The sequence below is a fragment of the Triturus cristatus genome, chromosome 5_2 (assembly GCF_964204655.1).
Source record: "Triturus cristatus chromosome 5_2, aTriCri1.1, whole genome shotgun sequence".
NCBI lineage: Eukaryota > Metazoa > Chordata > Amphibia > Caudata > Salamandridae > Triturus > Triturus cristatus.
The window spans coordinates 1,062,117,163-1,062,405,520 of NC_140588.1; the positions used below are offsets into that span (position 1 = coordinate 1,062,117,163).

The following is a 288,358-nucleotide window of genomic DNA, read 5'->3' on the forward strand; positions in this document are numbered from 1 at the left end:
TTATATATATATATATATATATTTATTTATTTATTTATTTATGTATTTATTTTATACCCATCCTACTGGCATTTGGCAGTAGGTAGTTATAGTTAGGACCTAGTGTCCATTGGAAAAGTGTTTTTGAATAGTCTATAACTTTGGCACTGTTTGAAGAATCTTCACCAAATTTTCCCCAAAAAGTGCCCCAGTGATTCATGTTGTGCTTTGAAAGTTTCCGGGCAATCTGTCAAGCGGGGGCCAAGAAAAAGGGGAGGTAAAAAACAGTATGTTTCCTGTGCTAATTACCATTTGGGTTTTGAACACAACTACAGCCCAAACCGCAGGACAGATTTCCCCACATTTAGCAAAAAGCTAGCTCTTGATCCAGAAAGAGTGCTTTCTGTGATTTGGTGTAAATCCTTTCAGTAGTTTTAGAGTTAGTTAAAAAAAAATCCATATTTGTATATCTAGGGGCGTGAAGGCTCAGCGAAACCTCACGATCTCGTGCTGAGATCTGATTGGCTATGAACACTTCAACAAGGAAGTGTTGGCAGTCATCTAATAACTCGGCTTTAGACAGTCCCTGAAAGAAACATCAAAAATAAAGAAAAGGGGCAAGGGTAGGAGGGCAAAATAGCATTTTTTTTATTTTTGCTAAAAATCACGGCAGATCTGCAGCTCCGGCATAAATAGAAAAATAAAACATGCATGGGCTCCCGCGCTTGTTTTGAAAAGAGCCGTCGTGTGGGCCAGGTCCCAGGGCTTTATTTACTTATTGGAGGAGAGCAGCGCGGACCCCCCTCCAATAAGCCCAGGGGACCACCACCTCCAAGGGCTTTAATTAATATATTGAGGGAGGGCCACACGGCCCTACTCCATGGGCTCTTTAAATCCTCATAGACCACCACCTCTCCAGGGCTTTAGCAGAGGGCCAATTGGACCTCCCTCGCCCCGGGAACTACCACCGCCCTGAGGCCAACAATTAAAATATATATGGGAGTGAGGTTGTGCGGTCCCCCTCCTGGGCCATACACAACCCACGGGACCACCACCTCTGGTATGAACCACAGAGGCATTCAGGCTCCCCCTGCAGTCCCCAATGGTGGAGACTGAATGCCCTAGGAGGACTACAGGCCATCCAAAATGACACGGCCAGGCCCCAGAAGGTGGGGTTCCCGGGCCAAGGGGGGCTATGTAGCCCACCTCGCCCACTGAATTGAGACCAGGCCCCTGGGGATGGGATCTCTGGGCCCGAAACCAGCCCATAGAGGGGGCAGCATGGCCCACCTCACCCATTGACTTGCTGCCAGGCCCAGGGGATAAAGACGCTTGAGAAACAATCACATTGCCAGAAGCACACAAGATCGCTGGAGACATTACGCAGCTGTAGTGTAGAATACACACTGGACAGTTACCCAACAAGGTAGTACTTACTTAGTAACTAGTAGAAAGTACTCCAACTTGGTAGACATTTTGTACAAAACTGTGGAGCCTTGTTGGATAAAAGGGCAGGTGAGCTTCCGTTCTGAAGAGGAGTTGGCCTAACGGCTAGGGCGGTCGACCTCGAGTCTGGGGAACTGGGTTCGAGGCTTGGCAATGATGCTGGAGATTTACCCAAGGAGATAGCACCTAGTACTTAACCAGTAGAAAGTACTTCACTTGAGTAGAAATTTTGTGTAAAACTGAGGACTCTTTTTGAATAAAGAGGCAGGTGTGGTTCCATTCTGACCCAGTAACTGACACAGGTACTGACACACCCACACAGACACTCAGACAGACACCCACGCAGGCCCTCACACACCTACTCACAGTCCCAATTAGAAACTCACATACCCACTCTCACACCCAGTGAGACACTTATAGAGACACTTCCAGACCCACACAGACCTACTCACATACCCATTGAGACCCTCATACACTCACTCATATATCCACTGAAATACTCATGCAATCTCACACACTCTCAAAGGTTACAGTTAGGAAATACATTTTAAAAAAACTTAATAATTCACTTTAAAAACCAAAGGTTACAGGGACGTTATAGTTAGCAAACAACATTAGAAAAACCTTTGAAATTCACTTGAAAAAACAAAGGTTACAGGGATGTTATAGTAAAGAAATAGAATAAAGAAAACCTTACAAATTCAGTGGAAAAACAAAGGTTACATGGATGTTAAAGTTAGGTTCACATTTCACTCGTACAAAATCATAGAAATACAGCAGTTATAGTTACCATGCTAACTATAACTTACGCCTCCACAATGCACTGCATATGACCTCCCATATTACATCACTCATGACCTGATCATTGACATCAATGATGACATCTCAATTTTATTAGATACATTTGCTAACCAGCCCAAGCAACTGCATTGTTAATTCCTTCTTGTACATTGTACTGTAACGATTCAATCATATTTGTGTATGATACAGGTTTTTAACAAGTTTTTACGGTTTTAAATACTATAAATACATTTAAACCTGAACTTGGTTCATCGTATAGCTATCCTATGTAGATTTAAATAATAAATGCTTCTTTTTTGTTCTCTCTTTGGTTTTCATGTCTAGAATAAATGTAAAAGGAAATCATTGTTTGACAATATCGGCCAGAAATACTATTTTACTGTGAGGTCTGTGAGTCACACATCTTGCCTCTGTGCCACGTGCAGGGTTGCCCTATGGCCTGTGGCTTTTGCTGTACATTTTGCCATCTCATGGAAAAACTGAAGAAAGCCATGAATATTATGAATATTCTGCACACTTCTATATTTGTTTTGGCTTCCCCACTTTCCAACCATTCAAGGACATCACAAGCCTAATACATTCAAGATGAAACCAACTGACAAATTCACACTGGATGTGGTTGGCTCAGATAATTTATAAGCACTCTGCTTTCAGCTGTGTGGTTAGTGCACAGTAGCTGTGCATGTCCCTAAACCTACAGAGAGAGACAAACATCTGTCCTTGGTGAAGCACATGAGCATGTGCAGCAGTGGCTAAACTAGCCCGTATGATATTAAGTTGCTAACATCATAAGTCATTAGAAATCAAATTAAATTGCCTAATTATGCCAGTGACGAGCCACAAAATTAGCAGTGGCTTCTAGGAAAAATGCTGCTTTGTTATGTCGTTAAGCACCACAAAAAGGTGTGTATGTTTCCGGAATGTCATGCTTACCAGTACCATCAGAAGAGGTAGTCCTCCGTCACCTTCTACCCACACTCAGGCCACTGGTAGTCCTCTGTCACCTCCTACCCACACTCAGGCCACTGGTAGTCATTAAATGCCTCCAATACATTCTCTGGCCACTGGCAGTCCTCCTACCCACGCTAAATGTAAGAGCTTTAACATGTGTGACTTGCATGCAAATACAATGTATACAATGATATCTGAGCTATATTGGAATACATATGATCAAGATTTTTTACACCAACAGTGTGTGGTTCTGATAGGGTATATCCTAGTTTCTCGCATTGCGTGTGGCCTATGGGACATTGGACTAAACAACTCACATGGAATTGATAAACAATGAAAATAGAGTTCTGAAAAAGGACAAGGTAGCGAGTGAATGGAGAGTCTGGTTCATAGAGAGAAGTATAACAAAGAAGGAGTGTCGCGCAATGAGAGCAGTCAAGTAATGATATATGACTCCTGGGACCACAGGAGTATGGTGGATGTAGTGGAGGGTTCTTCCAAAGATCAGAACATCACGTCACGTCACATGTTACACTTAGTCTTCAGTGTGGCACTGGGCTGAGCCCGAGCTGGTCACAACAGCTGTATAGCACCAAAAAACGTGGAATCACCATCTAGGGAGACTTGTGCCTGTGGGCGATCAGCAATAATCAACTCCAACTCATCTCCTTGCTGGAGCTTCACCACCCCTGAGGAGGAACAGAAGGCAGACCATTGATCACCATGCAAGGGAGGAAAGTCAAAGTCGAAATACTGCAATCACAAAACGTGCAAAACTACTTATCCATGGACCCCAGTGCGACACGAGTGCACCACAGACAAAGAGCACAGATATTGATGTTTGACAGAGACTGACAACAGGTAAATATTTTAACATTATGAAGATGATCTCAGCACAGCCAAACAACAATATGTTTGTGACTGAAAGTGAACATATTGCACTGTATATATTTGCCTGTAGGTACATGTGTGTTTCTGTAAGTGCTTTGATACACCCTGCATGAGGACTGAACCTGTAAGTTCTTTGTCACCTGAAAGATAGCCATAATGTGTGATGGAGAGGCCAGATACACCCTTTGCTGATCGAAGTTCAGGACTGTCGGTCTATGTAACTCCAGGAATCTCTCTGCTGCCAGTGGTTCACTTTATAAAATCTCTGTAACTCCAGTTTCTTGCTCTTCTCTCTGAGGCTGAGCCTGTGAGCAGAGCTGGTTTGTGCATTCTGCATAACTGGAAGGAAAGACCTGCTGTCTACAGTCTGAACCTGAACCTTTTCTGTGGCCTGAGACATTGCCTTGATGTCTCATGCCAAAGCGTATAAGTCAGTGTCACCTGAGGGATAACTCTACACTGGGGGAATAGTGAAGGCTTCAGGGCAGAGGGAATGGTCACAGATGTGTGGGGGATGACCCTGGCAGCCAATGCGGGCCTTGGTTTTGTCTTGGAAGGAGTTGCTTAGACACTTCACACAACACTTCTGTCTATGTGCTTCACGGTCTCTTCACGTGGTGCTCCACTCTTCCCACTCAGGTGCTTCTACCTCCTCAAGTTTCCTCTCTGTTGCCTCGCTCACCTCATTCAACTGGAGCTTGTGAGCGGGTTTGCCAGTTTGAACACAAGCAGCGCAGCGGTTTGCTACACGTGAGGCTGATGATTGACATCAGTAACAAGTGCCAGCATCCAAGCCTCATCTATTCTGCATCATGTGGACGAGCTAGTAACCTATTTATTAGTCGGTCTCTTGACATAACCACATGACTGCTATCAGATTTAAGTATTTAGATAATGTACGTTTGCATTGTCTGCATGGTTTCATGCTATTCCCACAGGATAGCCAAACATCCATGTCACATTTGGAGGAAGATACCACATACACCCTTCAAAGCAGGTTGGGAGGCACCGAGTTCCAAGCTGCTGTTGCTGCACCGGAGAACTAGTTTCTGTGCTGTAGATGTTCCAAAATTTAAGCAGTTCCTGAAGAAGGCTTTGTGATTTCTAAGTCCCCTTGATCTCCAGAGATGATGAGTAGATAGGCTAGGTATGGAGGGGTGTTTTCGTGAATGGTTTTATGCACAGCAAATTTTGAACATGGCTCTCGTGTGATGGGTAACCAGCGGAGGCTTTGAAGTATTGGTGGAATGTGGTCATGTCACCTGCAGAGTGAACCAGTCTTGCAGCCAAAGTTAAAACGGTTCTAAGCGGAGTGATGGATGTTTGCCGTCTCCTGCTAAAATCCAAGTTCCAAAGTCGATCATTGACGCAGTGTAAAATTGAACTGCAGTTTTCACTGAGATGTTCGGTTTTTTCAGGGTATGTGAGTGATTAATATGAGGTTCAAGTCTAAGATGAAATGTAGCTATTTGGTGTAGGCAAGCAAGACCTTCAATTAAGAAGATTCCAAGAGATTAGCATGAAATATGCTTTTAAGGGATGTTGAAAGGAGGGGGAACTTCTCTTTTCGGTGGATTTAGCAGGAGGAAGTTCTCTCGCATCCATGTTTGCAATTGAGAGAGGCAGTGACTTTGGTGTCATTTGCATACTGACGCAGGGTTATGCCTGCGGTTTTTAGTATTTAGTTTAGAGGCTTCATGTGTAGATTAAATAAAGTTGGAGCGAGGACTACGTGATGTGGAGCATTGCAAAGCATTTCGGAAATGGTGAAGGTGTGGTCTCTGATTTTCACTAGAATGAATGTGTTAGTTATAAAGGAGCTGGACCAGCATAGGGCCTTGATGTAGAAGCCCATGTGATGTTCAATGTCTGGAGCAATCTTCGGAGATCGGCTGCGTTAAGACTGCTGATACGTCAAGCACAATTAGCACCAAACCACAGAAACCTAGGTAGGGAACAGGAGGCAATGGGGTCTCCAAGGTGAGCTGGCCTCCAATCACATATGTTAAGCACTAGAAAGTCACCCAAGAAAATGTTAATGTATTCCTCTATGAGTTATTGTCTACCTTAGGCCTATCTATGGACACACAAAGAATTGTGACGCAATGTCCTAACACCACCAGGACTCCCCTTGCTCTTCAAAAACCCCATTTGATGAAGAGCGGGCCAACACTTTATAAGAAAGGCACTTCTAACTACTGAACCTGTTATGAATATGTAAAAACCAGAGCAATACATTAAAACGACCTCTCAACTTTGAGAGCGATTTCACTTAGTATTAAAAACCAGTGTGGGTAATAGGGGAACCAAGCCTCATCCCCACTTAGACCGTGGGGAAAATAACAGGCAAACTGAATGTTTACAATGATAGGCTGAAAGCAGCCGACAAACACGCAGCATGCACATTTGAATGCACAAATTGCGGGTGTGACACTGCACTCGTGCATCACATGTACCATACTAAAATGATGTAAGGTCAGCTCACACTCCTCTTACCCTAACTGTGGCTCATCTGTGCCCCACGGAGGAAGGGCTCAGGAACCTCTGTAGTCACACACTGTGTAGGAGGGAAATAAAACAACCGTCTTCATTGTAGCCCCCTTGTTATCAACAAAACGAGACTGAGCCAGTAGTGCCAGAGAGCTATCGCACTCCACTACCCACTTACTACTCCAAGGTGCATCCCTTATAGATTACCTAGCGCTGCTCACTCCTTCCTCCCAATGATTAGGGGGGAGTGGAGTGAATGTCGAAATATTTATGTGCCTGTAAACGCCCCTCCAATTAGTGGAGCGCTTTCATCGTGATTCTTCTCAGCTGTGTACTAGTTTTTAGGTCTCACCTAGCATTGCAGCGCATGCGCTGCTCGCTCTGGTGAGATCTATTGTTGTCAAGTCGACTTCGGAAGTGGGATAGAAGCTCCGCCTATGCTTTCTATTTGCGCGCGTCACAGTTTATGCTAAAGCCACGCATTTGGGTGACCACCCTGTCTTCCTTCTGGCTCGCCCCTCCGAACTGGATATTGTGCACGCGTACGGCACCACACACTCACGAGATGCCATCTTTTGCAAGGGAGGACCAGCAGCATCTCTATTGCTCGTCTCGGTGCTGCTAGCTGCCAGACTCGGTGTTGGACGTTTTGGAGTGTGCTGAGCGCACCCCACCGCCATTACCTACTGTTGCTGGCTCCAGTCTTGTGAGTACGTAGACATCTTTGTGCACAGGATCCCTGGCAGGGGCGCTCTGCTTAGAAGCACTGCTTGGCATACTTTCACCAACAGGCTCTAACGTGGGACGGGCAGAGTGCCTGTCCACTCTGTATTGTTCGGAGAACTACTGCAAGTTTGTTTTAGTTGTGGTGGTTTTTCATTTGCAAGAATTTGTATAGCCCTCGGCTGCTGCAGAGTGGCTTCATAGCACTGTAGGCTTCCTGGGGGTTGATGTTTTTATTTCTGCACGGCTCTTACAGCACTGTGTACAGAGGTGCTCATTTCCACAACAATTTCATCATCCAATACACAACTAACAGAGTACTTACTCGACCCGCCACAATACATCCTGACGCCAGACAAACAGAGGTCAAATGTCGTCAAGAGTGGGTAGCCGAAGACTCAAATGTTATAACATTTGTATAGTGCCTAACGCCCTCTTATGCTGTTTGCAGCACCCACCACAAGAGTGCTATGCACTTGTCTTTAGTGTCATGTGACATTAACATGTTTGACAAACTCCACACATGAAAGTGAGTGTAGCGCATCGCAGCCTCTTTGGGTGGGTGGTGTAGCTTTAGTGAGGATTCTCTTTTTCTTGAAGCGAGGTGTGTTATCTCCCTGTGCAATTTCATGCAGAGGTGCATTTTAAAGCAACAGTTTCAAATATATAAACTGATTAAACAGTCATGGGTTTTGCCGGCTCTTCCAAAGCGTGGCTCGCGTGACATCATCTAGCAGTTCTTCAATGTATTCCCAGAGGTGTTGTCACTTCCGCCTGCCACTTTCTATCATTTCCCCAGTTTGTACCTTCCGAATGCTTCCTCCAGACACCATGACAGAAGATGTACTTCGGGTACAGCGTAGGAATACAAAACGTACACAGATCCCATAATCACAGTCAGTGGGGAGTGGGTCTGTTCATCAGGTTAGAAAGCTTCCCTTGGCCCAGACACGAAGGTACCCAAATTTATAACACTGTGCAACAAGTTTGCATTACAAAAGTGACACCACCCGAGCTAAGTGTTTAATTGGCATTTACTTGTTAGCGCAAACTATCTTTTGCGCTGAATAGCAGTCATAAAATAACGGAAAGTAGTGTAACTTTGCATCGAGGGAGACACTAAGGGTGGTGCATGGGCATTCCTATTCAACAACTTTTACTTTTGATGCAAAGCTGTATCTACTAAACTAGCATTTGCAATGCAATAGGTGTCATTTTTAGAAACTTTGACCTATTGGTATTGTAAATGACAATGCCTTTTATTATTGCAGGTTTATTTAAACAAATCAATAAAAGGCATTGTAATTTACAATGCCAATAGGTCAAAATCTCGACACCTATTGCATTGCAAATGCTTGTTTCTATAAGTTGTGTATCCGGCCGTGTGCACCTCCCCCCCGTGGCATGTAATCCTGCTGCTGATTATAGACCATTGCATCTGTAAGTAGTGGCTCAGCGGTCCGGCAGGCATTGCTCTACGTGAGCGCCCCTCACCAGCTGATTGCACCTGTGTGGTGTTAGCAGAGACAAGGTCAGCCTTCCACCTGATCGGACCCAGTGGGAGTGTCCCACTTCATGTGTCAATAGTGCATGGGGGACCAATGGGCCAATGCTCAGAGAGCATTTGTTCAGAGGTCCAGTCCTCCCCTTGAATCCCCGTGTTTGAAGGCCCCAACCCCACAGCAATGAATGCTGGGAGTTGTAGTCTGATATGACCCTCATTTCATTATCAGCTATTGAGAAAACAGTGGTAGTTAATACACTGAGTCCCAGTGGTTGTAGTTCTACATAAGCACTGTGTTTTTACAATAAGGATTTTTAGGGAAAAAAGGGGGATTGTGCAATGGGGCTTTTATTGCCTCTCGGGCTAAGACTATAGCAAGAAATTATGTTTTTATGTTGTGATAACACAAGGGTCAATCGTCATGCCGGGGGGACTACTTTGTCCTAGGTCAATGTGCTCAGTGATAGCTCAGATGTAGTATCTATGCTTGGTATTAACTGATAGGGACAGCACTTCACAACTGTATCCAAGGTATCTTGTCGTTCAGACCATTTTTCCAAGATCTCAGGCAGTACACCCACCTCTGCTCCCAGGTGAACCATTTTGTGGTTTGGTAATATCCAGCGCATCTGCTGCCACTTTCTCCAGTACCACCCAGGATAGGTCACCATCATTGTGGTTAGCTTCCAAATAGTGCTGTGTCAATTTGGTGCTATTCTTATTGCACCTTAAAGTGCTACGATGTTCATTTATTCGTATCTTTATCTTGCGAGTAGTCATGCCAACATAGAGTAGGCTGCACGGACAAGTGATGAGGTATACCACATTTTCACTATCACAGTTCGTTAGGCTCTTCAAGACCGGGTCTACCTGTCTTGATGTCTACTTCCTTTGATGGTGCAGAAAAGTTTCTCAGCAGCTTTTCTAGTGCTGAGCACAATTAGCAGACATATGTGGCATTTGTCACTAATGTGGACTATGGTGTGCAGTACTTTTAAAGGTGCATTTGTGATGCTGACACCTGGTCTAAATCCAGACATATTGTTGGCCAGGTGGTGTCCTTTGGAGAGTATGTTTATAAATTGTTTGGCCACTGTTTTTTCTAAAGTTTTCCCCTGCACCAGACGATTGACTATTGAAGGATAATTTGCTGCTTAGGTAAGGTCGAGGTTAGGCTTTTTGACTATGCCGGTGATTTACCTGCTCTTCAGTGCAGCTGGGAAGATACTTTGGTCAAGGGAGGCATTAATCAAGAACATGAGAAACCAATTCTTTTTAGAAACAAGTTGCTTGTTAATCACAAAGTTTTACTCAAGTAACAAAATAAAGGGATCGAATATGCCATACTATTCATGAGAACGCAAGGAACCAATTCTTTTTAATCAATCAATCAATCAATCATAACATTTGTAAAGCGCACTACTTACCCGTGAGGGTCTCAAGGTGCTGGGGGTGGGGAATGCTGCTACTGCTCGAAAAGCCAGATCTTGAGGAGTCTTCTGAAGGTCAGCAGGTCTTGGGTCTGCCGTAGGTGGATGGGGACGGTGTTCCAGGTCTTGGCGGGGAGGTGGGTGAACGATCTGCCGCCGAAGGTCGCTCTTCGGATGCGGGGGACTGTGGCGAGGGCGAGGTCGGCGAAGCGGAGCTGGCGGGTGGGGGTGTAGAAGCTGAGTCGTCTGTTGAGGTAAGCTGGTCCGGTGTTGTGGAGTGCCTTGTGTGCGTGGGTGAGGAGCTTGAAGGTTATCCTCTTGTTTACGGGGAGCCAGATGTCAAGGATCAGGCGTGCAGAGGTGTCCTGGATGCGTTGAAGCGGTTTCAGGAGTTTGGCCGAGGCTCCTGCGTAGAGGGTGTTTCCGTAGTCCAACCTGCTGCTGACGAGGGCCTAGGTGACCGTTCTTCTCGTTTCGGTGGGGATCCACTTGTAGATCTTGCGGAGCATGCGGAATGTGTTGAAGCAGGAAGAAGAGACGGCGTTGACCTGCTTAGTCATGGAGAGGGTGGAGTCGAGGATGACCCCTAGGTTGCGTGCGTGGTCGGTGGGTGTTGGAGCTGTTCCCAGTGCGGTCGGCCACCAGGAGTCGTCCCAGGCCGAGGGGGTGGATCCGAGGATGAGAACCTCCGTCTTGTCTGACTTCAGCTTCAGTCGGCTGTTCCTCATCCATTCGGCGACGGCCTTCATTCCTTCGTGGAGGTTGGTTTTGGTGGTGTAAGGGTCCTTGGTGAGGGAGAGGATCAGCTGGGTGTCATCGGCGTAAGAGATGATGTTGAGGTCGTGCAGTCGGGCGACGTGGGCGAGCGGTGCCATGTAGATGTTAAACAGCGTTGGGCTAAGGGATGAGCCCTAGGGTACGCCTCAGATGATCTCGGTGGCTTCGGAGCAGAAGGGGGGGAGGCGGATGCTCTGTGTTCTGCCAGAGAGGAAGGAGGTGGTCCAGTCCAGGGCCTTCTCTTGGATCCCGGCGTCGTGGAGGCGTGTGTGTAGTGTGCGGTGGCAGACCGCGTCGAAGGCGGCTGACAGGTCCAGGAGGATGAGGGCCACGGTTTTTCCGTTGTCTAGCAGGGTCCTGATGTCATCGGTGGCGGCGATGAGGGCAGTTTAGGTGCTGTGGTTGCTGCAGGACCCGGACTGGGACGGGTCCAGGATGCTGTTCTCCTCGAGGTAGCGTGTCAGTTGTTTGTTGACGGTCTTCTCGATGACCTTCGCCGGAAACGGGAGCAGGGAGATGGGTCGGACGTTCTTGAGATCCTTGGGGTCCGCCTTGGGTTTCTTGAGTAAGGCGTTGATCTCGGCGTGCTTCCAGCTCTCTGGGAAGGTTGCAAATGTTGATGGCTTTCTGGAGATGGAGTGCGATGGCAGTGCTGGCTTTGTTGAAGATGTGGTGTGGGCATGGGTCTGATGGGGATCCAGAGTGGACTATGTTCATGATCTTGATGGTGTTGTTGTCGTTTATGTTGGTGCAGGAGAGCAGGGGGTCGGTGCGGATGGTGGTCGTGGGGGCGGAGGTCTCAGTGGTTGTCGGGGCGGTCGTGGCATTGAAGCTGTCGTGGATTTCTGCGATCTTGCGATGGAAGAAGGTGGCCAGCGAGTCGCACAGGTCTTGCGAAAGTGGGATGTCGTTGTTGTTGGAGCTGGGGTTGGAGAGTTCCTTCACGATGTTGAAGAACTCTTTGCTGTTGTGTGCATTGTTGTCTGGGTGGTCTTTGAAGGCGGCCCTTTTGGAGGATCTGATGAGGGGATGGTGTCTGAAGGTGGCATTCTTGTGGGCTGTGTAGCTGTCCGGTGTTCGTTCACGGTGCCAGTTCTTCTCTAGCTTTCGGCAGGTTTGCTTGGCGGCCTGGAGGTCTTCAGTGAACCAGCTGGCTTTCTTGCTGGTGTGGCTGTTGGAGGGTTTCTTGAACGGGGCGAGGGTGTTGGCGCAGTCGTCGATCCACTGTCTGAGGATGCGGGTGGCGGAGTCGGGGTCGGTGTGGTCGGCAAATGGGCTCTGGGCGAGGGTGGTGGTTAGCTGATCTTCAGTGACTTTGCTCCAGCAGCGGCGAGGAATCTGTTGGGTGCGGTGGTGCGTGGTGGGTTTCCGGAAGGTGAAGTGGATGCAGCGATGGTCAGTCCAGTGGAGTTCGTGGTGTGGTTGAAGGAGACGTGGGGGCTTGCGGAGAAGATGGGGTCAAGCGTGTGGCCGACGGAGTGAGTGGGTGTTGTGACGCGTTGTCTGAGTCCGAGGTTGGCAAGGTTGTCGATCAGGGTGGTGGAGTTGGTGTCGTTGTTGTTCTCGAGGTGGAAGTTCAGGTCCCCGAGGAGGATGTAGTCCATGGAGGCGAGGGTGTGTGTGCTGCTGAAGTCGGCAATGGAGTCGCTGAACTGTGATCGGAGTCCGGGGGGTCTGTAGACGAGGGCTCCTCTGAGGTTGATGTTGGGGTCGGTGTGGATCTGGAAGTGCAGGTGTTCGGCGGTGCTGAGGGTGTCGTTGGTGTTGGTCAAGACTCTGAGAGTGTTCCTGTAGACGATGGCGACTCCTCCTCCTACTCTGTTGGTGCAGTCCCTGCGGGTGATCTTGTAGCCTTCCGGGATGGCTATGGCGATGTCGGGTGCTGAGGAGGTGTTCAGCCAGGTCTCCATCAGGAAGGCGACGTCTGGGGAGGTAGAGTCGAGTAGGGCCCAGAGTTCAACGGCGTGTTTGCGGGCGGAGCGGGTTTTGAGAAGAATGCATCTGAGGTAGTTGGGTTCTTTCCTGGTCGGTGGGTTGGCGGGCCGGATGCTGGTGAAGCTGCAGTTCCGACAGGAGAAGGGTCCTTGGGTGCGCTTTGGGGTGGCCAGGCAGCAGGTGCGTGATCGTCCGGCGTTGAGTGCGTGGAGGGTGCTGGAGTCGCAGTGGTCTCGGGTGTTGTGGCGTTCGCGGGGGCCAGGTGTTCTGGCGCTGGGCGCCGTCCAGGCGCGGATGGGCACAGACGGGCTTGCCTTAGGCGCCCACGCTGCGCGCGGCCACCATAAGAAGGGGAGGTGGGAGGCAGGAGCAGCTGGGAGGAGGGAGTGGACGAATAGGCAAGCGGGGGGCGGGGCTGCAGGGGACGCAGCGGCGGGAAGAACCGGGGGCGAGGGAACAGAAGGCAAACAGAGGGCACAGGACACAGAATACAACAAGGGGAGAAAAAACGAGGCGATTAACAGTGAACTAACAGTGAATACAGAGGCAATACAGTACGGAGCAGGGGGGGGCGGGATGCAGCAGCGGGTGAAACGGGGGCAGGAATGGCGAGGGAGCAGAAGGCAAAAGGGGGCACAGGGCACAGAATACAATGGGAGAAAGGAGGCAAAATGAACAAGATAGCAGTAGAACAGGGGGGAGAGAAAGGAAAATAGTTAAGCAATAAACCAGGAGCAATACAAAATACAAGGGGAGAGAGGAGGCCAAAAGAACAAAATACAAGTCAAAACAGAGAAGGGAAAAAAAAAACGAAACGGTTAAGCAATAAAACAGGAGCAATACAGTACCAGCGAACCTACGGCCAGCCACTGGCCACCAGGGATGAGGAGCAGGTGGTAGCCTGCGGGTGGAGGAGGGCCTCGAACTCGCGGCAGTGGCGGCAGTAGCGAGCAGAGAACGCAGGCACAACAGGTCGTGCTGTTGCGGCGTGGGGAGCGACCTTGTGGAGCAGGGTCAAGGGTCGTTCTCCTCACTGCGCAGCGGCCGCCATAAGAAGGAGAGGTGGGAGGGAGGAGCAGCTGGGAGGAGGAAGTGGACGAATGGGCGAGCAGGGGGTGGGGCCGCAGGGGACGCAGCGGCAGGAAGAACCGGGGGCAAGGGAACAGAAGGCAAACAGAGGGCACAGGGCACAGAATCCAACGGGGGGGAGAAAAAACTAGGCGATTAACAGTGAACTAACAGTGAACACAGAGGCAATACAGTACGGAGCAGGGGGGGCAGGGCCGCAGGGGACGCAGCAGCGTGAGAAACAGGGGCAGGAACGGCGAGGGAACAGAAGGCAAAAGGGGGCACAGGGCACAGAATACAACGGGAGAAAGGAGGCAAAATGAACAAGATAGCAGTAGAACAGGGGGGAGAGAAACGAAAATAGTTAAGCAATAAACCAGGAGCAATACAAAATACAAGGGGAGAGAGGAGGCCAAAAGAACAAAATACAAGTCAAAACAGAGGAGAGAAAAAAAAACGAAACGGTTAAGCGATAAAACAGGAGCAATACAGTACCAGCGAACCTACGGCCAGCCACTGGCCACCAGGGATGAGGCGCAGCTGGTAGCCTGCGGGTGGAGGAGGGCCTAAAACTCGCGGCAGTGGTGGCAGTAGCGAGCAGAGAACGCAGGTACAACAGGTGGTGCTGTTGCGGCGTGGCGAGCGACCTGGTGGAGCAGGGTCAAGGGTCGTTCTCCTCACCGCGCAGCGGCCGCCATAAGATGGAGAGGTGGGAGGGAGGAGCAGCTGGGAGGAGGGAGTGGACGAATGGGCGAGCGGGGGGCGGGGCCGCAGGGGACGCAGCGGCGGGAAGAACCGGGGGCAAAATAACAGAAGGCAAACAGAGGGCACAGGGCACAGAATCCAACGGGGGGAGAAAAAACGAGGCGATTAACAGTGAACTAACAGTGAACACAGAGGCAATACAGTACGGAGCAGGAGGGCGGGACCGCAGGGGACGCAGCGGCACGAGAAACGGGGGCAGGAACGGCGAGGGAACAGAAGGCAAAAGGGGGCACAGGGCACAGAATACAACGGGAGAAAGGAGGCAAAATGAACAAGATAGCAGTAGAACAGGGGGGAGAGAAACGAAAATAGTTAAGCAATAAACCAGGAGCAATATAGAGTACAAGGGGAGAGAGGAGGCCAAAAGAACAAAATACAAGTCAAAACAGAGGAGGAAAAAAAACGAAACGGTTAAGCAATAAAACAGGAGCAATACAGTACCAGCGAACCTACGGCCAGCCACTGGCCACCAGGGATGAGGCGCAGGTGGTAGCCTTCGGGTGGAGGAAGGCCTCGAACTCGAGGCAGTAGCGGCAGTAGCGAGCAGAGAATGCAGGCACAACAGGTGGTGCTGTTGCGGCGTGGGGAGCGACCTGCCTGGAGCAGCGTCAAGGGTCGCTCCCCACGCCGTGCCGTAGAAACAAGCAGTGTCTAATCACAGGCTTTTGCATACAGTTGTGACGGACAGGAATAAGACCTACTCCGAGCACACCAGTTTGTTCCCACGTTACATCACATTGGGTTCTTTACCAGAAACAGATCTTATGGGATCCAATCACAGGATATACGGCCTTTGGGTATGTCAATCCCAAAGTCAAGTTTAGGAGGTGGAGTCAGAATAATCATACATTCCGATCGTATGGTTATTATATGTAACTTACGACAATATTTTACGTATAGAAGAATCTCTGCACTCAGGGCGGAGACTCCATATTCACAATGGCGCATAGAATCACAATTTCAAAAACAAGGACCTTAAAGCCAGCATAAAGGTACCAGCATTAATCGCTATACGGCAGAAAGAGCATGCAAGTTGCTCACAAAGCATCAGTGCAGCAACGGCCAGTCGGATGAGAAACAGATAGAGCTATAAGTCGAGGCATTGCAAGGCACTGCATGTTTGTGCAGAGATCTAGCTATATATGGAATGTCTAATGATGACAACAACGCTCCCTTCTAGTCTGTGTTGTCTGTCTGAATTGTGTAATTTTGAGGAATGAGAAGGTGTCGGATGGCGCTGGATTGTTCATTTAAACATGACTCCATGACGAAGACTGACTTGGCATTACGGATGTCATTATATACGGTATGTGTTTGAATTGAGGCTCAATCCTGTCGGTGTTAGGATAATTGCACTTCTGGAAAGGGGGCACAAAGTTTTGCAAAGGTTCTGCCCGCTTTCTTCAACGCCCCACAGTATGACATCATGAGTTAGGCCCTCCCGAGTTTATAGTAAGTAGTCTCTGCAAAGGGGGAAACAACCATTACAACGCAGTCATTACAACGCAACATCCTTTACATCGCATGCCATTACAACGCAGCCATTACAACGCATGTCACTACAACGCATGCCATTACAAGGCACGCCACTACAACACATGCCGTTATAAGGTAAGTAATGGAAAACAGTAATTTTTACAACTACACTATCCAACACTTACCCTACTGTAGCACTCACTGGAGTGGGAATAGTAATTTTTACACCTACACTGTACAACTCTTACCCTACTGTTGCACTTGCAGGAGTGGAAATTTTAATTTTTACCCCTACACTATCCAACACTTACCCTACTGTTGCACTCACTGGAGTGAGAATAGTACTTGTTACCCCTGCACTAGCCAACACATATCCCTACTGTTGCACTCACTGGAGTTAGAATAGTAATTGTTACCCCTACACTAGCCAACACTTACCCTACTGTTGCAGTCATTGGAGTGAGAATAGTATTTGTTACCCCTACACTAGCCAACACTTACCCTACTGTTGCACTCACTGGAGTGGGAATAGTAATTGTTACCCCTACACTATCCAACACTTACCCTACTGTTGCACTCACTGGAGTTGGAATAGAAATTATTACCCCTACACTAGCCAACACTTACCCTACTGTTGCACTCACTGAAGTTGGAATAGTAATGTTTACCCCTACACTATCCAACATTTACCCTACTGTTGCACTCACTGGAGTTGGAATAGTAATTGTTACCCCTACACTAGCCAACACTTACCCTACTGTTGCACTCACTGGAGTGAGAATAGTAATTTTTACCCCTACACTATCCAACACTTACCCTACTGTTGCACTCACTGGAGTTGGAACAGTAATTTTTACCCCTACACTATCCAACACTTACCCTACTGTTGCACTCACTGGAGTTAGAATAGTAATTGTTACCCCTGCACTAGCCAACACATATCCCTACTGTTGCATTCACTGGAGTGGGAATAGTATTTTTTACCCCTACACTAGCCAACACTTACCCTACTGTTGCACTCACTGGAGTGGGAATAGTAATTTTTACCCCTACACTATCCAACACTTACCCTACTGTTGCACTCACTGGAGTTAGAATAGTAATTGTTACCCCTGCACTAGCCAACACATATCCCTACTGTTGCAGTCACTGGAGTGAGAATAGTATTTTTTACCCCTACACTAGCCAACACTTACCCTACTGTTGCACTCACTGGAGTGGGAATAGTAATTGTTACCCCTACACTATCCAACACTTACCCTACTGTTGCACTCACTGGAGTTGGAATAGTAATTTTTACCCCTACACTATCCAACACTTACCCTACTGTTGCACTCACTGAAGTGAGAATAGTAATTGTTACCCCTGCATTAGCCAACACATATCCCTACTGTTGCACTCACTGGAGTGAGAATAGTAATTGTTACCCCTACACTAGCCAACACTTACCCTACTGTTGCACTCACTGGAGTTGGAATGGTAATTTTTACCCCTACACTAGCCAACACTTACCCTACTGTTGCACTCACTGGAGTTGGAATAGTAATTTTTACCCCTACACTATCCAACATTTACCCTACTGTTGCACTCACTGGAGTTGGAATAGTAATTGTTACCCCTACACTAGCCAACACTTACCCTACTGTTGCACTCACTGGAGTGAGAATAGTAATTTTTACCCCTACACTATCCAACACTTACCCTACTGTTGCACTCACTGGAGTTGGAATAGTAATTTTTACCCCTACACTATCCAACACTTTCCCTTCTGTTGCACTCATTGGAGTGGGAATAGTAATTTTTACCCCTACACTATCCAACACTTACCCTACTGTTGCACTCACTGGAGTGAGAATAGTAATTTTTATCCCTACACTATCCAACACTTTCCCTTCTGTTGCACTCACTGGAGTTGGAATAGTAATTGTTACCCCTACACTAGCCAACACTTACCCTACTGTTGCACTCACTGGAGTGAGAATAGTAATTTTTACCCCTACACTATCCAACACTTACCCTACTGTTGCACTCACTGGAGTTGGAATAGTAATTTTTACCCCTACACTATCCAACACTTTCCCTTCTGTTGCACTCACTGGAGTGGGAATAGTAATTTTTACCCCTACACTATCCAACACTTACCCTACTGTTGCCCTAAACGTATTATGCGCTGTAATGGTATGCGTTGTAATGGAATGCATTGTTGTAAGTGTAGTTTCTAAAAATGCATTGTGATGGCATGCGTTTTAAAATCATGCGTTGTAATGGATGTTGCGATGTAAAAACCGCATTGTAAAGGCATGCGTTGTAAAAGTTTGTGTTGTTACGTGTCCTATTCCTGCAAAGGGCATGCTTGGTGTGAGTCACCTCTCTCTCGAAAAGAGATGCAAAAATGACAAAAGTGAATGATTGGTACACTTATCTGGGCGACATTAGCACTGGGGACAGCGGGATAGATACAACTTTGGCGCCCGCGTGCGCCACGTCAAGGGGACCGGGAGATGCACTGTTTTCGTGTGCATAGAAAGGGCCCGCCAGCCCCTGGGGTCGTGCCCTGGCTGCAGTGCATGGGGCCGAGGCTGCGGGTGGTGACGCAGAGAGATCTTGCACTGACTGACTGCCAGCGCGGATTTCATTGAATGATCTACGGTGCCTCTCCGCTGCCGCTTCACTGATTTATCGCCCCCTCTTGTCTCTGCTCCTGTTAACTCCTGGCCTTTGATACTTTTCTCCCTTCCATGATATGTGTCATCCTATCCTCCCTAGTTTAATGGTAATCCGCTGTGTCTGTTCATTTTACCTCCTGCCCCCCTCTCTTTATTCGCCATAACCTAAAGGGTTCCACTGTAAAGCGCCCTGAGGCCCCTGGGCCACGTTCGGCTACAGAAACCAGACAAATAAATTATTCATATACATAAATGGGAAGCAGCTGGCAAACTTAAAAGAAGGCTCTGGCCAGTGGCCATAAAGCTGCGGCCATACGTCACGGGCCGGGCCTCTGAAGTCTGAGCGCGCGCTGAAGATTGGAACCGGCCCCCCTGCACGAGCCTTTCCACTTCAAGATCCGGGTATACTGGCAGCCTGGAGGAGGCGCTGTTACTATGGAAGGCTGAACGTGATTACAGTGTGAGTATGACCACAGCGGGAAGGCCTGTAAAAGAACTCTATTGCTGGGCTAACGAAGACAGCTGGGTGGAAGCTGAAAGAAAGAGTGGGGTAAAGAGATGGGTGTTGTGCTGGGAACACCCTCACGAAATGTCCCCAGGAGGGCACCCATGTCCCTCCGATGGGGTATTTGCAGAGACCAGGGGGGCACCCATGTCCCTCCGATGGGGTATTTGCAGAGACCAGGAGGGCACCCATGTCCCTCCGATGGGGTATTTGCAGAGACCAGGAGGGCACCCATGTCACTCTGATGGGGTATTTGCAGAGACCAGGAGGGCACCCATGTCCCTCCGATGGGGTATTTGCAGAGACCAGGAGGGCCCCCATGTCATTCCGATGGGGTATTTGCAGAGACCAGGAGGAAACCCATGTCCCTCCGATGGGGTTTTTGCAGAGACTAGGGGGGCACCCATGTCACTCCGATGGGGTATTTGCAGAGACCAGGAGGGCACCCATGTCACTCCGATGGGGTATTTGCAGAGACCAGGAGGGCCCCCATGTCACTCCGATGGGGTATTTGCAGAGACCAGGAGGAAACCCATGTCCCTCCGATGGGGTATTTGCAGAGACTAGGGGGGCACCCATGTCCCTCCGATGGGGTATTTGCAGAGACCAGGAGGGCACCCATGTCACTCCGATGGGGTATTTGCAGAGACCAGGAGGGCACCCATGTCACTCCGATGTTGTATTTGCAGAGACCAGGGGGGGCACCCATGTCCCTCCGATGGGGTATTTGCAGAGACCAGGAGGGCACCCATGTCCCTCCGATGGGGTATTTGCAGAGACCAGGAGGGCCCCCATGTCACTCCGATGGGGTATTTGCAGAGACCAGGAGGAAACCCATGTCCCTCCGATAGGGTATTTGCAGAGACTAGGGGGGCACCCATGTCCCTCCGATGGGGTATTTGAAGAGACCAGGAGGGCACCCATGTCACTCCGATGGGGTATTTGCAGAGACCAGGAGGGCACCCATGTCACTCCGATGTTGTATTTGCAGAGACCAGGAGGGCACCCATGTCCCTCCGATGGGGTATTTGCAGAGACCAGGAGGGCACCCATGTCCCTCCGATGGGGTATTTGCAGAGACCAGGAGGGCACCCATGTCACTCCGATGGGGTATTTGCAGAGACCAGGAGGAAACCCATGTCCCTCCGATGGGGTATTTGCAGAGACTAGGGGGGCACCCATGTCCCTCCGATGGGGTATTTGCAGAGACCAGGAGGGCACCCATGTCCCTCCAATGGGGTATTTGCAGAGACCAGGAGGGCACCCATGTCACTCCGATGTTGTATTTGCAGAGACCAGGAGGGCACCCATGTCCCTCCGATGGGGTATTTGCAGAGACCAGGAGGGCACCCATGTCCCTGCGATGGGGTATTTGCAGAGACCAGGAGGGCACCCATGTCCCTCCAATGGGGTATTTGCAGAGACCAGGGGAGCACCCATGTCCCTTCGATTGGGTATTTGCAGAGACCAGGTGGGCACCCATGTCCCTCCGATGGGGTATTTGCAGAGACCAGGGGGGGCACCCATGTCCCTCCGATGGGGTATTTGCAGAGACCAGGGGGGCACCCATGTCCCTCCGATGCGGTATTTGCAGAGACTAGGAGGGTACCCATGTCCCTCCGATGGGATATTTGCAGAGACCGGGGGGGCACCCATGTCTCTCTGATGGGGTATTTGCAGAGACCAGGGGGGGCACCCATGTCCCTCCGATGCGGTATTTGCAGAGACCAGGGGGGGCACCCATGTCCCTCCGATGGGGTATTTGCAGAGACCAGGGGGGCACCCATGTCCCTCCGATGGGGTATTTGCAGAGACCAGGGGGGCACCCATGTCCCTCCGATGGGGTATTTGCAGAGACAAGGGGGGGCACCCATGTCCCTCCGATGGGGTATTTGCAGAGACCAGGGGGGGCACCCATGTCCCTCCGATGGGGTATTTGCAGAGACCAGGAGGGCACCCATGTCCCTCCGATGGGGTATTTGCAGAGGCCAGGAGGGTACCCATGTCCCTCCGATGGGGTATTTGCAGAGACCAGGAGGGTACCCATGTCCCTCCGATGGGGTATTTGCAGAGACCCTTTACCTCCTGCCTGTGTAGTAATTGCCATTTGGTGTGTCTGTTTAAGCTATGAGCTCGGTACAGACAAAGCTCAGATCTCTTACAGGGCTTCTATGACACATCATCGAGGGCAAAAATATTAGGATGCAAACATATCATGGTAAAAACACAGACTTAACATTTTCGCAATGCAACTGTCGACAACAAAAACCCTGTGAACCAAATACCGCCATTACATGGGCAAGTTTATATAAATGCGTACAGGGATCATCATAATACCTTTAAAAATGGTTACTTAAAAAAAATGTAATACAGTTATAAAAAACTGTATATTATATAAACATTAACATTAATTGAATAACTTATAACAACCTAATTCATAGCAAAACATGTCACTTTCAAATTACAATACACATTAAAAGAAATATACATTTACATTATAGAAGTTAATATAAAAATGATGATACTATATTAAAAATATATAATTGCTTTCAAATAATACTAATTCTCGTTGTATCATGACCTGGGTGTGCCTAGCCTTGTGGGTAAAAGGATTCCCAATGAATTAAAACAGTGCAGCATCAGCTTTTCCTTCTAACCACCCTGGCCTGCCATCCAGCCACAAGTTGGAGTCTTCCTGGTGGGGTCTTCAAAGACACTGGCAAAAGGAACTTTCAACGTTTAAATAAGTGTACTTCTATATACTTTGTAAATGAAGGGGTGTGCTTCAGTGTCACATAGGACTGTATGAGCATGTATCTATACTGCTATTAGATGTTAGTGTTCCCACGTACATGGGGCGTAGACAACTGTATATAGACATTTATTTGGCTACCGGCAACGGTGCATTCCATTTGTAAAGGGCCTGGTTACACCCACCGGTGTGTCCCGGCGCTAGGATAGAGACCCCCTGAGGAAGAGAAAGGAAAGGCTAAGCCTAGGCTGAGGAGAGAGGAGATGCTGAAGAGGACATGCAGATAATACCAGATTAGCGGTGAAATAGCCAGTTTTTTGTCCCTTGCGAAACATGTTTTCAGTAGCTTCGGCTCTCAGAGTCAGTGGCAACGTGTTCTACTCTTTGGCTGTGAGATAGCCAAAAGATCGGGCTCCCATCCTGGCTCTTTGGATTTTGGGCACCATGACCAGGTGGGCTGCCGCAGATCTCAGATTGCGGGCAGGTGCGTCAGAGGTTATCATCGCGCAGAGGTAGCTTGTGCCTTTATTCCACAGAATCCTGTGGCAATAACACATAGCTTTGTAGGGAATCCTCTTCTCCACTGGCAGCGAAGACTAGACAGAGCTTTAGAAGTGGATGTGAGGTTACACATTTGCACATTCCTCTTATAAGAATAAATAAACTCAAAGTCTATATCATAAAGTGCCGTCTACTGTAGACTAATGGCATTTCAAGGCACTGAGGATTTCTCTGGTCACAAATTAGTAGGCTCATGCAGTCGCAGCTCCTATATAAAAGTATTCAATTGAAAGACAACTTGCAACATCCGTTTTGCATACGATAGTGGGTACTTTATTCCTCATAATGCATGGGCACATATCAAACCCATTGTCTGTCACAATTACTTTTTGATATTTCGCTCCCCCTTAAGCAAGAAATTTCCTGGAGTAAATTTGGAGAATAAATGTGAATCTTTACAGTGCATATAAATACAACAAAATGCAGTATGTAATGGTCTGCAAACACATTTTAACTTATGCAGTTTAAGATAAGTCACTTTTAAAGATGACTGTGATTTTGAATGTGCAGCATTTCACATGCACACACACTGTTATTCTCTTTCACTAAAGAGAGGGTGTAGGAGAGTAGGATCTGCTATCAAGGTTACTCCCACTTTTTGCTGGTGTCATTCTGTTTTCTGAGTAGTCTGATTGGGATCCTGATAAACAGGACCCCAGTCTCTGTGCTTCCACCCCAAATTGGACCATGGTGAGTACTTAGGTACCCCCCAGATTGGCTATTGTTTTATTCTTGTAAGTCCTTAGTATATGGTACTAAGGTACCCAGGGCATAGGTACACCGGGGGTTCCCCATGGGCTGAAGCATGTATTCAGTACTATGCCACCCATGGGAGACTACTTAAATTGAGACTACAGGCCTGCCATTCTTGTATCTGAGGTCCTTACAATTAAAACCTATAAGTCACCCCTAAAGCAGGCCTTTCAATCCTGAAGGCAGGATGCTTGGTTATAAGTGTGAGGGTGCCCCTGCATGAACATGACAACCCTTCAATCCCCGGAGTCCATTCTCCAATCGTAAGTGCATCAGCCATTACGATACATAGAGTGGCCATGTGTCATTACGCGATGGCTAACTCTAAACTGGCTGTAACAAATCCTGACATGTTTGCTATCAAACATGTTGGATCATACCCCAACACCATAAACAGTGTTGAATGTATGGTTTCATGCACTATGGGGCTACTCCAGGAAGCCCTCCATGTTCCAGAGTCTGACAGCAAGCTATGGCTGATGCCGACCTCAGACATGATTCTGCCCTCCTGCTGCTGAGCCAAGCTCAAGCAGGGGAAGGCAGGACAATAGGCTTCCTGTCACAGGGAGGTGTGACCACCTCCCAGACAGAACTGTGTGTATTGGCCCAGGTTGGGGCACTTGCCAGCGCCACTCAGTCTGATTGAAGGGCACATTTGGTGCCCTCCTTGCATACTCCAGTTGAAACCATTTCAGGGAGCCGTTGGCTCATGCCCTGGTGTGAGACTGGACAAAGGACATGGGAGTATCCTCTCCAATGTCCAGCCCCTTCTCTGGGAGGGACCCCTGAATCGTCCCAACCTTTTCCTTAAGGTACTTAAGGGCTTACCCATGGGTGGCTTTTGAGATTTATCGTGGGACAAGATTCAGATCGAAAACCACTTTATCTTCAACTGTCTGGGCACACTGGACTTCGCTTTGGGAACAGAGACTGCATCTGGAAGATTCCTGCTGCTCCTGGTCTCGTCGTCCTGCCAGTCTTCTGCATTGTCTGTACCTGTGCTCCATACAGGTTCTTCTCCAGGCCTGTGGGCATCCAAGACACTCAAAGGAATCTCCCTTGGAGTGAAGGAGTCACTCCCCTGCATCTGCTGGCACCGAGACGAAGCTGACCAGTCTGCTGTTCCTGAGCTCCCATGGACTCTGAAAGGTTCAGCAACCTAGGGGGTGGTTCTGCAACCCCCTCAAGGCCTGCACTGTCTTCTCAGCAAGTTTGAAGTCAGTATCTGTCATCGGGACCGCTAGAGCCGTACCCCTGTTCACTCTGTCGGCTTGCCATTGCCAAGGCTTGTTGACTCTCTTCTCCAGAGATCTTCGGTCTCCAAGAAGCTCGAGCCTCCAACATCTCCTCCTACAAAGATCTTCATCCTCACCGCATCCTCTGCACCGTGGTCGTGCTTCATTGGTGAGCTGCTCGAGGTCCACTTGCGGCTCTTGTTGCGCCGGCCTGTGGGTCCTCTTGAGAGTCTTATTTGGCTCCAGTGGACTCTCTTGTTTGCTCAGTGCCTGCTCTGACTCTCCTGCACTTGGTGAGTCCCTTGGACCTTGCTGGTCCCTACACTGCACCTTTTTAGTTTGCCACATTTGTTGCCGCTGCCAAGGCTTGTTGGTGCTCCCGCCGGACACCGACTCCCTGACTCTTGACATCCGACATGGGACAGGTCGTGAATGGCTCATGGTCTTCCACAGTGTTGCCTGGTTTGCACAGCTGCAGCGCCAAGATCACCGGCAACTCTCCTGCATCTTCCAGCATCGGTGGGCATTTGTCTTCTGTGCCTCCTGGTCACTCTTGAGTGGGATAGCATCTGTCCCCTCTGCTTGCAGGTACCTCTCTTCCTGAATCCACAGACTCTTTTACCTTCTTCGCCAGTGGCATCTTTACTGAAGTCCTCCATTGTGGTCTACGGCGGATCCCGACGTCACTTCGCACCTATGCACCCGGCTTCCCTGGTGTAAGTATCCTGATTCCCGGCTTATCCATGAGTGGGGTGACTCTCCAACCTTCCATCATCTATGGGGTTTCTTCAGAGTCATCTGGGAAAGGTTCATCTTCTTGAAGACTGCAACCGCAAATTCCTCATTGAATTGTATTGAGCACCCTGTTATGTTTCCACTCTGCACACTGCCTCCGTGGGGTTACAGGAGATATTGCAATGTGTTAGTGAGTGTTTATAATATATTTTTTTTCTTTGTACAACAAGCTGCTTCACTCTCCTTTGGACTAAGCCTGAAGGCTGTTTTCCACAGCTACCACTTAGAGAGCTTTCTAAGGTTGTCTAAGACCACTAAGATCATCAAAGGGGTTGTCTGGATTAGTGCAAGGTGCTCCACTTAAATAAGTGTGCACCATATACTAAGCCAGCCTCCTACATGAATGTTTCCTTACCAATGAATGATTGTGAATTACCATAGTAATAAACTTCAGGAAAAAAGGAACATGAAAACTGTCATTCATTTGATTATGAATTTTAAATGGGAGGTGATGTTGCAAGGAGCTGCTTGCTATTCACACTCTTTCCTAGATTTGGCGCCACACACAAGCATGCCAAAATGACAATAATTTAATATAATTTCCTTGTTACTCTCCCCAGTCACCTATTGGGAAAAAGAAACCCTAACTCACCTGCAGTGTAGCATGAGTTGTTACTGTTGAGCTCTGGCATGTTTCTGATGCAGCGCAATAGGATCTTAAGGTCAGTCCCTGCTACCACCTGCTTCCTTCTCTGGATGAGATGTCCCATCGGGAGGCCATTTTCCTGATACAGAACCTACAGAAGAGACATCCCACAGTCACAGAATGTGATGACATGCATCAAAAAAGTCAGGTGCTGCAGGTTAAAGAAAGCTGTCAAGAGGAGTGGGCTGGAATTTCCACAAATAATCCCCATGGGACATTCAAGAGGGAAAAGAACCCAAGTGCATGGATCCTGCTGATTACAACATCATAACACCTAACGTACATAATGGTTCACCTAACCACTCGAGAATTCCAACATGTTTTGACCTAACAATAGTGCCTCAAAATGGCTAAAGGTCTCCGTCAGGGTCCAAGAACTCCCTATCCACATAGCACATGCGTTACATGCAGGAACACAGAGACTATGCTCTCATACCACTGGGATATCCATGATGAAATAACCCCAATATGGAGAAACTACAGACTTCATAGATCAGAAAGAGGGGCGTCTCCTTTGAGCTCACACATTCGTCAAGAATTTGACACGCCCTATCTGACCTATTCAGCCCCTTGGACTGTGTGACTACAGAGGCGACACGCCTCATTCTGATCCATGAAGCCCGTAGTTTTCCAAAATTGGGTTTTTGTCATGATGGATATCCCAGTGGTATGAGAGCATAGTCCCTGTGTGTTTCTGCATGTAACGCATGTGCTATGTGGATAGGGAGTTCTTTGACTCTGATGTCGACGTTTGATCATTTTTTACACTATTGTTAAGTAGAAACATGTTAGTATTCTCGAATAGTTAGATAAACCCTTATGTTCTATCCTTAAACCACAATTCTGGTTTTAACCTACACTAGGGGTACACATTAATAAATATATCTCCTTGGGTATACCCCTAGTTATTTTTAAATTGTGATCTGGACCGGTGAATTTGTCCTGTAAAAAAAATCAAAGAACTCCTAATTTTATTTGGTTGAGTCCACTGGAGTGGCACTGTCCTACTCCAGTGTGAGAGGTCACCTATAATGAAGCATGCCATGATAAGGTATGGGTGAGGCAACCCCTCAAATATCTTTCTATGAGCCTGTATGCTACTGCATTTTCATATAGGACAAGATTGACTTGATTCCTACAGCACTCAAGTACCCTAGGTGTTATCGTAGAATTCCCACAAGACATTGGTTACATTTGCTTTTCCACTCCAAGAATTCTTTTATTTTTTAAAGATAGGAAGCCACTGGATAGTACACAATTCAAGAATATGATGTAATAGATGATGGTCTGGCATTATACCAACTATGATATCTAATCATTGAAGACTTTATATCTTATACTTCATACTTTTTTCGCAGATCATTTCAAACAAGAATATATTTTTTCCCACCTTTTTGTTTTCTTAACACTCCCTTTTCAACAATAGACCATGATATTTTAGATATGTAAACAATATTTCTTACACCATTCACCAAACTGCAAGGGAATTACATTCTTTCATGTTTTGACAATTAATCATTTTGTAATTGGTGAAGTCAAACATATGATCATCTGAGTTGTTACAGGTTCATTGATGTAAATGTTACTAACCCAAAAATCTTCCAGATATGAATAATTTTTAATACTAGGATTCACTCTTATTTTAAAAAAGTGATTTATCTTGAACCATAATCCATCCAACCCCAAAAAATAAAAAAAACATGCAATTATGATCGGCATCTCTGTTACTGCAAATGGGGCATTTATATACTGTGTCTGAGTACATTTTCTTTAATATTTTAAAAGTACAATAAGTGTGGTAGAGGGTCATATAAAAATGGTATAAATATCAGGAGGATGTAACAGTTTGTAATTTGGGGGACGTGGCCAAGGGAGCCAAGATGGCGGTTGCAGTTTAGAAATGCTCCCGAACTCCTCCGACAGCCGCCGTCATCCTTGCCAGCGAGCCTACAGCTGACACGGGTAAACATTGTCTCTGCCAACCCACACACAAGTCCACTTGATATTGAGGGCTGTGGCATCAGCAGGAGGGCACAGTTGGAGACCGGGCCCAGTGGAGCGGGGCTGCACATAATGGCAGTCCACAGATTACTGCGGCCGCGATCATCGGTGAGCCTGGGGGGCCCTGAGGGTATTCCTTGTCAAGCCGTAAGGCACACAGGACCGCTCCGAGGGAGCACTGAGATCGCGGGAGTGGACGTGCGACTGCGTGGGTGGCAGTAAACGGAAGGTAGGCGGCACGCCTCCTGTGCTCTTAAAGGTTCACGGTGGCCCCAAGCATCCGCTCGCTGGCCCTTGACTCCTCTCCCCCAGCTACCTCCTGCTGCAAAAAAAGTGCTCCTGGACCGAGGGACTTGCAGCCAGCAGAGGAGAGCCCCTCGTGTGAAGACACAGTGGTGGAGCTTGTGGTCCATTGGGTCAGCGATGGAGGGGTCTGCAGGCCCTGAGAGGCCAGGACTCCCGCAAAGAGGGAAGGCAACCCTTCAGCCCGAAGAGCGCATAGGACTGAGGTCCTGAGGTGGCCTCTCCTCAGTGCAACACTGCAGCGGCCCAGGGTCTACCACTCCCGTCTGAGAGCCAACCGCCTCCCATCAACACACGGACCTACAGGAGCATGTGACAGACTGCTGCTGTGCCCCGGCTTCTCGTGCTATCCTGAGGAAAGCAGGCCAAATTGCACTGGGTCCCCTTCAGCTGACCCCCTGTCCAAAGTCACCTGCTCTGCCTGGGAGACAGCCCTACTCCCACTGGCACACAACTCTTCTGGAGCCTGTGACCAACCACTGCAGAGTCCCACAAGCTCCATAATGCTGGCCTGGTCCTGGCTGCTTCTGCTGCCTTAGGATAGGTGGGACAGGGTACATCCAGTTCCTTCTGGTCAAACCCCATGCATTTTCTCTGGCTGGTGGCAGTCCTACTTTTACTAACATACGGACCTCCTGGGACTAATAGCTGCTGTGGCCCACAGGATTCGAAACGCAGGCTTGACCCTGACTACTTGTACTGTCCTGAGGTAAGCAAACTGGGATGCGCCTGGGTTCCTCCTGCCATCTTTCGAACCAGACACATTGTGGCTGCCATGGGGAGAAATAAACCTCTGCCACCTGTGCGGGTGCAAACCAAATTGGACCCATATACAACAACAGCTTTGGGCACCACAGGAACCCCGTGTGTCCACCAGCATGGCAGCAAAAGTTTGGACCCTCTGACCTCACTACCATGGGCCCATAAATCCTTAGCCCAACATCCCCCTACTGGAGTATCAGCATGCCCACTGATCGCCTGGATACTTAATTTTCAAGATCAAGATGCCATCCAGCAAGAGACTAGGAAACCACCTGATCTCAGTTTTCAAAACTCTACACCAGGGCGGTCTCACGCTTCCTCGCTCCACCAGAAGCCACGCGAATCCAACCATGGCGGCGGCACCGGCCCAGCGTTCATTTCCATGACCCTGCTCGGCCGCTGCGGCCCCCGGGGCTCTGGGCCGGCGGTAACCGACTGCATCTGCTCTTCGGGCGCCTCCCCCCCGGCTTTGGACCCTTTGGCCATCGGCGCCCTGCTATGCTTCTGCCCGCTGCTACATTGGTCGCCCCCTCTTCCTTCTGCCCCGGCGGACTTGTCGGCTCACCAAGGGGAGGATGGATCCGCGGCAACCAAAGCTCACCTTCGACCAGCGCAGGTCGACCTGCGCTGGGTCAGATGGCGGCGATAGGCCACCCTCCATCGATGCGCCTCCGGCCCGTGACGACGACCTAAAGGCCATCATGCTGGATGTCTGTTCGACGGTCACGGGTATAGCCTCACAATTGGACCAGCTCTCCGCCCGCCTGGACTCGGTGAAGGCCCGCGTCGACTCCCATGATTCTCACCTCCTCCAGGCCGAGTCCCGGATCTCCGATGCCGAGGATGCCACCTCCCAAGACCATCACAAACTGGCACAGATGGACAAACTCCTAGAAGTGATTCGCAATAAGAATGAGGACTTGGAGGCGCGCTCCCGTCGGAGTAACCTCCACATCACTGGAGTGCCGGCGTCCACGAACATTTCCAGCATGGAGGACTTTGTAGAACAATTGGCCAGGGAACTTTTTGGCGATGTTCTGTCCCCTGTCTGCATTGTCGAGTGCGCCCACCGCTCCCTTGGCCCCCGCCCCGGCCCTGGCCTCCCCCCTCGTCCTATTGTATCGAAGATACTAAACTTCAGAGACCGGGACGCTATCCTCCGGGCGGCCCGGGACAGACGCAAGATCAGTCATCAGGGGAACTCTCTTTCTTTCTACCCGGACTACACCCCCACTGTCCAGGCCACCCAGTGAGAATTTCTCCCCGCCAAGCGAATACTTCAGAAACACGAGGTCTCCTACTCTCTTGCATACATGGCGAAGCTGCGGGACCGGCAGGGCGTGAAAATGTTGATATTCCCAGACCCTAGGGACGCCCTCGCCATTTCTTCTGACCGCCTCCCGACCGCCTCAGTGACAATGATTGAAGGAGTGGGGCCTGATCTCACTGCTTCCTCTTTGACTATGGTCTGCAGTATCTCCCGCTTGGCCACCCTGCGTGTATGCAGGGGTGTATGCTGAGCCTTGCCATGCCCTCACGGGATGATTCCCTTCTCTGATGTTGCTTCCCCTTCACCAAGTTGTGGGTTTCCTGGGTGGGTTGGGGTGGTATCTCAGCCTGATTGGGGGGTTGGTGTGGGTGCGGGGTGGTTGGGCTTTCTGTCACTGGGTTCGGGACTGTGGGGTTGAGGATGCGGGTTGGGAAGGTTGTTGGGGTACAATTCTTGACTTTGCTAGCCTCGCTTTGGTGCCCCCTGAGAAGGGGTTTTGGACTGCACAGTTCACAGTATGGGCTCTGTTGGGGGGGAGGGGGTGTCTCTGGTTGTTTCTTACGTCACCTTGTTTGGTTACTCTTACAGGTTGTTATGGCTGATTTTCTGCTTCACCACATCGCTCGGCCCACGTGGGGCCACGTCCTGGCGTTCCACCTCAATTCCTCTCTGCTAGGCGCATGCCCCTTTTCCATGGCGGTCCGCCTCCTCGTGTTCCCTCCTCTAGGTCACCAGTCCCCCGCTGCGACCCTCGGCTGGTATCTGTGCCCTCCCCATGCTCCTGCTCGACTCCTCATGCTATCATGCTACGCTGGCCCAGATACACTTGACGACCACCCTGCCCGATGGCCTTTGGCTCCACGCTACCCTCCCTTGCCCCTCTCCTCCCGTCATGACTGACATCGTATGCTGGACTTGGAATATTCGTGGTCTGAACAACCACCGTAAGTCCAGGCTCATTCACTCCCACCTGCACAGACACAGGGTCGACATCTGCCTCCTGCAGGAAACTCACCTCCTGTCTGCTACCTCCTCCAGACTACAGTCACGTCACTGAGGTGAGACGCATTGCTCTTATTACTCTTCCTATTCCGGGGGGTGTCTATATTAATCAGACGAGGGCTCCCGTGGCAAACCACGCAGATTCTCGTGAACCCAGACGCCGGTATGTCATTCTGCAAGGCACGCTCTTCTCCCAGCCCTTGATCGTTGCTGCTGTGTAAGGACCTAATACGGACGACCCTGACTTCTTTTCTCATGTATGGCACCTTATCTCCTCCCTGGGCCCGGCTGCCATCCTCTGGGGGGGTGATTTTAATGTCACGCTCTCCACAGTCCTGGACCGCTCTGGCCCTCACTCTCCCCACCCCTGCTCTGCTGCTCTATTGCAATCTCTTTTCACCGAAAACACGCTCTCTGATGTCTGGCGTCACTCTCGGCCCATGGCTTGAGAGGAACGTGCATGACTGGTGCCCGTGGCTGCAGGTCCCGCATCGATCTCTGGATCGCTTCTCCCGATGCCCTCACATGGATCTCCTCCTCCACCCACATGGCGCACACATTTTCCGACCATGCCCCAGTCCAAATCAGTTTTCGTCCCCCTGACTCCCCTCGACGTGCTTTTTCATGGCCGCTCCCCCCGAATACCCTCAGTGATGCAGTCTTCTGTGCCGAAATTCAAACTGCAATCACTAACTATTTTGACCTTAACACGGGTTCCGGGGACTTCGCGTCTACCCTTGGGAGGGCTTCAAGACAGTCATTCGCGGAGGATGCATCTCCAAACAAGCCGGGGTTCTACGCTCTATCCGCTCTTCGCTGAACAGATTGGAAAGCGAGATTAAGGACCTTGACAAGCTCAGGCAGCCAACCCCGGTCTGGAGACCGTTGCGAACCTGCGGGAGAAGCACACAGAATTTACAGAGGAGGCTGACCGGGAACTCTCCTTCCTGGGTAGAGAGGCCCGTGCGCGTCGATTTGGCGAGGGCGATAGACTGGGCAAGGCCCTGGCTAACCTTTTGCGCCCCCCTCGCTCTGCCTCGTATATCACGGCCCTCCGGGACGGTGGGCCCCATTGGACCACCTCTCCCATTGAAATCCAAACCTGTTTCATAGATTACTATTCCCAACTCTACTTCCCTTGTCCACCCTTCGACGCGAGAGGCCTTCGAACAATATTTTGACACCATTTCGCTTGTCTGGCTCGAGGACCACCACCGTGCATACTTGGACGAGCTTTTGTCAAGGGAGGAGATACTGGCCGCCATAAATAGCTTACCCAGCGATAAGGCCCCGGGTCTGGATGGTTTCCCTGGTTTCCTTTTTATAAAACATATGCCCAGCTCCTCGTACCACACCTGGCCGCCATGTATAATGACTCCTTCGACACGGGCACATTTCCCCCTTCCCGCCGGGAAGCCATGCTTACGCTCCTGCTCAAGCCGGACAAGCCCGCCGATTGTCGGGACTCCTATCGGCCCCTCTCCTTAATTAATATCGACAATAAGATCTTTGCTAAGCTGCTGGCCACTCGGCTACTCCCCCTTATGCCTCTTATCGCTCTCCCAGACCAGTCAGGCTTCATACCTGGCCGCGCCACTTCTCATAACCTAAGAGCCATTTTCTCTGTGCTACACCAAATAAACCCCAGTCTCCCTGCAGTGGCGGCTCTGCTCGATGCCACAAAGGCATTCAATACGCTTGAGTGGCCATTCTTCTTTTTTCTCCTGCCACGTCTTGGTTTCAGCACCTATTTTATCCGTAAAGTCTCTCTTCTCTACACCAGCCCCTCTGCACGCCTTTGGATCAACGGGCAGATGTCGGATCCCATCACGATTGGATGTGGCATGCGGCAGGGCTGCCCTCTCTCCCCCATGCTCTTCACGGTGGCGATGGAGCCGCTGGCGGCCAGACTCCGACAACACCATACCCACTCGTTCTCTCCTTGTCTCTATGTACGCGGACGATATTACGCTGTATGTCTGACACCCCCAGGACAACCTCGGCCCCCTGGTGCGGGAGGTCATTAGATTCGGCAGACTATCGGGCATAAAAGTCAACTGGAGCAAGTCGGTCTTGTTCCCTCTCACGGACGTCACCCAGTCTTTCACTCCCGACTTCCCCTTCATATGGGCCTCCGGTCCAACCCGCTACCTTGGAATCTGGCTCAGTAGGTACCTGGACGACCTCTGGCGGGCCAATTTCGGTTGCGCGGTCGACTGGCTCGAGACCAAAATACCCCATTGGAACCGACTCCCCTTGTCTCTCGCGGGCTGCATCGCCATAGCGAAGAGGGTAGTGCTCCTGAAGTTCCTTTACCTGTTCTTAAATGTCCCTATTCCGCTAACGGCCCAAGTTTTTCGTAGACTCCGTTCTCTCATCATTTCTCTTGTCTGGGCTGGCAAGCAACCCAGGATTGCGTACGATATAATCACCCTCCCCATGTCTGCGGGCGGCATAGATGCTCCGGATTTCCGACTATATGCTCTCAGCGCGCAGGTGAGTTTTTTGCACTTCGAGGTCCATTCTGCCCCATATCAGCCACACGTCGCAGTCGAGGCTGACCTCGCGGCTCCCTGGCCTCTGTCCACTGCTTTATTCACGGCGGCTCCCCACCCACGGTGTGAGGTCGACACGGTTGAGACTCTGTGTTGGGCCTGGAAGGGGCTGCGCCGACTCTCCAACCCCCGCGCTTTCGGCCTCCCACATGCGGATCGTACGGCATCCTTCCTTTCCCCCTCTGCAGCTGACTGGCATAACCAAGCATGCCACCCGCCTGGGACTCACAACGCTTTCTGATCTCTACCCCGGTGAGCACTTTTACTCCCTCCCGGCCTCATCCGGACAGATGGACACCCTGCTTTTCTATCAGCTTCGGGCCATATGCAATGCGCTCCGTCCTTCATTCCCTCAACCTCCGCCCTCGCTTCCTGCGTTAGACTTCATATACACGTCCTCCGCTCCCCGTAAGCTCGTAACAAAAATATATGCCCTGTCGCTGTTGGCCTCCTCCACCTCGACCGAGCGTGCATGGGCGGCGTGGAGTGCGGATCTTGGTATGGACATCCCCGAGGCTGATTGGAGGTACTGTTGTAACCAGACCAAGAAGCTGTCTCCCAACTACCGCCTCCATCTTATACACTTTAAATTCCTACACAGGTTCTATCGCACCCCCGCCCAGCTACACAGGATTGGACTGATCCCCACCGACAATTGCATGCGCTGCTCGGCCCCCGCTGTGGACTTTGCCCACCTGACCTGGCTATGCCCTAAGGTGTCGACCTTCTGGCTGGAGGTCTGCGCTGCCATCTCAGATATCACCACCACCCCAGTTGTCCCGGACCCCCCGCTGTGCCTGTTGGGCTTCGTCAAGTTCTGTCCGGATGCCTATCGCCATCTGATGGCTATGCTGTTGGTCCTTGCGAGGCGCAGGCTGGCTATGTGTTGGGGCCGCAGACTGGTGCCTAAGTTCGCCCACTGGCTAGAAGATGCCTCGCGATGTCAGACCCTCTTATCTGAGTTTTGGGACCTGATGCCTACCAGGTCAAGACCACCTGACATATGGGGGCCCCTGGTGACTTACCTTCAGTCCCAACCCACCTAAGCGGCACTGCCTCTCCCGCGCTCCCCGCCAGTACTTTGCCCGCGGCGGCCGCCGGTGCCGGTCAGTGTCCGCCTCACTCCCGGTCTGTCTCCCCTGCCCGGCCGGCTCTGCTGCCTCCCCCCAAGGCCTTACGACCCCCCTAACGAGCCCTGCGAAAGTAACAGATGATTGTAGCATGCAGGACCAGACAGTGTGCTGATGTTTTGTGTTGACGGGAGGTGGGAGTCTCCCGGTGTTCTCCCCCCTCTGGGTTCATACCTACCCTGTTTTGACAGATTAATGTTCATGTCATACTGTACTGACCTAATGCCTACTGTAATTTGCCTTTTTCTGGTGGAATGCATGGACGTGATGTGCTAAATGTAACCTTTTCATGTGGCAGCAGTCAATAAAGGTTTTTGGAAGAAAAAAAAAAAATTTTAGGGTGACAGATGCTCTTAGGTTAGAAATATGGGGTGGGAGGGGGTTAGGGGTTATAAGAGGACTGCTTGTAGACACAGGTTCTACTGTATAGTTTTTAGGTCACAGGTGCCACGATCAGACCCACACCCACTATCAACGCACAGTTCAAGATAGATTCCTACCATGCTGTCACACCACATTTCCGACACGGATCAGTAACATTACCTGACCATTGCTAAGCTCACGATCCCTATGACAAAATGTAAGCTTATGTCCTGGAACGTGAATGGCCTGCTGGACAGCATTAAACATTCCTCCGTCCTGCGGTACGCTAAGCGCTTCCAGTCCGATGTCCTAATACAAAGGAGGCCCAGCCGATAGGGGACCATTGCCCATTCCTTAAAAGATGTGGTTATGACAGGGTATACCATTCTGGGTTTGCTCAGGGTTTCCTGGGGTGGCTGTCTTGCTACAGAGACTCTTTCCTCTGGCAGTGACCAATGTCCACACAGACCCTGATGGTAGATACGTTAACATGGAGGGCCTACTTGAGGACAAAACAGGACAATTTTGTTTTGGGCTACATACAAACCAGACACTTTCTTCTACACTGAGTTCCTTGACTACCGTCCAATCAAACCTTCTAGTGGTTACCAGTATCGAAGGAGGCAATTTCAATGCAGTCCTCAACCCAGAGACAGACTCAACAAGTCCCCCCCGGTACAAGACATACTTCCCAATCCCGCCAACTCATGGCCCCGTTGGATTTACTAGGGCTATGTAACAGCTGGATGAACTGGCATCCCCATGACCTGCCCTATACCCACAACTCCGCTGGCCACAAGTCGATGTCACGTACTGATCTCCTCTTCCTCCCATCCAATCAACATGGTTCCTCTGGGAATGTCCGACCATGCCCCCTCCACAATGTGCATGGATTCCCTGGAACTGGCCAAAAGGTCCATGTGGCACCTCAATGCATAGTACTTCACAGACCAACAATGCTCTGACTACCTGGAGTCTGAGCTTCGCTTTTACTTTGAGACAAATCAAAACAGTGGACTCGGCTGGCACACTTTGGCCAGCCAGCAAACATACAATTAGAGACCTGACAAGGGGGTTTATTTGAGGCAAAGAACAGAAGCTGTGAGAAGTTGGCCTGGTATATGCTGTCCACTAATTAAAGTGGGCACCTTGTACCAGTCCAAACAACCCTTATTGATGATTAGGTTAAAGATAACCTTTATAGAAAGCTATCCTAGTGGTAGCTATGGAGACCAGCCTTCAGGCTAAGTCTCGAAAGAATGTAAAGCAGCTTGTTTTACCAGATCAGAACCTCCTGAATGACCAAATGAAAGGAGAACCCCACAAGAGATATATAAACTATATGTATTTATTACTAAACACACTCTACTAACCTCTTTATGAGATTAAAGCACAAAGCACACAATATTAAATCAATAGAACGACAGTAAATAGCACAATACACAGCGGGCTCCAGGGGAAGACCGAACCATATACTAAGAAAGTGGCATAACAACCACGACTTCACAAGACACAGTGCCTAGAGCATGTAGAATCGCTGGGATCCCAAGGAACCACCCAAAGTAGTGACACAAGGGACCCACGGAGGATGGGTGCAGTGTGAGAACACAGACGCGAGCTCCGTACAACTCTATGGGAAAGTCGTGGTTTGAAAATTACAGTTTAAGGACACTTCGGAGAGGACTTCAAGCAAATGCTTCAGAACATAGAAGGTTCTAAGGCTAGCACCCTTGTGAGTACCGAGGTACCCGTGTTACCTATCCCAGAGGAGCCGGGTGCATAGGGGTCAAGTGGTGTCGGAAACCCTCATCGTTTTCAAAGGTATGATGCGAAGAAGTGCTGCTGCCAGGAAGATGCAACGTGTCCGATGGAATCCAAGCCTGGATCCGAGATGAGAAGAACCTGAAAGCAGAAGGGACAGAGTCTGGGTCACTTCAGAGTGACCAGGGGCACGATAGACGAATGCCCACCGATGTCGGGTGCTTCAGGTGAGACGATTGGATGCTTGACTTCGCAGCCACGGGGACCAGAACATGTCGACGACAACCAAAGTCCAGAGGTGAGCTGTCCCACGAAGGATGTCGAGTGCTGGGGGATCAGTGTCCGGATCGAACACCAACAAGTCTTGGCAACTGCAACCCACGCAGGCAGAGGAAACAGGTTACGGTGAGGACCAGCAAGGTCCTGGGGACTCTCAAAGCAATGGAGAGTCAGGGCACTTCTGGAGCAACCAGGAAAGCCCAAGGAAAGTCAAAGTTACCTTCACAGGGACCCACAGGCCAACGGACCAGGGATCGCGAAGGGACCTCGAGCTGAATCACGAAATACCAGCCTACGGAACACTCGTGGAGTGTAGGCCGGAAATCTTCAGTGGAAATACTGCTCGGGGTCAAGACTACATGTAGCCCAAAGCACAGCCTAAGGGATCGCCAAAAAGCATATGCTGCTGCAAAAGTACACGGTGCACAGGGGTTCAAGTTGCACGGTCCCCACGAGGGATACTCGTATCAGGATTGCTGAGAGAGCAGATCAACCTCAGAGAAGCTCGGGAACCCACATCCTGTGTTGCAGAAATCTTTGGAGTCCTCAGGAGCTCAGGAGATGCAAACCGGTCAGATGAGTTAAGGTGCCTGCTGCTGCAGGGGAGTAACTCCTTTACTCCAAGGGAGATTCTTCTGTCATCCAGCAAAGTGTAGACCATCAAAGTACTTGGTTTTTGTAGAAGAGTTTAGTCCAGGTAAAATCTAAAGTCCTGTAGTCAGGGTTCCTACTTTATACCCAAGGAAGGCGTGGGACAAACTCTGGGGACCCACCTATGTGAGGGTCGGGACAGAGGGGTGCTACACCCATGTCCTTTGCCCAGTTTCGAGCCAGAGCAGGAGCAAATGGCTCCTGCAACTGGTTTGAACTGGACCATGCACAGGGACACCAAATGTGCCTCCAGTGCAGACTTTCAAACACTCTCAGAGTGCACCCACCCAGCCCCAATACACTAAATCCTGTCTGGGAGGTGGTCACACCTCCCTGTGACAGGAAACCTATTGTCATGAGCTCAGCTCAGCAGCAGGAGGGCCAACTCGTGTCTGTGCCTGGCAGCATCCATTTTGTGATGCCCAGGTCGAAAAAGCTGGTACCGGGTGTACCGGTGTTTCACATAAGTCCCTCTAGAAGGGTGGAAGCATACCTCCCACGCCGGTTGCTGGCGTGGAGGTATGATTCCAAGGTGTTTGACACCAAACACAACATGTTTCTAAGCAGCCGTTTTAAAGTTAGTATTTACCGCCAGGTTATAATGCACTTAAATATATTTATGGTTGGCTGCATCACAGACAACCTTGGAAAATAGGTTCCAAATGCTGCAGAGGGGCTCTGCTAATGCAGGAGCACCCTCTCACATAAAACCCAGCACCCTGCCTTCAGGATTGTTAAGGCCTGCCATAGGGGTGACTGATAGGTTTATATGTGTAGTGATTTAGAATAGACATAGTGAACCTATATCTAAGTAAGGGGTGCATGCACCACCTTACACAGGCTGCAGTAGCAGGCCTGTGGTGCCATTTTGAATGGTCTCTCAGGGGTGGCACAATACATGCTGCTACCCTGGGAGACCTCTGGGGTACCTATGCCCTTAGTACATAGTGTACCATATACAAGGGACTGATAAGTGTACCCCAGTATCCAATCTGGAGTGTACCTAAAGTACATGCAATCAATTTAGAGAAGAAAGCAGCTAGACTGGGGACGTGGATAGCAGGATCCCAGTCAGTCTAAGTCGAAAACAGTGATACATCAGCAAAAAGTGGGGGTAACTATAAGAAGCAGATCCTACTCTCCTACAGAAGCCATTAGCACAGATTATGGCCTTTGGGGCCCAAATCCTTGCTCTGTAGCGCAAGGTCCTGACTCAGACATCAGCTGATCTCAGCCGCTGACTGGAGGTGGCAAGAGCCTCAGAGAGACAAATCTCACTGGAAGAGGCCTGACAGTGCTGGAGAATGACAACCCAAAAGGTCTATGGGCACAGAGATAAATCTGGGAAGTTCCTCCACTGGCTGGCCACTAAAGAAACTGCTTCCAGAGTTGTCCCTCGTACCATAGATCCAGAAGATCACATACAGACACGCACCTCCAATATATAGCGCAAGTGTTCGCCAATTCAGACTACGGACTCCACTGGAAGTAACATACCCACTACTGGTTGAGATTCCACTCCCCTCTATCCTGCCTCGCTATCCCGAGACCTTAACCAACATATCACAACTGACGAAGTAGACGTGGCACTTTCGGAAATGAAGGCAGGTAAAACAGCAGGCCCGGATGGCTTTCCTATCGAATACTAATGAAAATTCCAAAGTACACTGGTTCCCCACCTTCTCGCCATATCATTCGAAGCAGCCACCAAAGGTGACTTCCCCCCAGAGCTCCACAAGGCCTCGCTTGGGATTATCCATAAAATATGCCACCCCTGATCTATGCACCTCTTACCACCCCATTTTCCACTGGCTACGACCGACCCTGCCCCACCTAACTCACTCAGACCAATGCAGCTTTATGCTGACCTGCAGTACCTGACACTGCATCCACAGCATCCAGATAGCTCTCTCTCAGGCAGACCGCTATCAACATCTCGCTGCTCTACTCCTCATAGATTTCGAGATGGCATTTGACACGGTTGATTGGGCCTTTCTAAACAATGTCCTCATTCATGCCGGACTGGTGTCCCACTTTCATAAACTTAGCTCCTGTACTCCCAGCCATCAGCACAAGTCCAAATAAACACTTCACTCTCCACTCCCTTTCCTATACGCTAGGGCACCTGTCAGGGCTGCCCTCTCTCCCCCCTCCTTTAGCCCTAGCGATTGAACCCCTTGCACGACTCATGAGATACAAAGCCCAAATTCAAGGGTGTTCCTGGAATACTGGGCAGGAAGAGAGAATTGTGTGATACACAGACAGCGTTTTGGTCTTTCCAGCCAACCCACAGACCTCAGGCCCTTGATCCCTGGCGATACTAGTTATATATGAGGAGGCCACTGGACTTTGGGTGATCAAAACCAAATCCCTGATAGTCCCGGTTATGGGGGAATTCGAGTGTCTGCTCCTGGCAATATGGCATCCTAGTACGCCTCTCACCCTTTAAATACTTGGGTATTCACATCTCACTGCTTCCAGAGCTCACTTGGAGCCATAACTTGACAGCCCTAATAACCAACATGAAAAGGGAGCTTCAGAAATTGACATGTCTCCCACTTCATGTTTTGGGGCAAGTAGGCCATTTCAAGATGACACCACCGCGCTCCTGTACGTGTTCCAATTTTTTTGCTTCTGATATTCCATCAGTGGTTCTAATCCCTCAACTCCATCATCCGCTCTTTTTCGTGGGCGGGAGGTTGCCCCCCGGATTGCCAACGCCAACTGCCAAGCGTCTCCGCGGACAGAGCTCCAATGTTACTATAGAGCTTCTCGGCTGACCGTTATTAATGGCTGATTCAATGGGAGATGGGCTGACCTCGCCTACCAGGAAGAGCTTGCTCTGTTGGGACTGGATAAGACAATGGGAATTTTATATGGAGATCCAATCCCTCACTTTCTACCTGAGATCGCGCGAGTGTTCTTCTTGTGCTGAAGAGTAACACTTCATCTTACGGCTGGGAACTTAAACTGACACTGTTGACCCCCCTATGACAAAGGAAGTGGTTACATCACTCTGTGGGACTAAAGGGGTTTGCAAAATGGGACCAGAGAGACACTACTGTCCTTGGAGAAATCTGGGTAGGCAGCTGCATACAGACGTTCCAGGAGGTTTACGACTAATATCAACTTTCTCACACCCAGTTTCACAAAGTACCTGCAATTACGACATGCGCTTACTGCTGACATCCCCCCTGAAACTGATATTCCTGAATTCAGCCTTCTTGGTCATCCACGCCCCAAATCAGTTAGCCACGCTGAAACAAAGGTGGGAGGCGTGGATCGGGGATCTGGACATTGAAAACTGGAGAGAGGCTAGGGTGGCCCCCAGGAACTGGCCATCTCTACCCGCCTCAGGTTGATCCAGATTAAGAATCTCCACCTAATTTATATGACCCCTTTGTGACTCTGCCAAGCTGGAAAGCTCTCCCAGGCCACGTGCGTCCGTTGCTCTACACCGACGCTGATTTCAACCACGTGGTCTGGTAATGTCCCGTGACAATCTGCTACTGGCAGATGGCAGCGCAAGAACTCTCATTGGTACTTGACAAGCCTATAGACCACACCCCCAGAGTAGCCTTACTAGGGTTGCTGGAGGACCTTGGTGGCCCAAGGACGAAACAAATGTTCATTGGCATTGTCATGTTGATAGTCAAAAGGGATATTGCCTAAAAATGGAAATCCCTGTGGCTCCTCAATAGTCGCATGGCGGACAGTGGTGGACTGGTGTGCCCATCAATAAAAACCCATTTATGTTGCCAGAGGCTCCCTGCAAAAGCACAGGAAGATATGGCGAAAATGGTGGGAATACCATTGACTAGATTTATGGGATTGAATATTATGTATCTATGTGATGTGGTGCAAGCTGTGACACTGTTGGCCTACGTGTACTGACCTGGTGTTTGGACAACAATAACATGTGTTCATCAAAAAAGCCATGGAATTTGCCTAGATATTTATAGAGGCATCAAGATCCTCACTTTCCCATCAGTGTTCCAGTTTTATGATCCATATGTTAGCATTTGGATAAAGCTTTTGAATCATATTCTGTTGAATACATAGCTGCTAAAAATTGATATGGAAGACTTTTTAAGGTTACCGGTACCCTGTTAAATGTTAGCATATAATTTAATTTATATAAAGTAAAACTGTAATTTTATTTTTTGATATCTTCTCTAAACTATGGATTATTCCCACATCGTCTGCAACTTTAAAAATAAATATTATATTTAATTATTTAGGAAGGAGAGGTCAGGCAGAATTGATGTGATGATTGAAATTAAGAATATTTGTATATCATACCAAATGGGCTCAAGAATTTGAATCATCTTAGGGTTCATTTAAAAAAAAAGTATTTTGTAAAAAGAGGCACCCGACAAGGATGCCCTCTGTTCCCTTTGATTTTCTCTCTCTTGCTGGAACCCCTGGCAGCCTGGGTGCGGAGAGATGTCATGGTAAGGGGCCTGAGATGGACGGAGGGTCATGACGACCGAATATCCCTCTATGCAGATGATATCCTGCTTTATCTTGCCTCTCCATATAGATCTATTCACGGGGTTTTAAATATATTCACAAATTTTGGGAAATACTCCAGGTATGCCATAAATTGGAGCAAATCTGTGCTGTTCGCCCTCCGGGGTCCGGTTCCTCGGCTCACGGCGGGTTGTTGTGTGGAGGTGGTCACTGAGGGATTCCGATACTTGGGAATATACATAACTTCGAACCCCACTATTTTCTACGACCTCAATCTGGCACCCCCATTGTCCCGCCTATGTGCGGATGTGAAACACTGGTGATCCCTGCCACTTTCGCTGGTAGGCCGAGCTGCTCTTTTTAAAATATTGGCTCTCCCACGCTTTCTTTATGTCCTCCAAAACTGCCCACATTGGGTCCCAGATGCATACTTTTCAGAAACAGAGAGTGCAATTCGGACGCTGCTGTGGGACGGTGGGTCCCCGCTTATGACGCAGCAGCACTGTATAATCACTTGAACTGTCAACTTGATACTGTATGTGACTTTTATGTTGGAGTAATAAAAAGATTTATTTAAAAAAAAGAAAAAAAGTATTTTGAGTGGTTGAATTTCGACAAATATCCATCTCAATACCATGCACCATATCCCATAAACATTTAAACTCAGTGCCCTGGCATCTACCTGCTGCTAAAAGAGATTGAGTCATTCAATCTGACAGCCCAGTCATATATTCTAATCTCTGGTCCTGCTAATCCAGTTGTGTTTATTTGTCAATTTGTTGAGAACACTGTGACACGTCCTGTTGCCGATTCTTGTATTTTCCTTATATGCCTGTGTAATGATGCGCGCTGACTAAACAGGTCAGGCACTAGTACGAGTGTACACGTGGATGTCCAAAAAGCCACTAACGTGTCTTGGGAAATTTGCAACCGAACTGTCGTATCAAGATCGCACAATATCAGCATACATCCACGTCATCGAGGGACCTGAGGCCGACTGCCTCCTGAGCCTGGCCACCGCAGAACGACTGAAACTGATTGACATCTTATACCGAGTGGCTGACAAACCAGCTATCATCCACAAGTTCCCCAAACTACTTTCAAGGCCTGGGAAAAATGAAAGACTGCCAAATAAGACTACACATAAACGAACAAATCACACCGGTAGCGCAGCATCACCGAAAAATCGCATTCCACCTGCAAGAAGCCATGGAGAAGGAGCTCCAGGATCTACTGGAGGCAGGTATCATAGAAAGAACAGATGGGCCGACCCCCTGGGTCTCCCCGGTGGTGGTAGTCCCGAAGAAAGGGGAAACAAGCCGAGTCCGCATATGTGTGGACATGAGGGTGCCCAACATGGCGATAGAGAGAGAGAGACATCCAGGCCCTCACATCAGTGACATGATCACTTCACTCAATGGAGCGAAGATATTCTCAAAATTAGATCTCAACAAAGGATACCACCAGCTAGAATTGCATGAAAGGTCAAGATACATTACGACATTCTCGACACACCTCGGGCTGTTCAGGTACAAAAGACTAAGCTTCGGAATGTCATCAGCAGCGGAAATATTCCAAGAGGCAATCAGGAGAACAATACATCATATTCCACATGTCCTAAATTACAGCGACGACATCCTAGTATATGGAGCAACGACTCAAGAACACGACAAAGCACTAGATGAAGTCTGTCAGGCACTCATGGAAGCCAACCTTACACTAAACAAGGACAAGTGTGAATTTCACAAACCGACGCTAAAATTTTTCGGACACATATTCTCTGGAAGTGGCATGAAACCAGACCCAGACAAAGTAGCAGCGCTAAACGACACACCAAGCCCAGATGACGTGGGCGACGTAAGATCGTTCCTAGGAATGGCCAGCTACTGTTCCAGATACATACCTGACTACGCCACGTTGAGCTACCCCCTGAGGATGCTCACCAAGCAAGGACAACCTTTTCAGTGGTCCGCCCAATGTGAAGGGGCGTTCAGAGAAATCAAAAGAGCTGTAGAGTCGGCGAAAAATCTAGCCTACTTCAATCCAAAGAAGAAAACAGAGATAACAGTGGACGCCAGCCCCGTAGGACTAGGGGCTATCCTAGCACAATATGTGAGAGAAGAAGATCAGCGACACATAGTAGCATACACCAGCAGAAGTCTAACAGACACGGAGAGAGCCTACTCACAGCCAGAAAAAGAAAGCCTGGCCGTTGTCTAGGCGTGTGAACACTTCCACATCTTTATCTTTGGGAAACACTTTACACTAGTGACTGACCATCAAGCTTTGACAACAATTTTCGGAAACCCGCGGGCAAAAATGCCACCAAGAATAGAGCGATGGGGCCTCCGGCTCCAAGAATACACCTACACTATCATCCACAAGCCAGGAAAAGCTGCAAACCCTGCCGACTACATGTCCCGGCACCCCATCAGATGCAGCAAATCAGAACAATCAATCGCAGACGAATACATCCACTTCGTAGTGGACCAAGCGAGACCTCCGGCTGTCCCACTAGAAGCCATTTGCGAAGCGACGCAAGCAGATGCCACCCTGCAAGAGGTGAAACGTCGGATCCAAACAAACAGCTGGAGACACGAGCACAGCAGTGAACCAAGCGACCAAGAAATGGCGGCATTCAAACATGTCCACGATGAACTGTCAATAGCGGCGAATGGTCTCTTCCTACGAGACACCAGAATAGTGATCCCACGACAACTCAGACAAGGAGTCATCAACTTGGCTCATGAAGGACATCGGGGCATAGTAGCCACAAAGAGAGCACTCCGTGAAAGAGTCTGGTTTCCGACACTAGACATGATGGTAGAGACAACACTGAAAGACTGCCCGCAATGCCAACTGGTGAGCCGTCCGGACCCTCCTGCACCACTACAAATGTCTCCGCTACCGGAGGGTGTTTGGCAACACATTGCTGTAGACTTCTTCGGGCCAATAAAATCAAACCAATACGTCCTGGTCATCATGGACGAATACTCCAGATTCCCCATAGCGCACCTGTGTTCATCAACAAAAGCGTCGAGCGCCATACCGATATTAGAGGAGGTCTTCGCTGCATGGGGCATTCCTCTAGTGGTAAAGTCAGATAACGGGCCTCCATTTAACAGCCATGACTTTGCTGATTTTGCTCAACACCTCCATTTCAAGCATCGCAAGATCACACCACTATGGCCTCAGGCCAACGGAATGGTCGAGCGCTTCATGGGCACGATAAAGAAAACGATTCAGCAAGCAGAACTCACCGGAAAGAGCATTCAAATGGCCCTCAACGAGGTACTACGAGCGTACCGAAACACGCCTCATTCCACCACAGGCAAATGTCCTGCCACTCTCATGCTGGGACGCCCAGTGCGTACCAGACTACCAATGATGACTAGGGCAGTGAACGAACAGTACCCTGATTCTGACCATGAGGAGCTGGCGGCCAGAGACAAAATAAAGAAAGAAAAGATGAAAGACTATGCTGATGAACGGCGACGTGCTGCGCCCCCACACATACAAGAAGGAGACTGGGTGCTTGCGCGACAAGAGCAGCCCCGGAAGACCGACAGCAAGTACCACGAGGTTCCGCTGAAAGTGATACAACAAAAGGTGACCATGATCACTGCAGAGACTGACGGAAAAAGACTAACCAGGAATGTGGCGTACTTTAAAAAGTGCGGACCCAACATTAAGGAACTACTGACTGAACCAAAGATGGAGAGGGAAGAACCCGAGACACTGCCCACACCCAGTCGGGCATTGATGGAACTGGCTGACGAGAACGAGTGTGAAAATACTGAACTCCAGTCACGCCCCAGACGGGTCATCACAAAACCAACCCGCCTCATTGAGGAACTCTAAAGAGACAGTTACTGTACTGTTCTTACTTTGCTTTATTTACAGAGGGGGGAGATGTAATGATGCGCGCTGACTAAACAGGTCAGGCACTAGGACCGGCCTGAGTGGGGACCAGGGCGGGCGGAAAGGGAGGAGCAGAGGGCTAGGGACGGCAGTTAGCTGTTAGCCCTGGATGAGGAAGTATCGAATAAAAGAAGCTGACCACCTCTGCTCTGTGTCCGTGTCCTTGGTGTCCACAGGAACACTACAGCCTGCTTACAGATTATTTAATTTATTTTAGTAGAAAGTGTGAAGTTTTAGACACTTGCAGAAATATCAGAATCATGTTGCCTCCTATCTAGGCTGAAATATTTTACTGTTTTTGTTATGAACGCTTCCATAACATCATAGTTATTTAAAGTATAAGCTGGCATGTATTTGTTTAGTCTTGTTGATGCTTTAGTGCCTGCAAGTAAAGCCAGGTATCTGATCATTAGTCCGAGGGAGTTTGCGTAAGACTAGTGTGCTAGAGGTCGCACTGGATTTCAGTGACAACCAGCCTCGACTGGAAGTAGTTCCTGCAGCAGTGTAAAGAAGTGGCATTCAGCCTTGCACTGTTTCACAGTCCCAGGAAAAGGCTGTGACAGAGAATAGCTAAACAGCTATTTTATACAAAGAGAATGTATGCCATGTGATCCATCTTAAGAAACTCAATTTATAGGCTTGCCATTTACTGCTTTTGTTAACATTTTGCATAGTTCTTAGAGGAACTATAGGGTGCTAGGATGCGAGGAACTTGCTAACTATGTTAGGAGTGCTTATATTGTTTTTGCTGACCATGTTGCATTAATTCTCGCATTCTGTGTGCTTATCATTCATATTTTATACAATAGACCTGGGTTTTTGAAATAAACATTTTAAAGTATATCTGCTGCTTCCTAGTGTTATGTTGAGTGAGTTATATCATTTCCAGAAGAGGGTTTGGAGTTCCACTCTTAACCTGAACTCATCTAGGGGGACTGCTCATGACTAGAAAGCACTTCCTGCACAGTACTGCTGACTGAGTTGGGCACAGGTTCCTGTCCAGCTGCATTTCTAGTTCGTATTGGTGCATTGATCCAAGCCCTCGCACCAGTCAGATATCCACCCCCTGCAGCTCTGGGGAAGAGAGTCCCAGATAGTGACATATTACTCAGTTTAACATGTGTCTGGAGATTACATTTTTTTTGTTCTGCAAGATATATTGGTTAATCCTTGTGTCAAGATATTTAAAGAAAAATGAACCCAGATATGATTTGGTAACATCTAGAATAAATACAAAAGTTTGTGGAGTATCATCATTTTGACGTAGTAAATCCAACCAATTAGTGAAAGTGGCAACATTGGTTCCAATTTAGCTCCTTTTTCATCTCTACAAGCCTATTTATATTATTAGCGGAATTCAGAGTTGCATTTGTGTTAGTTATTTTCACCCCTGAATAGTTTATATTATCAACAAATGCTACAACTGATAATGATTGCACCTCAATCAATTGCTTCATGTTTCATTTCATTAATATGGATTATTAAATATTAGTTGTATATCCTAAAATGATAGCAATACTTTTAGAATTTCTATTATTTGCCAATAGGTTACTAATTGATATGATGATGATTTGCAGATTTGTTATTCCTGATCTAAACACAAATATTAATGTGATGCAGTGAGGGTTTCAATAGTCAAAGCAAGTTACAGCAGGGTCATAGGACATCCCTGCGCAGTCCCTCTATAAATTGTGACTTACCTTCTTTGACCTCAATCAACCACTATTGGAGCCGTACGCTTTAAATCCAAGGCCTTTAAAGCGGTCATAATACTCTCAGAAAATAAATCTAAACTTACAAAATACATCCTACAGGCACTGCCATTGGACTAAATCAAATGCTTTTGTGCATCTGCTGTGAGATATAAAAGTGGCCATCCAGAAATATTTGCTGAGTAAACACAGGATATTAGCTCAGCTATATTTATTGCACTGTGATAGTCTCTAATGAGACCTTGTTGATGTTTTAGTATTTTGAATTTGTTCTGCCAACATTTTCTTGCATAGTTTACTGACAGAATTTAATAAAAAGTTTGGTCAATATGACTCATAGAATACAGAATCTTTCCATTGTTTATCAAAAATGAAGTCAAGGTGATTAAGTATTTTCCTATAAAGGTTTCTGTATTCCCAAGGGAAGCCCATCAGTGCCAGGAGCTTTGCCTTTTTTTGCATCTTTAATATCTTAGATAACTCATCCACTTTTATTTCTTTTCATAAAAGGTTTTAATTGGCAAAAAATAAAGTAGATAATGTTGAGGATTCAAAAAGAATGTAATCAAATCATTGCGTGAGACCCTAGGTTCTGAGTGGAGCAACTCACAAAAAAATGCAAATGTGTCCTTTTACATCATTAACAGTCACTCACATTTAATTCCTCCATCTAATACCTTTAATTGTATTGGCATTCCTTTTACCTATTACTTACCATGCTAAGATTCTACCATTTATTTCTCCAAACTCACTTATCTGCTTTTTATTTTTCAAGACGTACGTCAAATCAAAATGGAGAAGCCCCTGCTTTTATTTTTCTTGAGCACCTGCCATTTGTTCCAGACTAATTTTCCTTTTATGAAGATCCCTTTCTATCAGTAATTTTATTTGGATGTTGTTCTGCTCGATTTTCCCGGCCTTCTTGTGAGGAAAAGTGATTGAATGTGACTTCAGTCTCTTACCATTCAAGTCTAAGGGTTAGAGTAGTGAATGGAGCCTATTTACTAGGCACTTCGACATGATCCTGTGCTCTTCCCCATAGATCAGGGCTTGCACACATAGCCTAGGGGATAGATTCGTTAGTATTAGGGATAACCTGTCCTGTAGTGAGGGTATTTCATGGAGCCGTGCTGAATTCAGGCCTGGTAGGCCTCAAACGGGAGAGACTCCATCTTTCTTTCTGCTCCGGCAGCTTGGGATGCTTCTAGGTCAAATGTAATGTTTTAGTTATGAGGTGTTATTCGCTTGGAGAGAACCGGTTCAGGCCGGCCCTTATCGAAGGATTGTATTTTTCTTCATGCCGAAGACACTACATCAGGCCGGCCGGCTGGGAACGTGTCCTTGGTACGGGGAGGTACAAGAATTTGGTGGGCGGCAGGTTACGGGCCGGAATTTTCCATGAGGAAACGCACCTCTATATTAGTGAAAGTCTGAGACAGTTACATGTTCAGTCCGTAGGCGGCATCTAGCCGTTAGCAGTAAAGCTACTACTTATTCCAGGGAAGACAGACGCCATCTTGAAGGCGGAGAAGAACCGAGAGACAGATACTCTCCTAGCAGAATAGCCAGAGAGGAGAGAGTAGCCGATAAGGAAGAGGTCCCAGTGACTCGGAGAAGGGTGAAGAGAACAGCGCATAGTGGTACAGACATGTATCCGTGACTGCGGAGGTGTGACTTCCAGGCGAGCCGAGGCACAGACGAGAAGGGAACCTAGATGACCACTGAGTGCAGGCTACACACTACTAAGGTGATGTCGACCCTTTCTTATTAGAGTGTACAACTTAATCTTTCACTTTTCTTTGCAGGTTATGTGTTATATTGTAATGTTATGTGATTGCGTATGTAATGAGTAATAAAGTACCCAGTTTGTAGTGAACCAACATGTGCTGCGTGTTCTTGTATGAGAGGGTAGCCTATTCTTCTAGTCAGCTGCGGCTACATGAACAGTTGTTAACCCTGATCAGGTAAGTGGTAACTGAATAAGGGAAGAGGAGCCCCTCGAACCGGAGAACAGGCTATGCTCGAACTGGCAGTCCTTGTGTGATCTGATGAATAGTGAGACTGATTCCCTTTTTGTATGTTATGGTGATCATAGGATGAACTGTCGTATGAGACTGCCGTCTGGGTAGAGAGGTCTGCATTCGTATGGGATCGCGAGGCCGCCACTTGTGATACTGTCGTATGGGCATAGAGGTCTGGATTCGTATGGGATCGCGAGGCCGCCGATTGTGCTGAGACTGCCGTCTGGGTAGAGAGGTCTGGATTCGTATGGGATCGCGAGGCCGTCACTTGTGATACTGTCGTATGGGCAGAGAGGTCTGGATTCGTATGGGATCGCGAGGCCGCCACTTGTGATACTGCCGTCTGGGTAGAGAGGTCTGGATTCGTATGGGATCGCGAGGCCGCCAATTGTGATACTGTCGTATGGGCAGAGAGGTCTGGATTCGTATGGGATCGCGAGGCCGCCGATTGTGCTGAGACTGCCGTCTGGGTAGAGAGGTCTGGATTCGTATGGGATCGCGAGGCCGCCACTTGTGATACTGTCGTATGGGCAGAGAGGTCTGGATTCGTATGGAATCGCGAGGCCGCCGATTGTGCTGAGACTGCCGTCTGGGTAGAGAGGTCTGGATTCGTATGGGATCGCGAGGCCGCCACTTGTGATACTGTCGTATGGGCAGAGAGGTCTGGATTCGTATGGGATCGCGAGGCCGCCACTTGTGATACTGTCGTATGGGCAGAGAGGTCTGGATTCGTATGGGATCGCGAGGCCGCCGATTGTGCTGAGACTGCCGTCTGGGTAGAGAGGTCTGGATTCGTATGGGATCGCGAGGCCGCCACTTGTGATACTGTCGTATGGGCAGAGAGGTCTGGATTCGTATGGGATCGCGAGGCCGCCGATTGTGCTGAGACTGCCGTCTGGGTAGAGAGGTCTGGATTCGTATGGGATCGCGAGGCCGCCACTTGTGATACTGTCGTATGGGCAGAGAGGTCTGGATTCGTATGGGATCGCGAGGCCGCCACTTGTGATACTGTCGTATGGGCAGAGAGGTCTGGATTCGTATGGGATCGCGAGGCCGCCACTGGTGATACTGTCGTATGGGCAGAGAGGTCTGGATCCATATGGGATCGCGAGGCCGCCGATTATAAGAGGTCTTGGTATGTATAGTAGGAATTCCCTGTCCTTAGGTGGTAGATATATGTGGTTGCACTATTGTAAATAGGCCCTAGGGAGGGGGTAATGTTCTGGCTGGGTTAGTGAGGCTCTGATGAGCGGGTTCTATCTGATCCGAAAACCCAAGCAGAACAGATGTTTACATAGAATTTGATTTAAGGTGACTGATCTTTTTTCATTCTCAGTCTCTTAGAATATTGGATCATTATGCCTCTCAAATATGCCTTTAATGTATCCCATACATAAAATATATGGTTTGCGTTGGACTTTGCGTTCTCTGCAAGGTCACCACCAAAACGTTTGCCTTCACCTTTCCTGTTTTCTCAACCTGTTTTAGTTGACTTTTAGGACTCTGTGCACTTTACCACTGCTATCCAATGCTAAAGTGCTTGTGTGCAGTCCCTAAAACATAGTACAATTGGCCTACACTTGATTGGCACATGTAATTTACTAGTACGTCCCGAGTAAAGTGTTTAAAACATGTTCCCAGGGCATGCAAATGAAATGCTACCATTGTGCCTGCAGCACTTATTATGCCACCCACCTAAGTAGCCTTTTCATACATATCTCTGCCTACCATTGCAGCCTGTGTGCAGTTTTAAACTGCCTACTCAATCTGGCAAAATAAAACTTTAGTGAAGCCTAAACCTCCATTTTTAATACATATAAGTCACCCCTAAGGTAGGACCTAAACAGCCCATATGGCAAGGTGCAGAGTATTTAAAAGTTAGACATGTACCACTAAATACACTTTTCACTGCTGTGCGGTCTACCTCTCCAAGAGGATACATTGGGTTACCTTATTACATTTAATAAGTGATACATTTTGTTTGAAAACAGAAGGGAATGTCATGTTTGGTCTCAAAAGAATTGTATTTAAAATCTTCTTTAATGGTAATGTCAGATTTTCAGTCACAATTCTTAAAATTATCACTTTTAGAAAGTTGCCATTTTCTTGATCTAACCATTTGGTGCCTGCAGCCTGTATCCTGAGTCAAATGGCTGTGAACAATTGGCAGTAGGCCTTTGTGCATTCTCCGCAGACAATGAGCAAAGGGGGGCTAGGTGTTGGCAGGAGGATGTGTGAGGGGCGCTGTTCCTGCCCCACTTACATTTCAGCACACTAACAAAGAACTTCACACTAGCTTTTTGTCACCCCAGACTCTTTGGGGCTGAGGCAGAGAGGAAGGACATTCCAGAACCATCAGTGTGTGGGGGGGGGACATCTATGAGTTTCTTCCATTTTGGAAGAAGCCAAAGAATAAGATTGCCACCCTTCATCTCCGAGCCCACAGAAATCACCTGCGGAGTCCCACAGGGGTCATCACTAAGCCCGACCCTCCTCAACATCTACATGGCCCCCCTCGCCGTCATCGTCCGACAACACGGCCTCAACATCGTATCCTACGCTGACGACACCCAGCTCATGTTCTCCCTCACCAAAGACCCCACCACTGCCAAACTCAACTTCCAGAAAGGAATGCAAGACGTCACAGTCTTAATGACCAACAGCTGGCTAAAGCTCAACGCCGAGAAGACAGAAGTTCTCGTCCTCGGAACCAACCCTTCAGCATGGGACAACACCTAGTAGCCAAATGCCCTCGGAAGCCAATCGACCCCCTCGGACCACGCCAGAAACCTCGGCATCATACTCGACTGATTCCTCCCCATGAACCGACAGGTCAACGCCGTCACCTCCAGCTGCTTCAACACCCTCCGCATCCTTTGCCAGACCTTCATATGGATCCCCCCCCCCCCAGAGTAACGAAAGACGGTCCTCCACGCACTCATCACCAGTAGACTGGACTATGGAAACAAACTCTATGTTAGCATAAGAAAATCCCTATTGCGCAAACTCCAGACCATACAGAACACCACCGCGTAGACTCGTCCTCTGCATCCCCCGGTACAAACACATCAGCAAACACCTACGAAGGCTACACTGGCTCCCCGTGGAGGAAAGAGTAATTTTCAAAATCCTAATCCATGCCTACAAATGCCTACACAACATCGGACCTAAAAACCTCTATGACAGAATCAACTTCCACGTACCCAAAAGAAACCTCCGATCCTCCAACCTCGCAGTAGCCAAAACCCTGCGCATCCACAGAGCTAGGGCTGGAGGAAGATCCTTCTCTCACATTGCAGCCAAGACCTGGAACGAGCTCCCAACGGACATCAGACGCGCCCCCTCCCCGACCACTTTCAGAAAGACCCTCAAGACCTGACTCTTTGGCTAAGAAGATCTGCGGACCACCCCAGTGCCTTGAGACCCTCGCGGGTGAGTAGTGCGCTTACAAACCCCTGATTGATTGATTGATTGATTCAAAGGTGGTACCAGGTATACAAATAGGACCCTCAAACCAACTTTTCAGTTCACTCATTGATCTGTGGAAGATCCCCAGAAGGACTGCCTTTTACTCCAGAGAACTGCCTAGCTGTTTGATGTCTGCTTTGTACCTCAGAGGACTGCCCTGCTGCTACCAAAGGACTGCCCTGCTCCTTGAAGTTTACTATGTACGCTCAGAGGACTTCCCTGCTGCTTGAGGCCTGCCTTGTTATGATCCCAGGACTAACTTCAGGAGTCAGGTGTCTGACCTCCTGCTCTGAGCTACAGGGACACTACCAGCTCCAGAGGCCTCCCTGCATCTGTCCAAACGACCTGCTGCACTGGAACTGACTGAGATCTGCTGGCCTCTGCTGGTGTGAGTTCCTGATCCCCAAGAGGGCCTCCCCAGGGCCTGGATCCTTGGATGGTATCAGTTGAGCTGTTCCTATGAAGAAAGGGAGAAATCCTGAAGTTTTGGGCTCTTTGTGACATGAGTGGGTCAATTTATGTGGAGAGGTTGGCGTTAAAGACGATTACCAACGTGAAGCTCCGGTGAACCAGACTCTGTCCACCACAGCGACCGCAAGCAACAATCGGCAAGGATTCAGATCTGGATCACAGATAACGACGTACTATCACCCCTTCAGGCTGGTTTCCGCACACACGAAAGCACCATAGACCAGATCTTTAAGTTTATATTAATTATTATTATTATTATTAATTTAATTTTATAAGGCGCACTGCTACCCGGAGGTTTCCCGGTGCCATCGGACTAACGCAAAAAGAGAGAGAAAGCATTATTGGTTAAATAACCACGTTTTGAGACCTTTGCAAACGTTTGTGTAGATGGTTTCATGCTGAAGGGACGTGGGGAGTGAGTTCCATAGTGAGGGGGCCATATAAGAAAAAGACCGGCCACCTATACGTGACTGTCTGATCCTAGGGACTGAGAATTTGACCTGAGTAGAGGATCGGAGAAGATGTGTTGGGAGGTAATACTTTGGAGCTGTGCCCATTTTAATTTTATGCATATAACAATAGGGCCTTGAATTTGATGCGGTTCTCCATCCTAAGCCAGTGGAGGTCGAGGAGGGAGCCTGAAACAGATGCCTTTTCAGGCACCTGGCAAAGCAGTCTTGCCGCTGAGTTCTGTACTACCTGCAGTTTTCGAACCACCTCCTTATTGGCTCCTAATACAGGACGTTGCCATAGTCCAGCCTAGAGGTAATCAGGGCCTGAACCACAGTTCTTTGTGTGGGACCAGGCAACATCCAAAGTATTTTTTTAAGCCATTTTAGGATGGTGAAGCAGATTGAGGCGACCCTGACTGCTTGCTGCCTCATTGATAACTGGTCATCAATGATTATGCCTAGATGGACTAGTTCCATCGGCTGGGGAAGATCACCCATTTGAGGAGGCCAATGTCGGGGGCCCCAAAGGTCTTTGTTTTTACCGAGAATTAAGACCTCTGTTTTCCCACCATCAAGTTTTAGCATGTTGGCATGCATCCAACCAGCTATATTTTGCAGCCCTGCCTGAAGAGAAGATACCCTAAATGCCTCATTGGTGGACAGCGAGAAGATTAGATGGATATCATCCGCATATGAATAGATAGATAGCCCAGCTTCTTCCGTGGCCAGGGGTCTAATGTAGATATTGAATAATAATGGGCTGAGGATGGAACCCAGTGGCACTCCATAGGGAGAAGTGTGTGACTTAGAGATTGCTGATGATGAAAAGACCTGAAAAGTCTGGTCAGTCAGAAAGTCAGCAAGCCATTTGAGTGCTGTCCCGACAACGCCCACAGATTGAAGAGCTTTAAGTAGGGCGGTATGTGACACAGTGTCGAAGGCAGCACTCAAATCAAGCAGTATGAGTGCCACAGTTTAACCCATATCAAGACGTTGACGCTGAGTTTCTGTAACTCCCAAGAGAATGGTTTCTGTAGAGAACCCAGCTCTAAAACCCGAATTGTGATGCATGGAAAATCTTTTGAGAGTCAACAAATTGTGTCAATTGTTGATTTATATGTTTTTCAAATTTTTTTGAAGAAGCTGGAAGTAAGGAGATTGGGCGGAAATGAGATCATTCCGTCGGATCAGCGCCAGTTTTTTTCAGGAGTGGACGAACCGTGGCATGCTTCCATGCCGATGGAATGGCTGCTTCTTGCAGAGACGCATTAAGCAACTCCATAATATGGGGATGGGGAAAGGCTATTTAAGATGCGGCTGAAAGAGGTGGTGTCCAAAGGCTGCCAGTTTTCTAGCATATTCGTAGGCGTGGTGATCTGATTTGCTGGTGGAGCAATGCAGCCTGATGTGGGGGGAGAGCTGCCCCCCATTAGTTACTACATTCATTTCTGCATAAATTTATCTCCACTTTGCCAATAAAAAACTTGGCTACGTCCTTGCATTGGGCTTCATTGTGCACCGGGGGAGAAGGTTGGCATGCTACTCCAAAAAGATCTTTGACTAATTTAAACAAGACCTTGGGGCTGTTGTAGGCTGATGTAATGGTGTTGTTTACATATTCAGCTCGGGCAGTTTTACAAAGAGAGTGGCATTCCCTTTTTGCCAGTTTATATGTAAGTCTGGATTCAGGTGCATAGTCCTTCGTCCAACGTCTTTCCAGTACTTTGCATTTGGTTTTCTATGTTTTTAACCTTTCCGAGAACCAGGGGGCAGGAGGTCGATGATTGTTTACTTTATTGATGGAAATTGGAAGACACGCATCAATAGATGACAAAATCCAGGTATGGATGGTGTCCGAATCTGCTAAGTTGATAAGACGTGATGGCAGGAATGTTGTTCGCGAGATGTTGATTAAAACAGTCTATATCTAATTTCTTCCAATTTCTAGACCCCAACTTGTTAGGTAAGCTAGATGGGTTATTACGCTGCAGATCTAACCTCACCTTGAATCTGACCATTAATCTACTGGTGAGTGGTAATCATTGCAGGACGAACCATCTATGCGGCTTTTATCGATTTCAAATCCTCTTTTGACATGGTTCCCCGCAATAAGCTATGGGCTGTTCCAAAAGATCTAGGAATGCCTCTAGAATTACTAACACTGGTAGTGAAACTACATGAGTCAAACTTTGCACAGGTACAATGGGGCTCCCAGGGTAATGTCACAACCAGGTTTCCAGTAGTCAAAGGGGTCCGCCAAGGGTGTGTCTTGGCCCCAATTTTATTTTCGTAATTTATAAATGGGGTCGTTAACTATTTTTCTTCATACCACACTGACGCTCCCTTTCTTGCAGGTTCGAAGGTACCTATACTTATGTTTGCCGATGATACCCTTATTATTTCAAAAACACAAGCAGGGTTGCAGAGTGCACTGAAAGGATTTGAGGACTTCTGTGGTGACCATGAACTGGTGGTTAATGTGGAGAAAACTAAGTTTATGGTTCTCCACAAACACAAAGTTATTAAAGAAAGGGTCTTTATGAACAAGGTGCAGCTAGAACAAACACATGTTTTTACGTACTTGGCGATTACACTGGGCAGGAAGCTAAACTGGAAGCCCCAGATTGATTTAATGGCCCTTAAACACTGTCAATTGGCGGGAGCATTAATAAAAGAACAGAGGCTCTCCCAAACGAAGCTGGTAGACCCTGTATTAAAGATCTATAACACCAAGGTTAGGGCCTCCATCTTATATGGAGTGGAGCTCTGGGACATCGACAATTTTTCACCTCTAGCTACAGCCCAGAATAAATTTGTGAGAGCCCTAACCTGTCTTCCGCAATCTACTCCATTTAAGCCCCTTTATTGCGATTTGGGATGTTGTACCTTGGAGGAGGAAGCCCGATATAGACCACTAGCATTCTGGAGAAGAATATGGTCTACCCCGGAGTTGTCACAGTATGTGCTAGCGTTAAAAGATGTTAGAGACGCTGATTCATCTTGTAAGATTTCTTGGTTACATAATATTAAGTGTAACCTGGTGAACATGGGTTTGAGCCACTTGTGGGAGGACCCAGCTGGTAACCTATTTCCATCAAAAAAAGTTTTGTGCTTTGACTAAAGACCAGTAAGCTTCCTTACTGGTCTTTAGTCAAAGCACAAAGCTCACGACTAACTAAGAACACCTCACTGACCGGTACTTTTTTGGAGCATAAGCCTGACTCCTTGTACGAAGATTATTGGGACTTCATATCTAAACCCAGCAATAGGAAATTATTCCATCAATTTAGGGTAGGCACACTCCCTGTCAAATCCTTCACACAAAAGTGGTTTAATTCACTGGACAGTAAATGTGTATCCTGCCCTCAGCAGGATGAGACTGTTCCCCACATCCTATTTGTATGTCCCGCCTATGAGTCTCCTAGGGACAAGTGTCTCAAGCCAATATGCACTAACATGGGTACCAGGTCATGCGCTACCACCCTTAGAATATTAAAGACCAACACACATGAGCCCATAGTGACAGCCATGGCCAAATATTTGTCTGGATGTGGGGAATTCAGGCAAATATTTTGAAGAAGCAACTGCCATTGAATGGTAATAATGTTTGTGTAGAATTATGATTATGGCCTTTGCACCTTAACGCTCTTTGCTTGGAGGGATCTCGCCCTTCCAGTGATTAGGAACATGTCTTATTTTAAGAATGTTTTTAGCATTATGATGAAATGGTAGTACATGCACTTAATGGTAGCAAGGCACAGCAGTTTGACTGATGTGTTACAATTGTTTTTAATTCTTTTAATGTTTTATTATGATTGTCCTTAAATTTTACGTTTTTTTCTACAATTACGCACTGTAAATACCAAAAGTCATACTGTCCAGTGCCCAGCACAGTTGCTGTCTCCTAGTGCTTGTATTTAACTACCTTTCTATTTTTTAGCTTTTACTATGACAATGTAAATATTAACTGTGTCTTTTATGATCGGCACAATCAAAATAAAGACTGATTTGACTTGACTTGAGAAAAAAACAACAGTCGACAACAGGAGATTTGCACTTCGCATTACAGCGAAGACAGCCTCCGGTGACAGTCAACGCACAGCTCCAGCACTGACCTGGAGCAATGCCGGATTAGGATCTTTGAACAACTGCGACGATCATCCGTAACACCAGGCCAGCTCTTCGAGCTATAGCAACAGACCATCCAAATCGGTCTCCTCATGGCCTATGGCAATCTTCACCGGAAACTGGCTGCTCGTGCCGGACTGTGCGAAGGTAGCTTTTTCAGGTGGACTAACCTGGCCCCTGTATCCATTGCAGGGTCCATCACAGTCAGCCTGAACTGGAGATTTTTCCCCAGTCTACCATGACCAGAGTACCGCAAGTAGTGCTTTGTGCTATTAGACGCAATAGTTACCTAAAACATTGAAATCACATATTTCCGGTTCTAGTGATTGGATGTTTATCATTTTGGTCTCATTTATTTAATAAAGTTTACTCCATGTTTCTAAATTGGTGGGGGATTTTTCTTGTGTTATGTTTTTGCGTTATTACTATGTGAGTGTTGCATAAATACTTTACACATTGCCTTTAAATTTAGCCTGACTGCTTTTGTGCCAAGCTACCACAGGGTTATGCACAGGTTAATTTACTGACATTTGTGGCTATTGCTTGATAAGGGTCTTCACCCCCTCAATCAAAAACCCAATTTCCTACAGTATGAATGTAACTTTCTTTTGAAAAATTCTTCTATTTCTTTTTTAATTACTTTTTTTTCAATCAAAATCTTTCAGATAAGATTTATTACCTGTCTCTTCGTTTATTCAGACTATTATGATAAGTTATAGTGATAAATGTATTGGATTGACTAATACCGGAAGGTACCAATTTGATAATATAACCAAGGTCAAAAAGAAATCTATTTGGCTATAAGAGTCACATTGTTTTGAATTAAACTTGCTTCCCAGAAATTCAACATAAAGAATACTGTACAGATATAAAAAAATCAAGATTCCTGCATAGTATTCTGTTTCCATCTTTCTACCTGGATCATGTCTGTATTAGTTACCTAAAAATTCTGTTGAATGGTTCCATAGCAACATTGCAGTCATCATCGATAACATGTGGTGCTTGCATACCTGCTAAGAAAATCTCCATATCTTTAACTCATACTATCGTCAGTATTAGGACCATACACACTCACCATAGTGAATGTATTCATGCAAATTTTCAAATCAGCAACCCACCTTCCTCCTTTATCAGTTGCTAAAATATTAAACAATATTATATTTTTCACTATTGTAGCAAATCCTTTAATTTAAAATATGTCTCTAGCAGTAAAATAATGTCAGGTATTGTCCACTCACATTCTAACTACATACCTTTAATATCCTACTTATTTTGCAATCTTCTGAACTTATTATTTTCCTTACCTTCTGAACTGCATAGCTTCCATTTGTTTGTATTTTCCCCCACTATATGCACCCCCATTTGCCCTCCTTGCTTCCCTCTCACTCCTCCGCTCCCTCCTTTTCCCGTCCCCTCCACAAACCCTAGCCCAAATCCCTTCCCTCTCCTGGAGAACTCCCTTAACCCAAGTAGTACCCAACTCCCAAATCTGTGCCCCGGACTCCATGATTTCATATAATTTTCATTAATATATAATTGAGGCCCTCATTCAATGCATTTATTTCCTGCTTTGTTTTTAAAGAAGTGTTTCTGCCTCTAGGCTTGAAGGTATACATTTCTGGGTGATCCATTGATCACTAGTATAAGGTGGGAGGGATACTGTAGCTGTGTTTGATGCCCCTTATCTTTAAACTTGCAACATATTGACGTAAGTCTCAAAGCCTTGGCTCAGTGTTGCCACTATTGGCAGACTCTTAAATCTGCTTTGGTGCCCACATGATCCCACGAGGAGTAACCCGCTTTATCTGCCGCCTATCAATTGCTGCAGCAGCTTTGATCGGCCTTTGTTGATCCTGTGAACAAGTATGCATCATTCCCAACAACCACTAGATCTACTTACGGACTAGTCTGCTTACTCGCACTGGAATATCTGAGGGCAGGAACAATCCCCATTGGTCTTCGTGTGAGGAACGTACCGGGTCTTTTCGTTGATATTAGAAAGTTCTTAGAGAAGTGGGCACTGATCTCTAATAGATGCTCTAGGGACTGGATGATCCTCATTATTGAAACAGCTAGAGAAGTTATCCAACTCCTCAACAAGGAAATCCAGGAATTGGAAGACAAATTAAAACAATCTAATTCCATCGATGAGTGCAAAAAGAAATTAGAAGACATTGCCTCTGAACTTGATTCCTTTAGTGAGTACCTATTAAAGAGGAAGACCGATAAACTCCGGAAGGATATCAGGAATTTCTCCCAAGAACGTGTTTACCCATTTTTGGGGGATAATTTCTATACATATAACAACGAAGGCCCCCCCAATACTACCCACTCTAATTGGGGTAACAAACGGGTCATTACTTTTTCAGATACAACGGACTCAGACAGCGAGGGTTCCCCATACAGCAATCCTCCACAGGGACACATCACCGAACGGTCTGGCCCAGAAAATCGTTTTTTAGGGAATCGTCGTGGCAATTATCGCCCAAGGTACCAAAATCGATTTCAGAACCGGTCTCAGGGTTTCCATCAGAGGGGCCAATACCAGGACCCAGTACAACCTCAAAGGTATATTCAAACCCGACAACAACAGTATTGGAGAACCTGAATACTATTCCTGTATTCAACTTATCCACACACACCATGGACCATACCTCTGTTACACTTCTCACGAAGGGTTTATCTTTTGTTCCATCGACAAGGATAAACAAATTTGAGTTTTTTCGGGATATACATGCTTTTTTCCGCAAAATAAGATTAAAAAAGTTCTATCTGGATAAATGTTCAGACAACCACGATGAAAATCGATCGGGATTAAAACCCCCCTCGAGCTTCACCCCAGGTCTGGATATGTTAGGGGCGGAAGTCCACCTTTTTGAGAAAGCTGTCATCAGAAAGATTGAGAAATCCATTAAGTTTGTTCCTGCTCCTCCCTTTAACATCTCTAGGGAGGAAAATTCTGCTCTCATGTCCCTCAAAAATGACAATAGTCTTACCATCAAACCGTGTGACAAGGGCGGCGGCATTGTTCTTTTTGACACCGAAAGATACAAAGAAAAGATGCTTGAGCTACTGGGCTCCTCTAGGCATTATCGCAAAACTATGCTCAACCCTGAACCTAGGATCAAAAGACGTATCCTTCTGGAGGTAGAACGAGGAGTAGAGAGAGGTGACATTTGTACGTCTGAAGCCCTCTTTTTAACACCTACCCATACTCGTATGCCCATCATTTACGGTCTACCTAAGACTCATAAAGATCAATTTGATCCACCATTAAGACCGATCGTCTCTACGATCGGTTCCGCCACGGAGCCTCTATCCAAATATCTCGATAAGTTTCTTCAGCCCCTGGTGGGCAACCTGCCATCTTACGTGAAGGACACAGGGCATTTTATTTCAAAAATTGAGGGCCTTGATTACAACTATGAACGGAAGATTCTAGTGACTCTTGATGTTGAATCCTTGTATTCTAATATTCCCCAGACAGAGGCATGTAGAGTAGTCAGCAACATCATCAACTCTGACTTATCTCTATCCAATAAGACCTTTATGATCAAAAGCTTAGAAATTGTATTGGAAGAGAACTTCTTTGCATTTGACGGGCAGATATATCAGCAAGTGCAAGGTGTTAGTATGGGGGCAGCCTGCGCACCGAGCATTGCTTGCCTGTATATGGGTGATTATGAAAAATCCAACATCTTCAATGAGGTTGCACCTTTTTTCGAGAATGTACGACATTGGTCGCGATACATTGACGATGTGTTTTTCATTTGGATGGGAGACCAGGATTCCTTAGCAGAGTATATTGAATGGCTTAATGCGGCCGACTGCAACATCAGGTTCACTGCCCATTTTAGCACCTCAAAGCTAGAATTCCTTGATGTCTGGGTGGGTCACCACGAATCCAAGCTTTTGGTGTCCCTCTACACAAAACCAACTGCCAGAAACACCCTTCTTCACTTCGAAAGTTTCCATCCCAGAAGGATGGTATTCCTTTCAAAACAACAAAGTCAGTGTAGTGTCTGCAAGGCACTTACCATCCAGAAGGCACGGGTCTCCAGAGTCGGGACCTTCCCAAAACGTTATAGGGAGGAACACAGACCTTGGGAGGTAATACAAATTAAGTATGAAAGCCCTCACTCACCAACCTGGTTGGTGACATGCTTCATCATCGGGCTCCACTGGGTATGACCGAGTGCCATCCCAGTGTGCTACAACGCCAGGTTACTGCGGAGCGGGATTTTGTGAGGTGACAGTGAATTTGGAATTAAAAATACCCAATTGAGTCAAAAAATATATATAATTTAATAGTTTTCAGTAAAGACCGCACGTTCGAAAGTTACAATTTCCACTGGTATGGTATGTGGGGGAGGTATGAACGTTGATTTTGGTCGCAGTGGTGTGTCACCTACATCTGAATCCGTTGACTCTGAGGTGTGTTCCTCAAAAAAGGCTTTCAATTTTAATTTTCTAAAGAAAGCCGAGAGTTCGCAATGGAGGCGAAATTTGTCGGGACGGGCAGATGGAACAAAACCCAATCCCTTTTCCAGTATAGCCGTCTCGTTGGTAGTTAGGATCTTGTCAGATAGATTGACAATTAGGCTGTTGAGGTGCTCGGACCTGCGATCGTCTGATCCTGTGGTTGTTTGCTCCTGGTGTGATTGCCCACCGGGTCGTCTTGTATCCAATGGACCCTTTGGTTGGATCCTCTCCGCCGTCCCTTGCCTCTTTGGCCTCTCTCTAAAAAAGGAGGTCGTGTAAAGTGATTTTGTGGATACATTGGAGCCGTGTACGCTGGGTTCCAGCCCATTTGTGGGTTGAATGGGTAATGGAACTGCATTGGATGTGTCCCCATGATACCTTGTTGGGGAGGGAAGTTCATCCAGGGTGATTGATTGAAGGGAGGGCGTGTTCTCCCCCTTTGTCACCCATCCCCTGCTTTATGAATACGACTTGACTTTTCATCTTGGTCGGTCACTTCTTTGGTGGTTGCACCACAGACTTATTTAGTACATAGGTCTTTTTTGGCCCGTAACATTTCTGACCCCCTCAAACACGATTAATAATTCTTCTCTGAAATACCTGTGTGTGGGCTTCTTTGCAAAATGTTTTTTGTTCCACGAATATTTGATCTCCCATCTTTTGAATTGACACTCTAATACACTGAAGCACTTAGCATGTGCTCGATTACCTCCCTGCTTTCGAGTTGCGGATTCTGCATTTTTTCCATTTTCCCAGGCTCAAATCCTGATACGATGTCAGCACGAACTATGTTCGTTTGCTTAACACCGCATAAAGTTTTCCCGGATGACAGCGTCTCGGGATTCAGCGGCCGAGCCCTTTTGACGAACTTTTTCTCCCCTCACTCTATTGGCTGGGGCCCAGCCAATTAGAACACAGCTTCGGGGAATTTGCCCAATCACATTTGGGCTTACTCCCACAACTTTTCTGTTTATACCTGCCCCGCTCCGGGTCTCATTACTTCCTGGACCCGGCGGTTCGAGGCTGTACAGGTTTCCAACGGGTGCCGAACAGCGAGGGCGTAAGTGGACGTCCTTTAACCTGCTTCTTTTCTATTATTTTATGTTCTTTTAACAGCCACAGTTCTGGTTATCTAGCCGCTTGTGGCCTCGCTCTTTCTTTTCTTTCTTCAGGGTGTGCCATATTGTTCGCACCCCCACCCCGGGATCCCTGAGGCGACGAACGGTCTGGCCTCTTAGTAAGAATCTTTCTTCACATTCATGCATCTTTGCCTCCTAGAAATGATGCACGGGCCATGTCCAATGAGTTCCCGGCCCCTCTCTTTGATCTAGATCCTCACGTAGCGTGCAAGTTCCACGGTAGTTCCGATATAGAGTACTAGTCACGTTATTCAGGTGAAGTCTGGTGTACTCCCCTGACACTAGTACCTGGATAAGCGTATAGCACGGATAGCACAACTTTGGGCACTTGAGGTACTGATTATTGGCACAGTCCCATCCATGCACTATGTTTTGTGCCAGTAGTTACGGCGACTTAGAATGAATTGACCATGCACATTTACAATTCTTTTATGTTTTGTCTTGTGTTTGTTTGTCCTTTTTTCATTTTAAGAGTAAACTCGTTTCTCTCCACCTTGATACCACTTGGCGGATTTTGAATTGTTTATTTACACACTTTTTCACATAAGAGCCCACGGCAGGGTGAACCTTAGTGCGTTTATACCTCCGGGGCTCACACACTCCCACTCTGGTCCTGATGAAAGCCTGTGTAACACACCCAAGGCAGAAACATGTTGACCGCCATGGAGTGAATCCGGTCTGTTATTTTTTGACTCTCACTCCTTTTTAATCTTTCCCAATTAGCACAACTATTAAATTATATATATTTTTTGACTCAATTGGGTATTTTTAATTCCAAATTCACTGTCACCTCACAAAATCCCGCTCCGCAGTAACCTGGCGTTGTAGCACACTGGGATGGCACTCGGTCATACCCAGTGGAGCCCGATGATGAAGCATGTCACCAACCAGGTTGGTGAGTGAGGGCTTTCATACTTAATTTGTATTACCTCCCAAGGTCTGTGTTCCTCCCTATAACGTTTTGGGAAGGTCCCGACTCTGGAGACCCGTGCCTTCTGGATGGTAAGTGCCTTGCAGACACTACACTGACTTTGTTGTTTTGGAACTTTTCCCTTGAGGGGACTAGTCGTGTTTTTACCCTTCCTCTTCTGTTATTGATTGGTATTCCTTTCAGTCAGTTCCTGCGTTTACGCAGGAATTGTACCTCCATCAAGGATTACCTCCATAACGCTGAGATGATGAAACAGAAATTCATTGACAGAGGGTACCCCACCAGGCTGGTCAGAAACGCAATGAAAAGGGCGCGTTTCTACAATCGTGACTCGATGTTTCAAAACAAATGTCAAAAAACGGATGACAAACTTGTCTGTGTCACCAGACATTCTCCTTTTAACAACAGGATCAGACAGATCATAAACTCTGAATGGCACCTTTTGAATCTGGACGAACAATCATTGGCCCTGCCCAAACCAGTTTTTGCCTTCCGCAGAAACAAAAACCTCAGAAATCTACTGGTCAAAGCAAAGATCCCTGACCAGAAAGCATGGCTACAAAAGTCGATTGAAGGAACAACACCGGTGAGGGGCAACCATAAATGCGGCACATGTCATGCCTGTGCCAATGCCATTGTGGGTACCACATTCTGCGTGAATGGCTTCACCTCTGTTCTTAAAGAGATGACCAACTGCAGGACATCTAACTGTATCTATGCGATCCAATGTCCCTGCCCGCTTACCTATGTCGGTGAAACCTCGAGAGAGGTTAGAATTCGCATCGGTGAGCATAAATCTAACATCAGACGGCTCAAACATGCGGCTCCCCTGGTAGCTCACTGGGCAGAGAAAAACCACAAAGAGGAAGATTTAAGATGGACTATTTTGGAAAAAATGAATGTTCAAAAAGGCATCAACCCGGACAATGTGCGTAGAAAACGCGAAGTTTTCTGGATTTTTGTCCTTGATTCTAAGAACAGAGGCCTCAACGAATCTCTTCCATGGGAAAATGCTATCCTATAAGGTTTTTCGCTATTTTTGACTCCATATTCTGTATATGACTTTTTTACTGTTTGATCGTATATTTATTATTTTTCTATTTTCCATCTTCTTTTTCAAATATATTTATTATTTTTCTATTTTCCATCTTCTTTTTCAAATCTTCCTGTCTGATTTTTTTGGATTTCTATTATATCCTTGAGATTAGCGATTCTGGTCCTCTTTATCTATCCCTTCATTCATCTGTTTCACTCTTTATTTTTTATCTTATTTTATTTATTTATTTATTTTTTCATTTTCTGTGGCTTTTCCATCAGTTGTTCGTTTTAGGGCTGACCAGTCATACATCTTTTGATTCAATATCTTGGATCCGCTGATACTCGCCATTCGAGATCTATTTTGGTCTTTTTTCCTTTCTTTCACCTATTTGCATATCCGTCTCGTTATCGTTATATCTTTATTCTTATGCACGGGCCAGACCCGTCACGCCCTCTACCTCGATTAGGTAACCATAAGGGTGTGACCTCCCGGGGGAACCCGAATCTGACTTCGGCGATATAGTCTCACGGAATTCGTTCTATCCGCCACGCCCTCCATTTTGATTGGCTAACGGTGTGGGAGGGACCTACCTGGAGAGTTCAAAAGCAACCTCGGAGAAAATCTCTCCCTCGCAACCATCCTTCTGGGGGTTGCATTATTTGGTTTACGGCCGATCGAGCTCCAACTCTGAACCTCGTTATCAAGGTATGTTCTTTGTGTGAATGTTTTTCACAGGGGATTCTTCGAGTCTGGCACCGTTTAGCACTGCATTTACAGCTTAGCTGCTTCTTTTACGCAGCAGTCTAGGACGCTGATTTTTTGTCTCTGGAACAACCTATTTCTCTTTTTCTATTTTCGTTTGTTTCAGTTAAATGATAAATATGGCCGTGGCTTTCTGAAAACGCCACTTGCATCCCGTGACGTTTTTGCCTCTCCCTCTAAACGGGCCAGCGGTTTCCTTGATCATGCTACCCTGAGAGCGTCATTCGGATCTGGCAACTGTTTGCCTTCTTAAGCGAGCTCAGGTGAGCGGTTTTTTCATTTAGTTTATCCCCTCTGGTCCTCATTTAGAAATCCCTCGATTGCATTAGGTCTGTGTCCGTTTACGTACGCATAAAATTACCGCGCAGTGAATGGCTTTATTCTTTCTTTATTTTGGCAATCGTTTTTGCCAATTGTTTGCCCTCTTAAGCGAGCTCAGGTGAGCGGTTTTTTCATTTAGTTTATCCCCTCTGGTCCTCATTTAGAAATCCCTTGATTGCATTAGGTCTGTGTCCGTTTACGTACGCATAAAATTACCGCGCAGTGAATGGCTTTATTCTTTTTTCGTTTTTCTTTAGAAATTTGATTGATGTTTTATTTTACTTTATTTTTCTCCGTTTTTACTGACGGTTAACTAACTTAGTTCCTACAGCGGGTCAGCCATTATAATCATATCTCCGCTTTCTGGGCCCCTTTTGTTTTTCTTATTTTAGATCCTAATAGGACCCTCGTTTGGATTTGTTCACTGTCTACCAAACTGAAGATAAGACAGAGTAATAGGCTAAGTGGGGACAGCGCTTAATCCACCCTATGCCAATATTCGCCTGATTGAGCCGTTCTTAGAACGTTTAGCTCCTTTCTCTATCTCTATACAGGTAAGCTCCTATATGCATCTATATCCCTCTACTGGTTTATGTTTATTTATTAGTCTGTACTCTTTGTTTGTATAAACCTTGGATAGATGCTTCTGGATTCGTCCTTTCTATTGTCTGCTTTACTAGTTTTTATCTCTCTTTCTCTATTTTTATTCGCCCTTTCAAAAAATAAAAAGAGAACCTTTTTTCACTTATTTTCATTCTTTCAACTACTGCTTTGGTGCCTGTTTATCACCTTTCAATCCAAATGGTATTAAATAAACAAATCATTCATCGTTTAGGGTCTGACACCCATATTGGAGTTTATTACTCTCTGGTTGCTATATGGCATACATTTTTGTGTTGTTGTACATATCTTTGATTGATCTTGGGTTTTTGTTTTTGTTCCTGTTGCATTTTTATATTTATGTATACCCTTATTATTTTTTAACAGGTCCCATCTCTATGGGAGTTTGCCTTTGTTACGCCCTGAAGAAGGTGGTACTCCTGAGTTGGAGTTGTCTCACCGAAACGCGCTTCGGCGTTGTTTAGTTGGGCCCTCTCTATTCCCACTGATTATGTACTCTAGATGAGTGTTTTTCGACATTTATCCTTAATAACCATCATAATATTGTGGGACTATTGGTGTTACTGCTTTGAGTTGGGTCCTTAAGAATTTTTTTGATCGGATGTTGGATGAGTTATGTAATGCTGTATGAATGTGGGCTGTTTGAATTTGAGTGTCTGTAGCTTTGATCAAAAAAACATTCCCTCACCTTTTCCCCTGTACTTGGGAACCTGTTTTCTGTTGTATTCTTTACTGTGTTATATTCTGTTTTGCACAAAACTCAGATATTTATTGTGTGTGTCTAACACCTTTATCCATTCATACATTTTACAATAATGTACGTTGTTCTTTGTCTATTGTGACCATCTTTGTATAAAAAATCAACAAATTATATTTTTGTATTATAAAAAGTGACACTTACAAATGAAATAAACTAAAGAGTTGCACTATTTTTTGGTGTTTTCACGTGCTTGTATGCCATATCTCTTTAATCTGATTTGGGTGTCATTCCCTGTTTATTTTCTATATATGATACATTGTACATCTTTAAATTGTAAGGGTAGAGGTTTCTCTGTTCTTGCTTGCTTACTCGCACTAACCTTTGGTCTGGTCCCTAAAGCAGATTTCATGCCCAGGGGATGTCTGTCACTGGGAAACTGTTGATAGTGGAGGGGCTAGTAGAGTCATTCTGCCCCGTATATGTCATCTCTTGCCCTCGTCAAGTTTGACTTACCGACTATCCATATTACTTTGGTCCACCTTGACATTTATCTCAAAGTCTAAATTCCATTTTGCAAAGGGGCTTTCTGAGTTTCTCTCCACCCCCATCTCTGATTGTTTACACGTCTGTGGTTTTACCATGATCAGGTGGCTCAGGGGACTAATGCGTTCACTCCTAAAATCTGAGTTTGATCTTAAATCTTAGCAGGTCCACTCAGGCGTCCATCCACAAAATGAGTTTCATTGACAGTAGTAGTGATGGTAGTGAAAGCAGTAGTAGCAGAGATGCTGGTATAGTGATGGTGGTGACAGTGGCTATGATGGTGTTAGCTGTGATAGTGGTCAATGTGATGGTGGTAGCTGTGATGGTGGTAATAGTGGTGAGGATGGTGGTGATGCTCTGGTTTGTGGTGATGATAATAGTAATGGCAGTGGTGTTAGTAGGCGTGATGATACTGGTAGTAGTGGTGAAGGAGGTGGAAATTGTGGAAAAGCTGGTCATAGTGTTGGTGGAGGCACTGGTAATTGTGGTTTAAACAGTGGTGAAAGAGTTGGTGGTAATGGTGATAGTAGAGCCTGGTGGCAGTTATAGTAGCAGTGTTGACCTTGGCATAGTGGTGCTGGTGATGGTGGTAGTAGTGATGGTGCCAGTGATGGTGGTGTGGTGATAGTAGGAGTGGCGGTAGTAGTGATGGAAGTGGAAATAATACTAGTAGTAATGGTGCTAGCAGTGGTGTGATAATGATGGTAATGGTAATGTGGTAGTAGTTGTGAGTAATGGTGATGGTAGTAGTAGTGGTGGCGGTAACGGTAAGGATGGGAGTAGTGGTAGTTGTGTTAATAATGTTGATAGTGATGGTGGTGAGAATGGAGATATTATGCGCTAGTGGTGGTGAAGATTTTAGTAGTGGTTGTAGTGATGATGGTAATAGAGGCGGTATTGGTGGTAGTTTTGTCAGTGTAGTACTGGAGTAGTGGTGATGATGGTAGAAGTGGTGAAGGTAAGACTGGTAATGGTAGTGATGATGATAGAGATGGTAGTAGACATGACAGTGGTAGTAATATGGTCTCTACCTGGAGAATTATTTCCTAGGTTAACGCTAACCTGGAACTCTGCAATTCGCACTATTCTTGACCTACACAGAAAGGTCCATGTTTTCCCTTTTCTACACTGACTTCCCATAGAGAAAACCATGGTGTTCATTCTTTGCCTCACTCACTGGGCCTTTTACCACCTTGGATCCATCATCTCCATGCCACATGTGTAGAATACAAACTGAATGCACTCCTTCCAGCTTCCACTAGCAGGTCAGTTATTCAGCACTACAGGAGAGACCGTGCAGGAAGCTGTTCTTTACGCATGTAGGCAGTCAAACATTGCAATGCATGTCCTCCTCACCATAAACTCAATTCACCTGCATATGTCTTAATGCCTTGCCATCCCAGTAACTGACCCGCACGTTGTAGCGCTTTGAATCTCAGTTACCCCAACACCAGGACACCCTCTTGTGTACCAGTTTGTGCTTTATAAATAATACTAAAATAAAACAGAAGTGATGGTGGTTGTGGTGATGTCCGTGGTAGCAGTGATTGTGGTAGTAGTAGTGCGTTGGTGGCAGTGGTGTTAGTGATAGGAATAGTAGGTGTGATGGTGGTAGTAGTGGAAACTGATGATGGCAGCAGTGATACTGATGGTTGTGGAGGTGTCCGTAGTAGCAGCGATTGTGGTAGTAGTGGTACGTTGGTGGTAGTGGTGACAGCGACGGTGGTGTTAGTGATAGTAGGTGTGATGGTGGTAGTAGCAGAAACTATGGTGATGAGGATACTAGGGGTGATTGTAGCAGTGATACTGATGGTTGTGGTGATGTCCGTAGTAGCAGTGATTGTGGTAGTAGTGGTACGTTGGTGGTAGTGGTGACAGAGACAGTGGTGTTAGTGATAGTAGGTGTGATGGTGGTAGTAGCAGAAACTATGGTGATGATGGTACTAGGGGTGATTGTAGCAGTGATACTGATGGTTGTGGTGATGTCCGTAGTAGCAGTGATTGTGGTAGTAGTGGTACGTTGGTGGTAGTGGTGACAGAGACGGTGGCAGTGGTGTTAGTGATAGTAGGTGTGATGGTGGTAGTAGTGGAAACTGTGGTGATGGTAGCAGTGATACTGATGGTTGTGATGATGTCCGTAGTAGCAGTGGTTGTGGTAGTAGTGGTACGTTGGTGGTAGTGGTGACAGAGACGGTGGCAGTGGTGTTAGTGATAGTAGGTGTGATGGTGGTAGTAGGGGAAACTGTGGTGATGGTAGCAGTGATCCTGATGGTTGTGGTTATGTTGCTAATAGCAGTGTTGAGGTGAGAGCGTCAGTAGTGATCATGCTGGTGGTAGCGATGGTGTTACAGATGCAGGTGTTAGCCGTGCTGATGAGGTTAATGGTAGTAGCCGTGCTGATGAGGTTAGTGGCAGTGGTGTTAGTGGTGGTCTTGATGGTGGCAGAAGTGGCGATGTTGCTGATAGCGGTAGTGATTGAGGTCGTAGTGTTAGTAGTGGTTGTGGTAATGTTGTGGTTGTAACAGCTGTGATGTTGGTGACAATAGTGGTAGTAGAATGATGGTGATAGTAGTGTATGGTGATGATGGAGAAGCGTTGGCTGTAGGTGCGGAGGTACTGGTCACGATGGTAGTGGTGGTAGTAATGGTGATGTGGTGATCGCGTTAGCAGCAGCGATGGTGCGGATAGCCTACTATGACACCGCCATCAACAGCTAAAGCACGTTAGAGAACATGTTATGTTTATTAGCAGCCGGTTTCCAGCACGGCCTACATGCAAACGGACTGCTGTCCAAGATCACACATGCAGCACGGAATAAGCACAATCGCTGTCTGCAGAAACAATACTGCATAGCAGGCAGAGCCTCCTAATGTAAGGAGACAAATGGTACATCCCAACTCTACTTTACACATGTAAAGAGTAATAGTGCATCTGCAGGAGTTAATTGCATGTACATGGGGAATCGCAGTAATCAACTCTTGATATATATTTTTCAACAGTGACTGTACCACCATGGCTGACAACAAAGTGCTCCTGCAACTGCCAGCATGGGACTTCTGCCCAATATCACACATGGAGTGCAGCATAAACCAGAAGCTCAGCATGAAAATAGAGGGTGACTGGAGTCTGCTTGTAGCATGTGAATAAAAGCACATCTACCAAAGGCGTTAAGAAGCCCCTCTGCCAGTGGCCGGATACTCTGTCTGTCCAAGATCACACTAAGCTGAAAGGTACCTGCTGGTTAAAGAGAGAATCTTTGGAAAACAAACGCTCATAGAATGTGCTCAAGATATGATAAATACTAGTGTTGACGTAATTACTGTCACCTACAGTTAACTGAATGTACCCTAAGGCGTAAACACTTATATGGACTGGAACATACAAATGGAAGATAGATGTATGTTCCTTACTGATGTCGACAGCATGAATGCCATTAAAGCTCCTGCAAGCCACACCTGTGCATTTACTGCCGGGTCAAACAGGCAATGCAAGGTCATGGAAAGCTGTTCAGAAACAAAGAAGGTACCATCCGAGGAAAGCCTCTGTGAAGAATGATGAACCCCACAGATCAAAAGTGGATTGTATTTTACGTGAATAATAATTTACTGAATTATAGATGTGTAAGAGTGAATACTAGAGTTGTGTTTTTCCGAGCGACATTATATAGGCATGAGAGCAGACCCCAAGGAATCTATGATGTTATTCACTTTTCATTCATCTATAATTTTACCTTATGTATGCCTCCAAATGACTTCTGTGCTAACATGGCCTCTCTTTCCTCTCCCAAATGCAAACAAGCATTGGCATAGCCAATAGGTCTCGCCTTTGGGGCCTTATAAGTATTTAGTTATGCAGCACAATATCCTTGGTGCAACAACATCAACTGTTGCATGGCTAAACACTTATAAGGTCCCATAGGCGAGACCTATTGGCTATGTCAATGCTTGTTTGTTGACTGCCATTTTTAAGTACTAAAAACCATAGATAGATAGATAGATACTACTAATACAGGCACAAACAGAAACGTGCGCCGAAATAGAGAGGAATACAGGACAACATTGATATACTGCACACTATTAGCATACACGCACACAAGTAGCACAGCACCTATCTATAGAGATGTAGAGAAGACTGAAATATTCACAGTTCAGCTAGAGGAAAGGAGAAGAAGACTGAGCAAAGCAGGAGGATAAAGAGGAAGAGAGGGAGAGGAAAACAAGGGAGAAAAAGAACAGAGTGCAGTAGAGAAAAGGAAAGACAAATAAAGAGGGAGTAGAAAGGAGGAGGAACTAGAGAAAGAAAATGAAGAGATAAAAAGAAGAGAAAGATAGAGAAAAAGAACAAGGGGAAATAAAATAGAAGGGTGCAAGAGATAGGAAGATAAAAAGAGAAGAGAGGAGAACAAGGAGAAAAAAAAGGACAGCGAAAGGTTAAAGAGGAAGATAAATTGAAAGGATGGAAAAGAAAAACGAGAGAGAGAGCGAGAGAGAATGAAAGAGAAAGAAAAAAGTCAAGTAGTGACAATTATGCAGAGGGCAAAAGAAGGGAAGGGGGAAGAAATAGAGAGAATATGAACAGATTGCGGGAGGGAAAATGAGAAGGGGAGGAAAGAGAGGGAAAGAAAGGAAGAATAAATCAGAGAAGGAAACTGAGAGATAAAATGATTGAGAGAAAGACAAAAAGAATGTGGGAAAATAAAGAGATGCGTCTGATGGGACCAGGGCAGCAGCAGTGAGGAAGACCGCAGACCAAGTCTGCATCTTGTCCACATATGTTCTGCAGACATCCAAAGTGGACCATCTCCCTTGGACCTGTGATGAATGTGCAGGGTAACTTTGGCGGAAAAGCGCCTAGAGTCTGACTCCATTCATTGACCTCACCCTCTGGAGAATTTCCCCGTTTGCCAAACACAGGAGTCGCAGTGCTCCTTTTGGCTAAAGACACTTATTGACGCTGTGCCCCAGATTTATCAGCACCCTGAACAGCATTTGTGAAAACAATACTTAATACAGCGGTTTCATCGAAAGTATTGCACATAGAATATTTGCATATACACTTACATACAATCCTAATTGGCCCGCATTTGATTCAAGTTGGAAAGATGAATAGCTGAGTCGGACGGCTTGAATTCAGACCTGCAAGCTGCAAATGCGCCGTAATCGCTTCATCTAGCCTTCAACCCGCTGTGTTATCCTACTTATTAGTATAAATGTATGTTTGCCTCTGAACCCATAAATCAAGACTATATTCAATCTATCAGTCCTTTTTTTTGACTGAGAATGACAATTTCATTTTTCTTTTTTACAATTACTCCAAACAGAGTAAACTCTTCATCAATGGACTACTTTGTTCCTTACATTGTTCACACATATATCCTATACATAATATTTACACTTTTTTACAAAGACATATACATAAGACAAATAATATGACGTTTGTGTAACTAAAATCTCCACTATTAGTTTTTTCGCAGTGCTTTATGAAAATGTCCAATATTTTTCACCTTTGGAACCTTAAACAAATTTGTCCTCAAATTAGTTAACCTTTACTGGTCCTAAGCAGGGTCAGAAACAATCGTTGCAGTACTTTACACGAGGGAACCTTGTATTTGTTGGATTCCTTTTCCTGGGGAAGCAAAAACACTTTCTACGCTATCCCTGTTTGTTCTGGATCTCTGCTTGTCTTATTTTTGTAGCCTACGCGTTTCGACCTTTGTGTGTGGACCTACAAGTTCTTGGCAAGGTCTTCTTCAGGGCTTGTTTTACTGGAATGTGGACATCTTTCTCCATAAACTTTACTGGTCTCCTGTAAAAATAACAGTGGGCCTTATTTACAATGTGCATTCTAGAAAATGTGTCTTATCTAGTGAGTCAGGATCCAGTTTACGTACCAAAATCTTTACTGTGCCGGTGTGGCTCGAACCGGTAATGTTCTTTGTCCTGTAATATTATATGTATGTCTTAATTAGCGATAAGTTTTCAAAAAATGAGTGTGGATTGTATTTTCTCACTTAAATACGAATGAGCACCTACCCGGCTACGTTCCAATTTGTTGGGAGATGCCGGTTCGTTTCTTGACTGGTTTGCACTCGTGTTGTATCAGTGAGTTCCAGTGCCTTTTGAGGTTTTCTAGAAAAGGGGTCATGGTTTAGATGTTGTTCTAAAAATAATTCGTTCCTGCATTTTTTTGTTCATGCTACACCGCCTGTGTTTGAAAAAGGAGAGTCTGATCGATTTTGTGTGCGCACGGCGCATTTGTCGTCTTGTTTTTCCATCCTAGACTGTGCGTTTAGCGTTAGTATGAAGCGGTGTGAGCTGTGGGTTCTATTCTTCTTTCCCGACATTTATTACACCACCGTGATGTTAGTATTAAATTCTGCTTCTGCTGCCAGGTTGAACTTACGATTTTAGAAGAAGGTGAAGGCTTGAATTTTGTTTTCTTGTTCTTCGTGTCCTCCGCGTCTTCGCCACTGTGGAGCTATCGGCGCTTCCGGGGTGAGTTCATTTGATTGGTTTAACCAGGTGCGTGACGTGACTACGTCTTGTGTCATAGCGTTGCTGTTACCCGGGAGATGATTAAGCCCTCGTCTCTGTACAGCGGGGATTAGCGTCAGTGTTACTATGGCGATGTGTTTTTGAAACGAGGGAACAATAAAGTGTTATACGCGCTGTCTTCGGTATTAGCCAAATGTTTTGTTTTTCTCCGTGTTTGGCCTTACGGCATCTGTACTTTTAAAATATTTAGCGCTTCTTAGGTTGATTCCTTCTTTTGATTAGTGGACTGGCATCTGTGTTGTTATAGCGGAGTGAAGTTGGAGAACAATAAAGTTTTGCTGGCGCTGGCTTTGGTTGTGGCCACATCGATCATTCATCTCTCATTTTGTTGTGGAGGCATCTGGGCTTCCTTGTTGATACATTGAGTATTTTTGGTACCCTAGGTTCCTTTTTGGTGTCGATGGCTCCATTAAAGTTTTTTATATCTCGTGTCGTCTTCTTTTAAATGCTCTGTGTTGAGGGGGTGGATCAGAGTTTTAGGTGGTGGAAAATCGGAACGTGCAGACATCTTGCTCTATATTATGTTTCCGAGTTCTGTCATCTCGTTCAGACCATTGTCAATAGTACCCAGTAACATTATTATTTTGGCTTCTGTCTTGGACAAACGGGATTCCGTGTTTCTTCCTTTTATATGGCGTAACACTGTCCATTTTATTTCATCTGGTCCATGATTTCTTTCGATACAATGTGAAACCATGGGAGCGTTGGGTGTCCTGCATCTGATTCGTGACCTGTGTTGAGAGATCCTATTTTTGACAGCTTGCGAGGTCTTGCCGATGTATGCTAATGAACACGGACAAACCACACAATATATTACATTGTGGGTGTTGCAGTTTGTAAAGTTGTCATGATTTACATACTTTGGGCCATATGTGAATTTTGTCCCTTCAATGGTGCTTTCGCAGGAGGTACAGTTCCCGCATTTTCTGTGGCCTTTTATGGGTGGCAGGGACCACAAAGTTCGTAGAGTGGTTTCTGGTTTTGACATGGTTGTGTTGGCACGTACTAGTTTTTCTTTGATGCTCGTGTTTTTTTTCAAAGCAAATATTGGTATTTGTTTAAATGGTGACAAATCTTTCACCGTATTCCAATTTTTTCGGATGATTTTCTGTATTTCGCTGGTGCATCCTGAGAAAGTTGTTACACAAACCAATGGTGTGTCGTCCTTCTTGTCTTTTGGAGTGAGGAGGGACTCACGTGGAGTGTACCAAGCTCTTTTCATCGCCTTTTTCAGGAGTTTTTTGGGGTAGTTACGAATTTTTAGTTTTTCTAGAAGTTCTGTCGCATTTTTGAAGTAATCTTCCTGTTTTGAACAGTTGCGTCTTATCCTTAAAAATTGGCTGAATGGTAAGTTTTCACGTAGATTACGCTGATGGAAACTTGAAAATTCTAAGAAGGTATTCCTATCAGTTTTCTTCGTGAATAATGTAGTGTACAAATGGCCATCTTCATGTTTCACCAGTATGTCTAGAAAATTCATCTCTGTTTTGTTTGAATTCATGGTGAATTGAATGTTTTGATTTCTGTCATTTAACCATGTCAAAAAGGAATGCAGTTGTTCTTCATTGCCTCTCCAAAGCATGAACACATCGTCTATATATCGACGCCACATTTTAATGTGTCCATCATGGGGATTGTTGTTGTAAATCCACTTCTCTTCGAATAATGCCATAAACATTATGGCCATTTCCGGCGCAAAGGGACAACCCATAGCGGTACCCATGGTTTGTAGATATTGGATGTCGTTGAATCTAAAAAAATTGTGTTTTAGACATATCTCAGCAAGTTGTAATATCGCCAGGGTGGGTACAATGTGTGGTCTGGGTCGTTTTTCTAGAAAAACTTCTAGGGCTTCCAAACCGTCTTCTTGTGGGATATTGGAGTACAGACTCACAATATCCAACGTCACTAATATCTCATTTTCTTCATCAAAGGATTGATTTTCCAACATATTGATTGCTTGCATAGTATCTTTTATGTAGCTTGGGGTTTCCCATATAAGGGGTTTTAGAAACGTATCCACGTATTTTGCTGGACGCTCTAAAATGGAATTGACACCCGAGATTATGGGTCTTCCTGGTGGTTTATGTGGGTCCTTGTGTATTTTGGGGAGGACATACATGTTTGGGATCCTCGGATTTTCATTGATAAGGAATTGTGATTCCTTTTTGGATAGCCATCCTTCTTCAATTCCGTTTACTACAATAGACATGATTTTGGTTTTTATTATTTGATTCCAGTCTTCATCTGTTCTCCGGTAGTACTTTTCATCGGATAATTGACGTAATACTTCCTGTTCGTAATTGTCTCTGTTCCAAATCACTATTCCTCCTCCCTTATCCGCAGGCTTGATTATCAAGTTCTTATTTTTGGAGAGATCGTCCAGAGCCTGTTGTTGTTCCTTCGTGAGGTTCCATTTGGTGAAAACTTTTTTCTTGTTTAGATTGTCTATGTCTCTTAGGACGTTCTTTTCAAATGACAGCAATTCGACAGGCATACTGGTTGTGTTCGGAAAGAAGGTGGAAGGATTTTTTAGGCCAGAGGGATTGCGTGGGTTCATCTCCATTCTGTCCTGAAAGAAAATTTTTAGGCGCATCTTTCGGAACAGCTGTATTATTTCCAGTTTCGTTTGGTTCAAATCCGGTCTTACTGTAGGGATGAAAGAGAGACCCTTCTGTAAAACATACAGTTCATTTGGTGACAACTCATAGTTGGATAAGTTGTAAATACAGTCGTTTCCTTCTTCTATGTCAATATTTTTCGTGGTTACCAACGATAGACATTCCTTCTGGTAGTGATTTCTCCCTGATATTGATTGGAGCGAGCATTGTGCCATCTGTTTGCTCGTGGGCGTCCTCTGGGTCGGCTGGTACCTCTGCCTAAAAAAGGAGCCGGTTGGTAGTTAGTTCTTTGTTGATTGCTGATTTCGCTTGAACTGGCTTCGTTTTCACTTGAGCTTCCAGATGAGGAGGGATCTGAGAATGTTAGGAAACGTCTCCTACTTCTTCCTCCGTATGTTTTTAAAGCTCCTGTGTTGTACGGAGTCTTGTAATATTCTTTATCCAAGTACGGATAAGTGTTTTTTTCTGAAAAATTCGTTATATCCTTTTGGAGTTTTTGGCGTTTTTGGTCTTCAGTATTTTTTTTGAAGGTTTCGTTTTCTTTTTCAAGTTTTGTTAGTAATGACTGTGCATTCTCAAGCGCTGTGTTGCTCAGTAAAGCTTCCTCCAATTCTTTAATTAGTTCAAGTTCTCGAAGACTAAGGCGTTCAGCAGTCTTGATGGAGTGAAACATCCAGTCCCTGGAGCATTTTGTTCCTATGTGGCTAAATCCTTCCAAATATTCAGGTTGATCAGTAAATATCACTGGAATGTTTCTTACTTGTAGACCTGCTGGTATTGTACCAGCCCTCAGATGTTCCAGTAGTACTTCTCCATGTAGAGCGGTCCTTATTTGTTTTTTCTTCAACCTTGTTATTTTTTCTAATTCTGATTGTTGGCCAAAGTTTGTAACGGTGGTACTGCCTACATTTAGTACCGATGGCCGTTTTAGTAGTTCTTCGATGTCTTCCTCCCTTATACTAAGGGTTTTAGGTTCTGACATTTGCAGGTGAGCCAGGTAGGTGTTGTATTAATTTGTGTTAGGTGTGGACTTGTGAATGGTACGTAACTCCTTGCACATACAGACTAAGGTAAGGGTAGTGTGAAGAGTCTGGGTGAAGAGGATACCCTGTAAAATGTTTTTCAGAAAGTAGCTAGGGTACCTACCCTAGCGTAGAGACCTCTAGGTTCTCTAACGGAAAAGCCTCTAGTTATTCCCTCGTAAGCATGGTGCCTACTCTAACAAGGAATGAGAAAATGGGGGATTGATTCGATGAGGGTAACAGAGGCCAGAATCAGTTATGTATTAGTATAAATGTATGTTTGCCTCTGAACCCATAAATCAAGACTATATTCAATCTATCAGTCCTTTTTATTGACTGAGAATGACAATTTCATTTTTCTTTTTTACAATTACTACAAACAGAGTAAACTCTTCATCAATGGACTACTTTGTTCCTTACATTGTTCACACATATATCCTATACATAATATTTACACTTTTTTACAAAGACATATACATAAGACAAATAATATGACGTTTGTGTAACTAAAATCTCCACTATTAGTTTTTTCGCAGTGCTTTATGAAAATGTCCAATATTTTTCACCGTTGGGACCTTAAACAAATTTGTCCTCAAATTAGTTAACCTTTACTGGTCCTAAGCAGGGTCAGAAACAATCGTTGCAGTACTTTACACGAGGGAACCTTGTATTTGTTGGATTCGGAACCTTGTATTTGTTGGATTCCTTTTCCTGGGGAAGCAAAAACACTTTCTACGCTATCCCTGTTTGTTCTGGATCTCTGCTTGTCTTATTTTTGTAGCCTACGCGTTTCGACCTTTGTGTGTGGACCTACAAGTTCTTGGCAAGGTCTTCTTCAGGGCTTGTTTTACTGGAATGTGGACATCTTTCTCCATAAACTTTACTGGTCTCCTGTAAAAATAACAGTGGGCCTTATTTACAATGTGCATTCTAGAAAATGTGTCTTATCTAGTGAGTCAGGATCAAGTTTACGTACCAAAATCTTTACTGTGCCGGTGTGGCTCGAACCGGTAATGTTCTTTGTCCTGTAATATTATATGTATATCTTAATTAGCGATAAGTTTTCAAAAAATGAGTGTGGATTGTATTTTCTCACTTAAATACGAATGAGCACCTACCCGGCTACGTTCCAATTTGTTGGGAGATGCCGGTTCGTTTCTTGACTGGTTTGCACTCGTGTTGTATCAGTGAGTTCCAGTGCCTTTTGAGGTTTTCTAGAAAAGGGGTCATAGTTTAGATGTTGTTCTAAAAATAATTCGTTCCTGCATTTTTTTGTTCATGCTACACCGCCTGTGTTTGAAAAAGGAGAGTCTGATCGATTTTGTGTGCGCACGGCGCATTTGTCGTCTCGTTTTTCCATCCTAGACTGTGCGTTTAGCGTTAGTATGAAGCGGTGTGAGCTGTGGGTTCTATTCTTCTTTCCCGACATTTATTACACCACCGTGATGTTAGTATTAAATTCTGCTTCTGCTGCCAGGTTGAACTTACGATTTTAGAAGAAGGTGAAGGCTTGAATTTCGTTTTCTTGTTCTTCGTGTCCTCCGCGTCTTCGCCACTGTGGAGCTATCGGCGCTTCCGGGGTGAGTTCATTTGATTGGTTTAACCAGGTGCGTGACGTGACTACGTCTTGCGTCATAGCGTTGCTGTTACCCGGGAGATGATTAAGCCCTCGTCTCTGTACAGCGGGGATTAGCGTCAGTGTTACTATGGCGATGTGTTTTTGAAACGAGGGAACAATAAAGTGTTATACGCGCTGTCTTCGGTATTAGCCAAATGTTTTGTTTTTCTCCGTGTTTGGCCTTACGGCATCTGTACTTTTAAAATATTTAGCGCTTCTTAGGTTGATTCCTTCTTTTGATTAGTGGACTGGCATCTGTGTTGTTATAGCGGAGTGAAGTTGGAGAACAATAAAGTTTTGCTGGCGCTGGCTTTGGTTGTGGCCACATCGATCATTCATCTCTCATTTTGTTGTGGAGGCATCTGGGCTTCCTTGTTGATACATTGAGTATTTTTGGTACCCTAGGTTCCTTTTTGGTGTCGATGGCTCCATTAAAGTTTTTTATATCTCGTGTCGTCTTCTTTTAAATGCTCTGTGTTGAGGGGGTGGATCAGAGTTTTAGGTGGTGGAAAATCGGAACGTGCAGACATCTTGCTCTATATTATGTTTCCGAGTTCTGTCATCTCGTTCAGACCATTGTCAATAGTACCCAGTAACATTATTATTTTGGCTTCTGTCTTGGACAAACGGGATTCCGTGTTTCTTCCTTTTATATGGCGTAACACTGTCCATTTTATTTCATCTGGTCCATGATTTCTTTCGATACAATGTGAAACCATGGGAGCGTTGGGTGTCCTGCATCTGATTCGTGACCTGTGTTGAGAGATCCTATTTTTGACAGCTTGCGAGGTCTTGCCGATGTATGCTAATGAACACGGACAAACCACACAATATATTACATTGTGGGTGTTGCAGTTTGTAAAGTTGTCATGATTTACATACTTTGGGCCATATGTGAATTTTGTCCCTTCAATGGTGCTTTCGCAGGAGGTACAGTTCCCGCATTTTCTGTGGCCTTTTATGGGTGGCAGGGACCACAAAGTTCGTAGAGTGGTTTCTGGTTTTGACATGGTTGTGTTGGCACGTACTAGTTTTTCTTTGATGCTCGTGTTTTTTTTCAAAGCAAATATTGGTATTTGTTTAAATGGTGACAAATTTTTCACCGTATTCCAATTTTTTCGGATGATTTTCTGTATTTCGCTGGTGCATCCTGAGAAAGTTGTTACACAAACCAATGGTGTGTCGTCCTTCTTGTCTTTTGGAGTGAGGAGGGACTCACGTGGAGTGTACCAAGCTCTTTTCATCGCCTTTTTCAGGAGTTTTTTGGGGTAGTTACGAATTTTTAGTTTTTCTAGAAGTTCTGTCGCATTTTTGAAGTAATCTTCCTGTTTTGAACAGTTGCGTCTTATCCTTAAAAATTGGCTGAATGGTAAGTTTTCACGTAGATTACGCTGATGGAAACTTGAAAATTCTAAGAAGGTATTCCTATCAGTTTTCTTCGTGAATAATGTAGTGTACAAATGGCCATCTTCATGTTTCACCAGTATGTCTAGAAAATTCATCTCTGTTTTGTTTGAATTCATGGTGAATTTAATGTTTTGATTTCTGTCATTTAACCATGTCAAAAAGGAATGCAGTTGTTCTTCATTGCTTCTCCAAAGCATGAACACATCGTCTATATATCGACGCCACATTTTAATGTGTCCATCATGGGGATTGTTGTTGTAAATCCACTTCTCTTCGAATAATGCCATAAACATTATGGCCATTTCCGGCGCAAAGGGACAACCCATAGCGGTACCCATGGTTTGTAGATATTGGATGTCGTTGAATCTAAAAAAATTGTGTTTTAGACATATCTCAGCAAGTTGTAATATCGCCAGGGTGGGTACAATGTGTGGTCTGGGTCGTTTTTCTAGAAAAACTTCTAGGGCTTCCAAACCGTCTTCTTGTGGGATATTGGAGTACAGACTCACAATATCCAACGTCACTAATATCTCATTTTCTTCATCAAAGGATTGATTTTCCAACATATTGATTGCTTGCATAGTATCTTTTATGTAGCTTGGGGTTCCCCATATAAGGGGTTTTAGAAACGTATCCACGTATTTTGCTGGACGCTCTAAAATGAAATTGACACCCGAGATTATGGGTCTTCCTGGTGGTTTATGTGGGTCCTTGTGTATTTTGGGGAGGACATACATGATTGGGATCCTCGGATTTTCATTGATAAGGAATTGTGATTCCTTTTTGGATAGCCATCCTTCTTCAATTCCGTTTACTACAATAGACATGATTTTGGTTTTTATTATTTGATTCCAGTCTTCATCTGTTCTCCGGTAGTACTTTTCATCGGATAATTGACGTAATACTTCCTGTTCGTAATTGTCTCTGATCCAAATCACTATTCCTCCTCCCTAGCGTAGCGTAGGCTACAAAAATAAGACAAGCAGAGATCCAGAACAAACAGGGATAGCGTAGAAAGTGTTTTTGCTTCCCCAGGAAAAGGAATCCAACAAATACAAGGTTCCCTCGTGTAAAGTACTGCAACGATTGTTTCTGACCCTGCTTAGGACCAGTAAAAGTTAACTAATTTGAGGACAAATTTGTTTAAGGTCCCAAAGGTGAAAAATATTGGACATTTTCATAAAGCACTGCGAAAAAACTAATAGTGGAGATTTTAGTTACACAAACGTCATATTATTTATCTTATGTATATGTCTTTGTAAAAAAGTGTAAATATTATGTATAGGATATATGTGTGAACAATGTAAGGAACAAAGTAGTCCATTGATGAAGAGTTTACTCTGTTTGGAGTAATTGTAAAAAAGAAAAATGAAATTGTCATTCTCAGTCAATAAAAAGGACTGATAGATTGAATATAGTCTTGATTTATGGGTTCAGAGGCAAACATACATTTATACTAATACATAACTGATTCTGGCCTCTGTTACCCTCATCGAATCAATCCCCCATTTTCTCATTCCTTGTTAGAGTAGGCACCATGCTTACGAGGGAATAACTAGAGGCTTTTCCGTTAGAGAACCTAGAGGTCTCTACGCTAGGGTAGGTACCCTAGCTACTTTCTGAAAAACATTTTACAGGGTATCCTCTTCACCCAGACTCTTCACACTACCCTTACCTTAGTCTGTATGTGCAAGGAGTTACGTACCATTCACAAGTCCACACCTAACACAAATTAATACAACACCTACCTGGCTCACCTGCAAATGTCAGAACCTAAAACCCTTAGTATAAGGGAGGAAGACATCGAAGAACTACTAAAACGGCCATCGGTACTAAATGTAGGCAGTACCACCGCTACAAACTTTGGCCAACAATCAGAATTAGAAAAAATAACAAGGTTGAAGAAAAAACAAATAAGGACCGCTCTACATGGAGAAGTACTACTGGAACATCTGAGGGCTGGTACAATACCAGCAGGTCTACAAGTAAGAAACATTCCAGTGATATTTACTGATCAACCTGAATATTTGGAAGGATTTAGCCACATAGGAACAAAATGCTCCAGGGACTGGATGTTTCACTCCATCAAGACTGCTGAACGCCTTAGTCTTCGAGAACTTGAACTAATTAAAGAATTGGAGGAAGCTTTACTGAGCAACACAGCGCTTGAGAATGCACAGTCATTACTAACAAAACTTCAAAAAAAATACTGAAGACCAAAAACACCAAAAACTCCAAAAGGATATAACGAATTTTTCAGAAAAAAACACTTATCCGTACTTGGATAAAGAATATTACAAGACTCCGTACAACACAGGAGCTTTAAAAACATACGGAGGAAGAAGTAGGAGACGTTTCCTAACATTCTCAGATCCCTCCTCATCTGGAAGCTCAAGTGAAAACAAAGCCAGTTCAAGCGAAATCAGCAATCAACAAAGAACTAACTACCAACCGGCTCCTTTTTTAGGCAGAGGTACCAGCCGACCCAGAGGACGCCCACGAGCAAACAGATGGCACAATGCTCGCTCCAATCAATATCAGGGAGAAATCACTACCAGAAGGAATGTCTATCGTTGGTAACCACGAAAAATAAGGACATAGAAGAAGGAAACTACTGTATTTACAACTTATCCAACTATGAGTTGTCACCAAATGAACTGTATGTTTTACAGAAGGGTCTCTCTTTCATCCCTACAGTAAGACCGGATTTGAACCAAACGAAACTGGAAATAATACAGCTGTTCCGAAAGATGCGCCTAAAAATTTTCTTTCAGGACAGAATGGAGATGAACCCACGCAATCCCTCTGGCCTAAAAAATCCTTCCACCTTCTTTCCGAACACAACCAGTATGCCTGTCGAATTGCTGTCATTTGAAAAGAACGTCCTAAGAGACATAGACAATCTAAACAAGAAAAAAGTTCTCACCAAATGGAACCTCACGAAGGAACAACAACAGGCTCTGGACGATCTCTCCAAAAATAAGAACTTGATAATCAAGCCTGCGGATAAGGGAGGAGGAATAGTGATTTGGAACAGAGACAATTACGAACAGGAAGTATTACGTCAATTATCCGATGAAAAGTACTACCGGAGAACAGATGAAGACTGGAATCAAATAATAAAAACCAAAATCATGTCTATTGTAGTAAACGGAATTGAAGAAGGATGGCTATCCAAAAAGGAATCACAATTCCTTATCAATGAAAATCCGAGGATCCCAATCATGTATGTCCTCCCCAAAATACACAAGGACCCACATAAACCACCAGGAAGACCCATAATCTCGGGTGTCAATTCCATTTTAGAGCGTCCAGCAAAATACGTGGATACGTTTCTAAAACCCCTTATATGGGAAACCCCAAGCTACATAAAAGATACTATGCAAGCAATCAATATGTTGGAAAATCAATCCTTTGATGAAGAAAATGAGATATTAGTGACGTTGGATATTGTGAGTCTGTACTCCAATATCCCACAAGAAGACGGTTTGGAAGCCCTAGAAGTTTTTCTAGAAAAACGACCCAGACCACACATTGTACCCACCCTGGCGATATTACAACTTGCTGAGATATGTCTAAAACACAATTTTTTTAGATTCAACGACATCCAATATCTACAAACCATGGGTACCGCTATGGGTTGTCCCTTTGCGCCGGAAATGGCCATAATGTTTATGGCATTATTCGAAGAGAAGTGGATTTACAACAACAATCCCCATGATGGACACATTAAAATGTGGCGTCGATATATAGACGATGTGTTCATGCTTTGGAGAGGCAATGAAGAACAACTGCATTCCTTTTTGACATGGTTAAATGACAGAAATCAAAACATTAAATTCACCATGAATTCAAACAAAACAGAGATGAATTTTCTAGACATACTGGTGAAACATGAAGATGGCCATTTGTACACTACATTATTCACGAAGAAAACTGATAGGAATACCTTCTTAGAATTTTCAAGTTTCCATCAGCGTAATCTACGTGAAAACTTACCATTCAGCCAATTTTTAAGGATAAGACGCAACTGTTCAAAACAGGAAGATTACTTCAAAAATGCGACAGAACTTCTAGAAAAACTAAAAATTCGTAACTACCCCAAAAAACTCCTGAAAAAGGCGATGAAAAGAGCTTGGTACACTCCACGTGAGTCCCTCCTCACTCCAAAAGACAAGAAGGACGACACACCATTGGTTTGTGTAACAACTTTCTCAGGATGCACCAGCGAAATACAGAAAATCATCCGAAAAAATTGGAATACGGTGAAAGATTTGTCACCATTTAAACAAATACCAATATTTGCTTTGAAAAAAAACACGAGCATCAAAGAAAAACTAGTACGTGCCAACACAACCATGTCAAAACCAGAAACCACTCTACGAACTTTGTGGTCCCTGCCACCCATAAAAGGCCACAGAAAATGCGGGAACTGTACCTCCTGCGAAAGCACCATTGAAGGGACAAAATTCACATATGGCCCAAAGTATGTAAATCATGACAACTTTACAAACTGCAACACCCACAATGTAATATATTGTGTGGTTTGTCCGTGTTCATTAGCATACATCGGCAAGACCTCGCAAGCTGTCAAAAATAGGATCTCTCAACACAGGTCACGAATCAGATGCAGGACACCCAACGCTCCCATGGTTTCACATTGTATCGAAAGAAATCATGGACCAGATGAAATAAAATGGACAGTGTTACGCCATATAAAAGGAAGAAACACGGAATCCCGTTTGTCCAAGACAGAAGCCAAAATAATAATGTTACTGGGTACTATTGACAATGGTCTGAACGAGATGACAGAACTCGAAAACATAATATAGAGCAAGATGTCTGCACGTTCCGATTTTCCACCACCTAAAACTCTGATCCACCCCCTCAACACAGAGCATTTAAAAGAAGACGACACGAGATATAAAAAACTTTAATGGAGCCATCGACACCAAAAAGGAACCTAGGGTACCAAAAATACTCAATGTATCAACAAGGAAGCCCAGATGCCTCCACAACAAAATGAGAGATGAATGATCGATGTGGCCACAACCAAAGCCAGCGCCAGCAAAACTTTATTGTTCTCCAACTTCACTCCGCTATAACAACACAGATGCCAGTCCACTAATCAAAAGAAGGAATCAACCTAAGAAGCGCTAAATATTTTAAAAGTACAGATGCCGTAAGGCCAAACACGGAGAAAAACAAAACATTTGGCTAATACCGAAGACAGCGCGTATAACACTTTATTGTTCCCTCGTTTCAAAAACACATCGCCATAGTAACACTGACGCTAATCTCCGTTGTACAGAGACGAGGGCTTAATCATCTCCCGGGTAACAGCAACGCTATGACGCAAGACGTAGTCACGTCACGCACCTGGTTAAACCAATCAAATGAACTCACCCCGGAAGCGCCGATAGCTCCACAGTGGCGAAGACGCGGAGGACACGAAGAACAAGAAAGCGAAATTCAAGCCTTCACCTTCTTCTAAAATCGTAAGTTCAACCTGGCAGCAGAAGCAGAATTTAATACTAACATCACGGTGGTGTAATAAATGTCGGGAAAGAAGAATAGAACCCACAGCTCACACCGCTTCATACTAACGCTAAACGCACAGTCTAGGATGGAAAAACGAGATGACAAATGCGCCGTGCGCACACAAAATCGATCAGACTCTCCTTTTTCAAACACAGGCGGTGTAGCATGAACAAAAAAATGCAGGAACGAATTATTTTTAGAACAACATCTAAACTATGACCCCTTTTCTAGAAAACCTCAAAAGGCACTGGAACTCACTGATACAACACGAGTGCAAACCAGTCAAGAAACGAACCGGCATCTCCCAACAAATTGGAACGTAGCCGGGTAGGTGCTCATTCGTATTTAAGTGAGAAAATACAATCCACACTCATTTTTTGAAAACTTATCGCTAATTAAGATATACATATAATATTACAGGACAAAGAACATTACCGGTTCGAGCCACACCGGCACAGTAAAGATTTTGGTACGTTAACTTGATCCTGACTCACTAGATAAGACACATTTTCTAGAATGCACATTGTAAATAAGGCCCACTGTTATTTTTACAGGAGACCAGTAAAGTTTATGGAGAAAGATGTCCACATTCCAGTAAAACAAGCCCTGAAGAAGACCTTGCCAAGAACTTGTAGGTCCACACACAAAGGTCGAAACGCGTAGGCTACAAAAATAAGACAAGCAGAGATCCAGAACAAACAGGGATAGCGTAGAAAGTGTTTTTGCTTCCCCAGGAAAAGGAATCCAACAAATACAAGGTTCCCTCGTGTAAAGTACTGCAACGATTGTTTCTGACCCTGCTTAGGACCAGTAAAAGTTAACTAATTTGAGGACAAATTTGTTTAAGGTCCCAAAGGTGAAAAATATTGGACATTTTCATAAAGCACTGCGAAAAAACTAATAGTGGAGATTTTAGTTACACAAACGTCATATTATTTGTCTTATGTATATGTCTTTGTAAAAAAGTGTAAATATTATGTATAGGATATATGTGTGAACAATGTAAGGAACAAAGTAGTCCATTGATGAAGAGTTTACTCTGTTTGTAGTAATTGTAAAAAAGAAAAATGAAATTGTCATTCTCAGTCAATAAAAAGGACTGATAGATTGAATATAGTCTTGATTTATGGGTTCAGAGGCAAACATACATTTATACTAATACATAACTGATTCTGGCCTCTGTTACCCTCATCGAATCAATCCCCCATTTTCTCATTCCGTGTTATCCTACTGGCACATGAGCAGCTGTAGGAATGTTCTAAGCTCCCGGCTGCAGAACTTTCGGCGCTCTCCCATCATCGCGCGGAGTGGACCCCTTGGGCAGTGTGAGCGTCGCGCTTGTCCTGAAGGAGCTATTTTCTCCCTCTGTCCACTCTGCTCTGTGACCTCCCATGAGGCGAAGACCATGCTGTGGCTCGAAGGCAGCGGGTGGTTCTTGGGGCACTGGGCGCTCCTCTGGCTGGCATCAACCCTGCTGCTGCTGCCTGGGGAGGGCTCCCAGCTGGGCAGCATCATGTCTAAGGACAATTCCATCAAGTCTATTCTGATGGGGCACCCCCCACCCCGGCTGTCTCCAACAGAACCACTGGCGTCTTCCACGGAGCCACGCACAAGAAGGGCAAGAGCCTCGGCCAGGTAGGTGAACCACTGTCACCGCCCTGCCGTGGAATGCAGGCTACTGCCGTAGAAGCAATTCACTGCAGCACTGTGAAACCTCGAGTGTGATAGCTGGCACTATATAGAAAACAAAAGTTGTCATTATTAACAACTTGTGTAATATTAGTTGCGTGATAGTGGTTGTACTACGAAAAGAGCAGCAGAAGAAACAGTAACCGCAGTAATAGTAGTAGTCGTATGTAGTAGTCATACCATTAGGAATAGTAATATTAACAGTAGTAATGGTGTCAGCGAAATCGGCGACAGAAAAATAGTAGCGCTAATTGTAAAAATAGTAACACTAATGACAGTAGTAGTAAAACAATAGTAGTGGCCCAAGTTATAACTGTCATATTAACAGTAGTAATGGTACCAGTTGCAGTAGTGACAGAAGAAAACAAGCGCGCGCGCCTCGTGCTGGCAGCAGGGGGAGGGGATAGAGGAGGGGGCCTGTGCCAGTTTCCCTTGCGGGAGCGAGCAGGAACCATATGTTAATTAAAACCAGATGGTTTTAAAGCTCGCTCCCGCAAGGGAATCGCCAAACTTGACCGCGTTGCCATTGAAAGCAATGCAACCCGTGCACGTTTTTGCCTGCAAAAGTGAATCGATTGCTAAAGATCTTTTTCCTAAGCAGCGCATGTGTGCTGCGTAGGCGAGACCTAAAAATGACCTGACCTCCTGCCACCCGCTCCTGCTGTTCCCTAGGCCTTCCCTGTCTTTCCTTTCAAAGCTGTGCTCTCTGCTCTCCATCAGAGCAGAGAGCCAGGGCTGCACTGGCTGGCTCTCGGAGAGAGCCCGGTCAGAGAAGCCTGGAGTTCCTTCAGGATGTAGCAACAGTCGTCAACAACTGTTAACCCCTTTAGATTCCACTGCAGTAAAATAAAAGCAATGGACCACAAAATAAAATGCACACCCAGCGAGTGATATTTTCATTAACAAATAATTGATTACATTTACCCAAGTACTTATCATCATGGACTACAGTAAAGCGTGGCTACAACAAATGAGAACAAGCATTGGCAAACCAATAGGTCGACATTTTGCAAGATTTTATTTTATTATCGCTATTGTCCTCTAGTTATGTGGATACCTAAGACTTAGTTTCTTCATATGTTCTTCATGCATTGATAATAGATTATTTCTTAAATGAGTGACATTTTCTTTCTTTTGTATAGTTTTATTGCATACAAAAATGTGTACTTACAATAGATTGTTATACACCAGTGTGACTGCTGCTCAGCATGTCTAAAGGTTAGTGGTATGGAGTGTCATAGAGTGGAGAAGTAGAGTCTTGTTGAATGGAGTGGGGGAGTAGAGTGTCATAGAATGGATTTGTTGGAGTACAGTGCTGCAGAGTGGAGTAGGGGAGTAGCGTGTCATAGAGTTGGGTAGAGTTCAATGGTTCAGTGGCATAGAGTGTCATAGAGCGCAGTGGTGTAGAGTGGAGTGGTATGGGGTACGGTGTAATAGGGTGGAGGGTGTTGGAGTGGATTGAGGTAGTGGGGTGTATTGGATTAGAATAGAGTAGGGTGGATTGGATTGCGGTATGGTGGGGTGGACTGAGTGGAGTAGGATGGATTGAAATAGGGTGAAGTGGATTGGAGTGGGTGGATTAGATTGGCTTGAGGTGGGTGCATTGGATTGAAGTGATGTGACTAGGATGGGGTAGATTGGATTGGAGAGGGGTGGACTGGATTGGAGTGGGGTGAATTGGAGTGGGCTGGAGTGGAATAGGGTGAATTAGACTGGAGTGGAGTGGGATGTATTGGAGTGGGGTGGGCTGAAGTGGCGCTGGGTGGACTCAACTGGATTGGGGTTGGGTTGATTGGATTGGGGCAGAGTGGGTGGATTGGAGTAGTGTGGGGTGGAGTGGATTGGAGTAGGGTGGATTTGGGTAGATTGAGTGTGGTGGGTTGGAGTGGTGTGGTTTGGGGTGGGGAGGGGAGGGGTGGATTGGAGTGATGTTGGCTGGATTGGATTGAGTGGGGTGGATTGAATAGGGGTTGGGTGGACTGGAGTGGGTTGGATTGGAGTAGCATGGTATGGATTGGATTTGTGTGGGGTGTGGTAGGTTGCATTTGGAGAGGGTAGGTTTGGGGTGAGGTGAGGTGGATTCAGATGGATTGGAGTGAGATGGAATGAAATGAGGTAGATTGAAGAAGAGTGGGGTGGACTGGAGTGAGTTGGACTGGAGTGGGGTAGTATGAATTGGGGTGGGGTGCAGTAGCTTGAGTGGGGTGGGGTGGGTTGCAGTGGGGTGGATTTCACTGAGGTGGGTGAATTGGATTGAGTGAGGTGGATTCGGTGGGGTGAATTGGACTGGAGTGCTGTGGACTAGATTGAGTGGGGTGGACTGGATTGGGGTGGATAGGATTGAGGAGGATTGGATTGGGGTGGGGTGGGGTGGATTGGAATGGAGTGGGGTGGACTGGATTGGGGTGAGGAGGATTGGAGTGGGGCAGATTAGACTGGAGAGAGGCAGATTTGATTGGAGGGGGCAGATTGGATTGGAATGGGGCGGACTAGATTGGGGTGGGGCAGATTGCTTTGGATTGAAGTGGGGGCAGATTGTTTTGAATTAGAGTGGGTCAGATTGTTTTAAAATGGTGTGGGGCAGAAAAGATTGGGGCAGATTGGAGTGAAGCAGGTTGGATTGGAGTGTGGTGGATTGGATTGGATTTGACAGATTAGAGAGGGGCAGATTGCTTTGGATTGGAGTGGGGCAGATTGTTTTAGAATGGAGCAGATTGGAATGGGGCAGATTGTTTGGGATTGGAGTGCAGCAGATTATTTTGGATTACAGTGGGTCAGATTGTTTTGGTTTGGGCTGGGGGAGATTTTTTTGGATTGAAGTGGGGCAGATTGGAGTAGGGCTGATTGTTTTGGATTGGAGTGGGCAGATTGTTTTGGATTGGAGTGGGGTGAGGTGGACTGTATTGGAGAGGGTAGACTGGATTGGGCTGAATTAGATTGGTGTGGGGTCGATTGGATTGGAGGGGGGTGAATTGGGATGGAGTGAGGTGGATTGGAGTGGGGTGGATTGTTTTAAATTGGAGTGGGGCAGATTGGAGTGGGGCAGATAGTTTTGGATTAGACTAGGGCGGGTTAAAGTGGGTCCGATTATTTTGGATTGGAGTGGGGCAGATTGGAGTGGAGCAGATTGTTTTGGATTGGGGAGCGGCGGAGCAGATTGTTTCCATTTGGAGTGTGGCAGATTCGAGTGGGACAGATTATTTTGAATTGGAGTGGGGCAGATTGTTTTGGATTGGAGTGGGGTAGATTGGAATGTGGCAGATTGGAGTGGGGTAGATTGGATTGGATTATAGGGGGGTGAATTTGGATGAGGGAGGTGGATTGGATGGGAGTGGGAAGATTGCGGTGGGATGGATTGGAGTGCAGTAGATTGTTTTAGATTGGTACAGATTGGAATGGGGCAGATTGTTTGGGATTGGAGTGGATCAGATTGTTTTGGAGCAGATTGTTTTGGATTACAGTGGGTCATATTGTTTTTGATTGAAGTGGGGTTGATTTTTTGGGATTGAGTGGGGCAGATTGAAGTAGGGCTGATTGTTTTTGATTGGAGTGGGGAAGATTGGAGTGGGTGAGGTTGACTGGAATGGAGAGGGTAGCTTGGGTTGGGTTGGTGTGGGGGCCATCGGAGGGGAGTAAATTGGGATGGAGTGAGGTGGATTCGATTGGAGTGGGGCGGATTGTTTTAGATTGGAGTGGAGCAGATTGTTTTGGATTGGAGTAGAGTGGATTGAAGTGGGTCAGATTAATTTGGATTGGAGTGGGGCAGATTGTTTTGGATTAGAGAGGTGCGGAGCAGATTGTTTTAGTTTGGAGTGTGGCAGATTCGAGTGGGACAAATTATTTTGAATTGTAGTGGGGCATATTGTTTTGGAATGGAGTGGGGCAGATTGAAATGTGGCAGATTGGAGTGGGGTAAATTGGATCGGTGTGGGATGGATTGGATTATAGGGGGGTGAATCGGGATAGAGGGAGGTGGATTGGATTGGAGTGGGAAGATTGCAGTGGATTTGATTGGTGTGTGGTAGATTGTTTTAGATTGGAATGGGGCTGATTGTTTGGATTTTAGTGGGGCTGATTGTTTGGATTGGAGTGGGGCGGATTGTTTGGATTGGAGTGGGGCTGATTGCTTGGATTGGAGTGGGGCGGATTGTTTGGATTGGAGTGGGGCCAGAATGTTTCCAAGTTTGCACATCTGCGTGTAGGGTTCTCACTCCTGTCTCTATCCTGTAGTATCTCTCAGATATGTAGCACTTTCACATCAGAAGCAGGACAGCCCTATTCTATGCTGTGAACAGGCCTCTCCTCCCCATTTTAGCAGAGAGGCCAGTGCAGTCTTCAAATCAACCGAACACCAGCGAAACACTGTGATGTAACTACACCGACTGGAGCGAATCACAGTATATGCTTTGAGTGATGTGTTCTCTGCTGTAGGAGAAGTTCATTGACCCCAGCACCAAAAAGACTATAAGGGAGGAGAGAAAATGAATGGAGCGGTAAGTGTCCGAAAACCGAGAGAGAAAGGAGAGTCTGGGTTCTGCATGGAGAGAGATGTAAACACAGGACTGCAAAGGATGCTTAAGGTAGCGCCAGATCTCAACCAGCTGGGAGTAAATCTACCCAGAGACCTGAGGTTGATCAAACATCCCAATAGAGCAGTGGCCCTGAAAGGCCTGTAGGGCTGGAGTAGAGTCAGCCACAGTCAGAATTGCTGCTGAAAGGCGGAGTCAGCCTCAGCTCTACACCTGTCCAGACATCCACGCACCCCCTAAGCATGCACAGGGGGTCCCTTCCTCACCAGACAGTGCCGTAGGCCCTAGAGCAGCGGTGGCCACTCCATTAGGGCGGAGGAGGGCCACCACCAGTACATAAAGAAATAATAAAACGGGTTTTAAACAAGTTTCATTTTGATCCCCTGGACCCGCCCCCAGGACTCTCACGAGTCTTGGGGGCGGGTTCAGGGGATGACACTGGTGGGGGAGTGGTGGGCACTCCCGTAACTGCGCACGAGGTGTTTGGCCAGCTGTCTCAGGCCGGCCAAACCCCTCATGCGCAGTGAAACTTTCTCCAGCCCAAGCTGTGTTGCTGGGGCTGGAGAGAGCAGGCACTGGATAGCAGTCTGCCTGGGAGCGCACGTGGCCGGCGCTCAGGCCAATCCCGATGCTGCACTCATGTGAGAACAGCTTCAGGACTGGCCGCAGGGCAGACTGGGAGCCTGTGCCTGCCTGGGAGCACAAGTTGCCGGCGCTCAGGCCAATCCCGATGCTTCACTCATGCGAGAGCAGCTTCAGGACTGGCCGCAGGGCAGACTGGGAGCCTGTGCCTGCCTGGGAGCGCAAGTTGCCGGCGCTCAGGCCAATCCCGATGCTGCACTCATGCGGGAGCAGCTTCAGGACTGGCCGCAGGGCAGACTGGGAGCCTGTGCCTGCCTGGGAGCACAAGTTGCCGGCGCTCAGGCCAATCCCGATGCTGAACTCATGCGAGAGCAGCTTCAGGACTGGCCGCAGGGCAGACTGGGAGCCTGTGCCTGCCTGGGAGCACAAGTTGCCGGCGCTCAGGCCAATCCCGATGCTGCACTCATGTGAGAACAGCTTCAGGACTGGCCGCAGGGCAGACTGGGAGCCTGTGCCTGCCTGGGAGCACAAGTTGCCGGCGCTCAGGCCAATCCCGATGCTGCACTCATGCGAGAGCAGCTTCAGGACTGGCCGCAGGGCAGACTGGGAGCCTGTGCCTGCCTGGGAGCACAAGTTGCCGGCGCTCAGGCCAATCCCGATGCTGCACTCATGCGAGAACAGCTTCAGGACTGGCCACTGGGCAGACTGGGAGCCTGTGCCTGCCTGGGAGCACAAGTTGCCGGCGCTCAGGCCAATCCCGATGCTGCACTCATGCGAAAGCAGCTTCAGGACTGGCCGCAGGGCAGACTGGGAGCCTGTGCCTGCCTGGGAGCACAAGTTGCAGGCGCTCAGGCCAATCCCGATGCTGCACTCATGCGAGAACAGCTTCAGGACTGGCCACTGGGCAGACTGGGAGCCTGTGCCTGCCTGGGAGCACAAGTTGCCGGCGCTCAGGCCAATCCCGATGCTGCACTCATGCGAGAGCAGCTTCAGGACTGGCCGCAGGGCAGACTGGGAGCCTGTGCCTGCCTGGGAGCGCACGTGGCCGGCGCTCAGGCCAATCCCGATGCTGCACTCATGAAAGACCAGCTTCAGGACTGGCCGCAGGGCAGACTGGGAGCCTGTGCCTGCCTGGGAGCGCACGTGGCTGGAGCTCAGTCCAATCTCGTTGCTTCACTCATGCGAGAGCAGCTTCAGGACTGGCCGCAGGGCAGACTGGGAGCCTGTGTCCAGAGCCAGCCCCAGAGCCAGAAGCCAGAAGATCCGATGAACGGGAGACGGCAGCTGCAGCATTAAGGTAAGTTAATTTTATGTTTTCATTTTTATTTTGGGGCACATCGGCAGGGGACGGGCCGCTACTGTCCTGGGGCCCACAGACCGTCTTGTAGATGTCCACCCAACAGAAGCCTTTCTTCCTTGGGGTCACCATCTTCTCTGTGTGCCAGCCTAGGTGAGACTGGAGGCTGCTTTCAGAGACAGCCATGTGAAGTGGGGCCCTCCACCAGCTGTGTGTGGTGGGGAGGGGGGAGATCTGTCGAGGCGATAGGACATATTCAGGTTTCTTACCAGTAACTGCTTTGAAATGTGTGCCTGGGACATCTCTGTGGGAAGCCACGCCTGGAGGGAACAGTGGAAAGGAGGGAGTCAGGAAAGAGTGAGAGTAGTGATAGACGGGGCCAGGAAGGAGAGAGCGGGAAGAGACGGGGTCAGGAGGGAGAGAAAAGAGGGCGAGATAGGGTTCAGCAATGAGAGAGAGGGAAGAGACGGGGTCAGGAATGAGAGAGGGGGAGTAGAATATATGTTCGAGGCAGGAGAAGATTTAACAAAGGAAGAACAAAAAGACAGGATTCAGGAAGGAGAGAGAGAGACATAGAGACACAAGGGGTACCTTGGGATGGGGGTACAGGACTGGCCTTCCATCTAGAACCAGACCTGGTTTGAAGAGCAATCAGTCTTGTGCGTCCATTTCCAGAAAAGTGTATTTATTGAGGAGACAACATTTGGAAAGCAACCATGCCAAAGATATGTGAGTGTACAAAAGGACATTGTTATAGCAGTGGTAATTTACAAATTTGGCGCAAATGCATGTTTTTGCCAAGATTTCATACCGAGGGTGGCGTAGGGGAAAAGGGGGCAGGAGTTAATGCAGTGGGGTGACAAGCAAAGCATTCACGACAACAAAGGAACACCGCAAAATAAAGTTGCTTCCACAAATACATGTCTGAAACACACAAATGTCACTTCATTTAGTGACAGAGGGAAAGAGGAGCTGCAAACAAATTGTGCACATACAACAAACATGACACGGAAAAAAAACAGTTCCAAAAAACAAACACTTATACACTTGTAAAACCATACCAGTGCTTAGTCCCTGCTCCCTGGGCGTTAACAACGGACGAAAAAGAGGGACAAAGAAGAAATATTACACACTAGAGAGCAATGCCTTTTAAAGGGCAAACCAAGATTCCAATAAAAAACCAATGGGCGGGCTGTAAGCCGATAGAGTGAATATAGCAATTCGAGAGATAGCACATGCACGCTGCCGAGACTTGACTTAAAAAGGTCCCAGGAAACATGAAACACAAACATTTCACAAGAAGAAAGATTATAAATGAGACACAAATATAAATAACGTGGTACAATACATCCATCTACAATTAAACACAAACACACACAGGTACTGTCACAGAAGACAGGTCAAGCAGATAATAATAGCAAACTTTAATTAAGGCTTATTTTAAACAATTGTAAATAAATTACCAGTGCATTATCTGCTTAAAATTACATTTACAAGCACCCAGACGCTGGTCTTCTGCAAGAATGAAGTAAAAGGGAAGACATTCACCAAAAGTCCAACAAGCGCGGAGAGCTGCCCGGAGCACTTAAATATATTGTATCTGGGCAGAGAGGCTACTCTGTAAACAGTTTGACAAGACAGAATAAAATGAAGCTGCGAGGCAGCCTCTCGTAACAAGAAACAAAAAGAAACCCATGAGAGAATGCTTACATGGGGCTGTAAAAGCAAACATGCCCTGATGTTCACATGTGCAACAACAAGGTCATCTGCCAAAATAACAAGAGAAATTGGCAAACAAAAATGAATTGGCAAGGCCAAAATCATCATTTAAAAAAGTAAATAAAAAGAGCCCTGGACCTGGCGTTAACTATTCAAGCTAAAGGGACCCAATGGCTGAAGTGGGATGAGCCACTGCACCAAGCTGTGGAGGGGGAAGCAACATGTGAACGACAACAGTCCAATGGAGGACGTCTACTGACCGATATATAGAATCCCTGTAAAACCAAAGGTTAAAGTAACGTTATAGTTAGGCGAAACGCTCAGCGACAGCAGAACATTTGAAACTTCAGAAACCCTTGAAATTCAGCATTTATAGTTATCTGAAGTAAGTATAACTCGTGCCCTCGCTATCCACTACTTATGACCTCACATATTACAACACTCATGATGTGTTCAATGACATCATTGATAGCGTTACGGATGACAGCTGAACTGACATGCACAGTGATGTAGGTTCAGCTGTTATCCGTAACGCTATCAATGATGTCATTGAACACATCATGAGTGTTGTAATATGTGAGGTCATAAGTAGTGGATAGCGAGGGCACGAGTTATAGTTGCTTTTTGATAACTATAACTGGTGAATTTCAATGGTGTTTTGAGTTTAAAATATTACACTGTCACTGAAGGTTTCACCTAACTATAACATTACTTTAACCTTAGTTTTTTTTAAACATACATTTTTAACTGTATTTTATTTCCATACATAAAGCTAACACCATGCCATACACAGCCCTGAGTCCAACTCATTGGAGCAACCCCCCCTCCCCAAGCCACTAAAGGCCCTGGGGACCCATCCCACTGGGTCTTTGTTTTTTCTGAGGGGGGGTGGGGGTACGCAGGCTCCCTCCCTGAGCGACTAAGGACCTCGGGAACCCCCAACCCCCCTTTTTTTTTATTAAGGGGACCACATCCCCAGCTGGCCAAAACATATGTTTTTAGAGGAGAGAGGCACATAGCCCCCCTCCTCAAACCACTGTGGGACCTGGAACCCATTCCCTAGAGCCTTCCTATTTTTTATAAAGGGGACTGGCATGCCCCCTCCAAGCCTATAGTTGCCCTAGGGACCCCAGCTCGTGGCCTCATGTGTTCCATGTGGGCATAAGGGCACCCATCGAACAGTACGTTAGGGGATGCAGGGGGAGCCCCAGGGCCCCAGTGACCTTGTTGGCACCCCTAATGAGCCCATCCTGGGTGTTGTGGGAGCATGCACTGCTCCTGTCCGATAGGAGCAGCTGTTTCTGTTTGGTCCTGCCAGGCAGGAGCAATCTGAGTTTCCCTGTCTGCAAGAGTGCTGGCAGGGAAAGAAAGGTCTGCTCCCGCCTGGCGGAAGCATTTTCAAAGCTCCCTCCAGGTGGGAGCACAATTGTTTTCCACACTCGCACTCTTGTGTGCAGGGAAACCTCTGCAGGACTTGTGAAGGATTGCAGCTTTATTTAAAAAAAAATAATAATATATATATATATATATATATATATATATATATATATATTCACTGAAAAAACCATAGGTTTCAGGGGTGTTATAGTTAGCTGGACTTTTCACTTGTACAAAACCATTGAAATTCCCCCGTTATAGTTAGTTCAGCTAACTATAACTCGCGCGCCCGCAATGCACTGCTGATGACGTCACATATTACATCACTCATGACATGGTCAGTAACATCACTCATGACATCACTGATGACATCTCAAATGACATCACTGATGACATCACTGATGACATCATCCAGTGAATGTCTGTTTTTCTGAAAATTAAATAGGTTTTATATATGTATATCTAAACAATGATGGAAGAATAAATGGGTATATATGTGTCTAAATGGATGATTTGTTTTTGAAAAATTGATTGTGTAACTGACCAAGTGTATCATAGTGAATACATGGCTTAGTGAGTAATGTTTAAATATGTAAATATCTGTATCAGTCTCTCAGTTTGTGTATAAGTGGCTGCATGGGTTGGTGAGTAGCTACATGGGTGTCTATATAGGTTATTAGTTGGTTTTTTGAGTATCAGTCTGAGTGTCTGCATGGTTCGGTGGGGGGTATTACGTAGTGCATAGGTGCATGAATGAGTGACTCACTGTTTGTATGTGTTGAAGACAGCATGTGTGCAGGACTGTATGGGTGGATGAGTGTGTGTATGGGTGTGTTAGTGAGTGAATGACTGTCTCAATAGTGTCTTTATGAGTAACTACATATGTTTTAAACCAGTATATGTGACTATTGGTGTTTATAAGTGAGTATATGTGAGAGTGAGAGATTGAAAGAGTTCCTGTATGAATAAGTATGTGTTTCTATAAGTGATTGTTTAAAAGACTAAGTATGTGTAAGTTTCCATAGAAGTAAGTGTGATGGTGTGTGTATAACTGTATATGCAAGTAAATGTATGTTTGATTCCTTATTAGCATGAGTGACTATGTGTGTGAGTAACTCTATGGATGAGTGGCATTGTGTAACAGGATGTATAGGTGTATGAGTACATATGATGAGTGAGTACATGTATGAGTGACTGTATAGGACTGTTGGTGAATGAGTGGATGTGTATGTGGATCTTAGAATTATTGAAGAGGTTGTTGTAACTGGTATTGGTATGTCCATTGTTTTGAAAATTTTAGTCTCTATTTTTGAATGTGTGTATCAAAGGTTATATTAGGGTGAGAGGAGGTCTGCCACTCTATCACAAGGATGATGTCATCAGTGATGTCATTTGAGATGTCATCAGTGATGTCATGAGTGATGTCACTGACCATGTCATGAGTGATGTAATATGTGACGTCATCAGCAGTGCATTGCGGGCGCGCGAGTTATAGTTAGCTGAACTAACTATAACGGGGGAATTTCAATGGTTTTGTACAAGTGAAAAGTCCAGCTAACTATAACACCCCTGAAACCTATGGTTTTTTCAGTGAATTTCTGAGGTTTTTTAAATGCTAATTCCTAACTATAACGTGCCTGAAACCTATGGTTTTTTCTGTGAATTTCAAAGGTTTTTTAAATGCTAATTTCTAACTATGCCTACAGAGATAGGACATGTGAAGAATGAAGAAAAAATGTACAGAAAGAAAAAAAAGAAGTGCAGAAAGAAGCAACAGAAGTCCTCAAAGACGAAGAAAAGTGTAGGAAGAAGGATAACGTGCAGAAAGAACAAAAAGAAGAGCAGAAAGAATCCTTTTTGCCAAATCATCCTGTACCCTCAACCTTTTCAGACGGATACTAGTGGTAACTGAGTCTGACTAACCAGTCCTAGAGCCAGTGCTATGTTAAAAGACACTTAGAATACAGTGAAAACACCTACATACACTAGGGAACATTATGCGTTGGGGTCCCCCTGTGATTAGCATGACCTCCTCTGTAAGCCCCTAGTATATAATAGGGCAGGGGGGTTAAAACTACCTCTTAAAACAGGCCACAGGGCGTTTTTGCACACGTTAACTCAGGCCCCGTCCCCTCCCTTCACCACTGTGTAAACACGGCCTGTGTCCGTTTTTAGTTGGGAGATTAAGTTCATTTGAATCCTGAGGGTCCCTAGGGTCCAACTAGCCCACTAGGTACCTCCAGTAAGTGCCACAGAGCTGCGTTGCAGAGAGGTGTAAAAAGTGGCACGGCCTGGACCACCTCTCTGCAATGCAGCTCAGTGGCGCCCACTGGAAGCACTTGGTGGGCTAGTTAGCCCCCAGGGGCCCTCAGTATTGAAGGGAAATTATATCCCCAATTTAAAACGTGCCATAGTGCGTGTTTGCACACGTCACCTCAGGCCCCGTCCCCTCCATTCACCACTGTGTAAACGCACCCTGTGGCTGTTCTAAGTTGAGAGATTAAGTTCCCTTGAATCCTAAGGGTCCCTAGGGTCAAACTAGACCACTAGGTACCTCCAGTAAGCGCCACAGAGCTGCGTTGCAGAGAGGTGTAAAAAGGGGCTTGGCCTCAGAACACCTGTCTGCAGCGCAGCTCCCTGGCGCATACTGGAGATGCCTGTTGGGCTAGTTGGCCCTCAGGGACCCTCAGTATTGAAGAGGAATTAATTACCCAACTTACAACTCGCCAGGGGGCGCGTTTGCAGAGTGCTGCAAGGAGGGGGCGTGGCCTCCGGCACAATGCCAGTCTTTTATTTATTTTAATTTTTTAAGAAGGGGGGCTGTGTGGTTCCCCTTCTTATTCTAATTTATTGGCCCTGATGACCCCATCCCCCAGGGCCTGTCTCCTAATTATATTTTTTTGACCCCATTCCCCAGGGCCGGCCACTGTTTTTTATTATTTTTAAAAAATATATATTTATAGACACACCTAGGACATGCTGGACAAACCGTACGTACCTATCACCATGACGATTTGCGTGATATTCATTAAAAGGCGACTATGCATACAATGAATCCACGTGGAATGTATTTACACCACTAGTGAAGCCCTGACATGTCTAATGCCCTACCGTGCCTAATCCCGGTAGACACCCTTGTCGTTTATTTATACAAACATGGGTAGCTATTGACGGGCACATTTAATACACATGCACACCAAGCCATTCAAAGGGGATTCGACAAAAATTCGACCAAAACTATGCAATAAACCCCCCTCACGGTTAATAAAACACACATCCACTGCGGATGTGTAATACTTTTTATTTTACTCTCTGGAAAGGGGACGAACATCACTTGAGAGTCACAGCGCGCTCCTGGCAGAGCCCAATGCTGTGTTACACCCACCATTGCCTGCCGAGTGCCACACACCTCTGTGTTGTATTCCACCAGCTAGTGCATATGCTATGACACTCTCTAGCCCATGTGCACTGTAACACCACCCCGTGAATATGTCATGCCACACTTGTCTTCGCACGGGTTATATTGCCCCATCTAACGTGCCTTCCTCGATGCCTATGTTATAACGCACAGTGCTATGCCATACATATTACAATCTGGGATCCATATCTTTGTCACAGTGCATATGCAACGTTACACTCCCCAGCATATATTTTATATTACAACTTTAGAGACTAGTTAGGTTACACAACACTGCCCTGTGCATATTACACTCCAAGGCGCATATCGCATAGCACGCGCTAGTGCCTGTGCCATCTCGCGCTATCCAATGAATCTGTCATTGCGCACAATGAATTGCATATTATATTTCACGCCCGGTTCATCTTATATCACACTTTTTGGTGCATAGTTTATACCATACACTATATCTAGTTTTCATTTTCAATCGTGCTCTCAGGACTATGTTCTATATAACACTGTGTTCACCTACCCTTTTCACGGGCATTACATTTTGCGATAGGGGGTGGAGGGTCAGGGGGTGTTTCTGCCAAGTGAGCCCGGAGTCACAGTCACAAACGTCCTCTTCTTCCTGAATAAAAGTGAGATTATGCTGCATACTTGTTCATATTTTAAGTAGTTCGCACAGACACACGTTTTAAAAACAATAAAGTTCCTAATACCCGCCTTCTTTGAACAGTTAGCTTGCTGCCCCATCCCCCTCCTCTCTATCCTCTGTTGTGTGAATCCATGGACTAGCCTCCTCCCTCCTGCCATGCATGGTCTGATGTGCTGCCACTGCCCTCAATTTAGTATGATGTACCAGTCCACTCCTCCTGCCCTCCATTGCCCAATTCTATGCCTCATCATTGACCTCCTGCTTAAACTCTGTGCTTAGCTTGCTGCCCCTATTCTCCTTCCCCCTGCCCTCCGATGTCTTTGTGCATGCCCCTGCTCCATCCTTTTTGCCCACCATGTTCCATGGACCTGCCACTCCTATCTACTCTGAGTGTTCTGTTGAGCTGCCACTCCCCTCCCACCTGCCTAGCATTGACAGATGACTGTAACCTGTCCCTGCCACCTCCACCCTGCCTGTCCACATGCCATGCCCCTATCCTCTTCCTCCTGTCCTACATGGTCCATTGTACTGCCACACCCTTCTGCCCTCCCTGGTCTGTTGTGCTGCAACTGCTCCTCCTGCCTGCCCCGTGCGGTCTGTTGTGAGGCCCCTTCCCCTGAACTTTCTTGTCTGTGCACAGGTCCTGACCCTCCCTTCTATCCTCCATCGTCCTTTGTGCATGCCCCTGCACCCTCCTTCTTAACCTTCATAGCCATTGTGCTGCCACTAACCCTCCCACTTGCCATGCATGGTCTTCTGTGCTGCCATGGCCCCTCCCACCTTCCCTGTGTGGTCAGTTAGCTGCCCCTGACCCCCTTCCACCTTCCCTCCATGGTCTGTGTGTATGCCATCACAGTCTCACTGTTGCTCTTCATGGTGTGTCTTGCTTCTAGTGCCCATCCTGCCTGACCTCCATGGCTATCTTGCTGCTCCTGCCCTGCCCCCTTGCCCCCAGCCCTCTGTTTACATGTGCAGACCCCTACTCCCTCCCTCCTGGCTTGTCTGTTCCATTGTAATGCCCCTGATCCATCCCTCCTGCCCTTTATGGTCTGTTATGCTTCAGCTTTCTCTCCTGTCTGTCCATTATGGTCAGCTAGCTACCATTGCCTCTTGCCCCTCTGTTCTCTGTTGTCCATGTGCATGGTCCTGTCCCCTCCCTCTTGCTTTCTATGGATTGTTGTGCTGCACTCCCGTCCCGTATGCCCTGTGTGGTGTATTGTGCTGCTGCAAACCCTGATGCCTGCCCTGCAGGGTCAGTCTGGTGCACCTCTCCATGTCCCTCCTGTCCTCTGTTATCCAAGTCCATGTCCCTACCCCATTTCCTTCCATGATCCAATGTACCATACTTGCGAACATTTTGAGCTTGGTAAGAGGGAGATTTTGAAAAAAAACTGGGGTATTGATTTTCCCCTTTGAGTTACATTGAAAAAGAGGAGATTGTAGACAGGAGACAGATCAAATAAAGCCCATTTGAGCTTAAAAACATTGGACGTTTCCTGGCTGATTCGGGTCTGTTGGCATGTATGGTTGTACTACCATTGCCTCTTCCTTCTGCCCACAATGGTCTATTACATTGCCACAGCCTCTCTTGCAAGTCCTGTATTGTTGGTTTGTTGCCCCTGCCCCCCTTTCCACTGCCCTCCATAGTCTGTTGTGCTGCCACGGCCCTTCCTGCCTGCTCAGTGTGGTTAAATTGTTGCCTTTGCACCCTCCTACCTGCCTTCAATTTTCAGAGTCCATGCCCCTGGCCTGCCTCTCAACAGTATCCTAATGAACAACTAGATTGCTAACATTCTATATTTATTACAAAAGTGTGGAACGCCTGACGTCATCTTGATGTAATCAAAACTGTAATACCTAGAGCATTTCCTTTAGAAATTACATATATGAGAGGGTCTTATTGGCATCAAAATTATGGTTAGTGCTCTAAAAGAGTAAAATAAGGACATATTTTCTGAGTTTTCAAATAGCGACAAAGCACTTTTAAATGATTTGCTATCTTTTTGTTTTTTTATCCAGTTGACCACTTGATTAAATGTTGCCCTTAGGGGAGAGGATGTGGTGTTACTTCCAGAACTGCAGACTTTGCAACTGGGGAACCAGGTTGGAGTTTCTGCTTCAGCTCGACATTCTGTGATTCTGGTCAAATCACTTAGTCTCCCCATGTCTACAACCAAAATGAATTTGTTCTTGTGTGATGTAACCAATGCTCATGTAAAGCACTCCAATACCTGACAAGTCTGCACTATATAACACTGCAAAAACACAAAATAATAAGTGTTTTGCACACTTCTGTCATTGGGCTATATTTGGGCTACATCTGGGTGGTTTTGGGCTACATTTGGGCTCTTTTGTCTCCGGTGGCCATCTTGGGAGATTTATTTGTCATGAAGTTTCCTAATTTCCTCATGTACTGCAGTCTCCTCAGTAGGAAATGCTTTCAGTTTTTTACTTTGATTCCATCATGAAGATATTCAGATATGTCACACATTTGCCATAAATTCTGAAAGTTAGCACTCTAGTTGCTCATTAGAACACTGTAGTAAAACTACTGTTCACCATGGAAGTCTGCTCCTGGTATTAAAAGTGCATGTTTCAGTCTGCATGTCAGAATTTTTTAATGAAATAGAAGAGGATTTGAGAAGTCACTCAAAATGTGCCCTCATTTTCTTTCTTCAGCATTAATCATAATTTCTATGGCAAAATGAACCCCCTCATTGTGTTCCTTTTTAAATTAAATGTTTTAAGTGTTACCAGTTTATTCCAATCAAGATGGCTTCAGGTGTGCCATACTTTTGTCATAATGAAGACAGTAAGCGCTCTAGTTGTTTTTAAGAACACTCTGGGACATTCTGTCATTGGGCTATACTTGGGCTACATCTGGGTGATATTTGGGCTACATTTGGGCTCTTTTGTCTCTGGTGGCCATCTTGGGAGACTTATTTGTTATAAAGTTTCCTAATTTCCTCATTTACTGCAGTCTCCTCAGTAGGAAATACTTTCCGTTTTTTACTTTGATTCCATCAAGAAGGCATTCAGATGTGTCACACATTTGCCATAAATTCAGAATGTTAGCACTCTTTTTGCTCATTAGATCACTGTAGTAAAGCTACTGCTCACCAGGGAAAACTGCTGCTGGTATTGAAAGTGCATGTTTCAGTCTGCATGTCAGAATTTTTTAATGAAATAGAAGAGGATTTGAGAAGTCACTAAAAATGTGCCCTAATTTTTATTTCTGCAGCACTAATCATACTTTTTATGGAAAAATGAACCCCCTCATTTTGTTTCTTTTTAAATTAAATGCTTTAAGAGTTACCACTTTAATCCAAGCAAGATGGCTTCAGGTGTGCCATACGTTTATCATAAGTAGGACTGTTAGCGCTCTAGGTGTTCTTTGGAACACTCTGGGAAGCTGCAGTAGAACACAAAGGAATCAACTGACAGTCTCTGCCCTTGTTGGATGTACATGTTTTACTGAGAATGTCAGACTTCATTCTCACATGACTGAGAAAGATAATGTGAATTTACAGAAAATAAGCTCTCAGTTTAGCTTATAGATCACCTTCCAAACCTCTGTGGGAAAAGCATGAGAAAATATTTTTCTCTCAATCATGATATCCCAGCAGAAGGCTTTACACATGGTGAAATCACCTTAGAACATACCACAATTCCTAAAATGAGTATGGTACCATCAACAAATGATTTATAATATAACTAAAGTCTTAAAACCTTCTATTAACTGCAATGCTTTTTAATGAGGTGCTCTCATGTATATTGGTCCCAAGATGGCTGCCAACACTTCTTGGATGAAGTGCTGACAGCCAATCAGATCTCAGGATGAGATGTGTGGTTAGGCTCCGCCCACATATATATATGATTTTACTTTTGATTTTCTCAGGAACTACTGAACAGATTGACACCAGACCTGCAAAAGGCACTTCCCTGAGCTGAGGACTACCTCTCTGCCAAATTTCAAGTAATTCTGTTCAGCCGTTCGGGCTGTACCTTGGACTAAAGGTCCCTATGGAAAATTGCATGGGGAAAACGTGTTTAGGGACCCCCGTTTTTTCTCAGCCCCCGCTTGACAAATCCCCCCGAGACTTTCAGGGTAGGAGCGGAGCGGAGCGCCCCACCTATTTTGAAAATTTAGCGAGGATTCATCAACCGGCGCCAAAGTTATTCCAAATAGAATGTTGCGGATTTCCTATGGAAACACGGTCCTAACTATAACTATCTACTGGCGACCGCCAGTAGATAATATATATTATGTGAACAAGGCCGACGGTACGGCCGAAACGCGTCATGACCAAGAGCAGTGAGAACCGAAAATAAATTTCGTTTTGCCACCTAAGAGGAGTTTGTGTCATTTCCTGATGGAGTGATTGTTGCAACATATATATATATATATATATATATATTGATGTCGTTCCACAGCGCACCATCGCACTCCATGCACTCCTTCCAAAAAGGCACAAATCCGCGGTTCAAGTTTCAAAGTGATTTATTCAGCATCAACAGCCAAATTTGGATTTGTGCCTTTTTGGAAGGAGTGCATGGAGTGCTGTGGAACGACATTAAGGTAACAGGGAGTCTTGGACCCTGTGATTGCACCGAGATGAAAGTGTCCCGGTGATTTCCAAGGATGTGGCTATATATATATATATATATATATATATATATATATATATATATATATATATATATATATATATATATATATATATATATATATATATATATATATATATATATATATATATATATATATATATATATATATATATATATATATATATATATATATATATATATATATATATATATATATATATATATATATATATATATATATATATATATATATATATATATATTTAGGAGCTGGGGGTTTCTATGGGACCCCTCTTACAGAGTCTAGGATGGTAGGGTATCTCTAGCCTGCCCCATTATATTATTTACAGTGTAACAGGACTGGGGACTAGGTCCCCAGAGTCCTGTAGTGGATGCCTGCAACATTTGTCTTCATGTTGCAAGCAGCCAGAGTGCTCTCTCCAGCTGGAGCGTGTCTGCTGTGTGAGCGACCTCAACCAAGGTGAAAAAAGCCCCCTGGGCCAATCAGAACTCTTTCTGTTTTTTTTAATTAAGTTTGAGGGACTCTCATGAAAGTCCCTCAAACCCAATCAGCCAGATGTACAAATATTTGTGTACCTTAATATCTTAAAAACTGCTGAACGGATGTACACCAAATCACAAAAAGCACGCTTTCTGGCCCAGGATCTAACTTCCTGCAAAATTTGGTGCAATTCCATTCAGCAGTTTTTGCGGTAGTGCTTCCTAAAAAAGTCTTTGAGGAGTAGGAGGAACTTTTTGGGGGAAAGTTTTGGGAAGATTCATCAGTATCACCAAATTTATTAGCAAACTACCCAGTGCATATGTACACACATTGTCTATAAGCCTGAGTGACTCCATTTAGGATTCTTGGGTACTACAATCACTAAAAAAATGCAACTGTGCGGTGGTGGAACTTTCCCAGACATTAAATACAGAATGCACAACCGGCATGTTTTGGCACAGTGGTAAAGCCAGGATTAAACGTCAAGTCTCCTAGTGCTCAGGCAAAAACGTTCCCACCGTCCCATGTCTAGCGGTGGAGGTTGGGTGTTTTGGGCCCGCCCACCTCAGTGAAGTGCACACCTTGTTGGGGGGTCTTTGTTAAGTATTTTTTATATCACTATCTACCTTAAAGAAGCCTGTTTCTAAGCACTCCTAATGTTTATAGATAAGAGACTAAAGGCATATTGAGATTGTGAGGTCTAAGACTCTATTTTATTCTCGTTCAATAATCACATCACTTCCTATGTACACTTGACTTACCAAAGCTAGTGAAAGCATGCAGAGAAGGCTCACCCAAGGGTGCAGTAGAAGGATAGCGACTCAGATACAGCATAACACAGTACTGTCAAAACTATGATCCTTCTAGGAACTATGTGCTTAAATTAGAGAACAGTGTGGACTGAAACCCTCAAAATAACTCCACAACTCACTGTCCACACCATGTGTATTCTACTTTCCCTAGGCCCACCTAACAATCCCTGCCCACCCTACTGGCATCAATGCAGCCCTCAGTCACAACACCTACCATACTTTTTGGCCCCTCAGAAAATGTTTGTGCCTACCGATGCTCTAAACCAGTGATACTCAAAGTACGGCCTAGGGGCCGCATGCAGCCCTCCTGACCTTTACATGCGGCCCCCTGGGCAACGGTATTACTGAGTTGTTGTTCACTCTACTCAGCCCTAATATTTTTAAAAAAGTGAAATAAACAGCAAGCATTTATTTAAAGGTTATTAATTGCAGTTAAAGAAAGTAAGTAACTAAGGTACACCGCCCGATAACTTTAAGAGCACTTAATTTTTGAAGACAGCAAACATTTAAAAATATATATTTAATTAGCTTACAGAGCCATTTCACTTTAGTAAATTAGAATATAGCAGTGTATTCAGAAGTATTTTTTTTAAAGTGATAGTTTTCAAACATGAATTTAGAAACATCCATTCCTCCCCACCCTGACAACAATGCCATTAGTGATGAAATCCAAACACAGGAGAAGGTTTTGTACAGCATGCATCCTGAAGTCTTGTATTTTGAGATCCTCTTATATGTTAGTGAAGAAAAAGGAAGGAAATGGAAGTAAAATAATTGCCCAGGATCACATAATTTGGTCAAGTGGGGAAGCCAGGATTCATCTCAGATTATCTGGTTCCACATTTTGAAATTAAGTTCAGCAGCTAGATGTACATCTCTCACCCACCACCCACCTTATGCCCACCCCCTGACCCTGACTACCACCCTGCTGGCACAACACGAAGCTTTTCATACTCTGTACAAACAGAAAACAGCGACTAGAGACAGTGTTTATGAGTTTCACTGTTGTATGAAGGCTTCACAGCCTATTTTATTATTCCGTCCTCCAGTTTCAGCCATGGGGTCTGCTCAGGGATGGGTCGTCACCGTGAACCGAGCAATACCTTGGCAGAGTAACCAGAGTGGAGAAACAGCAAGGTTTATGCTGCTGCCCCCTGCTGGCAAGTTGCTAGATGTCATTTATTTAATAATGTGCTGTCATCCCCTAACAGGAAGAGTAAAAGGGCAGCAGCCTTTCATGAGCTCAGGGATGCGGCTTAGTGAACTAGTGTTTGACGTGTCTATCTGTAGACCCCGGTCATGCTAAAGTGTGTCAATAGCAAATACATCTTTATGTAGCTGTGGAACTAGGATTAAATTAAATCTATAACAGTCATCGGAATCCCAACAGGTGACAGGCAGCAGTGCCATCTAAAGCTTATTTTCACCGTAGTACTCAAAATTTCGAAAGCTCAGCCAATGCAAATCCTTCAGTAACAGGTTAGCCAATAAAAGGCAATTGCTGAGATGTAGCTGTACCTTTCTACTGAACTGTTTTAGTAAAGTTCTTACTGGACAGCTCTCTTAACTCAACTACTTTCACTGGGTTTCAGTGTGACCTATGTAAAAAATGAATGCAGTACAAGCCTTTTTCGAAGTACTGTACTTACTCTGAGCTGTGAAAGTCACAAGTATTTTGGCTAGATCCAAATGCAGCCGCCTGGCCTCTACATACCACACATAATGTGCATCTGTGCAGTCTCCCTACAAACCTCAAATCTATTGACTTTGCCAATGTGTGTTTTGTATTGATGGAACCCAGCAGCTCCCTTGACAGTAAAGGTTTTAATACAAGCACAGACAAAGTCAGAAGGCTGTCAACAAAGCTAGGCATATTAGTTTTGTCAGTGCTTGTTTGTCTGTTCCGAAGATCCTTTTGCTCTTACATTGGAGTATCTGATTTTTAGAAAGTGGTCAGTGGCTCTTTTGTTCCTTAGCATCCCCCCATTCTGCTTCAGGTGGGTTTCTAGGTTCTTCAAATATAGAGCTAGGAAGTTAAAAATAAATCAATTACTCATTGAGCTATCTCAAATTGTAAACTGTCTTCTTTAGAAGTTATGCCACTTTTTGGGGTTTGTTGCCCTGAAACCCTTTACAATGTTCCTTGTCTTCTATATTAACCCCTTAACTGCTGGACCTTTTCCTCCCAAATGCAGAGCCCTTTTTTGGCTATTTGGCGTAGTTTGCGCTTAGGCCTCCATAACTTATTTGTCCACATAAGGAATCCACGCCAAATTTGCGTTCTTGTTTTTAACATCCTGTGGATTCCAAAGGTACCTAGGGTTTGTGTATTCTCCTGGAGGCGACTGTGAAAGTAGCCAAAATATAGGTACTATTTGAGTTTTGGGGGAAAAATAGGAAAGAAGAGCTCTGGATAAAAGTGTCTGTTTGTTTTTCATAAAAATGAAAACAACAAGCGGTTTGCAATACTAAAGTCACCATCTCCCCAGCTTTCAGAAACACACAGATCTGAATCAAAAAACCTATTTGTTTACCACAGTTTTGTGGCATTTTTCGTAGCAGTAGACCATTTTTCCTATTTTTTGTGCTTTCATCCTACTTCCAGTATGCGTGTAAAACCCAGGAAAGGTATATATTTATGAACAGTAAACAAAATTTCAAATTCAGCAAGTGGTTTTTGAGTGTTGTAATATGTGAGGTCATAAGTAGTGGATAGCGAGGGCACGAGTTATAGTTGCTTTTTGATAACTATATCTGGTGAATTTCAATGGAGTTTGAGTTTAAAATATTACACTGTCACTGAAGGTTTCACCTAACTATAACATTACTTTAACCTTAGTTTTTTTCAAACATACATTTTTAACTGTATTTTATTTCCATACATAAAGCTAACACCATGCCGTACACAGACCTGAGTACAACTCATTGGAGCAACCCCCCCTCCCCAAACCACTAAAGGCCCTGGGGACCCATCGCACTGGGTCTTTGTTTTTTCTAAGGGGGGGGTACGCAGGCTCCCTTCCTGAGCGACTAAGGACCTCAGGAACCCCCAGCCCCCCTTTTTTTTTATTAAGGGGACCACATCCCCAGCTGGCCAAAACATATGTTTTTAGAGGAGAGAGGCACATAGCCCCCCTCCTCAAACCACTGTGGGACCTGGAACCCATTCCCTAGAGCCTTCCCATTTTTTTATAAAGGGGACTGGCATGCCCCCTCCCAGTCTATAGTTGCCCTAGGGACCCCAGCTCGTGGCCTCATGTGTTCCGGGTGGGTATAAGGGCACCCACCGAACAGTACGTTAGGGGATGTAGGGGGAGCCACAGGGCCCCAGTGGCCTTGTTGGCACCCCTAATGAGCCCATCCTGGGTGTTGTGGGAGCATGCACTGCTCTTGTCCGGTAGGAGCAGCTGTTTGTGTTTGGTCCTGCCAGGCAGGAGCAATCTGAGTTTCCCTGTCTGCAAGAGTGCTGGCAGGGAAAGAAAGGTCTGCTCCCGCCTGGCGGGAGCATTTTCACAGCTCCCACCAGGTGGGAGCACAATTGTTTTCCACGCTCGCACTCGTGTGCAGGGAAACCTCTGCAGGACTTGCGAAGGATTGCAGCTTTATTTAAAAAAAATATATCTATATATTTAGGAGCTGGGGGTTTTCTCTGGGACCCCCCCTTACAGAGTCTAGGATGGTAGGGTATCTCTAGCCTGCCCCCTTATATTATTTACAATGTAATAGGACTGGGGACTAGGACCCCAGAGTCCTGTAGTGGATGCCTGCAACATTTGTCTTCATGTTGCAAGCAGCCAGAGTGCTCTCTCCTGCTGGAGCGTGTCTGCTGTGGGAGCGAACTCAACCAAGGTGAAAAAAGCCCCCTGGGCCAATCAGAACTCCTTCTGTTTTTTTAAATTGAGTTTGAGGGACTCTCATGAAAGTCCCTCAAACCCAATCAGCCAGATGTACAAATATTTGTGTACCTTAATATCTTAAAAACTGCTGAACGGATGTACACCAAATCACAAAAAGCACGCTTTCTGGCCCAGGATCTAACTTCCTGCAAAATTTGGTGCAATTCCATTCAGCAGTTTTTGCGGTAGTGCTTCCTAAAAAAGTCTTTGAGGAGTAGGAGGAACTTTTTGGGGGAAAGTTTTGGGAAGATTCATCAGTATCACCAAAGTTATTAGCAAACTACCCAGTGCATATGTACACACATTGTCTATAAGCCTGAGTGACTCCATTTAGGATTCTTGGGTACTACAATCACTAAAAAAATGCAACTGTGCGGTGGTGGAACTTTCCCAGACATTAAATACAGAATGCACAACCGGCATGTTTTGGCACAGTGGTAAAGCCAGGATTAAACGTCAAGTCTCCTAGTGCTCAGGCAAAAACGTTCCCACCGTCCCATGTCTAGCGGTGGAGGTTGGGTGTTTTGGGCCCGCCCACCTCAGTGAAGTGCACACCTTGTTGGGGGGTCTTTGTTAAGTATTTTTATATCACTATCTACCTTAAAGAAGCCTGTTTCTAAGCACTCCTAATGTTTATAGATAAGAGACTAAAGGCATATTGAGATTGTGAGGTCTAAGACTCTATTTTATTCTCGTTCAATAATCACATCACTTCCTATGTACACTTGACTTACCAAAGCTAGTGAAAGCATGCAGAGAAGGCTCACCCAAGGGTGCAGTAGAAGGATAGCGACTCAGATACAGCATAACCCAGTACTGTCAAAACTATGATCCTTCTAGGAACTATGTGCTTAAATTAGAGAACAGTGTGGACTGAAACCCTCAAAATAACTCCACAACTCACTGTCCACACCATGTGTATTCTACTTTCCCTAGGCCCACCTAACAATCCCTGCCCACCCTACTGGCATCAATGCAGCCCTCAGTCACAACACCTACCATACTTTTTGGCCCCTCAGAAAATGTTTGTGCGTACCGATGCTCTAAACCAGTGATACTCAAAGTACGGCCTAGGGGCCGCATGCAGCCCTCCTGACCTTTACATGCGGCCCCCTGGGCAACGGTATTACTGAGTTGTTGTTCACTCCACTCAGCCCTAATATTTTTAAAAAAGTGAAATAAACAGCAAGCATTTATTTAAAGGTTATTAATTGCAGTTAAAGAAAGTAAGTAACTAAGGTACACCGCCCGATAACTTTAAGAGCACTTAATTTTTGAAGACAGCAAACATTTAAAAATATATATTTAATTAGCTTACAGAGCCATTTCACTTTTGTAAATTAGAATATAGCAGTGTATTCAGAAGTATTTTTTTTAAAGTGATAGTTTTCAAACATGAATTTAGAAACATCCATTCCTCCCCACCCTGACAACAATGCCATTAGTGATGAAATCCAAACACAGGAGAAGGTTTTGTACAGCATGCATCCTGAAGTCTTGTATTTTGAGATCCTCTTATATGTTAGTGAAGAAAAAGGAAGGAAATGGAAGTAAAATAATTGCCCAGGATCACATAATTTGGTCAAGTGGGGAAGCCAGGATTCATCTCAGATTATCTGGTTCCACATTTTGAAATTAAGTTCAGCAGCTAGATGTACATCTCTCACCCACCACCCACCTTATGCCCACCCCCTGACCCTGACTACCACCCTGCTGGCACAACACAAAGCTTTTCATACTCTGTACAAACAGAAAACAGCGACTAGAGACAGTGTTTATGAGTTTCACTGTTGTATGAAGGCTTCACAGCCTATTTTATTATTCCGTCCTCCAGTTTCAGCCATGGGGTCTGCTCAGGGATGGGTCGTCACCGTGAACCGAGCAATACCTTGGCAGAGTAACCAGAGTGGAGAAACAGCAAGTTTTATTCTGCTGCCCCCTGCTGGCAAGTTGCTAGATGTCATTTATTTAATAATGTGCTGTCATCCCCTAACAGGAAGAGTAAAAGGGCAGCAGCCTTTCATGAGCTCAGGGATGCGGCTTAGTGAACTAGTGTTTGACGTGTCTATCTGTAGACCCCGGTCATGCTAAAGTGTGTCAATACAAATACATCTTTATGTAGCTGTGGAACTAGGATTAAATTAAATCTATAACAGTCATCGGAATCCCAACAGGTGACAGGCAGCAGTGCCATCTAAAGCTTATTTTCACCGTAGTACTCAAAATTTCGAAAGCTCAGCCAATGCAAATCCTTCAGTAACAGGTTAGCCAATAAAAGGCAATTGCTGAGATGTAGCTGTACCTTTCTACTGAACTGTTTTAGTAAAGTTCTTACTGGACAGCTCTCTTAACTCAACTACTTTCACTGGGTTTCAGTGTGACCTATGTAAAAAATGAATGCAGTACAAGCCTTTTTCGAAGTACTGCACTTACTCTGAGCTGTGAAAGTCACAAGTATTTTAGCTAGATCAATATGCAGCCGCCTGGCCTCTACATACCACACATAATGTGCATCTGTGCAGTCTCCCTACAAACCTCAAATCTATTGACTTTGCCAATGTGTGTTTTGTATTGATGGAACCCAGCAGCTCCCTTGACAGTAAAGGTTTTAATACAAGCACAGACAAAGTCAGAAGGCTGTCAACAAAGCTAGGCATATTAGTTTTGTCAGTGCTTGTTTGTCTGTTCCGAAGATCCTTTTGCTCTTACATTGGAGTATCTGATTTTTAGAAAGTGGTCAGTGGCTCTTTTGTTCCTTAGCATCCCCCCATTCTGCTTCAGGTGGGTTTCTAGGTTCTTCAAATATAGAGCTAGGAAGTTAAAAATAAATCAATTACTCATTGAGCTATCTCAAATTGTAAACTGTCTTCTTTAGAAGTTATGCCACTTTTTGGGGTTTGTTGCCCTGAAACCCTTTACAATGTTCCTTGTCTTCTATATTAACCCCTTAACTGCTGGACCTTTTCCTCCCAAATGCAGAGCCCTTTTTTGGCTATTTGGCGTAGTTTGCGCTTAGGCCTCCATAACTTATTTGTCCACATAAGGAATCCACGCCAAATTTGCGTTCTTGTTTTTAACATCCTGTGGATTCCAAAGGTACCTAGGGTTTGTGTATTCTCCTGGAGGCGACTGTGAAAGTAGCCAAAATATAGGTACTATTTGAGTTTTGGGGGAAAAATAGGAAAGAAGAGCTCTGGATAAAAGTGTCTGTAATACTAAAGTCACCATCTCCCCAGCTTTCAGAAACACACAGATCTGAATCAAAAAACCTATTTGTTTACCACAGTTTTCGTAGCAGTAGACCATTTTTCCTATTTTTTGTGCTTTCATCCTACTTCCAGTATGCGTGTAAAACCCAGGAAAGGTATATATTTATGAAAAGTAAACAAAATTTCAAATTCATAAGTGGTCATATGTATAGATCTCCAAAGGGTTTCCCAAAGAAACTAACTGTTGAAATAAAGAAATATTGAAAATGAGTATGAAAAAATTGCCATTTGTGACAGTGTCTTCATCTGTAACTTTTTCATCACGGAAGCCAATTTACAAAAGCAATGTACCATTTCTTTTGCTAGACCCTTTTGGTAGTAGGGATATATCGGGTTTTTAGGTTCTCTAAGAACCTGAGGTACCCAGAGCCAACAACTGAGATGCACCATACAATGCTTTTTCATTGTGAACTGAGTATAGACCAATTCAAATGGTGCAATATCAAAAGTGAGAAATAGGTATCAAGCTACCCCAAGTAGATCTGAATTGGGCACAATATATGGAGTTTAGGAGCAGTGGTTATTTGTACACTTTTGAATTTGTCGGTACTCGTACGAGCATATGATTTAGAGGGTATTTTTCAAAATATCTTCTTTCTTACACACTGGCTTACAATTGATAATAACAAATATTCTACTATCTACGTTCCCACATCTCCTCTGATAAAAATGGCACCTCACTCGTGTGACTAGGTTTAATACCAGTGACAGGAAATGGGCCCAAAATGCAAAACATCACATTTTTAAACTCAAAACTGGCCTGTTTTTTGCAAAAAGCCTGGCTGTGGATTTTGAGCCCTAGCTCAGCGAGCACCTAGGGAAATCGAGCTAATCTCTACATTTTTGAAAACTAGAAAACCTAGGGAAATCCAGGATGGGGTAACTTGCGTAGCTCTCACTAGGGTGTTTATCCAGAATCCCTTGCAAACCTCAAACTTTAACTAAAAAAACACATTTTCCTCACATTTCTATGATGGAAAGTTCTGGAATCTGCACTGAGACACAAACGTCCTTCCACCATGCATTCTCCCAAGTCTTCCGATAAAAATGGCACCTCACTTGTGTGGGTAGGTCTAGTGCTCGCGACAGGAAATGACCCAAAACACAACATGGATACATCACATTTTTCCATTAAAAAATTTCATGTTTTTTGCAAAGTAGGTAGCTGTGGATTTTGGGCTCTAACTCAGGCCATTCCTATGGCAACCCATTTTTTAAAACTGGACAACAAGGGGAATCAAGGGTGGTGTGCCTTGCGTGGATGCCAAAAGGTTATTTTACCCACAATGCCATGCAGACCTCAAACTTTGCCTGAAATCACACATTTTTCTTACATTTCTTTGATGGAAACTAACAGCATCCGCAGTAATCCACACAATTCCTACCACCCAGCATTGCCTCACTTGTGCCAATAAAAATGCTGCCTCACTTATTTGGCTGGACCTAGTGACTGCAACAGGAAAGAATAAAAACCAAGGTTAATGGGAGCCCTTGCGTGGGGACTCCCATTGACCTCGGTTTGATTCCCCCTGGGGGGCAGAAAGACTGGTGCCCCATTTAGTTGGGGTGGGGATATAATACTGCCCATGGTAGGCAGCCCCCACTGCTACTTTTTTTAACTTACCTTAGCGTCTAGTCAGCTATCTGCCGCCATCTGTAATTGTAATTACCCACAACTGCTCCGCAGGTGGTCAGAAAGACTGTTGCCCCATGTACTTGGGGTGGGGGCATGCTGGGCAGCCCCTCAACCCTATATTTTTATTTCAAAAGAATACCTGGTGTCTAGTGGGCTTTCTGATTAGGGGTAATTACCCCAATCTGGCCCCTAGGGGGCCAGAAAGACTGCTGCTCCATTTATTTGAATTGGGGCATATCCATGCCCATGCTGGGCAGCCCTTACCCCTATATTTAAAAACAAATTCCTGTTGTCTAATCAGCTTTCTGACTCCTCCTGAGTGTAATTATCCCAATCTGACCCCTGGGGGAACATAAATATTGTTTTTACCATATATATTTGGAGTGGGGCATGGCCATGCCCATGCCCATGCTGGGCAGCTCCCACACATATATTTTGTATAACTCATTAAATCTCTGGTATCTAATGGGCGTTCTGCCCCCTGGGGAGGGGCAAACCAGGGGTAATTGCTCCATCTGCCTCCATCTACTTTGCAATGTATTCATTGCAAAGTGGAAGCAGAAGCCCTTGCCCAAGTGGCTGCTCCCCCTGTCACTGGTGTCTAGTGGCTGGGTCCCTGCTTGGGGATCGCTCCCCTGTGGCAATACCCAAGCAGGCAATCACTGGGCAGAGGTACCATTGGAATGGGGAGAGTCTCCCCATTCCAACGATAACTCTCCCATGAGAATCAGTGCTGGGGCTAAGATCTGCCCCTGAGCACCGATTCAGTGTAAGTAAAACAAGCCCATCGGTTAATTTTACTTTCACTTTTACTGCAATGACGTCAGCGCGCTCTGCAGCACCGATCGTCATGCTCTGGAAGTTCTTTTTTATCTCCCCAGTGTTGGCCAATGACACGTACTGGGGAAGTAATGCGGGTGTCAGCCATTTTAAAGGATAAATATAGTGTTCATAATTTTTTCCTCACTGATAAATTTGACAACAAATCTGTGGATCTGCTTGATTAAGCCTGCACTTTTTCCAACCCTGACAAATGGAAGTGGTAGAAACCATATGATGTGTAAAGATAAAAAGCTTTCTTTTCAGTCAATCTTTTTCCTCACCTGCCCAAACACCAGGTAATAACTGTCTTCCTCAATCACAAGTCTGTTGTTTCTCACTTCCAGAACTTGCCCTTGTCTTAGAGCCACAGTCCAGGGGATCAGGGTAGAATCACCTGGTTAAAAACAGGAGGAAAGACAAAATTAAAGCCCTGAGCAATGCTTCAGCTGTAATCAGAAAAACAATGGCAGGAGAACTGAAAATCAAAAAAAAACATTTGATGTCAACAGTGCTTAATCTGAGCCGGCGGTTGCAGGTGGGGTATACCAACACACATTGTTTCCTCAAAAAACCTTAACCCGGAGCAAGATAGAGAAAACACAAAAGAGGGAAAGAAGGAGGAAGAGAAAGACAGAAAAACAGTGACAAGGGGAGAAAGGGAAAAAGAGAAACCTGCGAGAGTGAGATAAGGGAAGGAAGCATCTGGTGGTGGATTAAAGAGGCAGGAGGTGGAATCAAGACTACAAAACCTTGGTATGCGGAACACTAAGCTTAGAGTACCAGCCACACACTTCTGAACAAATATTTGGGCCCCAGCACTTATTCTTGTACAAATTAAGTACTGGATTACAAACATTTAGAAGCAACTGGTTTGTACAACACACTCAAAGTATTACATTACCACTTTGTCCCACTTCCTCACTATAAGAAATTGGGTTATTGGCTGAGAAGGGTTGAAGCCCCACTGAGGCAACAACCACTATCCTTGTCAGGGTGAACCACAAAAAGTTATTAAATTAACCCATGCTTAACCCTCTGGTAGCTTGGCACAAAAGCAGTCAGGCTTAACTTAGAGGCAATGTGTAAAGTATTTCTTCAGCACTCAAATAGTAATAAAGTGAAGACACAACACAAGAAAAACCAAACACCAATTTTAGAGTAGATTTTAATAAAGAAAATGACATCAAAACAAATTAAATCAAATCAGTAGAACATGAGACTGGGACAAAGTCAGAAGTTCTGGTCAACAACAATGGAGTGGGGGCCAGGTACAGGACTGAGTTCAGCCCACTGGAAGGTGTACCTGGGTGTACTTGGGGCTGAGATGCGAGGTTGTGCATTGCTTTGCGTCACTCTGTGTTGCAATGGGTCTGTTCTGATGAGGCTGCTGATCAGGAGCAGGTCCTGCATGAAGTTAAGTTGAGCTGCATCAGTTCCGTTGAGGTCGTCAACCAAGAGCTGTGAGGGTATGTTAAAGAAATTTATATAGAGCGTGATGACCCAAAGGCATCCCAGTGTTGTTTAAGGAACACAGACTTTATACTTGAACTCCCCAGGGTAACTTTACAAACAGAAAGGTTTTAAGCCATTTTCAGTTCATTATCAATTGTTAGCAGGCAGAGGGGCAGGGTTTTCCAGAGCTTAGCCACACTGTACCTAAAAGATCTTCCTCCCTTTCTAGCCCTCTTCACTGGTGGTACTACAGCCAGCATGGTGTGAGAGGACTAGGTCTGGACGGTGTCATGATCCTGCCTTTTAGGCCATGTTCAACAGTGATTATTCATCATGTTTGTTTCATTACGCCATATGATTGACCTAGTATTTATGCTATTGGGCATCACAGTGTTCAAGCTCATGATATTACAGTGCACATATTTCATTATGCCATGGTGCCATGAATCACAGAGCGAATGATATTACAGTGCATATCCACCTTGAGTCATTATTTGTTATTTTCTAAGTTTTATTCTTTTGTTTACAAATTATTATTATGAGTAGAGTTTTGTCAGAAGCATCACAACCGAGCGCATTGTTTATTTGCTTTCATTTGTATGTTCAGAAGCATTGTAGTCGAGTGCATTGTATTTTTGTTTTCGCACGCATTGCCTTTTGTCCAGACGCTGTTTCCGTACAGCGCACCGTTGCTTTAAAAGCGGCCCCGCCCTTACGCATGTGCGGATAATTGTCTTCCTTCTGCTCGCGTCTGGCAGTTCCGAAGCCCACCGCCGAGTCCTTGTTGAGGTGTTCCTGATTCTTTGTCTCCCTGAGCTTGTTAGCGGTTCTGATTTCAGAGGTCAAACGGTAGGAGATATTGTAAAGTTGTCACATAAAGCACTCGAGACACGTGTGATTCTTTCCGCTGTGTTTATTGGGATATCACACAAGCAGTTACTCCGAGGAGCGCCGGCCAACCCTCTGTGCCCTCGCTGCAGCGCGCTCACTCTCCCCGCCTCCGCGCTAGCTCTGCGCGCGCATCCGGCGCCAACGCGCCGTGCCGGCGTCACGTCTGCGTGACGCGGTAACAACTAGACCGCTACATATCTCCCCTTTTTTCCAACCCAAAGTTCAATCACTTACAATTCGCAGTCCAGTTCAAAGTCGTGGAACCTGGAGGGCCTTACAACTTGTCTACCGCTCCTGGTCACCTTACCACTGCACTCTCGAGTCACTTGGCTCTGTGTTTCTTCACGTTCTGCTCCTACATTCATCTCTCCTCCACTGTTCATGTTACCTCTCGGTCTGTCCATATCTGCCTCTGGTGTCTCACCCCTTTGATCTCCTACTTGCTCCTCTCCAGCTTCCGCTTCTTCCCTTTCTTCACTTCCACTCGCCTTGTTCCCTTCGTCCACGTCTTTCGTGCTTTCACCTTCCGGTTCCCACTGCTCCCATCTCAATATCTTGTTGCACCGGGCCATGCGGTCCTGCGACCACACATTCCCATCGCTGAGCAGGGCCGCTCTATCGTACACTTCCTTGACCTGCATGGGCTTGCTGTACTTGCTGTCTCCTTTCCTTTGTAGGGTAGCCAATTTTACTCTCACCCATTCTCCTCTCACTAACCGAGTGTCCTTCACACTCCTCCTCTTGTTGTAATTATTGGTGTAGATGGCTTGTGCTCTCTCCAGATTTGCTCTTACGACCGCCGGAGACCATTCACTGGTCACTACCTTCTCCTTCCAGATTCTGTTGTCGTGCGTGAAGGGTTCCCGCCCTCTCAATATTTGAAACGGGCTGAACCCCGTACTCGTGGGCGTTATTCGGTAGGCCCATACCATATTCTCCACCGCCTTCTTCCAGTCTTTGTTGCAGGTGATGGCCGCTTGTATGGCTCCCATCACCACCCTGTTAAATCGTTCCACTAGACCGTTCCCTGCTGGATGGTAAATGGCCGTGTGCTTTACCAAGATGCCATTTCTCTCCATGAACTGGTTCCATTTCTCTGATTTGAACTGGGGCCCATTATCACTTAAGATGGACTTGGGAATTCCCTCGCGGGTGAATGTCTCCGATAAGAACTCCAGGATGTTCTCCGTGTCCATGGATTCACTCACTTTTATCTCTGGCCATTTGGAATAACGGTCGATGAGAACACACACATATTTCTGTACGCTCTGGTCATCCAGCACCGGCCCTAAAATATCTATCGACAACTCTTCCCAGGGGTTTGAGGGAGTGTCGAATTTCCCCAGTGCTGGGCGTAAGGGCCTCAACGTTTTGTCGGCCCCTTGGCATTGGGGACACTCTCTGACGTGTCTCTCTGCTCTCATGTCCATGCCTGGCCACCAGTAGTTCTGTTTCGATCTGGCCTTGAGTTTCCCAATCCCCAGATGGCCGACATGCAATAAGTCCAGCAACCTGTTGATGAGGTTCGTCGGGGGGATTACTCTCTCTCCCCGGTAAATGAATATGCCCTCGTCTCCCACCGTCAGTTCTTCTCTCACCTCATAGAAGGGTTTGAGGTTGGGTTTCACCTTTTTCTTATCAGGCCACCCTTGGGTGATGTGCACTTTTGCCTCCCTTAGGTCAGCATCTTCTTCATAAGCTTCCGTCCACTCTTGTATGCTGATGATCTTCTCTTGGTCTTCTATGAGAGCCACCATCTCTCCTCTATCCGCTGGGTCTTCTTCTCCCGGCTCCATGGCCGCCGCTCGGCTCAGGTAGTCCGCCACTCGGTTCTTGTTGCCAGGGATGTACTCCACGTCGTATCTGAATTCCAACAATTTTAGGGACATCTTCGATATCCTGGGCGTGGCGCTGGCGTGTCCGCAAGATGTTAAAACCTTCACCAACGGCTTGTGGTCCGTTTTGAGCAGGAATCGGGTACCCCATAGGAACTGGCGGAACCTCGTCATGGCCCACACTACCGCCAACATCTCTTTCTCAATGACGCTGTACTTGCCTTCTGTCTCCGTCAGTGCTCTGGAGGCGAAACTTATTGTTTCCATGTCCCCACTTCCTCGGTCTTGCATAAGTACAGCACCTAACCCCTTGTCGCTGGCGTCCGTGATGAGTATGGTGACGCCTTGTGGGTCATACCCCTTGAGTGGTATTGCTTCCAGGATCCCCTTCTTAATGACTTCAAATTCCGCTTGGGCCTCCGGTGTCCATTGGAACACCGTGCTTTCTCTGGTCAGCCTCCTCAAGTTGTAGGTTTTGGATGCGAATTGTACCACAAACTTGCTGTAGTACTCCGCCATCCCCAGGAATGATCTAACCTCCTCCTTGTTCTTGGGTGGCGGTGCTTCAACAATGGCTTTCACGTTCTCCCTCTTGGGTGTGATCCCCTGTTGCCCTATTTCGTGGCCTAAATAGGTCACTGACTGTAGTCCCAAACGGCATTTCGACCATTCCGCCGTGAGGCCTTTGGCTTCCAGCGTCCGTAGTACCTTATCTAGTGTCCGGTCATGGTCCCTTCTATCTCTGCCCATCACTAGTATGTCGTCCTGGAAGTACTGTACGTCTTTGCAGTCTCTGAACAGTTGGTGCATCATCTTTTGGAAGACGGCCGCCGCTGAGGCCAGTCCGAACGGCATGCGACAAAACCTGTAGCACCCAAACGGGGTAATGAACGATGTGAGACTTTTGCTGTCCGGGTGTAGCGCTACCTGGTGGTAGGCTGACGTGAGGTCGATTGTGGAGTACCACTGGACTCCTCTGGTTCTCGCCAGCATTTCCTCTATCTTGGGAAGGGGAAATTTCTCCACCACTATGTTCTTGTAGAGTTCCCTCAAGTCCACACAGAGTCTGACCTTCCCGTTGGGTTTCATCACGACCACCAAAGGCGCCAGCCATTCAGCACAGGTTATGGGTTCTATGATGCCCTTCTTCTCCAGATCTTGAAGTTCTGTCTGGACAGCTTCCCTCACTGCAATGGGCACATTCCTCACTTTATGTGCTACTGGTGTGGCTCCTTCCTTAAGTACTATTTTGTGTTGGAATTTCTCCATTTTTCCTACTGCGCCCCCGAACACTTTAGGGTAGTTCTTTTTCCATCGATCCATGTCCGGCCATTCCTCCTGGTCTGTGAGCAGGATCTGTTCCTTCCCCCCAGGGTCGAGTTTTATGCCCAGGTCGCCCTGGTCTAACCATCCCAGGACGGAGGGTCCCTTCTCGGCCACATACAGTTTGCACCATGCTGATCGACCTCTGAACTCAAACAGTAGACGTCGGAAGCCTAGCATGGGAATGCGATCCCCATTATATGTTACCGGTCGTATGTCCAGTTTCTCCAGGCCAGGGCCCAACTCATTTTGGAATTGATCTACCCACACTGCTCTCTGTATGATGGTGAATGGGGATCCGGTGTCTGCCACGACCGAAATTGTTATGCCGCCCATGGACATCTCTAGGACCGGTTTGGTGGATCTCTTGGCGTCCACGCTCAGTACCTGATCGTATATACACAAGACAGTGACCACCTCTTCCTCCGTGGCTTCTTCCTGATCTTCTGTGCTTTGGTCCATATATTTCACCACTCCTTTCTGCTGTTTCTTCCGACACACCTTCTCGTAGTGTCCCATTATACCGCAGTGCATGCATTTTGCTCTGAAGGCCGGGCACCGTCTGTCGTGGGCTTCGTGGGACCAACTTCCGCACCTGTAGCATGTTTTCTTATTCTCGCTGTTCGCTTGCTTCCCTTGCCATCTGCTGGTCCCTTTGGCTATGGGTGGTTTGGGTTTCTGGTCCCTGCGGTGGTCTCCCTCTTGTATCCTGTTCACCATGGTTGGGGTGACCGTTTCTTTCCTGGTAGCCTCGGCGCACCTCTTTGAGAGTTCGGCCCTCTTCACTATGACCATTACTTCTTTGAGTGTGGTGTCCCCGCTCGCCCACAGCTTGTCTTGCACATTTGCACTGGTGGTGTGCATGATCACCTGGTCCTTTATGAATTCGTCTTCCCACAGTGCATACCTGCACGGGGCTGCTAGCTTCCGTAATGCTGCTACGTACTCTTCGATGGACTCCCCCACTTTTTGTTTCCTTTGCTGAAAATTGTATCTATCTACTGAGACACATACGGTGGGGCGGTATCGCTCATCTAGGTCTTCCACCGCGTGCGCATATACATCATCGTCTGTGTCTTCTCTCTTCGTGGGTACCAGGCTCTTGTATATCCTCAGTCCTTCTGGCCCTAGGTTTAGTAGTAGGATGCGTTTTTTCCTCTGAGGTGTGAATTTTTCTTCGTTCTCGTCCTCCAAGACCCCTATAAAATTGTCAATATATTCCTTCCAATCTTCCCATTTCATCATTGGTTCACCAGGTTTCGTTAGGAATTGCACCGGTGCTATCGCATACCCTGCAGGGGAGCTCATCTTTGCTTCCTTGGTGCTCGTTCCGTCAATAGCTTTGCTCGGGGGGCTACCTGGGGTGTTATCGTTGTTTCTTGTGTGCTTAATCCTCTGGGGGCTCTTGTCACTGGACCCCTCTTCTTCCTCTTTGGTAGCCAGTGCAGCGCTCTCTGTGCCTGATTACGTGCGAAGGCGGCTCGTATGCTTGTGGCTGTTGTGGACGGTGTCGTCCCTGCAGCCTGTATGTCGTTCGGGTGCTGTTCCGTGGCTCTGCCACGCTCCTCGGTTGCTCTGTGCTTTGGTTCGACCAGCGCGGTCGGCTAGGGCGTGTCCCGTGGCTCCCTCCCCGCTCCAGGCGGCCTGTGCGGTGTTCTGTTCGGGCCTGGTGGCCTGGTAACGTGTCTTCCTTCGACTCACGGGGCCACGTGGGGTGTTGCCCTCTGCTGTGCTTCCCGTCGGTCCGGTTTTCGTCCCGACCTCGTCGCCACTGTAAAGTTGTCACATAAAGCACTCGAGACACGTGTGATTCTTTCCGCTGTGTTTATTGGGATATCACACAAGCAGTTACTCCGAGGAGCGCCGGCCAACCCTCTGTGCCCTCGCTGCAGCGCGCTCACTCTCCCCGCCTCCGCGCTAGCTCTGCGCGCGCATCCGGCGCCAACGCGCCGTGCCGGCGTCACGTCTGCGTGACGCGGTAACAACTAGACCGCTACATATATTTGCTCCATTTGAGTTTGAACATTTAAAGACTTCCTGCACGGGAGATTGCGCGCGTATAGCACTCGCTCTATGTTATTTCTAGACACGCGCATAATTTCAGAGACATAACTTCCTGCACAAGAGTTTACACGCGCTTAGCTCTCTATGTAAGATATTTTCTAGATACGCGCATTATTTCCGTAACGCAATGACTATGGAGAGATTTGCATTTGGTTTTCAAGTTTTTTATGATTACAGATAATATGATAAAGGTTTGCCTTTTTGAGTGGGAGTGCCAATTTCAAACTTCATTAAAGTATTTGATGGTCCTTCACTGATTAGTGATTTTGTTGCTACGGAAGAATTCAAAGACATTTAGATTTTAGCTTTATTATACGTTTCTTCAGTTTCTTCAGAAAGGATTGTTTAAACTATTCAAAAAGTATCCTTTACTGCAGTATTTTGTCCTTGAGTTATATATTTTAAGGAATTCCTGAATGGTTATTAGAACAAGGTTATGGTATTTATTATCACGTAATGTTTATGCTATAATCATGCAACGCTAACCTGCTTTCCTTACAGATCTCCTTCCCAGCAGTACCCTCCCTAAATTCCTTCCCCTCGTCTGGCCATCTTGATCCTCTGTTACTTTTAAGTGCGGACTCGAGGCGGCCGGAAGGTGGGCTACTTGAGGGTACTGCTCCTGAGGAACCTGGATCGTGACAGAATAATCCGCCCCTGGATTTCGTTCCTCCCGAGCAGTATCGCCAAGATGGCTACATTGGATGATATTTGTAAAATGCTGGGTAATATGCAAAAGGATTTATCTGCAGCTCGTTTAGAAACAGCAATATTGCCTAGTAAAGTGGCCCATATACAAACTCAACTTCAGTCTGCTCCGACTTCTTCTATATCCAGTGGTGGAGTGTCATCAGAGTCAATTGCACCTACCATCTCCGTCACAGTTCCTTTAACTGTACCATTGGCCCCTCCAGAACGATTCTCAGGAGACTCCAATAAGTTTCAACCCTTCTTAACACAAATACAATTACATTTTATGGTGAAACCAACTTCTTTTCCAAACGCTCAATCCAGAATCGCCTTTTTAATTTCGTATTTGAGTGGCGATGCAGCAATGTGGACTGTACCCTTGGTTAATGCAGACGATCCGATTTTGTATAACTGGCATAATTTCAAGGAAGAATTTGAAAAGGTCTTTGACGTTCAATCACTGGTTCAGCTGATAGAGAACTCCTGGAACTCAAACAGGGAAATAAGGATCTTATACATTATTTAACACAATATAATAGACTAATTTCTGAAACCAATTGGCCAGAAGAAAAAAGGTCCGCGATTTTTTATCACGGCTTGAAAGACGATTTAAAGGATTTGCTTGCCTCAATAGATCCACAGCCACGAGATTGTGCCGAGTTGATAGCTTTAACACTTCGGGTAGACCATTGGTTAAACGAAAGAAAGGGGGATAAAAAGAAAATAGACTTCAGATCCGCAGTGCGTGCCAGAGAGAGAATTTATCCAAGTCAAAATGAATCTAGTGAGCCTATGGAAATTGGAGGAATTCGGAAACCCCTTACCCAAGAAGAAAAATACACACGTCGGAAATTGGGAATGTATTTATATTGTGGTAAAAAAGGACATTTTGTTCGGGAATGTCCAACTAGACCCAAAAGATTTAGAAGTCAGAAAGGACAAAACACAAGTTCTTCCAAACAGGAAAACTAACTTAGTCGGGGAACAAACAGGGGACTTCCTCGAGTGCTCTGTCGGAAACCTCTGATCAATGCTTAGCTAACACACTTCAGATTTCTGTCCCGCATCTAACTTTAAATGTACTTTTTATCAAAACTGGACTACTCAATCAAGAGGTAGTTGTTATGGTAGATTCAGGTGCTACCGGAAATTTTATGGACTCCAGTTACTGCACCAACTTACAGATACCAGTCGTTAAAAAGACGAAGTGTGAATCTGTCTATGCGGTAGATGGATCAGTTCTTTCATCTGGTCCGATCACACACACCACCACTACCATCACCATGATTTGTTATGCTGGAGATCTCAAACATTCCGAAGAAATACGATTCGACATCATTGACGCACCACAGTTTGTGGTTATTCTGGGTATGCCATGGCTCACCAAGTATAACCCTACAATCGATTGGACTAAAAGATGCTTAACATTTACTTCTGCTTGGTGTTATCAAGAATGTCTTTTTCCACTCGAATCTCAAAGCAATGAGGAACTTGTTGATTCATCACCAGTGACCGGAGCTCATCTTATTGCCACAGCAGCAGAGCAGGATATTGAACTACCCCAACAATATGCAGCTCTTCACGACGTCTTTAGCGAATCCAGTGCTGAGATTCTACCTCCACATCGTCCTTACAATTGTGAGATCGAACTACAACCTGGCGCAAAAATTCCATGTGGTAGAATATATGCTCTCACTGAAGCCGAAAGTAAACACCTTTGCTCCTATCTTAAAAACGGGTTTATCAGACCCTCTAAGTCGCCTGCAGCTTCTCCTCTTTTTTTTGTGCCTAAAAGTAATGGAGATCTTCGCACTTGTATCGATTATAGAGCATGAAACTCTATTACAGTAAAAAATCGATATCCATTGCCTCTTATTCCAGTCCTCCTTGACCAGGTGCGAACAGCCAAAATATACACTAAATTGGACTTACGAGCCGCTTACCACTTGGTTCGCGTTCGTTCGGGAGACGAGTGAAAAACTGCCTTTAGAACTCGATATGGCCTCTTTGAATATTGTGTGATGCCGTTCGGGCTTTGTAATGCCCCGGCGGCTTTTCAATCTTTTCTTAATGATGTATTATGAGAGTTCCTAGACCAATTTGTTATTGTCTATATAGACGATATTCTAATCTACTCCAACTCCGAAATGGAACATGAACAACATGTCATAACTGTCTTAACCACTTTAAGAAAACATGGGCTTTATTACAAATTGCCAAAATGTGAGTTTCATGTAGAACGAGTAGAATTTTTGGGGTTTATCCTTTCACCACAGGGGATAACCATGGCAGACCGAAAAGTGCAAGCAATACAAAATTGGCCCCGACCGCAATCTGTGAAAGACATACAAAGATTTTTAGGTTTTGCCAATTTTTACTGGCGCTTTATTCATGAGTTCTCTGCCCGAACAACACCATTAACACGGCTATTACAAAAGGGAAGAAGATTTCAATGGTCCTCGGACTCTGAGAATGCTTTTCAAGATTTAAAAAAGGCCTTTATTACAGCACAAGTCCTAAAACATCCGGACCTTTCTAAGGTTTTTATTGTCGAAGCAGATGCTTCTAACACTGCAATTGGAGCAATTTTGTCACAACGGGATGAATTAACTAATCAACTTCATCCGGTAGCTTTTCTGTCAAAAAAATATTTGCCCGCAGAAAAGAACTACTGTTGCAAAGTCATCCTGTGCCCTGGGCACCCCCCAACTTTTTGCTGACTGGAACTGGTGGTAACTGACTCTGACTGACCCTGGGCTCTGCCTAACCAGGCCCAGGGCCAGTGCCAAGCTGAAAGGAACACATTAGATGTATATAATAGGGCAGGGGATTGAAACTACCTAGAGGTTCCCAGTACCCTGGGGTATGGTAGTATAGAGGCCAGCAGCTTTTTCTGCACTAGCATGTGTGCAGTGCTGAAGCCTGAGGTCAGTTTAAAAGCAGCACTGGGTGCCAGGACTGCTTTGAAACAGTAAATTGCTGGCCAAATTCGACTTTGATGCTAGTAATACAGTAAAAGGAGAATCTCCAATATTTCTACAGATTCAGAACCCCTAAAGTCTCCCCTAGTTGCACAGGGGGTGGGGGGGCCTGTAGAAATTAGGGAAATACTTATAAAATATGTTTTTATAAGCCCTGGTGCTAGAAGACTGGCCCAAGTCATTTCCCCATTGCAAACCCCATGGCCCATAGGTTAACATGGTAGGAAGTTAAAGATGAATAAATATTGATAGGAGAGGACTAGCCGGACCATTCAAAGACTTCCCAGAATGGTAGTAGTAAATCCCAACAATATTATATTGTTGAATTTCTCCTAAAGTGTACATCCAAGAAGTTATAAGACTTTCTTGTTTGTAAGTCCAAATTCAGCCTTCCAGTGGTCTGCCCTGATTGGTCAGAGATAAGTGGATTAGCCAGGCTGCTTTGAAGAGGTGATAAAGGGCCACTCTGCTGGGAGGGCAGTGTGCTAGTTTATAAGGTATGCCAGGCCAGGGGTGGAGTCGTAAACTATGCTCTTCAAAGGCAGAGGGGAGGCCTGGCTTTCAGTTTCATTTTGACACTCTTGACCCAGAGTCAGGGCTAGGCTTAAGGAAGGTATGTGCAGATGGTAGGGGGAGAATCCATGGAAATAAGCCATCCCAGGGGGTGGGTTTAGCCAGCTCTTACCTCCTTGCTGGAAAATCAGCCATTATGGATTTGGAAGAAAGATGCACTCTGGGACAACATAATGCCACACTCTGCCGGATGTGGTCATAACTATGAGGAGTTACCCTGCTTTCATTGGTCAGAAGTGACCTGTGGCTTGACCCAGAGAATTGTGAATAAGTATCTGAGAGGGGCAGAGCCCGCCAGATCTGCTGCTTGAAACTACTGAAGCAAGACGTGCCCTGCTGCAAAAGTTCTGCTGTGCAAAGACTTCTAAGGCCTGACCTCTGAAAACTGCGCCATCTGAAAACTGCAGCCCTGTGGATTACCTTGCTACAAAAGGACTAAGAAGTAGACTCCCTGCAAGCTACAGGTTAACAGAGCTCACCTGGACATCCCCACAAAGAATCCCCAGCCTGGAGTGCCAGTGGATTTGAAAGGGTTTGATTCAAGTGGATTGCGGGATTGAAGTTTCACACTTTCAAGGACCCTCTTGGAGATTCCAGAACCTTGGACTGTGTGTTGGATACTTTGAAACCCGCAAGCAGAACTTCAGGAAGGAGTTCTAACTGGACCTAGCCTGCTGAAGAAGGCTACACAGTGGTGAGATATTCTTCAGAACCTTTTCTAAAGGTGTGTCCCTGTCAGAGAAAACGAAATGACTAAAAGGGGCACTGTTGGTTTCTAAGCACTAGAAAGTGACTAATCTTTAAAAATTCATAACTCTGGTTCCCTACAGTGGAATATTTTCGTTTTGGTGTCATTTAAAAGATAAAAATATTACCTATTTTTATAAATTGGTGTTGGATTTTTACTTTGTGTTGTGTCTTAATTATTTACTGAAATGGTGTTTTTGAATGCTTTACATACCTGTCTTTGAAGTTAAGCCTGTCTGCTCGCAGCCACGTTACCAAGGGTTGAGCATGGGAATAATTTCCTAAGACCTATGCTGGGTCCTATTATGTGTTGGTGGCCTTATTGCTAGTGGCAGACCGACATTTGCCCCTACCAATAACCCACCTTCCATCATTTGGTGTTCAGCGGTGTGGATGTGGACTTGCATTTAAAAAGTACACCTTTCAGTGAATGATTTAAGATTATAAAAATCCTCTAAATTGCCTTAGAACAAAACTTTTGAGTTTGATTTTTGGAATTTGGACTAAACTGTTTTTAATCCATTGTTTTGATTTTTCCAAATTGTTTTAAGTCTGTTGTGCCTAGTTTTTTGTGACCCAAAACTAGGGAACCATGGAGCTGGACCTGGCTAAACTGTCCCAGTTCGCAGTGGGTGATCTTAGGGTACAGTGTAGGCTTAGGGGGCTGCCTGCTTCCAACAAGATTAAGAAGACAGCGTTGCTTAAGTCCCTAATGGCCTGGGCTGGGGTAGCTGAGGAGACGCAAGGGGGGTGGGAGGATGATCCCCCCAACCTCACCCGAGAGAGGGGTGAGGATGAGACCTCTCCCATTGTGACTAGTGTTAGCCAGGTGAATGAAGGTGGTGGTGGGAGTGGGGAAGGGTCCCTTACTCAGGTACCACTACTGTCCCTTGCAGAGAGACAGCTTCAGGCTCAATTAGAGCTGATTGCCTTGGAGAAGGAGAAATTCGAACTGGCTAAGAGAAGATGGGAGAGGGAGGAGGAGAAGAGGAATGGTGGCAGCGAAAGTGAAGAGGATATTGAGATGTCCAGGGGTGGTAGATTTGAACCTAAACTTCCCAAGGGCATAGTACCTAAGTACACTGAGGGGGATGACATTGACAAGTGGCTAGCAGCTTTTGAGAGGGCCCTTAAAATGAGTAGGGTCCACTCTAGGTATTGGGGTGCACTCCTGTGGGAGTTGATTCCAATAGCTGGGAGGGATAGGCTCCTGACCCTGAAGGGAGAGGATGCAGAATCATACCAGCAGATGAAGGCATGCTTAGTCAAGAGATTTGGTCTGACTCCAGAGCAGTACAGGGTGAAGTTTAGAGGCACCCAGAAATTGAGTTCAAAGTCTTGGGTAGACTTTGTGGACATTTCAGTGAAGGCACTGGAAGGCTGGATTGTTGGTAACACAGTTGGCTCATATGAAGGATTGTATAGTTTGTTTTTGAAAGAACATATTTTGACTCATTGCGCAGAAGAGAAGTTACGCCAGTATCTAGTGGACTCTAAGCTGACAGACCCCAGAGAGCTGGGAGAAGCAGCTGATGAGTGGGTGAGAACCCGGGTTTCCATTCAGCACCAGAGGGGTGACCAGAAGAAAGGAGGACAGGTCCCTCCCCAGGGGAAAGCCCAGGGAAAGGAAGGTCAAAACCAAGAGTCCTCCAAAGACCCACAAAAACCTGCACAAGGAGTGGGGGCCCCGAGCCAACCCAAATTCAAAGGGAGGGGGTATCAGGGAAAGAATGGTAGGTTCTTTGATCCCTCAAAGGTGGGTAAGTGCTTTGACTGTAACCAGCCAGGGCACAAACAGGGAGATGCTGTCTGCGCCAAGAAGCTAAGGGGCCATCCACAGGGATTGCCAGTGTCAGTGTAGGGGTGGAGAGTGGTGCCCCAGAGAGGGGTAGTCAGGTGGTGGAAGCAACATTAGTGTCCCTGGGTGGGGTGAATATTGCAACCCTTGCTGCCTTACCTCCAAACATGGACAAGTACAGGCAGAGGCCTAAAGTGAATGGGGCTGAGGTTGAGGCTATCAGAGACACTGGGGCTAGTGTAACTATGGTCCTGGATGAACTGGTGCCTCCAGAGAGGTTGTTACCTGGTGAGTTTCACCAGGTGACATATGCAGACAGCACTACCAAACTCCATCCAATGGCTGTGGTGGATTTGGAATGGGGAGGTGTGACGGGCCCTATGAAGGTAGCTGTGTCAAAGGTGCTCCCCAGTCCAGTGTTTACTGGGCAATGATCTTGAAGCCTCTGTGTGGTCAGAGGTGGAGAGAGGACTCCATATGAAAATATTGGAGCTCCCTGAGTGGGTATGTGCTGTGACTAGGTCACAGACTAGCCAGAAGGGAGGGGCTGGACACTTGGACCCTGGAACAAAGGGCCAAGCATCCACTGACAAGGGCACTGGGCCTGGTGAGCCAGCCCAGGGAACTCCAGAGGTGCAGGAAGAATCTAACCCTGATGGGGAGGATCTGGCCTCTGAGGGAGGGACTCCATCCCTGCCAGAGCTGTCAGATTTGGCAGAACTGACAGGAGCAGGTGGACCCTCCAGAGAAGAGTTCAGTCAGGGACAGCGTGACTGTCCCACCCTTGAGAGCTTGAGGCGGATTGCTTCTAAGCAAGAAGAGGGGGATGATAGTGGGTTTCACAGACTCTACTGGGAAGATGGACTGCTTTATACGGAGGCCAGAAACCTCAAGGAGGGGGCCACCAGGAGGTTGGTGGTGCCCCAGAAGTACAGAGAGTTCATCCTGACTTTGAGTCACGATATCCCCTTGGCAGGACATTTGGGACAGACAAAGACATGGAACCGGTTGGTGAACCATTTCTACTGGCCCCTTATGTCTGAAAAGGTAAAGGAGTTTTGCAGCTCCTGTGTCACCTGTCAGGCCAGTGGCAAGGCAGGGGGCAAGACAAAGGCTCCTCTAATACCACTACCAGTGGTGGGGGTTCCTTTTGAAAGGGTGGGGATGGACATTGTTGGTCCCCTGGACCCACCTACTGCATCAGGGAATAGGTATATCTTAGTGGTAGTTGACCACGCCACTAGGTACCCTGAAGCCATACCTCTTAGAACCATTGATGCTCCTGCTGTGGCTAGAGCACTGATTGGTGTGTTCACCAGAGTGGGTTTTCCAAAAGAGGTGGTGTCAGATAGGGGCACGAACTTCCTGTCCAGCTATCTGACTGCTATGTGGGATGAGTGTGGTGTCAACTACAAGTTCACCACCCCCTATCACCCACAAGGAAATGGTCTTGTTGAGCGATTCAACAAAACCCTGAAGGGCATGATAAATGGCTTGTCAGAGAAACTCAGGAGGAGATGGGATGTTCTCCTCCCATGCTTACTGTTTGCCTACAGGGAGGTGCCGCAGAAAGGGGTTGGTTTCAGTCCCTTTGAGTTGGTGTTTGGACACCCTGTGAGGGGGCCATTGAGCCTGCTAAGAGAGTCTTTAGAGAAGCCTCTTAAGGAAGCAAAGGACAATGTGCTTGATTATGTGCTAGGCCTGAGATCTAGAATGGCAGAGTACATGTACAAGGCAAACAGGAAACTGGAGGCCAGCCAGGAGCTCATGAAGCACTGGTATGATCAAAAGGCTACTATGCCTGAGTATAGTCCAGGACAATTGGTGTGGGTGTTGGAGCCTGTGGCTCCCAGGGCCCTCCATGACAAGTGGAGTGGGCCCTATCCAATCTTAGAAAAGAAGGGTGAGGTTACTTATTTGGTTGACCTTGGCACCCCCAGGAACCCTCACAGGGTCCTGCATGTGAATAGATTGAAACCCCACCATGACAGGGCAGACATGACCATGTTACTGGTCACTGATGAGGGTGTGGAGGAGGAAACTGAGCCTGTGCCCGACCTCCTCTCCAATAATGTGCAAGATGGGTCAGTGGAGGGAGTTGTACTCTCTCCCAAATTGACAGACCAGCAGCACAGAGACTGTAAGCAGGTGCTGGAGCAGTTTGCTGGCCTGTTCTCTTTGACCCCAGGCATCACTGAGTGGTGTGTGCACCACATTGACACTGGTGACAGCCTACCTGTCAAAAATAAACTGTACAGGTTGTCTGACCATGTCAGAGCCAGCATTAAAGCTGAGGTTGCTAAGATGCTGGAACTGGGGGTAATTGAACCGTCTGAGAGTCCATGGGCCAGTCCAGTGGTGCTGGTACCTAAACCTAATCCTCAGGGGGGACCCAAGGAGTTACGGTTCTGTGTGGACTACAGAGGTTTGAATGCAGTCACAAAGACTGACGCTCACCCTATACCTAGAGCTGATGAGCTCATTGATAGGTTAGGGGCTGCTAAGTACCTGAGTACGTTTAATTTGACTTCAGGTTACTGGCAGATTGCCCTCACTGATGGAGCAAAGGAGAGGTCAGCATTCTCCACCCCAGAGGGACATTATCAGTTCAAGGTAATGCCCTTTGGATTAAAGAATGCACCTGCCACCTTCCAAAGGTTGGTGAACAGGGTCTTGTCTGGGTTGGAACAGTTCAGTGCAGCTTACCTGGATGATATTGTTGTATACAGTTCTACCTGGGGGGATCACTTAAACCACCTAAGGGAAGTGCTTCAGGCCATGCAGCAGGCAGGCCTGACTATTAAGGCAAGCAAGTGCCAAATAGGGCAGAGTTCTGTGGTGTACCTGGGCCACCTGGTAGGTGGGGGCCATGTACAGCCTCTCCAAGCTAAAATCCAAACTATTTTGGATTGGACAGCTCCTGTTACCCAGACTCAGGTCAGGGCATTCCTTGGACTGACAGGGTACTATAGAAGGTTTGTTAAAAATTACGGGACCATTGTGGGGCCCCTAACAGAACTGACTTCTAAAAAGAGGCCCAAAAAGGTGATTTGGACCCCAGAGTGTCAGAAGGCTTTTGACACTCTGAAAGCTGCTATGTGTTCAGCACCAGTGTTACTGGCCCCTGACTATACAAAAGAGTTTATAGTTCAGACAGATGCTTCAGAGCAAGGGATTGGGGCAGTGTTGTCACAGCTAAATGAAGGAGGCCTTGATCAGCCAGTTGCCTTTATTAGTAGGAGGCTTCTTCCCAGAGAGCAGAGGTGGAGTGCCATTGAGAGAGAGGCTTTTGCTGTGGTGTGGTCACTGAAAAAGTTCAGACCCTATTTGTTTGGGACTCACTTTCGTGTTCAAACTGACCACAGACCTCTCAGGTGGCTCATGCAGATGAGAGGGGAGAATCCCAAGCTGTTAAGGTGGTCCATTTCCCTACAGGGAATGGACTTAACAGTGGAACACAGACCTGGGGTTGCCCATGCCAATGCAGATGGACTTTCCAGGTTTTTCCACTTAGCTGATGAGGACTACCAGGGTGTAGGTTAGTAACCCATCACCTTTCGTTTGGGGGGGGCTATGTTGCAAAGTCATCCTGTGCCCTGGGCACCCCCCAACTTTTTGCTGACTGGAACTGGTGGTAACTGACTCTGACTGACCCTGGGCTCTGCCTAACCAGGCCCAGGGCCAGTGCCAAGCTGAAAGGAACACATTAGATGTATATAATAGGGCAGGGGATTGAAACTACCTAGAGGTTCCCAGTACCCTGGGGTATGGTAGTATAGAGGCCAGCAGCTTTTTCTGCACTAGCATGTGTGCAGTGCTGAAGCCTGAGGTCAGTTTAAAAGCAGCACTGGGTGCCAGGACTGCTTTGAAACAGTAAATTGCTGGCCAAATTCGACTTTGATGCTAGGAATACAGTAAAAGGAGAATCTCCAATATTTCTACAGATTCAGAACCCCTAAAGTCTCCCCTAGTTGCACAGGGGGTGGGGGGGGCCTGTAGAAATTAGGGAAATACTTATAAAATATGTTTTTATAAGCCCTGGTGCTAGAAGACTGGCCCAAGTCATTTCCCCATTGCAAACCCCATGGCCCATAGGTTAACATGGTAGGAAGTTAAAGATGAATAGATATTGATAGGAGAGGACTAGCCGGACCATTCAAAGACTTCCCAGAATGGTAGTAGTAAATCCAACAATATTATATTGTTGAATTTCTCCTAAAGTGTACATACAAGAAGTTATAAGACTTTCTTGTTTGTAAGTCCAAATTCAGCCTTCCAGTGGTCTGCCCTGATTGGTCAGAGATAAGTGGATTAGCCAGGCTGCTTTGAAGAGGTGATAAAGGGCCACTCTGCTGGGAGGGCAGTGTGCTAGTTTATAAGGTATGCCAGGCCAGGGGTGGAGTCGTAAACTATGCTCTTCAAAGGCAGAGGGGAGGCCTGGCTTTCAGTTTCATTTTGACACTCTTGACCCAGAGTCAGGGCTAGGCTTAAGGAAGGTATGTGCAGATGGTAGGGGGAGAGTCCATGGAAATAAGCCATCCCAGGGGGTGTGTTTAGCCAGCTCTTACCTCCTTGCTGGAAAATCAGCCATTATGGATTTGGAAGAAAGATGCACTCTGGGACAACATAATGCCACACTCTGCCGGATGTGGTCATAACTATGAGGAGTTACCCTGCTTTCATTGGTCAGAAGTGACCTGTGGCTTGACCCAGAGAATTGTGAATAAGTATCTGAGAAGGGCAGAGCCCGCCAGATCTGCTGCTTGAAACTACTGAAGCAAGACGTGCCCTGCTGCAAAAGTTCTGCTGTGCAAAGACTTCTAAGGCCTGACCTCTGAAAACTGCGCCATCTGAAAACTGCAGCCCTGTGGATTACCTTGCTACAAAAGGACTAAGAAGTAGACTCCCTGCAAGCTACAGGTTAACAGAGCTCACCTGGACATCCCCACAAAGAATCCCCAGCCTGGAGTGCCAGTGGATTTGAAAGGGTTTGGTTCAAGTGGATTGCGGGATTGAAGTTTCACACTTTCAAGGACCCTCTTGGAGATTCCAGAACCTTGGACTGTGTGTTGGATACTTTGGAACTCGCAAGCAGAACTTCAGGAAGGAGTTCTAACTGGACCTAGCCTGCTGAAGAAGGCTACACAGTGGTGAGATATTCTTCAGAACCTTTTCTAAAGGTGTGTCCCTGTCAGAGAAAACAAAATGACTAAAAGGGGCACTGTTGGTTTCTAAGCACTAGAAAGTGACTAATCTTTAAAAATTCATAACTCTGGTTCCCTAAAGTGGAATATTTTCGTTTTGGTGTCATTTAAAAGATAAAAATATTACCTATTTTTATAAATTGGTGTTGGATTTTTACTTTGTGTTGTGTCTTAATTATTTACTGAAATGGTGTTTTTGAATGCTTTACATACCTGTCTTTGAAGTTGAGCCTGTCTGCTCGCAGCCACGTTACCAAGGGTTGAGCATGGGAATAATTTTCTAAGACCTATGCTGGGTCTTATTATGTGTTGGTGGCCTTATTGCTAGTGGCAGACCGACATTTGCCCCTACCAATAACCCACCTTCCAACAACTACACTATAGCTGAAAAAGAGCTTTTGGCAATTCGCTTAGCGTTTAAGGAGTGGCGTCATTACCTGCTGGGGTCGTGTCATCCTATTACGGTATACACCGATCACCGCAATTTACAATTTCTTCGCTGCGCTAAAGCTCTCACTCCGAGACAATTGCGATGGACTTTGTTCTTTGCAGAATTCAATTTTCATATAACTTTCCGACCAGGCAGTGCAAATAAAAAAGCTGACTATCTCTCTCGTTATGAGGAAACTTAGAACTCCTGTGATCAGCAAGAAATAAGACCCATAGTCCCTCAGGAGCACATCATTGGAATAACAATGTCTGGAGATTTTTGGCTGAAATCAGAAAACTTATGCCACTTCAGAAAATACTATGTTGGAAAAATCTTGATCAAAAAAGACAAATTATTGATGGACTTCCGTTTCAAGGAAGTCTTCTTTATGTTCCACAAAAAAAATTACAACAAAAAGTACTTTTATGGTGTCATTCTCACCCTCTGGCAGGACATCCTGGATGTACTAAAACTCTTGACTTGGTAAGTAGAAATTTCTGGTGGCCTAGCTGGAGAAAGGATGTCATAGCCTATGTACAAGCTTATGATATCTGTACAAGAGCGAAATCAGATCATTCACTCAAAAAAGGAAAACTATTCCCTTTACCAACACCTACGCATGTATGGGAAGATATCTCTTTAGATTTCATCACAAATTTACCAAAAGATAAAGACAAGACAACTATCCTGGTCGTTGTGGATCGATTATCAAAGATGGTGCATTGTATTGCCTGTAAAGGATTGCCGACTACAACCACTCTGGTGGAGATGCTTTTAGATCATGTGGTACGATTGCACGGTTTACCTCGGTCCATAACTACTTATAGAGGCTCTCAATATACTTCCAGGCTATGGAAAACCTGGTGTTCGGCCTTACAAATTCAAAGTAATTTATCCACGAGTTTTCATCCTGAGTCGGATGGACAAACTGAACGTGTGAATCAGGTCCTTAAACAGTATCTTCAATGTTATTTGAATCAAACCACTTCCTCCTGGGTAGATTTGCTGTGGGAATCTGAATTTGCATACAATTATTCCATACACGCCTCCACCAAAATGTCACAATTTTTTGCTACACATGGTTGGCACCCTCGAGCATTGCCACTCATAACTAAAATGGAAATACAAATTCCACATGTTGCTACCAAATTAAAAAAGATGGAATTCATAATGAAAACATTACGACAAAATATGACTAACGCTAAGATGGCGTATAAAAAATTTGCTGATACAAAAAGAGCTCCCGGTCCTTCATACCATCCTGGAGACAAGGTATGGCTGTCCACAAGGAATCTACACTTCAAGAAGCGAAGTCCATTTCATCCACGTTTTATTGGGCCATATACTATTATTGAATGTATCAATCCAGTGGCCTTTAAACTTCAATTACTATCATCCATGAAGGTGAGTTCCAGTGTTTCATACATCATTACTCAAACCAGCACGAATATCACGACACGCTAAAAATGACTGCAAAACCGCCTCCTTTATTGGTGGGGGATCAGTTAGAGTGCGAAATCCAACAAATAAAAGACAGCAAATATAAGAATGGGAAAGTGTGGTATTTAGTATCCTGGAAAGGATATGGTCCAGAGGAGGACTCCTGGGAACCTTGTGATGCAATCCATGCCCCACGCCTGTTACGACACTTTCATGCCATTCATCCCCATTCTCCAGCTTAACACCTGGGTGACTCTATTTTTGATGGGGAGGACTGTCATGATCCTGCCTTTTAGGCCATGTTCAACAGTGATTATTCATTATGTTTGTTTCATTACGCCATATGATTGACCTAGTATTCATGCTATTGGGCATCACAGCGTTCAAGCTCATGATATTACAGTGCACATATTTCATTATGCCATGGTGCCATGAATCACAGAGCAAACGATATTACAGTGCATATCCACCTTGAGTCATTATTTGTTATTTTCTAAGTTTTATTCTTTTGTCTACAAATTATTATTATGAGTAGAGTTTTGTCAGAAGCATCACAACCGAGCGCATTGTTTATTTGCTTTCATTTGTATGTTCAGAAGCATTGTAGTCGAGTGCATTGTATTTTTGTTTTCGCACGCATTGCCTTTTGTCCAGACGCCGTTTCCGTACAGTGCACTGTTGCTTTAAAAACGGCCCGCCCTTACGCATGTGCAGATTATTGTCGTCCTTCTGCTCACGTCTGTCAGGTCCGAAGCTCACCTCCGAGTCCTTGTTGAGGTGTTCCCGATTCTTTGTCTCCCTGAGCTTGTTAGCGGTTCTGAGTTCAGAGGTCAAACGGTAGGAGATATTTGCTCCATTTGAGTTTGAACATTTAAAGACTTCCTGCACGGGAGATTGCGCACCTATAGCACTCGCTCTATGTTATTTTTAGACACGCGCATAATTTCAGAGACATAACTTCCTGCACAAGAGTTTACACGCGCTTAGCTCTCTATGTAAGATATTTTCTAGATACGCGCATTATTTCCGTAACGCAATGACTATGGAGAGATTTGCATTTGGTTTTCAAGTTTTTTATGATTACAGATAATATGATAAAGGTTTGCCTTTTTGAGTGGGAGTGCCAATTTCAAACTTCATTATAGTATTTGATGGTCCTTCACCGATTAGTGATTTTGTTGCTACGGAAGAATTCAAAGACATTTAGATTTTAGTTTTATTATACGTTTCTTCAGTTTCTTCAGAAAGGATTGTTTAAACTATTCAAAAAGTATCCTTAACTGCAGTATTTTGTCCTTGAGTTATATATTTTAAGGAATTCCTGAATGGTTATTAGAACAAGGTTATGGTATTTATTATCACGTAATGTTTATGCTATAATCATGCAACGCTAACCTGCTTTCCTTACAGATCTCCTTCCCAGCAGTACCCTCCCTAAATTCCTTCCCCTTGTCTGGCCATCTTGATCCTCTGTTACTTTTAAGTGCGGAGTCGAGGCTGCCGGAAGGTGGGCTACTTGAGGGTACTGCTCCTGAGGAACCTGGATCATGACAACGGTGAACTCCGCTCCGCTCGCGGACTTTGCAGAGTTTTCTGAACTTTGCATTACGCAAAGGTTGCGAAGTTCCCTTGCGAAGTTTCCTTGCTTGCGTTCGTCAACGTCAAGTTGGTGAGCGTGAGCGAGGAAAATCCACCCGCTGGCGAGATTTTTCCTCATTTGCGATCGTCAACATCAAGTCGGCGAGCGCAAGCATGGAAAATCAACCTCCCAGCGAGCGTTCTCAACGCGGGTAGTCAGATTTCTCATTGCGAGTGATCGCGTATGCTCACGACCCCTCGCGTTGAGAAACTGTCCGTCCGCGTTGAGAAAAGCTTCCGCTCGAGTAAAAATCTAGTCGAGTGGCAGAAAGGAAGCAGCGCCCGCTTGCGCTGTGCATGGTGCCGTTCGTGATGATTGCACAGTGCGGACAAGCACCTGACACTGAAAATCACCGCAAACTGGCATTTATCTAACGCACTCCGCTGCTCACGGAACTACGCATAGTGCTGCAGAGTTTTGTTTGCACTTCGCGGAGGTCCGTGTAGAGGAACTCCGCGAACTACACCCAGGTTTAGAGAGGACCTAAGATCTTCGAGGTTTGTAAGGTGTTATTAGCTGTCAGATGGTAAAGGGACCTAGATCTTGAAAGACTCTATGTGCTATGCACAATGCCTTAAAATAGATTCTCTGGGTGACCGGAAGCCAATGAAGGTCGGCCAAGGTCTGACATGCCGAATGATGTATGGGGATATTTAACAGTGTCCTTGCCACAGCGTGCGTCTGTACCACCTGAGGTTTGTCAATCACAGCTTTGGGAGCTCCCAAGTAAAGAGAGTTACTGTAGTCCAGACGAGAGAGAATCAACGCCTGGACAATTAGCCTCCTAGAGACCTGAGGGATCAGGGAAAAGATTTTCCTCAGCTTTCTTGGAATTCGAACCAGCTGGAGGAAAGTTTTGTGGCTTATGTCTCCATGGAGAGGTTATGATCAAGCCATACCCCCCAAACTTTTCACTGCCACTTTGGGGGCCGTGGTAAGCCAAGCCATGTGTGCCATCCCAGAGACATGTGGGGATTGACATTATTCCCTACTAACTCGTTTTATTACCATTGAGCTTAAGATATGAGTTGTCCATCCTTCTGGCTATACTCTCCAGGCAAGACTTCAGGGAGGGGGCATACTGTTTGCCATCTAGGATGAGGGAGAACACCAGCTGGGTGTCATCTGCGTAGGACACCAATGAGATCCCCAGTGCAATACAATTTCAGCCAATGGGTGCATGTAAAGGTTGAACAACATAGGGCTAAGAGAGGACTCCTGTGGAACTTCACATCTCGAAGGAAAAGTATCGGAGGTGCAGGCTTTGTCAAAGACTTGAAAGAATCTGCCCCCCAAAATGAGCGGATCCACTTAAGAGCCAGACCCGGCACTCCTGCCTTCTGAATCCTCTTAATAAGGGTCCTTTGGTCGACTGTGTCGAAGATGACACTGAGGGCTGGGAGGATGATGGCTGCTATACCTCCCAGATCCAGTTTCATTTTTACCTCATCCATGACTACCGAGAGGGCAGTTTCCGTTCCATGCTTGGGCTGAAACCCTGTCTCGTAGGATGCAGGATATGGTTGGCCTCCAGGAAGGCCAAAAGGTACATGTTAGTGTGTTACTTAGTCCATTGAAGAAGAAAGATTGTCTGAAAATTCTCTGGGCAGCCAGGATCAAGATGGCGTTTGTTTAGTTTGGCTTTCACCATAGCATCCTTTCATCGCCTGGGAGCAATTCCCTTCTCAAGAAATAGGTTTCCCACCTCAATGAAAACCAGGAAAAGAGTATTGGCTGCTTTTAGAAGAAACTGAGGGATAGCAGGGTCAAGTGGAGAGCCCGATTTAACTTTCATGAAAAGTCTGACAATTCTCTCAAGGGAGATACAAGGAACTTCCAGAAGTCTAGGTGTACAATCTTCCTCATTCTCTATTGGGGACTCCAGCTCAAGGTCTCCTCCAGAGATCTGAGATGTTGCATAAATAGCCTCAGTTTTCTTTTTGAAAAAGATAGCCAGGTCATTGCACCTCACATTGGAGGGATCAAGGCCACGGGAGGGAGAGTCTAATAGAGTTTTAGTGATTATGAACTTTCGCGGGTTTGGCGGCCCCCATGATTGTAGTTTCATAGTAAGAAGCCCGTGTGCAATGAATTTCAGAATGATACAGCCTCACCGTCTCTCGATATTTTTCTTTATCAGTTTGCTTATTTTTTGCCCCTTGTCTTTCTGCAATTTTACATTGTTTTTTTAAGGCCAGTAGGTGGAGGGTGTACCAGGGGTCAGATGTTGCTTTACCTTTCCTGGTTTGATCAGGAATGGGAATATTCTGGTCAAGAGAATGTTTGATCAATTGATCCATCTAGACGTGAGCGATTTGTGGGTCATGCCCCAGCTCCGATTTGGCTGAGTGGAGAGCCATGGCCCATTCCACCCCATTCAGCTTAGGCCAGCTATGATCCTTCCACATAAATGGTTTAGGAGCAGAAGGGCGGTCAGACATTGTAAGGGGAAATGCGACAGATAAATGGTTCGATTAAGTAACCAGTACTAGGTCTGATATATTTAGGCCAGTGAAGTTTGTGAGAATAGGGTCAAGTAAGTGCCCCTTTTCATGGGTGGGGCTGTGTACCCTCTGGATAAGCTGAAAAGCAGCAAGGTTGTGTAGTAACCCTAGGGCTTGAGTGAGTGTTGGTGGGATCTTTAAGGTGCATATTAAAGTCACCGAAGAATGTCTTATTTGCTGCTAGGATAGCAATAATGTCCAGGGCTGTCTAAATAAAGTGACCAGGAGGTGCAGGAGGGCAATAAGTCAGTATGCCAGAAAACGTAAATGAAGAGGACAGTAGGATTTAGAAAGTACAGCTTTCACAATCTGGCAGTTAGAGAGGTTCAGCTACATACTTTAGAGAGTACCTAAAATGTATTGCAATCCCTACATCCTTTCTCGCCTCCCTATCCTGGCAGCTAATGTAGTATATGTTGCTATTTGAGGTACTGCGTCGAGCTGGGTCACAATAGGTCAGTTTTGAGGAAACCCTCAGTTGGACAAGGAGGAGTACACTCTGATGCCAACCAAGGGTTCCTTACCTGGGGGGGCGCCTCTTGAGGATCAGGACTGTCTGTAGCAGAGGCCAACAGCAGAGCACAGGCAGGTCCAGTTGGGTCTGGTCAGCTGTGCAGATGCAGGAGAGATCTCTGGGGCAATGTTGTGTCCCAGCCAGCTAAACCTTGGTGTCACTTTGGTGGTCCTGGGTTCAAGACGACATGTCTAGTCTCCCTTCCTGAAGCAGAAGTACAGAGGGGCAATCCTTCCAGCAGCAGAGCAGTCTGTTGTCTGAGTCTTCCACAGGTCTGGAAGTGATCTGAAGAGTGGCTCTGGCAGTCCAATATTTTTACCTGGTGTCAATCTTTGAAGGGGGGATTGCCTATACTACCTCCACATCTGTTTCTGGAAAGTTCTTCCCTTCCCTTGTCAAGGCTCGAAGAAGTATGGAGTGATAAAAGAATAGTGTCAGGTTCCTTTGTAAGTGAGTCAGAGTCATCTGAAATGTAAGTGGGGCAGGACACAGCTCCACCCCATCCTGCCCCCTCCTAGTACCTATTTTTGCCACCGTCTGGGAGGGATACATAAACCCCAACAGAGGAGCCGTTCACAGTCATGTGGCCTAGGATATTGGCAGAAGGCACAAATGGTTACAGAAAGAAATTGCCAACTTTATAAAAGTGGCATTTTCAGAATTGTAACTTAGAATCCAACTTTACCATTAAATTGATTTTTAATTTACAATTCATTTGAGTGCCAACACCATAGCTCTATCTTCTCCCAGTCAAAGGGTATCACTTATGAAATGTAATAAGGTAAACCAGGGTTCGTCAATGGGAGAGATAGGACATACAGGATAGAAAAACAATACTAGGATTTTTCACTACCAGGACATGTAAAACTTAAACTCACTTGTCCTAACTTTTGAATACCATGCACCCTGCTCTGTTAGCCTTTAGAGCCTACTTTAGGGGTGACTTGAAAGTATTAAAAAGGAAGGCTTAGGCCTGGAAAAAGGTTTATTTTACCAGGTCAAAATGGCAGTTTAAAACTGAACTATAGGCCTGAGACATGTTTGGAAGAGCTACTTTAGTGGGTGGCACAGGGAGTGCTGCAGACCCTCTTGTAGCATTTAATTTACAGAACCTGGCTACATGTGGTACCATTTACCAGGGACTTACATATACATTCAATGTAAAATGCTAAGGAAAAAGGGCAGTGGACCTTAACAACATGCCACATCCTCACCGCTATAGCTCCAAATCCTTTATCATAATGTGTGCACTCCCTGTATGCATCCGCTGCCCAAAAGATGCCACCCTACCATAGGGAGATAATTATTTTTCATTCATTCTTCTTAAATATGCTTAAAAAAACCGGCCAGCACGTTTCGTCCAACAACAGTGGACTTCTTAAGGGCATAAAAATGCTGGCTTGAGTTATTTTAAAGTCTGCTCCATGGAACAGGTGCAGAAGATGTTAGCCCACAACAAACAGGCTCGCCTCGGGATCCGTGTCCCCCCTAGGATAAGGGCTGGCCTATCTAATCATCTGGCACCATCAGTGATGAGAATGTTCAATCTCTCATTAGTCACTGCTAAAGTGCCTAATGAATGGGAGGGTGTTCAAGTATCTCCGCTTCTTAAAAAACCCTATGCCAATCTCAATGTTCTTTCTAACTACAGACTGATTTTACTGTTGCCTCTGCTCACAAAAAACTCTAGAAAGTTATATTAATAAACAGTTTATATTCTTTATGGAAGAGCATAGGATCTTAGACCCCTCACAATTGGGTTTTAGAGAGCTACACTACCCTGAGACTTCATTATTGGAAGTCACTGACAACATCAGACTCTCTTTAGACGCAGAAAAGCTGGTCATGCTAGTGTTACTGGATCTATCTGCGGTCTTTGACACAGTCTCCCAATCCACTCTAATCCACAGATTACATGAAGCAGGATTTCATGGCAGCGTGCTACATAGGTCCAGGGACTTCCTGGATAATTGTACACAAAATGTCTGTCTCTGCCCCTTTAAATCAACACCAACAAGGGGGTTCCCCAGGGTTCATGCCTGAGTCCAACACTGTTTAATATCTACATAGCGCCTATGGCACAAATTGTGGAGATCATATCATACGCAGATGCCACTCAGCTTCTCGTCTCCTTTGGCCCTGATCCAGATAAAGTGAAAGCTCAATTTGTGGGCTGCATGAAGGAAATCACTATCTGGATGAGCAACAACTGTCTCCAACTAAACAGTGAGAAGACTATTATTATGCTATTCGGCAAAGCCTACAAGATATGGTTGGCTGACTGGTGGCTTTCGGAACTTGGCCCAGTCTCTGCCCCAAAGCAGGTGGTGAAAAATCTTGAAGTGAAAATAGATCAATCACTATTCATGAAAGATCAAGTTAATGCCACATGTGGCAATTACTTCACTAAAAAGTTTTTCCTTGGCTCCCGGAGACTTCCAGAAAAAGCCTTGTCCAGTTGCCTGGACTATGGGAATGCTTTATTGGTAGCAGCAAATGACACCTTGCTGGCCAAACAGCAGGTTGTGCAGAACACAGCCGTATGGCTGATCTGCAATTTACCTGCCCGGTCATTCCCTGCCCCTATATTAAGAAAATGGCACTGGTTGCCTATCAGAAAGCAGGCCGTTTTAAATAAAACTCTGCTGCATAAGGCACTCTGCAAGGCCTGTCCTGCTGACCTGCACTCGAGACTTATTTACTATCAGCATTACAGACAGGAAAAGGCCACAAGAATTCACCAAGTCCCTCCAGCGAATCCTCCGACATCCCTCCCTCCCAGGACCTCTGCAACAAACTCGGCTCCTACTTCCATCTCAAGATCAGAACTCTCTACAGAAACTTTGACGATCAGAACCTAGACACTGACCCTACACCTCCAACCGACAACCCAACCCAGCCTACCATTACCGCCAGGACCCCTGTCACCACAGAAGACACCACCAATACCATGATAAGTATACACTCAGGAGGACCCACCGACCCCTGCCCACTCCACATCTTCCACAGAGCAGCCTCCTCCATCACATCCGAACTACGACGTACTATTAACTGCTCCCTCAAAACAGGCACCTTCGCCGATGACTGAAAATGCGCAGAGGTCAAGCCCCTCCCAAAGAAACCCACCGCAGACTCAACGGACCTCAAGAACCACCAACCTATTTCTCTCCTGCCCTTCGCAGCCAAAGTAACCGAGAATATCATCAACAACCAGCTCACTAACTTCATAGAGGGCAACTCGATCCTCGATTCCTCCCATTCCGGAGCAACCACAGCACCGAGACTGCCCTTCCTAGCCGCCACGAACAACATCTGCACCCTATTGGACCAGGGTCACATGGCAGCCCTCATTCTACTAGACCTTACAGCAGCCTTCGACACAGTCTCCCACTGCACAGTATCCCTCAGACTCGACGAAACACCGGCCCCGGGGAACCACCCTCGACTGGATTTGCTCCTTCCTCACCAGCCGAACGCAAAGGATCAAGCTCACATCCTTCCTCTACGAACCCACGGAGACCAGCTGTGGAGTAAACCAAGGATCCTCGCTCAGCCCCATGCTCTTCAACATCTACATGGCCCCTCTCGCCACCATCGTCAAAAAACGCCGAAACTGACCCGACGTCAACAGACACAGCTTCCAGGAAGGTATGAAAGACGTCACCTCCTAAATGAGCAGCAGCTGCCTAAAACACAACTCTGAGAAAACGGAAGTCCTTGTCCTTGGATCCACCCCCTCAGCATAGGACAACACCTGATGGCCCACCACCCTCGGCGAACCTCCCACTCCCAGAGACTATGCTTGCAACCTCAGCATCATACTCGACTCCTCCCTCACATGCACCGACAGATCAATGTCGTAGGCTCCACATGCTTCAACACCCTCTGCCTCCTCCGCAAGACCTTTAAATGGATCCCCCCGAATCCAGAAGGATCGTCACCCACACACTCATAACTAGCAGACTGGACTACCGGAACGCCCTCTACGCCAGAATAAACAAATCTGTAGCATTAAAGATTCTTTCTGCAAATGTTATTTTTCTGGTAGCAGTTATTTCTCTCCAAAACATGGATGAAGCAGTGGTTGCAGTTACCCCTTAATTTTCTTCCAGAAATTGTTTCAGATTGTCATTGTCACCAGGAAATTGTTCTGCTATTTCTATGTCGCCATGAAACCCTTTAACATAACATAGCGTAACATAACATGTCACCCCCACTAGTCCAAGAATGCAATTGGTTTGCATTCCCTCAATGTTGAAAGAGAAATACAAATTTATTTACATAAAACCTTATATTTTCATGTTTCAGATATGTTTTTTGACACTTCTGGAGTGGGAATACCGTGTCTGAAGCTTTATGATGGATAGTTGATGGATCAGAATTGTGATTTCTAGAGTGATTGAGCGATGAAATGTTCCTCTTCCTGCAACAGTTGTGGGACATTAAACATATGGCATGGCAGCATCCTGGGATGTTGCTCGAGGTGTCCTTGGGATGTATGTTGGATATATAGATGGGTTTCTCCTAATAAATGTATCCAGCACTAACACTCTAATTCATGGTTTTTTTTGGCTCCACTGTTCTTCACTCCATATCTGTATTACCTTGTCACATATTGTATCAGTGCCTGCATTTTATTGATTGCTACATCCTACATTATTAGGAATGGGACGAGAAAGAGGGACAAAGTGGTAATGACCCAAGTACTTACCGGTTATCTTCATTATGCTGAGTCCTACTCTTCCTCCTCCCATTCTTACTTTCCTGCCTCCCCGAGAGCAGGTAGCATTGATTTCATTTTTCTTGTTGCTGAGCATTTACAGGAAGCTCTTTTGGGGGACAACCCTCTTACTCATTACAAGAGCAGTGGAGAAGTTATATAATAAAAACAAGGTGTTTTTAAAATTTTAGGCGTTCAGGTGCCTCTGTATTTTGGTGGGTCACCTTCATTGCTTAAGAAGTGGACAGGGATGAGTAGGACTCAACATAAGGAAAATTACTGGTACATAATAAGGTAATTATATGACATTAGCAAACAGACAGACTGCTGAGACTTGTACATGCAAGGGGCCAAATTCTGGGTGACCATTTGCCCAAGTCCTAGTCCAATTTTCATATGAGCAAATCAGCACAGTTTTTTCCCCAGAATTCTCAAAAGTAAACTGTTCAAGCACAAAATGAAACGCGAAATGTACATATTGCACCAAAAGGAAAGAGCGAGGAACTGCTATAATGTAAAGAGGGTTAGTTATGGAAATGCACTGAAACGAAAGAACAGCCATCATGAGGTATGCTTGGGTAAAGAGGTGGCTTTACAAAGAGTGTTGCTCATGAAAATGTTCATTATTAATATCTCTAATGCGAAACAGAAGCAAGTTTGCTCTGTTCTAATGATCTGCTGTGAGTATGTGAACAATGATCTAAATGAGTTTGTATGGGACATAGGATTTATTCTCTAGCGTTGTAAGCCTAATCGTCTTTAAGATCAGGACCACCGGATCCCCTTTTTCAGTGGCAACTGGTAAACTATTAAATTTACTGGGCGCAAAGATTGTGCAAAAAGGTCAGCACCCCCAATGAGTTGAGACAAGGGTGTATTTTGGCCCCACTTTTGCCTTCAGTTTTCATAGTGAATGGCTTGTGAGGGGGGGGGGGGGGGCTTTCCTCCTAAGTTGGGGACGGAATCCATATCTAGGTTTTTTATGTGGGTGATACGGTGTTATTAGATCTTGTGCCGGTTGAGCTTCAGCTGCAAAGTGGCAATTTTTCCCAATTACTGCAATGGAAATGATCTAAAGATCAATATGGCCACAACTAAGATCAAGGTTTTCTCAAAAGGTATGAGCTAATCCCGAGGTTCAGGTGGTGGCTGAGTGGGGTCCAAATGGAGGTGATAAAGGTATACAGATACCTTGGTGTGTTATTTAGCCACAACCTTGACTTCTGGGCCCACGTCTCGTTGCAAGAATCAAGGGCCAAGGCCATTGCAGGTACGCTCCAGAGACTGGACTCTGCTTTGGGCCATAAGTCAGTAGAAGTGTTGAGGGAGGCAAACAACACAAACATCGTTTCTCTGTTACTCTACAGGTGCAAAGTTTTGCTAGAAAAACATGACAAGTGCTTACAAATCATTGAAACAACCATCTGGACAAAAATGGTTGGGATTGAGGGTAGAGTTGGGTCTTACTAATATTCTTTTTAAACATAGACAGAGGTTGCTGAACTATTGGGCAGATCTGCGGAAAATCTGAAGAAAGGTCCTTGAGGCATCTCAATAACTCTACTTACAAGGGAAGCATAAGAGACAAGAGCTAAATAACTAACAGGTTATGGAGGCTTTCCTGAATCTCCCTACCTGGTATTCCCCTTTAAATATGGCTGTGCTCCAGCTAGAAACAAGCATTAAAACACTTAGGAGTGTTCGCTCTATAGCGACTCTGCGGATGTTAGTAAGAGAATCAACTTGAAGCAACTAGTGGGGGCAGATTATTGTGGTTTAATGCAACCCTACTCGAAGTATATTAAGAAGAGAACATCTGTTAGGCGGTGTGCCTTGAAGGTCTGGCTAGGCCAGGTCCCTCTGATTGTCAGATGGGCAGGGATTAAGCAGACGGGGCGGGACAAGGATCCCATTTGCACATTATTGTTTTTGTCAACATATGACGCTGCCTCCTATTGGCGGTTTTAGAAAGCTGAAGGTTCGTCGAATTAGTGACTTAATAAAAATAATCCTGCACTGTAACAATATGGCAGTATGCTGGGCTTTGGCAAAATTCCTATCCACTGTAGCCGGAAAGCTTACCTGTTCCCTTACAAAATAATGCAATTTGCTTTTTGCACAACAGTGTGGATCATGGGGATGTATGCAATTATTCTGTGGTTATTTCTCTTAAAATCTAAAGAGTGTGAATGTTTATGTAGTCTGGCAGTTGTTACCTGTATCACATTATTTGCTGTTAGAAGGCAACATTTCTCTTCATGATTTTTTAAAAACAAATCTATGTGTGAATTTTAATGCAGTTTTGCACGCTTTGCTTGTATTCCACAATCTGTTTTGATGAGTTATTTTCTTCCTTGCTGCTAAATTTGCCTGTATAGTACATACTCAGTATTCTTGGGGCTTGGTCTTTGTTGTAAAAGTATCTTTACATCTGACATCAGGGTTGGGGTTTGCATTGCATTTACCCTTTCATGTTTTATGTGTTTACGTTTGTTAAACCAAGTGGCATGTGAACAGTTGTATTATTGTTGATTTAATAAATGTATTAGAATATAATCTTTTTATTGGTGTGCTTTGAGGTGTGAGATTTTTTTTGTCTAACTGCCATGAGATCACACTAATAAAATAAAATAGGATATATAAAATACGATTGAGTGTTAACACCTTTCTTGAACGCATTCGAGGGACAAGACTGTGTTTATTTCATGGTATTTGAGGCGACGAGGAAGGTCCCACCAGTGAGAACATTTTGGAGGGAAAAGGTGGCAAATGGTGAATTCTGAAGAACAATTTTCATAGAAATTGACTAAAAATCCAAAGATTCTCAGGGGCAATATTGAAATATTACAGAAACTATGAGGTGTGCAGGCATGCCTCTGCTTGGGGTTATTGGGGGTGACCTTTCAAAGAAGTCTGCAGAAATGACAGCAAAGCAGTTGAGGTTCAGACACTGCTTTCTGAATTGTCTAAACAGTAAAATGTACTATTTGCAGTTAAAAATCTGATAATAAAACGTCACGTGTCCTATCGTTTATCACAATCCTACTTCACGTCATTTTCCATTCAACCCTTTCCAAGTAGCTTCACAGTCATATGTTATCTGTTATAACTGAGAATCCACTTGGCAAGGGCAGAGTTTAGATATCAAATGTTGTACAAATCTGATAATAACATATCGTAGACCGCAGTACCCGACGAGCCTAATCCTATATCCGCACACAGTCATTCCGTTGCTCAATTACACACATCTAACAAAATCAGAGCGCAGACGGGCTTTTCCACTATTAGCCGATCAGACACAGACAGAAGTAGTGACAGCACAGAATGTTTTACTAGAAAGATGGCGGGATGCCCACAGGCACGTCATGCAACGAGCCACAGCAGTGTGTCCCCTCAGGCCTTCCACGCATTCCATGGATTATCTCTCACATATTACCTTTAAGTATACTTCTGAAATGCGGCCATTTTTATGGAACATCGGCTTGTTAATTTGATGCAAATGCAGCCGTTCATTATGAAACACAATAGCTGCGTTTTGGACAAGTAAATTCAGTCCTCCGAGACAATATTTTAGTTCATAATTGCTGGATCTTTACTGTTCCTCAAACAAAAGCTGGTAATGTTCACTAAGAGTTCACAAGTAGTAGAGTGACAAGTGGACAGATTCTGCCTTTCATGCCCATTTACCTCCATCACCAGGTTTTCACCACAATCATGTTGTTAAAGATGGCCCTTATGTGAAGATTGGCTGGGCATCCACTGTGCCGGAGAGTGTTGCCAAGAACGCTCACTGTGTCACGCTCACAGTTGGGCCATCATCGTGCCAAGGGTAGCCAGAATGTTCACAAGGAGGCCTGCTATTTCACAGCTGGACCACACCCAAGTGCAGGATTACAACCGTCTTCTAATTCCAATTACTTTTGTGCATCTATCTCTGACACCACCTCCATTACATCAATAGGCACCTGCCCCCAAAACACATTGTGAACACCTCTTGCGTCACTCTTTTTACACCACCAAACACCGCTCCAGTCACTCATCTTACACCACCAAACACCTTTCCAGTCACTCATCTTACACCGCCAAACACCTCTCCAGTCACTCATCTTACACCGCCAAACAACTCTCCAGTCACTCATCTTACACCACCAAACACCGCTCCAGTCACTCATCTTACACCACCAAACACCTCTCGAGTCACTAATTTTACACCACCAAACAACTCTCCAGTCACTCATCATACACTACCAAACACCTCTCCAGTCACTCATCTTACACCACCAAAAACCTCTCCAGTCACTCATCTTACACCACCAAACACCTCTCCAGTCACTCATCTGACACCACCAAACACCGCTCCAGTCACTCATCTTACACCACCAAACACCTCTCCAGTCACTCATTTTACACCATCAAACACCGCTTCAGTCACTCATCTTACACCACCAAACTGATTCCCATATGGGATCATAAGTGTAACACGCTGCTACCCAAGCCCTTCTCCATAGTGTACCATGCTTTCCATCCAAATATATATATAAAATAAAATATAAATATACTTTGGCATCCCGCAAGTTTTATGGAGCACTATATAAACGGTGCATCCAATATAGTACAAATGAGCTCTGGTGTTGAAGCTGCTAGAACCCTATTTTAGGGACTGGAGCTCAAGTTGTGTATCCTTCTTTCTGTGTGCCTACTGTGTTACGGCCTCAGGTGCTTTCTGTCAATTCTTCTTCTGCTGGCTCCAGCCCCACCTTTCCTTCTCTCCAGGGTTCACTGTACCTCAGACTCCGTCCTCCTTCTCCCTACCCTGGATCTCATCTTCAGTGAAGTCTCTTAACAACAGACGATGCACTGAGGGAGCATGGGTTTGCACCTCTGCTGACTTCAAGACCATTGGGAGAAGTTGGAGTGACTGCTCCTCAGTTTAGATTAACTGTGCTCTGCTGCTAAAGCTGATAGAAGTCCTTTGTAGGGTCAATAGATCAATTTGTCTGCACTTCTTTCAAATATGTGAACTGTTTCCCTGCTTCAGGTGTGCCCTTTCTCTTCGTTTCTGCTGTTTCCACCATTCATTTCTCCCTACCCACTGCTCTACCTCTTTCTTGCCCTAATCAATCATTCTCACCTCCAGAGCAGCTGTTCTTTAGGCTCTTGGCAACACTTTCAGAGAGCATGTGTTTGTACTTCTAGTGACCTCAAGTCTACTACTCTGGTTAGATCAACCATGTTCTGTTGCCTGAGTTCCTAGAAGCCCCTTTTAGGGGCTGCAGTTCGATTTGTCTCACCTTTTTTCATTTGTATTGTTTTCCTCCTTCAGATGCACCCTTTCCCCCTGCTCTGCTTCAGGTGTCATCCTCAAATGTCTCCTGTCCGGGCTCTAATGTACTGCTCTTCCACCCTTACACAGTCTTCCTTTTCCATCTCTAGTCTGGGCCATCTTCAGCTCCTACTCAAGCACTGACAGCATTTGTTTGTGCCCTGATGCCTTCAAGGCCATTTGGATAGGGCGAAGTGGACAACTCCTCATGATGCTCTCCTAGCTGAACCAATAGAAGCAGGGCAAGTCTTCTTTTTAACCCTGAAATGTCATTCCTGTAAGAAACTGGCTCTATATATACTACACCAAAATGAGGTAGTGTGTATAGGGTCCAGGTGAATCCAAAGGTAGGCAGAGGATAAAGTTAGATAGAACCTTACTCTCTATTTGTGGTAGCTTGGTCGAGCAGTAAGGCAGTATCAGAGGACAGTGTTAAACATTTCATGTACACACTCAGTCAGCAAATGAATTCACACACTCAGAGTCTGAACTCTAGGCCAATGGTTTTGTATAAAAAATATACTGTGTTTTATTTTAGAACCAAGCAAGCCTGGCACAGGTAAGCATTGAATACTTTACAGTAATAAGTTACTGAATGTCGAACAGTTTGAAAATGCAATAGAAATTGTACTTTGTTTGATTTATAGGGGAGCAGTAGTATGCAACACTTAGCAAATACAGTACATTGAAATGAATAGGCTTTTTCAGTAAATTGCAGGTAAGTTATTATTCACTGTACTTTTCTTACTCAGTGCTGGATACCTGGATTCAGCACTGGGACATTTCCTGCAAACAGGTAAGTAATTACGTTTTGGTTATTTGGGCGATTTTTAAAGAATATCTTTATATTTCAAAATTCCACACTTCGAAACTTTTTCAAGAAAATAAAGTGCATTGAAATTAATAGGCTTTTTCAGTAAGTTACTTTTTACGTTACTTTTCTTACTCAGTGCTGGATACCTGGATTAAGCACTGGGAGATTTCCTGCAAACAGGTAAGTAAATACGTTTTGGTTATTTGTCCGATTTTTAAAGAATACTTTTAGATTTTTAAACTTCACACTAAAAAACATTTTGGAACAAAATTGGTCAATGTTATCCTCTGGAGGAAAAGTAGTTATCGGTTCACAGGTAAGTTATCGACAGTGGGAGTTCAAGTTCTGGGGGTGGACTCAGGGGTCCCCCATGTTCAGTGATGCACTTTTGTTACACCCTCAGCGGCATTGGGGCGGCTGGGTGCAGAGTGTTGAGGCCCAATGTAATGCTAGCAGGCCACACGGCTTTGGGGGCAAAGCTCCTAGACTTTAGCTCAGGGCAAATGGGGTGCAGAGTCCTGTTTTGGCGTTGGGTGCCCTGTTGTTTTCAATGGAGATTTTCGGTTTTGGTTTTTGAGCTGCAGGCTCGGTCCATGAAGATTTCCTGGGAGGAACCAACAGCTGGGCAGGTAAGTTGGAGGGATCGGGGACGTAGGTGCACCTTGGGTTCTTTTCTTCAGGTCGGCTGGATGCCGGGGTGTCTTTTGAGGTCGGATTTCACCATACCGGGCCACTCGCGGTTGTGGGGGTCTCCTTGGAGAGGCTGCAGGCGACGTTGGGGAGTCCTGGAGGGGTCAACCCACAGTGGACTCGGACGCTGGAGCACTGGGGGACCTCGCTGGAACCAGTGGGCCACTCAAACTCGGGCCATAGGCGACAGGTGCAGTGGTGTTTCCAGGCGTCAAGATTCTTTGTCCTCCTACGAGTTTTGCTTTGGAGTTTCTTTTGAACAGAGCTGCTGTTCACAGGAGATCCGGTCTTTGTTGAAGGCAGCTAGACCTCCCAGGGGTTCTGGAGGTCGCTGACTGCAGGAGAAGGCGACTTTTGGCACAGGACCGGGGGAAACTGCAGACGGGCCGGTAGGGCTGGGGCCAAGTCAGTTGTTCTCTGCAGTCTTCTCTGCTGGGCGTCTTCTTTCGTCCTTCTTCGTAGGTTGCGGGAATCTTAGGAAGCAAGGTTCAGGGTGCCCCCTAAATACTAGATTTAGGGGCGTTACAGGTAGGTAAAGGGCAGGGACCAATGGATCCCTTCCCTGGGGTGCGTGCACCCCCTATTCTGCCCCTTTCCAGTGGGAGGGGGGCAGGAGCCTGTCCCTGGTTGGTTGGGTCCCCCATCCTCAAGATGGCAGGGACTTGAAGTTGTGCTTTACCTCGTCTCCCCCACCTGAGGGGTGGAGTTGGCAGAGGTGAACACACCTCTCTCCCTCACTAGGTTTTCACGCTGATTCTCCCACCCAAAGTGGGGGGAGAACCAGTGGGAACCAGTTGCTAAAAGCAGCAAAGGTTCTGGAGAATCTGCAAAGGCGGTATGCCTTTGAAGCTTCCCCTTCGTGAACCCTTCCCATCCTGGGGGAGGAGGCTTAGCACCTCGTCCCAGGCTGTGCATTGTTTCAGGCCCCCAAGAGCAGCAGGCTCTCGACCCAGGGGTCCAGAAACATGTCTGTTGGTGGCAGCCTAAGCAGCCACTCAGTTGGGACACTAGAAGTGGGTCGTTTTTCAGGGGGCATCTCTAAGATGCCCTCTGGGTCCATTTTTCATTAAATCCCACACTGGCATCAGTGTGGGTTTAATGTGCTGAGAAGTTTGATACCAAACTTCTCAGTTTTCAGTGTAGCCAATATGGTGCTGTGGAGTTCGCAATGACAAGCTCCCAGCACCATATACTCCTAATGGCAGCACTGCATTTACAGTGTCTAAGAATGGATTTAGACACTCTCGGGGTACAGAGCTCACACACCTGTACCTTCACCACTGGCATAGGGCACCTAGCTAGAGGGGTGACTGATCCATGCCAGGGCAGAGGGTTGTAGGCATGGCACACAGGGATGTGTGCCATGTCGACTCTTCACTTTGTTCTGTACCAAAACACGCAACCTGCAAAGGCAGTGTGTGTGTGTGTAAAGGTACAGGGCCTCTAAGGGGTGGCACAATAAGTGCTGCAGCCTTTAGAGGTCTTCCCTGGTCACAGTGCCCTGGGTACCTGTGGTACCATTTACCAGGGGCTGACCTGTGGCCAGAGATGCCAATTGGGTTAGTTTTGGGGAAAGAACACAGGCCCTGGGAACCTGATTGGCAGGGACCCAGGGCACATCAAGTAAAAGTGCATCAGCAGTTGAAGAATACAGGCCCCAGCTAGGCCCGCAGAATACAAGGGTTCGCTCTCCTGTAACAAAAGTTAGAAGGAAGTTGGCACGGAAGCTGCAAATACAAAGACAAAGTTTATTAACCCTTAAGGGTGGTCCTACAACCTATACAACACTCTTCAGTATTGCATAGAGTAGCACAAAGAACTTGCGTACGCGGTCCCCTTTTATACACAACAGAGGGGCTCATAAGTGGGTGGATACAACATGAGGCAAAGTTCTTTACCTTTTATGGACATTTTCGATACAGAATCAATATGTGGGCGGAGACAGCGATGTCCTGAGCCCGCGAAAACATGGTCAAGCAAGGACTAACTGATAACAGATGTGGTCAAGGCTGGGCATGCGCCAGACGGACAAAGGAGCTATTTATAGACTGTTACTAGGCAGATTACAAGAGCAACTAGCGAGAAGGTAGGACTCCTCTCGTGCGAAGCACGTGGAGACATGACAATACAAAATGGAGTCCAGACATTAGTCAACATAAGACAAACATTTTCTAAGGAAGGAGAATTCATGTCTTTAGTAAATGCTTAATCATATCGCCATTTTAGTTTTCAACAGACGACCCTTTCAGCATTTACTGAAGACATTCGGCTTATTAGGATAATCATCATAGATGTCAATTTTCATCATCTCTTCCACCTCTTTGGTTAAATATTTCTGATGGGTGACATTGGCAATAGCTTTCTTATCAGGAATACAAAATGACACACATAGAGAACAAAGTAAAGGACCACACTGGACACAGATGCAACAGGAAAACAGGACTGCTACAATAATACAGAGACCAGTTAAAACCTTCCATCCCCATGTAGTGATCAATGCCCAGAACCATCCAGAAAAGGTCCAAGTACCATTTTCTGTATGAATCTCAGCTGCGATTTTATGCAATTTATTGATAGCGTTGTAAACTGATGGCGTATGATCAGGAATAAACACACAGCAACTTCTTCCGATAATTTTACATGCTCCACCTCTATCAGCTAACATAACATCTAATACCATACGATTCTGTAATGCAACGATTCTAGTAATTTGTAGTTCTTCCGTAAGATTCCCAAGAGCAGCAGCGGTTTGATTCATCACAGCCTCTACGACTCTTGTCAACCTTCGAACCTTCCTACTATTTAGGGCAGCTCCAACAAAGAAAAACAATCCTAAGTTAAAATCAACATACTGCTGTAGGCTAGTATCAGTTTGATCAACATCATCAATAGATAAGAGTACGTTTATACCTATTTACGGTCACATTATTCAACAACTTCAAATCTTTGTGATAGGATGCGGGTGCTAAGAATACAGGAGGTAATAAGAACGCTACATAACATACTCCGGACCAGCCGGCTGGTAAGCGATAATAACCCTTATTCCCACATACGAAGTATGTATTATGGGAGGCTAAGAAAGTACTATTATTTAGCCCATCTATATTCAATTCAATAATGCAATCACTAACACCAACAGGAATATAACCCACACTCTGGACACACAGGTCCGCTTGAGCTTGTGCCACTTGAATCTCAAATTGTTCATTCCCAATAATGTCTCTGGTGTTCGTGAAGATGTAGGGGATCGATTCATTGTCTGGTCGATATTCTTCCCATTCCCATATTGTCCCATTCGCTTGTGGATAGCCATCTTTATCTTGATGACATTCCCTATTAAGTCTGAAAAGTAATCGTCCCACTGTGGGTTTCCGTGTGGCAAAAAGCAAAGTGTACCATGCTCTACAAGAGCCATTATGAGAGAAAGGAAGAGGTATGAATGGTGTTCCTCCTTTCTTCTGATGAGCTGGCATCATACCACATATCCAACAATTCGTGGCATTCGTAGCAACATGAGTATGATGCAACATCTGGATAAAAGTGTTATTCAAGTAAGACTGACGATGCTTCAATTCTTGATACGGAAGGGTATAAAAGTAGTGCTCCTCAGGCACTGGAGTAGTCAAAACAAGCAACTTACGGGCAGGAGTCACATCCTCAACAAACCATGTGGTTATACCAACAATAGCTACAATGATGATAAAGCTTGTCGCTCAAAGAATCTTCTTCTTTTCCATCTTGCAGTAAAAAGTCAATATCTTCCTGAAACTAAAAGTTGTCAGAACTCTTCCCCTTAGGCAGCCGTTGATTTCTTCACCAGCGGGCCAAGACGGGTGTCACTACACTAATGCAGGGCTGATCCCCCCCCCCTTGCCTCATTGGCTCTCCGTTTCACTGACCTAAGGGCCGTTCTGACAACGTATCTGGGTACAGACAAAGAAAAATCACTTTCTCGTCGAAGATGATATCTCCCTCCTCCAGGGATCGCTTGGTCCGGGAAGAGCTCCTCAGTGTCGTTCGGTTCCACAGCACGGCCTTTCTCCGCAGTCAGGATTTCTCGATGGTCGGTCAGCACAGCAGGGTCCACCAATCCAGGCGGCACTTTACGACAGTGCAAGGAGTGGATCCAGTTCTTCCGATTGTAAACTCGCACAGCTGTCCTCGTTGCGAGCAAGACTTGCTCAGGACCAACCCATCTCGGTTCCAGACTGTTCGTCCTTTCGAATACCTTTATCATAACCTGATCGCCAGGTCGGAGGTTATGACCTTCACCTGTGGACCGATCAGGGAGCGCTTCTCGAACCTGTTGATGAATAGAAACCAAATTATCCGTTAACTGTGCCAGATAATCACTCATCATTACACAAGGTACATCATACACTAACTGCGGTTTTGGTGGACCCCAAATATTCATTGGGCGTCCAAACACAATCTCGTAGGGTGTGAGACCGGTCCGAGAATGCGGTATCGATCTAATTGACAATAATGCCAGTGGTAAAGCATCTGGCCAAGTCAAAGAAGTCGAAGCTTGGATCTTCGCAATCTTAAGCTTCAGAGTACCGTTATATTTCTCAACCAGTCCCGCAGACTGTGGGTGAAACACTGCATGGAACTTCTGAGTAATGCCTAGGCCTTTCAGGACATACTTGATAACATCTGCTATAAAATGAGGTCCGTTATCACTCCACAACAGTCTGCAAACACCATATCGAGGGAAAAACTCCTTCAATAGCATCTTGGCTGTAGTCATTGCCGTATTGTCTTTCGTAGGGTATGCCTCCACCCATTTACTGAAGGCACAAACCACTACTAGAACATACTTCAGATTGTTACAGCGCTCAAGCTGAATATAATCCATCTGCAAAACCTCGAAGGGTGCAGTAGGTGTTGCAAATCCTCCTGCTGGAGTTCGTGTACCCTTTCCTGGGTTGTACCTTAGGCAAATCATACAGGTCTGCACTACCCTTTTTGCCGTACTAGCGATCTCCGGATGCTCCCAAACTCGTGTGAGTAATTTGACAATTGCGGAAGCTCCGACATGCGCTAGTCCATGTGCCATCTGAACCATAGGTTGTACGAAGGCTGTGGGTAACTTCCATTTATCCATCTGCTTACTTCTCCAACACCCTTCATCATCTAATTCTCCATCATTGGACCATTGCTCCCGTTCCTTATCGGAAGCGGTCCTCTGTATCTCCAACACTTCTCTCCTGGCATCATGACATTTCTCTGTCTGCGATTTCACAACATACATTGCAGTAGCACCAGGCTGCATCGCAGTCTCTCGTGCCACCCGGTCTGCTAAAGCATTCCCTTCTCCCACTTTATCAACCACCTTCTTATGGGCACTACATTTAACTATAGCAATCTTCTTTGGATATGTTAATGCAGTCAAAAGGTTGTGAACTAACTCCCCATACATTATCTGGGTTCCATTTGACGTTAGAAACCCTCTCTCCTTCCAGAGTAGGCCGAAATCGTGCGCTACTCCGAAGGCATAGCGGCTATCTGTATAAACATTCACACACAATCCTGCACTGAGCTCACATGCTCGTGTTAATGCTATCAGTTCCGCTGCTTGAGCCGATTTCTGCGGTATGCGTGCTGTCTCCACTATTGTTTGTAATGTGGTAATTGCATACGCTGCTGAAGCCGTACCATCTGGTAGCTTCAGGCATGATCCGTCCACCCACAGTTCTCCATCTACATCTGTAAAGGGCGTATCCTGGAGATCAATACGACCCTTTGTCTGTTCCTCAGTCACAAGAATACAATCATGTGCTTTCCGTGCTTCAGACTGAGTTTCCGGGAACGGCAACAATGTGGCTGGATTTAACGTTGCACAACTCTTTAACGTAATATGAGGAGCCAAAAGCGTCAACTCATACCCCGTTAAACGAGCACTGGTCAAATGCTGCGTCTTTGTCTGATTAAGCAGGGCATCCACAGCATGGGGAACTAATACTAACAGCTTGTGAGATAACACAATTCCCTCGCTTTGGCGTATTGACACAGCTGTCGCCGCAACCGAGCGAAAACACCCTGGTAATGCTCGGGCAACAGGATCAAGTACAGCCGAAAAATATGCACAAGGGCGCTGCTTGTCGCCGTGCATCTGCACTAAAACTGATAATGTGCATCCATCTTTCTCATGCACATACAGTGAAAAGGGCTTCGTATAATCAGGGGTACCTAACACTGGTGCTGAACAAAGGGCTTGGCGTAATTGCTGGAAAGCAATTTCACACTCATTTGACAAGGGAAGAGGAATCAGAGTGTCTTTTGTCAAAAGTGCTAACAATGGCTTAGCTATGTGTGAGAACCCCAATATCCATTGCCTACAGAAAGAGGCAAGACCCAAAAATGCACGCACATCCTTCTGTGTGGAAGGTACTGGCGTGTCCAAAATTGCTTGAATACGATCTGGTGTGAGTGCACGCCTCTCCTTAGACAAAAGGTGACCCAAATAAGTCACCTTTGGTCTACAGAATTGCAATTTCTTCCTCGACACTTTGTGATTGTGAGATGCCAAAAAGGAAAGCAAAGATAACGTAGTCTTCTCACACAACTCAGGAGTGTCAGCCGCCAACAAGATGTCATCGACATATTGTATGAGGGCGACACCCTCAGGCAGAACAAAAGAATCCAATTGCCTTTTCAATGCTTGACTATAAATACTAGGGCTTTCTGTATAACCCTGAGGGACTCTGCAAAATCTATAAGACCTATTATTCAAAGTGAAACCGAAAAGATATCGGCTATCAGGATGAATAGGAATCGAAAAGAAAGCATTTTTCAAATCAATGACTGAAAACGTGGTCGCCGTTGGCGGGACCAAAGTGAGTAACGTCGTGATATCAGAAACCACTGGATACTGAGGTATCACTATCTTATTCACTTCTCTTAAGTCAATAATAAAACGATAAACCCTGGTATCAGTATCTTTCTTCAAAATCGGTAAAATAGGACTGTTGCAAACATTATAGGGAACTTCCTCCACTACTCCCACCTTAATCAAATCCTGCACAATCTGTATAAGTGCCTCCTCCCCCTCCTGGGAAATGCGATACTGGGGGAGGTGAGGTAACACCGCACCCTCCTGGACACTAATGTGGACAGGCGGAATCACCATCTGTCCCACATCAGTATCCGAAGTGGCCCACAAAGAATGAGGGAGGAAAGCTAATGCAGTATCCTCCGCAACCACACACATCCGGTCTGTCAGGGGGGTGATTATCATTTAAGATCACACGCACTCCAGTAGGGGAGCAGCGGATCGTAGCCCTAAAGTGCTTAAGCATATCAAGACCCATAATGTTGTCGGGCGTGTTCGGAGCGAGCAAAAACGGACAGGGTGCAGAAAAGTGATCAACATGGAAGGCAAGGGGTCGAGAAAGAGGGCTGCGGGCGAGTGTACCATCAAACCCTACCGACGTAACCATTAAGCCAGATGGGGGAGCCCTCGGAACCAATTGTTTGGACAGTGCACTGCGAGTAGCTCCGGTATCAACTAGGAACCGATCAGTAGAGCCCAAAACGCTTGCTGAAACATAAGGACCCTTCTGATCAACCGGTACTTCAACTGATTCCAACCCCCATCCAACGCAATCCTATGCATGCTGCGAATCATAGTACCCAGGGCGGTCATTCCCAGACATTTGATACTGATTTTGTCGATCAAATACATTAGGTCTATCTCGTTGCTGCACGTTAGAGTCAAATCGAGCACGATCATTGGAATGCCCTCTGAAATTTGAAAAGCCCCCTCTACCTCCCGGTGGTCCCTGACCACGTCCCTGACGAGATGCATATAATACCGGACAATCTCTAGCCCAATGACCCGACTGTTTACAATACGCACATTGATTTCTATTAACATCTGACCGAACGGAAGGGGGACCATAGGATCCTCCTCTACCTCTGTCGACACCCCGACGAGGCGGACCATATACTTGTGCTAACATCACCTTAGTTTTCAAATCTTTCGATTTCTTCTCCTCATGCCCCTTCGCTTCTTGTTCCTGACGCTCATAATACTGAGCCATAGTCAGGAGGGATGCTGGAGACGAGGTAGACCAAGAACTTTCACTCGCTTTTAAACGAGCTGCTATTCCCGGTAATAAATTCGCCACCTATTTATCGACAACGAGATGTCGACCCGTATCATCCGTAAGTGACTGACCACTGAAATCATGAAATGTCTCCTCAAAACGTGTAAAGAAGTCTGAAACTGATTCGTCAACCTTCTGTTTACACGAGGCTAACATATTCCAATCAATCTTTTTAGGGGGGATAATTGTTTTCAATTTAGTCAAAATAGCAGTGGGAAGATCTAAAATAAGCTGGGGTGGTTTTGCGCGGGTTTTCTTTCCCTATCCACATCCTCAATCTCAGACCATTTGGCCTTAAAAGCGGCGTGATCATCCACCTTCCGCACAGATCGCCACATATCCGGTGGTAAAATAAGCCCAAAGAACAAATCTATATCTGCTAAGGTCATAGTACAAGAATTCAAGGCCCCTTCAACCTCTTCGTAAAAGGCCGCTGGATTCTTGCAGGGGTCAGGCAATGCATTCTTTAATGCCATAACATCAGCCCTTTGCCAGGGAGTATAGACCCAATTATACACAAAATATCCCCTAGCATCAGGGGAAGACATGTCTGAACTAGTTCCTGCTCCTTTAGGAGGAACATACAAAGGTGCCGCCTCTCGCATAGGTTTAGCATGCACTAGTTCACTCTTATCTGAATGGGAGGTAGGTGATTGGTCGCCGCCGGTACGTGGATCCGATTGCTCCTTCTCCCCTGCCTTTAGACGCGCTTTCTCTTGAAGTTCAAACGCCGCGTCCCGCAATGCAAACAACCGTCGAACCGCATCGGGTACCTTAGAGGGAGAAAAAGTACCGTTACGTAATGCTTTAGCATCTAAAACGACAGCATCAGGCTCGAAAACATCAGAATATTTCCGAAAGCCAGTAATCATGTCATGAGAAAAGGTTTCAAGAAAATACAGCTGCTCTTTATCCCGCCAATGTTCCAAAGATTCCAATAATTCAGAAAGAGATAGCTTGCCCTTAAGCGCACGAAGAGAAATTTTCCGAAGCTCACCCATACGCTCAGTTGATAACATGGGACCGCGTGTCTACCTTATCCGAAACCGATCCAGAATCCTGCGATCTTGGGGCGGACGCGCCAACATAAGGGGGCGGAGAGCGATCTAATAAATAAAAATCATCTTCAAGATTAGTAAGGACAGGATAAAGTGGCTGGCGGACAGCATATTGACCCGAAACTTGCAACCTACGCTCTTTCTCTCGTCTCTCCGCCAGTTCTCTTTCTTCCCGACGCTTCGCTTCCTGCGCTCTCATATGATCATTTTTCCGTTGCTCTTTATCAAACAGCGCTTTCTCACGTTTCTCTCGTTCACGCACTTCCTTCACCCATAACCGTACACATTCAAACATGTCTTGCCGAGCACGCCGCTTACACATACACTGTTCCACATTCTCAATCTTACGCATATCAAACGATCCATACAAAGGCCATCGCAACTCAGGATCCTTTTTGGTGTATTTCCTCCACACTGTGCTGTACATTATAGAGGAAAGACCATGCTTCACATACATATCCTATTAGGAGTCCCCTCTGGGGGGGCTGGAGCAGATTCTTCGAGATTTAACCGGTTTCCAAAACAGCAGCACCACTTACGGAGTGCGCTAAAAGCAGGCATGCTCAAAAATAATGCAAAATATGCAGTATTATCAAAAAGTGGCACTTAAACTTTGTGCCGTTCAGATTTACACAACTCCGGAGAAATATCTCCACATTACCTGCCTATATGTGTTGCAACGCATATATTCTCACAGTAATCAATACAAAATATGACCGGTCATCACAAATCAAACTCAAATAGGCAAACCCAGGCTTCAAAACTCGGAGCAAGTACCGTACAACGGTTCTTACCAATCAAGAGCGTCCAGATTCCAACTGCCAAGTTCCAAAATTCGCCCAAACGGCTGTCGCGGCAAACCGACAGAAGAGGTCTCAGTCGAGGACCGGCGCCACCCAGAAGGTCAGTTCGGAAGGGAAGGAAGAAACCTCGGGATGCCAGGACTAAAAATGCCGTTGGCAGTGATCACATCCCCGGCCAATTCCTCACCTTCGTCACGACCAGTCCTTCGAGCATCCGAGTCGCCGATGAGCCCCACGTGACGGGCGCCAATTGAAGAATACAGGCCCCAGCTAGGCCCGCAGAATACAAGGGTTCGCTCTCCTGTAACAAAAGTTAGAAGGAAGTTGGCACGGAAGCTGCAAATACAAAGACAAAGTTTATTAACCCTTAAGGGTGGTCCTACAACCTATACAACACTCTTCAGTATTGCATAGAGTAGCACAAAGAACTTGCGTACGCGGTCCCCTTTTATACACAACAGAGGGGCTCATAAGTGGGTGGATACAACATGAGGCAAAGTTCTTTACCTTTTATGGACATTTTCGATACAGAATCAATATGTGGGCGGAGACAGCGATGTCCTGAGCCCGCGAAAACATGGTCAAGCAAGGACTAACTGATAACAGATGTGGTCAAGGCTGGGCATGCGCCAGACGGACAAAGGAGCTATTTATAGACTGTTACTAGGCAGATTACAAGAGCAACTAGCGAGAAGGTAGGACTCCTCTCGTGCGAAGCACGTGGAGACATGACAATACAAAATGGAGTCCAGACATTAGTCAACATAAGACAAACATTTTCTAAGGAAGGAGAATTCATGTCTTTAGTAAATGCTTAATCATATCGCCATTTTAGTTTTCAACACAGTCTGGCAAAAAGTGTGGGGGGGTCACTGCAACAGAAACCCACTTTCCCACAATTCCCTACTAAAAATACAAGTGGAAGTTGTCTGGAAGGAAATTCTAGAAGGGCAAGATGATGGCTCCTCATGTAAAACTGGAAAGAGCAAGGTTCACAGGTTTTTAAGAAAAGGTTTTGGGCACGCAGGGAGGGCTGATGACCTAAGGGTAACACTTGGCGATTTGATTCGGTCATGTGCTGTCGGCGAGCACTTCATCTTTACCCTCACATGTGCAGGTGTGGCTAGCGTCCAAGTCATGATTTGACTAGAACTTGCCCGACAGTTGCTTGTTCGCCTTTTGAGCCTTTGTGAGCTTCCAGGAGCATTAAAGGAGACTGGACTGCAAATCCTGGCTGTAAATTTTGATCTTTCTACCTAGCAGGAGTAGGTGAAATATGGACCTTTTAAAGAAGGTGTAGCTTTTGCTTAGGTTGGCATCAATGACTGCATTTCTTCTCCCTTCTTTCTTCACTCAGGAGGTATATTTGCACAGCAGTAGAAAGTATCCCTGCATACAAAAAGGTGCAAGGCTAATAATCATGTCACAAACACCCAATCTTGACCACGTGGCATTATTTTTCTCATTTGACAGCATCTGAGCCATGCCTGTTTCCATATCCATTACAAGGCCTTCTACGATTACATCCTTTTTTCGTGTACACACAACACACACCCATCCCTCTGGGGAGGTTGGTGGTGTGCAGTTGCCTATATATTTTAGTTCCACTGACCCTCCCGGAATGGACTACCTAGAACTAGACTAAGTAGATTCCTGCCTTGACCACATCAGAAACCACGAAACATTAACACAGGCCCTGCAGAGTAAACTGTAAACCGCAAGCTAATGGCATGTCTGCCTCCTACATCTCCACTTTTACACTGATACCCCATGAAAAGATAAGAACACCTCTCTGGTCACTGTTGACCTCAAAACGCTTCCAATATAAGTCCACAACAAATACAGACTCTGCCAACCATGCACATCCCCCATGACGTAGAGTGTTCTATCTCTGAAATTGTGATTCTTTGTCACATAATAGGGTATGAAGCACTATATAAATGCTACAGTACAATACAATACAATACAGTACACAAGAACATGCTCATTAACAGGTGCACAAATTCATACACTCCAAACATTCACACAAACTCTGACCCCCAACCCTCTTCTAAAGTATCTGGCGGGTAGCTCAGTGATTCTCTCTACCCATAAGGTATTCATGCAAGTGCCATTACTGGTGGGCAGTGAGATGGGGAGGGGCCATTTGGGCTGTGTAGGGGAGAAGAGGGCGCTACATCCCATGACCTATCAGCTATGTGGTGCTTGGGCTTCTCAGGGCTCAAGAGACAAGGAGCAATAGGCTGCAGATCTCTGCCCCTTGAGCCCTGAGGGTAGACCTCACGTAGAAAAGGTCTGGGCTCAGAGTTTAGGCAAGGCTGAGATGGAGACAGTGGGAGGAAAGAGGCAGACAGTAGTGAGAGGAAGAATACATGAAGGCAGCAGTGGGTGTCTTGCACTCTACATCCCTACCAGATCCTTCTTCTCTCATTGCACAACCCTATTAAGGATCAGGCAATGAGAGGAGATGGAATCTGGACGACGGGGCTGAGGACGTGTCATTGCTGAGGGCGTGGAAATTGCTGAACCTGAACCCTGGAGAAATCGCTGCGTTTGGAAATCACTTGTTTCATTGCCTCTTTGAAGTGCACTGGGCTTGACTGGGGCGAAGGTGAAGTTGCCCTCCACTTCATGCTGAATGATTATCTGTTGACTAGTCTGCTGCTCTTTTACTGCCAGACCAGCCTGTGAAACCTTCCGACATCTGGTTGGGCACCACTGCAAATGCATCAGTGGCCCTGCCGTCTCTGCTACTGTTAAGCAGTAATAGTTGCTTTTCTAAAACTACCATTGTTTCAGCTGTTCTAGAGTGACCTGGTAGTTATCCACTGCCTTGTGCATTATCTGTTCCATGTTTCTCCTGAGGCCCAGCATAGAGTTCCAAGCAATTTTATAAAGATCTCAGGTGTCATTTTTAAGTCTCCATTACCAAAGATTGGGACCACGGCAGCATGAACAAGCTGGAGCTCAATTGTCCACTCAAATTATCGCAAGGGCTTGATTTTCATATTTTTATTAAAATGTTCCACCAGCCCAATGGTCTAGGGTGGGGTGGTATGAGGTGCAGTACTGGTATTTGACTTTCACCCCAAAGCAAATTATGGAGGTGAAATCATGGAAGTTGTTCCTTTTGTCAGAGCTCCAAGTCCCAGAGAACCCAACTCCAAATATAAACCCCAGCAACATTTTAGCTACAGCAGCATAGTTGTATTTATCCATTGGGCACCTTTAAGTGCACACTTCCTCACTGAAGTCCTTTTAGCACCGGACACTCGTATTGCGGACCCTCATTTTCTAGGGATTTCCAGCCACTCACAGTGGTATAGTGGTCAGTCGTAGACTGAACTGTTTCTGCACTCCACTTAGATAGGCCAGCTTGAGTATTCCATTAACATTTAGTAAAGGTAAGTTCAATAGTTAACACTTAAGAGTCCAATGCCTCAAGTTAGATGAAGATGAAGTTCACACTTAGGCTTGAAGTCACTGACTCACCCACTCACCAACACCCCCAGGGCCTAGAGACCCTCACGGGTGAGTAGCGCTCTTCACAATTCCCTGATTGATTGACTATCTTATAGGTAATAGACTGCTCTTCTTTTCTTAAGACTTCCTTTGAGTCTGCATGAATACCTTTACGGGGTTCCAGATTAGCCCTCAGTTTGCGCTTGGAGGAGGAATAATAGAGACACAATGGCTCTAAAATGTGTTTTGGTTTATAAGCTCCTACACCTTTGCTATAGGTTTGAAGGTAGAGCAGTAGGCATGGTGGGGCTCGTTCCTACTGCAAGGTTTCTGGCATCACCCAGTCTCAGATTTCCAATACCAAGTAACGCAAACCTCCATACCATCATCCGCCTATGGCACTCTCTTCTTAGTGCAGTCACTCATCAACTCATTGAACCGGGGTATGGCTACATGGGTGCTAAACAAAGGGTGGTGTGCAAAACATCTATGTCGCGTAGGGTGTGAGAATACATTGAGACACCGCTGAGCAATCTTGATGGATCCAAATTGCCAAATCCCCCCTCTTAACCACTCAAACACAGTGTGAAGTAATCATGTGTCATGAACACATGTTGGAATTCATATTTCCTGCGGTATGTTAGAAATGCGTCTACTGTTTCATGCTTCACTAGTACTCTAAACTTGGTTTTACACTGCAAAAATTATTACATTGTTAATTTAAAAAAATGTTTTAATCAATTATTAAACTTTTGCAACTTGTCTTTGTATACTTTCATCTGGAATCTCCAATCATTTGGGAATATAAGCGGGGGAGGTAGGGGGGGTACATTTTAATAAAACCTTGTGCCCAGGAATCCCAAACAACAAAAGAATGAGGAGATGCATCTTAAGAGAAGAGGAGGGTGGCAGACATGCCAAGTGGCCACGAATACGGGTACCTTGCTGCAGGAGGGGCTGGCTCTTCGCAGGGACCAGCTGGATGAAGGACTGCTGACCTGCAACACCAAGAAGAGATATTACAGAAAACAGAAACCAAGAGGCAAGAGAGGTCCTGCAACAGCTACAGGCAGTCAGCTTCCACTTGCTAACTGGAAAATAAATGACCTTTGTAGATACCATTTAAATCCAATGTAACCTGCGTACCATGTGCTGTGAAACATAGCAAGACCATTTTAAAATGTATTTGTTAGCTTCTCTATGGCGTGGAACAGACCACAGGAGAGTAGGTAGGAAGAAGAGCATTTTAATTAGTATTCTGAATTTTTGTATGTCTCGCTACAATATCAGGATGTTAATATATATATATATATATATATATATATATATATACATAGATGTATCATTCATAGCTCGACAGCAGAGTATCTTGAATATCCTTGGGGATTATACACACTCACCCGCCCCCCGTAGCGGTCGCATCTGCCTAGTAATAATTAGGGGTACAAAAGGGGGTGGTGATGGACGGAGCATCAGAACCAATCAAACACTCACACCCAGTCAACAGATCTCGGTTTGATCCATCACCGTTCTTTAGCCCACTCTGCACCCCAGTTCAGACATGGCCATATGCAAATCAGTCTGACCCTGTGCCTCATGGGAACAGTCCAGCCCGAACTGCCAAGCCATGCCTACCCTGGACCCGAAACAAGCTTCCTAGGACCGGTTTCTGGCATTTCAGCCGTCTTCAGCCAGGCTTGCTTGAATCCAGAGGCAAAGTGAGCAAGGGTCTCACGTCTGAGCATACCCTGCCAACTTATGGCGAACAAAGCGGTACAAAAGGGGGTGGTGATGGACGGAGCATCAGAACCACTCAAACACTCACACCCAGTCAACAGATGTGGGTTTGATCCATCACCGTTCTTTAGCCCACTCTGCCACCCCAGTTCAGACATGGCCATATGCAAATCAGTCTGACCATGTGCCTCATGGGAACAGTCCAGCCCGAACTGCCAAGCCATGCCTTCCCTGGACCGGAAACAAGCTTCCTAGGACCGGTTTCTGGCATTTCAGCCGTCTTCAGACAGGCTTGCTTGAATCCAGAGGCAAAGTGAGCAAGGGACTCACGTCTGAGCATACCCTGCCAACTTATGGCAAACAAAGCGGTACAAAAGGGGGTGGTGATGGACGGAGCATCAGAACCAATCAAACACTCACACCCAGTCAACAGATCTGGGTTTGATCCATCACCGTTCTTTAGCCCACTCTGCCACCCCAGTTCAGACATGGCCATATGCAAATCAGTCTGACCCTGTGCCTCATGGGAACAGTCCAGCTTGAACTGCCAAGCCATGCCTTCCCCGGACCGAAAACAATCTTCCAGGACCGTTTTCTGGCATTTCAGCTGTCTTCAGCCAGGCTTGCTTGAATCCAGTGGCAAAGTGAGCAAGGGACTCACGTCTGAGCATACCCTGCCAACTTATGGCGAACAAAGCGGTACAAAAGGGGGTGGTGATGGACGGAGCATCAGAACCAATCAAACACTCACACCCAGTCAACAGATCTCGGTTTGATCCATCACCGTTCTTTAGCCCACTCTGCCACCCCAGCTCAGATATGGCCATATGCAAATCAGTCTGACCCTGTGCCTCATGGGAACAGTCCAGCCCGAACTGCCAAGCCATACCTTCCCTGGACCGGAAACAAGCTTCCTAGGACCGGTTTCTGGCATTTCAGCCGTCTTCAGCCAGGCTTGCTTGAATCCAGTGGCAAAGTGAGCAAGGGACTCACGTCTGAGCATACCCTGCCAACTTATGGCGAACAAAGTGGTACAAAAGGGGGTGGTGATGGACGGAGCATCAGAACCAATCAAACACTCACACCCAGTCAACAGATCTGGGTTTGATCCATCACCGTTCTTTAGCCCACTCTGCCACCCCAGTTCAGACATGGCCATATGCAAATCAGTCTGACCCTGTGCCTCATGGGAACAGTCCAGCCCGAACTGCCAAGCCATGCCTTCCCTGGACCGGAAACAAGCTTCCTAGGACCGGTTTCTGGCATTTCAGCCGTCTTCAGCCAGGCTTGCTTGAATCCAGTGGCAAAGTGAGCAAGGGACTCACGTCTGAGCATACCCTGCCAACTTATGGCGAACAAAGCGGTACAAAAGGGGGTGGTCATGGACGGAGCATCAGAACCAATCAAACACTCACACCCAGTCAACAGATCTGGGTTTGATCCATCACCGTTCTTTAGCCCACTCTGCCACCCCAGTTCAGACATGGCCATATGCAAATCAGTCTGACCCTGTGCCTCATAGGAACAGTCCAGCCCGAACTGCCAAGCCATGCCTTCCCTGGACCGGAAACAAGCTTCCTAGGACCGGTTTCTGGCATTTCAGCCGTCTTCAGCCAGGCTTGCTTGAATCCAGAGGCAAAGTGAGCAAGGGTCTCACGTCTGAGCATACCCTGCCAACTTATGGCGAACAAAGCGGTACAAAAGGGGGTGGTGATGGACGGAGCATCAGAACCAATCAAACACTCACACCCAGTCAACAGATGTGGGTTTGATCCATCACCGTTCTTTAGCCCACTCTGCCACCCCAGTTCAGACATGGCCATATGCAAATCAGTCTGACCATGTGCCTCATGGGAACAGTCCAGCCCGAACTGCCAAGCCATGCCTTCCCTGGACCGGAAACAAGCTTCCTAGGACCGGTTTCTGGCATTTCAGCCGTCTTCAGACAGGCTTGCTTGAATCCAGAGGCAAAGTGAGCAAGGGACTCACGTCTGAGCATACCCTGCCAACTTATGGCAAACAAAGCGGTACAAAAGGGGGTGGTCATGGACGGAGCATCAGAACCAATCAAACACTCACACCCAGTCAACAGATCTGGGTTTGATCCATCACCGTTCTTTAGCCCACTCTGCCACCCCAGTTCAGACATGGCCATATGCAAATCAGTCTGACCCTGTGCCTCATGGGAACAGTCCAGCCCGAACTGCCAAGCCATGCCTTCCCTGGACCGGAAACAAGCTTCCTAGGACCGGTTTCTGGCATTTCAGCCGTCTTCAGCCAGGCTTGCTTGAATCCAGAGGCAAAGTGAGCAAGGGTCTCACGTCTGAGCATACCCTGCCAACTTATGGCGAACAAAGCGGTACAAAAGGGGGTGGTGATGGACGGAGCATCAGAACCAATCAAACACTCACACCCAGTCAACAGATGTGGGTTTGATCCATCACCGTTCTTTAGCCCACTCTGCCACCCCAGTTCAGACATGGCCATATGCAAATCAGTCTGACCATGTGCCTCATGGGAACAGTCCAGCCCGAACTGCCAAGCCATGCCTTCCCTGGACCGGAAACAAGCTTCCTAGGACCGGTTTCTGGCATTTCAGCCGTCTTCAGACAGGCTTGCTTGAATCCAGAGGCAAAGTGAGCAAGGGACTCACGTCTGAGCATACCCTGCCAACTTATGGCAAACAAAGCGGTACAAAAGGGGGTGGTGATGGACGGAGCATCAGAACCAATCAAACACTCACACCCAGTCAACAGATCTGGGTTTGATCCATCACCGTTCTTTAGCCCACTCTGCCACCCCAGTTCAGACATGGCCATATGCAAATCAGTCTGACCCTGTGCCTCCTGGGAACAGTCCAGCTTGAACTGCCAAGCCATGCCTTCCCCGGACCGAAAACAATCTTCCAGGACCGTTTTCTGGCATTTCAGCTGTCTTCAGCCAGGCTTGCTTGAATCCAGTGGCAAAGTGAGCAAGGGACTCACGTCTGAGCATACCCTGCCAACTTATGGCGAACAAAGCGGTACAAAAGGGGGTGGTGATGGACGGAGCATCAGAACCAATCAAACACTCACACCCAGTCAACAGATCTCGGTTTGATCCATCACCGTTCTTTAGCCCACTCTGCCACCCCAGCTCAGATATGGCCATATGCAAATCAGTCTGACCCTGTGCCTCATGGGAACAGTCCAGCCCGAACTGCCAAGCCATACCTTCCCTGGACCGGAAACAAGCTTCCTAGGACCGGTTTCTGGCATTTCAGCCGTCTTCAGCCAGGCTTGCTTGAATCCAATGGCAGAGTGGGCTAATCCATCACCACCCCCTTTTGTACCGCTTTGTTTACAGTAATAATTAGGATCATGTTTCCATTGGAAATTCATTTGTTCATTTGCTAATAACTGTGGCGGCATTCGACGAAACTTCACAAAAATTCCCCCCTCCCAAAAAAATTTTTCACCTCAGCTACTTCCTGGAAAGGTTCAAGGTGATTCATCAAGTGGAGGCCGAGAAAAAAGGGGTCCCAAAAAGCATTTTCCCTATTCTTTTTTCCATAGAAATGTTTGACACAGCTACAGGCCAAATGGCTGAACAGATGTATACCAGATTTGGCAGAAACCGAGATCTTGGTCCACATACAGTGCTTTTTGTTATTTGGTGTAAATCCGTTCAGCAGTATTTGAGTAATTGAGGCTCAAAAATGTTGTATATATAATGCTGCTGAGATCTGATTGGCTGCCACCACATCAACAAGGATGTTTCGGAAGACATCTTAAGACTAGGGACTCTTAGGGCTACTGGGCTATTAATGAACCCATTCCCCCCAGGGGGAAGAAGCAAAAACATTACTTTTGGGGATGTGGCCACCCACCCTGAGCCTCTGGCAGGCCCCGGGGATTCCATCACCCAGGGCCACTGTTGAAAATGAGGGGAAGGGGGTACGCTGTCCCTGCCCTGAGCCTTAAGACGCACTAGGGATCCCATCCTCTGAGGCTGTTATTCAAAATAAGGGAAGGGGGATGCGAGGCCTCCCTCCCTGAGCCTGTAAAGGCCCTGGGGAACAGACAAACTCAGGGCTGCCTCAATTACTGTGTCCGGCAGAGCCCACTGCTGGGACACAGTGGGTTTCCTACCCGCAAGCCTGAACAGGGAAACCTATGTCTGCTCCGTCTTCCTCCTGTATTTTAAAAGCTCCTGCAGGGTGGGAGCGGACATGCCTTCCGAGCTTGTAGGAGCATGGGCTGGGAAGGAATATCTGCTTTCACTCAGCAGGAGCTTTAAAAAATGCTCCCACCAGGTTGGGCACATACGTATGTTTCCCTGCCTGCACCTTTGCGGGCAGGGAATCACACATTGCACCTGCCTGGTGGGTGCAAACAGAAAAACAACTGCTACCACTGGAGCAGTGCCAGCTCTCGCAGTATGCAAGGGAGCCAGCTTGGGCAGCGGGGTGCTGGAGCTCGGGGAAGGGGGTCCCCTGTGCCCATTAAGGCTGGGGAAGGGGGGCTGTGTACCTCCTCCCTTTTTGTAAGGCATTCGGCCCTAGAGGGTGGGGTCCCTGGGGCATATTATGGCTCGGGGAGGGAGACCGCATCCCCCACTCCACTTTTATCATGCATTCGGCCCCAGGGGCCTATTAAGACTTTTGGGGTCCAGCCACAAAGACCTGGGGCTATGGGTGTGTTCACCATGTTCCCTTGTGTGGCCTTTCATACTTTGCTGAGGACACAGGGAGCATGATCCATATCCAATACTTTGACTGCTATAGAAAATCATCTCTTCTTGCTACCCAATCAGTGTGCTTGGGTCATTGTTCCTAAATGGAAGATGGGGAAAAAAAGCTTCCTCATCCAATAAAATTAGTTTATTTTTGTAATTTAGTCCTTAACATGTCCTCGAACCAGGATTGATTTGCAGACTAAGGGGCCTATTCACAACTGCATTTTGCAGTACGTTTTGCTGTACTATAATAGTGCTACATACATACTACCAACATTACTGGCAAATATACATGCAGAGGTTATGCCTCCCCCTCTCTTATATTTTTCTATACATGTTCACCCTGACTGCGGAGTCTCTGCACACATAAGTATACGTTTTAGTAGTCAATGTGGGAGGGACATAGGGGAGTGGCTGGACAATGTTACGATCAAAGGGCAGGAGAGGGGATTAGGGAGGGTTAAGGGATTTACACATAACCCAAAAGAATAGGCCTATTGCTGTTCACAAACTGCACTTCTAAAGTTACTACAGCCAATAAGGGACCAGTCCAGCTTCACACATGGCAAATCACTGGTACTGCAACACCCACCAACAAAAAATAACGAAGGTAGGAACTTAAAATAAAACAACTTAGGAAATAATTTAAATAATTTTAAATTACAATAAATTATTTAAACTAGTAGAACATATAAATACATATAGTTTAATGTTAAAAATACATAACAAGTTTTTTAACTATAACATATTTCAACAACCTTTTTTTAATTCAAAACAATATGTAAGATTCAATAATAATAAAATATCATTAATTACTTTTAAGTAATTCTATATAAAAATGTTCAATACTTATGAATGCTTAATAAAATTAAAAAAATCCTTTAAGTGGAAATGTTCTTTTTAACTTAAGCTTGAAGCAATAATTTTAAATTTAATATTTAACTTAAAAATATTTGTAATAACTTTTTTGAGTTGGAGGAGCTTTTTTACTTTTCCCTATACTTTACCCAAAGGGGACTCGGAGTCTCCTGTTTCTTTACTACTACTTTACTACAGTTTCTTGTATGGCAGTAGTAACTTACACTTGAAAGTTTGGCACTGTCCCTTTTTCAGTGGGGGAGATATGTAAGTCACTACACTATAGAGAACCTTTACAGTCTGATTTTGCGAGTAGCCAGAAGTAAAAAAGTTACTCAAACATGTAAATGACACATATATATTACTCACAAGTGTCAGTTACCTAAAGATATGCAATTTACTAATAGTGGCAAAAACCTCATTTGACACTTACAAATGACCCTGAAGTGGAAGTCGGTGGTAACTTGGTGTAAGATGTATAAAGGAGGCATGGAAGCTCCAGCTTTTACCAAAATGCGGCTTTGCATATTGAGGAAATATGAATTTTTATGGTCAATTGTGTCCCCTATCTTAGACCCCAACGGCTCCATGTACATGCTACAAGTACATGTATGTTCCCTCCAGTTCCAGCTATGAAGACGCAAATACATGTGCGTCCAACGTCAACATGTCCTCTCTCAGATCCGCCATGAATGGGACGAATATTCCATTCCTAAGTATGATTGGCCACCGACTTTATATGGTTCACTTTTCTAGTTTTACAGTTCAGGCGAGTAGGCCCTGAATTCTGCCATCAAGCCTTTTCCTGCTTCTACCTCTGAAATGCTCCAGCCTGGACCTGCATCCGTATCCCTGAACTTTGTCCTACTCCCTGCGCGGCTAACGGTGCCTGACGCGGCCTGTTGCCTGCCAAAAACTGTATTCAGCCTTCAAGTTATCTGCTCCGCTCCTCATCCAATGCATTCCTGTCTAAGTAGTTTAGGTAAACATCCTTCCAGCTACCGAGCAAAGAGCTCGGCCTCGCTGTCTTTATGCAAGTAATTCATAGCCCCTGTTACCATGGAAGATTCCTGCCCCCTCGCATCTCATGTAGACACATAGACGCTTGTACATGCACTAACAGTCAGTATAGAGTAGATTCCGTCCGAGAGACCTTTCCTTTTGGATAAAACAGTTCCTTAAACAAAGATATTAGATACGATTTGGGATTAGGTTGACCTGACCCCCAGACTTCTGTCTCCACATGTAGAGCTAAATGTCAATTCCCCTTCACCCTCTAGTTGCACGTCAATCACACGTCATGCGGCTGCGCGCGCATCTCTGCCAAACATTTCTGCTGACACTGCAGGATTCTCTTATGGATCCACCCACTTGTGACATCATTTTAAATGACGTTTCTAGTATACGCCTGTTATTACGCCCATTTTCATTACGTATGTGTATTCTTATCTGTATTATCAGCTGTTACGCCTCCTGCATCTGTCTTAATGCAATGCTTTTCATATATATATTGTTACTTGTCAATAATGTATTGCCTATCCCTTCCTGAACCTTCGTGGTGATGGAATAAGATTGCCTGGTTCGAACCATAATTCCTTTGTAAGGAATAAAGCCCTTTTCAGAACCTCTAATACCACGGATTCTGCCTCTTATTTTGACGGAGTTATTCTTACTAGACTTTTCCGCATAAAAAATAGTACAGGTAATTTAAATATTTACCACATAAATGCATATGAGGAGGTGTCGATTTTGGCAGCACGGCAAAGAGGGGGCAGGAGAGGATTTTCAGAGTCAGATTAGCATTTTTTTTTTACCAGAAAGAGGAAGAACGTTTTGGCAGATATACACTAAGCATCAACGTTTTTTCAGTGCTGAATGATTGCTAAGATCACACATGCATAGAATCCACGCCGCACTTACATATGTGTCAGTATTATGCTCACTTCACCTCCTAGCGTCAGGGTGTTACCAATGCATTGTTGCTGCAGCAGGTGGGTGCAATGTTGACAACACTTTGACAAACATATTTCTCAAACACACCTCAAGATTTACAAGAAGGCAAGCTGCAATTCTACAGAACTGCACAATATACAAGTGTTATTGGCTATGCTGATAGGACACACATACTTATCTGTACATTGTCTGATAGGGAATGTTTATAGAGGAATAGAAAAAAATCAACAAGGCCTTAAAATAATGGTGGCCTGCAATGCAGCCTTCCTCCTGACAGACTTTGTAGCAGGATAGCCAGGCAGGTCCCATGAATTGTACATGTTCAGACACTGTGGACTAAACACCCGCCTTGCAAGAGGAGACATTGGTGATGGTTGTCTACTGGGTAAGTGTTTTGTAAATCCCTTCAACATTTAATATTGCAAGTTATGTCCAAAGATTTCGCATTTTCTGTATTGTTACAGTGCCTTTGGTATTAATTCCTGGCTGCTCATACCATCACATCAAACTCGTTCAGTGGTATGGCGGATATTTGGGCTCCTAAAAGGACAATTCCGATATCTATATAACAAGGGTGCTGCCCTGCAATAGAGTCCACAGACATCATGTAAAACAATGTTATGCTGCATAATGTTATACGACCCTGCTGCAAGAAAATGACTGCCCTCTGTTTCAGATGACGGAGACTCGGATAATGATGCATTGCCCATCCCCCCCCTCACAAACACGTGGATGAGGATGCAGACAAGACAGCCGAGGGTACCACACACCACACAGACATTACAATGAACTATTTTTAAAGTACGGTACAAGCATATTAGTATGTTTGTTTTACTAAAACACAGACACAGATTATTAGGTACCTGTTATTAACTGGTGTCAAGTTTTGAAAAAATAAAGATACAGAGCCAGTCTAGATAAATAGCCAACGATGAAAACCCTACCAAGAATAACTCAAATGAAGTCATTTATAAATATAATAGATTACAAATCTCTCTATTCAAATTCCGTCTCTTGCCTCTCCTGCACTGCTAGTCTTAGCGGATGTCTTGCTTCCTGAGCCTACAAACTCTCCACTGTGGCTTTCGGCTCCTCTTCCCCCCCCTTACCCCGATGGGACAGAGGCACTGCCAATGTTGGACCTTTTCCCTCTGACCCCGCTGGGACAGAAGCATTGCCAATGTTGGACCCTTCCCCTCTGACCCCGCTGGGGAAGAGAGGCACCGCCAATGTTGGACCCTTCCCCTCTGACCCCGCTGGGGAAGAGAGGCACCGCCAATGTTGGACCCTTCCCCTCTGACCCCGCTGGGACAGAGGCACCGCCAATGTTAGACCCTTCCCCTCTGACCCCGCTGGGACAGAGGCACCGCCGCTGTTGGACCCTTCCCCTATGACTCCGCTGGGACAGAGGCCCCGCCAATGTTGGACCCCTCCCCTCTGACCCCGCTGGGACAGAGGCACCACCAATGTTGGACCCTTCCCCTCTGACCCAGCTGGGAGAGAGGCACTGCCAATGTTGGACTTTTCCCCTCTGACTCCGCTGGAGGAGAGAGGCACCGCCGCTGTTGGACCCTTCCCCTCTGACCCCGCTGGGACAGAGGCACCACCGCTGTTGGACCCTTCCCCTCTGACCCGGCTGGGACAGAGGCACCGCCAATGTTGGACCCTTCCCCTCTGACCCCGCTGGGACAGAGGCACTGCCAATGTTAGACCCATCCTTTTGACCCGATGAGACAGAGGCACGGCCAATGTAGGACCCGTTCTTCTGACCCCGCTGGGACAGAGGCACTGCCAATGTTGGACCCTCCCACTCTGACCCCGCTGGGACAGAGGCACTGCCAATGTAGGACCCGTTCTTCTGACCCCGCTGGGACAGAGGCACTGCCAATGTTGGACCCGTCCTTCTGACCGCAATGTGACAGAGACACTGCCAATGTTGGACGCTTCCCCTCTGACCCCGCTCAGACAGAGGTACAGCCAATGTTGGACCCTCCCCCTCTGACCCCGTTGGGACAGAGGCACCACCAATGTTGGACCCGTCCTTCTGACCCCGCTGGGACAGAGGCACTGCCAATGTTGGACCCGTCCTTCTGACCGCAATGTGACAGAGACACTGCCAATGTTGGACGCTTCCCCTCTGACCCCGCTCAGACAGAGGTACAGCCAATGTTGGACCCTCCCCCTCTGACCCCGTTGGGACAGAGGCACCACCAATGTTGGACCCTTCCCCTCTGACCCCACTGGGACAGAGGCACCGCCAATGTTAGACCATTCCCCTCTGACCCCGCTGGGACAGAGGCACTGCCAATGTTGAACCCATCCTTCTGACCCGATGGGACAGAGGCACTGCCAATGTTGGACCTGTCCTTCTGACCGCAATGGGACAGAGGCACTGCCAATGTTGGACCCTTCCCCTCTGACCCCGCTCAGACAGAGGTACAGCCAATGTCGGACCCTCCCCCTCTGACCCCGTTGGGACAGAGGCACCGCCAATGTTGGACCCTTCCCCTCTGACCCCACTGGGACAGAGGCACCGCCAATGTTGGACCATTCCCCTCTGACCCCGCTGGGACAGAGGCACTGCCAATGGTGAACCCTTCCTTCTGACCCGATAGGAATGAGGCACTGCCAATGTTGGACCCGTCCTTCTGACCCCGCTGGGACAGAGGCACTGCCAATGTAGGACCCGTTTTTCTGACCCCGCTGGGACAGAGGCACTGCCAATGTTGGACCCTCCCACTCTGACCCCGCTGAGACAGAGGCACTGCCAATGTAGGACCCGTTCTTCTGACCCCGCTGGGACCGAGGCACTGCCAATGTTGGACCCGTCCTTCTGACCGCAATGGGACAGAGGCACTTCCAATGTTGGACCCGTCCTTCTGACCCCGCTGGGACAAAGGCACTTCCAATGTTGGACCCGTCCTTCTAACCGCAATGTGACAGAGACACTGCCAATGTTGGACGCTTCCCCTCTGACCCCGCTCAGACAGAGGTACCACCAATGTTGGACCCTCCCCCTCTGACCCTGTTGGGACAGAGGCACCGCCAATGTTGGACCCTTCCCCTCTGACCCCACTGGAACAGAGGCACCGCCAATGTTGGACCCTTCCCCTCTGACCCCGCTGGGACAGGTACTGCCAATGTTGGACCCTTCCTTCTGACCCGCTGGGACAGAGGCACTGCCAATGTTGGACCCGTCCTTCTGACCGCAATGGGACAGAGGCACTGCCAATGTTGGACCCTTCCCCTCTGACCCCGCTCAGACAGAGGTACAGCCAATGTTGGACCTGACCCCGTTGGGACAGAGGCACCGCCAATGTTGGACCCTTCCCCTCTGACCCCGCTGGGAGAGAGGCACCACCGCTGTTGGACCCTTCCCCTCTGACCCCGCTGGGACAGAGGCACCGCCAATGTTGGACCCTTCCCCTCTGACCCCGTTGGGACAGAGGCACTGCCGCTGTTGGACCCTTCCCCTATGACTCCGCTGGGACAGAGGCACCGCCAATGTTGGACCCTTCCCCTCTGACCCCGCTGGGACAGAGGCACCGCCAATATTGGACCCTTCCCCTCTGACCCAGCTGGGAGAGAGGCACTGCCAATGTTGGACTTTTCCCCTCTGACTCCGCTGGAGGAGAAGGGCACCGCCGCTGTTGGACCCTTCCCCTCTGACCCCGCTGGGACAGAGGCACCGCCAATGTTGGACCCTTCCCCTGTGACCCTGCTGGGAGAGAGGCACCGCCAATGTTGGACCCTTCCCCTCTGACCTGCTGGGACAGAGGCACTGCCAATGTTGGACCCTTCCTTCTGACCCGATGTGACAGAGGCACTTCCAATGTTGGACCCGTCCTTCTGACCGCAATGGGACAGAGGCACTGCCAATGTTGGACCCTTCCCCTCTGACCCCGCTCAGACAGAGGTACAGCCAATGTTGGACCCTCCCCCTCTGACCCCGTTGGGACAGAGGCACCGCCAATGATGGACCCTTCCCCTCTGACACCACTGGGACAGAGGCACCGCCAATGTTGGACCCTTCCCCTCTGACCCCGCTGGGACAGAGGCACTGCCAATGTTGAACCCTTGCTTCTGACCCGATGGGACAGAGGCACTGCCAATGTTGGACCCGTCCTCCTGACCCCGCTGGGACAGAGGCACCGCCAATGTTTGACCCTCCCACTCTGACCCCGCTGGGACAGAGGTACCACCAATGTTGGACCCTTCCCCTCTGACCCCGCTGGGACAGAGGCACTGCCAATGTTGGACCCTTCCTTTTGACCCGATGGGACAGAGACACTGCCAATGTAGTACCCGTTCTTCTGACCCCGCTGGGACAGAGGCACTACCAATGTTGGACCCTTCCCCTCTGACCCCGCTCAGAGGTACAGCAAATGTTTGACCCTCCCCCTCTGACCCCGTTGGGACAGAGGCACCGCCAATGATGGACCCTTCCCCTCGGACTTCACTGGGACAGAGGCACCGCCAATGTTGGACCCTTCCCCTCTGACCCCGCTGGGACAGAGGCACTGCCAATGTTGAACCCTTCCTTCTGACCCGATGGGACAGAGGCACTGCCAATGTTGGACCCATCCTGACCCCGCTGGGACAGAGGTACTGCCAATGTAGGACCCGTTATTCTGACCCCGCTGGGACAGAGGCACCGCCAATGTTGGACCCTCCCAGTCTGACCCCGCTGGGACAGAGGCACTGCCAATGTAGGACCCGTTCTTCTGACCCCGCTGGGACAGAGGCACTGCCAATGTTGGACCCGTCCTTCTGACCGCAATGGGACAGAGGCACTTCCAATGTTGGACCGTCTTTCTGACCCCGCTGGGACAGAGGCACTGCCAATGTTGGACCCGTCCTTCTGAACGCAATGGGACAGAGGCACTGCCAATGTTGGACCTTTTCCCTCTGACCCCGCTGGGACAGAGGCACCGCCGCTGTTGGACCCTTCCCTTATGACTCCGCTGGGACAGAAGCCCTGCCACTGTTGGACCCTTCCCCTATGACTCCGCTGGGACAGAGGCACCGCAGCTGTTGGACCCTTCCCCTCTGACCCTGCTGGGACAGAGGCACCGCCGCGGTTGGGCCCTTCCCCTATGACTCCGCTGGGACAGAAGCACCGCCACTGTTGAACCCTTCCCCAATGACTCCGCTGGGACAGAGGCACCGCCGCTGTTGGACCCTTCCCCTCTGACCCCGCTGGGACAGAGGCACCGCCGCTGTTGGACCCTTCCCCTCTGACACCGCTGGGAGAGAGGCACCACCGCTGTTGGACCCTTCCCCTCTGACCCCGCTGGGACAGAGGCACCGCCAATGTTGGACCCTTCCCCTGTGACCCTGCTGGGAGAGAGGCACCGCCAATATTGGACCCTTCCCGTCTGACCCCGCTGGGACAGAGGCACCGCCACTGTTGGACCCTTCCCCTATGTCTCCGCTGGGACAGAGGCACTGCCAATGGTAGACCCTTCCCCTCTGACCCCACTGGGACAGAGGCACCGCCAATGTTGGACCCTTCCCCTCTGACCCAGCTGGGAGAGAGGCATTGCCAATGTTGGACTTTTCCCCTCTGACTCCGCTGGAGGAGAGAGGCACCGTCGCTGTTGGACCCTTCCCCTCTGACCCCGCTGGGAGAGAGGCACCACCACTGTTGGACCCTTCCCCTCTGACCCCGCTGGGACAGAGGCACCGCCAATGTTGGACACTTCCCCTGTGACCCTGCTGGGAGAGAGGCACCGCCAATGTTGGACCCTTCCCCTCTGCCCCGCTGGGACAGAGGCACTGCCAATGTTGGACCCTTCCTTCTGACCCGATGGGACAGAGGCACTTCCAATGTTGGACCCGTCCTTCTGACCGCAATGGGACAGAGGCACTGCCAATGTTGGACCCTTCCCCTCTGACCCCGCTGAGACAGAGGCACCGCCAATGATGGACCCTTCCCCTCTGACCCCTCTGGGACAGAGGCACTGCCAATGTTGAACCCTTCCTTCTGACCCGATGGGACAGAGGCACTGCCAATGTTGGACCCATCCTCCTGACCTCGCTGGGACAGAGGCACCGCCAATGTTGGACCCTCCCACTCTGACCCCGCTGGGACAGAGGTACCACCAATGTTGGACCCTTCCCCTCTGACCCCGCTGGGACAGAGGCACTGCCAATGTTGGACCCTTCCTTTTGACCCGATGGGACAGAGGCACTGCCAATGTAGGACCCGTTCTTCTGACCCCGCTGGGACAGAGGCACTACCAATGTTGGACCTGTCCTTCTGACCGCAATGGAACAGAGGCACTGCCAAAGTTGGACCTTTCCCCTCTGACACCGCTCAGACAGAGGTACAGCCAATGTTTGACCCTCCCCCTCTGACCCCGTTGGGACAGAGGCACCGCCAATGATGGACCCTTCCCCTCTGTCTCCACTGGGACAAGGCACCGCCAATGTTGGACCCTTCCCCTCTGACCCCGCTGGGACAGAGGCACTGCCAATGTTGAACCCTTCCTTCTGACCCGATGGGACAGAGGCACTGCCAATGTTGGACCCGTCCTAACCCCGCTGGGACAGAGGTACTGCCAATGTAGGACCCGTTCTTCTGACCCCGCTGGGACAGAGGCACTGCCAATGTTGGACCCTCCCACTCTGACCCCGCTGGGACAGAGGCACTGCCAATGTAGGACCCGTTCTTCTGACCCCGCTGGGACAGAGGCACTGCCAATGTTGGACCCGTCCTTCTGACCGCAGGGACAGAGGCACTTCCAATGTTGGACCCGTCCTTCTGACCCCGCTGGGACAGAGGCACTGCCAATGATGGACCTTTTCCCTCTGACCCCGCTGGGACAGAGGCACCGCCGCTGTTGGACCCTTCCCTTATGACTCTGCTGGGACAGAAGCACTGCCACTGTTTGACCCTTCCCCTATGACTCCGCTGGGACAGAGGTACCGCCGCTGTTGGACCCTTTCCCTCTGACCCTGCTGGGACAGAGGCACCGCCAATGTTGGACCCTTCCCCTGTTACCCTGCTGGGAGAGAGGCACCGCCGCTGTTGGACCCTTCCCCTCTGACCCCGCTGGGACAGAGGCACCGCCGCTGTTGGACCCTTCCCCTCTGACCCCGCTGGGAGAGAGGCACCACCGCTGTTGGACCCTTCCCCTCTGACCCCGCTGGGACAGAGGCACCGCCAATGTTGGACCCTTCCCCTGTGACCCTGCTGGGAGAGAGGCACCGCCAATGTTGGACCCTTCCCGTCTGACCCCGCTGGGACAGAGGCACCGCCACTGTTGGACCCTTCCCCTATGTCTCCGCTGGGACAGAGGCACCGCCAATGGTAGACCCTTCCCCTCTGACCCCACTGGGACAGAGGCACCGCCAATGTTGGACCCTTCCCCTCTGACCCAGCTGGGAGAGAGGCATTGCCAATGTTGGACTTTTCCCCTCTGACTCCGCTGGAGGAGAGAGGCACCGTCGCTGTTGGACCCTTCCCCTCTGACCCCGCTGGGAGAGAGGCACCACCACTGTTGGACCCTTCCCCTCTGACCCCGCTGGGACAGAGGCACCGCCAATGTTGGACACTTCCCCTGTGACCCTGCTGGGAGAGAGGCACCGCCAATGTTGGACCCTTCCCCTCTGCCCCGCTGGGACAGAGGCACTGCCAATGTTGGACCCTTCCTTCTGACCCGATGGGACAGAGGCACTTCCAATGTTGGACCCGTCCTTCTGACCGCAATGGGACAGAGGCACTGCCAATGTTGGACCCTTCCCCTCTGACCCCGCTGAGACAGAGGCACCGCCAATGATGGACCCTTCCCCTCTGACCCCGCTGGGACAGAGGCACTGCCAATGTTGAACCCTTCCTTCTGACCCGATGGGACAGAGGCACTGCCAATGTTGGACCCATCCTCCTGACCTCGCTGGGACAGAGGCACCGCCAATGTTGGACCCTCCCACTCTGACCCCGCTGGGACAGAGGTACCACCAATGTTGGACCCTTCCCCTCTGACCCCGCTGGGACAGAGGCACTGCCAATGTTGGACCCTTCCTTTTGACCCGATGGGACAGAGGCACTGCCAATGTAGGACCCGTTCTTCTGACCCCACTGGGACAGAGGCACTACCAATGTTGGACCTGTCCTTCTGACCGCAATGGAACAGAGGCACTGCCAAAGTTGGACCCTTCCCCTCTGACCCCGCTCAGACAGAGGTACAGCCAATGTTTGACCCTCCCCCTCTGACCCCGTTGGGACAGAGGCACCGCCAATGATGGACCCTTCCCCTCTGTCTCCACTGGGACAAGGCACCGCCAATGTTGGACCCTTCCCCTCTGACCCCGCTGGGACAGAGGCACTGCCAATGTTGAACCCTTCCTTCTGACCCGATGGGACAGAGGCACTGCCAATGTTGGACCCGTCCTAACCCCGCTGGGACAGAGGTACTACCAATGTAGGACCCGTTCTTCTGACCCCGCTGGGACAGAGGCACTGCCAATGTTGGACCCTCCCACTCTGACCCCGCTGGGACAGAGGCACTGCTAATGTAGGACCCGTTCTTCTGACCCCGCTGGGACAGAGGCACTGCCAATGTTGGACCCGTCCTTCTGACCGCAATGGGACAGAGGCACTTCCAATGTTGGACCCGTCCTTCTGACCCCGCTGGGACAGAGGCACTGCCAATGTTGGACCCGTCCTTCTGAACGCAATGGGACAGAGGCACTGCCAATGTTGGACCTTTTCCCTCTGACCCCGCTGGGACAGAGGCACCGCCGCTGTTGGACCCTTCCCTTATGACTCCGCTGGGACAGAAGCACTGCCACTGTTGGACCCTTCCCCTATGACTCCGCTGGGACAGAGTCACCGCCGCTGTTGGACCCTTTCCCTCTGACCCTGCTGGGACAGAGGTACCGCCAATGTTGGACCCTTCCTCAGTGACCCTGCTGGGAGAGAGGCACCGCCAATGTTGGACCCTTCCCCTCTGCCCCGCTGGGACAGAGGCACTGCCAATGTTGGACACTTCCTTCTGACCCGATGGGACAGAGGCACTTCCAATGTTGGACCCGTCCTTCTGATCGCAATGGGATAGAGGCACTGCCAGTGTTGGACCCTTCCCCTCTGACCCCGCTGGGACAGAGGCACCGCCAATGATGGACCCTTCCCCTCTGACCCCACTGGGACAGAGGCACCGCCAATGTTGGACCCTTCTCCTCTGACCCCGCTGGGACAGAGGCACTGCCAATGTTGAACCCTTCCTTCTGACCCGATGGGACAGAGGCACTGCCAATGTTGGACCCATCCTCCTGACCCCGCTGGGACAGAGGCACCGCCAATGTTGGCCCTCCCACTCTGACCCCGCTGGGACAGAGGTACCACCAATGTTGGACCCTTCCCCTCTGACCCCGCTGGGACAGAGGCACTGCCAATGTTGGACCCTTCCTTTTGACCCGATGGGACAGAGGCACTGCCAATGTAGGACCCGTTCTTCTGACCCCACTGGGACAGAGGCACTACCAATGTTGGACCTGTCCTTCTGACCGCAATGGAACAGAGGCACTGCCAATGTTGTACCCTTCCCCTCTGACCCCGCTCAGACAGAGGTACAGCCAATGTTTGACCCTCCCCCTCTGACCCCGTTGGGACAGAGGCACCGCCAATCATGGACCCTTCCCCTCTAACTCCACTGGGACAGAGGCACCGCCAATGTTTGACCCTCCCCCTCTGACCCCGTTGGGACAGAGGCACCGCCAACCATGGACCCTTCCCCTCTGTCTCCACTGGGACAGAGGCACCGCAAATGTTGGACCCTTCCCCTCTGACCCTGCTGGGACAGAGGCACCACCGCTGTTGGACCCTTCCCCTATGACTACGCTGGGACAGAGGCCCCGCTGCTGTTGGACCCTTCCCCTATAACTCCGCTGGGACAGAGGCACCGCCAATGTTGGACCCTTCCCCTCTGACCCCGCTGGGACAGAGGCACCGCCAATGTTGGACCCTTCCCCTCTGACCCAGCTGGGACAGAGGCACTGCCGATGTTGGACTTTTCCCCTCTGACTCCGCTGGAGGAGAGAGGCACTGCCGCTGTTGGACCCTTCCCCTCTAACCCTGCTGGGAGAGAGGCACCACCACTGTTGGACCCTTCCCCTCTGACCCCGCTGGGACAGAGGCACAGCCAATGTTGGACCCTTCCCCTGTGACCCTGCTGGGAGAGAGGCACCGCCAATGTTGGACCCTTCCCCTCTGCCCCGCTGGGACAGAGGCACCGCCAATGTTGGACCCTTCCCCTGTGACCCTGCTGGGACAGAGGCACTGCCAATGTTGGACCCTTCCTTCTGACTCGATGGGACAGAGGCACTTCCAATGTTGGACCCGTCCTTCTGACCGCAATGGGACAGAGGCACTGCCAATATTGGACCCTTCCCCTGTGACCCCGCTGGGACAGAGTCACCGCCAATGTTGGACCCTCCCACTCTGACCCCGCTGGGACAGATGTACCGTCAATGTTGGACCCTTCCCCTCTGACCCCGCTGGGACAGAGGCACTGCCAATGTTGGACCCTTCCTTTTGACCCGATGGGACAGAGGCACTGCCAATGTAGGACCTGTCCTTCTGACCGCAATGGGACAGAGGCACTGCCAATGTTGGACCCTTCCCCTCTGACCCCGCTCAGACAGAGGTACTGACAATGTTGGACCCTCCCCCTCTGACCCCGTTGGGACAGAGGCACCGCCAATGTTGGACCCTTCCCCTCTGACCCCACTGGGACAGAGGCACCGCCAATTTTGGACCCTTCCCCTCTTACCCCGCTGGGACAGAGGCACTTCCAGTGTTGAACTCTTCCTTCTGACCCGATGGGACAGAGGCACTGCCAATGTTGGACGCGTCCTTCTGACCCCGCTGGGACAGAGGCACTGCCAATGTAGGACCCGTTCTTCTGACCCCGCTGGGACAGAGGCTCTGCCAATGTTGGACCCTCCCACTCTGACCCCACTGGGACAGAGGCACTGCCAATGTAGGACCCGTTCTTCTGACCCCGCTGGGACAGAGGCACTGCCAATGTTGGACCCGTCCTTCTGACCGCGAAGGGACAGAGGCACTTCCAATGTTGGACCCGTCCTTCTGACCCCGCTGGGACAGAGGCACTGCCAATGTTGGACCCGTCCTTCTGACCGCAATGGGACAGAGGCACTGCCAATGTTGGACACTTCCCCTCTGACCCCGCTCAGACAGAGGTACCGCCAATGTTGGACCCTCCCCCTCTGACCCCGTTGGGACAGAGGCACCGCCAATGTTGGACCCTTCCCCTCTGACCCCACTGGAACAGAGGCACCGCTAATGTTGGACCCTTCTCCTCTGACCCTGCTGGGACAGAGGTACTGCCAATGTTGGACCCTTCCTTCTGACCCGCTGGGACAGAGGCACTGCCAATGTTGGACCCGTCCTTCTGACCGCAATGGGACAGAGGCACTGCCAACGTTGGACCCTTCCCCTCTGACCCCGTTCAGACAGAGGTACAGCCAATGTTGGACCCTCCCCCTCTGACCCCGTTGGGACAGAGGCACCGCCAATGTAGGACCCTTCCCCTCTGACCCCGCTGGGAGAGAGGCACCACCGCTGTGGGACCCTTCCCCTCTGACCCCGCTGGGACAGAGGCACCGCTAATGTTGGACCCTTCCCCTCTGACCCCGTTGGGACAGAGGCACCGCCGCTGTTGGACCCTTCCCCTATGACTCTGCTGGGACAGAGGCACCGCCAATGTTGGACCCTTCCCTTTTGACCCTGCTGGGACAGAGGCACCGCCAATGTTGGACCCTTCCCCTCTGACCCAGCTGGGAGAGAGGCACTGCCAATGTTGGACTTTTCCCCTCTGACTCCGCTGGAGGAGAGAGGCACCGCCGCTGTTGGACCCTTCCCCTCTGACCCCGCTGGGAGAGAGGCACCACCGCTGTTGGACCCTTCCCCTCTGACCCCGCTGGGACAGAGGCATCGCCAATGTTGGACCCTTCCCCTGTGACCCTGCTGGGAGAGAGGCACCGCCAATGTTGGACCCTTCCCCTCTGACCCGCTGGGACAGAGGCACTGCCAATGTTGGACCCTTCCTTCTGACCCGATGGGACAGAGGCACTTCCAATGTTGGACCCGTCCTTCTGACCGCAATGGGACAGAGGCACTGCCAATGTTGGACCCTTCCCCTCTGACCCCGCTCAGACAGAGGTACAGTCAATGTTGGACCCTCCCCCTCTGACCCCGTTGGGACAGAGGCACCACCAATGATGGACCCTTCCCCTGTGACCCTGCTGGGACAGAGGCACTGCCAATGTTGGACCCTTCCCCTCTGACCCGCTGGGACAGAGGCACTGCCAATGTTGGACCCTTCCTTCTGACCCGATGGGACAGAGGCACTTCCAATGTTGGACCCGTCCTTCTGACCGCAATGGGACAGAGGCACTGCCAATGTTGGACCCTTCCCCTCTGACCCCGCTCAGACAGAGGTACAGTCAATGTTGGACCCTCCCCCTCTGACCCCGTTGGGACAGAGGCACCACCAATGATGGACCCTTCCCCTCTGACCCCACTGGGACAGAGGCACTGCCAATGTTGAACCCTTCCTTCTGACCCGATGGCACAGAGGCACTGCCAATGTTGGACCCGTCCTCCTGACCCCGCTGGGACAGAGGCACCGCCAATGTTGGACACTCCCACTCTGACCCCGCTGGGACAGAGGTACCACCAATGTTGGACCCTTCCCCTTTGACCCCGCTGGGACAGAGGCACTGCCAATGTTGGACCCTTCCCTTTGACCCGATGGGACAGAGGCACTGCCAATGTAGGACCCGTTCTTCTGACCCCACTGGGACAGAGGCACTGCCAATGTTGGACCTGTCCTTCTGACCGCAATAGGACAGAGGCACTGCCAATGTTGGACCCTTCCCCTCTGACCCCGCTCAAACAGAGGTACAGCCAATGTTGGACCCTCCCCCTCTGACCCCGCTGGGACGAAGGCACTGCCAATGTAGGACCCGTTCTTCTGACCCCACTGGAACAGAGGCACTTCCAATGTTGGACCCTTCCTTCTGACCCGCTGGGACAGAGGCACTGCCATTGTTGGACCCGTCCTTCTGACCGCAATGGGACAGAGGCACTTCCAATGTTGGACCCGTCCTTCTGACCCCACTGGGACAGAGGCACTGCCAATGTTGGACCCGTCCTTCTGACCCGATGGGACAGAGGCACTGCCAATGTTGAACCCTTCCTTCTGACCCGATGGGACAGAGGCACTGCCAATGTTGAACCCTTCCTTCTGACCCGATGGGACAGAGGCACTGCCAATGTTGGACCCATCCTTCTGACCCCAATGGGACAGAGGCACTGCCAATGTTGAACCCTTCCTTCTGACCCGATGGGACAGAGGCACTGCCAATGTTGGACCCATCCTTCTGACCCCAATGGGACAGAGGCACTGCCAATGTTGGACCCTTCCCCTCTGACTCCGCTGGAGGAGAGAGGCACCGCAGCTGTTGGACCCGTCCTTCTGATCCCGCTGGGACAGAGGCACCGCCAGTGCTGTCTCTTCTTCACTCTCAGTCGCTGGCTCTCTTGGGTGAGCTTTGCAGCTCTTCTAGTGCACTTGTTACTTGGACTGCCTCCCTTCCACATCGCCACTATAATTGCTCCTTTTCTTTGTCTCCCTCTCCCTCAGGACGTCTTTCCCTGTCTTTCTCTTTTTTCGTGTCTCGCACCCCTCTCCACACTTGTGTTACTTTTTCTTCCTATTTTCCTATCTTTGTATTTACCTTTCTCTCACTAACCTCCCTCTCTGCCTCTTTCTGTCCCTCTCCATTCTTGCCTCACTCCCTATGTTTCTGTGGGTATTTCTCTCTCTGCCGGTGTCTTTCCCTGTCTCTATGCACGTGTTTAACGTTTCTTGGTCTAATTGCACGTGCCTGGCGGTGAGCCCTTTATTGGTGCGTTACAAAAGCTTCAGCAATAGTACTTCAAAGCTTTGGGTTTTCTCTTGTACATGAAACCTTAAGAGTTTGCGTTGGGATGACCTTGGCTGTTCTTGGTGAAGCTTTCTTCTGCCTGTTCTGTGTAGCAGGAGCACTGTCTCCCCTCACATCTGTGGGGGCAGAACACTGCAGACTTCATAATATGCTACAGAATAAGCCGCAATAATTCAGTTTCAGTCTCACTTCCTTTGAAGTCAATGTCAGGCACCAAATTCCAGAGCGAGGGCACCCTGAGCTGACGCGGGGGCACGAGGCATAGAAAGTGCGTGACGTCAAGTCTGAGACGGCTGCAAGCTCTGAACTCCTCCACTCAAATCGCCAACCTCTGCAGTCGGCGGCCGCCATAGGCACAGGGCAGTCTGCTACTCCTTCTTCTAATACAGGTCAATCCAGCTCAGGGGCGCAACTAGACTTGATCTTTGGGGGAGGGGATGGGCTCATATACCAAGGAATAACCCCGTCCAGGCGGCGAGCACTCCCTCCCCACTCCCCCATGTTTGTTGCCATCGCTGCGCGCTTTTCCCTTAATTAGCACTTGACCACTTTTTGGTGCCTGAAAAGGTCGCAGTTTTATTTTCACAACAAACATTTTGTTAACAGGAAATCTTCATGTTTCAAATTTCAACACTCATGGTCTTATTCTAGTCCTTCAATGACCATGTTTCAATTTTATCCATTGTTCATCATTTTCTATTCGCATTCTGGACCCAGCCGCCTCAATTGCCTGGGAGAGGAGAGAGGGGCCCCAATCCCTGTGTTTCGATTCACGGGTCTAGGCTTCAACTTGCTACCGATTTGGAGGGTGTCCCTTTCTGGGCATGCCCGGGCTGCAAGTGCCGTCCCGCTCGTCCTGTATCCTTTCAGGGGCCCTCCCTTCTCCCAGCGGTCTCTGCCGTTTGGCATCCCAAGGACCTTACTTGAGCATCTACTCTATTTTCCTGCGGCGGGGTCCTCGTCATCTTCTCCGTCTGTACCCCTGCCGTAAGGCATCCCCGGGGTACTGCGGGAGTGTCATCTTTGTTCTTTGTCTGGCGGCACGCCGCCCAATGGCTCCCCCAGTGCCCCTGCCGTGAGTCATGACAAGGACACCATGCGAGCCTTTCATCTATCTCCTATTAATTTTGTTCTCTACTAGGTTCCTCGTGTCAGCTCCGCCACGCTCCCTACGGTTTTTCGATCGGAGGGAGCTCCCCCCCTAGCTCGACCTAACCTCGCGACCTCCTTGCCCCCTCCTAGTTCGAATATGGCCGCGATGTTCCGCGTGAACTTGTCTAATCCTATCCCCGAGTGGTGTACCTCCTCCTCCAGGGGTTACCGCAACTACCAATTTTCAGCCGATGCTGCCTGACGCCCACCCCCCGGGGCCTTGCCTGCATTGGCCCTGGTGTTGTGTAGCTCTCCTCTGGATTTTTCTATGCCTTCTAGCTTCACCTTCTCCCCTATGCTCGGTGTGTGGAGCAGGTATACTGGACTAGCTTTTCGTACTTGGCACTAGGGGAATTGGGTTACCCATATTTTGCCACCAGGCTGGTTGATTGGTGGTGCGCGCCTCAGCGCAAATTGACGGAACATGTCGTTGTGCCGTTGACCGCACGCAGATGGTCATGCCTCTCGCGGGCAGGGCTTCCCTGCCTCAATTCGCAGAAATCCCTCACTATGCAGACTAATTGTTTCCTTGCTCGCTGTGGGGCCGCACCTGTATTCTGTCTCCAAGCACGTCTCTACTACCCTTCCGCCACCAGGGAGGACGTATACCCCACTTCCCGTCCGTTTACGCGGTATTTGGAGCTGTATGGTCAACTTTTGCTCCCTTTGCCACCTCCGCCCTGCTTTTCTCCCTAGTACAGTCGGGCGTTCCTGAGGTTGGCCATTTTGCTCCTGGGTGCCCTCTGGTTTGTTCTAGCTACGGAAGGTCTCTCCAGAGCCAAACCCCCCCCCCGGGTACACCATGTAAGTGTGTTTATCGCTGATGGTAACTTAAACCGGCGGTACAGGTTGTTTCTTTTCTGACTGGTATTTCGTCAGGTACTGGGACTTGTGAGGTAGTTGGGTCATTTGTCCTGCTGTGTCAAACCAGCATCGAATTTGTTGTCCAGCTTCACAACCAGGTGCTTTAACGCTGACCTTGTTTAGCGCGCCAACCGTTGCACCCCGCTGTCTAACTGCTGGCGGTGGATGGCTTGGATTGGCCTTGCCCCTCCGGTGGGGCCCAACCGGGTGGGCACCTTGCGGCATGATGCCGCCATAAAGACTCATGTTTCTGGGCGCTAGCCTGTCACAGCGAGACCCAGTCTTTAGTTTTCAATCCCCATGCACGGTGCCACTAGACTTGCCTCTGCTTGGGAATGTGTGTCCCCAATGTACCCAAATTAGTTTCACAGGCGTGTCCCCGACTGAGGCTCGGCTGAAGCAGATTATTCACCGCCCTGGCTCTGGTTGTCTCCTCGTAAACATTGTGGAAGCGGTTTCTATGATTATCCAAGTTACGGGCCCTCCGCTCCTGACTGCGTCACCCTCTGTTTGTGACACATGCTTGCCTCCCCGTGCGTCCGTGCGTGGTGCCCAGCCCTCCTCCCTTTAGCTTACAAAGCGCGTTTACCCAGTACATTACAGACTGTGTATGATGTAAATGGCTCCGCAGATTACTGCTTTCGTTACTTGCGATTTCACCTAAAAGTCCCCATGTGGCATGGCGAGCTATTAATTTTCTTCCCCGAACTGCATGACCCCCGCCATATTTACCTTTTTATAGCGAACCCTTAATGTTGCAACAGGGTTCATTTTGGCTATAGATCGATTCTTATCTTTAAAGAAAAGCTCCCGCCCATGCTGTTTCTTTTCCGCCTCTGCGTGCGTGCTTCTCCACCCTGAGCCCTCTTAAACTATACTGCCTACCGGTCAGAATGACCTGTGACTTCTACCCTTTCCGTCCCTTGGCCTATGTGTCCTTTCCTATACGCGGATTTACTCCTATGCTTGGTAGCCTTTGACAAAGCATTCCTGACTTGTGCCCTGATGTACAGGCTGTGTTACATAAAACTGGGGGATTGCAAGGTGTAGAAGTCACATATCATCTTCCATAGCTCACTGTGCTATTATCCTCACAATGCACGCAAACGTACACATGATAGACTTGCTAAACATATATGTGAGGGTTTTAGATCTGATGTCACTTCTTCGTGTGATGCCACTTCCTGTAAAGTCGTGGCTTGTGATGCCACTTTCTATGATGTCGATTCCTGTGATGTCATGCGAAGTGATATCGTACACCGTGATGTCACTTGCATACTGCCTAATTAGGTTCGTCCCCCCTCTTCTTTTTTTTAGGACTTGTGCCCTGCTCTACATTCACCCCAAACCTATCCATCACGGCTGTCACCGGTCAGGTGGCCATGCTAATAAAAGGGGCTGGGAGCACGTGTCTTAGGGCAATGACTATGTGTCTGAGTGATCATTTGCATGGCTGCTTGAGGGCCTAGGGCTCCAGACTTTACACGGGTCAATCAAGATAACTACCAATATACCCTTGTTACGTCAAAGATGGCCTAGTTGGATCTACAAGTTAGACACTCTGTGACAAGCAACGTCCTCTTTCCTGTCAATGTTATGCTGATTCGCCTTGTGAAAGCTTTTGGCTTCCTGAAATTAAATATTCGCCCTACTTACCATGTTCTCCCTGCAGCCTCGGTGTCCTGGGCGTGGCTCTCCCCGCTCCCACCGGCTGCTTGTGGCTACATTTTATGTCCCCATGATAGTCACCCAGCCGTGCTCCTTTAAGACCAACCTCCTCCCTCAATGGAAGCTCCTTGGCATTCCTACTACTTGCTGAGTCGCGCGGGTCCTCGCTAGACCTTACCAATTGACACTCACACTCTCCCGGTCTTTCAGCAATGTGATTTCTGGGTAACGTAGTTCAGCGCCCTCGCTTTATTTAAACGCTTGAGCGCTCCGCCATGTTGTAAAGTGTTCGAAAAAAAACCGTTTGAATACTTCGAATGCTTTGATTTAATTTACTGCAGCAACTGCCCGTTTATTAGACTATTTTGTTCAGGGTCTATTTAAGAGCTTTATCGAGAAAATAAACCGTACAAACCCATGCCTTATAAAGTACCCATCTGAATTTCTCATTGTTATCCATTTTAGAAACTTCTATAGTGTGTTTTTTCCGTTTATTTTACTTTGGTTATTTTTCATCGCATTTCGCCTTATTGCAGTTCAGCGTATAATCAATCAATCCTTTCAAAGATGCCCCTCCCGTCATGACTTTCAGAAGAGGGATATTTATGTGTGCGTCGTCCGACACGCAGCCTATGAATACCGCTCAGCCCCGACCGCGGTAGGCGTGGGCAACAGAAGACAGAGAGCTGGTGCTGACTGGGGCTTATTATCTTCAGCGCGTTACCTTCCCCCCGAAACTGCAATGCTGCTCGCTTTCTGAGCTTCCTGAAGGGCATCGCCTCACTAGGCTGGACTATTCACTCAGTGTTAAGAAGAACATTTTCAAGGACTGCATTCAGCTCCTGTGTCCACCCCTGTGTGGCTGGGAGCACTGCACGATTCTCCCGCCAATGACCGAAGCTTCATGGCTTCCTGGTGAAGTGAAAGCACAGGTAACAGCCGGAGTCCTACCCCTGAAACCAGGCCCCCCACTACCTAAATCAGTGCACTGCACCCTTATCAGACACGTAATAGGCCTACATTTCTCCAACTACAGTGGCGACAGCACATCTCCCAGGGCCGGCACTCAGAGTCAGATGTTACAAACGCGGATTTACTCCTTCGGTACCCCGCCCCGAGCTTACCTCAATTAGGCGCTTCTCCGCCGGGGGCACCTTCGCCCGCGCCGACCCTTCCTTTCGGTATCATAGGCTATGGCTCCTGCTTCCGCAAAGCACCGCCGTATTGGCTGCTTGTGCCTGCACCTTTCGCGCATTTGGCGATCCTCTGCATTTGGCTCCGTACACACTGCCCCCGTCCGCTTGACTGTGCAAGGCTGTAGTACCCGATCCACCGCCGATGTCGTCCAGTCGAAGGGATGCCGCTTCGGTGCTTCCCCCAACGGCGGGCAACCTTCTTGTCGCTTTGCTATGGCGGAGGTGAAGGCTCTTTCCGCGCTGCCTCCCCCGAATCTGGCTGCACGCTGGGGACGGTCGGAGTGGTGGCTCCGTTTCCACCACCTGGGGGCCTGCTGCCCGCTGGACCTGGCCACAAAGCCCGTGGCCTCGGGGCTCTTTGTTCCGGGAAAGCGGCGTGAAACAAGCAGCCGTCCTAGGTGCCAGCCTTTATTTGTCGTCTCCTCGCACGTTGATATCTTCCTCATTCCTTCTCCTCCCCGGCGCGAAGTCGTCCTTTCCGGCGGGGGTGGAGGCTGCATCCACACGCTGCTCCCGCCGATGTGGCCTCAGGTAAGGACATGCGTCCTCCATCCGGCGAGAGTGCAGGCACGATTCCCAACGCTGCATCCGCCGATGTAGACTCTCAGATCGGGCTTCTTCTCTCGCCAGGCTTCTCTTCTTCTTTTGCGGGGGGGGAAATTCGAATGAGGTTTCCCGGGCCGTTGGCCCTACTTAACCCCCCCCTTGCCTATCTTTCTCGCCCCCTGATTGGGGGGGGGAGCTTCCTTTGTTTTCGGGCCTATCCCTGCCCTCCCCGGCCTAGCCGGGTCTTTTAATTGCGGGGGGCGTGGCGTGGGGGGGTCCCGCCGCCGGCCGGCGTTTTACCCGGGCCTCGATCGGGTCCGGCTTTGCCTTCCCCGGCCCGGGTCCTAGATAGGGTGGGCTAACACTCCAAGGGATGGGGAGGAGTTAACATACCAGGCAATGGGGGGGCGGGGGGAGCAAACCCATCGTTAATCTGACGAGGACTAAGAATGTACCCATGAGTTTACCTCCGAGTCATTCTTGCATTGACCCCCTGACCCTTCTGCGTCCTGTAGTCCTGTCCCAGGCTTGGCAGAATGCGACACCTGTTATGTCCTCCGAAAACGGTCTCACAAGGATTACCCCAGTGCAAAGCTTCAAGAGTTTGTTCACGGAGGTAACCATAACCAACACCAAAATCGTGTTCATTACAGTAATCTGGAGAGCCCATGTAACAACAAGCATTTGCAATGCAATAAATCTCGCATTTTCAAAAGTTTAAGCTAATAGCATTGGAAATGACGATGCCTTTTATTTATGTTTTGGCTTTTAAAACATAAATAAAAAGCATTGTTATTTACATTGTCAATAGCTCAAACTTGTTAAATGGGAGACCTATTGCATTGCAAATGCTTGTTGTGATTGATCCTGCTTCAAGTAAGGTTTTTAGGTCTCGTCTGAGCCAGCGCTTTAGCGCTGCTCTGGCGAGACTTATAGTAAGCGAGTTTTGGAAGTGCAAACAGTGGCTTTTCAGGCCTCCAAATACAGTGCATGTGCGCCGGCCGGGCGCGAGCACCATTTGGAGGCCTGAAAGCACTGGTTTGCTTTCACTTTCGCCGTGATGTGATCGCAATCGCGACCAGCGCACCATTTGGCAGCCTGCGTGCCCGCCCCCACTCCCCCCTCCCACTCCCTCTTCGTCAGCTTCAGTGCGCGCTTGTTAATCTTTACAGCCCGTACCCAGCTCCTCTCTTGTACCCTGCCCTTCCCTTGCTAGCGCCACTGAGCGGCATTTATTTTCCAAGCTTCACGTTTATCTGTGCTGGGCTTTTTATTATTTTGTATAAGCTCTGAGTTTTCATTTGGGGCTATATTCGTGAGTTTTAGCTGGTGTTATATTGCTGGCACCTGCTTTCAGTGACTATAGTGAAACCTGGTGTGTGTAAAAAAATACAGCTGAAGCAGGAGAAGCGAGTGTCCTCACTTCTTTAATGCACAGCACATGTGCATAAGGTATATAGAAGGAAACAAGGGACAAACTAGGTTCAGGTCAGCACTTCTTTTCTTTTGCTTGTGTTCCTTCCATTCGTACCGCTGTGACCGCTTCTGTGCGCAGATCTCAGTGGCAGACTCGGACGGATCAGCTCAGTGTCCCGGGACGATGGGGGTTTTGGGGGAAAGAGACAACAGCAGCTTTGTTGCTAATCCTCACTCAGACCAGCAAGCATAGTACCGGTCAATTGACGCCTGACTCCTCAAGTGTACCTTAGCAGAGTCGCGCTCCCCATGCTGGTGTACCATTGAACAACCCTATGATTGGCTCTAGGGTTATTAATGGTGCTATTAAATGGGGCGGATTGCTGGTTTATGGGGTACAGTACAGTGTTACGATGCCCGTAGCCTTTATCTCTTATGTTTTATTGCCTTGCATTCCTGCGTTTTTTGTCTATTGGCTGGATTGTGAAGGAGCATTGCAAATGCTTATTAGTAAGGGGCACAAGACCTTAGGAATGCGGTTTATGGCCAGTGCATGTGAGGCATTCAAGCGCGAAGCTGGCATCTGGCATCGGACTTGAAAGCAGCAGACTGCTTTCGCCAGCGCGCGCTCGGCCTCACTTCCTGCATCCCCTCTTACAACAATTAACCTTCGTTATAACTCACACCCCCTATGCTCGTTCCCTCCCACCCTTCCTTTGATGTCCGCTTTTCTTGTTCTTTACAAACCACGCCACACACTGCTGCACGCCACACACTGCTGCACGCCGCACACTGCTGCACGCCGCACACTGCTGCACGCCGCACACTGCTGCACGCCACATACTGCTGCACGCCCCACACTGCTGCACGCCTCACACTACTGCACGCCTCACACTACTGCACGCCTCACACTACTGCACGCCTCACACTGCTGCACACCGTACACTGCTACACGCCACACACTGCTGCACGCCACACACTGCTGCATGCCGCTGCATGCCACACTGCTGCATGCCGCACACTGCTGCACGCCACACTGCTGCACGCCACACTCTGCTGCACGCCTCACACTGCTACTCACTGCTGCATGCTGCACAACACTGCTGCACGCAGCACACTGCTGCACGCCGCACACTGCTGCACGCCACACAGTGCTGCATGCCTCACACTACTACACGAAACACTGCTGCACGCCGCACACTGCTGCACGCCGCACACTGCTGCACGCCGCACGCCGCACACTGCTGCATTCCACACACTGCTTTTATGCGAGTTTATGCTAAATGACAATGCCTTTTATTTGTTTTAAAACCAAAACATAAATAAAAGGCATTGTAATTTTACAATGCCAATAGCTCAAACTCTTATAAATGCGAGACCTATTGCATTGCAAATGCTTGTTTTTCCTGTCGTTGCTTGCCAACCTCCCCATCCCTTCCTGATTCCCTGCTTGACTCGTCCCCCCACTATATTCCTTGTTGCCACTGCTTTGTGTTCTTGTTTTTGTGTGGGTTTTTTTTGCTGGATTTAATGGTATTGGAGTGCTTGTTCTGTCTTCCAACTTGCCATAGTGCTAACACCAGCTGACGGTTTTGGAGCGCTGTAAGTGCTGACCAGTTATATTACACAATGACACATTCATTTTCGTAGGCAGGGGAAGCGTAAGTGATTTGCCCAGAATCACAAATTGTCCAGCCGACCCCGAGATTCTAACCTGGTTCCCTAGTTTCCCTGTCGGCAGCTTTGGCCGGTATGCCACATCCTTGCTTCACTTCAAAGCTCCTCAACTGTTTATCGCCATCACTTCCACATTTATTCAACAAGACCCCGTCAACACCAGACAAGCATTGGCAAAGACAATAGATCTTGACAATGGCCGAGCTATTGGCCTTTTCAATGTGAATGTTCTTTAGCCATGTTGTCTAGCAGCACATCTCTTCAGCGTGGCTGAAAGTCACTGAAAAAAGTAATCCGATGCGGCCAGGGACGGCACCAGCATATCACTTTTATTTTTCTTAGGAGGGACAAGACGGTACACTCAACATGGGGGGCGAAAAGTCTCTGCGTCGGCTCAGCATCCAGTGATTTGGGGTTTTCAGTAACTTTTTCAGCCATGCTGAACAGCAGATGCGGTACTAGACAACATGGCTAAAAGACATTCACATTGTCAAGGCCAATAGCTTGGGCATTGCAGAGACCTATTGGCTTTGCCAATGCTCGTTTTAATATCGGAGTTTGTTGTGAAAATGAGAGTTTCCCTTTCTATGGACGGGGCTCCAGGATATAATGAAATTACAAGCAGATTCTGTTATGCCGACCATGATGAGGAAGATTGGTGCAGTGGGAGGCCTTCTGTGTGCACAGCGACCAGTGGTAAGTATTCAGAAACCAAGATCATTTTGAAGAGTGTTAGGGCTGGTGGTCTTTGCACTGTTTAAAGCGTGTTTACATTTAAGATACAGTAGCTCTTCTTTATTCATTTATTTTGTTACAATTCATGCAGTTTTTTAAATTAATTATATAAATCATACATTTTTACTGAATAACATTTCAGTTAAAACCATACAAGCTCAGCCTTTTTAATTATTGCCAAACACAATTTCCAACAGAAAACAAGCATTGGCATAGCCAATAGGTCTCGCTTTTGGGACCTTATAAGTATGTTTACTTTTGCTATAATTGCGGCACGTAAAGCGCGGGTGCCGTGATTATAGCAAAAGTAAAGAAATAGATGTTTTTTCTATTTCTTTACTTTTGCTATAATCGCGGCACCCAAGCTTTACGTGCCGCGTTTATAGCAAAAGTAAATATAGTCATAAGGTCCCAAAAGCGAGACCTATTGGCTATTCCAATGCTTGTTTTTTGGGGGGGGTTTGTGCAGATTGGACGATAGCAAATAGATATACCATATCTGTACCAGGTTTAAAATTCCCATCATTGTTTTAATGTTGCGATAGGGATGCGCTGGGATGCGGACCTATAGCAGTCCTCCCAGCCCACAGCCAGCCGAGGCAAGAATGTTTGTTGTCCCCAGAAATGAAACTCCTTTTGTCCTATGAATGAAAGCTCGCGATGTTTAGAAGTCAAAGATTAATTGTTGCGCCAGTGGAAAAAGGGCACTTGCCTTTCAGCACCGCAGTCACAAATGCTGCTCTCACAAGCGCCTGGTATTAATGCTTTGCACCCCAAAGGACTCTGATGGGCTGACATTCAGAGGTGAACTGTAGGCGCAGAAAACAGGAAAATGCCGTTTTCCATGTCGATGCTCGCCCCTACGCGTTCTCACACCATGCATCATACTAAACGTGCATGATCTAATTAAGCCCTCAAAAGCAGAAATGTGTGGGTACTTTCCGGTGCTTTGGTTTAATGTTGAAATATTTTGTGGTGATATATTGCAGTTGTTCTCACAAAACACATTATTGTTCCCAGTGCTAAACTGCAATTGGAAATAATATCGAACCCCCCTCTAGAACATGCAGAGCTAACAAGTTACCCTTCCCCATGTATAATTAATAAGCATTGGTGAAGCCAATAAGTTTCACCTTTAAAAGGTGAGTGCTGATCAATGGACTTTGCCATGGGTTGTCTAAACTGGAGCCTCCGTGCCCTTTATTTTGTATTTCTACCTTGCAGTTTTGAAATGGCTGTTGGCCATGTTGTAAAAGAAAAGTAGAACAGCTCAAATTACCACAAGGGCGTCACGGCGCATGTATGTACATGCACACAGATTCACACACACACATGGCGTATGCTCACATCTTGTGTGCCACCACGATGCATATGTCTCACGGAGAACATAAAGTGAAAGTGATCGCAATCGCGATCAAACATCAATGCGGCCGCGAAAGTGAGGCGCACGCGCGTGCGTGCGCACACATGCACTGCAGCTCTAGGCAACAGTGGTAGCACTTTTTTGAGCCCTCACAAAAAGTCTCGCCAGACTAGCGCATGCGCTGGGTCAGGCGATACCTAAAAACAGCTTAATGAAGATAACAAGCAATTAATCCATTGGTCTGTGAGTGTTTTGTTCAGAATATTGTACAGGCGGGAATAAGAGCAGATCCCTACGCGGGACCGTAGTAGTGGCGTGTTGCAAAATTTCACCCGGAAAAAGCCATATTGCGCATTCCTGTGTAATCTGTGCCAGATTCACAAAGCGCAGATGGACATGTATACCATGCGTGATGCCACTGTGGTAAGTTTACTTATAAATATGACGCACGGCGTCTTTACCTTCAATCACAGAAGTGAGGGGTCCCAAGATTGTGCCAGAGGAGTAGTCGGAGAAATTTTGTGCAGATGTGGCATTCGCCCGGTCTCAATTAAGTAGCCATTTTGAAGACGTTCTTTCAGGTGTAACTATAGTCTTGAGAAGTTCTCAAGACTATAGTTACACCTAAAAAATCCAGGTGCTTCATGTGTGAGAAAGTGTGCCAACTCTCTAGTTTTACAAAGGAATGTCTATGGAAGGTGAAACCTGTTAAGGGAAGTAAATGAAGTAACATAAAAAATTCTTACGCGAAGGCGTGAGTACTCTGCGCATTCTGAGCACTGCTTACAGAGACGGTTTGGTAGACAGTTGTCAGTTATCTTTTTGTGCGTCACATACACCTGCTTTTTTCCACATGCTTAAGTTACACATGTATAAATGAAAGTTTTTTTGAATTAGGTAAACTTGTGTTTATTATGATCACGAGTAATTTGAGCTGCCATAATTTACACCGCTTCAGTTCTGAGGTGCACTTGTAGAGGGGTAGGCGGAGTGCATCAGCAGAGCTGTGAGTGAGTTCCAGCATTGTATTAGCATGGGAGCTTTAGGTCAGAACGGAGGTGTGATGGCCTAGCACTCGAGGGACATTGCTAGACTATCTGGGGCTGTGGCAGAAGGGCTGCGATGCATTGGTGTAGCTGTGTGAGAATCCATGGGCTGCAGCCTCGTGGGTTTTGTTCAGTTTATGCTGCTGCAACGTTTGCATTTCATTTTTGCTGTAAAACCGACCTCTGCTGGATGCTTTCGTTCCATTGGCATCGAGGACAGAGCTATGTGCCTCTCCAAGTATTGAAAGCGTCATGGGATGCTGGGCATGAGTGATGTCCATCGGCCGAGCAGCGTGTCAGTCCTGCTACTGAAATAAAGGGGCTGCAGGTCAGAAATGAGATGATAAACTATTGTTTCAGATAACACGTCCCACCCTAGTTGTATTGTTTCAAAGTGCTGTAAATGCCAGCTGGTGGGGCTACTTAATTAATTGTCACACAGTTAATCACCCTCCAAAGGATGAATGGTGGAACCAGTCCTTTTCAGATACACTCTGTTACCTGCAACATTGTTTAACTCTCCAAACTATCTTTCCAACATGTTGGAAGAGACGCGGGTGCTTCATAAATACATATATGTGTCTCTCTGTATCCCTGCACATCTTGTGTCTTGTCCAGATCCACAGATCATCATTATAGGGTGCTTTTCATCCTACTTGTGTTTTCTGCAGCACTTTCTCAATTTTTTTTTAAACAGAAACTGCATAATAATGTCAGCATCACTATTGAGATTTAGTCAGGGTGGTTTGGAAGAGAAAAAATAGATGTTTTTTCTATTCCTTTACTTTTGGTATAATTGCGGCACCCCTCGCTTTACTTATAACATTAAAAGTAAAGCGTGGGTGCCACGATTATACCATAAGTAAAGAAATAGAAAAAAAATATTTTCTTTAACTTTGGTATAATCGCGGCACCCGCGCTTTACTTTTAATGTAATAAGTAAAGCGCGGGTGCCGCGATTGTACCAAAAGTAAAGAAATAGATTATTTTTTCTATTCCTTTACTTTTGGTATAATCGCCGCACCCGCGCTTTACTTATAACATTAAAAGTAAAGCGCGGGTGCCGCGATTATACCAAAAGTAAAGAAATAGAAAAAATAATCTATTTCTTTACCTTTGGTATAATCGAGGCACCCGCGCTTTACTTTTAATGTTATAAGTAAAGCGCAGGTGCCGCGCTTATACCAAAAGTAAAGAAAAACAAGTGGTTCGCGCGTCACGCCTGTGTCTGGGCACGATCATAGCTCCTCCCATGGCCTATTGGTGTCTATTACGCGCTTTGTGCGCGTAACAGACACCAGTAGGCCATGGGAGGAGCTATGCGCACGCCTCGGGCCAATTGCGTGCAGTCTTTTAGAGTAAGACGCACGCAAAGGCCAATGGGGGAGCTGAAAAGGGAACGCACACACACGAGCGTGTGAGATTCCAGGGTCCATTTCTGAACCCCGGACAAAAGGGCTCTCGCCTGCGTGAGCACTGCTGCGCAGTGCAGCGCAGGTCGCGAGACCTAAAAAACCTGTGCACAGACTTTAACAGAATGTCATGAGAATCCACTCTTAAAAGCCTATTGGCTTTAACATACGATTCTCACAGTAAGTCACATCTACTGCGTCTGTAGTAATTTTTCAAACTAAGCAGATGGAACATATGGCATAAGACATTGCCTCGATAAGAACAAGCATTTGCAATGCAATAGGACTCGCATTTATGCAAGTTTAAGCTATTGGCATTGTAAATGACAATGCCTTTTATCTATGTTTTAAAAACAAAAATAGCTCAAATGCGCTTAAATGCGAGACCTATTGCATTGCAAATGCTTGTTATTTTTTTTTTTACCGTTTTCAATATTTGCAAAATCCATAATTGGCATGGATATCAGGTGTTTTCACCTTAACAGTAGGAAAAGTGCAGCAAAACACCCTGGATCTATTTGGTCAATAATTTTACCTAATATTTTTAAATCCGTATAAAAATGCCTTTGTCAAGACCTCGGCGGCAACTGTGCCCATAAATAATACCATGAAGAAAAGAAATCGGTGTTGGGAAAAAGTAACAAAATACCCCCGCTGGATCAGACAACGTTTCGGTACAAGACTAATATTAAAACATTGCGTGAGGCTAATAAGAACCTCACTTAGAGAAAATGCTGGCGCAGACAAGAAACGCTCAAATCAAGGTTCGCGGTCTAGTGTTTGTAGACCCGCGACCGACAGAGCATCCAATGCGCATGCTCCACGAAGGAGCTGCGCACTTCAACCGTCACCGTGCGCGGAGAAAGTGTCTCCTCAGCGCACAGGCCTTGTAACGAATGTTATTTTGTAGTTGGACGCGTGTAGCGTCATTTTTGTTTAGAGAATAGCATTTTTTGAGAGAATAGTGCTGCCAGTTATCGCATGCGCAACGTGGGAGTGAGCCGACTAACGTGATAACAAAACCCATCAAGAGGTGACAAGCGTTTTCTAACCTGTGAGGTAACTTCAGTTTTGAGGTATTTAGTTGAAGAAACTAATCCAGCGGTAAGCACTGTGACTGAGGATCAACCGAGAACAAGGTATAGAGAATTCTCCTATTGTTTTCATTATAACGCCTCACCCTGAGAATTGTTCACGACTGATCAAAGACTCCAGAGAAGAGTTCCAGTCTGAAGTAAATATTGTGTCTTGCATTTTTTGAAGTTTTCTTGGACAATATGTGCAGTATATGAAAAGCTGTCTACAGTGTATAAGGAGGGGGTAAATATCAGACAAGATTCTCAAAATTAACGTTACAGTCGCAAAAGGGGTAGTTGTTAAACATTTTCCCTGTCATTCTTACACAGGTACTACAGAGACTGAAGTTCATAGCCCCTGTATAGAGAGTGGCAAAAGCCTAGAAATAAAAGGGACAACTAATAAGATTTATTCCCATACTGGTGCTGTAATGAAGACGGCCCAACTGCATAGACCAGAACCAAGAGTGAACTCCAGTTCTGAACACAAAGGCGGTCTCTCTTTGTTTTCCACTTCCCTTTTCCCCCCTGTTTCAACTGTGACCTTGAGACTTCTTCGGGTGGCAGTTGTGGCGGAGGGGCATTGGGACCATCGCCGACTCCTGTGGCTTGGACCTGCAATCTGACAGTCTTCAACCGTGCTTGATGGGGGATTTGGGTGGAATACAAAAGAACCACCATTGAGGACGGTAGGGACGCTAGGACCGAGGTACTATATTAAACCTTAAAACAAAGTGTGTCCTGTGAAATCGAGGATTAAAGAGATCGGACCCCTTGAACCCAGCATTAGCTACATGCATAGGGCATCATTAGGATGGTGGGCGGACTTTGCCTGCCCGCCATCCTGTCATGCAATGGGACCACCCGCCATTGGTGCGGGGGTCCCGTAGGTGAAATTAGGATGCGCCCGCCCCACTGGCAGGCGCATCCTGCATTCTGACATTGCGGTGGGCGGTGCTCTCAGCACCGCCTGCTGCAATGCCAAGAAGGCATGTCGTGCACTTCCATGCACAACATGGCAGGCACCGCGCGGTGCCTGCCATGTTGTGCATGGAACTGCAGGGGGGTACCATTGGTACCCCCCATGTGCACCCCCCATGTGCACCCCCCAGAATCCGTGTGGCCCCGTTATGGACCCTCAATGTCAAAAACCGCCTGCCTTTCGGTGGCGACGTTGCCGCCACGGAAAGGCAGGTCCCCGCCCGCATTGTAATATGGATGGCGGTGTCTACCAGACACCGCCACCATATAAAATGCTTTTCCGCCCGGTAGGCAATTGGGCGTATTGCCTACTGGCGGAAAACCGGCCGACGGTCTTCCCGTCCACCGGGGTCCTCCCCACCATGGTAATGTGGCGGGGAGAAATTAGCAGCAGGCGGTGATTTTTAGCGGGCGGATCGCCACCGCCATACGGGCAGTGGCGATCCGCCCGTTATCCTAATGGACCCCATAATGTGGGAGCCATGCCCGTCTCAGAGGCCACTCACAGTTTATAGCTTCAGAGTGAAGAATGCATATTTAAAATGCATTTCAGTAAAAAATAAAAGAAGTGGACATTCTTCTTGATCTTAAGGAAGAAAATGGATGTCCCCTCGACAGCCAGGGCAAAAAGGCACGTAAAGCCTCGACAGCCAAACGCTCCAGGTGCATTATGGGTGCAAGAAGCATATTGATTTATTTGTAGAGTTTGTAAAACGCTAGCAATGTCACCCGGAGGTCACTGTGGAGCGCTGGCAGCATCATACTAGGACCGCAGAGTTAACAAGGGTGTGTGCAGATCTTTGCCGCATAACTCAACTCACTGAGCTACCTCGCCTGCCTTATTGCGTATATGTGCTCTGGGCGCATTAGCACTGAGCTCCTGCAGTTTCGCCCCTCTTTCCGTTCCAAACCGTGATCTAACCCACATGTCTGTCTGAGCAGAGCGGCCAACACTGAGCGGTAGGTGCATGGAAGCGATCAGAGCTGCACAGATAAAGCGGCCCCTGTGCCTGCTAGCCCCCGGAACACAAAGGGGGCACTGAAGGATTGCTGCTCGCTGAGCCACTGCGAAACACTGGGTTAATGAAATCATAAAAAACAGAACTTACTCCTGGCCGCCTAAGTACCGATAAAAACACGACGATAAGTGTTCATTAGCCTACTTTAGGGGTTAGGGTTTAAAGCATTCCTCCGAACAGATGACGATATTGTTGTGCAGTGCAGCTGTCGTCATGCAACCTGAAGAACAAGCACGGAATCGAAACCAGTGGTGCGCACGCACCACAGAGTAGCGGGGGCGAGGGAGCACGGCAGCAAAGCGAACGCGCGCTAATCATAAACACATGTTTATAATTAAAACCAGATGCCGCTGCTGCGCGTAACAGACACCAATAGGCCATGGCCGGTTACATTTCTAAAGAAAGCTGGGACATGCACCCGCCTTTCACCAATTGCGTGCTGTTTTTTTTTTAAAAGACGCACGCAAAAGCCAATTGCAGCAGACGAAAACAAAAGCACACGCACGTGTGGTCAGCTTTCAGAAGCAAGACCTAAAAGTAATCAGTCTTAAAACCTTATCATTAGCTCATCACCAAAACCAACTCACCCCTACCATTACAAGCATAAACTTTATGACAAGGCAGGCATCAAGCAAAGAGTCAGCAAAATTACTAATACCTATAAAATTATTGTTGGCAAAACTCCTTAGTAAGGTCTAACAAGGACTATTACTGTGCAAATCTTCAACCTCAGGGGTTTATTCAATGGGGAAACCAGTACAAAAACCATTGCCTACTGCAGTAATTTGTGAGAATCTGTGTAACGCAGCGTCTATCTGCAGGCATGTTTTACACAATGTTATAACAATCCTCTCTTGTGGCAATGAGAAGACGTAGGATGCAGCTACGGCTTAGGCAGCTGAATGACACTACGGGTGAGGGTGATGGAGATGCCCCGTCGGCAGAGAATTGGTAAACGGCAATGGAAGGTGGCGGGGATGGGGGTTAGGGGGTGCGGTAGTCCTCCTCTATCATCAATTACCTGGAAACCATGGATAATGCATCACTGGGATGGAAATTATAAAAGAGTAGCCCTGGGAAAGTTTCCTGGGCAGGGTAATTCACGGCATGCCTGGTGGGAGGAGGGAGGGTAGGGGTCTAGGTTATTCATACATTTGAGGAGGGGGGGATTACCCTTTTGTAACTTGCATGGCACTGCGGGCTGTGACTTTGATTATAAATGAACCTACTGAGAACTTAGTGCCTGGATATAAAGCACTGTGCAGCAGTGATCAGACAGATGACTGTATATTGATCCACATGCCTCAGCTACATGATCATACTATATTGTTAGTTGTACTATTAATGCCTAATAAAATCTGTTTACAAAAAAAAATAACAATCCTCCCTTAATGCACTCATCCCTAACACTAGTTTTATGGCCTCCAACATAACTTTTCAATGACCCCTATCTATATTTTAAAGTATCGGTAACAATGTCTCCTCAGGGTGTTGTCCACCCCTTTGCTCACCAATGCCCCTCTCCTCTCGTACGCCAGTGCTTTTAAGCTTCGAAGGTACACTGGTCCCCACCTCTCTCCTCCATGTACTGACCGGCTCCTCTCTCCTCACTATGCTACCCACACTTTCTCTTAGGGTGTACCCCCTCAATGTGCCACTTTCCTCTCTCCTGATTTCCTCCATGGTGCTGCTGCTCTCTTGTTTTCAGAAGATGCTTTCCTGTCACTCATGGTGCAGCAGTCTCTTGGGGCGTTGCCCACTGAGAAGGAATACTTCCCCCATGTGGCTGCTACCTCCAGGTCCTTATCAGGGTAGCATTCTCTCCTTTCAAGGGGCGGTCCTGTCATTCTCAGTGTGATACTCTCTCTTCGGATGCTCCCTCAGGCAGTGTTTTCACCTCTGGATCCCCCCTTCCTCAATTAAACACACACACTCTTGGGGCGCTGCTGTCACTTTGAGCTCTGGGTACCTCTCCTCCCATGGTGCTGCCTTCGGAAGTCATGTGCACGCTCTGGGATATCCTGTGCAAGGTGCTGCTTTCTTTGTATTTTGATGGTGCTGCTGTATCTCGGGGTGCTGCCCCCTCCTTGTGAAGCCTCTCGTGGAGTGCAGATGTCTCTGTTACCCCTTCCTAGCGGCACCTCTCTCAGGGTGTTGTTCGCATTTCTAGTACTGCTTTCTACGGGTGTTGATGCCCTCTCACTCTGTTATCTTTCAGGTACTGCTCCTTCCATGTGCAATCCCGATCAGGGTATATGGTTCAGTCTAACTTCTCAGAGTGTTGATGTCTCCTTAGGATATTGCCCCCTCTGAGGTACCACCCTATCTATACTGCCTTTTAAGCTGCTCTTCCGTCAATCTGTTCCTCCCTTATTATACTGTTCTATGTTTCTTCTCAGTGTGCTGTCCTCACTCGGGATGCCGTCCCAGCCTTGTTAATCCTCTCTCTAGGTGCAGCTCAGTGATGCTGATAATCCCCTCAATGCACCACTGTCCCTAAGAGATGTTGATGCAGACTTCCTGTCAAGCCCTTCTCAGGATACTGCTCAGGCGTCCTGCTTTGGGTACCGCTCTGTGTGCCACTGCCCTCTCATGTAATATATCCCATGGTGCTATCCCCTTGCTCTGAAATCCCTGAGGGTACCGCTCTGTATGCCACTGCCCTCTCCTGTAATATATCCCATGGTGCTATCCCCTCGCTCTGAAACCCCTGAGGGTACCTCTGATGGAGCAAGGACTCGTATAAAAGAGACTTGCTTGGATGCAATCCTCTCATATAACTCGTAACTCTGTACTAATTGAGTATTTTGTAAATTAATATGCACCACATTACATATTTTAGCAAGATGAAGCTTGCTTACCTGTTTTACTAACAAGCAACCTGAGTGAGACTTAAAATGGCTGCTAACGTGGGAAACTGTACTGCGCACGCGTCAACTGCATCTACGCAGGATGACGTTCTTTCGCTTGGAGGGAAATTTCTGCACCTGCGCAAATGCATCTAAAATGGCCATTTGAAAGTTCACATGCTAAAAATTAAAACAAGCTATTTACTAAGTGCTAATGCTGGGAGAGACTTTATAAGTAAATGGGATTAGAGTGGTGATAGGTGTATACAGTGAAATCATTTTATTTTGAAATTAATATGTTTCTTTTTGACCTCTCTACTAGTTCGTATTTGGGCCTCCGAGTAAGACAGAAGTCCATACCACACATGACTTAGACGCAGTAATAACAAGCCAAGAAGTTATGATGTCGTTTTTGAATCCCGTCCAAGGACATCTTCGCTACCTGTTCTGGGAACCTGCTGGACATCCTGAATGATGAATAGAAATGAATGTCATATGTATAGTATTGTTTGATAAAGAAGTGAAAATGGGTGGGAAATAAAGCTTGGGAATAAGAATTAAGGGGCGGGAACATTAAACAAAGAACCAAAGAAAATTATTAAAACTTAGCATGGTGTGATGATCATCCCCCGTTGCCTGTCCAATCAGAATTAGGGTTTCATAAAATTGAAATATTAATGGGTGGTACACATCATTAAAAAGATATAATTGAGGTAATTTAGTTAGAACAGAGACCGCAGCAAGACCAGAATGCTGAGAGACCCGGATGCTGTCCGAGAGCTGAACGAATGCTGAAGAAGAATCGATTTGCAGACTTAGAATTTAAGCCAATTAATTAGAAGAAGATTGCGGAAGAATCGAGGAGGGAAATAAGGAAAATAACTAGAAGAAGATTGCGGAAAAATCAAAGAGGAAGATAGTGTCAGAGAAGGGTGCGACGCAAGCGTCTGATCTAGAAGAGGTCATTTATCCTGGCCTGAATCCTGTCCTGAAACCTGTCCTGAAGTCTTTGTCACCTGATCTATCCCAGGGGACCCTTCCAGCTCCTTGGCCAAGGGGTTGGTTTCCACACCATTCTAGGTAAATATGCTTCTGTGTAGTATGTCCTTGTGCTGCTATCTCTATCCTCTCCTTTCTGAGTACTGTCATTGTGAAATCTCGTTTAATATAGATGACTGGTTATTGGATTAAGATTCTTTTCCTTCCTTGGGGAAACGGAGTTCGTACTGTATTTTTAAATTTTGCTCACATGAATTTAACTAGATAAACATTTAAAACTTCTCCCAAGTCTGTGGTTATTTCAAATATGGAAAAGAAATTCACTTTATGTCATTTCACCATAAACTAGTTCCAACTAATAGGTCCATTGACCGGAGGAAAGAACTTTCTGATCAGTGAAAGATTAGTTAAAAATGTTAGGTAACTAATGTCATAAAAAGCATTTACAAAAATTGACCCCCAGCAGTATTTACTAGCCTATGTGAACGTGTGTGTTTATGGGCCCAGGTGAGTATATGGTGTTTGAGTACCTGAGGCTAGTAACCCGCTGCATCCGTTTTCTGGTAGCAGAGCTATGGTTATTATTGACTAGTTTGGTGATAAGTATTGATTATTCATTTATGTTTTAATAAACCCGTTAGTATTTGTTTCATGTTGTCTGGAAATTCCCGTGAAAATGAATAGCGGGTGGTAAATGTAAGCCAGACGGCAGTGAGGTTACTCGTCTGTTGAAATAGCACTGAGAAGCTATGCAGGGCTGGCAGTGTTAAATTAGGGACTATTTCGTATAAAAGTGAGAGTGATTGATTGCAAAGGAGTTCGCTGGTGAAACTTTGGTCTTATATCACCTAGAAAGGGTAAGACCGTAGGAGAAACAGGTTCATCGGAGCTTGAGTGAAGGGCATGCGGAAGATTTTACTCGCAGTGTATGAAGAGTAAGCGGAAGGTCTTACTCGCAGCAACAGAAATAAATTATTCCCGGGAATAATGGAACAGACAGAGTAGCAAATGTTTTTACGTTGTTATTAATGAAAATTTGACCTAACAGGAGGGGCTGGAAGCCTGACCTGTGGCACTGCTTCTGTTAAGGAGCTGGCTTGGCCCAACCCAGAGAACATGGTTATCCAAGGGGCAGCACGAGCCTAAAAGTTGGTCTGTTGGGGCAGAGAAACTGAAAGAGGAAGAGAGGGGAAAGGAGTGCATTTGGGAGATGCTCAGAGCTGGGGCCCTCCGAGGGTCAGATGGCGATAGTGGTGCAACGAGAGGGAACTGAAGGCCCTGTGCGAGTGCAGCACCCTATTTCTTTATTTAGCAGATGGATTTGTTACCCTTCGTAATTTATGCTTCTTTTGACGACCTCAGAAATATGAAATACTGAGGCAGGCCAGCGTTGCCAGGATGTAAGAATTACCCACATGCTACATGGAGATTACCACAGCAGGCACATTACCCAGTTGTGCTACCTCAGGAGATAAACGTGCTTCCTTAAAAGGGATTTATTGTGAAGATCTCTTAGACTTGGCAACAAATTCAGCTCTGTCCTTAATTTAAAATGTGAATTGTCTGAAGCTTCAAAGCCAAGTGGTGGGTGGAGGGACAAGGAAAGGCAGCAGAACAACGAAAGGTTGCACCGGTGTGGCACAGGAGACACAGAAGGGTTAGATACAAATGCAGAATGATATGATTGAATGAGGGGAAGGCATTGAATGGGTGGAGACAAAAGAGGGTAAGAGCAAAAGAAGATTGGAGGGACTGAATAGCTGAGGTAGCCAGATATGGACAGAAAGACTGTAGGTGCATGGCCAATCTAGCAACCAGTGAAGAAACAAGAGTGAAAGAATGGGTGGAGAGTAATGCTAAAGATAGGAAAAACAGAGCCAAAGTATGGGCGGAAGGGAAACGAGAGGCGTGTGAGTCACGGCCGAGGGTGTGAGGAGAGACCGAGAGTAGTGGTGAAACAGGGGAAGGATGGCGAGAGGATCAGTAGTAGGGAGGAGAAACACGGTCCAGAGATGGGTAGCCAACATAGCCAATGGATGGAAAGAGGAGGGCAGGGCTTAGGGATAGAGAATTCCAAGGTCAAAAACAACAAATAAAATAAACAGATTTACAAATAGAATGCGAAAAGAGCGTGTTAGATTTTTGTAAATCACATACTTGTTTTGTATAATTAAAAGGCTAATTGAGTTTAGGAATGGGTCAGAGAAACAACCAATGGATCCTTGTTTTAAGGCATAATCAGAACAGTGGATGTTTTGTGACACTAAGCTCACTGCATGAAAGCGAAAGTGGGTGAAGCATTGCAATCAGTGGACAAATAGGAATCAAATAGCTGACATGGCAAAGATATACGTAGAAGACCGAGCAACCTGAGTGGATGAGGCAGACCAGCAGTGGCATGAGGGGAACAATAACATAAGAGTTGCCGTGGAAACAACAGCAGTCTGCAAGGTAGCAGAGGGCACAGGGCTCAGCAAGCGAAGCACCCTGACAGGAAGAAAGAAAGAGACCAGAGAGGTGTCTCAGAAGGAGTAGAAGCCCCCTGACAAACAAAATAAAAGAGAGAAGGCACCAGCACCCTGGGAAAGAAACCCCTCCGGTAACAACAGTACACTGAGAACTGCCCCTAGGATGGAGAAACACTGTGAGACATTCCACAGAAAGGGGTAAGTACACAGAGAGGAGGCCGCACAGAAAAGGAGAAGCCAGAACAGTACCCTCAGGGGTTTCAGAGCGAGGGGATGGCACCATGAGGTATATTACAGGAGAGTGCAGTGGCACACAGAGCGGTACCCTTGGGGGTTTCAGTGCAAGGGGATAGCACCATGGGATATATTGCAGTAGAGGGCAGTGCTACACAGAGCCGTACCCTCAGGGGTTTCAGAGCGAGGGGATGGCACCATTGGGTATATTACAGGAGAGGGCAGTGGCACACAGAGCGGTACCCTCAGGGGTTTCAGAGTAAGGGGATTGCACCATGAGATATATTGCAGTAGAGGGCAGTGGCACACAGAGCCGTACCCTCATGGGGTTCAGAGCGAGGGGATGGCACCATGGGGTATATTACAGGAGAGGGCAGTGGCACACAGAGCGGTACCCTCAGGGATTTCAGAGCGACGGGATAGCACCATGGGGTATATTACACGAGAGAGCGGTGACACACACTGGCGTAACGAAAGTTGAGGGGGCCCCCCTGCAAGGTACATGGAGGGGCCCCTGCTCCGGATTGAATCCAGAGCTCTCAGGCCTGACTATTGTGCTGAAGGTCCCCCCTGAAGCTCGGGGTGCGGGTGCCTGTGTTACGCCACTGGTGGCACACAAAGTGGTACCCTCAGGGGTTTCAGAGCGAGGGGATGGCACCATGGGGTATATTGCAGGAGAGTGCAGTAGCATGCAGAGTGGTACCCTCGGGTTTCAGAGCGAGTGGATAGCACCATGGGATATATTACAGGGGTGGGTAGTGGCACACAGAGTGGTACCCTGAGGGGTTTCAGAGTGAGGGCATAGTACCATGGGATATATAACAGGAGAGGGTAGTGGCACACACAGCGGTACCCTCAGGGGTTTCAGAGCGAGGAGATGGCACCATGGGGTATATTACAGGAGAGGGCAGTGGCACAAAGAGCAGTGATCAAGCGGGTTAACAGCCTCAGGTACTCAAACACCATATACTCACCTGGGCCCATAAACACACACGTTCACATAGGCTAGTAAATACCGCTGGGGGTACATTTTTGTAAATGTTTATTATGAGATTAGTTACCTAACATTCTTAACTAATCTTTCACTGATCAAAAAGTTCTTTTCTCTGGTCAAGGGACCTATTAGTTGGAACTAGTTGATGGTGAAATGACAAATAGTGAATTTCCTTTCTATATTTGAAATAACCACAGACTCGGGAGAAGTTTTAAATGTTTATCTAGTTAAATTCATGTGAGCAAAATTCAAAAATACAGTACGAACTCTGTTTCCCCAAGGAAGGAAAAGTCAATTAATCCAATAACCAGTCATCTATATTAAACTACAAGTGGGCAGCAGCACTCATTGTGCCACCCACTTAAGTAGCCCTGTAAAACTTGTCTCCAGGCCTGCAATTACAGCCTATGTGGGGAGTTTTAAACTGATGTTTCAACTTGGCAAAAAATACATTTTGCCAGGTCTGAACCTTAATTTTTAGTACTAATAAGTTACCCTAAATGTAGGCCCTAAATGCCCAAAGGCAGGGTGCATGGGATGTAAACAAAAGTAGGACATGTATATTTAATGTTTTACATTTACTAGCAGTGAAAAAATCCAGTCATTTTTCACTGTAGCTGGCTCTCCAATATGAAAACACTGGGTTAAATTATAACAATTTATAATGCTTAGTTTCAGTTTGGATGGCTCAGGGGACTGTACACAGCCCATTACTGAGCTTCAAAGGGTGGGTGCACTGTCAGTGGCAGGTGTGGCTCACAACTAGGCCTGCCTCACTCTGGTTTCCTAGTCAGCTTGGCTCCAAACCCAGTGGGAGGAGGCAGCTGCCCAGAACTGGTTTGGAGTGACCACAAGGGAGTGTTTGCCCATTTCCACAGCCACACCTCTGGGCAGGCACAGGGATTTTTGGCCGGGGCAAGAAGGGTTCTGCACTGTTGGTTTTAGGAAAAGAACGATATGGTGGGATAGCTAACAGCAAAACACACAGGAAGTGCTGCAAATGTGGTTAAAGTGACCTTGGGAACTTTTACCACATTGGTAAGGGAGTGGCTAGGAGTTCTCCCCCAGCCACAGGTTGGCACTGGGCATAAATGTGACAACCCCAGTACTCCCCTCAGAACCCACCTGGACTTGTGAAGAATCAGAAGAAGGACTGCCCTGCTGTCTGTAGAACCTGAAAGGATACTGGACCATCTTGCCTTGACCTAGGACCGTAGAAGTGACTCAGAGGATTTGTTGGCTGGCCATTGTTTGAGCTACAGGGACCCACCAGGCTGCTAGACGTATTTCCTGCAACTTCCCAGCTGACCATTTCAAACTGGACCTGCTCTGAACGCTGCTGCTGACCTCTGCTGAAGTGAGTCTTGATGCTCAAGTGCTATCTCCAAAGTGCTGGCCCCTTGGCTGTTATCAAAGTATCCTCCTTCTGAAGTTTCCTGAAACCTAGGACATAGAAACATTTTGCTCACTTTCTGCTCCGAGAACCGATAGAGGTCAGGACCAATCTGCAAAGTTGAAAATGCATCACTGCTAGGTCAAAGATTCCGGTTGCTCCTGCTACATTCTCCTCCACAGCAGAAATTCAACTCAGCAGCTCTTCACAGAGAAAGCATCCATCCTTGTGGAGCACTCTTCGGCTACAGACTGCAGCCTTGCTCCACTGGAAGAATCCAAGCTCCGAAGTCTGAAGGTAGAAGTCACCGGGAGAAGACATGGAAAGCATCGGGCCGGCTTCGGAACTTCTCTGGGAGTGATATTCAAATGTCGCCTTCTTAGAGCCTTCCATTGAAAGTGCATCTCTCAGCTATTGAATATCTCTTCAAGTTAGCAGGAACATGAGAGTATGTAGAGTTTGTGTTCTTGTTGCTGAATAAACTAGAAATAGTCGGTGGCATGAATAGGACCAGAGTCCATCTTTCTGTTTGAGGGCAGCAGACATTTAGCTATCAGCTTTCAAGCATTGGAAAGCTACCAATGTGATTGTTGGCCCTTAAGTCAAAGTAACCACATAGATTTAGGGGGTTAAGCTATTGGCATACTCACGAGAACTAGATGCCTAAATTCAGTGACAGCAAAAGACACACAATTGATGGACGGAATGCAGAACAAATCAAAACATTTACCCCCAGTCAAGAGATCTGGGTTAAATCCATCATTCTTTTGCTCACCATGCCACCCCAGTTTAGACTGGCTATATGCAAATCAGCCTTGACCCTGTGCCTCATGGGAACAGTCCAGCCCGAGCTGCCAATGCAGGTCCTCCCTGGACCGAAAACAAGCATCCTAGGACCAGTTTCGGGTTTCACCCCTCTTCAGCCAGGATAGCTTGATTCCAGTGGCACAGTGAGCCCAGGACTCGTGTCTGAGCATACCTGGCGTACTTAGGGCGAGAAAACAAAAGACACACAATTGATGGACGGAATGCAGAACAAATCATAACATTCACCCCCAGTCAAGAGATCTGGGTTAAATCCATAATTCTTTGCTCACCATGCCACCTCAGTTTAGACCTGGCTATATGCAAATCAGTCCAGCCAGAACTGCCAAGCCAGGTCCTCCCTGGACCGGAAACAAGCATCCTAGGACCGGTTTCGGGAAATACAGAGGGATGCCAGTAGCGACACACACTGGCGATCTCACCAGTAAGCGAAGGACACTTGGATTCATATTAATATTGTTCCTGATGGAAAAAAGCCTTAATTACTCAGGTACGTTTTTGAGCCTGTTTCACGCACGGTGAGTTAAGCTATATATATATGTATATTTCCAAAAGCAGAACCAGCGCGTCACCTCCTCGCACCAGAACACGACAACACAACCCAAGGTAAGGTTCTTTTCAATGTTTTATTTTTAAATGCAGATTTAGGGCTAGGACGCGTTTCGGCAGGATCCCCTGCCTTGATCACATGAGCGAAGGACACTTGGATTCTTATTATATTGTTCCTGATGGAAAAAAGCCTTAACCACGCAGGTGTGTTTTTGCGCCTGTACCACGCAAGGTGAGTTAAGCTATATAATATATAGCTATATATTTTATATATATATATAGGGTTTAGGGGTGGGTACTGGTAAAGGTCATTTTAAGGTATGGGGTGAGTAGTGATAACGAGTGGTTGCATTAATTACACAGACAGACATTCCGCCGCCTACACAGCAGGGATTAATTACCCAGTGCTGTAGTTGTTTTGGCAAAATGCCTGTAGGCACAGTGGGTTGGGCAGCTAGTGCATGGGAGGGGGGCCGTGTAAAATATAAGAAAAAACAGCAAGCACTGACTGAGTGTGTGGGTGTTTTTGTACTGCAGTGAAATCAGGGGAATCTTAAGGTTTAGGGTGTGGTAAGGGTAATTTTAGGATTTAGAAGTGGGTAGTAGCAAATGGTGGTAATGGTAATTTTAGAGACTATAGGTGGGTAGTGCTAAAGGGTGGTAAGGGAAAATGTCAAAATGTAGGGGTGGTAAGGGTAAGGTTAGGATTTTGGGGTGGGGAGTGATAAAGGGTAGCAAGGGTAACTTTAGGGTTTAGAGGTGGGTAGTGGTAAAATGTGGTAAGGGTATTTTAGGGTTCAGGGGTGGTTAGCGATAAAGGAAGGTAATGAATGTTAACTTCTTATCCTCCCATCATAAGTAAACACGCATCAAAAGGGTGCTGCAACTGTCTGAAATATTGTGGTTAATCCACTCCGGGAAAAGCAGGTCCACACCCTCTTCAAGATGTGGGATGCTTCATCATCTTCAGGACCTCCAGTCTCTGGTTAGTCAATGCCAAAACCTCATGCTAGAAGGTAAAATGTCATTAAAGCCAAGGAAGGGACCAAAAAGAGGTAAGAAAAAAGAACAAAAGAACAAAGGGTACTGTGGGAGGATCTCACCCAGAGAATAACTCGCAGTGAAACAAAAGACCAACTTCCTGCTTTCGAGTTGCCCTCTGATAGTAACCCAAATGCTGGTCTTGAAGAAAGGATTAGGTTTTTCCCCCACTAATTGGGTGGATACATTTGACCGGAGGAGAGAATTCTCCTCTTTCTTCAGCTCTATTTGCTTAAAAGCATTCTTCTCCGCAAAAGAGGAATCTAGAGAAGAGACTGGAAACACGCAGCCTTTGAACAGACAGTGATTAATGAGCCAGAGACCTCCTAAGTTGAGGAAAACGGGATCTTTTACAATGTTTCAAAGCAGAAATGGAAGCCCTACAGCAGCATAAAGAAAATGACCACATAACTATCAAACCAGCTGACAAAGGGGGCACAGCAATTGTTATTCAGGACACTACTATTTGTTTGAGAGCATTTTTTCTTTTTGGTAGCTTCTCACTCTTTAGACCCTATCTATCCTTCCAATCAGACAGACTGTGCATGCAATGTCTTCCCTACCAAGAGTTGCTATCTTTTTGGATGTTTTAAGAGTAGAGAACCACCCAAAGAATCCAAACCTATCAGCTCTAAAGTCATACTTTCAAAGATTGCATAGTGCTTAGAACAGACCTGCAGCCTTGGAAGTGTTCTTGGACTGATTGACTCCTGATTTTCCCTTTCTGTGTCTTGAGTCTCTCTCTGCGTTTCCTATATCCGAGCTGGGGCCCTCACATATCCAAATGCCTGTTTTGCCAAACATATGATAGGTATGCTCAGCCTGGTACTACACATAACTATTGACTGACTTCCATTGTTAGTCAGTCTAAATTCTAGGCATAGACAAGTGGAATGGGTTCCAGAATATTAGTCCAAAATGTTAGCTGAATTTCTGCCAATGGTTATTGCTGTTAATCCCTTAAGAAAGTAAAATGCAGGTTCACAATTGGCAGCGCCACACTCTATAGTTTTCGTGGTGCCCCCTTCTTTTTGGGAAGAAGCACTTGAAGCCCACTCACACATTATTTGCCTCCCATGCTGAGAACAGTCACAGTTGCATGTAAGATACAGGTAAAGGTATCTTTGATTTGGTAACAACAGCTTCATCAGCAAAACTACATACTGTATCTCTCTGTTGGAAGCACTGAGTGGAGGGGCATGGGGGAACAGGTGAATGGCGCTTTAATACCACACTCTGTAAATCTCACTACAAATAGGTTATGGAGGCTCACTGTCTGAGGTAGGATCATGTGTCATTTAGGACTTCAATTATGAATTGTATTAGTTATTTATATCTTCTTTAAGCATTTAATTGTGATTCATGGTGCTATTTCTCTGGAGAGGCTCTTACATTTGCCTAGTGTATCAAAAGGTTTTTTCCAATTCGGTCTCCATGTGAGAATTCATATTCTGTGTTTGCGGGAGAATGTGTACACATAGGCTGATGTTCTTACTTGTGCAGTTGTCAATGTCCCGGCGGCTCCTCCTGTGGCCTCTCCTCCCACGCAGGAGTGCCTGGAGACTGGTATTAGGTAGATAGGAGGTTCCCATCAAGAGATGCTGTGCAGCCTGCCAACAGAGAAGAAAACGTCCTTAGGCTAGTGTGCAAGGAACAAGCAAAATGGTATCCATTAAAGCAGAGCAATCTAATACCAGAGGCAACTATAACCAAAGTGCTTGGTAGCTTATTACATGTTATTCACTGTTACCATTCTGTAACTGTTGTCTTGTAAGTGTTGTCCTGCAAGAGCTGATGACAAACACCCGTCAGGAAAAAGTACATCTTCGCGTCATCGTGACATTAGTCCATGAAAAGGAATCAGCGACAGAGTTGGCTACCTTCACAGAAAAAAGTAATGTTGATCTACATTTGAGCACAAACAGTGGTGGAGAAAGAATTAGTGTTCACACCAGTATCAGAGCTGGGAAACAACATATTCCAATGAATGGAGACCATGACTTTGTATATTTTAGGATAGAAAGTCCTCAAGAATGCAAAATACGGGGGCGTGGCCAAGCATCGATCCATGATGGCCACGTAGAGTGAGGCTCCGTCACCCGTCCCTTCCCCACGTCTATCCTGTTCCCTGATCCGATTCCTCCGACAGTAGCTCCGTGTATCGGAGGAGTAACGGATACTAACCCGCTCATCCCGGTTCACATCTGACGTCTGAGGCCGGAGATACGGGACTCTGGGAGGTGAGGCCTATCCACCGAATAGAAGTCGGGACCCACAGTGCTGCCGGGGGAGTGGCCCGGTCACACCGACGACTTCGCACAGCGGCGCTGGACCCTGGGAGCATCGCCGTGAGCGGTGGAGTGCTGCATCCCTATGTGGGGCCTGGGGCCCGACCACACCAACGGCGATCGGAGACCCGGTGAGATGGCTCAGTGGGGCAGGAGGGGCACAGACATCTGCGCCAGCCTCGCGCACAGGGCAGAAAATTTACAAATGGCGGCGCTGCGCCATTAAGACCTGTTGTGCCGCGGTCTGCTCCCCCCATCCGCGGCTATCATCAAGGACCTTGCCGGCCGGGCTCTACCTCTTGGGGCCCGCCCATCGCGCTGGAGCCGTGACTTGCGGTGCCCCAAGGACTCAGGGGGTGCCGCGGTAGGGCTGATGGCCTCCCGCATTGCGGCGGGAGGTAAAGTATACTTTATCACCAAAAGAAGTGGGCGAGATCCCCCGGGCGGACCGCGAGGGGCACACGGCCAGGCACTAGAGATGGTGTGGAAAGTAGGGCCTGATACGACTGGAGAGGCTCGGTCCTCGGCGCCAACACTATATCTGCAGACGGAGGCTAGACTGCGCAGGGGTGCCATTCCCCCAGGGGGGGACGGAATTCGTGTGGGTTCCCCCGGTATCCAAACTTTGGCATCGGCAAAATCTTCGACCCACCTACGTGGAGATTGCAGGGCGAGGCTGTACCGCCGCTTGCCCTGGGCGGCCAGAGTTAGGGCCGGAGTGGACACTTGGCGGCATAATGGATCGCAGAAAAGGCTCAGGGGCCCGGGGGATAAAGGTGACGCAAACCAATAAACTGGACCGCTACACTGTACCAAAAGATACAAAATAGAATCGGTTGTCCAAAGATGCCACCCAGGGTGTCGTGGGTGAAGAGGAGCAGGAGCTATCGCTGAAGGACGTCATGGACGCTATCACCGGAGTAAAAACCTCCCTAGAGCACAAAATGGACACTATGGCGATCAACGTGAATCTCATCAGGGCTGATCTGGCGAAACTTAACGAGAAAGTCAAACAGGTAGAGATGTAAATGTAAATTGATACTTGTATAGCGCACTACTCACCCGCAAGGGTCTCAAGGCGCTTGTACGAATACCGCTGTGGAACCCATCCTGGCTTTCCCTGTGAGGTGTCCACTCCTGGGCACCCCCAAGGTGGAGGCCAGGCATCCTTAGCGTTGTGGGGGCCGTTGTGGAGATTAAGCAAGCTATTGCCCAGAGTTGCAGAGTGGGACTCCATGATTGGAATAGGCACCGAGGCGAGAATTATCAGGTCCATGGAATTTTGAGCCCAAGACCCGCCGAGGCGGGGAATTGAACCCTGGTCCCGGGCCAGACCTCTGCATCAGGGTCTGCCGCTCTAACCATTGAGCCACACTTCTCCACACTTCACTGCCACTAGTCTCGTTGGGGATGTCACACAGCTTCAAGGAGAAGTTCACGAGCTCCAAGATTTCCGCAAACTCACGGACCTCAAACTGGACGACTATGAAGGCCATCTCCGGCGCAACAACCTCCTCATTCTGGGTGTTCCGGAAAAATCGGAGGGGCAATCCCCCGACCTCTTTGTTGAAGACCTTATTCTCAAATATTTGCAGCCTAAAGGCCTCAGTAAATTCTTTGTTATTGAATGAGCTCATAGGGTCCGAGGTGGCCGTCCCAAGCTGGGCACTCCCCCGCGGCTGATGCTGGCTAGGGTCCTGAACTACAGAGACAGAGATGTTATCCTTCAGAATGCCAGGGCGGGGGCCCCCCTTCATTACGAAAACGCAGACATATCCTTTTTCCCGGATTTCATGCAGAGGGTACAAAGGCAGAGGAGGTCGTTCCTCTCAGTGAAACATGACCTCAGAGAGAGAGGACTGAAATACTCAATGTTATTCCCAGCGCGTCTCCGGGTTGAAGCAGAGGGAAGAGCGTGGTTCTTTGAACAACCAGAGGCGGTGGCGGAGTGGATCAGGCATCGTGGAGTGAGGAGCCCAAACGACCGCAATGGCAGGGAGTGTGCAGACAATCGACCTGCCTGAGGAGGAGACTTGGCTGGCAGCTGAACCTGAACTGAGTAAATGGGGCCTGGAGCGGGGTGGGCCTGGGAGGAGGGTTTCTCGTTTCTGATCATTTGAGATGCTGGACTCCTTTGGACTTGATGCATTTACTTATTTGGGGATGTACATTTGACTTGGTTGGGGACAGGGAAGCGGAGCTCTCCATTTCCCCCTTTTCTTCTTCTTTTAGTTCTTTACGAGGGCAACAGGCACTCTGCAAGATTTTGATGGGCAGTTCTAGGCCCAGAGTGCAGGGCAGCGGGGTGGAGGGTTGTTGGGTGGGGGTGTTTTGTTTGGTTTTCTTTGTATTCATTGCATCAGCGACTTCTATTGCAATTCCCATAGAGGAAGTAGAAACACATGCCGCAATTTCCGTAAAGGAAGTAATGATATTTTTTAATCTGTCATGGCTACACGGTGGGGCGGAGGGATTAAATTGTTAAGCTGGAACGTCAATGGGTTGGGGGACAAGATCTAGCGCAGTGTTGTCCTCCAATACATTAAGCGTCAGGCCCCTGATTTTATATTGCTTCAAGAAACTCATCTCATTGGAAATGCATGCAAAGCCTTACACAGAGGGGGTTACATAATGTTGACCCATGCAGGATTCACCTCTAGCTCACGAGGGGTGGGTATTATGATGAAGAAATCCTTTCCTCTTGTTGTACAGGCAACTTGGACAGACTACCGGGGACGATATATTGGGGTCTCGGGCACATGGGAAGGGCACCCCATCTCACTTATGTCGGTTTATGTACCACCTGGCTTACAAGCCACCACCTTTAGAGACTTGGGGACTATATTGCTAGCTATTCCAGAGGGTGTTAATACTAGGAGGGGACTTAAACTCAGTAGTCTCAGGCGAGCTATATCGTCATCCCCCCCGTGAAGTTAGCTCCTCATCATGTTGGCTTCCCGAATTCTTTGATACCATGGGACTTCTATATAGTTGGCGGACCTATCACCCAAACACAGTGCAGCACACCTTCCTCTCCGGGGCACATGGGAGCCTTTCACGCATAGACTATTTTTTGATCCCCGCATCAAACACCTGGCCAGGGGTATTTCTTACCATTCGCCAGTTTGGCTTCACGTGGTCCTTAATTATAAACAGGTGGGACGGGTGGCACCCATCAACCCGTGGTATTTCCGAGATCCTAAAATTCGCAAGGAACTTCTCGCAGCATTTGATAATTACTTTACTGACAATGAGGGATCAGTGGAATCCCCGAAGACGCTATGGGAGACCTTCAAGACGGTAATCCGGGGTCAGGCCCTCTCCTTGATCTCTGGAAAGAAGAGAGATAGTGGCCATTGAGGGGGAGATTAGCCAATTAGAAACAGACCTGGAATCAGAAGTTACACCTGACAAACTCCACTATCTCAAGCTCCAACAGCAGGAATATAGAGCGTTGGCGACTGACCAGGCCAGAGCCTTGGGGAGAGCAGCGTAGGGACGGTTATATGAGGTGGGAGACAAAGCCAGGAAACTACTAGCGTGGTTGGATAAAAAAGAGTGGGCAAGCAGGCTAGTGCCGGAACTTCATGGGAAAGGAGGTAGCCCCCTCACACATCCCCAAGGCATTGTTGACATGTTTGTGGCCCATTTTGGCACTGTCTACTCTTCAGTTGCTCCCTATTCCATAGAGGACTTCAGTCAGATGTTAGCTGACATAACGCTGCCCAAGCTTTTGGTGGACGACCGTGACTTTCTGGATAGCAATATATCCAACGAGGAAATAGCGAAAGCGATCAGGTCCATCAACTCGGGGAAGGCCTCTGGCCCTAATGGACTTCCGGTCGAACTCTACAAGTTTAAACCGGTCAGACTGGCCCCGTATCTCAGGGCCCTGTATGAGGATTCAAGGGAAAAGGGGCTTCTACCGATAGACCAGAGGACGGCCACTATAATCACTATCCATCAGGAGGGGAAACCCAAAACTGACTGTGGGTCGTACAGACCGATTTCACTCTTGAATGCAGAGCCCAAGATTCTGGCTAAGCTTCTGGCCAACCGTCTGATCACAGTGATCAAGACTCTAGTCCATCCAGATCAATCTGGTTTCATTCCACATCGTAACACAGCGCTTAACTTGCGTAGGGTTCATGGAGTATTAGGCAGAGCAGCCTCCATCCTAGAACCAGCTGTAATAGTCTCCCTTGATGCCACCATGGCCTTCGACACCATTGAATGGCTGTATCTTTGGGCAGTGCTGGAGAAGATGGGGTTTAGCCTGAAATATATTCAATGGGTACAGCTTCTATATGCTAAACCTCTAGCACAAGTGGTAGTTCATAATAAAAAGTCGGCCACCTTTGAGCCTGGTCGGGGGACCCGACAGGGATGTCCGTTGTCCCCCCTCCTGTTTGCCCTAGCATTGGAACCATTGGCAGCCTGGATACGCAGAGGCCCGATGATTCGGGGCATGCGCTGGTCCCCGGAGTGGGAAGACCGCATCTCACTCTACGCAGACGATATCCTACTTTATCTGACCTCTCCGAGGCGGTCCCTGATTGCTGTCTTAGATATCCTTGCAATTTTCGGTAGATTCTCCGGATACTCTATCAACTGGAGTAAATCCCTGTTGTTTGTTGTGGCAGGAGAGCCACCAATCCCACCAAAGGGGTGCCCAATACAGATAGGTACAGAGGGCTTCAAGTATCTGGGAATTTTTCTCTCCCTAGATCCATCACTTCGTTATACCCAGAACCTGCTCCCGCCCTTAACCAGGCTGTGGAAAGACATAAACAATTGGAAGTCACTCCCCCTTTCCCTACTGGGAAAAGCAGCCCTTTTTAAAATTATGTCTTTGCCTCGGTTTTTATATGCCCTGCAGAATTCTTTAGACCCTGTCCCAGCGTCCTATTTCAGCGAGGTAGAAGGCCTTCAGCAGGACTTGTTGTGGGATGGAAAGCCACGTATTGCCCTCAGTAAGCTCACCCTGAACTGGTACAATGGGGGCATCAGCCTCCCTGACATTAAAAAGTACTATTGGGCGGCCCATCTCGTTGCCATCAATCATGGCACCTACACCCGTCCCGGGGATCCAGGCTATAACATGGATAGATGGCTTCTCTCTGATGGGAACTATAATAGAGCCCTTTATTCTAAACCACGACGCTTTAAACTCACGGGCCCCACCAAACATTCGGTACATGTTTGGCACACTGCCACTAAAAGCCTTGGAAAGGATCGCATGCTTACACTTGTGACCCTGCTGTGGGGCACAGTCTTGTCCACGCAACTCAGCTTTGAAGCTCGTAGATGCTTATTGAATATTTGGGAGCCAACAGATCTGAATGATTACATGACACAATGGGTCACTTTGGGGCATATGCTCGCTAAGAGAAACATTGCCCAGCGGTGGGGAGCGTCATATCCTCCTACGGTGGGAGACTGGTCGAAAGATCTGGATTGGTCAATGTTCAGAGAAAAGACGGTATATGTGGCGCGAGGTTGCCCTCAGAAGTAGGCCCGTATATGTGGCTTGTGGAATTCCTATCATGGGGACATATGTCAACCGCCCCTCGCCATCAACAGTGATGACCCCCTATCACCCTAGACTTTCCAAGTGATATTTTGTAATGATTGATTTTACCTATCGTCCCCATGTTGCCTGATTTATTACTTCCTCTGTATTATAATCGATAAGCTGATGTCTGTTAATAAAAAGTTTTATAAAAAAAAAAAAGAATGCAAAATACTTGCTAAAATACTTACAATAAAATATTAATAGCAAAGAAAGCAAATTCCTAAGAAACGTAGGGAAAATACCAAGATTTTAATTTGTGCAGCATATAACAGAGGAAGACTGCCCTTCAATGTGATAAGGACTGTATATGTGATGACAGAAAGAAGTCAACGCAAGTGCCACACTGCCCTCAATTCTGGCCAACCATGGATTATCAGAAAGGAGACTGCACATAGATGAACAAATGGCTTGAACTCATCCTAATGGCTGATGATGAATGCAAATACTTTTAGGTACATATTCCTTTACAGAAAAATATGTGCGTCTGTAAGCATGTGTGTGAAGGAGTCAGTGACAGTTACGGAGCAAGACTGTATGAGACTGAGTGACTGAGAATGAGTGAGAAAGATTATGAGTGAATGTAAAAGAGTGAGAATGAATAAGTTTCAGGGGTGTACGAGAGTATGAATGAGAATGAGTCTGAGTGAGACAAAGTGTAGTGAAAGAGCCACTCTTGTGGTTTGGCACTCTATGATGACCTTCGACTACCACCATTTTAACTGACTGTCTTTGACATGGCCTCATGTCATCTTGTTTTCTGAATTTGCCATGCTTCTGCGTACACAGCAGTGCTTGCAAGTTGTTTGGGTTAATTATGAGTTCTTACTATTGGCTTTTACATGGCCTCATGTCATCTTGTTTTCTGACTTTGACTATTGTCTTTGACATGGCATCATGTCATCTTGTTTTCTGACTTTGACTATTGGCTTTGACATGGCCTCATGTCATCTTGTTTTCTGACTTTTCCTTGCTTCTGCGTGCACAGCAGTGCTTGCAAGTTGTTTGGAGTTATGTGAATTATAAGTGCTTACTATTGGCTTTGACATGGCCTCATGTCATTCTTTTTCTCTGGCTTTGCCTTGCTGCTCGCACGTAGCTACAAAGTGGGGAGGGCATGTTTCTGCTCCTCGCTTGTTTTTCGCTCTTCACTGACCAGAGTGAACTGGATATTCTGTGTAGAATGTGCAACTCTGCCTCGAAGTCAAAATACAGGAGTTTGGCCAGCCTCCGTATTGGCTTTGACACAGACTGGTACAGCTATCTCGGTTCATTCTCATGAAAAGGCGGCAAGGTTTTCTAGAAGCTTCGCCTCATGTTGAGTAATGGTATTAAAGCTGGGAACCTACAGGGGCCAGGTGGAAGTTCACCGCAGAATAGACATATTGCTGTGGAGGTGACGGAACTTAAGTCCTGATTGAAACTCCTTCCTGGGCTGTTGAAGGGCTTCCCCAGTTTGAGTTGGCAAGGATGATGCAAATTCAATCGGTGAGGTGTTCCTAACCATTTTGTATATATTTTCTACTCTTTGCTATTTTTATATATACTGCATTTTATTTCAATTGTTGATTTAATTGTTCATTGTAGTTAATTGATACTTGGGAATCCGCATTTACTGATATATGTGGCCTACCATTTTAAACATTGCATTAATAAACTTGTGTTAAATGCACCTGAATTTGTTTTCTTGCCTCGCCTAAAGGTAGTGATGTGTCCTTTCCTCGTCTTTAGGGGGTGCTACTCAAAGTGTGTGTTATTTAAAGGTGCAGTGGTATATTTGCCTCCAAAAAGGGAGTGCAGCGTTTAGGTGTGTCCTTTTAGTGAAAAGCACATTCATTACACAATGAGTGTGAGCGAGTGAATGTGAGTGAGAAAGTGATGAGATGCTTGTGAATTTGTCATTGGCCTTGGCTTACTGAAGATAATTATTGTCCTATAGAGACTCTCAAGGCAAACTATTGGCACTGGCATACTTGAGGGGATTCTTAGCATGATAGACAGATGTGACAAGAGACTGGCACACTGTGGATAATTGTTGCCCTGAAGGGCACCATTGGCAAAATACTAGGTACTGGCATAAAAGAGCAAATTCATGGCATATAGGACACCAATGGAAAAATACTGACATACCTGAGGAAAGATTTGGCATGTTGACACAAGTGGCAGAATGCAGTTAAGAGAGCTAGCACAATGAAGGCAATTCTTGGTATAAAGGTGGCCAACCTGGCTTCTGGGAGAGTGGCAACTATGACAAAATGGTTACCCTCACATACTGAAGTAACTTTTGACAAGAGGGTCATCTATGGTATATGGGCAGAATAAATTGCAAAATACTAGCACAGGCATATTTGATGTTATTATTTGTATAAGGGGTTACCCATGGTAAAATACTGGCCCTGGCATGATGAACATTTTGACATATGTGGTGCGCACACAGTACATTTTTATTAAAATGGGGTCAACCCACTAGGAGAATGTCAGGTTTCATTGGCTGGCAAACCATGAAAGGATTTGAATATTTAATAAGTGCTCTTTTAGGGCCTAGGGCATTTTAGAAAACTATGTGAAAATTAGCTTTAAAATGCTCTAAATCACCCATTCATTTGACTTGTTTTCCCCAGGTAATAAAACCCCTTGAAGAGGTCTGACTTACTCTCTTCGCTCGTTCACTACAATTCGGGGACTTTCAAAGATCAAGTCAGCACACTAATTTAGGTAGTATCTAAAATAAACATGTGTGTAGGTTATGTTGGTATAATGATCATGTAGTTATGAAACTTGAGTGACCTCAATTGTAAGGATGTTAGGGTCATTTGACATGCCTTCCTCAGACAATTCAGGGTCAAGGGTCATATGATGCCACTTCATGTGATGTCATTAAGGTCAATTAATCAACCAACTTTATTTCGCACTTTGTAAAATGCATGAAAGTACACACATATAAAAGCTTAGCATAAAAGGTACATTAAAATTATGCATACAATATACACTACATTCAAGATTTGGGGCAGTACCATGCCCACAATCATACCCTTTACATGAAAAAGTTACATCAGAAAATACTTTCATAGATGTTAAAAGACAGGTACATCAGTAGAGGGTGTGTGATGTCACTTCCACTACCCTTGTCATTTTGGTGGATCGATGACCACGTCCAGAGTGTCCCTTTTCTGCCTGATTAGGGGCAGGAGACGTTTTCAAGCTTAGGGGTGTCATGAGGTGACTATCTGCGCTTCAAGGGAGTCTTTGTGAGATGCTGGTGCGATAACTAGCCCAGATCTAGGCAGACTAGACCATATATAGTAAAGATAGGCTGAAGTGCGTGGGTGGGTTGCTTTAAGTGCCGACAGCTAGTGGAGTGCAATGTCGGAAGCAGTTAGTACACCTGTAACCGCAGATGCATTTTATTTATCTTAACCTCACCTGAGAGGCAATTTGGAAATTCCATTTCTCATTAATTGTCCTGTAACTATGCCCATGGGTTACAATGTCCCCCAGAATGAGGTGGAGCAACCAGAGAGAAAATATTATTGAGACAATAACATGCAATAACCATTGATGGATGTTATAAAAAAAATCATTGCCATTCTAATAGTATGTGCTTGGTTCTTAAAAAATAATGGTCAAATAAATCTCCTTCTGCATAAATTAATTGACTTACAGACAAATAAACTATGCACCATAGCCTGTATCTTATGTTACAAAAATCCTTCTGACTGCTGAGGCAATTATATGTGATCACTCTCACTTTCTAACTGAAGGCACTCTATTTTAAAATTAGGATTAAAACGTCAAATTGACGGATTTTCGATTGCACACAAACAAAATGCTGTTTCCCTAATAATAGGCAAAGGAAGCAATCTTTCCACTTTTAAACAGAGCTGTACATCCTTCTCCAGATTTACACATTTTATTTTTCCTTAGAAATTATTTTTCATGATTTGTCTGCAAATCATCCTGTGTTACCATTAAAAAATCCAGTGACTCCAATAATAAACAAGTATCTAATTATTCCTTCCTCCTTCCTTTCAATGTTCTTCCAGCGTAACATATATTACCAAGGCCTCTGCAGACTTATGTAAATGATGGCAAATCATCTTGTATTGTATTATAATTTCACTTATATGAAGGAATCTTACTTTGTAGTTTAGTGGTTATACCTATGAAGTCAAGGTCCTTTATAAGTGCTTCGAATTAATACCCCTTTCCCGTGGTCAGAATATTTTTCCAAAATTTGCCTTGAATACATTAACCTTTTTGTAACACCAGCATAAAAATAGTGTATTCAATACAGCATAACAGGGGACATTTTTGTGTTATTTATTTGTGTAATTATATAATGTCTTTGTTTGCCAAAGAGGAAAAATTAATACCTTTATCACCAAAATAATTTTGTCTGGATCTTTTCTGCATGAATTCTCCATGACTATGAACAATCAAACTGAAATCCCAAATAAAAATCTAATAAATTTGCACCAGATCACCTACATTTCTTTTAAATTTAGGACTTCAGTGCCTATCTGGAAAAAATCCTTCCCTTACTTTTATTTTAATTGATTGATAACAGGAAGGGGTGGGAGCACACTGCTTCCCCTCCCAGCACAGTTCGCCCCTTAGCATTATGGTAAATGCAGTTCATGTTACATGCTTACTTGAATATTTCCTGGAGTATTCCACCAAAGTTAGTGCAGGTTAGTGCTGTACATCTCTAGACACGTGTTTCGGGATATCATCTGTCATCAGTAGAGATAAAAACAAATTTAATCTGGGGTTTCTGAGCAGGCTGCCACAATCCTTTCAGGTCTCAGTACCTCTCACAGGCGCACAGGTGCATCTCCACAAACTCGTCAGCTCAAGGGAGCCTTTTCAAAACAAGAAGGGGTGGGAGCCCTGTACACATCCCACTGTGGGCTGTCAACCCCCACTTTGTAAAGCCTTTGGCTGAGGGCAGGGGCACTGGCTCAGGGCCTGGCCATCCGACCTCAGGCAGCCATGCCTGACACCCAAGTGAAGCAAGTTTTTTATTGAACCTTTCTTTCATTTTTGGGGGGCTTTCTTTTTGGAAGGGGTATTTTTTTATTTGTGTGCTTTTTATATTTTACTTTTTTCAAGACTGTGGCAAGTAGCCAATTATAACTTTTCAGCCCAAGAATTTATTTTTCTTGTACAGCAGGGAATCTGAACTGTTGGGTCAGTGGTGTCAGTTCTGGGATGGCAGCCCAGAAATGGACAACAGAAGCAAAAACTCCCTCTCCCAAAGGGAGGTCTTTATTTTATTTTATTTAGTTCACGGACAGTCCATGTACTGGGTTCGTGGACAATCTGAATACCGTCTCTGGATTAGGAGAGGTAGGATATACAAAAGTGCTAAATCTTTAAAGCCCACTTGACATATTTGTAAACTCTATTATTTCATAAACTACTGATCAGATCTACACAAAACCAATAAAAGAACATTTTGAGTAAAGTTCTACTTTCATGCCAAGTTTAAAGTGTAGCTTCTTTCACCAGGTTTGGCTGTAGGTGTGACCAAAATTTCCTATAAGAGCTAAAATAGGAAAGCACATTTATTTTGACCGTCTTAACTATTTTCTACGCTACAACAAAATGCATGAACTTTGTCATGTGGGAAATTAGATGTCTATGCTAAGCAAGTGCCAAATTTGGTGCAGCTCTCTTTAAGGGGACCACCGTCATAGGCAAATAACAAAACATCCTTTTCAGTAGGAACTGTGACAGACCTAACAATGTGCAGCCATATTACCATGTTGTCATCTCCAAGGAATGCCATGGTACCAAAGGTGAGCTTGGGATACCTCACAGAAACCTGCCTACTTGATTAGACCTCAATTGTTCTTACTTTGTGGGAGGTCAGCCCCATCCGATATCAAGGCTGAGGCCTTTCCTGCGCCCCATTAAACAATATCATGGTCTACATTCTTCGTTGTCACATTGCATCCTGATGGCAAACGCGATACAGAATACAGACTGATAATGGCAGAAATAGTGATAATAACGGTTTTACTGATCACACCTGTGAGGAAACGCGTTTACCTTTTCTAAACTGGGAATGTTAACCATTAGGCAACATAGAAGACAGACTCTGAGCCAGATACTGAAACATCATACACGTTGGTGACATCTACAAGCCTGCCTTACTGCCTAATCCTCTCCTTCGGTTTAAATGTTCGCTCAATATGTTGTGGGAGAATGGACAGTCTTGGATGGTTGACACTCAGGCAGACGAACGATGAGCAGGGACCCTTCCGCTTCCTCCCACAGGCGAGGCACTCCATGAACAATGAAGGTAGACTTCAGGCACCAATAAGAAAGATAGCCAAGAGGCAAGTCCACCTCAGAGAATGATGGGATGAAAAACAAGAAGTTTCCCTAGTCTGTGGAGTGAGGTCTAAGATATCCGAAGCCACATTTATTTTTCTCTTATGAAAATTGGCCTCCTCCTGTCACTGCAGTGGATTATGGAGCGCTATGGCTGTTGACTTCCTTAAAGAAACAGTACCATTTTTAAAAATGTAAATGCGAGTAGCGTTTCCTTAATCTAGGGTTATAAAAAATAATCAAAGTCTCTGTTGGTATGAGTGCACCAGATATCCAATGCATATAAGATCAATGAAGGACACGTGATGGGGTAATTAGGACACACATTTCTATTCACAGGAGGCCACAACCCATAGTCACAAACAAAGTTAAAACCGGGCTATGACTGTCTCTCCACTGGAGACCAGCAGGGGATGTTCAACCACCAAACAAACTGAAAATACACATGAACCATCCGGGCCTCAAAGATGGCAGCAAAAGCTGCCAAAGTTATATTGCTGTAAAAGTTGCAAACAAAATGGTTTGTCTATTATTCTAGAGATGTGGTGTGAGCTTTTATTTTGTTATGTTTAAATTTAATACAGTAAAAACAAACTCAACACATATGTTATTTTTAATGTTTTTGCACTACACAATTATGAAAAATACAAAGAATTAACAAACAGTTCTTCGGCCATTGAGTTCATTTACACTTTCGAAGTATCTCAAACTTTGCTTATAGCAACTCAGACTTATTTATTATATTTTGCCATCAAATTTGTAAAAAAAAAAAAAAAAAGAGCTTTGATTTCCCCCCCCCAAAAAATGAGAAAGTGGAAGTACTAATACCCTTTACTTGAACGAGCCTGCCAGTGTCAAAAGCAAGCCCCCGGCTCCCATCCCAAATCTACATCTAAGCCATGAAGAGAAAAGACAGCATTTAAAATAATCTCACCAGCAGCTCCTTGAAAGCAGGAGGCGGAGGTTTTCTCACAGAGGAGTTTCCCCTCCTTAGATACTGTCCCAGCTGCCTGAACTCTTCCTGCAAGATGGCGGCCTGCTGCAACAGAACTGCAGAGATGGCCAAGGCTGCCAGGGAGATGGCCAGCACGGCCTGCTGACCGGCTCGCCCTCCGTGCGGCCTGCGTGTGTGTTCAGTCCGGTGCGGGGACTTCATGTCGGGCCACCGTAGCTGCTGCTCTGTCTGCAAGTCACACCGAAAGCTCTCGGCCCCTACCCAGGAGCGCAGCGGAGCTCAGCACAGGAAACCCGCGTTATCAGCTCCGGACAAGTCATTTCAGAAGAGGAACTTCATGTGCATGAAACTTAGCAGAGGTCGGGGTCGGTCTTCACCACTGACGGGTTCGGAGAATGGTGAGCCCCGGAGAGCCAGAGGGCGATGAGCACGCGCGCTGCTGCTTGATCTTTCCTTCAGAACGGACCTGCTGCTCAGAGCAGAGGAGGAATGTCCTAGACTAGCGCCCTGAGGTGCTCTTGCACCGGACCACCTTCACCCCACGCACTGGATGGGGCATCCCCGGCCGGCCGCTCAGCATCACTCTCCGGTTCCCTTTTCTTCATAAGACGGGTAGATGCACAACGTCTGCTCACACTGACAGCAAATCGAAAGCACATATTTTTTCATTCAGTGTCATTAAACCACGTGGGGACACACAGGCGGCGTATCTAACTTTTCTCTCCTTCCGGGTACTCTGCTTCTACCACCAAAAGACAGACTCTTACACAGGAAACCTCCACCAGAACAGACGTCAGGCATGTCAATTCATCCAAGTGACCAGTCATACAGGGCACAGTGGCAGGGGGAGTGGGATGCCATGCGTGGGCAGCAGCTCCGGCCAGTGTGGGCCCTCAAACCGCCAAAGGCTGCAGTGTTCCACCCCTGCTGGGCTATGAATACCACTGCAAGCCCAGAGAGCCACCAGGAACAGGGAGGTCATTTGCCCTCCTAATTCCAACAGTAATGTCAGTGAGTGACCTACTCACAGCATTTACCAGAGCACTCAAGAGAGCGATAGGGAGGCAGAGACATACGACCTACCCCCGCTCTACATTTTTAGAGTGTGGTTTTCAGAGGAACAGCCATCCACAACTGCCCCCCCCCCAGGGTGCAATTCGAGGCTATGTCAGTACAGCAGACTCACGAGTTTATTACACCTTATTTGGTCGAAGCCTGAAACCAGTCTAAAATCATGTGGGAGTGGGTGCTGGTGAAATATATACCTAAACCTCCAGAGTTAATGTAGGTGCAGGAAATCACAAAATGTGGGTCTAAAAAGCATAGCTCCTGAAAAGAGCTGCATTAGGTACTGGTAGAAAATTGGATCAAGTTTAAAAAAACAATATTTTAATGTACGAGTGTTTTACTCTTAGGCAATAATTTAATTTTAGGTTTTCAAATATATTGACAGACCAACACTTACATCTGTGATAATTACCTTCCTACTGGTTCAACAACGTCCCGCGGAACAGCCAATATTAGAGATTTGTGGTGCCCGAACCTATACTACGGAAATTTCTTCTCATCTCATTTAAAAGAAAACACAATGGTGTAAAATTCAGGACTCTGCTGAAATACGTTGAGAACAACAGAAGTATGAGGGAAAACAACAGGTAGTTTGGCCACTCTCAAATCCCCAGGTAAATGCAATCAAATCAACAAAAGAGTGTGCCTTCAATTTATCAAAAGAGCACTACTGTAGAATCCAAATAGGTTTCTTTAGAAAGCCCTCACTCACCAACCTGGTTGGTGACATGCTTCATCATCGGGCCCCACCGGGAGAGGCCGAGTGCCACCCCGGTGTGCTTCGACGCCAGAATTACTGCGGAGTTGGTGATGTGAGTGTTGTGAGTGATGAAAGTGATAGTTAAAAATGCCTTGTTTGTGTCAACAAAAAAACTTTAATAGAAACCAAATAGACATGTATAAAAACAAGGTGTAGGACGTATGGACTGAATAAATTGTTCAGCCAGGTCACTTACAGTGTGGTCTATAAGAACAGGGTGTAGGACATATGGGCTAAATGGATTAATTAGCCAAGTCACTTACCGTGTGGTCAACATGTTTCAGCCTATGTGTCATATTTTAACAGGCATTCGTCAGGACCATAAATGAACGTGAAACCCCGGCGGTATGGGCACGCTAAGGCCCACCCTAACCAGAGGATGTAAGTGTGAAAAAATTGATCACAAAGAATTGATCAAAAAATTGTTTGACTCCCACAATGGAGAGGAACCGAGTTTATTTTGGGGTGTAGAGAATTTCTACACCATGGGTCTCGGGAGGGGGGTGGAAGCTACAATGGCACACCGCCCGCTAAGCTTGGCACCCGCTTGGCACCTAAGCAGACCCTCTGGAACCAGACCCTAATGTAATTCTGGCGTCGAAGCACACCGGGGTGGCACTCGGCCTCTGCCGTTGGGGCCCGATTGTGAAGCATGTCACCAACCAGGTTGGTGAGTGAGGGCTTTCTAAAGAAACCTATTTGGATTCTACAGTAGTGCTCTGCTGAAATACATCTACCCAATCAAATTTGGGTATAATTAGTAGTGGCTGCTATTAATGACAAGTTGTGAGTCGGGGGTGGGGATCCGTGGGGGACGGGTAAATTACAAAAAAATCAAATAAAAAAGTTCTTACCAGCCACCGTCTCACTGTTCATCTGCTCGGGTCCTGACTCCCAATTCCCCACAGGCTGGTGCACACTGCACAGACTCCCAGGCGCCAATCAAGACGCTGCTCTCATGCTGATAATACTGTGAACCAGCTAGAGAGCAGCGCTATAATTGGCCTGAGCGGGCTGGTTTAACGTTCGCTCAGGGTCTGGGAGCCAATGCCTCTTCTCCAACCCGACTGTGCAGCACAGCTCGGATGGAGAGATCTAAGTGTGCATGTCAGTTTTGCTGTCCTTAGACAGACAGCCAAACCGACATGCGCACTTATAGCGCGAACTACTCTTCCTCCCCCTGCTGTCATCATGGCCCAGCCCGCCCTAGACTCAGCTGGCTCTACCGCAGTAAGACAAATAAAATGACAACACAATTCTTTTATTATAATTTTATTTTTCATGTTTCCTTCTGCTGGCTCTCACCAGGGGTGGGCGATGTTCCTCCGCCATAACGGAGGAGCCGCTGCTGGGTATACTGTGCACTCAGTTTGGTAAAGGTGTAAGATCAGCATCTACTGTGGGAGGCTGGCTTAGTATATGGTGCACACTTATTTAAGTGAATCACCTTGCATTAATCCAGACAACCCTTATGGTGATTTTAGTGGTCTTAGTCAACCATGGAAAGCTCTCTAAGTGGTAGCTGTGGACAGCAGCCTTCAGGCCTAGTCCAGAAGGAGTGTTAAGCAGCTTCTTTTACCAGATCTATCATGTAGCGTAGGTTAAACGAAGAAGAACCACCCAGTGAAGTTATAAAAGTAAGTCTATTTATTACACAGCACTAACTAACACATTGGTATATCTCCTACCTGGAGATATCTACACAAATACGCACAATACTTCAATTGTAAACTGGTAAGTAAGCACAATACACAGTGGTCTCCTGGGGGGGCGGGGCACCATATACTAAGAAAGTGGAATCTGAACTGCGACCGAAGTCAGGACTTAGACCAGGAGACTCAGAAGAGCTGGGGACACCAGGAACAACCTAAGGTATGTACCCAGGTACCCCACGGAGGATGTGCAGAGTGAAAACACAGCTGCATACTCAATAGAAGTCGATGGGAAAGTCGGGGTTGCAGTGTTGAAGGAGAAGGACCCTTCCCAGGGGAACCTGAAGGAACCCAGCGGAAGATAGAAGGTTGGAGAGTCACCCCACCTGTGGATTCCCCAGGAACCAAGATACCTGCACCAGGGAAGCCGGATTCATAGGTGCGAAGTGACGTTGGAAAATCGTCATTGATCACAATGGAGGACTTCAGTAAAGATGCCGCTGGCGAAGACTGTGCAAGAGTCTGGTGGAATTCAAGGATGAATTCTTGAAGAGAAGAACCTGCAAGTAGAAGGGACAGAGTCTATGCCACTTGGAGGTGACCACCGATGATGGAAGATGCTGGAGTGATGACGGTGACCTTGTCTCTGTAGCTGTGGGGACCAGGCGATGCGGAGGAAGACCAGAGCCGTTCACAAGCTGTCCCAAGTCGGAAGTCGAGAACCAGGGGGTCGGTGTCTAGCGGGAGCACCAACAAGTTTTGGCAGCAGCTACAGACGTGGAAAACGATAAAGGGGCAATGTTGGGACCAGTAAGGTCCAAGGGACTCACCACGTGCAGGAGTGTCAGAGCAGGCCCTGAGCAAGCAGGGGAGCCCACTGAAGCAAGAGGATCTCAGAAAGGACTCACAGGCCAAATTCACAGGAAGTCACAAGAGGATCTCGAGCAGCTCACCAAAGAAGAAGGCCCACGGTGTAGAGGATGTGGTGAGGATTAAGATCTTGGTAGGAAGAGATGCTGGGGGCTGGAGCTTCTTGTAGCCCAAAGATCTCCGTAGTACTGAGCCAACAAGCCTTGGCAGTGCCAAGTCAACTCAGTACACAGGGGTTCACTCCCTGCGGTTCCGACAAGGGATACTGGCCTCAAAATTGCTGAGAGGACAGGTCAGGCCTTGAGGGAGTTGCAGTACTACCACCTGTGTTTCTGAGCCATTGGAAGTCCGTGATACATCAGGAACAGCAGACCAGTCAGCTTCGTTGTGGTGCCTGCAGATGCAGGGGAGTGACTCCTTTACTACAAGGGAGATTACTGTGGGTGTCCTTGATGCCCAGAGGTCTGTTTAAGATCCTGGATGAAGCACAGACACAGATGACAAAGAAGACTTGCAGAACAGCGAGACCAGGAGCAGCAGGAGTCTTCTGTGATGCAGTCTCACTTCCAGGCGAAGTCCAAGTGTCTAGGCGATCGAAGTGTGACGTGGTTTCAGACTTGAGTCTTGTCCCACAACAAATCTGAGGACCCACTCACAGGTAAGCCTTTTCATACCCTAAGAAGGGGTTAGGATGACTCAGGGGTCCCTCCCAAAGAAGTTGCTGGACAGAGGGGAGGATACACCCATGTCCTTTGTCCAGTTTCGTGGCAGAGCTGGAAACAAGGGCTCCCAGAATTGGCTCTAAATAGACGAAGAAAGGAGAGCACCAAATGTGCCCTTCAAAGTATTCTGGTGATGCTGGCCAGCACCCCCACCCCAGCCCAATACACAAAGCCCTGTTTGGAAGGTGGGCACACCTCACTGTGAAAGGAAACCTATCGTTCTACCTTCTCCTGCTCGAGCCCAGCAGCAGGAGGGCAGAATTGTGTCTGTGGTCGGCAGCAGCACTAGCTTGCTAGCAGACCCTGAAAGGCTGTTACCGGGAGTACTGGGGGCTTCCTGGAGGATCCCCTCAGTGTATGGAATCATACCTCCAACACCAGTAACTGTGTTGGCGTATGATTCCAACATGTTTGATACCAAACATGCCCAGGTTCGGCACAGCCACTATATAGTTAGCCATTGCATAATGATGCATGGCCACTATATGTATCAGAAATGGCTGATCACACTTACAAAGCCTGGAGAATCGACTCCGGGGTTTGTAGGTGGTGTCCTGCTCATGCAGGTTTACCATCACACTTATAACCCAGCACTCTGCCTTCAGGATAGAATGGCCTGCCTTTGGGGTGACTTATAGGTTTTAAGTGTAGTGACCTCAGATATAAGGAGACATATATCTGTCGTAAGTGGTGTTAGCAACAGCTTACACAGGCTGCAGTTGCTGGCCTGTAGTCACAGTTTGAGTGGTCTCTCATGAGTGGCATAATACATGCTGCAGCCCATGGGAGACCCCTGGTGTATGCCCAGGGTAACTTAGTATCATATACTAGGGACTTACTTACAAGGGTTCACCAGTAGCCAATTGTGGAGGTACCAAAGTACTTACCATGTCAAATTTAGGGAGGAAGCACAGTTGCTGGGGTCTTGATTAGCAGGATCCCAGCCAGACTAGTCAAAAAACATATTACCACCAGCAAAAAGTGGCAGTAACCATGAAAGCTGACCCTACTTTCCTACAGTGACCCATTCATAATTTACTAATTCTTCTCCTACTTCAGAGTCCTTAAATACCCTCTTTGGTATGATACCTCTTTTACCACCTTCACCTTAGACTGTCATGTTGCTCCCACTAATCTGTAGGATCTGCATGCTTGTTGTACAATATAAACTTTGGGTGAGGTGCCTAGACTGATTCCAAATACCCCCAGAGAATGTGTTAGCATAGAGACCAGCTAGTTCACAGTGCCACCATAAGTCTCACTAACCCTACCAGGGAGAGAATAGTCTCTGGGAAGCACTGAACATGACAACTCTGACTCCTCAGGGATCGTGGTAACAGATCCGAACGTCTCGCTCAGTCACTCATGCTCTTTTGTTCTTAGAGATAGAGAATACACACTGGGACGCTTTCAATATATCTAGTGACCCAACGTTATTCTCATATAAAATACATGTGCTCTGATTATCGGTAGACAGAAGCAGATGAAAATGATTACAAGCACCAAAAGAGTTAACACTAGATACAGGTATACCATGGTGCTGAAACAGTGTATATAGGCATATAATACAAGATAGTAATCAGGTGCACTCTTACTATGCAAACCCTGCTTTCTGTGTACCTAGAGTGTGTGTGTAGGTGTGAAGCCAAGAACCCCTCCAAGGGACGATCCAACCCCATTACCTGGCAGGAGAGAAGGTAAGACCCAGTCTTGGTCACGAACTGGACAACCCTCACAGAGATGTCAGAACGTTGCGTGGTGAAGTCTCAGCATGCAGGGACCCTCGGCATCAGCTGAAGTGCCTCCTCTGCTAATCCTATGAGATGTTGAATATTTATAATAAAAAGCATCCTTGTGATGTACGTATAGATTAGCAATGTTATGGATATGTAGATAGCCCTGTAGCCCCATGGATGAAGATTGATCGACATTTGTACTTTTGTGCGTAAAGGCCGTGTATTTGGTGTTCGAGGCATCGTGATAATGTTATGCAAAGCCAGATGTGTAAACAGAAGTAGTTTCAGAGAAACTAATCCAACATTGTCACGTACGCACAGTTGTGCAAAAGGCCACAGCAGTAATGTTATTGTGCAAAAGAGGACAATGTAAGAAATTAGCATCTTCGCAACATGGGCCTAATCCGGGCCCATAACACCCACTCCTCATACTAGGGGTCGATATATATAAAAGCTATTTAAAAAACCAGCAGGCCATAATAAAAACTAAAAAGGTCTGAAACCACTTTTTAAAATCAGCTAAAAGCAAGCTTCCCTTCACAAAAGCCCTTAAAAATAATTTATACGGTTTGAACTCCCAAGCACTCATAAAGCCATGTTGCCTGGAAAAGCAGAAAAACATTTTATTAGTCATTTTGTTTTAAAAAATAGGCCAAATTGTTCCCATCACACGGAAGAAGCCAATTATTTATGTGTTCCGAGTGACAGTTGCAACACTGCTGTTGCTGGCAACCGCAGACGACGTTCCCAGAGTCGCACCTCGAAGCAGGTTTATGGAGCAAAGGTGATTCCATCCCGTTCCCACAGCAGCCACTGAGGAAGGGGCTGCATCCTGTAAGCGTGTCGTAGAGCGGTTATCCAGTTCACTAAGAGCCAAAGCATCCCAGGGTGGCTCGAAGAATGCTTTCATCAGCAGTGGAATAAGCTGGGGACAACACTACCCATGGGCCTTTAAGGGGTCCATCAGTACTTCAATGTCCAGTGGCATAACCAATTGTGATCTGAGACATAAATTCAATACGCGTTCATGGCTGTATAGCAAGGCAACGGAATACAGATTGAACGCCGTGAAGCCAAACCGGCCTGAATGACAAGAACCAGTGCTCATTCAGTTCTTGAAGCAGAGGTGTGCCAAAGCAGTGTATCACGCGCTCACGGCATCGCAGCACAGCCAGTGCAATCTTCATTTTGGGATGAACTGGGATGCCCATTGCGGAGCATAAAAATTGTAATCTGAATTACAGCCACAAGTAGCAGGTCAAGCGGGAGACCTCCAAAAATGCTTCCCAACACGGAGTGTATGAAAGATGGTATAACTCTGAAAATCGTCTGAAAGGTGCCAACAGGTCCAGAGCAATACATTTAAAAAAGAGTGTTATTCCCCTCGTACCAGACATTATAAAGATACGGTGGACCAGCTCTCTAAAATGCAGCGGGAAATTAGTATCAAGTAGCATCTGTATCTCGGATGAAGACCTTGCAACCTGGAGGTCAAACGCATCTGTGGATGATAAGGCCACATCTTTTTAAAAAAGCATGGCTTTCAGTTTTGTCAGAGAATCAAAGCGCAAGTTGGAAACATTTATCGAAGGCTAAAGCGTTGCCTTCTTAACTGTGCGGGCAGGTGGAAACAGTACTTGTATGCAACAAGTGGCTATGGAATTAACCATTACCAGATAAGCAATGTCTGGTTCAATTCCAAAGCAACCTATATCATTCAACATCAAATAACTCCCATTAGAGAGCAGCTTGAAGACCGGATGAATCACGGCAGCAGCAAAACCCTTCAGATAACAGGACAAGTTCTCAACTGAAGCATTGTTGCCCCATGAAGTGAAATGTTCTTGCATAATAAGGACCTGCTCAAAGCATTCTCACAGTCGGAAACGCTAAGAAAAACTTGTGTGTCCCCATTTCTGCATCTAAATGGTAATTCCCAGTGTTCATGCACATAACCTTTCCCTAGTGCTTCATATCTGTCTACTTGGTTGTATTGTAGACAATATTGGAACTGGAAAGGCGTGACCAGTAGGGTGATGTAACCATGGATTATCCAGTCTGTGGATGGTGTCTCAGCCACGGTGAAAGGTAATTGATCTAACTTTTCAATGTGCAACATGGTATATCTTGCATCCCTTTGTGCCATTCATTTTTTTGTTTGATCTGTTTATTAAGTTTTTGTGCATAAGAAAAACAGCAAAAATAAAATGGATTCAAGCATTTGAAACTCTTACATGTTACCATGTGGACCCGGTAAACAATTTACCTGACAAAGTATGCGAATCTGTATCACAATGTCTTTAAGGCATCACTGCCATCAGTTCAACCTGGTTAACAACAAATATCATTTCTCCTCTTCCAAATGACCTCAAATTTCCTTCAGTTGGACCGTCCATCCATGTTAAGATAGTGTACAGCTATATTTTGCATAAATATATAAATTGCATATATACAACTCAGATGGCTTCACTCCACCATATAACAACAATCTGCTTAGTCAAACAGTTTTATTGATAACAGCTAATGCAATAATTCAACCAACGGAGGGGGTAAGGGAAGGGAATCAGGAGCCTAATAGAGGAAGATAAATACCTGAGCCTCAAGCGGTACCGGGAAATACCATGTATTGGAGTATTTCGACCATGTGGAAGGTACAGATGTCGATTCAGGGTATATGGGACATACAGTGCTTTACAGCTCACAGCTTGGGCCAGAGTGTGACACATAGATTACACAATACTAAGTAGTACTGGGAATATCCGGGGGGATCCCTTTGTCCCATTAATATCAGTCTTTCAGTCAACTCATATGCAGAAAACAGATTTATGCTAATATAACTCCACGGCACGTGGCCAGAACGTAATGTTTGAAGTGTCCAGCTTACGAATACAATGGACCGTAGTTGTGATTGTCCATGCAGTAAGATAGACATATCTTGTTGTATTATGTCAAATGCCGAAGATACTATGCTGCCCAGTAAATATATTCTGGGTGTTAATGTGACCATACCATTGCCACCACAGCCAAAGCCTTTTCTAAATTAAGCCTATTAATCTCACGCAGTCTCTCAGCAGCCTCCTGTTGATAAACCTTCCACAGCTCGTTGTATATTGCATACAAGTAGTGCTTCTGACAATGGTTCCAGGGACCTAATAAGAAAATCCTGAGATCCATGTCACCAGAAAGAAAGGACAAGTGTTGTTTCACCTGAGAAAGTGTTGAGGTTTTTAGCCAATGAAGGTACAATTTCCCAACACTATTTGATGTCACCAGCATGAGTGTTCTGATTGTACATATCGCTGGTCAGGCCTATTTATTTTAAACCTGTCTGCACTGCTCACAAATCTAGACTGACAACCATTAGTGTCCACAGGCCAAACCAACCATCCCTTCCAATTGGGGTCTAAAGAATGGTAAAAACTGTTTCGTAACATGACAACTAGTGTATCCTCACTGTATTGAGTAAAATGCGGTCAGTTCTCAAAACGTGAGAATTGCGGGAATATGAGGTGTGTTCAGTTCTTTCATCTTGGCTATACCAATACAGGAAGTCTGTTGCACTGTTTTATTCATGAAAATTATTTTATATGGTATTAGGCATGCTCTAAACATGGCCTCCGTTCCCTAAACCTGCCAATCTTTTGTCCCCCATAAATATTTTGTGTCCATGGTGTCTTTGCAAAAGTCGTCGCCCTGTACAGACAGCTGACAAAAAAAGGAAGCAGCGTATAACAGGTTGGTGTTTGTTAGCATATTTACCTTTGCAGGTGTAGGTTCAAGCCTAAAATAGTAAGAGGCTGGGTCTGACGTGTCAAAACCAGCAAAATAGGCAAACTTTTGTGCAAATGTTTTTGAACTACCTTTGGGTGGTGTTGGGCAGTGTTCCCATTGGGTGAAATTATAAACAGCACGTGGGATACTTGCTTTGTGGAAAAATGGTGACCATAATGTTGATAACAGAACATATTCCTGTAATTAGATGTACCATCATCCAATTCATCAGAAGAAAACACAGGAGATTCCTCCAGAACTTCTAGCATTATATGTACTGTATCAATGTCCCAATCATCAGAGAAAGTACTAGAGGCAATGAAATATTTTAAGGAAATTAAAAAAAATATGGTATTTGTAAAAGTTCAGTAGGATCATACGATACCCTGTCCAACACTGTTCCTTCCGGAACTTGAACTGCTGTAATGTTCACCAGAGTCAGGTCCTTTTGTTCACAGTGCAATGATGCATGTGCTTTCAACGCCAAGTTCACAAGTTGTACTGCAGAGCGTTCTGGGAGCTAATGTCCATTCAGAAGCAGGAAAAATGCAGTCACCAAACCAATCCAAAGGACCAGGAATAGTAATCCGATTGTGATCCAGAGATGTAACCAAGGAGTAAGAAAGTATGTATTTTTCAGGCAAAGATAGAGAGCACGGATTTGCAGCTTGAAAGGAAGAGGCGGCGGCGATGGAGTCTTAGGTTCAGTAGACTCCGATGAGAAGTCGTCATAGTCCACGAAGTAACCAGACGCTGTTCGGTCTATTTTTGGCAGCTTAGAGATGTTTTGTAGAACTGGGAGATAAATCAATCTGTGGCATATTCACATAGACATCGTCAATTTTTCAAATTTAAATTTGTGTGTCTCTACTTGTTGACTGTACAGTTGTAGTTGTTCAAACAGGAAAAATAAATACTTCATTGTTGTTTAATGTTTTTCTTTGGAGAGGGGAATCTTCTTTAGTTATTACAGCTTCCATCTGAACTTCCTGAACGGTAGCTAGAGGAGTGTGGCAGCTACCCAGGAGCCTATACGGCCTACTTTTGAGAAAGGACCACATAATGTGGTTTGATCAGATCAATTGAGACAAACCTTTTGACTCGTCGGCCGGCAAGAGGCAAAAGTAGAGTTATGGTACCTTCGACAGCCAGGACAGGTACAGGCGCTCTGTAAAATGGGCCAAATTCTTTCTTGTATACAATTCTTACCCTGTCCAGATCCCCAATCTTTAGGACCCAACTAGGTCTTGCCGGAACAACCTTCACTTCCCCATTGGCGGTGGGTTTTACTTGAACGTTGCTCTGTGTGCACCAGAATTCATTTAGTTCCTTTAACAGTCAAACCTTCATTGCACTAACATTATCGAGGTCTGGTACCCACAGTCTCACACTAAACAGGATTTCATATGGAGTACAAACAACCAGGAATTTTCTTTGCATGTTATTTAGTGCCCTGTGGACCCTATATAGGTGACTGACCCAACTGTGACCCGAGCGTAATACTCTTGTTATTAAGGACTGCTTTAAGTCATTGTTTTTCCTCACAACTATCGAATTTTCCTCGGGATGGTAGGGGGAGGAGTACTGCAAGGTCACACCCAAACTTCCCATGGCTTCTTTGTAAGCCAGAGAGTTAACTGCCGGACCCTGGTTGGAATGTAGTGTGCCAATTGGATATGTCCGATGAAGACTCGCAAATCCTTTAAAACAGTTCGGGCGTCAGCTGGCCACTGTGACCAAACCTACAGGAATCTGGAGCATGAATCCACTGCCACTAAGGTGTACTTGTAAGCCCCGTCTGAGTGTAAAGGGATGCAGTGATCCAAATAGACAACTGCCAGAAGCTTGTCTGAAATTAATAGGGATGTCTGTGGAAGACGTGCTATGGTGGAACACTTCATCTGCTGACAGATGTCACATTTAGGGACGAAGTCCTTGGTCTGTTTAGTTAGACCAGGCCACCAATAGCACTGCTTCAATAATGAAATAGTAGCAGTAACCCCTATGTGTGCTGAACCCAGACGTTCATGTGCAGCTAGTATTAATCCCAATCTGCGATCAGTGCTTGGTATAACTCTATCCCCCACTCTGTGGAATCTGAGCCTACAGTATATTTTATGCATCTAACTTGTAGGAATACTTGAGTGGAAAGCCTGATTGCAGGCGTGTGTCACTGCGAGCAGTATTGACAGCCACCATGTTGTCTCTGTCTAATCTCGTAGTAGAACGAGTGATTGCAGCAACGGCAGCAGTTTGAACTGTTGCCTTCGCGGCTTATCAGCCATGGAATTCCTTGCAATGTGAACGCTAACACATTGATAACTCAATGTGTGTATAAACATGAACCTGTGGCAAGCATTCTTTCAGCTTTGCTACCTGTTCCCAAAGCAGTTTGTGCTTCATTGTGCAACCCTTGGAATCTCAAAATCCCTTCTGGCCAAAATAGTGACGGTATTCATTATAGGACTTGGACACAGTAATATGAATCACACACTATAAGTCTGGGGAATCCATGATCCGTATTTTGTAGTACCAATGTCAGGGCTTTGAGTTCCATCAGGGACTGCATGTGTTTTTTTTTGGGTCAAAACTTTCTGTCATGCATGCTCCCTATTACTATTGCGCACGCTACGGAATATTGGTGTCTTGTCCCAACAAGAGGCTGAGCAGACCCATCAGTGTGGATGATGTAATCATATTGATCTAGAGGAATTTTCATTCGGCAGAGGATATTCTTGTTCAATCGGCAAAAATCCTTGTGTTTGTAATGAAGAATCAAATCTGTAATCTACATCTGTTGCAGTGAGAGAGTTATCCCATATTCCTCTTGGATGTAATGCTTTGGCATTCAGAACGCTTGCTTTAGTAAGGGCCTCTAAGGTGGAGACCAGGGTAACAACAATTATGCGCTTTCCTTGAGCTAGTGCTCTCTCTCTCACTACAGCAGTCTGTACTGCTGTGAGAATTTTCTCAGTGGGTGCAAAACGCATTTCTGCATTTGTGTACAAATGTGATTTGTATGCAATAGGTACTGTATCACCTTTGTTGATCGTGATGTATGTATACCCAGTTGGTCCAGCAACCACGTGGATCACCAGGTTGGTTGTGTTAACACACCTGTGTAAATGTTTGGTAGCCATCATGTCAGCTTGTACGAAACATAAAATGTTTGTATGTTCCAGTGTCCAATGGTTGATTGAAAAATTGGGAACAATTAAATTGTAGAGCGGTTTTACTAGTTCTGCATAATCCAAAATGTAAGTTCTGCCAAAATGTAAAAATACAAAACTAGATTGTAGTCTTTTTTTTTTTTTTGAATCGATGGAGGTTGGAGCAATGTAAATTTTTCTAAAAATGTGCTGTGAGGCTTTTACCTTCACTTGACAGCTTGTATCCTAAAAAAGGGAATTTGAGATGGCCAATTTTTTTATCTTTTTTAATTAAATTTGTAACTCAGGTGAGCAAACCCTAGAATTATACGGTCTACTCTGTCCAAGAGTTAAATTAATTCATCATCCATTAGATAGATATCATGCATATAGGACAATGCCTCGCATCAAAATTTTGAAGTAACTCTGTCTGAAAACAGCCCAGGGCTATTGTTATACCCATGAGGTAAATGTCAAAATTGCCTCTGTGAACCTAGCGCTGAAAATGCTGTCAAATATCTGCTTTCAGGTGCTATACTCTGGCAGAAGAATCAATTTGAGATATTCAGGGGCCTGTTCCGATCTCGGTCGGAGGTTTCTGACCGAGATCATTGGTTTCAATTCTGACCGCCTGATTACAATACAGTCGGTCGAAATCGAAACCGGCGGAAGCCGGCCCATAATCCATATGGACAGTGTTTTACACCATCCGGATTACGATGCACGTTTTCCGACAGGCTTTCCATGCCAGGCTTTCCGACATGGAAAACCTGTCGGAAAGTGTGTTTGAGGGCCCCTAGCAGGGTCCCCTTCTGTTTTCAGCCTCTGGTTGGGGGCCGAGGGGGTTCCCCCTTGTTGATCCCTGCATCTTGTGGGAGGCACCCTCAGGTGCCTGCCATGGGGTGCAGGGATTAACACAATCTCCCCTTTTTTCTATGGAAGCTTGTGTTACAGCCGGTTTACATCTGTAGCACAAGCTCCCGTAGAGAAACGGGAGCATGCGAATGCACCATGTGCGGTCGCATCGTAATATCGGTGGTGAGACCGCCGACCGGAAGTCGGTCGGTCTCGAGACCGCAACGGTGTTGGGCAGACTCAAGTCTGCCCAACATCGTAATCGAGTATGCCAAAACATCATAATTGAGCCCCTAGTGTTGTTTTGTATTTCTTCTTCACAATGTTGTTCATTAGTGCTGCACTGTGTGCATTTTGTACTGCGAATGTGCGAGTAGATGTGTTTAATTGCCAGTAGTCTAAAACTAGACGGAGTGAATTGTACGGTTTCCTTATGGGAAACGAGGGATTATTCATTGATGAGGTGCAATTTTCTATTGCACCCTGGTATTTAAGTTGTTGTAGAATTTCCCTAACTTGTTTTTTAGCTTCATGTTTTATAGGGTATTGTCTCTGGGCTTGAGGAATTGATTTTAATGGGATCTCGTGATGAGGTGATTTATCATCCCACCTAATAAGATTGTGGTATAGTGCATGAGCCAGCACTAACCCCCACTCCTTGGAATATGAATGTTTAATTTGTTGTGGAAAGAGGTCAGAGAAAGCAAGTAAAATTATCGTTTCCCGGTTTGGGCATTCCATTACGAATTCGGGTGGCCAGTCTTTTTCAGCCAAAAGAATATCGTAACCAAATGTAATGGTCTCCCAAAAGAGAGCCTTGATGTTCCTGAGTATGCCCCCCTCCAATTTGAGTTTTATTTGGTATAAGGATGAGGAACATTTACCCTAGTATTGGGTGTTTCCACCATGATCTGCTCACTCAGCCCTACTGCTGCCAGATAATCCATCAGGTTCCAACGAGCTATTGTGACTTAAGCCACACTGTACACCATTGTCACTGCCCATTCCCCAATCAGAAGCAGAGTCCTAGGTAGCCTGAGCTAACTTCTTCTTTTTGAATTGAGGTTTAGTATTCTTTGGTTTGTCTTCTTTTTTAATGATGTAGTCTGATGAGCATTGTGATTCCTTCTTCGTTTTCCCCCATGGAAGACTGCGCCACTTGGGATAATTCTTTGCTGCAGTCTATACCATAACACATGGTATACTATCATTATCTGTCTTGCCAGAGGTGCTCAAACAGATTCAACATGAATACGGGGAGCTACGTCCCTGGATTTGGGGATGAAATTAATAGGTAATTTTGCTACAGTATTGTCAATGATATTAAGTAATATAAAATGGGAAGCAGGAGCTCCAGTAGACCGAGAGCGCAAATTATTGAAGAAACCTATTCTTCCATAGGTCAAAATAATTTGTGGGCAAGACCAATAAACCACAACTTAAGGGTAATTCTGAAAAGGATAACTCGAAATAGGTACCAGAGTCTTCTAATAAAAAACGCTGGGATAATAAGAAAAGAATAAACCACGGGGTAGATCTCCTCAACAGGAGTCCTCTGATAAGCGCTACAACTTGCGCAGCAGTGATATAATTAAACAGCATGATACATGTCCTTCTCATTCATTTCAGGAATCACTTGAAAAACGTTTGGAGAGAGGAGGACAATCAGAGTGTAGATCAGAGGTGTATGTGTAACCAAAGGACTCACAACGCTCTTTTGACTTCATAATAAAAAAAGGAAGAAAAACTTCCACAGCAAAAGCCGCAATATAAAAAGAAGAAAGTGGCAAGGATAAAAGTTACACATGCCACAAATATTGAGGACTCTGCTTCTGAACAGGGAGTGGGCTCGAACTCTGCTAGACAGCGCGGCAGAAGTCACTATAGTTCGCCAGAATCTTATGGAGTGTCTGGCAGCAGTAGCAATGAGTCTCTACGTCAGGTAGAAACACCAGACAAGAGGCTAAGTGTCCTAAGTCAATTATATGAATTACAACTCCAGATGGAGGAGGATATACCATGTACTATTAATGTTCTCTTTTGGGAGAACTTGTCATTCGGCTATGACATTCTCTTGGATGAAAAAGATTGGCCACCGGAGATTGTTAGAAATGTCCCACTAGGAGAAACAGTAATACTGCCAGCTTTTTCCCACCCCGTTTCAGAATCAGTAAAACACACATACACCAAGGATTGGGCTTTAGCATAAGCTCCGACGTAATACCACAATCATTGGGTTTGGGATGAAGGATCCCCATACCACATCATACCCAGCCCACAAGCACTACCACAATGTCACATTTAATATGAAGCAAAACAACAAGTTAGAGAAATAATCACACAACTTGAATATCTTAATGTAATAGAAAGTTGCACCTCACCAATGAACAATCCTTTGTTTCCAGTAATGAAACCAGATCATTCATATCACTTGTGTCTTAGACTGTAGACAATTGAACAGTGCTCTATGCACATCTGCAGTACAAAACACGCATGGCACGGCACTAATGAACAATATAGTGCGCAAAAAATATAAAGCCACATTAGACATCTCAAATGGGGTTATCTGCCAAAATATAGTGCCTGAAAGAAGGTATCTGACTTCATTTAATGCCCTCAGCTCTCAAAAACAATTTAGTCGATTGCCACAAGTGAATGAGAATAACCCTGGGCTGTTCTCGCACGTGTAACAGAATTGTTACAAGACTAGCAAGCATTGTCCTACGTATTGTCCTTGAAGACATATACTTGACGAATGATGACTTAGCAACACATTTGGCTAGAGTAGATCACATAATTCTAAGGTTTGCTCACATGGGCTACAAATTCAATATCCAAAAACTGCCTATCTCTGTGTCCTGTTCTTGGGATACGAGCTGTCCAGTAAAGTCAAAAGTCTAGTGACACATTTTCTAGAGAGATGTGCACCTTTACAACCACCAAACAAATTGAAAAAACTTTGATCAATATTGGGGTCTCAAAATTTTGGCAGAAAACATACCAGATTGTGCACCACAGGTAAAACCGTTTTATGATTACATTTGTCTATAATTTTCAAGCACACATTGAAAACCACAAAATACTGAGATTTTGCGCTCAGTACAAGCAGACATGCTAGATTCAAAGAACTTACACACACGTGTTTAACACTGCGAATTTGGTGATCTGCATAATTGCGCGACCCTCAGGTTACACATGTCACATTAAGTGAGGGTGACACTGGACCAACTGCATATAAATCGCATCTTTACACAAATGCTGAAATGTGTTTTGCAATAACAGAAAAGATACTGTCAACAGTACAGACTACTGTTGAGAAAGAAAGATCATTGGCTCAAGTGAAACAAATAATTGTCGTGACTCGCATTCGTGCCTCAGAGGCTGTCACAAAGGCCAGCGTTCCTAATGCGAATACAAACACAAGCATATCTCTAATATGAACACAAATATCCTCTGCCCAATGAAATAATGCCTCTAGATCAGTATGATTTTATAATGTATACTGATGGTCCTGCCCAGCCTGCAGTTGGAACAAAACATCAATACTTAGCCGCTTGCGCAGCAGTTAAGGGTAAAATGAGGAGTAGCGAGTTCCACCCTCATAAAACATACATGCAGTCACTGGGTGATTGCACTGCACAACTGGCTGAACTGAAAGTCTCATTCTGGAACTTGAAAATACAGATCCTGAATTCCCAACACTTACAGTGTGCGATTTGTATTATTGTGTCCAGTCTTATAGTGAGTATCAAAATTATTGGAGCCGGAATGGATTTAGAGATTTGAAGGGGTACACACGTAAGCATAACATGCTAAAGGCACTCAAAGAGAATTTGCCACTGGCTCATGTTATTCACGAGCGGAGACCCCTACGTAGGGAGGAGGTGTTGCGCCACGCCAGGGCGACTGACTCTGGAATCTGGAGATCACGGTTCGATCGCCAGCGGTAGATTAGCCCAGCACCATGTGACTCTGGGCAATAGCTTGCTTAATCTTCCCGACAGCCTCCAGCGCCTAGAGACCCTTACGGGCGATTGTTCGCGCTTTACAAATGTGGATTATATATTATAGGAATACACGTCGCAGGGAATTCACTGGCTGATGAAGTCACAAAGGCAACGGTGCAGACTGCTGCCGTAGCTGCAGTGGCTCGTTCCAGCACAAGAATAAAAGCAAGTTACTTACCTGTAACTACAGTTATCCAGTATTGGTATCTTTCATAGATTCACATGCCTGAATCATTCCCCGTCGCCGAGGCGGGAGTCCCCGGTAAATAAAAAGTAGTGCCAAAATGTTAGTAGTAGTAGTAGGCCCAAAGAAAAGGCCTAAAGCCTATATCTTAGTAGCCTATCTACCTCATTATGCAAAAGAACCAAGAATTTGGTAACAACCAATCAGACACCAGCACCCTTCTAGAACCCTCTCAGCAGAGCCAGTTCTCCTCAGATTTTCGTAGCACAAGTGGGAAGTAAACATCCCAAAATATATAGAACTGACTCTACGGGGAGGAGGGTGGGTGCATGTGAATCTATGAAAGATACCAATACTGGATAACTGTAGTTACAGGTAAGTAACTTGTTTTCTTATCCAGTATTGGGGTATCTTTCATAGATTCACATGCCTGAATCAGAATAGCGAGCAGTATACCAAGTATACAGTCGTTTGCGGATGGTGGGAGACTAGTGCGGATACTCCCTAGTTGCATCCACAGCTTGTTAACAAGAGGTATAAGAAAAAGAATCTTAAAATTCGAAACATGCAATCTATAAAGAGACAACAGCATGTAATGCAATAACATTAAAAATGAAAGCAAATCATTATTGTAAAACATTGCATTGTCATACCAAAAGATATCAACATGTTAAAAAAATGAAAAAGGTACCTGAAAATATCTCAAAGAAACAGATGTCGCAGGACAGCTTGTCCAACTGCTGCATCGTCTCGATGCGTAGATTGGAGGCAGTAATGTCTCGTAAAAGTGTGAACATTTTTCCATGTCGCAGCACGGCAGATATTTTCTAGAGTCACACCAACAAACAATGCTGTAGACGCTGCTACTGTTCTCGTGAAATGGGCCTTGGGTTTCCGTAACAATGGCCTGTGAGCTTTGTCATGGCAGAAAAGGATTGTAGATGCTATCCATCTGGCAATGGTGGATTTTGTCACCGCCCTTCCCAGGGTAGTTTGGACATAAGCCACGAACAATTGGTCGGACTTTCTAAGGTTCTTTGTTTTTTGAAGATAGAATTTAAGACATCTCTTGATATCGAGAGACTGTAAGGCTCATTCCACTGGAGTAGATGGGTTAGGAAAGAACATTTTTAACGTCACTGGTTCATTAAGATGAAACTGTGACGGCACCTTAGGGATAAATGTTGGATTAGTTCGGAGGTGCACGTAGTCTTGAGTGAAGTGTAGAAAAGGTTCCTTTACAGTAAATGCCTGAATTTCACTCACTCGTCGAGCTGATGTTAAAGCCAGAAGTAAAGCAACCTTCCAGGTAAGGAATTTGAGGTCAGCCTTGTGGATAGGCTCGAATGGATGCTTCATTAATTGCATTAAGACTGTGTTGAGTTCCCATTCCGGTGGCGGAAGTCTGACCGGAGGAAACTCCCGGAAAAGTCCTTTCATAAACTGCTTAATTAAAGAGGATGAACAAAGAGAAGGGCCATGAGCACCCTTTCTGAATCTGGAAAGTGTAGCTAAGTGGACTTTGACTGAAAGGAAAGAAAGTCCAGATCTTGCCAGGTGTAACAAATAAGGGAGGATCTGTTCTGCAGGAGCGTCCACCGGGTGCACCTGGTTTGCTTCACAGCAACAGCAAAACCGTTTCCATTTCAGACGGTAAGTTTTTATCATGCTGTGGGCTCGTGATTTGATTAATATATCCCTACAGTCTTGAGGGATATCCAGGTCCTTAAATTCTAAGAAGTCAGGAGCCATGCGTGTAAATGTAGGGACTGAGGGTCTGGGTGGAGAACCTGACCTCTGTTCCTTGACAGCATTGTGGGCGTCGGGAGAAGACGGATCGGCTGGTCCTGGGATAGTAATAGAAGCTCCTGAAACCAGTATTGGCGTGGCCATCTGGGTGCAATCAAGATGAGACGACAGCCCTCCAACTTCATTTTGCGTGTGACCCTCGGTATTAGAGGTATCGGGGGAAAAGCGTAAGCACAAATCCCTGACCATCGCATGGACAGGGCATTCCCCCTTGACCCCTGTTGAGGGTATCTGCTGGCATAAAAGCGGCATTTCTTGTTTTCTTTTGTGGCGAACAAATCCAGTGGCGGTGTTCCCCAAGCTCTGAATACTCTGAGCACTTGAGCTTGCTCTAGCTCCCATTCGTGACAATCTGATTGGGATCTGCTGAGCGTGTCCGCTAATGTATTGCAGAGACCTCTGACATGTTCTGCTCTGAGGGTTATGTTATGGAGTGTGACCCATTCCCACAACTCCTGAGCCTCTGTGGACAGAGTTGCTGATCTTGTCCCTCCTTGCTTGTTCACGTAAAACATGCTGGTGGTATTGTCGGTCCGAACCAGAACCGAAGAACCTGCAATCCTTGGAAGGAAAGCTTGCAGAGACAGGAAAATTGCTCGCAATTCCAGACTGTTGATGTGTTTGTTCTTGTACTCTGGAGACCATTTCCCCTGTATCTGTAAGTCTTGGAGATGACCTCCCCATCCTTCCATGGAAGCATCCGTAGTGAGGACAAAGTCTGGAATCTTCTGTATGAAAGTGAGCCCTTCTGCTAAGTTGGGTATGTGGGACCACCAACGTAGAGCACTCTTTATGCCTGAAGTGACTCTGAGGATGTCATCGAAGGAACCCATCGCCTGCTGCCACTGAAGGTGTAACTCCTCCTGCAAGGGTCGCATTCGGAGCCGTGCCAGAGGGATGAGGTGTATTGCAGAGGAGCACATCCCTAGGAGCGACGCGAACATCCGGACAGAAACTGACCTTCTTTTGGAAATCAGGATTGCTAACTTTTGAAGACGAACCTGCCGTTCGTGAGATAAGAATGCCTTGCAGCAGACGGTATCTAGCAGAGCTCCCAGAAAAGGAAGGATCTGCTTTTGGGTGTAATTGAGATTTGCTCCTGTTGACCGTAAGCCCCAAAGAGTGGAACAGACGAAGAGATGTTGTCACGGCAGTCTTGACTGAGCTTTACGAAGGACCTTTTATCAACCAGTCATCTAAATACGGGAAGACTTGGATTTCTTGGGATCGTAACGCTGCTGCCACTGGAGCTAGGCACTTCGTAAATATCCTTGGGGCAGATTTTAACCCAAACGGGAGCACTTTGAACTGGTAATGGGCGCCAGCCACTGTGAAGCGAAGATACTTGCGATGCTTCGGATGTATTGGGATGTGAAAGTAAGCGTCTTCCATATCCAAAGAAGCTAGAAAATCTCCCTCGTTGAGGCAACTTAGAATTTCTGCCAGAGTGACCATGCAAAATCCCTGCTTCTTGAGGAATCTGTTCAGATTGCGAAGGTCTAAGATTGGACCCCACTCCTCTGATTTCTTCTTGATGAGAAAAAAGCGGGAATAGAAACCCGTCCCCTTTTGAAGTGCAGGAACCTTCTCGATTGCGTTCTTGAGGAGCATCGTTAAAGCTTCTTTGAATAGTAAGTGAAGACGAGGGGGAGGGGGTCCCTTGGGTGGTGTGTTGGGTGGCTTGGTGACAAACTCTAAGGTATGACCGTTGAGAACCAGGTCCAGAACCCACTGGTCTGACGTAATTTCTTGCCACTTGCTCACAAAAGTTGAAATTTTCACACCCACAGGGAGGGGAAAAGGAGTGGAAGGCGCCCTGCAGAAATCATTGCTTCCTTGTGGTGTCTCTTCCCTGATTCTGCGATCTTTTTCGTCCGCCTTGACAAGAGAAACCAGACGTGTTGGTTTGTCTGTAGGAAGATTGATAGGATTGTCGATACGGAGGCTGGTATCTATTCTGTTGGGTGTGATAACCTCCTCTGGATGAAAATCCACGGCCTCTTGCTCCTCTGAAGGTACCTCGTTTGTACTGCAAGGAGCCCAATGATCTTGCGGTATCAGTATCGGTCTTTATTGCTTGGAGTGCGTCATCTATATGCTTTCCAAACAACGATTTGCCATCATAGTCCATATCCAATATTTTTGTTTGGACTTCTGGTCTGAACGTGGTGGCCTTAAGCCAACCCTGGTGTCTGAGAACAGCTGTCCAAGCCAACTGGCGAAAATTAGTATTTACAATATCCAGAGCGCAGTCGATAGTCTCTGATGCTGCACGCTCACCCTCCAACAAAACCTTCCGAGCGTCTTGTCTGTTGTCCTCGGGATGAGGTCAATAAAGCTTGCCATTTCTGACCACATTTGGCGGTCATAACGCCCTATTATCGCCAACGAGTTGGCTGCCCTGATGGATGCAGCTGCTATAGTTGAAATTTTTTTGCCAATTAAATCCAGGCGTCGTCCTTCCCTATCCGGTGGTGTAGTGATAGGTGCTGCCGGATTCTTAGATTTTTGTTGGGCTGCCTGTGAGATAACCGAGTCTGGCCAAGGTTGGCCAATGAGACAGGAAGGACTGTTGGCAGGAGCACGGTATTTTTTGTCAATCCGTGGAAGCACCGCTGGCACTGATGCTGGGTTTTTCATAATTTTAACTCCTTCCTTCCAAATGTAGTCAATGATAGGGATAGCTCTTGTAACCTTTCTTGACTCCTCTTTAAAATCATGAAGAAAACAGTCAGACTATTCAATGGTAACCGGCAAGTGGAACCTGGTCGCAGCGCGCTGCGTAAGGTTATGGAACCCCCCTATATCTTCTGGGGGCAAATCAGATGGTAGAGGGAGGGTGGCGAAGGCATAGGGATTATATAAGAATCCCAAGGGTCTGCTGGGTCTGGTAGCTCACCCTCTTCGAATTCCTCCTCAGAGGTTGAATCTTGACTTTGACGCGGGTCCTGTGGAGGATCAGGCAGTTGAGGCGTTGGGGCTGGATCTTCAGGCAAAGGCAATGGGTCCGGCTGCGGCGCAGTCCGCGGAACCTGTAGAATGACTGGCTGCGGTGGAAAACGCTGTTTATAATCTGCGAGCATGGCTTGCAGGTCTTGAATTAAAGTCGGAGGCAGATGTGACATCTCGCTCTGACGAGGTTGTCTGTAGCAAGGTCTATGATGCGGAACGACTATGTCTTCCTGATAGTAATGCCCCTGATAATTGTCCTCCTCCTCATCATCGTCGTCATCTTGACACTTGATGTGCAGTTCAGAAGGATGGCGAGCGATCCCAAAGGGCCCTTCGTCCTCGTCATCCTCATAATCATCATCCTCACCCTGCACATATGTTTCTAGGAGATGTGAGGGAGTAAGCGGTGATATATCGCTACATTCCTGCCTTTGAAAAGTCTTTAGATGGAAACTCCTGGTGGAAATAGGAGTGGAATGAGCGGGCGCCATTGCAAATGTCGGAGACTGAACAGGTAAATCTCCAGGCATTGTAGTAGAAATGGATTCCTTTGATGTTAATAGGTTTTTAGTGTCCATCGTCGACGAGATCGTCGTCAACGGGGCTATCGTCGACTGACTTGCCGACGGGATCGTCGTCGTCGATGGGATCGTCGTCGTCGACGGGGTCTTCGTCGAGGGGCTCGACGGCGACATCGATGGGGTCTTCGTCGATGGGATTTTCGTCGATGAGCTCTTCGTCGACGGGACTTTCGACGACGAGATCCTCGTCGACACTTCTCTTTTCGACGATGAAAGCTTCGTCGATGGTATCGTCGATGCTGGCTTCGTCGACGAGGACTTCGTCGACAACGGGCTTTTTTGAGAGGATAGTAATCCTTGTTGACAGAATAGGAGAGGTAATGGCCGTCGTCGAGCTGGTTTCCGTCTATGAAGGAGCAGACGAGGTGACAGAAATCGTAGATGGAGAGAAAGCCAGAGATTCTGAAAGGCTTTTACTCACAGTTTGTGTCCTATCCTTGACCGTACAATCCTGAGGAGAGTGCGCTGATTCAGAGGACATTTTGGGACTCCTCTGAACAGAATCAGAAGTAGAATGGCGAGATTTCTGGCACTTCTTCCCCTCACTGGAAGAGCTGTCCTGCGATCTAGCTCTCTTGCTAGAAGTAGAGGCTCTGTCATCCTCCTCAGCCGAAGAGGATTTAAGCCACAAAAGCACTCTCTCCTCCCTATCCCTAAGAGTTTTGGTAGGGAAGGTGCGGCAAATCTTGCAATTTCTTGCCTCATGTTTAGGGTAGAGGCAGTAGATGCAGTCCAAATGTTGATCATCAACATGGACCCTCTTCTTGGCGCAGGTCCTGCAGGACTTAAACAAGGCCTTCTTGTCAGACATGCTGTAGCAAGTTGAAAACTGAGAGGCACTCAGGGAGACTCCCTTCCACAAGACGTGTGGTGAAAATCTGAGGAGAACTGGCTCTGCTGAGAGGGTTCTAGAAGGGTGCTGGTGTCTGATTGGTTGTTACCAAATTATTGGTTCTTTTGCATAATTGTTAAATGGTAGCGGCAATTTCAGTCGATAACCCTTCAAGTATTGCCCGGCGGTAATCGCCTCTCATACCACTCGATAATTTACCAATGAAAGAGGCAGGCGCCGGAGCAGAACACATCAGATCAGACAGCAAGGTATCGTCACGAGGTGCTCTAACTGCATCTCTGAGGCCTGGCCTCTTATACACAGGTTTATGACTTTATTACAGGATTATTGTACATGGCACATTCTTGAGATCACTTTGATGTATGAAAGAACATCCCCTGAAGCCCCGGCTCAGATCCGATCCCACACATAGCTACAGTAGAAGTTCCCACCTCACCCGCAGTAGGAGATGGCTATCACACAGCAGGGTATTCTGCCAATTCCCGGGGGTGTGTGTGACCGGTCGGGTCCCAGGGGGTGGGGGGCCTTGATCTACTGTAATCCCTTTGATGTGGGGCGTTCCCCTTACAGTAGGGGCAATAAACTGCATCCGCAGGGCTAGGTGATGGCCTGGGATCGGTTCGGACAATGGGGCAGAGAGGAAGGGGGTTATCAAAGAGATGCATGACCATGTATGGGATGTCGGTCGGGCGTGGGATGCGGTTCCATGGCAGGGTCGCGCAGAAGGAGAGGGTTTATGGCCCGTGTATGAGAGACCGGGGGTGGCCGGCGCGCGGGGGATGCTTGCAGCGCCAGGGGAACGTGCTGGCGATCGACAATGCGCGGGGGAGAGAGTGAGGTGCCTAAAATGGCGGCCGTGCGTTCGCTGTGCGTGGCGCTGGGGAGGGGCAAGATGGCGCAGATAATGTTCAGTAACAAGCTAAATTTCCACAGTCCTCCCTTTTAACATATCTCGCCAGCTTGTCTAGTTCGGATTTATCCCCATAATACTACGAACCTCCACCTCATAAAGAGCTTTCATCCGCTCTGCTTCAAAGTTCAAAGTCTTAGGGCAGATGCAGTTCATAAAAAGCGAACATAAAGGTGGCAGACACTGAATCCCCAAGCAACATCCACATAGTATCACAATCGGTATTAGGATAAATGAAAACAGCCTCCATCCCCAACTTTTAATAGTGTCCCAAAACCAGCTCCCAAGTTACCATCCTTCTTGCTCCTGATGGACCTCTGCGGAAAGTCTGTGGAGGTGTTCAATTGCTTTGTAGACTGAGGGTGAGTTATCCGGTACGTAGGTACAACAGCTGGACCCAATGATGCGGCATGCTCCTCCACGATCAGCCAGAACCACATCTAGAACAAGGCGGTTCTGAAGAGCCACCAGGCGGACGGCCTGAAGCTCGGCGGTGTTGTTGGCGAGGGCGCCAGCTGTAATGTTCATTGCTGTTTCAACTGCCTGGGTTAAGTGGCGGATGGCACGGCTGTTTACCATTGGACCCCAGAGTGGAACAAGTCCCTTTACTGCATCCAGGAACTGTGCTCCGGTGGAGTCGGCTTGTACAATGTCTTTGGCACGTTTCTGTCGGTGATGGTTTGCTGGAGCCACATATGTCGGGGGAAGGACAAAAGCGATGTAGCAGGTGCCTCCCCAACCTTTCGGGAGCCAGGTGTAGGCCTTAGTACCACAGATGAAGTACATATTCGGGGAGGCAACAAAGGAGGGTGGATCGACTGAGTCCAATGTTCGGGTGATGAGGCAGGAGCTGTGGCCCACCAGCTGCGCTCCCAGGCCTTCGAGGCACACAAATCCAGTGATGTTGATGACGGTTAGGGCCACTGTCAGGGTGGCGGCCGTTCGTTTCCGGAGGTAAGAGAAGGTAGGTCTGGCTGGGTTGTTGAACACTTGCATTTCAACTCGTTCTTTGGCAGGGATGTCCATGTGAAAGGAAGTGTTTGACCTCAGAGGGCAGAAGAGGGCAGAGGTTTTTCCAGTTTTGTTCAGCCAGAACCCATGGTAGAAGTGTGACACAGTTTTGCCGGAAGTGGCATTGTCCTTGTAGCTTTCCTGCAGGAGGATTAGCCAGGCGAGGCAGGAACCATGGACAGAAAAAGGTGAAGGGATGAAAGGGATTAAGTGTCCAGTGGCATGTGGTAGCAATCCACAGATCCAGCAGTTAGTGGCGTTGGCGGCAAGATTGTGTTGGTGTAGCAACTGCACAAAAGAGTTATTCCAGAACTCCTTACGTCTTTCTCGGAGTTGGGGTGAAAGTGAGATTAGATGGTGTTCTTTCATGGTGGTAGGTTGAACGGTGGTCAGCAATGTCCTATGAGCAGGGGTGCTCTCCTCCATGATCCAGAAGGTGACCATGAGGAGAAGGCAAAAGGGAAGGGTAACGAAAAGTATAATAGTCTTCGAGCTGTGCATTCTGTCAGTCTTTGGGTTTTTGTAGTGGGTCTTTGGACGTCCGGTTGCTTCCATCATCTTCATGTCGGGCGCTTCCATCACCTTCAAGGAACTCGGTAGCGGGCAGAACCACAGACTTTGTTTAGTTTCTCTCCTGGTGGCCTTTGAGGTGGCTAGGCAACCGCTCGGAGATTTCAACTTAGTTTGTGGTCTGCTTAGCCGAAGTTCTCTCCTTTCGTCGCAAGTTATACCCTTCCTTGGATGGCACAGTGGGATCGGGATATTCAGTCAATTCAAGTGTCTCTGTATCTGGGCAGCGGCTCAGGGATGGTCGGTCTTTGTCCAGAAGTTCCTCTTGGGCGGTGATGTTGTCCGTGGTCGTCAGGGTCGGTGATACCTTCTTGCAGTGGTGTGCATGCAGCCAATTGCGTTTCCCCTCCACTCGAAGAGCTGTTCGGGTGGTGATCAGGACTTGCAGGGGGCCCGTCCACCGGGGCTCCAGACTCTTGGTGCGCTGGAAGTTATGCACTAAGACGAAGTCACCGGGTTGGATGTCGTGTCCGGGGCCCCTGGAAACATCGGGAATGGCGTGCAGCACCTGCTGATGGATAACAGACAACGTTTTAGTTAGATTGTACAGATAGTCAGACATGAGGACGTCCGGCACGTCGTGGATGGATGTTGGTTTCGGTGCAGTCCAAAGGTTCATGGGACGCCCGAAGACGACCTCGTAGGGGGTTAAGTGGTGTTTGGTGGGGGTGGAACGCATTGATAGCAATGCTAGTGGGAGGGCGTCTGGCCATTTCAGTCCTGTGGTGGCAACTATTTTTGCTATCTTAAGCTTCAATGTGGCATTATGTCGCTCAACCAAGCCTGCAGACTGGGGATGGAAGACCGCATGGAACTTTTGCTTTACACCCAGCCCCTTTAAGATGAGTTGGATAACCTCGGCTACAAAGTGGGGGCCGTTGTCGCTCCACAAAATTCGACAAAGGCCGTATCGGGGGAAGAATTCTTTTAGTAGTACTTTTGCGGTGGTCATAGCAGTGTTGTCGCGGGTTGGGTAGGCTTCCACCCACTTGCTGAAGGCACACACAACGACAAGTACGTACTTCAAACCTTGGCACCTTTCTAACTGGACGTAGTCCATTTGCAGGACTTCAAAGGGGTGATTGGGAACCCCAAACCCTCCCCGGGGTACAGCAGTTCCTTTCCCAGGGTTGTGTTGGAGGCATACCAGGCATTGCTGGACCAGACGTTTGGCTGAGTCTGGGATTTTGTCGTTGTGCCAGACTTTGGAGATGAGTTCGATCATGGGGGCAGACCCTATGTGTGCGGGGGAGTGTGTCATGGTCAGCATGGGAATCAGGTATGAGTCAGGTAACAACCATTTGTTCGAGTCTTTAGTTCGCCAGCAACCGTCATCGTCCTTCAATCCCACCCGTGCCCATTCAGTTAATTCGTGTGCTGGCTAATTGGATGTCCCTAATCGTTTCCCTAGCATCCCTCCATTTCTCAGTTTGTGACCTGGTCACGTACATATGGGTCGTGGACCTATTCTCGGCTGTGGTTCGGGCGGTAATGTCAGCTAGTGCATTTCCCTGTCCTATAATGTCTGTCACCTTTTTGTGTGCCTGGCATTTGATCACAGCCAGCCGTGTGGGGAGGAGGACTGCTTCGGTCAGGGCAGAGACTAGATCTCCATGCAGGATGGGTGTGCCATGAGAGGTCAGGAATCCCCTCTCTTTCCATAAGAGCCCAATTGGTGAACTACCCCGAAGGCATACTGACTGACTGTCTGTGTAAATGTTTGCGGTTGTCCCTGCTGCCAGAATGCATGCTCGTGTGAGAGCAATTAGTTCCGCCGCCTGTGCGGATCGCTGTGTGATGCGGGCTGTCTCAACAACTGTTCGGGCTGTGGTGACTGCATAGGCAGCTGAGGTGGTGCCATCGGGGAGCTTGATACATGAGCCATCCACCCACAGTTCTCCGTCAGGGTCCGGGAAGGCAGTATCTCGGAGGTCGACCCTTCTCTTGGTCTGTTCGTCGGTGAGGGTCACGCAGTCATGTATAGGGGACGCATTGGGGTCAGTGTCAGGGAGAGGTAGTAGAGTAGCTGGATTCAGAGTGGTGCATCGTTTCAATGTGATGTGGGGTGCAAGCAGAGTCAGTTTGTAACCAGTCAGTCGTGCGCTAGTCAGGTGTTGAGTCTTGGTTTGGTTCAGGAGGGTGTCAACCGCATGGGGTACCAATACAGTGAGGGGGTTCGAGAGCACGATCCCCTCACTTTGCCGGATAGAGACAGCGGCGGCGGCTACTGCTCGAAGGCAGGCGGGCAAAGCTCTGGCTACGGGGTCAAGAGTGGCAGAGAAGTAGGCACAAGGGCGTTGTTTAGGGCCCATGGCCTGGGTTAGGACAGACAGTGCACATCCCTCCCTTTCGTGGGTGTAGAGGGAGAAAGGTTTAGTGTAGTCTGGGGTTCCTAGGACTGGGGCCGAGCAGAGGGCGTCTCGCAATTCTTTGAAGGAGGATTGGCATTCGGGTGTCCAGGGGAGGGGGAAGGGAACATCTTTAGCCAGCAAGGAAAGCAGAGGTTTTACGATAAGACTGAAGTTTGGCAACCATTGTCGACAAAAGGAGGTGAGGCCTACTAGGGACCGCACTTGCTTCTGAGTTTTGGGAACAGGGGTTTCTAGGATGGTCTGAATTCGGTCAGGGGTAAGTTTTCTCCCGTCTTTGGATAGTAGGTGGCCTAGATATGTTACTTGGGGTTGGCAGAATTGCAATTTCTTCCTGGAGACCTTGTGACCGTTCTCCGCGAGGAAGTGGAGGAGGTGAATGGTGGCTGTGATGGCAAGTGGAGCGGTGTCGGCCGCCAAAAGAATGTCATCGACGTACTGTATTAACACTACTCCATCGGGTAGTTGGACTGCATCTAGTTGTCTCTTGAGGGCTTGGCTATAAATGCTGGGACTCTCAGTGTAGCCTTGGGGTGCCCTACAGAATCTGTACGAACGGGCTTTTAAAGTGAAGCCGAACAGGTAGCGGCTGTCTGGGTGGATGGGGATGGAAAAGAATGCGTTTTTGAGATCAATAACGGTGAAGGTAGTGGAATCAGGGTGAGGATGGTGGTGATGTCTGAGACCACGGGGTACTGAGGTATGACTACCTTGTTAACCTCTCGCAAATCAACAATGAAACGGTATGCTTTCTCATCTCCCTCGCCTTGCTTCTTTACAATGGGTAGGATAGGGCTGTTGCAAACATTACTGACTACTTCTTCTACCACTCCTGCATCGACTAGGGACTCGATGATTTCCACCAATGCCTTCTCGCCTTCGGGCGATATCCGATACTGTGGAAGCTTTGGGAGCACTGCGTCCGGTCGGACGGTTATGTGTACTGGGTCGATCACCATGCGCCCTACATCTGAGTCGGTTTTAGCCCATAGATGTGAAGGTAATGTGTCGAGTAGGGACAGGTCAGCATCGGTTATAGAGAGCATACGTCGTGTGTGACAAGGTCTGAACAGATCTGGGTTATCGTGCAGGATGACCCGAACTCCGTCTGGGGAGCATCTGATGGTAGCTCGGAAGTGTTTTAGCAAGTCAAGTCCCATAATAGCATCGGGGGTGTTGGAGGAGAGCAGAAAGGTCGTGTCAGTGACGTTATCGTCTAAGTCAAAGGAGATTGGTGCAGATAAGGGGTTAGTGGAGGGCGTTCCATCGAAGCCTATTGAGGTTACGTGTGAGCCAGACAAGGGTGCCCTAGGAATCAGTCGTTTAGATAACGCACTACATGTCGCCCCAGTATCTACCAGGAATGGAGATTTTGTGCCCAAGACCTTAGCGGTGACGTAAGGACCTTGCTGGTCAACACGGAGTTCGACTGGATCCTTCCCTTGCCCCTGGCGGTCCTATGCGAAGTCATGAGTGCTTTCGTAGTCGGACTGCTGACACTGGTTTTGTCGGGGGCGATCAAAGGTGTTTGGTCTGCCTGGCCTGTCGTTGATGGCGTCGTTCGTGTGCCCTCGTCCCTGTCCTCTATTTCTGGGGTCATATGCTGTGTCTCTGGGATCCCTATTTTTGTTCAGTTCCAGAAGGACCGGGCACTGGGATTTCCAGTGTCCGAACCCTCTACAGAACGCATATTGGTTCCCATCTAATTCTCTCCGTCCGTTGTAGGGTGCAGGTGTATGGTCTCTAGGGGGTAGCTTTCTAGGGGCGGTTGGTTGGTAATTCCCTTTCGGGGGTTCCCTTCCTATGGTCACCCCTTGCAACTGTGCTATCATTACCCTCTCCTTCAGTTCCTTTTTCTTCCTCTCTGATGCCCGATCGTTCTCGTTCTTTTGGTTTTCGTAGTATTGGGCCATCTGGAGAATTGCTGCGGGTTTGGAGGCTGCCCAACTACTCTCGCTGGTCTGTAGCTTCTGGGAGACTTCTTGTGACAGACCCTTCACATAATTCTGGACAAAGAGGTGATGTCCGGTTGCAGTGGTCATGTCCTGGCCACTATAATCGGAGAACACAGTCTCGAATCGAGAGAAGTATTCAGACACATCCTCCTGGGGTTTCTGGCGACAAGCCGTCACTATCGACCAGTCTACCTTTCTTTCTGGGATTAGAGTCTTCAACTTCTGTACAATCTTGTCTGGGAGCTCCAATATGGCTTTCGGGGGTTTCTGTCCCGGTTCTCGCTGTTTATCTATGGTATCGAGTTGTACCCAGGTATATCCAAACGGCTCAGCGTGGTCAACTTTCCGGATTTGTTTCCACACATCAGCCGGCAGACATAATCCGAAGAACAAGTCGATATCTGCTAAAGTCATTATTGTTGAGCCTAAGGCTGTACCTAGTTCGGTGTAGAAGGCAGTCGGGTTCTTTCTCAAGTCGGGTAGAGTTTTTCTAAAGGTCAAAATATCTTGTCGGTCCCATGGCTGGTAGACCCAATTATATACAACCCTCCCCTTCGCATCTTGGTGGTTGATGTCGTCATGTGTTCCCTGACCTCGTGGGGGGACCCAGTAGGGGGCAGCCTCTTTGATGGGCATCATGGTATCAGTCCTTCCTTCCTGGGGCTTAGTCGCTATGGGGGTTTCTGCTTTAGTGGTCTGCCTGTGTTCTTTAAGGTGTCGATAGACCTCGAGTGTTCGAGTGAAGAGGTTTGTCACATCGACCTCTCCTTCTTCCCCAATGTCTACCTTCCTATATAGGGCCGCTAAGCCTTCGGGACCTTTATCGTGGTACCTATCCTCATATGTATTCAGAGCGTGATAACAAAGCCGTACGACAAAGTGTCGTCTGCGGCTGTCGGCATACGAGTTATACACATCTGTTATATACTCCTCACTTTCCTTACGCTCCACCAGTGTTTTTACTATCTTGTCGATTCCTGTTCGTTCATCCTTCGTTAGTCGACTCATTCTGGTGGACTCTTTCTTTCTCATCTCATGGTCATCCAACGTTATTGCCGACGTTGTGTTCAGTACAAGAGGCTCGGCCGGCGCGGAGGCCGTGAGGACCGAGGCCCCTGTACTGCTTTCGCTCGTGTTTGGGGGTTGTGGGTGTTGCACTACTGATTGGGAGGGTGCGTATGGAGGGGGCATGTAAATGATCAGGGGACCTAATAGTAATTCATCATTCGTTCGTTGCTTAGAGGACAACTCAGGGTAGAGCAAAGAAGGGGTCCTAACAGCGTACTGGCCTGATGTTTCGGGCTCCTGTCTTAGTTTAGTTTCCCTTCTCTCCTTTATTTCTTCTTCTAACTTTCTAGCGGCAAGGTGAGCTGCCTTTCGTAATTCCTTTTCTGCTTTTACTTCTTCCCTCTTTTTCCGTTGCGTTGCTTCTTTGCGCCACATGCCGATACTGTCAAGCATAGTAGGCGTCGTCTTATTGCTACGCAGAGCTATTTCTAGCACTTCTATCTTATGGTCGTCGAAGGATCCCATCAGTGGCCACTGACTCTCGGGGTCCTTCCTTGTATATTTATGCCACAGCTTGCTATAAGCTACGGCGACTAATCCATATTTAGTGAACATGTCCTTATTAGGGGTGCCCTCCAGTGGATCTGGATGGTTCACCTCTAATAAGCGGTCCGGGCAGAACCAACTACCAATCAGTGGGGAGAAGATAGGCATGACGGGTTTCAACGGGGACAAAAGTCAGCACTACCTATCTTTTCACTGCTTGCAAAGACTAGACAGAATATCTCTATTCCTCGTTATTTGTAAGCAGAGAATACCTCCAAAGAACCAATATCGAACAACTAGTGTTCGGACAATCAATCAATCAATCAATGGGGAGATAAAGATAGGCACGACGGGTTACAACGGGGACAAAAGTCTGCGTTACCTACCCTTCACTATTTGCAAAGACTAGACAGAATATTTCTATTCTACGTTATTTGCAAACAGAGAATATCTCAAAGAGCACTATTCTTCAAAACAATCAATGTTCGGACAATCAATCAGTGGGGAGATAAAGATAGGCACGACGGGTTTCAACGGGGACAAAAGTCTGCGTTACCTACCCTTCACTATCTGCAAAGGGAGAGAGAGAGTTTCTACTCCTCCCCGTTTGTAGACAGCGAATATCTCAAAGAGAACAATCAATGAGCAATACTAGTATTTAGAAACAATTAATCAATTATTTCGCACTTTTGTCGTGTTTCACGACCTTACCCGGACCGCGTGGACAGTTTCTCGTCTTCCGCCTCCAGCGCCCGATCGTCCTCTACTCTCCGTATTTGCCGCGGCACTCCTGATGGTTCCCAGTCAGGACCGTAGATCACTCGAGAGAGGTCTGTTCGGAACCAGTGAAGTTCGGATGATCGGCTGCCAGACGAGGGTCTATTGGGCAGGAGCTCTCCCGATCGTTGCAGTCATTCACTCTGTCGTCGGGACCTCTCCCACTGGATCCACGTGTCGCTGATGGGCCCCACGCTTGGGACGCCAATTGTTAAATGGTAGCGGCAATTTCAGTCGATAACCCTTCAAGTATTGCCCGGCGGTAATCGCCTCTCATACCACTCGATAATTTACCAATGAAAGAGGCAGGCGCCGGAGACTGGAAGGCAGGAAACAAAGTTTTATTCCGTCGGAGCAGAACACATCAGATCAGACAGCAAGGTATCGTCACGAGGTGCTCTAACTGCATCTCTGAGGCCTGGCCTCTTATACACAGGTTTATGACTTTATTACAGGATTATTGTACATGGCACATTCTTGAGATCACTTTGATGTATGAAAGAACATCCCCTGAAGCCCCGGCTCAGATCCGATCCCACACATAGCTACAGTAGAAGTTCCCACCTCACCCGCAGTAGGAGATGGCTATCACACAGCAGGGTATTCCGCCAATTCGCGGGGGTGTGTGTGACCGGTCGGGTCTCAGGGGGTGGGGGGCCTTGATCTACTGTAATCCCTTTGATGTGGGGCGTTCCCCTTACAGTAGGGGCAATAAACTGCATCCGCAGGGCTAGGTGATGGCCTGAGATCGGTTCGGACAATGGGGCGCAGAGGAAGGGGGTTATCAAAGAGATGCATGACCATGTATGGGATGTCGGTCGGGCGTGGGATGCGGTTCCATGGCAGGGTCGCGCAGAAGGAGAGGGTTTATGGCCCGTGTATGAGAGAGCGGGGGTGGCCGGCGCGCGGGGGATGCTTGCAGCGCCAGGGGAACGTGCTGGCGATCGACAATGCGCGGGGGAGAGAGTGAGGTGCCTAAAATGGCGGCCGTGCGTTCGCTGTGCGTGGCGCTGGGGAGGGGCAAGATGGCGCAGATAATGTTCAGTTACAAGCTAAATTTCCACATAATGAGGTAGATAGGCTATTAAGATATAGGCTTTAGGCCTTTTCTTTGGGCCTACTACTACTACTAACATTTTGGCACTACGTTTTATTTACCGGGGACTCCCGCCTCGGTGACGGGGAATGATTCAGGCATGTGAATCTATGAAAGATACCCCAATACTGGATAAGAATGGAGACATTATGAAGGCTGTCACGGCTTCGGGCTTTGGCACCCCTTTACTGAAAGGTTTTCCAGCAAAATACTCCTAGTAGCTGAGAGTACAAAACATTCCGTTTGCTCATCTTCCCGGAGTGGGGGATAGAGTAATCCCTAATTCTGATTGCAGGTTAGAATAAATACTAACAGCACATGAGAGGTGACAACTACAATTTCACAATTACAGCAATACTCCTGGTGGCCAGGTCTATATAAACAGACAAAGGACTATGTCCTCAAATGTGATATCTGCCAACAAATTAAGGTTTTCACCAAAGGTCGTCCACCACAGACACCTTTATTTATCTCAAACAAGCCTATTTCTAGTGTTTATTTGGACCACTGTGGATCATTAAATTCTGATAAGTACATCATGTTAGCAGAGAATTCCTGCTCTTGATTCCTATCGCTATGGCCACAGCGATCAGCTGACGCTCGAACTGTTATACAGGACTTGCAAGTCTTCATCGGCACGTATGCAGTAGCTTCATTCCATTCAGACCGAGGTCCAGCGTTTCCCTCTAGGGCTTACAGAGACATCATGAGAACAATGGGTGTGACTGTGCACTACTCCTCCCCATACCATCCTGAGGGAAATGCAGTCGTGGAAAGGAAAAACTGTGACTTAAATCAGTCTTTAACAGCTAGAGTATTAGGTTCAGGTTGCAGCTAAGTCCGTCACCTATACGAAGGTACAGAGAGCCCTATACAATCTGCCAAGAAGATCCTTTGGTGGTCAGACTCCCTTGAAAGACCAGTTTGGGATTAAGATGTGGGTTCCAGACTTTGACAGTCACAGTAGAGTGGTGGCGGAAACGCCTTTTGATATCAATGAACATTTGGCTGTTCAACAGGAACTAAAAGACTTCCGAGACGGACACAGCAACGAACTACAGAAACAATCTACCACTGGTGAAGCTAAGGCAGTACCGGCAAATCCTGGTTGGATTCCGATGATCGGTGATCTAGTGCGTGAGAAAATACAGTACAAAAAGGAGTTCGGGCCATCTTTATGAGCCTGTGTCTGTCCTGGCTATTAAAGGTACCAGAACTATACTTTTACCACCTCTTGTTAGCGGCAAACACAAGAGATTTGTTTTGATTGATCTCATCAAACCACGATATGTGGCCGGTTCTACATAGTAGGCTGTGAGGTATCCTGGGTAGTTACCTGCCTCCTCTTACTACCATGTAGGAAATCTCTTTGCAAGCTTTAACTAACAATGGAGTTATTTCTCCCCGGCTAGGGACAGCTAATACTGAAGTTTCACTACTTCCAGTTACACCTACAAACACCATACAATCATCAGGTGTGGCTACACAGATTTTAACACAACAGGCAAACAATGGAGTTGTTTATAACATCTCACCAATGGAGTTAACTACAAGTTCTACACAGCTCCATGAGCCTCCTACATTTGCACAAACTGCCTTTGGATACTTTTTTGACTTTGATAACTTGTATTCGAATTTGTCAAGACTCACCACTACAGCGTGGACCACTTGCATTTTTAATTTGGCTTAAAAAGACATACTTTATCCCACCCCTGGTATACATTTGGATTACAATTCCGTAACTTTTCCTCTTCCTTTGGATTGGTTTTGTGACTGTCTTTTTCTTGCTTCTGAATGAACACTATCTCCCAGAATTCTCTGTTGTTAAATTGGTAGATGAGGTTTTGAAGCCTCATTCTTCCTCACACAAAGTTCTAAGAGACCTGCCCCTTGTGAAAAGTTTAGCTGTTCCGGTTCCTGATGGAATTGATAAGGTACCCTGTGATATATTTGGTCCGGCAGAAACTTTATAAGTCCTGAATATTTATTTATTTATTGTGTTTTATAAAGCATGAACAAGACCACTAAGGTATCAGAGCGCTGTAGAGAGAGCTAATGAAGGTTGCAGTACAGTAAAGCACATATTTCTAATGATACACTTTACATAGCAGTCTAAGATCAAGGTACCAAAACAACAGGATGCAATAAGAAATATTAACATCAATAATATACAATATGAAATTGGGTGAATGACAATTTAAAGGAGTTCTTTTATGCTACATGTTTCTCTAGTGGTAGGGCTTTTACTTAATTCTAGAAGATCCTGAAGGAGGTAATGGCTCTCATGGAGGGTGATAGGGTGTTACATATTTTTGGAGCAGATCCCGTAAAAGTGCGACCTTGTGTCTTCCTTTTTTTTAAACTGTCTGATTCTAGTATTAGGGATTTAGCACTTCTAGAAGCTCTTCTTCCTCTTGATAGATTCAATTGGATCCTAGCTTCGACTGGGAGCCAGTTGAGGAATCTGAGTGAAGGGGAAATGTGGTCATAACGCCATGGGACTGTTAAAAGTCCTGCTGCTGCATTTAATGTTTCTATCATTGGGTCAAGGTTGGCTTTCGGTATACATTTGGCCAGAAATTTCCAAATTTTTCCGGTCACAATCCTGTAGACTAGAGTCCTAATATTATAAGCTTATCATGTCCCTGGCAAAGAAAAATATGCTGACTAACTGCATGTTTATTTATTTGGCCCCTTTCATTTCACAGTTGCCTATACAAAGGGATGACTTTTGGAAAGATAACATTGATTGGAAATCCAACTGGGGAAGTAAAGATTTGGCAGCTTCAGGGGAATGAGGCTTTGTTTAGAGCATGCCTTTTACCACAACAAATGATTTTCCTGAACAAAACAGTGCTGTTAACGTCCTGTCTCAGCCTGACCAAGATAAAGGGTATGAATACATCAAATATTCCCACATTTTCAAGTTTGAGAATTTGGAACAATTCTTACACAACAAGGAGGAAAAGTTCAACAACATGTTTAGGAATGATATATACAGTCCAGAGGGATGGCTAGTGTGGCCATTAAACACTAATGGATGCCACTGCCATTTTCTTAACACAAAAGGATTTAGGATTAACAGGCCAGACCCACGTCATGCGCAGACACAACACTCAGGAGTGGTAACAACATGTAGTGTTGGAAAGTTATGCCTAGATTGGCTAAGACATTCAACGTTAGATGAGGTGAAGCAACACTTGTCTCTCCTTTTTGATGACATGGCCCTACATGCTTTCTTGGTAGGTCCTCGAAAACCACGTCAAAAGAGCTTTTTGATTGCAATATACAATGAAGTATGGAAGGTTTCACAGTAGGAAGCTGCTGAGCAGATCCATGAAATTGACGGGGCAAATTTAGAGACATCTCTAGCACTAGTAGACAACGGTATGACTACATTATCCATTAGAATATATTCTCTGAGTAAATTGTGTCATCTGATATTGACATCATACAGAGTGACGTTTCCCTTTTACAACATAGACAGATGCAGCTAAGGTCTACTATGCTACTAAGCTGGACTTTGCAGGCTTTGCGCAATGGTCGCGTTCCAAGGAAGCATTTAAACACCATCTATGACAAAAGAACAAAAAACCATGACAGGAAAAACACGGCAATTAGGGGTTTATAAAGCGTGCTACTCACCCGTGAGAGTCTTAAGGCGCACGGGGGTGCAGCTCAGGATCAGTCGAAGAGCCAGGTCTTGAGGGAGCGTCTGATGTTGACTGGGAGCTCATTCCAGGTCTTTGCTGCGACGCAGGGGAAGACTCTTCTGCCTGCTCTGGTTCTGTGGATGCGTGGGGTCTCTGCCAGAGCAAGGTCGGCGGAGCAGAGGTTCCTTTTAGGTACGTGAAAGGAGACTCTTTCATTGAGGTATTTGGGTCCGATGTTATGGAGGGATTTGTAGGCATGGGTGAGTAGTTTGAAGGTTACTCTCTTCTTCAGGTGGAGAAGTGTGGCTCAGGGTTTAGAGGCGGCAGACCCGGAAGCTGAGATCGGTCCTGGACCAGGGTTCAATTCCCCGCCTCGGCGGGTCTTGGGCTAAAAATTCCACGGACTCGATAATTCTCGCCCCGGTGCCTCCTCGACTCACGGGTTCACACTCTGCGACTCTGGGCAATAGCTTGCTTAATCTCCACAACGGCCCCTCGCGGCGGGATGCCTGACTTTCACCTTGTGGATACCCTGCTATCTCACAGGGGAATACCAGGACGGGTTCCCTAAGCAAGCGCCGGGAAACCCACAGCGGGTAGCTGTGCGCTATATAAGCTCAACTACATTTACATTTACATTTACATTCATGGGGAGCCAGTGGAGGTCATGTGCTCGTGGTCCGAGGAAAAGTCTGGCTGCTGTGTTCTGGATGGTTTGGAGCTTGTGAATCAGGGTTTTGTTGATTCCGGCGTAGAGGACGTTACTGTCGTCCAGTCTGCTGGTAACGAGTGTGTGGGTGACAGTCTTTCTGCATTCAGGGGGATCCACTTGAAGGGCTTGCAGAGGATGCGGAGGGAGTTGAAGCATGTCGAGGCGACAGCGTTGATCTGGCGGGTCATGGTGAGTGAGAAGTCTAGGATGATGCCGAGGTTCCGAGAGTGGTCCGTCGGGGTGGGTGGGTTTCCGAGGGCATGGGGCCACCAGGAGCTGTCCCACACTATCGGGGAGGGTACAAGGACGAGGAACTCGGTCTTCTCTGGGTTCAGTTTTAGGCAGCTGTCGCTCATCCAGGCTGTGATGTCTTTCATTCCTTCTTGGAAGTCTGGTGTCTTCGGGATTCCTCGTGAGAGAGAGGATGAGCTGGGTGTCATCGGCATAAGATACTATGCTGAGCCCATGCTGTCTGATGATGGCAGCGAGGGGGGCCATATAGATGTTGAAAAGCATGAGGCTGAGCGAGGATCCTTGGGGTACTCCACAGTTGATCTCTGTAGGGTCGGAGAGGAGGGGAGGGAGTCTGATCCTTTGGGTTCTGCCGGAGAGAAAGGAGTAGATCCAGTCGAGGGTGGTTCCTTGTATACCGGCGTCGTGAAGTCTGGCTGCGAGAGTGAGGTGTAAGACAGTGTTGAAGGCTGCGGAGAGGTCTAGTAGGATGAGGGCCGCAGTGAGGCCCTGGTCGAGTAGCATGCGGATGTCATCGGTGGCGGCAAGGAGGGCGGTCTCGGTGCTGTGGTTGCTGCGAAATCCAGACTAGGAGGAGTCGAGGATGGCGTTCTCTTTGATGAAGGTGGTCAGCTGGGCGTTGATGAGTCTCTCAGTGACTTTGGCCGTGAAGGGAAGGAGAGAGATAGGCCGTAGTTTTTCAGGTCCATCGGGTTGGCCGAGGGTTTCTTGAGGAGGGGCTTGACCTCTGCCTGCTTCCAGTCATCGGGGAAGATACCGGATTCGAAGGAGGCGTTGATGGTATGGCCTAGTTCGGGTGCTATGGCGGTGGCTCTGTGGTAGATGTGCGGTGGGCAGAGGTCTGTGGGGGGCTCCTGAGTGGGTGTTCTTCATGGTCGTGGTGGTGTCTTCAGTGGTAGCGGTTTTCCAGGTGTTGATGGTCAGCTGGATGTAGGTGGTGGAGAGGGGGCTGGTGTCAGGAGTCTGTTCGCTTAAGTAGCCGTAGAAGGCCTTGATTTTCAGGTGGAAGTAGGAGATGAGCTTGTTGCAGAGGTCCTAGGATGGAGTGACGTCCGTGGCTTTGCTGGGGGAGGGTTTGGTGAACTGCTGTGAGACCTTGAAGAGTTCTTTTGCGTTAAGTGCGCTGGAGTGGATTTTGTTCTTGATAAAGGTCCTCTTGGTGGCTCTTATGCGCTGGTGGTATTCATTCATGGCATTCCTATAGTTGTTCTGGTCTTGTGTGGTTTTCCTGTTCTGCCAGAGTTTCTTGAGGAGTCTGCAGGAGCGCCTGACTTCTTGGAGGTAGATGGTGAACCAGGCGGCCTTCAGGGGGCATTGATTGACGGGGTGGTGGAGGGGTGCAAGCTTGTCAGCGCAGCCGGAGATTCAGCCGTGTAGTTCCTTGGCTGTGGAGTTGGTGTCGGTCGTGGCAGAGGTTGGGTCGTGGAGGAGGGTTGTGTTGAGGTGTTCCTCTGTGATCTTGTTCCAGTTCCTTTGTTGCGGGCGCGGGGAGGGTTTGGGTGCAGTGGTGGTGTTGAAGGTGAAGTGTACGCAGTGGTGGTCTGTCCAGAGGGACTGTGTGGTGTGGGTGAAGTGGATGTTTGTCCCTCCTGCGAAGATGGGCTCGAGGGTGTGTCTGGCTCTGTGGGTGGGGGTGGCGACGAGCTGCTTCAGTCGGAGGTTGGCGAAGTTGTCTAGGAGGGTGGTGGAGTCGGGGTTGAGGTGGAAGTTTAAGTCTCCGATGAGAATGTAGTCCGTGGAGGTGATGGCGTGGGGTGTGACGAGGCCGGCAATGGTGGTGGCGGAAGAGGCGTGAGGTCCGGGGGCTCTGTAGACGAGTTTCCCATGGAGCGTGGTTCTGGGGGTGGTTTGGATCTGGAAATGGAGGTGCTCTGTGTTGGAGAGCGGGTCACTCGTGCTGGAGGTGGCGAGTCGGAGGGAGCTCTTGTGTGCGATGGGGCGTCCTCCTCCTGTGCGGTGGGGCCGGTCCTTTCTTTGAATTTTGTATCTGTTGGGATGGCAGTGGCGATGTCAGGGGCGGAGGCGGCGTTGGTCAATGTTTCTGTGAAGAAGGCGACGCCTGGCAAGAGGGTGAATTCCGTAGTGTGTCTATGGAGGGAGCGCACGTTGAGGAGTATAAATGTCCGGGCTTTGGTGGTGCTGGCATCCGTCGTGGGTTCAGCTGTTGATGGTGAAGGATTGTCTGCAGTATCGGCAGGAGAACTGGCCGTGGGTGATGTTTGGTGTAGATCTCTGGCAGTTGTTGTCTCTTCCGGGTTTGAGTGCGAGGAGGGCAGCTGAGTCGTAGCGGTGGATGGCAGGAGAACCAGGGTCCCTGGTGCTGGCTGCAGTCGGGCCGCAGACGGGCACAGCAGCCGCCATCATTTAGGGAAGGGGAGGGAAGCGCAGCTGGGAGGCGGGAAGCGGGAACCAACAGGGGGGAGGGGCCGCGGGAGCAGCAGCGGCGGAAAGGACAGAGAGGAGGCAGAAAACGGGCACGAGGGGGAAAGAATAATCAGAAAAAGGCGCAAAGACAGACAAGGGCACAAAAAAGCAGGCAGGAAAGGCACAGAGACAGACACAGGCACAAAAGAGACAGAACCTGCCAAAGTGGCACAAGGACAGAACCAGACAACAGCAGCTAGCAGACCTGAATGGGGGCACTTAGAAGCGGAGCTGCTGGCGGAGAGCAGGTCCCTGAGCAGGGGTCAGAGGTCTTGCTCGCACTCCCACGCAGCGGCCGCCATTAAGTAGGGGAGAGAAGCGCAGTTGGGAGGCGGGAACCGGCTGGGGGGGCAGGAGGGGCCACGGGGGCAGCAGTGGCAGGAAGGACAGAGAGGAGGCAGAAAACAGGTACAAGGGGAAAGAATAATCAGAAAAAGGTGCATAAACAGACAAGGGGACAAAAAAGCAGAAAAGCAGGAAAGAAAGGCATAGAGACAGACACAGGCACAAAAGAGACAGAGGCACCACAGTGGCACAGAGACAGACAAAGGCACACAAGAGACAGAACCTACCAAAGTGGCACAAGGACGAAACCAGATAACAGCGGCTAACAGACCTGCATGGTGGGACTTCGGAGCGGAGCTGCGGGGGGCGAGCAGATCCCTGACCAGGGATCCTGCACGATGTCACACTTAGAAAAACTAGAAAAATTCCATTCAATGTAGCGGAGACACCATCAGCTGATTAGATAATACATGTGTTTATTTCTCTGCCAAATTAAACTTTTCACTTTAAATACTGCTTACAACACTATCAAGTAGTCAGATATGAAGCGTTAATGGGACGGATTTGTGCATGAGTTTTACCTTTCACTTACAGATGTAGAAATGGTGCAACTGAGGTTTTTCTTAGTTGTATAGACTGCAAGAACACTTTAGGCCATTCTCTAGTTTGCATGGAGGTTATACTTCATGGGACATTTAATGCATCCTGTAGGAGAGTAGGGTCTGCTTTCTATGTTCACCCCCACTTTTTGCTTTTGCTTTACTGGTTTTCGACTTAGATGTGGCTGCAGGCCTGCTAATCAGACCCACAGCCCTGCTGTTCTCTCTCTAAATTAATACTATGTACTTTAGGTGCATAACCCAATTGGATAGGATCACCTTATTGGCCCCTGTACAGTGTACCTTAGGTACCAAGGGCATAGGTGTACCCTAGGCCTACCAGGGGCTGCAGCATGTATTATGCCACCCCTGGCCTGGCCTTCCATTATGACACAACGGGCTGATCACTCAGCTGGGGCAAGGTCGTGTAATCACCCCTTGCTTAGGTGTAGTATTCCTATACCTACCTTATATATAGACACATGTGTACCTATCAGCAACTCCTATGGCAGGCCTTAACAATCCTGGAGGCAGAGTGCTTGGTAACATGTGAGATAGTGCTCTAGCATGAGCTGAGCCTGTCTGCAGCTTTCGGAACCATGTCCTTATAGCTGTTCTATGATATAGCCTACCATATACTCTTAAAGTGCCTTATAATCTTAAACGGTTATGGTAACTATGGTTTGGCTTTATCAAAACATGTCGTGTAAGGTGTCTAACACTTTGGAATAATACCCCCATCCCATTTCTGGTGATGAGGATATTATCCCTCCCTTCTAGAGGGAGAAGACATGTTGAAACCTACTTACCCGGTGAAAGTTATCCAGAGCCCCAGCATCACAAAATGGATGCTGCTGCCACGACACAAGTCTGACCTCCTGCTGCTGGGAGTGATCAAGGCACGGGAGGCTTGGACAATAGGTTTCCTGCCTTGGGAGGTGCGAGCACCACCCCAGACAGGCCTTAGTGTATTGGGGCAGGAGGGATGAAAGAAACGAGACACTGCCTGGGGCACACAAGGTGTCCCATTCATAGTCCAGTTCAAACCGGTGCTGGGGCACTCCAGCCCCAGTCCTGGCGCGAAACTGGACAAAGGGAAGGGGGTGTAACCCCCCCCCCTCCCAGGTCCCACCCATAAGGCGTGACCTAGCAGGCAACCCAGCCCCCCAGATTAGTATAAGTGTGGTAGCTGGGCCCCAGGAGATTAGATTATCCTGAACCTGCAACTTGAACAGAAACTCTGGACCTTCGACATTTGACGAAAGAAGAAGACTGAAGAATCTCCCTTGTGGCCAAGGAGTGGCTACCCTGTGCAAACAGGCACCATCAAGAGACTTACCCTTTGCTTTGCTGAAGTTCTACGAGGGACCGACTGCAGAGCCTTGACTTCCAGACTTCTCCGACCCTGATCCACATCCACAGCCGAGCTGAGATCCGTGGAGGCGACGAGAGACGTGGGACCGGCTACCTGGGAAAAGTGGCGAGTATCTTCCAGCGCAGCTTCTGAGGCACCCTCGAGGTTGTGCACCGGGGATTGAGAAGCCCCAACCCCAAGCACCATCTGCACCGAAGATCAGCCCCCCACACTCCACAAGTCCTGCGTGGGGCCCTTCTGCATTTTCCTGCTTGCCGCGTCTGTCCGGTTGCTTGCCCGTTGGCTAGCCACCTTTGCGACGACACACCTTTGATTTTCCACGGCTGGTTTGGCTCCTCCAGACTGGCCCCTGCTCCTCTGCAAAAGAGAAGCACCCCAGACCTTCCTGGTCTGTACCAGAAGCAAGTCCTCCATTCTTCGTGGGTTCCGCTTGCCAAGCCTTGTTGAGTCCTAGTTCGACTTCGACGCCGCCGACAGCAAAAGCCTTTGTGGGACAGCTCGCCTCCTGGTCCTGGTCATCCTCGACGTCTCCTGGTACCCGTGGCTGCTGCAACAAGCTTCACCTCTTCACCTGCATCTTCACGACATCGCCTGGTTCCTTCCTGGTTCCACGTGGTCACTGGCTAGTGACCCAGACTCTGTCCCTTCTGCTTGCAGGTATCCTTCCTTCTTGATCCCGGCCTTGGGATCCACTGGACACTCTTCACTGACTGCCTGTCAGCAACTTTCCTTCAGGCATCCATAGAAGTCCACGACGAAACCCGACGCAAGTTCACACCTATGCACCCGCAGCCCGTGGGCTAGGTAACTTGGGTACTTCGGTGCTCACAAGGGTATTGACTATCCTAGGGTCTAGTTTCCGAGTCTCGATTTTCTAGCTATACCAGAAGTGTCCTAAAAAACTGCTTATTTCTGAACTGTACTATTTCTATCGATTATACGCATTACGCATGAGTGTTTCCACTCTGCACCTGAATCCCGTGGGCCTCCCACTTCCTAACCTTGGGTAGTATAGTGTAGCCCCAGCGATTCCCTAGGCCTAGGCCTATCCTATTTCCGTGACAGTGGTCCTTATACCACTTACTTAGTATATGGTTTGCGTGGCCCCTAGGGCCTAACTGTATTACTTACCTGTGTGACTTAATGTATGCTTAAATAAGACTGTGTTGTACTTACCTCAAATCTCATAAAGAGTGCTGAGGGTTTGACTAGAATAAATACACTTTATTTTTTATATATATATCTGTTGTGGTGTCCTTTCATTTGGTATTCAAGGGGTTACAAATGGTATAACAGCTGGCTTCACATGCCATTCAGAGTTTAGCCTAAGACTGCTCTTGTCCATGCTACCACTAGGATAGCTGGTCTATAAGGTTGACTTTACAACCAATCACCATAAGGGTTGTTTGGACTGATACAAGGTGTACACTAGAATTAGGGACATCATATATCAGGCCAACTTCTCACACATCCAAGGTAAACTTGCTATGTTTTCTGAAATGTTCCCCAGCTGCTGTAATTCGTCCTGCATTCACACTGCTTTCGAATGGAAGCTATTTGATGTTGAATGACCAAGGTTGCTGTGGGATGTAACTAGAAATTCCAAACCTGGTGATGGATTCTATGATAGTGACCTGTTGTACACAAGTGCATTTCAACCTGCCCGTACAGTTAGGGAGGTGAAAGCTTGCGTCTGTAGCCCCTTCTGTAATACGATTGTTCCCCGGGGGCATACAAAGCAAGTTCTCATGCTGTGCGGTTCCTACTTTATCAGTAAAACTGAGCATTTGGACAAGATAAACGTCAAAACTGTTCAAGACTGATTACACACACACAATGAGGATATGTTGGCTTTAGTCCTGGCTAGCTCTCAGTGCACACTCTGGACCTCTAAACCTTACTAGGTACAGGAGAGCATGTGCTACCTTAGAACATGACAAATCTGACTCCCAAGTGAAATTGTGAAAACAGATCAATCCGTTTTGTTAGTATTCAATCATACACAAATGGATACACAAGAAATACTTGAATTGGCATTTCAATCATTTATTGAAGCATTATGATTCTTGTGTAAAATAAGTGTGCTGCAATGATCAACAGAAGGAAACAAAACAGAGAACTCAGCATTACTAGTAACTTGGGGGCAAGACTCACAGCACATAGAGTCCAGATGCTAGGCCCAAGGGGTTTTGAGGCTTTTCTGTCCCCGAGGCTCTGATTAGAAGGCCAGCCAACTAACACTTGGAGCTACTCTGGTAGTCCTGGGTTCAAGATGCGGTCCAGTCCTTCTCACTCAGGCATATTAAAGAGAAAAAGTAAACCCGGACTGAGTGCAATTTCAATCCAACCATGAAGGAGCTTGGGTCGGATACACGAAGCAGGTTCATCCAATGCAAAGACTTTAACGTCTGACTCAGTTTTTGAAATGCAACTCGAAATTCTCCATTGGGGCAAGGTTGCAGGTTGTATCCAAGCAAGTCATCACAAAGCAGGATAACCACTAGCCAGGGCTCGAAAAATCCACTCACATTGTTGAGCAAGATTTATTCAGGACAAGCTATTTTTTGGGACTACTTGCCCTTTCTGGGGAGCTGAAAATCCTCTGACTTTAGTCACAGAACAAAAAGTAAATGTAGGAAGATAAACTGACTTTTGACCTCTGCCTCTGAAAAGCCTAGGTGACAAGATAAGATTTAGTCATCTTTATTGCTCACAAAGTGAAAGAGCAATAAAAATGCCTTTAAATCTTGTTATCATTTGCCAGTTTTCAGAGACAGAGGTCTGTCTTCCTTCAGTTATTTCTCTTTCTGTGACTGAAGTTAGAGGATTTTGTAAAATGAACTTTGTGACAGAACACTGAAATAGCTAAGTGGACTGCTCAAACATTTCAAATATATTTCCCTAGTTTTGAAGACCCCTTTTTGTAATTCTGTGGTGTAAAAAATATTTTTATAGGATCAAAACAAATTAGAATCCTTTACTTGGTGATGTGCAAATTTTAAATATTTTTGCTGAAAGCCAATTTCCAAACAGTGTTTATGCGCTATTGTCAGTTAAACTACATGTTAATGGGAACATTTTGTGGCCATTTGATTGGAAAATATGCAATCTGCAAGTGACAGTGCACTATCACATCATGCTTTGGTAATTTATTTATGAAAAGTGAGTTTTTAAACACGAACTGGGAATTCTTACTGCTCCTGCCCAGATGACAATGCTATTAGCAGTGGTGGTCGGCATTGGATTGCGGGGACGGGGTGGGTGCAGGAGCGCGACAGGGGGTGAGGGGAAACAGTGCGCAGTTATTATTATTTTTAATAATAATTATTAAAAAAATTATAATAATAAAACACTTACTTTTCTGCACCGGGTCCTGCGTCTCTGCTCCTGCTCTCCTCAAGACAAAGAGGCACAAAAAGCACAGCCAGGCTCCCCTGACCAATCACAACGCTGCCATGCAGCGTTGTGATTGGTTTTGAGCGCCCTGGTACGACGCTCAACCAGGGAATGGAGGCCTGGGCTTGTTCTCCACGCAGGCTGTAATGCAGCCTGCATGGAGAAGGCGGAAAGTGCTTGTGACCGATGTGGGCGGCCCGAGAGGGCTGATCAAACAGTCATTGCGCACTTAGGAGTGGGCAAACCAGTCCTCCCCTGCCCTGTTTCGAGAGCCGAGCAACCCCTCCCACCTGCAAAGCAACAGGAAACATAAAATGAAAATAACTGAAAGTTATTATCATGTTATGTTTCCTTTACTTTGCAGTGCACTGCTTAAAAGCATGGGGCGACGCTCTTCTGCCACAGCGGAGGAGCCGCCCCTGGCTATTAGTGAACTAAGAGGCAAGCCAGGGATCATATGTACCCTATATTTGGGTTTGATTCTTGTTATACATGGAGCAAACATTTAGTCTAGTTATTAAAAGAGTTTTTTTGTACAGTAGAAATAGTGAAGTTGCATATTTGAAGGTGCTCTCATGTGATAACAAAGAAAAAGGAGGCTCCATAAGACAAAATATTTGCCTAGGATCACACAATTTGAGACCAGTTCATGGGTCAAGTATATTACAGTTAGGTCGAGTAGATTATGAAAGTTACTAGACCTGCAGGTCTAGTAAAGTTTTTGTGATTTTTCGAGCCCTGCTAGCTAAGGTTTCGTTTTAGCACGAAAAGCTCACAGTGTGAAAAGTTTAAATCTCAGAAAGAAAGAGTATAAACTATTGATGTCATTCCAGTGAGCTGTCGATTGTCACATTTTTTTAATCCAATATATACATAATGAGCATTTAGAATTAGATCTTACAGTTGGATTATATTTTAGTCACAAACATCGTCCAGAGGCTTTGGGTGGCCAAAATGCACTGACAAGCAACTGATAATCCCCAGACAAGTTAGGATATACTTTTACTGACCTGAAACAGCAATCTTAAAATGACCAATTTTTTATTATGTGGTTGATTATCTCTTACATCACATCATAAGGAATATTTTCTTTACACTCTAATTCCCTTACCAACAAAACCCCAAAGTTCCTCTGTTTCTTCTAACTAATTTCCCACTATTCATGAATGGGACTAATAAGTGCTGCAAGAACACCAGAGTCCGGGTTCCTTTCCCATGCTGATGTCACCAGGAATAAGAGGCTGAAATTGCTTAGGGAAAATGCAGCAGAAAGTGGGGAAAACATGCAGGAATTGTTGCCCAAACACCAATTTTTACATTATTCCCTACTCTTAGTTGAAAACATGTATTGGGCAGAAATCTCAGTGTCATTGATGTAGTTTGCCCACTTCTCTTGGAGCAAGGACTTATGCATTGAAATGCTGATTTTCCTCTAAACTGCTTTAATTTAGAACTTTTTCCTTCTTAAAAGCCATTGCACACATAGTATGCGGACCTGAACAACACAGATATCTATGTGAAAACAATGGTTGAACGGTCAGGCTATGAAATCAATAAACTTTAGTACACATAAATATTATTAGTGCCAGTAAGGGCCAGGAGGATCCTACAACTACAAATGTTAGTCCACAGGAATTGGCTATACTTCAGGGTCCACTTTCCAGAGACATTCAGAATCTGCCTTACCAACTTTCTAAGTAGTTCTTTAGGTTCCAGACCATGACATTGCAGAACCAATATCCACTCCAGAAAGTTAACTACTCCAACACTTTTTCAGATATACCAGAAAGAACATTTATGTCCATTGTCAGACTTGGGACCGAATCTGCTGAAAGTCGCTCTTGCTTCTATTTCATCTCTCATCTTATGGCCTTCATATCAGCTGCTGAGGTCTACAGCGTAAACCTTCTGCCTGACTTGTAATCTACAAAAACTCTACCTTTATCCCCCAACTCACTTTTGCTTCACCTTCCTGCTGGGCTGTTGAGCATGCTGCTTAACTGTTCACAGCTTTCCATGGACTCATTCACAGCTCGACTCCCCAGACTGTACATCTTATCTCAGATCAACCACATATCTCAGGGATACTATATGTTTCTACAAAGGTCTCACTGTAATCATCAATGAGCCTGAATTCCGGGGACACCAAGATATATACAAGTGATGGATGGAATGCTTGAATTAACCTTAGCCATGTAATTACCCGGGCCATATCCCAGTCCATCGTTATTTTGCACACCATGCCAGCTCACTTTGGACCTGCCCATATGAATGAATGAGAGGTTCTTGTATAGAGCATGGCTACTCCAAGAGTGTCCCAATGCTTAGGGAAACAAAGACGGAAATAGAAGCAAGGTACAACGGAAGTCCTACAAGCCCTAAAGTTTGAAAATAAAAATGTTACTTACCCAGTAAGCATCTGTTCTTGGCATGTAGAGCTGTAGATTCACATGCTTTGCATACTCCTGCCATCTACTGTTGGGTCCGGATGTTTTTGTCTGAAGAAGTCTTTCCAGTCACGAGGTAGATGACTCCTCCTTTCGGTGATAGTGCGCATGGGCAACGACTTCATTGTTAGATTATTTTCCCACAGATGGTGAGAAATGGAGTTAGGAAGTGTAGAATAGAGATGTCCATGCTTATGAATGTAAATTAAGAACTACAACCAGTATAGAAGACTGGGGAGGTGGGTGGGCACATGTGAATCTACATGCCAAAAACAGATGCTTACTGGGTAAGTAACATGTTCGAGGCATGTGAGCTGCAGATCACATGCTTTGCATAAACTATATAGCAGTAATCTCCCAAAGCAGTGGATAACCTGTAGTGGCTGTAGTTGTTTTAAATAGTGTTTTAAGTACTGCTTGTCCTACATTTGCCTGTTGTCTTGAGGACATATCTACACAATAGTGTTCGGTGAATGTGTGCGGTGTAGACCATGTTCCTGCCTTACAAATGTCAGCTATGGGGATATTTCCGGAAAAAGCCATAGTAGCCCCTATTTTGCGAGTGGAAAGCGCCCTAGGGGGTACTAACAAAGTTCTCTTTGCTTTAGTATAACATGTTTGGATACATTTTACAATCCATCTAGCAATACCGGATTTAGAAATAGGATTGCCCTTGTGAGGTGGAGAAAAAGCAACAAATAGTTGTTTTGTTTTCCTGAACTCTTTGTTTCTTTCTATGTAGTATAGCTTGCCTAACATTAAGTGTATGTAGAGCTCGTTCTGCTACAGAATGAGGTTGAGGAAAGAAAACAGGTAACTCAACTGATTGATTGATATGAAAAGCAGAAACTACTTTAGGGAGAAATTTAGGATTATTACAAAGAACCACTCTATCCTTGGGAAGCTGAAAGAAAAGCTCTTGTATGGTCAATGCCTGAAGCTCACCTACTCTCCTAAGTGAAATTATCGCTATGAGGAAAGCGACTTTCCACGACATGAATTGCAACTGACATTTGTGCATTGGTTCAAAAGGTAGACAGATTAGTCTTGTATAACTATGTTTAAGTTCCACTCTGGTGCAGGGGGAATTCTTGGTGGTATTACCCTTTTTAATCCTTCCTTGAAGGCTTTAATCACTGGTACTCTGAATAGGGATAAGTGTTGTCTGTTTTGCAAATATGCACCAACTGCTGCTAGATGTAAACAAATGGATGTGTAGGCTAATCCACATTGCTGTAAATGCAACAGATAACAAATTATGTTCTGTAAATAAGAATCAAGTGGATTGATATGGTTGGTGTTACAATAGACAACAAACCGTTTCCATTTAAAAGCATAACTTGCTCTAGTAATAGGTTTTCCAGCTTCTTTGAGAATATTCATACAGTCTAGTGGTAATTGTAAATAACCAAACTCTATGACTTCAGGAGCAAAATCACTAGGTTGAGTTGTTTGGGATTTGGTTGTCTGATCTCTCCAGGGCTCTGAATGAGGAGACAGGGTATGAGATGTACATTTTGATGTGGGACCACTGAGAGTTCTAACAGGGTGGTGTACCAAGGCTGACGAGCCCATGTGCGAGCTACTAAGATCAGTATGAAGGAAGTTTGTCTGAGCCTCCAAACCAGTAATTATATTAGTGGGAGAGGCGGAATAGCGTAAGCAAATATCCCTGACCAATTCATCCATAGAGCATTGCTTTTGGAAGCTTGGTGTGGGAACCTGGATGCAAAGTTTGGGGATTTTGCATTGTGTACTGTGGCAAACAGATTTATTTGTGGAAATCCCCATTTTTGAAAGTAAGGAAGAAGAACCTGGGGATGAAGTTCCCACTCGTGGATTTGCTGCCTGTGTCTGCTGAGCAGGTCTGCTATCTGATTGTCTACTCCTGGAAGGTGTTCTGCTAGGAGATATATTTTGTGGTGAATCGCCCAATTCCAAATGCTTTGCGCAAGTAATGACAGCTGGAGAGAGTGTGTCCCTCCCTGTTTTTGTAGGTAATACATTGCTGTCATGTTGTCTGTGCCTAAGACAGCCTTGCCTAGATATTGAGTGAGAAAAGTTTTGAGTG

General features: G+C 46.8%; 1 protein-coding gene across 1 annotated transcript; it reads right to left on the reverse strand.

The window, feature by feature from the left end:
- Positions 1-2,298: 2,298 nt before the first annotated feature.
- On the reverse strand, positions 2,299-236,588 carry LOC146829668 (tumor necrosis factor ligand superfamily member 13B-like). The gene is made up of 6 exons (XM_085608339.1): positions 235,913-236,588; positions 222,275-222,389; positions 170,977-171,033; positions 119,251-119,363; positions 26,096-26,240; positions 2,299-3,866 (listed from the first exon to the last, which is right to left on the reverse strand). The coding sequence occupies exons 1-6, from the start codon at positions 236,132-236,134 to the stop codon at positions 3,751-3,753; spliced, it is 768 nt and encodes a 255-aa protein (XP_085464465.1). The 5' UTR covers positions 236,135-236,588; the 3' UTR covers positions 2,299-3,750.
- Between the last annotated feature and the right edge of the window lie 51,770 nt (positions 236,589-288,358).

Bases quoted from the DNA above. Each gene is read 5' to 3' on its own strand.
- LOC146829668 (XM_085608339.1), bottom strand. From the start codon at position 236,134: ATGAAGTCCCCGCACCGGACTGAACACACACGCAGGCCGCACGGAGGG. The intron at 171,034-222,274 runs GTAAGAACATCA...TTGGTGTTGCAG, and splicing joins GGACATTGACAACTGCACAA to GTCAGCAGTCCTTCATCCAG. The intron at 3,867-26,095 runs GTGAGTTAGGGT...GTTCCTCCTCAG, and splicing joins CAACTCATGCTACACTGCAG to GGGTGGTGAAGCTCCAGCAA.